The sequence below is a fragment of the Pleurodeles waltl genome, chromosome 5 (genome assembly GCF_031143425.1).
Source record: "Pleurodeles waltl isolate 20211129_DDA chromosome 5, aPleWal1.hap1.20221129, whole genome shotgun sequence".
Lineage (NCBI taxonomy): Eukaryota > Metazoa > Chordata > Amphibia > Caudata > Salamandridae > Pleurodeles > Pleurodeles waltl.
In genome coordinates this window covers 607,822,023-608,110,380 of record NC_090444.1, presented here as the reverse complement: position 1 = coordinate 608,110,380, position 288,358 = coordinate 607,822,023, and the positions used below count along the sequence as shown (strand labels likewise).

Here is a 288,358-nt window from a genome sequence, read left to right as displayed (position 1 = left end):
CCCTACTAAACCTCAACTGGAGTACACAAACTCCCTACTTTACCTCTCATACCTCACAATTCACCTGCGATTTGCATAAGCCTTTGCAAGCGCAATCCTACCACTTTTACACTATCACAAGTATGCCAAGAACATACCCATCTTTACTAACGGGATCCAGGATCTGGGAAAGTAATTTCTGGGGACATCATCTTTGCTACAGTTGCCATTTCAGAAAAACGAAATTCAAACCTCATAAAAATGAACAACTAACCCTAACTTAAACTACCACCATAACCATCAGTCACCACATAACTAGTTCTCCAAGGAAACTAACCATCAGGCTGCTACCAAAACGGAAAACGCGCCTGGTCCTTAATAAGTAAAATTACAAGGGGACGCGTATAGGCCGATGAACCTTTTGGATCGCATGGAGTATCCTAGTCATGTAACGATCAGTGACATCAGTAATCAACGTAATCAATCAATAATCACTAAGAAAATCATTAGTCAATAGACAATTATAACCAACATTTAATGAATAATCACAACTCAATAAAGCGTTTAACAAATTTTATTTCCCTATTAATTACAATTCTAATTGCATTTGATTTCAAACTTTTTTCAATCAGCTTAGAATTAGTTTATTAGCGACTACCAATAGCATAATCTATTCGTAACTTGAGAAAACATATCATCAAAAGCCTTAGCGTAAACCAACAAAGCTGAATATAACGACATTAATAGCAGAGTTCAGCAATCAATTTGTCAATCATTTGTCACTGTCCACGTCACCCAAGAAGAAAACTACCTAAACCAGATTAGCATCAGCATGTGGGATTTCATGCGAAAACAATTTAGAAAATATAAATTTGGAAAACATCTAGCTAAAAGGGAAAACTATAAAACAGCGCAGTTGGTACCTAGAAGAAAAGGCACAAAGTTAGTCAGTCACATTGTCATAGCTACCTATCCACACAATGGATCAGCAACAAAGTCAGTCTTCGTCTTCAGGTCATCAATAGATCAGCAATGTATCAGGCTCTCAAGAGTATGAGCCCAATGACAGAATCTCGAACTGCGTCTCCTGACGTCATCAGCATTCACCCCTCACATCTTCCTAAATTCGGAGGTTTTAGCCCCTTGTCATTACTACAGCTCCCAAAAGGATTAGCAAACATAGTAAACATAATGTGTAAACATAATGTGCTGTGTTATACAATTGGTTTTATCAATGCTTGTTTTACCAATGCTTGTTTTCTAATGTGAGCAGGTGTAGACATGTGCTTCTAATTGGGTGTGGTGACTCATCCACATGTGGAAACTCAACTGCTTTCCTGATTGGCTATAAATAGCAGAGTGAAGCATGCCTCCCTGCTTGGCTTTGTTTTGCTTCCTGATCTCAGCAGCCGATTTGGCAGTTCAACCCCTGCTGTCATCCTCGTATTCAGGACTTTTGAGGCAATTCTTTTCTTCGTTCCTGTACCAGCTGACAACAGGCATTCCTCCAGCACTCCGGAAAAGACTGCAGCTAAGTGACTAGTATTCTCCAGGGAGTTTGTTCTTTGAGCGCCGCGCTTTCCTAGAACAGCTGGTGTATTTCAGACCTCGTATTTTGGCAGAGTGCTTATCTTGAAGAGACAAATGCATTTCTGAACATTCTACATTATTATTGTAGTAACTTGCCTAAATGTGCTTCAGTAAATCTGCTTGAGCTCAAGTACTACAAAAAGTGACAGTGCAATTTTAAAAGAGCATTTACGTGACTTTTCTTTCTCTAATAGCATAACTCTTGGATTTAAATTGTGTCATTCATGCCTGTGTTTCAGGTTTGAGGAATTTGCTTATGAAGGGGTTTTCACACACACAGTGAAACCAAACCAAACTGTGCCACCCTAACCTTTTAAACCCAGAGTGGACATTTGTATTTCTTGGACTGTTTTTGTTCCTTTTAGTTTAACCCTATGCATGTAGGAAAGTTATATGTGATATAATGAATGCCCTTGTTTGTCTTTCTTGTGCATGATAAGTGCAACCACAGTTCTAACTGTAGTGTGCAACATTGAATCTCTGTGAAGGCAACCCTAGTGTCGCAGTACTTACTGTTATGGTACTCAGTTTGGGTTTTTGGTAATGCAGTTTTAGTAATTGTGCCAACAGTTATTATTATCCAAGAAAAGTGTTGGAGCATCCCGGTGTTCTTCTACCGCTCCCGTGCCCATATCAGAAAGAGACATTCAGTTTCAAGGAAGTTGAGTACACTTACTCTACTATCACTCTGTCAACAACGACCTGCCCCCCGAAGATACAGGGTGCCTGGCTGGACCGCAAGATGTGCCAGTGTTTTGTCTCTTTCTCTTCCACTCCCCCTTTCCTTTTGGGACACTTGCCGGGGTTTCTGTGTCCACCAGGAAGTGCAGAGAGGTGTTCCAGGAGGTCGGGGGCATACAATCGCCCCTGCAGATATCCTGCTTTTCAGGTGAGTGGCCCTGTCTCGACATCTCTATTCCAGCAGTCGAACAACTAATGGAGCATTTTGCCTTACACAGTAAGTCCCTCCCCAGTAGGGATACTGGACTTAAGTCACAGACTACAAACTTATGCAGTCCCTGGAAGTTGCCAATCTCAACCTGTACTGGATCTGTGATCGGATCTGTCAATTGTCTGTTTGCTACTCCCACAATCTGAACTGTTCTACCTGAAAGAGGTAAGTTCGGAACTTCTGCACTTGTCACTGTAGAGTTTGTAGCTCCTGTGTCCACTAAGAATGAGACTCTGTGCCCATCACCTTTCCCTTCAAAAAAGGTCCTCTCTGATCTACCTCTAAGGACGCTGCAAGCATACATGGCTCTTCATCCGAGCTAATACTCATCCATTCATCGTTTATTTCATTCTCACTATGTAATGGGAATTTGTGCACTGTGTCATTACTTCTGTCTTGTCTCTGACCTGCGACCTGCGGAGTAAGCATCATCTGTTGCTGTTCCATTGGGGCTTGAGTTGTCTGCATTTGCTGTCTAGGTACCATAGGAACCTGCTGCTGCATTGGTTGCAACTGTGTCGCTTGTGCATGCGGCACTTGCACCTGCTGCTTGGGTTGAAAATTCTGCACTTGATTCTGAACATTCGGATTAAGTCCTCTCATTCTAGGGACTTTCACAGTTTGAAATGTATTGACATCAGCACCTTGCTGAACAGCACCATCCTGCACCATCAATGGAAACTCCCGCTTCCAGTGGCCCACGTTTCCGCACAGACGACACAGTGACATCTTTTTCATCCCTTGCACATCATTTTGAACCACTACAGTATTCAAATCTGGACCACGATTCATGATGACTCCACGACGCCTACCTCTCATCTGAGGTTGGAACATGACAGTTCCCTGCTGCTGCGGCATTTGTTGCACTAGAACTCCTTGCACTCCTGTCTGAGCTGCCTTGATTTGCATCACCATCGCTTTCTCCTTCAACTTTTTCTGCTTCAACTCAATCATATCACTACAGTATTTCGCTACTGCAACACCTCATCAATCGGCTTTGCTTGCCAGCAAATCAAATGACTCTTAATCACCTGCCCTAATTCTGGTCTTAATCCTTCGACGAACCAGAACACAAAGTGCAACATGTCTTTCGGCTCCATTACTTCTTTACCAATGTACTCTTTGAACGCTTTCAACAATCTCTCATAATAGGTATGTATTGACTATTTCGCCTCCTGTACTGTCCTGTCAATCCTCTGCCAGTCAATATTTTTAGGCGAGATTCTCGTATTCAGGAACTTAATCACCTTATAGTAATGTTTCATCACTTCTGGTGATGGTGCACCTGTCACCTTATCCCTTTCCGGTTCACTTGTTGGCCAATCCACTGCTCTCTTACATTCAACTCATAAGTCAGCTGGAACCACTATTTCTAACAAAGTGTTCAAGCCTTCCCACAGACGTTTAGAAAGCTTCACAAATCTATCTGCCTGCTGGTACCACTCAACCAGTTTCTCTCTCAGCTTTGGATAATCATTTGTGAATGACAGTGTATCACTCCTATGCCATGGGACATGAACAAACTGCCCCACTGGAATTTACCTCATCAGTAAAATCATTACTGGATCCCTTTGTTTCTGAACACCTTCAGACCCTTCTTGTGAATCTCTTTTCCGTTTATTCTTCTTCTTTGCCCAGCTGCCTTCCCAACTCTCTAATGCTCCCAAAATCTGAGCACTCTGCAATAATTCTTTTAGATGTGCTTTCATCCCTGCTGACCTCATGTGCTCGAAACCCTTTGCCTCAAAATCTAACCTGTAACTCCTTTTCAAATGTTTGGTTCTCTCAATCTCTATGTCATGATTATCTGCCAGATCTGCCAATTTCTGATGTATCTTGATCACTTCTCTTGTAATCCTTGGACACAAGTACCTCAACTCTTTTTCTGTGTAGGATTCCTATCTGTTCACTCCCATTGTTCCCTCAACTAGCTCAGCTATTTCTGTAGCTAATCTTACACAATTTATCTGTTCTTCACCCTTGGATGTATTTCGAGGAGTATTTAAACTATCCAACCATTCACTCAATTGCTGTGATGTTAATCCCTGTAATGGGATGTTACTAGCATTCGGCATTGGCACCTGTTGTACCACTGCACTTGGCGTCTGCGGTGTCAAAAGCTTCAAGCTCTGACTTGCACTCGGTCCATTTACTGCATCTGGGAGTGCAACAAGTGGACTAAGATCCATTAAAGGTCTAGATCCATCAAAGGTCTGACCCATAGATGATACCACCTGCACATGATCACTCACTCCCCTCCTCGCGAGGCTCTGTGACATTTCACCCTGTTCTCCTGCATTTGATTTCTTTTGCAGAAACAATGGTATGGCTGGACCAACAGTAATCGGTAGCGATATTGAATCTGTTGCTGCTCTGATACTCGCATTTTGTGGAAGAGCTACTCCCATAGTCTGATTCATCACTGGACTCACATCTGACTGTGTCCCTGTCATTAGCGTGAACTTCGGCAAACCCTGTACCTGTGCCTGAGACAAAAACATTGGAGTCGACTCAGTCTGAACTAGCATTGGCCTCGGAATCACTTGCTCAGTCGGCATCACTAAGTTCGAATTTGTTTCAAGAACTGGTACATCTAGATAAATTATCTGTATCAATGGTGGGTGCATTTGCGCTTGGACCACCGAAGTAGTCACTGCATTTGGAGTACTCTGCACGACCCCTTGTATCTGCTCCTCATCTGTCTGCACTGGTCCCACTGTTCCTATCACTTTAGCTGGAGCAGTTGCAACAGAACTAGTACTTGGACCCCCATCATGCGCTGCATATGGCAGAGGTCGATCCCTCAATATCTGTGTGATAAGATCCTCACCATCTGAATCTTCTTCATCTACATAAGTCTTTTTCTTCTTCTTATCTCTTGAACCCTTTTCTCTCTTGTCATCATCCTCTTTTTTATCTGTCTCATCTTACTCTGCAATAGCAGGAAACAACCTAACACCCTGTAATTTTGTCATTCTCCACTTCTTCTATTCCCAGTCCCACCTTGCTTCTGCCAAGGACTTTTCTACTTTCCTTACTGTCCTCTGGAACTTCATCTCTTGCTGCTGTCTGGCTACGAGCTCCCAAACTGCGAAAGCCTCAAACTGTGCTGTCCTTGGAAGTGGCTTTGTCTCATATAATGTCATTCGCAACTGATCCAAAATTCTCAAATTAAACGTTCCATGCTCTGGAAACGCTAAAGCTCCCTGTTTCTCTGTCAATTTGCACTGCTGCTTTAACCAGAGGCATGGCGCGACACCTCGCTCCTCCATCACAATAAATGCTGGAGAATTTTCCGGTGCGGTAGGCTTCCCAACTGTCGCCTTAATGTAAGAATCACCCTTCATGGCACTTCTGAACGCTTTGAAAAACTTCATTTTGCTATCTTTTGTGCATTTGATTCAATAAGGAAATGACTTTTACTCCCAAGATTCCCTTCACCCACTTTCTCAACCAATTGCCTCCTATGGACGGCTGCCAATCCGCTCGTGACTCTTTTCACTAACCAACCTATCCCAGTCACACTCACACACTGCGGCTGACAAAGTCTTGCGGTTTGCCTTCCTAAACTTCGACTCACACGGAACTAAAGCAAAATATTGCGAGCACTAATCCAAAAAACAATAACCAAAACAAACCTGCTGGTTTACTACAGGAAAGGTACACAATCGTTTCAGAAACCTTACGGATTTTCATTAATGGTCACGTAGTTATTACTCTTTCTCAGTCTCCCACAGTCGCAAGTAAAATTCGACCCGTGAATTTCACTCTCAACTAATCAATGGGTCGGTCTGTCCTGGTGCACATAGGACTCGCCAAATCTAAGTTGAAAATTTCTCTTACTTACTTAACTCACACATAGACTTGTTGACCACGCCTGAACAACCTACTAAATCAGACAGATTACAACATGTAACCAAGTATCTCCTACACTTGTCAATATACTCCGGAGTCTTAGACCACGCAGAGTCCATACATCTCCAACAACCACGTGGACAATTTTTTAGCACAAAGCGCCACACACATATGAAGTTTGACGACTTCCCTACTCTCATACTGCGGAGTACATACACCCCTACTAAACCTCAACTGGAGTACACAAACTCCCTACTTTACCTCTCATACCTCACAATTCACCTGCGATTTGCATAAGCCTTTGCAAGCGCAATCCTACCACTTTTACACTATCACAAGTATGCCAAGAACATACCCATCTTTACTAACGGGATCCAGGATCTGGGAAAGTAATTTCTGGGGACATCATCTTTGCTACAGTTGCCATTTCAGAAAAACGAAATTCAAACCTCATAAAAATGAACAACTAACCCTAACTTAAACTACCACCATAACCATCAGTCACCACATAACTAGTTCTCCAAGGAAACTAACCATCAGGCTGCTACCAAAACGGAAAACGCGCCTGGTCCTTAATAAGTAAAATTACAAGGGGACGCGTATAGGCCGATGAACCTTTTGGATCGCATGGAGTATCCTAGTCATGTAACGATCAGTGACATCAGTAATCAACGTAATCAATCAATAATCACTAAGAAAATCATTAGTCAATAGACAATTATAACCAACATTTAATGAATAATCACAACTCAATAAAGCGTTTAACAAATTTTATTTCCCTATTAATTACAATTCTAATTGCATTTGATTTCAAACTTTTTTCAATCAGCTTAGAATTAGTTTATTAGCGACTACCAATAGCATAATCTATTCGTAACTTGAGAAAACATATCATCAAAAGCCTTAGCGTAAACCAACAAAGCTGAATATAACAACATTAATAGCAGAGTTCAGCAATCAATTCGTCAATCATTTGTCACTGTCCACGTCACCCAAGAAGAAAACTACCTAAACCAGATTAGCATCAGCATGTGGGATTTCATGCGAAAATAATTTAGAAAATATAAATTTGGAAAACATCTAGCTAAAAGGGAAAACTATAAAACAGCGCAGTTGGTACCTAGAAGAAAAGGCACAAAGTTAGTCAGTCACATTGTCATAGCTACCTATCCACACAATGGATCAGCAACAAAGTCAGTCTTCGTCTTCAGGTCATCAATAGATCAGCAATGTATCAGGCTCTCAAGAGTATGAGCCCAATGACAGAATCTCGAACTGCGTCTCCTGACGTCATCAGCATTCACCCCTCACATCTTCCTAAATTCGGAGGTTTTAGCCCCTTGTCATTACTACAGCTCCCAAAAGGATTAGCAAACATAGTAAACATAATGTGTAAACATAATGTGCTGTGTTATACAATTGGTTTTATCAATGCTTGTTTTACCAATGCTTGTTTTCTAATGTGAGCAGGTGTAGACATGTGCTTCTAATTGGGTGTGGTGACTCATCCACATGTGGAAACTCAACTGCTTTCCTGATTGGCTATAAATAGCAGAGTGAAGCATGCCTCCCTGCTTGGCTTTGTTTTGCTTCCTGATCTCAGCAGCCGATTTGGCAGTTCAACCCCTGCTGTCATCCTCGTATTCAGGACTTTTGAGGCAATTCTTTTCTTCGTTCCTGTACCAGCTGACAACAGGCATTCCTCCAGCACTCCGGAAAAGACTGCAGCTAAGTGACTAGTATTCTCCAGGGAGTTTGTTCTTTGAGCGCCGCGCTTTCCTAGAACAGCTGGTGTATTTCAGACCTCGTATTTTGGCAGAGTGCTTATCTTGAAGAGACAAATGCATTTCTGAACATTCTACATTATTATTGTAGTTACTTGCCTAAATGTGCTTCAGTAAATCTGCTTGAGCTCAAGTACTACAAAAAGTGACAGTGCAATTTTAAAAGAGCATTTACGTGACTTTTCTTTCTCTAATAGCATAACTCTTGGATTTAAATTGTGTCATTCATGCCTGTGTTTCAGGTTTGAGGAATTTGCTTATGAAGGGGTTTTCACACACACAGTGAAACCAAACCAAACTGTGCCACCCTAACCTTTTAAACCCAGAGTGGACATTTGTATTTCTTGGACTGTTTTTGTTCCTTTTAGTTTAACCCTATGCATGTAGGAAAGTTATATGTGATATAATGAATGCCCTTGTTTGTCTTTCTTGTGCATGATAAGTGCAACCACAGTTCTAACTGTAGTGTGCAACATTGAATCTCTGTGAAGGCAACCCTAGTGTCGCAGTACTTACTGTTATGGTACTCAGTTTGGGTTTTTGGTAATGCAGTTTTAGTAATTGTGCCAACAGTTATTATTATCCAAGAAAAGTGCTGGAGCATCCCGGTGTTCTTCTACCGCTCCCGTGCCCATATCAGAAAGAGACATTCAGTTTCAAGGAAGTTGAGTACACTTACTCTACTATCACTCTGTCAACAACGACCTGCCCCCCGAAGATACAGGGTGCCTGGCTGGACCGCAAGATGTGCCAGTGTTTTGTCTCTTTCTCTTCCACTCCCCCTTTCCTTTTGGGACACTTGCCGGGGTTTCTGTGTCCACCAGGAAGTGCCGAGAGGTGTTCCAGGAGGTCGGGGGCATACAATCGCCCCTGCAGATATCCTGCTTTTCAGGTGAGTGGCCCTGTCTCGACATCTCTATTCCAGCAGTCGAACAACTAATGGAGCATTTTGCCTTACACAGTAAGTCCCTCCCCAGTAGGGATACTGGACTTAAGTCACAGACTACAAACTTATGCAGTCCCTGGAAGTTGCCAATCTCAACCTGTACTGGATCTGTGATCGGATCTGTCAATTGTCTGTTTGCTACTCCCACAATCTGAACTGTTCTACCTGAAAGAGGTAAGTTCGGAACTTCTGCACTTGTCACTGTAGAGTTTGTAGCTCCTGTGTCCACTAAGAATGAGACTCTGTGCCCATCACCTTTCCCTTCAAAAAAGGTCCTCTCTGATCTACCTCTAAGGACGCTGCAAGCATACATGGCTCTTCATCCGAGCTAATACTCATCCATTCATCGTTTATTTCATTCTCACTATGTAATGGGAATTTGTGCACTGTGTCATTACTTCTGTCTTGTCTCTGACCTGCGACCTGCGGAGTAAGCATCATCTGTTGCTGTTCCATTGGGGCTTGAGTTGTCTGCATTTGCTGTCTAGGTACCATAGGAACCTGCTGCTGCATTGGTTGCAACTGTGTCGCTTGTGCATGCGGCACTTGCACCTGCTGCTTGGGTTGAAAATTCTGCACTTGATTCTGAACATTCGGATTAAGTCCTCTCATTCTAGGGACTTTCACAGTTTGAAATGTATTGACATCAGCACCTTGCTGAACAGCACCATCCTGCACCATCAATGGAAACTCCCGCTTCCAGTGGCCCACGTTTCCGCACAGACGACTCAGTGACATCTTTTTCATCCCTTGCACATCATTTTGAACCACTACAGTATTCAAATCTGGACCACGATTCATGATGACTCCACGACGCCTACCTCTCATCTGAGGTTGGAACATGACAGTTCCCTGCTGCTGCGGCATTTGTTGCACTAGAACTCCTTGCACTCCTGTCTGAGCTGCCTTGATTTGCATCACCATCGCTTTCTCCTTCAACTTTTTCTGCTTCAACTCAATCATATCACTACAGTATTTCGCTACTGCAACACCTCATCAATCGGCTTTGCTTGCCAGCAAATCAAATGACTCTTAATCACCTGCCCTAATTCTGGTCTTAATCCTTCGACGAACCAGAACACAAAGTGCAACATGTCTTTCGGCTCCATTACTTCTTTACCAATGTACTCTTTGAACGCTTTCAACAATCTCTCATAATAGGTATGTATTGACTATTTTGCCTCCTGTACTGTCCTGTCAATCCTCTGCCAGTCAATATTTTTAGGCGAGATTCTCGTCTTCAGGAACTTAATCACCTTATAGTAATGTTTCATCACTTCTGGTGATGGTGCACCTGTCACCTTATCCCTTTCCGGTTCACTTGTTGGCCAATCCACTGCTCTCTTACATTCAACTCATAAGTCAGCTGGAACCACTATTTCTAACAAAGTGTTCAAGCCTTCCCACAGACGTTTAGAAAGCTTCACAAATCTATCTGCCTGCTGGTACCACTCAACCAGTTTCTCTCTCAGCTTTGGATAATCATTTGTGAATGACAGTGTATCACTCCTATGCCATGGGACATGAACAAACTGCCCCACTGGAATTTACCTCATCAGTAAAATCATTACTGGATCCCTTTGTTTCTGAACACCTTCAGACCCTTCTTGTGAATCTCTTTTCCGTTTATTCTTCTTCTTTGCCCAGCTGCCTTCCCAATTCTCTAATGCTCCCAAAATCTGAGCACTCTGCAATAATTCTTTTAGATGTGCTTTCATCCCTGCTGACCTCATGTGCTCGAAACCCTTTGCCTCAAAATCTAACCTGTAACTCCTTTTCAAATGTTTGGTTCTCTCAATCTCTATGTCATGATTATCTGCCAGATCTGCCAATTTCTGATGTATCTTGATCACTTCTCTCGTAATCCTTGGACACAAGTACCTCAACTCTTTTTCTGTGTAGGATTCCTATCTGTTCACTCCCATTGTTCCCTCAACTAGCTCAGCTATTTCTGTAGCTAATCTTACACAATTTATCTGTTCTTCACCCTTGGATGTATTTCGAGGAGTATTTAAACTATCCAACCATTCACTCAATTGCTGTGATGTTAATCCCTGTAATGGGATGTTACTAGCATTCGGCATTGGCACCTGTTGTACCACTGCACTTGGCGTCTGCGGTGTCAAAAGCTTCAAGCTCTGACTTGCACTCGGTCCATTTACTGCATCTGGGAGTGCAACAAGTGGACTAAGATCCATTAAAGGTCTAGATCCATCAAAGGTCTGACCCATAGATGATACCACCTGCACATGATCACTCACTCCCCTCCTCGCGAGGCTCTGTGACATTTCACCCTGTTCTCCTGCATTTGATTTCTTTTGCAGAAACAATGGTATGGCTGGACCAACAGTAATCGGTAGCGATATTGAATCTGTTGCTGCTCTGATACTCGCATTTTGTGGAAGAGCTACTCCCATAGTCTGATTCATCACTGGACTCACATCTGACTGTGTCCCTGTCATTAGCGTGAACTTCGGCAAACCCTGTACCTGTGCCTGAGACAAAAACATTGGAGTCGACTCAGTCTGAACTAGCATTGGCCTCGGAATCACTTGCTCAGTCGGCATCACTAAGTTCGAATTTGTTTCAAGAACTGGTACATCTAGATAAATTATCTGTATCAATGGTGGGTGCATTTGCGCTTGGACCACCGAAGTAGTCACTGCATTTGGAGTACTCTGCACGACCCCTTGTATCTGCTCCTCATCTGTCTGCACTGGTCCCACTGTTCCTATCACTTTAGCTGGAGCAGTTGCAACAGAACTAGTACTTGGACCCCCATCATGCGCTGCATATGGCAGAGGTCGATCCCTCAATATCTGTGTGATAAGATCCTCACCATCTGAATCTTCTTCATCTACATAAGTCTTTTTCTTCTTCTTATCTCTTGAACCCTTTTCTCTCTTGTCATCATCCTCTTTTTTATCTGTCTCATCTTACTCTGCAATAGCAGGAAACAACCTAACACCCTGTAATTTTGTCATTCTCCACTTCTTCTATTCCCAGTCCCACCTTGCTTCTGCCAAGGACTTTTCTACTTTCCTTACTGTCCTCTGGAACTTCATCTCTTGCTGCTGTCTGGCTACGAGCTCCCAAACTGCGAAAGCCTCAAACTGTGCTGTCCTTGGAAGTGGCTTTGTCTCATATAATGTCATTCGCAACTGATCCAAAATTCTCAAATTAAACGTTCCATGCTCTGGAAACGCTAAAGCTCCCTGTTTCTCTGTCAATTTGCACTGCTGCTTTAACCAGAGGCATGGCGCGACACCTCGCTCCTCCATCACAATAAATGCTGGAGAATTTTCCGGTGCGGTAGGCTTCCCAACTGTCGCCTTAATGTAAGAATCACCCTTCATGGCACTTCTGAACGCTTTGAAAAACTTCATTTTGCTATCTTTTGTGCATTTGATTCAATAAGGAAATGACTTTTACTCCCAAGATTCCCTTCACCCACTTTCTCAACCAATTGCCTCCTATGGACGGCTGCCAATCCGCTCGTGACTCTTTTCACTAACCAACCTATCCCAGTCACACTCACACACTGCGGCTGACAAAGTCTTGCGGTTTGCCTTCCTAAACTTCGACTCACACGGAACTAAAGCAAAATATTGCGAGCACTAATCCAAAAAACAATAACCAAAACAAACCTGCTGGTTTACTACAGGAAAGGTACACAATCGTTTCAGAAACCTTACGGATTTTCATTAATGGTCACGTAGTTATTACTCTTTCTCAGTCTCCCACAGTCGCAAGTAAAATTCGACCCGTGAATTTCACTCTCAACTAATCAATGGGTCGGTCTGTCCTGGTGCACATAGGACTCGCCAAATCTAAGTTGAAAATTTCTCTTACTTACTTAACTCACACATAGACTTGTTGACCACGCCTGAACAACCTACTAAATCAGACAGATTACAACATGTAACCAAGTATCTCCTACACTTGTCAATATACTCCGGAGTCTTAGACCACGCAGAGTCCATACATCTCCAACAACCACGTGGACAATTTTTTAGCACAAAGCGCCACACACATATGAAGTTTGACGACTTCCCTACTCTCATACTGCGGAGTACATACACCCCTACTAAACCTCAACTGGAGTACACAAACTCCCTACTTTACCTCTCATACCTCACAATTCACCTGCGATTTGCATAAGCCTTTGCAAGCGCAATCCTACCACTTTTACACTATCACAAGTATGCCAAGAACATACCCATCTTTACTAACGGGATCCAGGATCTGGGAAAGTAATTTCTGGGGACATCATCTTTGCTACAGTTGCCATTTCAGAAAAACGAAATTCAAACCTCATAAAAATGAACAACTAACCCTAACTTAAACTACCACCATAACCATCAGTCACCACATAACTAGTTCTCCAAGGAAACTAACCATCAGGCTGCTACCAAAACGGAAAACGCGCCTGGTCCTTAATAAGTAAAATTACAAGGGGACGCGTATAGGCCGATGAACCTTTTGGATCGCATGGAGTATCCTAGTCATGTAACGATCAGTGACATCAGTAATCAACGTAATCAATCAATAATCACTAAGAAAATCATTAGTCAATAGACAATTATAACCAACATTTAATGAATAATCACAACTCAATAAAGCGTTTAACAAATTTTATTTCCCTATTAATTACAATTCTAATTGCATTTGATTTCAAACTTTTTTCAATCAGCTTAGAATTAGTTTATTAGCGACTACCAATAGCATAATCTATTCGTAACTTGAGAAAACATATCATCAAAAGCCTTAGCGTAAACCAACAAAGCTGAATATAACAACATTAATAGCAGAGTTCAGCAATCAATTCGTCAATCATTTGTCACTGTCCACGTCACCCAAGAAGAAAACTACCTAAACCAGATTAGCATCAGCATGTGGGATTTCATGCGAAAATAATTTAGAAAATATAAATTTGGAAAACATCTAGCTAAAAGGGAAAACTATAAAACAGCGCAGTTGGTACCTAGAAGAAAAGGCACAAAGTTAGTCAGTCACATTGTCATAGCTACCTATCCACACAATGGATCAGCAACAAAGTCAGTCTTCGTCTTCAGGTCATCAATAGATCAGCAATGTATCAGGCTCTCAAGAGTATGAGCCCAATGACAGAATCTCGAACTGCGTCTCCTGACGTCATCAGCATTCACCCCTCACATCTTCCTAAATTCGGAGGTTTTAGCCCCTTGTCATTACTACAGCTCCCAAAAGGATTAGCAAACATAGTAAACATAATGTGTAAACATAATGTGCTGTGTTATACAATTGGTTTTATCAATGCTTGTTTTACCAATGCTTGTTTTCTAATGTGAGCAGGTGTAGACATGTGCTTCTAATTGGGTGTGGTGACTCATCCACATGTGGAAACTCAACTGCTTTCCTGATTGGCTATAAATAGCAGAGTGAAGCATGCCTCCCTGCTTGGCTTTGTTTTGCTTCCTGATCTCAGCAGCCGATTTGGCAGTTCAACCCCTGCTGTCATCCTCGTATTCAGGACTTTTGAGGCAATTCTTTTCTTCGTTCCTGTACCAGCTGACAACAGGCATTCCTCCAGCACTCCGGAAAAGACTGCAGCTAAGTGACTAGTATTCTCCAGGGAGTTTGTTCTTTGAGCGCCGCGCTTTCCTAGAACAGCTGGTGTATTTCAGACCTCGTATTTTGGCAGAGTGCTTATCTTGAAGAGACAAATGCATTTCTGAACATTCTACATTATTATTGTAGTTACTTGCCTAAATGTGCTTCAGTAAATCTGCTTGAGCTCAAGTACTACAAAAAGTGACAGTGCAATTTTAAAAGAGCATTTACGTGACTTTTCTTTCTCTAATAGCATAACTCTTGGATTTAAATTGTGTCATTCATGCCTGTGTTTCAGGTTTGAGGAATTTGCTTATGAAGGGGTTTTCACACACACAGTGAAACCAAACCAAACTGTGCCACCCTAACCTTTTAAACCCAGAGTGGACATTTGTATTTCTTGGACTGTTTTTGTTCCTTTTAGTTTAACCCTATGCATGTAGGAAAGTTATATGTGGTATAATGAATGCCCTTGTTTGTCTTTCTTGTGCATGATAAGTGCAACCACAGTTCTAACTGTAGTGTGCAACATTGAATCTCTGTGAAGGCAACCCTAGTGTCGCAGTACTTACTGTTATGGTACTCAGTTTGGGTTTTTGGTAATGCAGTTTTAGTAATTGTGCCAACAGTTATTATTATCCAAGAAAAGTGCTGGAGCATCCCGGTGTTCTTCTACCGCTCCCGTGCCCATATCAGAAAGAGACATTCAGTTTCAAGGAAGTTGAGTACACTTACTCTACTATCACTCTGTCAACAACGACCTGCCCCCCGAAGATACAGGGTGCCTGGCTGGACCGCAAGATGTGCCAGTGTTTTGTCTCTTTCTCTTCCACTCCCCCTTTCCTTTTGGGACACTTGCCGGGGTTTCTGTGTCCACCAGGAAGTGCCGAGAGGTGTTCCAGGAGGTCGGGGGCATACAATCGCCCCTGCAGATATCCTGCTTTTCAGGTGAGTGGCCCTGTCTCGACATCTCTATTCCAGCAGTCGAACAACTAATGGAGCATTTTGCCTTACACAGTAAGTCCCTCCCCAGTAGGGATACTGGACTTAAGTCACAGACTACAAACTTATGCAGTCCCTGGAAGTTGCCAATCTCAACCTGTACTGGATCTGTGATCGGATCTGTCAATTGTCTGTTTGCTACTCCCACAATCTGAACTGTTCTACCTGAAAGAGGTAAGTTCGGAACTTCTGCACTTGTCACTGTAGAGTTTGTAGCTCCTGTGTCCACTAAGAATGAGACTCTGTGCCCATCACCTTTCCCTTCAAAAAAGGTCCTCTCTGATCTACCTCTAAGGACGCTGCAAGCATACATGGCTCTTCATCCGAGCTAATACTCATCCATTCATCGTTTATTTCATTCTCACTATGTAATGGGAATTTGTGCACTGTGTCATTACTTCTGTCTTGTCTCTGACCTGCGACCTGCGGAGTAAGCATCATCTGTTGCTGTTCCATTGGGGCTTGAGTTGTCTGCATTTGCTGTCTAGGTACCATAGGAACCTGCTGCTGCATTGGTTGCAACTGTGTCGCTTGTGCATGCGGCACTTGCACCTGCTGCTTGGGTTGAAAATTCTGCACTTGATTCTGAACATTCGGATTAAGTCCTCTCATTCTAGGGACTTTCACAGTTTGAAATGTATTGACATCAGCACCTTGCTGAACAGCACCATCCTGCACCATCAATGGAAACTCCCGCTTCCAGTGGCCCACGTTTCCGCACAGACGACACAGTGACATCTTTTTCATCCCTTGCACATCATTTTGAACCACTACAGTATTCAAATCTGGACCACGATTCATGATGACTCCACGACGCCTACCTCTCATCTGAGGTTGGAACATGACAGTTCCCTGCTGCTGCGGCATTTGTTGCACTAGAACTCCTTGCACTCCTGTCTGAGCTGCCTTGATTTGCATCACCATCGCTTTCTCCTTCAACTTTTTCTGCTTCAACTCAATCATATCACTACAGTATTTCGCTACTGCAACACCTCATCAATCGGCTTTGCTTGCCAGCAAATCAAATGACTCTTAATCACCTGCCCTAATTCTGGTCTTAATCCTTCGACGAACCAGAACACAAAGTGCAACATGTCTTTCGGCTCCATTACTTCTTTACCAATGTACTCTTTGAACGCTTTCAACAATCTCTCATAATAGGTATGTATTGACTATTTCGCCTCCTGTACTGTCTTGTCAATCCTCTGCCAGTCAATATTTTTAGGCGAGATTCTCGTCTTCAGGAACTTAATCACCTTATAGTAATGTTTCATCACTTCTGGTGATGGTGCACCTGTCACCTTATCCCTTTCCGGTTCACTTGTTGGCCAATCCACTGCTCTCTTACATTCAACTCATAAGTCAGCTGGAACCACTATTTCTAACAAAGTGTTCAAGCCTTCCCACAGACGTTTAGAAAGCTTCACAAATCTATCTGCCTGCTGGTACCACTCAACCAGTTTCTCTCTCAGCTTTGGATAATCATTTGTGAATGACAGTGTATCACTCCTATGCCATGGGACATGAACAAACTGCCCCACTGGAATTTACCTCATCAGTAAAATCATTACTGGATCCCTTTCTTTCTGAACACCTTCAGACCCTTCTTGTGAATCTCTTTTCCGTTTATTCTTCTTCTTTGCCCAGCTGCCTTCCCAATTCTCTAATGCTCCCAAAATCTGAGCACTCTGCAATAATTCTTTTAGATGTGCTTTCATCCCTGCTGACCTCATGTGCTCGAAACCCTTTGCCTCAAAATCTAACCTGTAACTCCTTTTCAAATGTTTGGTTCTCTCAATCTCTATGTCATGATTATATGCCAGATCTGCCAATTTCTGATGTATCTTGATCACTTCTCTTGTAATCCTTGGACACAAGTACCTCAACTCTTTTTCTGTGTAGGATTCCTATCTGTTCACTCCCATTGTTCCCTCAACTAGCTCAGCTATTTCTGTAGCTAATCTTACACAATTTATCTGTTCTTCACCCTTGGATGTATTTCGAGGAGTATTTAAACTATCCAACCATTCACTCAATTGCTGTGATGTTAATCCCTGTAATGGGATGTTACTAGCATTCGGCTTTGGCACCTGTTGTACCACTGCACTTGGCGTCTGCGGTGTCAAAAGCTTCAAGCTCTGACTTGCACTCGGTCCATTTACTGCATCTGGGAGTGCAACAAGTGGACTAAGATCCATTAAAGGTCTAGATCCATCAAAGGTCTGACCCATAGATGATACCACCTGCACATGATCACTCACTCCCCTCCTCGCGAGGCTCTGTGACATTTCACCCTGTTCTCCTGCATTTGATTTCTTTTGCAGAAACAATGGTATGGCTGGACCAACAGTAATCGGTAGCGATATTGAATCTGTTGCTGCTCTGATACTCGCATTTGTGGAAGAGCTACTCCCATAGTCTGATTCATCACTGGACTCACATCTGACTGTGTCCCTGTCATTAGCGTGAACTTCGGCAAACCCTGTACCTGTGCCTGAGACAAAAACATTGGAGTCGACTCAGTCTGAACTAGCATTGGCCTCGGAATCACTTGCTCAGTCGGCATCACTAAGTTCGAATTTGTTTCAAGAACTGGTACATCTAGATAAATTATCTGTATCAATGGTGGGTGCATTTGCGCTTGGACCACCGAAGTAGTCACTGCATTTGGAGTACTCTGCACGACCCCTTGTATCTGCTCCTCATCTGTCTGCACTGGTCCCACTGTTCCTATCACTTTAGCTGGAGCAGTTGCAACAGAACTAGTACTTGGACCCCCATCATGCGCTGCATATGGCAGAGGTCGATCCCTCAATATCTGTGTGATAAGATCCTCACCATCTGAATCTTCTTCATCTACATAAGTCTTTTTCTTCTTCTTATCTCTTGAACCCTTTTCTCTCTTGTCATCATCCTCTTTTTTATCTGTCTCATCTTACTCTGCAATAGCAGGAAACAACCTAACACCCTGTAATTTTGTCATTCTCCACTTCTTCTGTTCCCAGTCCCACCTTGCTTCTGCCAAGGACTTTTCTACTTTCCTTACTGTCCTCTGGAACTTCATCTCTTGCTGCTGTCTGGCTACGAGCTCCCAAACTGCGAAAGCCTCAAACTGTGCTGTCCTTGGAAGTGGCTTTGTCTCATATAATGTCATTCGCAACTGATCCAAAATTCTCAAATTAAACGTTCCATGCTCTGGAAACACTAAAGCTCCCTGTTTCTCTGTCAATTTGCACTGCTGCTTTAACCAGAGGCATGGCGCGACACCTCGCTCCTCCATCACAATAAATGCTGGAGAATTTTCCGGTGCGGTAGGCTTCCCAACTGTCGCCTTAATGTAAGAATCACCCTTCATGGCACTTCTGAACGCTTTGAAAAACTTCATTTTGCTATCTTTTGTGCATTTGATTCAATAAGGAAATGACTTTTACTCCCAAGATTCCCTTCACCCACTTTCTCAACCAATTGCCTCCTATGGACGGCTGCCAATCCGCTCGTGACTCTTTTCACTAACCAACCTATCCCAGTCACACTCACACACTGCGGCTGACAAAGTCTTGCGGTTTGCCTTCCTAAACTTCGACTCACACGGAACTAAAGCAAAATATTGCGAGCACTAATCCAAAAAACAATAACCAAAACAAACCTGCTGGTTTACTACAGGAAAGGTACACAATCGTTTCAGAAACCTTATGGATTTTCATTAATGGTCACGTAGTTATTACTCTTTCTCAGTCTCCCACAGTCGCAAGTAAAATTCGACCCGTGAATTTCACTCTCAACTAATCAATGGGTCGGTCTGTCCTGGTGCACATAGGACTCGCCAAATCTAAGTTGAAAATTTCTCTTACTTACTTAACTCACACATAGACTTGTTGACCACGCCTGAACAACCTACTAAATCAGACAGATTACAACATGTAACCAAGTATCTCCTACACTTGTCAATATACTCCGGAGTCTTAGACCACGCAGAGTCCATACATCTCCAACAACCACGTGGACAATTTTTTAGCACAAAGCGCCACACACATATGAAGTTTGACGACTTCCCTACTCTCATACTGCGGAGTACATACACCCCTACTAAACCTCAACTGGAGTACACAAACTCCCTACTTTACCTCTCATACCTCACAATTCACCTGCGATTTGCATAAGCCTTTGCAAGCGCAATCCTACCACTTTTACACTATCACAAGTATGCCAAGAACATACCCATCTTTACTAACGGGATCCAGGATCTGGGAAAGTAATTTCTGGGGACATCATCTTTGCTACAGTTGCCATTTCAGAAAAACGAAATTCAAACCTCATAAAAATGAACAACTAACCCTAACTTAAACTACCACCATAACCATCAGTCACCACATAACTAGTTCTCCAAGGAAACTAACCATCAGGCTGCTACCAAAACGGAAAACGCGCCTGGTCCTTAATAAGTAAAATTACAAGGGGACGCGTATAGGCCGATGAACCTTTTGGATCGCATGGAGTATCCTAGTCATGTAACGATCAGTGACATCAGTAATCAACGTAATCAATCAATAATCACTAAGAAAATCATTAGTCAATAGACAATTATAACCAACATTTAATGAATAATCACAACTCAATAAAGCGTTTAACAAATTTTATTTCCCTATTAATTACAATTCTAATTGCATTTGATTTCAAACTTTTTTCAATCAGCTTAGAATTAGTTTATTAGCGACTACCAATAGCATAATCTATTCGTAACTTGAGAAAACATATCATCAAAAGCCTTAGCGTAAACCAACAAAGCTGAATATAACGACATTAATAGCAGAGTTCAGCAATCAATTCGTCAATCATTTGTCACTGTCCACGTCACCCAAGAAGAAAACTACCTAAACCAGATTAGCATCAGCATGTGGGATTTCATGCGAAAACAATTTAGAAAATATAAATTTGGAAAACATCTAGCTAAAAGGGAAAACTATAAAACAGCGCAGTTGGTACCTAGAAGAAAAGGCACAAAGTTAGTCAGTCACATTGTCATAGCTACCTATCCACACAATGGATCAGCAACAAAGTCAGTCTTCGTCTTCAGGTCATCAATAGATCAGCAATGTATCAGGCTCTCAAGAGTATGAGCCCAATGACAGAATCTCGAACTGCGTCTCCTGACGTCATCAGCATTCACCCCTCACATCTTCCTAAATTCGGAGGTTTTAGCCCCTTGTCATTACTACAGCTCCCAAAAGGATTAGCAAACATAGTAAACATAATGTGTAAACATAATGTGCTGTGTTATACAATTGGTTTTATCAATGCTTGTTTTACCAATGCTTGTTTTCTAATGTGAGCAGGTGTAGACATGTGCTTCTAATTGGGTGTGGTGACTCATCCACATGTGGAAACTCAACTGCTTTCCTGATTGGCTATAAATAGCAGAGTGAAGCATGCCTCCCTGCTTGGCTTTGTTTTGCTTCCTGATCTCAGCAGCCGATTTGGCAGTTCAACCCCTGCTGTCATCCTCGTATTCAGGACTTTTGAGGCAATTCTTTTCTTCGCTCCTGTACCAGCTGACAACAGGCATTCCTCCAGCACTCCGGAAAAGACTGCAGCTAAGTGACTAGTATTCTCCAGGGAGTTTGTTCTTTGAGCGCCGCGCTTTCCTAGAACAGCTGGTGTATTTCAGACCTCGTATTTTGGCAGAGTGCTTATCTTGAAGAGACAAATGCATTTCTGAACATTCTACATTATTATTGTAGTTACTTGCCTAAATGTGCTTCAGTAAATCTGCTTGAGCTCAAGTACTACAAAAAGTGACAGTGCAATTTTAAAAGAGCATTTACGTGACTTTTCTTTCTCTAATAGCATAACTCTTGGATTTAAATTGTGTCATTCATGCCTGTGTTTCAGGTTTGAGGAATTTGCTTATGAAGGGGTTTTCACACACACAGTGAAACCAAACCAAACTGTGCCACCCTAACCTTTTAAACCCAGAGTGGACATTTGTATTTCTTGGACTGTTTTTGTTCCTTTTAGTTTAACCCTATGCATGTAGGAAAGTTATATGTGATATAATGAATGCCCTTGTTTGTCTTTCTTGTGCATGATAAGTGCAACCACAGTTCTAACTGTAGTGTGCAACATTGAATCTCTGTGAAGGCAACCCTAGTGTCGCAGTACTTACTGTTATGGTACTCAGTTTGGGTTTTTGGTAATGCAGTTTTAGTAATTGTGCCAACAGTTATTATTATCCAAGAAAAGTGCTGGAGCATCCCGGTGTTCTTCTACCGCTCCCGTGCCCATATCAGAAAGAGACATTCAGTTTCAAGGAAGTTGAGTACACTTACTCTACTATCACTCTGTCAACAACGACCTGCCCCCCGAAGATACAGGGTGCCTGGCTGGACCGCAAGATGTGCCAGTGTTTTGTCTCTTTCTCTTCCACTCCCCCTTTCCTTTTGGGACACTTGCCGGGGTTTCTGTGTCCACCAGGAAGTGCCGAGAGGTGTTCCAGGAGGTCGGGGGCATACAATCGCCCCTGCAGATATCCTGCTTTTCAGGTGAGTGGCCCTGTCTCGACATCTCTATTCCAGCAGTCGAACAACTAATGGAGCATTTTGCCTTACACAGTAAGTCCCTCCCCAGTAGGGATACTGGACTTAAGTCACAGACTACAAACTTATGCAGTCCCTGGAAGTTGCCAATCTCAACCTGTACTGGATCTGTGATCGGATCTGTCAATTGTCTGTTTGCTACTCCCACAATCTGAACTGTTCTATCTGAAAGAGGTAAGTTCGGAACTTCTGCACTTGTCACTGTAGAGTTTAGAGCTCCTGTGTCCACTAAGAATGAGACTCTGTGCCCATCACCTTTCCCTTCAAAAAAGGTCCTCTCTGATCTACCGCTAAGGACGCTGCAAGCATACATGGCTCTTCATCCGAGCTAATACTCATCCATTCATCGTTTATTTCATTCTCACTATGTAATGGGAATTTGTGCACTGTGTCATTACTTCTGTCTTGTCTCTGACCTGCGACCTGCGGAGTAAGCATCATCTGTTGCTGTTCCATTGGGGCTTGAGTTGTCTGCATTTGCTGTCTAGGTACCATAGGAACCTGCTGCTGCATTGGTTGCAACTGTGTCGCTTGTGCATGCGGCACTTGCACCTGCTGCTTGGGTTGAAAATTCTGCACTTGATTCTGAACATTCGGATTAAGTCCTCTCATTCTAGGGACTTTCACAGTTTGAAATGTATTGACATCAGCACCTTGCTGAACAGCACCATCCTGCACCATCAATGGAAACTCCCGCTTCCAGTGGCCCACGTTTCCGCACAGACGACACAGTGACATCTTTTTCATCCCTTGCACATCATTTTGAACCACTACAGTATTCAAATCTGGACCACGATTCATGATGACTCCACGACGCCTACCTCTCATCTGAGGTTGGAACATGACAGTTCCCTGCTGCTGCGGCATTTGTTGCACTAGAACTCCTTGCACTCCTGTCTGAGCTGCCTTGATTTGCATCACCATCGCTTTCTCCTTCAACTTTTTCTGCTTCAACTCAATCATATCACTACAGTATTTCGCTACTGCAACACCTCATCAATCGGCTTTGCTTGCCAGCAAATCAAATGACTCTTAATCACCTGCCCTAATTCTGGTCTTAATCCTTTGACGAACCAGAACACAAAGTGCAACATGTCTTTCGGCTCCATTACTTCTTTACCAATGTACTCTTTGAACGCTTTCAACAATCTCTCATAATAGGTATGTATTGACTATTTCGCCTCCTGTACTGTCCTGTCAATCCTCTGCCAGTCAATATTTTTAGGCGAGATTCTCGTCTTCAGGAACTTAATCACCTTATAGTAATGTTTCATCACTTCTGGTGATGGTGCACCTGTCACCTTATCCCTTTCCGGTTCACTTGTTGGCCAATCCACTGCTCTCTTACATTCAACTCATAAGTCAGCTGGAACCACTATTTCTAACAAAGTGTTCAAGCCTTCCCACAGACGTTTAGAAAGCTTCACAAATCTATCTGCCTGCTGGTACCACTCAACCAGTTTCTCTCTCAGCTTTGGATAATCATTTGTGAATGACAGTGTATCACTCCTATGCCATGGGACATGAACAAACTGCCCCACTGGAATTTACCTCATCAGTAAAATCATTACTGGATCCCTTTCTTTCTGAACACCTTCAGACCCTTCTTGTGAATCTCTTTTCCGTTTATTCTTCTTCTTTGCCCAGCTGCCTTCCCAATTCTCTAATGCTCCCAAAATCTGAGCACTCTGCAATAATTCTTTTAGATGTGCTTTCATCCCTGCTGACCTCATGTGCTCGAAACCCTTTGCCTCAAAATCTAACCTGTAACTCCTTTTCAAATGTTTGGTTCTCTCAATCTCTATGTCATGATTATCTGCCAGATCTGCCAATTTCTGATGTATCTTGATCACTTCTCTTGTAATCCTTGGACACAAGTACCTCAACTCTTTTTCTGTGTAGGATTCCTATCTGTTCACTCCCATTGTTCCCTCAACTAGCTCAGCTATTTCTGTAGCTAATCTTACACAATTTATCTGTTCTTCACCCTTGGATGTATTTCGAGGAGTATTTAAACTATCCAACCATTCACTCAATTGCTGTGATGTTAATCCCTGTAATGGGATGTTACTAGCATTCGGCATTGGCACCTGTTGTACCACTGCACTTGGCGTCTGCGGTGTCAAAAGCTTCAAGCTCTGACTTGCACTCGGTCCATTTACTGCATCTGGGAGTGCAACAAGTGGACTAAGATCCATTAAAGGTCTAGATCCATCAAAGGTCTGACCCATAGATGATACCACCTGCACATGATCACTCACTCCCCTCCTCGCGAGGCTCTGTGACATTTCACCCTGTTCTCCTGCATTTGATTTCTTTTGCAGAAACAATGGTATGGCTGGACCAACAGTAATCGGTAGCGATATTGAATCTGTTGCTGCTCTGATACTCGCATTTTGTGGAAGAGCTACTCCCATAGTCTGATTCATCACTGGACTCACATCTGACTGTGTCCCTGTCATTAGCGTGAACTTCGGCAAACCCTGTACCTGTGCCTGAGACAAAAACATTGGAGTCGACTCAGTCTGAACTAGCATTGGCCTCGGAATCACTTGCTCAGTCGGCATCACTAAGTTCGAATTTGTTTCAAGAACTGGTACATCTAGATAAATTATCTGTATCAATGGTGGGTGCATTTGCGCTTGGACCACCGAAGTAGTCACTGCATTTGGAGTACTCTGCACGACCCCTTGTATCTGCTCCTCATCTGTCTGCACTGGTCCCACTGTTCCTATCACTTTAGCTGGAGCCGTTGCAACAGAACTAGTACTTGGACCCCCATCATGCGCTGCATATGGCAGAGGTCGATCCCTCAATATCTGTGTGATAAGATCCTCACCATCTGAATCTTCTTCATCTACATAAGTCTTTTTCTTCTTCTTATCTCTTGAACCCTTTTCTCTCTTGTCATCATCCTCTTTTTTATCTGTCTCATCTTACTCTGCAATAGCAGGAAACAACCTAACACCCTGTAATTTTGTCATTCTCCACTTCTTCTATTCCCAGTCCCACCTTGCTTCTGCCAAGGACTTTTCTACTTTCCTTACTGTCCTCTGGAACTTCATCTCTTGCTGCTGTCTGGCTACGAGCTCCCAAACTGCGAAAGCCTCAAACTGTGCTGTCCTTGGAAGTGGCTTTGTCTCATATAATGTCATTCGCAACTGATCCAAAATTCTCAAATTAAACGTTCCATGCTCTGGAAACGCTAAAGCTCCCTGTTTCTCTGTCAATTTGCACTGCTGCTTTAACCAGAGGCATGGCGCGACACCTCGCTCCTCCATCACAATAAATGCTGGAGAATTTTCCGGTGCGGTAGGCTTCCCAACTGTCGCCTTAATGTAAGAATCACCCTTCATGGCACTTCTGAACGCTTTGAAAAACTTCATTTTGCTATCTTTTGTGCATTTGATTCAATAAGGAAATGACTTTTACTCCCAAGATTCCCTTCACCCACTTTCTCAACCAATTGCCTCCTATGGACGGCTGCCAATCCGCTCGTGACTCTTTTCACTAACCAACCTATCCCAGTCACACTCACACACTGCGGCTGACAAAGTCTTGCGGTTTGCCTTCCTAAACTTCGACTCACACGGAACTAAAGCAAAATATTGCGAGCACTAATCCAAAAAACAATAACCAAAACAAACCTGCTGGTTTACTACAGGAAAGGTACACAATCGTTTCAGAAACCTTACGGATTTTCATTAATGGTCACGTAGTTATTACTCTTTCTCAGTCTCCCACAGTCGCAAGTAAAATTCGACCCGTGAATTTCACTCTCAACTAATCAATGGGTCGGTCTGTCCTGGTGCACATAGGACTCGCCAAATCTAAGTTGAAAATTTCTCTTACTTACTTAACTCACACATAGACTTGTTGACCACGCCTGAACAACCTACTAAATCAGACAGATTACAACATGTAACCAAGTATCTCCTACACTTGTCAATATACTCTGGAGTCTTAGACCACGCAGAGTCCATACATCTCCAACAACCACGTGGACAATTTTTTAGCACAAAGCGCCACACACATATGAAGTTTGACGACTTCCCTACTCTCATACTGCGGAGTACATACACCCCTACTAAACCTCAACTGGAGTACACAAACTCCCTACTTTACCTCTCATACCTCACAATTCACCTGCGATTTGCATAAGCCTTTGCAAGCGCAATCCTACCACTTTTACACTATCACAAGTATGCCAAGAACATACCCATCTTTACTAACGGGATCCAGGATCTGGGAAAGTAATTTCTGGGGACATCATCTTTGCTACAGTTGCCATTTCAGAAAAACGAAATTCAAACCTCATAAAAATGAACAACTAACCCTAACTTAAACTACCACCATAACCATCAGTCACCACATAACTAGTTCTCCAAGGAAACTAACCATCAGGCTGCTACCAAAACGGAAAACGCGCCTGGTCCTTAATAAGTAAAATTACAAGGGGACGCGTATAGGCCGATGAACCTTTTGGATCGCATGGAGTATCCTAGTCATGTAACGATCAGTGACATCAGTAATCAACGTAATCAATCAATAATCACTAAGAAAATCATTAGTCAATAGACAATTATAACCAACATTTAATGAATAATCACAACTCAATAAAGCGTTTAACAAATTTTATTTCCCTATTAATTACAATTCTAATTGCATTTGATTTCAAACTTTTTTCAATCAGCTTAGAATTAGTTTATTAGCGACTACCAATAGCATAATCTATTCGTAACTTGAGAAAACATATCATCAAAAGCCTTAGCGTAAACCAACAAAGCTGAATATAACGACATTAATAGCAGAGTTCAGCAATCAATTCGTCAATCATTTGTCACTGTCCACGTCACCCAAGAAGAAAACTACCTAAACCAGATTAGCATCAGCATGTGGGATTTCATGCGAAAACAATTTAGAAAATATAAATTTGGAAAACATCTAGCTAAAAGGGAAAACTATAAAACAGCGCAGTTGGTACCTAGAAGAAAAGGCACAAAGTTAGTCAGTCACATTGTCATAGCTACCTATCCACACAATGGATCAGCAACAAAGTCAGTCTTCGTCTTCAGGTCATCAATAGATCAGCAATGTATCAGGCTCTCAAGAGTATGAGCCCAATGACAGAATCTCGAACTGCGTCTCCTGACGTCATCAGCATTCACCCCTCACATCTTCCTAAATTCGGAGGTTTTAGCCCCTTGTCATTACTACAGCTCCCAAAAGGATTAGCAAACATAGTAAACATAATGTGTAAACATAATGTGCTGTGTTATACAATTGGTTTTATCAATGCTTGTTTTACCAATGCTTGTTTTCTAATGTGAGCAGGTGTAGACATGTGCTTCTAATTGGGTGTGGTGACTCATCCACATGTGGAAACTCAACTGCTTTCCTGATTGGCTATAAATAGCAGAGTGAAGCATGCCTCCCTGCTTGGCTTTGTTTTGCTTCCTGATCTCAGCAGCCGATTTGGCAGTTCAACCCCTGCTGTCATCCTCGTATTCAGGACTTTTGAGGCAATTCTTTTCTTCGTTCCTGTACCAGCTGACAACAGGCATTCCTCCAGCACTCCGGAAAAGACTGCAGCTAAGTGACTAGTATTCTCCAGGGAGTTTGTTCTTTGAGCGCCGCGCTTTCCTAGAACAGCTGGTGTATTTCAGACCTCGTATTTTGGCAGAGTGCTTATCTTGAAGAGACAAATGCATTTCTGAACATTCTACATTATTATTGTAGTTACTTGCCTAAATGTGCTTCAGTAAATCTGCTTGAGCTCAAGTACTACAAAAAGTGACAGTGCAATTTTAAAAGAGCATTTACGTGACTTTTCTTTCTCTAATAGCATAACTCTTGGATTTAAATTGTGTCATTCATGCCTGTGTTTCAGGTTTGAGGAATTTGCTTATGAAGGGGTTTTCACACACACAGAGAAACCAAACCAAACTGTGCCACCCTAACCTTTTAAACCCAGAGTGGACATTTGTATTTCTTGGACTGTTTTTGTTCCTTTTAGTTTAACCCTATGCATGTAGGAAAGTTATATGTGATATAATGAATGCCCTTGTTTGTCTTTCTTGTGCATGATAAGTGCAACCACAGTTCTAACTGTAGTGTGCAACATTGAATCTCTGTGAAGGCAACCCTAGTGTCGCAGTACTTACTGTTATGGTACTCAGTTTGGGTTTTTGGTAATGCAGTTTTAGTAATTGTGCCAACAGTTATTATTATCCAAGAAAAGTGCTGGAGCATCCCGGTGTTCTTCTACCGCTCCCGTGCCCATATCAGAAAGAGACATTCAGTTTCAAGGAAGTTGAGTACACTTACTCTACTATCACTCTGTCAACAACGACCTGCCCCCCGAAGATACAGGGTGCCAGGCTGGACCGCAAGATGTGCCAGTGTTTTGTCTCTTTCTCTTCCACTCCCCCTTTCCTTTTGGGACACCTGCCGGGGTTTCTGTGTCCACCAGGAAGTGCCGAGAGGTGTTCCAGGAGGTCGGGGGCATACAATCGCCCCTGCAGATATCCTGCTTTTCAGGTGAGTGGCCCTGTCTCGACATCTCTATTCCAGCAGTCGAACAACTAATGGAGCATTTTGCCTTACACAGTAAGTCCCTCCCCAGTAGGGATACTGAACTTAAGTCACAGACTACAAACTTATGCAGTCCCTGGAAGTTGTCAATCTCAACCTGTACTGGATCTGTGATCGGATTTGTCAATTGTCTGTTTGCTACTCCCACAATTTGAACTGTTCTACCTGAAAGAGGTAAGTTCGGAACTTCTGCACTTGTCACTGTAGAGTTTGTAGCTCCTGTGTCCACTAAGAATGAGACTCTGTGCCCATCACCATTCCCTTCAAAAAAGGTCCTCTCTGATCTACCTCTAAGGACGCTGCAAGCATACATGGCTCTTCATCTGAGCTAATACTCATCCATTCATCGTTTATTTCATTCTCACTATGTAATGGGAATTTGTGCACTGTGTCATTACTTCTGTCTTGTCTCTGACCTGTAACCTGCGGAGTAAGCATCATCTGTTGCTGTTCCATTGGGGCTTGAGTTATCTGCATTTGCTGTCTAGGTACCATAGGAACCTGCTGCTGCATTGGTTGCAACTGTGTCGCTTGTGCATGCGGCACTTGCACCTGCTGCTTGGGTTGAAAATTCTGCACTTGATTCTGAACATTCGGATTAAGTCCTCTCATTCTAGGGACTTTCACAGTTTGAAATGTATTGACATCAGCACCTTGCTGAACAGCACCATCCTGCACCATCAACGGAAACTCCCGCTTCCAGTGGCCCACGTTTCCGCACAGACGACACAGTGACATCTTTTTCATCCCTTGCACATCATTTTGAACCACTACAGTATTCAAATCTGGACCACGATTCATGATGACTCCACGATGCCTACCTCTCATCTGAGGTTGGAACATGACAGTTCCCTGCTGCTGCGCCATTTGTTGCACTAGAACTCCTTGCACTCCTGTCTGAGCTGCCTTGATTTGCATCACCATCGCTTTCTCCTTCAACTTTTTCTGCTTCAACTCAATCTTATCACTACAGTATTTCGCTACTGCAACACCTCATCAATCGGCTTTGCTTGCCAGCAAATCAAATGACTCTTAATCATCTGCCCTATTTCTAGTCTTAATCCTTCGACGAAACTGAACACAAAGTGCAACATGTCTTTCGGCTCCATTACTTCTTTACCAATGTACTCTTTGAACGCTTTCAACCATCTCTCATAATAGGTATGTATTGACTATTTCGCCTCCTGTACTGTCCTGTCAATCCTCTGCCAGTCAATATTTTTAGGCGAGATTCTCGTCTTCAGGAACTTAATCACCTTATAGTGATGTTTCATCACTTCTGGTGATGGTGCACCTGTAACCTTATCCCTTTCCGGTTCACTTGTTGGCCAATCCACTGCTCTCTTACATTCAACTCATAAGTCAGCTGGAACCACTATTTCTAACAAAGTGTTCAAGCCTTCCCATAGACGTTTAGAAAGCTTCACAAATCTATCTGCCTGCTGGTACCACTCAACCAGTTTCTCTCTCAGCTTTGGATAATCATTTGTGAATGACAGTGTATCACTCCTATGCCATGGGACATGAACAAACTGCCCCACTGGAATTTACCTCATCAGTAAAATCATTACTGGATCCCTTTCTTTCTGAACACCTTCAGACCCTTCTTGTGAATCTCATTTCCATTTATTCTTCTTCTTTGCCCAGCTGCCTTCCCACTTCTCTAATGCTCCCAAAATCTGAGCACTCTGCAATAATTCTTTTAGATGTGCTTTCATCCCTGTTGACCTCATGTGCTCAAAACCGTTTGCCTCAAAATCTAACCTGTAACTCCTTTTCAAATGTTTGGTTCTCTCAATCTCTATGTCATGATTATCTGCCAGATCTGCCAATTTCTGATGTATCTTGATCACTTCTCTTGTAATCCTTGGACACAAGTACCTCAACTCTTTTTCTGTGTAGGATTCCTATCTGTTCACTCCCATTGTTCCCTCAACTAGCTCAGCTATTTCTGTAGCTAATCTTACACGATTTATCTGTTCTTCACCCTTGGATGTATTTCGAGGAGTATTTAAACTATCCAACCATTCACTCAATTGCTGTGATGTTAATCCCTGTAATGGGATGTTACTAGCATTCAGCATTGGCACCTGTTGTACCACTGCACTTGGCGTCTGCGGTGTCAAAAGCTTCAAGCTCTGACTTGCACTCGGTCCATTTACTGCATCTGGGAGTGCAACAAGTGGACTAAGATCCATTAAAGGTCTAGATCCATCAAAGGTCTGACCCATAGATGATACCACCTGCACATGATCACTCACTCCCCTCCTCGCGAGGCTCTGTGACATTTCACCCTGTTCTCCTGCATTTGATTTCTTTTGCAGAAACAATGGTATGGCTGGACCAACAGTAATCGGTAGCGATATTGAATCTATTGCTGCTCTGATACTCGCAATTTGTGGAAGAGCTACTCCCATAGTCTGATTCATCACTGGACTCACATCTGACTGTGTCCCTGTGTAGGAGGCTGGACTGGCTTGTAGTGAGTACCAAGGGGTACTTGCACCTTGCACCAGGCCCAGTTATCCCTTATTAGTGTATAGGGTGTCTAGCAGCTTAGGCTGATAGATAATGGTAGCTTAGCAGAGCAGCTTAGGCTGAACTAGGAGACGTGTGAAGCTACTACAGTACCACTTAGTGTCATATGCCCAATATCATAAGAAAACACAATACACAGTTATACTAAAAATAAAGGTACTTTATTTTTATGACAATATGCCAAAGTATCTTAGAGTGTACCCTCAGTGAGAGGATAGGAAATATACACAAGATATATATACACAATAGCAAAAATATGCAGTATAGTCTTAGAAAACAGTGCAAACAATGTATAGTTACAATAGGATGCAATGGGGAAACATAGGGATAGGGGCAACACAAACCATATACTCCAGAAGTGGAATGCGAACCACGAATGGACCCCAAACCTATGTGACCTTGTAGAGGGTCGCTGGGACTATTAGAAAATAGTGAGAGTTAGAAAAATAACCCTCCCCAAGACCCTGAAAAGTGAGTGCAAAGTGCACTAAAGTTCCCCTAAGGACCAAATAATCGTGTTAGAGGGAAAATGCAAGGAAAACACAAATCAGCAATGCAACAACGATGGATTCCTGACTGAGGGTACCTGTGGAACAAGGGGACCAAGTCCAAAAGTCACAAGCAGCTCGGAGATGGGCAGATGCCCAAGAAATGCCAGCGGTTGGTGCAAAGAAGCTCTTACTAGGCTGAAGAACTGTGAATACTGCAGGGACGACAAGGGCTAGAGACTTCCCCTTTGGAGGATGGATCCCCCACGCCTTGGAGAGTCGTGCAGAAGTGTTTTCCCGCCGGATGGACGCCAACAAGCCTTGCTACACGCAAATCGTGTGTTTGGTGTTTTTGGACGCTGCTGGGGCCCAGAACGGACCAGGAGGTCGCAAATTGGACCTGCAGAGAGAGGGGACGTCGAGCAAGACAAAGAGCCCTCACTGAAGCAGGTAGCACCCGGAGAAGTGCCAGAAACAGGCACTACGAGGATGCGTGAAACGGTGCTCGCCGAAGTTGCACAAAGGAGTCCCACGTCGCCGGAGACCAACTTAGAAAGTCGTGCAATGCAGGTTAGAGTGCCGTGGACCCAGGCTTGGCTGTGCACGAAGGATTTCCGCCGGAAGTGCACAGGGGCCGGAGTAGCTGCAAAGTCGCGGTTCCCAGCAATGCAGCCCAGCGAGGTGAGGCAAGGACTTACCTCCACCAAACTTGGGCTGAAGAGTCACTGGACTGTGGGGGTCACTTGGACGGTGTCGCTGGATTCGAGGGACCTCGCTCGTCGTGCTGAGAGGAGACCCAAGGGACCGGAAATGCAGCTTTTTGGTGCCTGCGGTTGCAGGGGGAAGATTCCGTCGACCCACGGGAGATTTCTTCGGAGCTTCTGGTGCAGAGAGGAGGCAGACTACCCCCACAGCATGCACAAGCAGGAAAACAGTCGAGAAGGCGGCAGGATCAGCGTTACAGAGTTGCAGTAGTCGTCTTTGCTACTATGTTGCAGGTTTGCAGGCTTCCAGCGCAGTCAGCGGTCGATTCCTTATCAGAGGGTGAAGAGGGAGATGCAGAGGAACTCGGCTGAGCTCATGCATTCGTTATCTAAAATTTCCCCAGAGACAGAGACCCTAAATAGCCAGAAAAGAGGGTTTGGCTACCTAGGAGAGAGGAAAGGCTACTAACACCTGAAGGAGCCTATCAGCATGAGTCTCTGACGTCACCTGGTGGCACTGGCCACTCAGAGCAGTCCAGTGTGCCAGCAGCACCTCTGTTTCCAAGATGGCAGAGGTCTGGAGCACACTGGAGGAGCTCTGGACATCTCCCAGGGGAGGTGCAGGTCAGGGGAGTGGTCACTCCCCTTTCCTTTGTCCAGTTTTGCGCCAGAGCAGGGGCTAAGGGGTCCCTGAACCGGTGTAGACTGGCTTATGCAGAATTGGGCACATCTGTGCCCAACAAAGCATTTCCAGAGGCTGGGGGAGGCTACTCCTCCCCTGCCTTCACACCATTTTCCAAAGGGAGAGGGTGTCACACCCTCTCTCAGAGGAAGTTCTTTGTTCTGCCATCCTGGGCCAGGCCTGGCTGGACCCCAGGAGGGCAGATGCCTGTCTGAGGGATTGGCAGCAGCAGCAGCTGCAGTGAAACCCCAGGAAGGGCAGTTTGGCAGTACCAGGGTCTGTGCTACAGACCACTGGGATCATGGGATTGTGCCAACTATGCCAGGATGGTATAGAGGGGGCAATTCCATGATCATAGACATGTTACATGGCCATATTCGGAGTTACCATGGTGAAGCTACATATAGGTAGTGACCTATATGTAGTGCACGCGTGTAATGGTGTCCCCGCACTCACAAAGTTCAGGGAATTGGCTCTGAACAATGTGGGGGCACCTTGGCTAGTGCCAGGGTGCCCTCACACTAAGTAACTTTGCACCTAACCTTTACCAGGTAAAGGTTAGACATATAGGTGACTTATAAGTTACTTAAGTGCAGTGTAAAATGGCTGTGAAATAACTTGGACGTTATTTCACTCAGGCTGCAGTGGCAGGCCTGTGTAAGAATTGTCAGAGCTCCCTATGGGTGGCAAAAGAAATGCTGCAGCCCATAGGGATCTCCTGGAACCCCAATACCCTGGGTACCTCAGTACCATATACTAGGGAATTATAAGGGTGTTCCAGTAAGCCAATGTAAATTGGTAAAAATGGTCACTAGCCTGTTAGTGACAATTTGAAAGTAATGAGAGAGCATAACCACTGAGGTTCTGGTTAGCAGAGCCTCAGTGAGACAGTTAGGCACCACACAGGGAACATATACATGCACACCTATGAGCACTGGGGCCCTGTGTGACAGGGTCCCAGTGACACATACATATAGGCCACAAACCTATGAGCACTGGGGTCCTGACCAGCAGGATCCCAGTGACACATAACAAACATACTGAAACCATAGTGTTTTCACTATGAGCACTGAGGCCTGGCTATCAGGATCCCAGTGAGACAGTGAAAACAGTGACAAAACACCCTGACATACACTCACAAACAGGCCAAAAGTGGGGGTAACAAGGCTAGAAAGAGGCTACCTTCTCACACCCTGTCATTAGCGTGAACTTCGGCAAACCCTGTACCTGTGCCTGAGACAAAAACATTGGAGTCGACTCAGTCTGAACTAGAATCGGCCTCGGAATCACTTGCTCAGTCGGCATCACTAAGTTCGAATTTGTTTCAAGAACTGGTACATCTAGATAAATTATCTGTATCAATGGTGGGTGCATTTGCGCTTGGACCACCGAAGTAGTCACTGCATTTGGAGTACTCTGCACGACCCCTTGTATCTGCTCCTCATCTGTCTACACTGGTCCCACTGTTCCTATCACTTGAGCTGGAGCAGTTGGAACAGAACTAGTACTTGGACCCCCATCATGCGCTGCATATGGCAGAGGTCGATCCCTCAATATCTGTGTGATAAGATCCTCACCATCTGAATCGTCTTCATCTACATAAGTCTTTTTCTTCTTCTTATCTCTTGAACCCTTTTCTCTCTTGTCATCATCCTCCTTTTTATCTGTCTCATCTTACTCTGCAATAGCAGGAAACAACCTAACACCCTGTAATGTTGTCATTCTCCACTTCTTCTGTTCCCAGTCCCACCTTGCTTCTGCCAAGGACTTTTCTACTTTCCTTTCTGTCCTATGGAACTTCATCTCTTGCTGCTGTCTGGCTACGAGCTCCCAAACTGCTAAAGCCTCAAACTGTGCTGTCCTTGGAAGTGGCTTTGTCTCATATAATGTCATTCGCAACTGATCCAAAATTCTCAAATTAAACGTTCCATGCTCTGGAAACGCTAAAGCTCCCTGTTTCTCTGTCAATTTGCACTGCTGCTTTAACCAGAGGCATGGCGCGACACCTCGCTCCTCCATCACAATAAATGCTGGAGAATTTTCCGGTGCGGTAGGCTCCCCAACTGTCGCCTTAATGTAAGAATCACCCTTCATGGCACTTCTGAACGCTTTGAAAAACTTCATTTTGCTATCTTTTGTGCATTTGATTCAATAAGGAAATGACTTTTACTCCCAAGATTCCCTTCACCCACTTGCTCAACCAATTGCCTCCTATGGACGGCTGCCAATCCGCTCGTGACTCTTTTCACTAACCAACCTATCCCAGTCACAGTCACACACTGCGGCTGACAAAGTCTTGCGGTTTGCCTTCCTAAACTTCGACTCACACGGAACTAAAGCAAAATATTGCGAGCACTAATCCAAAAAACAATAACCAAAACAAACCTGCTGGTTTACTACAGGAAAGGTACACAATCGTTTCAGAAACCTTACGGATTTTCATTAATGGTCACGTAGTTATTCCTCTTTCTCAGTCTCCCACAGTCGCAAGTAAAATTCGACCCGCAAATTTCACTCTCAACTAATCAATGGGTCGGTCTGTCCTGGTGCACATAGGACTCGCCAAATCTAAGTTGAAAATTTCTCTTACTTACTTAACTCACACATCGACTTGTTGACCATGCCTGAACAACCTACTAAACCAGACAGATTACAACATGTAACCAAGTATCTCCTACACTTGTCAATATACTCCGGAGTCTTAGACCACGCAGAGTCCATACATCTCCAACAACCACGTGGACAATTTATTAGCACAAAGCGCCACACACATATGAAGTTTGACGACTTCCCTACTCTCATACTGCGGAGTACGTACACCCCTAATAAACCTCAACTGGAGTACACAAACTCCCTACTTTACCTCTCATACCTCACAATTCACCTGCAATTTGCATAAGCCTTTGCAAGCGCAATCCTACCACTTTTACACTATCAGAAGTATGCCAAGAACATACCCATCTTTACTAACGGGATCCAGGATCTGGGAAAGTAATTTCTGGGGACATCATCTTTGCTACAGTTGCCATTTCAGAAAAACGAAATTCAAACCTCATAAAAATGAACAACTAACCCTAACTTAAACTACCACCATAACCATCAGTCACCACATAACTAGTTCTCCAAGGAAACTAACCATCAGGCTGCTACCAAAACGGCAAACGCGCCTGGTCCTTAATAAGTAAACTTACAAGGGGACGCGTATAGGCCGATGAACCTTTTGGATTGCATGGAGTATCCTAGTCATGTAACGATCAGTGACATCAGTAATCAATGTAATCAATCAATAATCACTAAGAAAATCATTAGTCAATAGACAATGATAACCAACATTTAATGAATAATCACAACTCAATAAAGCGTTTAACAAATTTTATTTCCCTATTAATTACAATTCTAATTGCATTTGATTTCAAACTTTTTTCAATCAGCTTAGAATTAGTTTATTAGCGACTACCAATAGCATAATCTATTCGTAACTTGAGAAAACATATCATCAAAAGCCTTAGCGTAAACCAACAAAGCTGAATATAACGACATTAATAGCAGAGTTCAGCAATCAATTCGTCAATCATTTGTCACTGTCCACGTCACCCAAGAAGAAAACTACCTAAACCAGATTAGCATCAGCATGTGGGATTTCATGCGAAAACAATTTAGAAAATATAAATTTGAAAAACATCTAGCTAAAAGGGAAAACTATAAAACAGCGTAGTTGGTACCTAGAAGAAAAGACACAAAGTTAGTCAGTCACATTGTCATAGCTACCTATCCACACAATGGATCAGCAACAAAGTCAGTCTTCGTCTTAAGGTCATCAATAGATCAGCAATGTATCAGGCTCTCAAGAGTATGAGCCCAATGACAGAATCTCGAACTGCGTCTCCTGACGTCATCAGCATTCACCCCTCACATCTCCCTAAATTCGGAGGTTTTAGCCCCTTGTCATTACTACAGCTCCCAAAAGGATTAGCAAACATAGTAAACATAATGTGTAAACATAATGTGCTGTGTTATACAATTGGTTTTATCAATGCTTGTTTTACCAATGCTTGTTTTCTAATGTGAGCAGGTGTAGACATGTGCTTCTAATTGGGTGTGGTGACTCATCCACATGTGGAAACTCAACTGCTTTCCTGATTGGCTATAAATAGCAGAGTGAAGCATGCCTCCCTGCTTGGCTTTGTTTTGCTTCCTGATCTCAGCAGCCGATTTGGCAGTTCAGCCCCTGCTGTCATCCTCGTATTCAGGACTTTTGAGGCAATTCTTTTCTTCGTTCCTGTACCAGCTGACAACAGGCATTCCTCCAGCACTCCGGAAAAGACTGCAGCTAAGTGACTAGTATTCTCCAGGGAGTTTGTTCTTTGAGCGCCGCGCTTTCCTAGAACAGCTGGTGTATTTCAGACCTCGTATTTTGGCAGAGTGCTTATCTTGAAGAGACAAATGCATTTCTGAACATTCTACATTATTATTGTAGTTACTTGCCTAAATGTGCTTCAGTAAATCTGCTTGAGCTCAAGTACTACAAAAAGTGACAGTGCAATTTTAAAAGAGCATTTACGTGACTTTTCTTTCTCTAATAGCATAACTCTTGGATTTAAATTGTGTCATTCATGCCTGTGTTTCAGGTTTGAGGAATTTGCTTATGAAGGGGTTTTCACACACACAGTGAAACCAAACCAAACTGTGCCACCCTAACCTTTTAAACCCAGAGTGGACATTTGTATTTCTTGGACTGTTTTTGTTCCTTTTAGTTTAACCCTATGTATGTAGGAAAGTTATATGTGATATAATGAATGCCCTTGTTTGTCTTTCTTGTGCATGATAAGTGCAACCACAGTTCTAACTGTAGTGTGCAACATTGAATCTCTGTGAAGGCAACCCTAGTGTCGCAGTACTTACTGTTATGGTACTCAGTTTGGCTTTTTGGTAATGCAGTTTTAGTAATTGTGCCAACAGTTATTATTATCCAAGAAAAGTGCTGGAGCATCCCGGTGTTGTTCTACCGCTCCCGTGCCCATATCAGAAAGAGACATTCATTTTCAAGGAAGTTGAGTACACTTACTCTACTATCACTCTGTCAACAACGACCTGCCCCCCGAAGATACAGGGTGCCAGGCTGGACCGCAAGATGTGCCAGTGTTTTGTCTCTTTCTCTTCCACTCCCCCTTTCCTTTTGGGACACCTGCCGGGGTTTCTGTGTCCACCAGGAAGTGCCGAGAGGTGTTCCAGGAGGTCGGGGCATACAATCGCCCCTGCAGATATCCTGCTTTTCAGGTGAGTGGCCCTGTCTCGACATCTCTATTCCAGCAGTCGAACAACTAATGGAGCATTTTGCCTTACACAGTAAGTCCCTCCCCAGTAGGGATACTGAACTTAAGTCACAGACTACAAACTTATGCAGTCCCTGGAAGTTGCCAATCTCAACCTGTACTGGATCTGTGATCGGATTTGTCAATTGTCTGTTTGCTACTCCCACAATCTGAACTGTTCTACCTGAAAGAGGTAAGTTCGGAACTTCTGCACTTGTCACTGTAGAGTTTGTAGCTCCTGTGTCCACTAAGAATGAGACTCTGTGCCCATCACCTTTCCCTTCAAAAAAGGTCCTCTCTGATCTACCTCTAAGGACGCTGCAAGCATACATGGCTCTTCATCCGGGCTAATACTCATCCATTCATCGTTTATTTCATTCTCACTATGTAATGGGAATTTGTGCACTGTGTCATTACTTCTGTCTTGTCTCTGACCTGTAACCTGCGGAGTAAGCATCATCTGTTGCTGTTCCATTGGGGCTTGAGTTATCTGCATTTGCTGTCTAGGTACCATAGGAACCTGCTGCTGCATTGGTTGCAACTGTGTCGCTTGTGCATGCGGCACTTGCACCTGCTGCTTGGGTTGAAAATTCTGCATTTGATTCTGAACATTCGGATTAAGTCCTCTCATTCTAGGGACTTTCACAGTTTGAAATGTATTGACATCAGCACCTTGCTGAACAGCACCATCCTGCACCATCAACGGAAACTCCCGCTTCCAGTGGCCCACGTTTCCGCACAGACGACACAGTGACATCTTTTTCATCCCTTGCACATCATTTTGAACCACTACAGTATTCAAATCTGGACCACGATTCATGATGACTCCACGACGCCTACCTCTCATCTGAGGTTGGAACATGACAGTTCCCTGCTGCTGCGGCATTTGTTGCACTAGAACTCCTTGCACTCCTGTCTGAGCTGCCTTGATTTGCATCACCATCGCTTTCTCCTTCAACTTTTTCTGCTTCAACTCAATCTTATCACTACAGTATTTCGCTACTGCAACACCTCATCAATCGGCTTTGCTTGCCAGCAAATCAAATGACTCTTAATCATCTGCCCTATTTCTGGTCTTAATCCTTCGACGAAACTGAACAGAAAGTGCAACATGTCTTTCGGCACCATTACTTCTTTACCAATGTACTCTTTGAACGCTTTCAACCATCTCTCATAATAGGTATGTATTGACTATTTCGCCTCCTGTACTGTCCTGTCAATCCTCTGCCAGTCAATATTTTTAGGCGAGATTCTCGTCTTCAGGAACTTAATCACCTTATAGTGATGTTTCATCACTTCTGGTGATGGTGCACCTGTAACCTTATCCCTTTCCGGTTCACTTGTTGGCCAATCCACTGCTCTCTTACATTCAACTCATAAGTCAGCTGGAACCACTATTTCTAACAAAGTGTTCAAGCCTTCCCACAGACGTTTAGAAAGCTTCACAAATCTATCTGCCTGCTGGTACCACTCAACCAGTTTCTCTCTCAGCTTTGGATAATCATTTGTGAATGACAGTGTTTCACTCCTATGCCATGGGACATGAACAAACTGCCCCACTGGAATTTACCTCATCAGTAAAATCATTACTGGATCCCTTTCTTTCTGAACACCTTCAGACCCTTCTTGTGAATCTCATTTCCGTTTATTCTTCTTCTTTGCCCAGCTGCCTTCCCACTTCTCTAATGCTCCCAAAATCTGAGCACTCTGCAATAATTCTTTTAGATGTGCTTTCATCCCTGTTGACCTCATGTGCTCGAAACCCTTTGCCTCAAAATCTAACCTGTAACTCCTTTTCAAATGTTTGGTTCCCTCAATCTCTATGTCATGATTATCTGCCAGATCTGCCAATTTCTGATGTATCTTGATCACTTCTCTTGTAATCCTTGGACACAAGTACCTCAACTCTTTTTCTGTGTAGGATTCCTATCTGTTCACTCCCATTGTTCCCTCAACTAGCTCAGCTATTTCTGTAGCTAATCTTACACGATTTATCTGTTCTTCACCCTTGGATGTATTTCGAGGAGTATTTAAACTATCCAACCATTCACTCAATTGCTGTGATGTTAATCCCTGTAATGGGATGTTACTAGCATTCGGCATTGGCACCTGTTGTACCACTGCACTTGGCGTCTGCGGTGTCAAAAGCTTCAAGCTCTGACTTGCACTCGGTCCATTTACTGCATCTGGGAGTGCAACAAGTGGACTAAGATCCATTAAAGGTCTAGATCCATCAAAGGTCTGACCCATAGATGATACCACCTGCACATGATCACTCACTCCCCTCCTCGCGAGGCTCTGTGACATTTCACCCTGTTCTCCTGCATTTGATTTCTTTTGCAGAAACAATGGTATGGCTGGACCAACAGTAATCGGTAGCGATATTGAATCTGTTGCTGCTCTGATACTCGCATTTTGTGGAAGAGCTACTCCCATAGTCTGATTCATCACTGGACTCACATCGGACTGTGTCCCTGTCATTAGCGTGAACTTCGGCAAACCCTGTACCTGTGTCTGAGACAAAAACATTGGAGTCGGCTCAGTCTGAACTAGAATCGGCCTCGGAATCACTTGCTCAGTCGGCATCACTAAGTTCGAATTTGTTTCAAGAACTGCTACATCTAGATAAATTATCTGTATCAATGGTGGGTGCATTTGTGCTTGGACCACCGAAGTAGTCACTGCATTTGGAGTACTCTGCACGACCCCTTGTATCTGCTCCTCATCTGTCTGCACTGGTCCCACTGTTCCTATCACTTGAGCTGGAGCAGTTGGAACAGAACTAGTACTTGGACCCCCATCATGCGCTGCATATGGCAGAGGTCGATCCCTCAATATCTGTGTGATAAGATCCTCACCATCTGAATCTTCTTCATCTACATAAGTCTTTTTCTTCTTCTTATCTCTTGAACCCTTTTCTCTCTTGTCATCATCCTCCTTTTTATCTGTCTCATCTTACTCTGCAATAGCAGGAAACAACCTAACACCCTGTAATGTTGTCATTCTCCACTTCTTCTGTTCCCAGTCCCACCTTGCTTCTGCCAAGGACTTTTCTACTTTCCTTTCTGTCCTCTGGAACTTCATCTCTTGCTGCTGTCTGGCTACGAGCTCCCAAACTGCTAAAGCCTCAAACTGTGCTGTCCTTGGAAGTGGCTTTGTCTCATATAATGTCATTTGCAACTGATCCAAAATTCTCAAATTAAACGTTCCATGCTCTGGAAACGCTAAAGCTCCCTGTTTCTCTGTCAATTTGCACTGCTGCTTTAACCAGAGGCATGGCGCGACACCTCGCTCCTCCATCACAATAATTGCTGGAGAATTTTCCGGTGCGGTAGGCTCCCCAACTGTCGCCTTAATGTAAGAATCACCCTTCATGGCACTTCTGAACGCTTTGAAAAACTTCATTTTGCTATCTTTTGTGCATTTGATTCAATAAGGAAATGACTTTTACTCCCAAGATTCCCTTCACCCACTTGCTCAACCAATTGCCTCCTATGGACGGCTGCCAATCCGCTCGTGACTCTTTTCACTAACCAACCTATCCCAGTCACACTCACACACTGCGGCTGACAAAGTCTTGCGGTTTGCCTTCCTAAACTTCGACTCACACGGAACTAAAGCAAAATATTGCGAGCACTAATCCAAAAACCAATAACCAAAACAAACCTGCTGGTTTACTACAGGAAAGGTACACAATCGTTTCAGAAACCTTACGGATTTTCATTAATGGCCACGTAGTTATTCCTCTTTCTCAGTCTCCCACAGTCGCAAGTAAAATTCGACCCGCGAATTTCACTCTCAACTAATCAATGGGTCGGTCTGTCCTGGTGCACATAGGACTCGCCAAATCTAAGTTGAAAATTTCTCTTACTTACTTAACTCACAAATCGACTTGTTGACCATGCCTGAACAACCTACTAAACCAGACAGATTACAACATGTAACCAACTATCTCCTACACTTGTCAATATACTCCGGAGTCTTAGACCACGCAGAGTCCATACATCTCCAACAACCACGTGGACAATTTATTAGCACAAAGCGCCACACACATATGAAGTTTGACGACTTCCCTACTCTCATACTGCGGAGTACGTACACCCCTACTAAACCTCAACTGGAGTACACAAACTCCCTACTTTACCTCTCATACCTCACAATTCACCTGCGATTTGCATAAGCCTTTGCAAGCGCAATCCTACCACTTTTACACTATCACAAGTATGCCAAAAACATACCCATCTTTACTAAGGGGATCCAGGATCTGGGAAAGTAATTTCTGGGGACATCATCTTTGCTACAGTTGCCATTTCAGAAAAACGAAATTCAAACCTCATAAAAATGAACAACTAACCCTAACTTAAACTACCACCATAACCATCAGTCACCACATAACTAGTTCTCCAAGGAAACTAACCATCAGGCTGCTACCAAAACGGCAAACGCGCCTGGTCCTTAATAAGTAAACTTACAAGGGGACGCGTATAGGCCGATGAACCTTTTGGATCGCATGGAGTATCCTAGTCATGTAACGATCAGTGACATCAGTAATCAATGTAATCAATCAATAATCACTAAGAAAATCATTAGTCAATAGACAATTATAACCAACATTTAATGAATAATCACAACTCAATAAAGCGTTTAACAAATTTTATTTCCCTATTAATTACAATTCTAATTGCATTTGATTTCAAACTTTTTTCAATCAGCTTAGAATTAGTTTATTAGCGACTACCAATAGCATAATCTATTTGTAACTTGAGAAAACATATCATCAAAAGCCTTAGCATAAACCAACAAAGCTGAATATAACGACATTAATAGCAGAGTTCAGCAATCAATTCGTCAATCATTTGTCACTGTCCACGTCACCCAAGAAGAAAACTACCTAAACCAGATTAGCATCAGCATGTGGGATTTCATGCGAAAACAATTTAGAAAATATAAATTTGATAAACATCTAGCTTAAAGGGAAAACTATAAAACAGCGCAGTTGGTAACTAGAAGAAAAGACACAAAGTTAGTCAGTCACATTGTCATAGCTACCTATCCACACAATGGATCAGCAACAAAGTCAGTCTTCGTCTTAAGGTCATCAATAGATCAGCAATGTATCAGGCTCTCAAGAGTATGAGCCCAATGACAGAATCTCGAACTGCGTCTCCTGACGTCATCAGCATTCACCCCTCACATCTCCCTAAATTCGGAGGTTTTAGCCCCTTGTCATTACTACAGCTCCCAAAAGGATTAGCAAACATAGTAAACATAATGTGTAAACATAATGTGCTGTGTTATACAATTGGTTTTATCAATGCTTGTTTTACCAATGCTTGTTTTCTAATGTGAGCAGGTGTAGACATGTGCTTCTAATTGGGTGTGGTGACTCATCCACATGTGGAAATTCAACTGCTTTCCTGATTGGCTATAAATAGCAGAGTGAAGCATGCCTCCCTGCTTGGCTTTGTTTTGCTTCCTGATCTCAGCAGCCGATTTGGCAGTTCAGCCCCTGCTGTCATCCTCGTATTCAGGACTTTTGAGGCAATTCTTTTCTTCGTTCCTGTACCAGCTGACAACAGGCATTCCTCCAGCACTCCGAAAAGACTGCAGCTAAGTGACTAGTAATCTCCAGGGAGTTTGTTCTTTGAGCGCCGCGCTTTCCTAGAACAGCTGGTGTATTTCAGACCTCGTATTTTGGCAGAGTGCTTATCTTGAAGAGACAAATGCATTTCTGAACATTCTACATTATTATTGTAGTTACTTGCCTAAATGTGCTTCAGTAAATCTGCTTGAGCTCAAGTACTACAAAAAGTGACAGTGCAATTTTAAAAGAGCATTTACGTGACTTTTCTTTCTCTAATAGCATAACTCTTGGATTTAAATTGTGTCATTCATGCCTGTGTTTCAGGTTTGAGGAATTTGCTTATGAAGGGGTTTTCACACACACAGTGAAACCAAACCAAACTGTGCCACCCTAACCTTTTAAACCCAGAGTGGACATTTGTATTTCTTGGACTGTTTTTGTTCCTTTTAGTTTAACCCTATGCATGTAGGAAAGTTATATGTGATATAATGAATGCCCTTGTTTGTCTTTCTTGTGCATGATAAGTGCAACCACAGTTCTAACTGTAGTGTGCAACATTGAATCTCTGTGAAGGCAACCCTAGTGTCGCAGTACTTACTGTTATGGTACTCAGTTTGGCTTTTTGGTAATGCAGTTTTAGTAATTGTGCCAACAGTTATTATTATCCAAGAAAAGTGCTGGAGCATCCCGGTGTTCTTCTACCGCTCCCGTGCCCATATCAGAAAGAGACATTCAGTTTCAAGGAAGTTGAGTACACTTACTCTACTATCACTCTGTCAACAACGACCTGCCCCCCGAAGATACAGGGTGCCTGGCTGGACCGCAAGATGTGCCAGTGTTTTGTCTCTTTCTCTTCCACTCCCCCTTTCCTTTTGGGACACTTGCCGGGGTTTCTGTGTCCACCAGGAAGTGCCGAGAGGTGTTCCAGGAGGTCGGGGCATACAATCGCCCCTGCAGATATCCTGCTTTTCAGGTGAGTGGTCCTGTCTCGACATCTCTATTCCAGCAGTCGAACAACTAATGGAGCATTTTGCCTTACACAGTAAGTCCGTCCCCAGTAGGGATACTGGACTTAAGTCACAGACTACAAACTTATGCAGTCCCTGGAAGTTGCCAATCTCAACCTGTACTGGATCTGTGATCGGATTTGTCAATTGTCTGTTTGCTACTCCCACAATCTGAACTGTTCTACCTGAAAGAGGTAAGTTCGGAACTTCTGCACTTGTCACTGTAGAGTTTGTAGCTCCTGTGTCCACTAAGAATGAGACTCTGTGCCCATCACCTTTCCCTTCAAAAAAGGTCCTCTCTGATCTACCTCTAAGGACGCTGCAAGCATACATGGCTCTTCATCCGAGCTAATACTCATCCATTCATCGTTTATTTCATTCTCACTATGTAATGGGAATTTGTGCACTGTGACATTACTTCTGTCTTGTCTCTGACCTGTAACCTGCGGAGTAAGCATCATCTGTTGCTGTTCCATTGGGGCTTGAGTTATCTGCATTTGCTGTCTAGGTACCATAGGAACCTGCTGCTGCATTGGTTGCAACTGTGTCGCTTGTGCATGCGGCACTTGCACCTGCTGCTTGGGTTGAAAATTCTGCACTTGATTCTGAACATTCGGATTAAGTCCTCTCATTCTAGGGACTTTCACAGTTTGAAATGTATTGACATCAGCACCTTGCTGAACAGCACCATCCTGCACCATCAACGGAAACTCCCGCTTCCAGTGGCCCACGTTTCCGCACAGACGACACAGTGACATCTTTTTCATCCCTTGCACATCATTTTGAACCACTACAGTATTCAAATCTGGACCACGATTCATGATGACTCCACGACGCCTACCTCTCATCTGAGGTTGGAACATGACAGTTCCCTGCTGCGGCATTTGTTGCACTAGAACTCCTTGCACTCCTGTCTGAGCTGCCTTGATTTGCATCACCATCGCTTTCTCCTTCAACTTTTTCTGCTTCAACTCAATCTTATCACTACAGTATTTCGCTACTGCAACACCTCATCAATCGGCTTTGCTTGCCAGCAAATCAAATGACTCTTAATCATCTGGCCTATTTCTGGTCTTAATCCTTCGACGAAACTGAACACAAAGTGCAACATGTCTTTCGGCACCATTACTTCTTTACCAATGTACTCTTTGAACGCTTTCAACCATCTCTCATAATAGGTATGTATTGACTATTTCGCCTCCTGTACTGTCCTGTCAATCCTCTGCCAGTCAATATTTTTAGGCGAGATTCTCGTCTTCAGGAACTTAATCACCTTATAGTGATGTTTCATCACTTCTGGTGATGGTGCACCTGTAACCTTATCCCTTTCCGGTTCACTTGTTGGCCAATCCACTGCTCTCTTACATTCAACTCATAAGTCAGCTGGAACCACTATTTCTAACAAAGTGTTCAAGCCTTCCCACAGACGTTTAGAAAGCTTCACAAATCTATCTGCCTGCTGGTACCACTCAACCAGTTTCTCTCTCAGCTTTGGATAATCATTTGTGAATGACAGTGTTTCACTCCTATGCCATGGGACATGAACAAACTGCCCCACTGGAATTTACCTCATCAGTAAAATCATTACTGGATCCCTTTCTTTCTGAACACCTTCAGACCCTTCTTGTGAATCTCATTTCCGTTTATTCTTCTTCTTTGCCCAGCTGCCTTCCCACTTCTCTAATGCTCCCAAAATCTGAGCACTCTGCAATAATTCTTTTAGATGTGCTTTCATCCCTGTTGACCTCATGTGCTCGAAACCCTTTGCCTCAAAATCTAACCTGTAACTCCTTTTCAAATGTTTGGTTCCCTCAATCTCTATGTCATGATTATCTGCCAGATCTGCCAATTTCTGATGTATCTTGATCACTTCTCTTGTAATCCTTGGACACAAGTACCTCAACTCTTTTTCTGTGTAGGATTCCTATCTGTTCACTCCCATTGTTCCCTCAACTAGCTCAGCTATTTCTGTAGCTAATCTTACACGATTTATCTGTTCTTCACCCTTGGATGTATTTCGAGGAGTATTTAAACTATCCAACCATTCACTCAATTGCTGTGATGTTAATCCCTGTAATGGGATGTTACTAGCATTCGGCATTGGCACCTGTTGTACCACTGCACTTGGCGTCTGCGGTGTCAAAAGCTTCAAGCTCTGACTTGCACTCGGTCCATTTACTGCATCTGGGAGTGCAACAAGTGGACTAAGATCCATTAAAGGTCTAGATCCATCAAAGGTCTGACCCATAGATGATACCACCTGCACATGATCACTCACTCCCCTCCTCGCGAGGCTCTGTGACATTTCACCCTGTTCTCCTGCATTTGATTTCTTTTGCAGAAACAATGGTATGGCTGGACCAACAGTAATCGGTAGCGATATTGAATCTGTTGCTGCTCTGATACTCGCATTTTGTGGAAGAGCTACTCCCATAGTCTGATTCATCACTGGACTCACATCTGACTGTGTCCCTGTCATTAGCGTGAACTTCGGCAAACCCTGTACCTGTGCCTGAGACAAAAACATTGGAGTCGGCTCAGTCTGAACTAGAATCGGCCTCGGAATCACTTGCTCAGTCGGCATCACTAAGTTCGAATTTGTTTCAAGAACTGCTACATCTAGATAAATTATCTGTATCAATGGTGGGTGCATTTGTGCTTGGACCACCGAAGTAGTCACTGCATTTGGAGTACTCTGCACGACCCCTTGTATCTGCTCCTCATCTGTCTGCACTGGTCCCACTGTTCCTATCACTTGAGCTGGAGCAGTTGGAACAGAACTAGTACTTGGACCCCCATCATGCGCTGCATATGGCAGAGGTCGATCCCTCAATATCTGTGTGATAAGATCCTCACCATCTGAATCTTCTTCATCTACATAAGTCTTTTTCTTCTTCTTATCTCTTGAACCCTTTTCTCTCTTGTCATCATCCTCCTTTTTATCTGTCTCATCTTACTCTGCAATAGCAGGAAACAACCTAACACCCTGTAATGTTGTCATTCTCCACTTCTTCTGTTCCCAGTCCCACCTTGCTTCTGCCAAGGACTTTTCTACTTTCCTTTCTGTCCTCTGGAACTTCATCTCTTGCTGCTGTCTGGCTACGAGCTCCCAAACTGCTAAAGCCTCAAACTGTGCTGTCCTTGGAAGTGGCTTTGTCTCATATAATGTCATTTGCAACTGATCCAAAATTCTCAAATTAAACGTTCCATGCTCTGGAAACGCTAAAGCTCCCTGTTTCTCTGTCAATTTGCACTGCTGCTTTAACCAGAGGCATGGCGCGACACCTCGCTCCTCCATCACAATAATTGCTGGAGAATTTTCCGGTGCGGTAGGCTCCCCAACTGTCGCCTTAATGTAAGAATCACCCTTCATGGCACTTCTGAACGCTTTGAAAAACTTCATTTTGCTATCTTTTGTGCATTTGATTCAATAAGGAAATGACTTTTACTCCCAAGATTCCCTTCACCCACTTGCTCAACCAATTGCCTCCTATGGACGGCTGCCAATCCGCTCGTGACTCTTTTCACTAACCAACCTATCCCAGTCACACTCACACACTGCGGCTGACAAAGTCTTGCGGTTTGCCTTCCTAAACTTCGACTCACACGGAACTAAAGCAAAATATTGCGAGCACTAATCCAAAAACCAATAACCAAAACAAACCTGCTGGTTTACTACAGGAAAGGTACACAATCGTTTCAGAAACCTTACGGATTTTCATTAATGGCCACGTAGTTATTCCTCTTTCTCAGTCTCCCACAGTCGCAAGTAAAATTCGACCCGCGAATTTCACTCTCAACTAATCAATGGGTCGGTCTGTCCTGGTGCACATAGGACTCGCCAAATCTAAGTTGAAAATTTCTCTTACTTACTTAACTCACAAATCGACTTGTTGACCATGCCTGAACAACCTACTAAACCAGACAGATTACAACATGTAACCAACTATCTCCTACACTTGTCAATATACTCCGGAGTCTTAGACCACGCAGAGTCCATACATCTCCAACAACCACGTGGACAATTTATTAGCACAAAGCGCCACACACATATGAAGTTTGACGACTTCCCTACTCTCATACTGCGGAGTACGTACACCCCTACTAAACCTCAACTGGAGTACACAAACTCCCTACTTTACCTCTCATACCTCACAATTCACCTGCGATTTGCATAAGCCTTTGCAAGCGCAATCCTACCACTTTTACACTATCACAAGTATGCCAAAAACATACCCATCTTTACTAAGGGGATCCAGGATCTGGGAAAGTAATTTCTGGGGACATCATCTTTGCTACAGTTGCCATTTCAGAAAAACGAAATTCAAACCTCATAAAAATGAACAACTAACCCTAACTTAAACTACCACCATAACCATCAGTCACCACATAACTAGTTCTCCAAGGAAACTAACCATCAGGCTGCTACCAAAACGGCAAACGCGCCTGGTCCTTAATAAGTAAACTTACAAGGGGACGCGTATAGGCCGATGAACCTTTTGGATCGCATGGAGTATCCTAGTCATGTAACGATCAGTGACATCAGTAATCAATGTAATCAATCAATAATCACTAAGAAAATCATTAGTCAATAGACAATTATAACCAACATTTAATGAATAATCACAACTCAATAAAGCGTTTAACAAATTTTATTTCCCTATTAATTACAATTCTAATTGCATTTGATTTCAAACTTTTTTCAATCAGCTTAGAATTAGTTTATTAGCGACTACCAATAGCATAATCTATTTGTAACTTGAGAAAACATATCATCAAAAGCCTTAGCATAAACCAACAAAGCTGAATATAACGACATTAATAGCAGAGTTCAGCAATCAATTCGTCAATCATTTGTCACTGTCCACGTCACCCAAGAAGAAAACTACCTAAACCAGATTAGCATCAGCATGTGGGATTTCATGCGAAAACAATTTAGAAAATATAAATTTGATAAACATCTAGCTTAAAGGGAAAACTATAAAACAGCGCAGTTGGTAACTAGAAGAAAAGACACAAAGTTAGTCAGTCACATTGTCATAGCTACCTATCCACACAATGGATCAGCAACAAAGTCAGTCTTCGTCTTAAGGTCATCAATAGATCAGCAATGTATCAGGCTCTCAAGAGTATGAGCCCAATGACAGAATCTCGAACTGCGTCTCCTGACGTCATCAGCATTCACCCCTCACATCTCCCTAAATTCGGAGGTTTTAGCCCCTTGTCATTACTACAGCTCCCAAAAGGATTAGCAAACATAGTAAACATAATGTGTAAACATAATGTGCTGTGTTATACAATTGGTTTTATCAATGCTTGTTTTACCAATGCTTGTTTTCTAATGTGAGCAGGTGTAGACATGTGCTTCTAATTGGGTGTGGTGACTCATCCACATGTGGAAATTCAACTGCTTTCCTGATTGGCTATAAATAGCAGAGTGAAGCATGCCTCCCTGCTTGGCTTTGTTTTGCTTCCTGATCTCAGCAGCCGATTTGGCAGTTCAGCCCCTGCTGTCATCCTCGTATTCAGGACTTTTGAGGCAATTCTTTTCTTCGTTCCTGTACCAGCTGACAACAGGCATTCCTCCAGCACTCCGAAAAGACTGCAGCTAAGTGACTAGTAATCTCCAGGGAGTTTGTTCTTTGAGCGCCGCGCTTTCCTAGAACAGCTGGTGTATTTCAGACCTCGTATTTTGGCAGAGTGCTTATCTTGAAGAGACAAATGCATTTCTGAACATTCTACATTATTATTGTAGTTACTTGCCTAAATGTGCTTCAGTAAATCTGCTTGAGCTCAAGTACTACAAAAAGTGACAGTGCAATTTTAAAAGAGCATTTACGTGACTTTTCTTTCTCTAATAGCATAACTCTTGGATTTAAATTGTGTCATTCATGCCTGTGTTTCAGGTTTGAGGAATTTGCTTATGAAGGGGTTTTCACACACACAGTGAAACCAAACCAAACTGTGCCACCCTAACCTTTTAAACCCAGAGTGGACATTTGTATTTCTTGGACTGTTTTTGTTCCTTTTAGTTTAACCCTATGCATGTAGGAAAGTTATATGTGATATAATGAATGCCCTTGTTTGTCTTTCTTGTGCATGATAAGTGCAACCACAGTTCTAACTGTAGTGTGCAACATTGAATCTCTGTGAAGGCAACCCTAGTGTCGCAGTACTTACTGTTATGGTACTCAGTTTGGCTTTTTGGTAATGCAGTTTTAGTAATTGTGCCAACAGTTATTATTATCCAAGAAAAGTGCTGGAGCATCCCGGTGTTCTTCTACCGCTCCCGTGCCCATATCAGAAAGAGACATTCAGTTTCAAGGAAGTTGAGTACACTTACTCTACTATCACTCTGTCAACAACGACCTGCCCCCCGAAGATACAGGGTGCCTGGCTGGACCGCAAGATGTGCCAGTGTTTTGTCTCTTTCTCTTCCACTCCCCCTTTCCTTTTGGGACACTTGCCGGGGTTTCTGTGTCCACCAGGAAGTGCCGAGAGGTGTTCCAGGAGGTCGGGGCATACAATCGCCCCTGCAGATATCCTGCTTTTCAGGTGAGTGGTCCTGTCTCGACATCTCTATTCCAGCAGTCGAACAACTAATGGAGCATTTTGCCTTACACAGTAAGTCCGTCCCCAGTAGGGATACTGGACTTAAGTCACAGACTACAAACTTATGCAGTCCCTGGAAGTTGCCAATCTCAACCTGTACTGGATCTGTGATCGGATTTGTCAATTGTCTGTTTGCTACTCCCACAATCTGAACTGTTCTACCTGAAAGAGGTAAGTTCGGAACTTCTGCACTTGTCACTGTAGAGTTTGTAGCTCCTGTGTCCACTAAGAATGAGACTCTGTGCCCATCACCTTTCCCTTCAAAAAAGGTCCTCTCTGATCTACCTCTAAGGACGCTGCAAGCATACATGGCTCTTCATCCGAGCTAATACTCATCCATTCATCGTTTATTTCATTCTCACTATGTAATGGGAATTTGTGCACTGTGACATTACTTCTGTCTTGTCTCTGACCTGTAACCTGCGGAGTAAGCATCATCTGTTGCTGTTCCATTGGGGCTTGAGTTATCTGCATTTGCTGTCTAGGTACCATAGGAACCTGCTGCTGCATTGGTTGCAACTGTGTCGCTTGTGCATGCGGCACTTGCACCTGCTGCTTGGGTTGAAAATTCTGCACTTGATTCTGAACATTCGGATTAAGTCCTCTCATTCTAGGGACTTTCACAGTTTGAAATGTATTGACATCAGCACCTTGCTGAACAGCACCATCCTGCACCATCAACGGAAACTCCCGCTTCCAGTGGCCCACGTTTCCGCACAGACGACACAGTGACATCTTTTTCATCCCTTGCACATCATTTTGAACCACTACAGTATTCAAATCTGGACCACGATTCATGATGACTCCACGACGCCTACCTCTCATCTGAGGTTGGAACATGACAGTTCCCTGCTGCGGCATTTGTTGCACTAGAACTCCTTGCACTCCTGTCTGAGCTGCCTTGATTTGCATCACCATCGCTTTCTCCTTCAACTTTTTCTGCTTCAACTCAATCTTATCACTACAGTATTTCGCTACTGCAACACCTCATCAATCGGCTTTGCTTGCCAGCAAATCAAATGACTCTTAATCATCTGGCCTATTTCTGGTCTTAATCCTTCGACGAAACTGAACACAAAGTGCAACATGTCTTTCGGCACCATTACTTCTTTACCAATGTACTCTTTGAACGCTTTCAACCATCTCTCATAATAGGTATGTATTGACTATTTCGCCTCCTGTACTGTCCTGTCAATCCTCTGCCAGTCAATATTTTTAGGCGAGATTCTCGTCTTCAGGAACTTAATCACCTTATAGTGATGTTTCATCACTTCTGGTGATGGTGCACCTGTAACCTTATCCCTTTCCGGTTCACTTGTTGGCCAATCCACTGCTCTCTTACATTCAACTCATAAGTCAGCTGGAACCACTATTTCTAACAAAGTGTTCAAGCCTTCCCACAGACATTTAGAAAGCTTCACAAATCTATCTGCCTGCTGGTACCACTCAACCAGTTTCTCTCTCAGCTTTGGATAATCATTTGTGAATGACAGTGTTTCACTCCTATGCCATGGGACATGAACAAACTGCCCCACTGGAATTTACCTCATCAGTAAAATCATTACTGGATCCCTTTCTTTCTGAACACCTTCAGACCCTTCTTGTGAATCTCATTTCCGTTTATTCTTCTTCTTTGCCCAGCTGCCTTCCCACTTCTCTAATGCTCCCAAAATCTGAGCACTCTGCAATAATTCTTTTAGATGTGCTTTCATCCCTGTTGACCTCATGTGCTCGAAACCCTTTGCCTCAAAATCTAACCTGTAACTCCTTTTCAAATGTTTGGTTCTCTCAATCTCTATGTCATGATTATCTGCCAGATCTGCCAATTTCTGATGTATCTTGATCACTTCTCTTGTAATCCTTGGACACAAGTACCTCAACTCTTTTTCTGTGTAGGATTCCTATCTGTTCACTCCCATTGTTCCCTCAACTAGCTCAGCTATTTCTGTAGCTAATCTTACACGATTTATCTGTTCTTCACCCTTGGATGTATTTCGAGGAGTATTTAAACTATCCAACCATTCACTCAATTGCTGTGATGTTAATCCCTGTAATGGGATGTTACTAGCATTCGGCATTGGCACCTGTTGTACCACTGCACTTGGCGTCTGCGGTGTCAAAAGCTTCAAGCTCTGACTTGCACTCGGTCCATTTACTGCATCTGGGAGTGCAACAAGTGGACTAAGATCCATTAAAGGTCTAGATCCATCAAAGGTCTGACCCATAGATGATACCACCTGCACATGATCACTCACTCCCCTCCTCGCGAGGCTCTGTGACATTTCACCCTGTTCTCCTGCATTTGATTTCTTTTGCAGAAACAATGGTATGGCTGGACCAACAGTAATCGGTAGCGATATTGAATCTGTTGCTGCTCTGATACTCGCATTTTGTGGAAGAGCTACTCCCATAGTCTGATTCATCACTGGACTCACATCTGACTGTGTCCCTGTCATTAGCGTGAACTTCGGCAAACCCTGTACCTGTGCCTGAGACAAAAACATTGGAGTCGGCTCAGTCTGAACTAGAATCGGCCTCGGAATCACTTGCTCAGTCGGCATCACTAAGTTCGAATTTGTTTCAAGAACTGCTACATCTAGATAAATTATCTGTATCAATGGTGGGTGCATTTGTGCTTGGACCACCGAAGTAGTCACTGCATTTGGAGTACTCTGCACGACCCCTTGTATCTGCTCCTCATCTGTCTGCACTGGTCCCACTGTTCCTATCACTTGAGCTGGAGCAGTTGGAACAGAACTAGTACTTGGACCCCCATCATGCGCTGCATATGGCAGAGGTCGATCCCTCAATATCTGTGTGATAAGATCCTCACCATCTGAATCTTCTTCATCTACATAAGTCTTTTTCTTCTTCTTATCTCTTGAACCCTTTTCTCTCTTGTCATCATCCTCCTTTTTATCTGTCTCATCTTACTCTGCAATAGCAGGAAACAACCTAACACCCTGTAATGTTGTCATTCTCCACTTCTTCTGTTCCCAGTCCCACCTTGCTTCTGCCAAGGACTTTTCTACTTTCCTTTCTGTCCTCTGGAACTTCATCTCTTGCTGCTGTCTGGCTACGAGCTCCCAAACTGCTAAAGCCTCAAACTGTGCTGTCCTTGGAAGTGGCTTTGTCTCATATAATGTCATTTGCAACTGATCCAAAATTCTCAAATTAAACGTTCCATGCTCTGGAAACGCTAAAGCTCCCTGTTTCTCTGTCAATTTGCACTGCTGCTTTAACCAGAGGCATGGCGCGACACCTCGCTCCTCCATCACAATAATTGCTGGAGAATTTTCCGGTGCGGTAGGCTCCCCAACTGTCGCCTTAATGTAAGAATCACCCTTCATGGCACTTCTGAACGCTTTGAAAAACTTCATTTTGCTATCTTTTGTGCATTTGATTCAATAAGGAAATGACTTTTACTCCCAAGATTCCCTTCACCCACTTGCTCAACCAATTGCCTCCTATGGACGGCTGCCAATCCGCTCGTGACTCTTTTCACTAACCAACCTATCCCAGTCACACTCACACACTGCGGCTGACAAAGTCTTGCGGTTTGCCTTCCTAAACTTCGACTCACACGGAACTAAAGCAAAATATTGCGAGCACTAATCCAAAAACCAATAACCAAAACAAACCTGCTGGTTTACTACAGGAAAGGTACACAATCGTTTCAGAAACCTTACGGATTTTCATTAATGGCCACGTAGTTATTCCTCTTTCTCAGTCTCCCACAGTCGCAAGTAAAATTCGACCCGCGAATTTCACTCTCAACTAATCAATGGGTCGGTCTGTCCTGGTGCACATAGGACTCGCCAAATCTAAGTTGAAAATTTCTCTTACTTACTTAACTCACAAATCGACTTGTTGACCATGCCTGAACAACCTACTAAACCAGACAGATTACAACATGTAACCAACTATCTCCTACACTTGTCAATATACTCCGGAGTCTTAGACCACGCAGAGTCCATACATCTCCAACAACCACGTGGACAATTTATTAGCACAAAGCGCCACACACATATGAAGTTTGACGACTTCCCTACTCTCATACTGCGGAGTACGTACACCCCTACTAAACCTCAACTGGAGTACACAAACTCCCTACTTTACCTCTCATACCTCACAATTCACCTGCGATTTGCATAAGCCTTTGCAAGCGCAATCCTACCACTTTTACACTATCACAAGTATGCCAAAAACATACCCATCTTTACTAAGGGGATCCAGGATCTGGGAAAGTAATTTCTGGGGACATCATCTTTGCTACAGTTGCCATTTCAGAAAAACGAAATTCAAACCTCATAAAAATGAACAACTAACCCTAACTTAAACTACCACCATAACCATCAGTCACCACATAACTAGTTCTCCAAGGAAACTAACCATCAGGCTGCTACCAAAACGGCAAACGCGCCTGGTCCTTAATAAGTAAACTTACAAGGGGACGCGTATAGGCCGATGAACCTTTTGGATCGCATGGAGTATCCTAGTCATGTAACGATCAGTGACATCAGTAATCAATGTAATCAATCAATAATCACTAAGAAAATCATTAGTCAATAGACAATTATAACCAACATTTAATGAATAATCACAACTCAATAAAGCGTTTAACAAATTTTATTTCCCTATTAATTACAATTCTAATTGCATTTGATTTCAAACTTTTTTCAATCAGCTTAGAATTAGTTTATTAGCGACTACCAATAGCATAATCTATTTGTAACTTGAGAAAACATATCATCAAAAGCCTTAGCATAAACCAACAAAGCTGAATATAACGACATTAATAGCAGAGTTCAGCAATCAATTCGTCAATCATTTGTCACTGTCCACGTCACCCAAGAAGAAAACTACCTAAACCAGATTAGCATCAGCATGTGGGATTTCATGCGAAAACAATTTAGAAAATATAAATTTGATAAACATCTAGCTTAAAGGGAAAACTATAAAACAGCGCAGTTGGTAACTAGAAGAAAAGACACAAAGTTAGTCAGTCACATTGTCATAGCTACCTATCCACACAATGGATCAGCAACAAAGTCAGTCTTCGTCTTAAGGTCATCAATAGATCAGCAATGTATCAGGCTCTCAAGAGTATGAGCCCAATGACAGAATCTCGAACTGCGTCTCCTGACGTCATCAGCATTCACCCCTCACATCTCCCTAAATTCGGAGGTTTTAGCCCCTTGTCATTACTACAGCTCCCAAAAGGATTAGCAAACATAGTAAACATAATGTGTAAACATAATGTGCTGTGTTATACAATTGGTTTTATCAATGCTTGTTTTACCAATGCTTGTTTTCTAATGTGAGCAGGTGTAGACATGTGCTTCTAATTGGGTGTGGTGACTCATCCACATGTGGAAATTCAACTGCTTTCCTGATTGGCTATAAATAGCAGAGTGAAGCATGCCTCCCTGCTTGGCTTTGTTTTGCTTCCTGATCTCAGCAGCCGATTTGGCAGTTCAGCCCCTGCTGTCATCCTCGTATTCAGGACTTTTGAGGCAATTCTTTTCTTCGTTCCTGTACCAGCTGACAACAGGCATTCCTCCAGCACTCCGAAAAGACTGCAGCTAAGTGACTAGTAATCTCCAGGGAGTTTGTTCTTTGAGCGCCGCGCTTTCCTTGCACAGCTGGTGTATTTCAGACCTCGTATTTTGGCAGAGTGCTTATCTTGAAGAGACAAATGCATTTCTGAACATTCTACATTATTATTGTAGTTACTTGCCTAAATGTGCTTCAGTAAATCTGCTTGAGCTCAAGTACTACAAAAAGTGACAGTGCAATTTTAAAAGAGCATTTACGTGACTTTTCTTTCTCTAATAGCATAACTCTTGGATTTAAATTGTGTCATTCATGCCTGTGTTTCAGGTTTGAGGAATTTGCTTATGAAGGGGTTTTCACACACACAGTGAAACCAAACCAAACTGTGCCACCCTAACCTTTTAAACCCAGAGTGGACATTTGTATTTCTTGGACTGTTTTTGTTCCTTTTAGTTTAACCCTATGCATGTAGGAAAGTTATATGTGATATAATGAATGCCCTTGTTTGTCTTTCTTGTGCATGATAAGTGCAACCACAGTTCTAACTGTAGTGTGCAACATTGAATCTCTGTGAAGGCAACCCTAGTGTCGCAGTACTTACTGTTATGGTACTCAGTTTGGCTTTTTGGTAATGCAGTTTTAGTAATTGTGCCAACAGTTATTATTATCCAAGAAAAGTGCTGGAGCATCCCGGTGTTCTTCTACCGCTCCCGTGCCCATATCAGAAAGAGACATTCAGTTTCAAGGAAGTTGAGTACACTTACTCTACTATCACTCTGTCAACAACGACCTGCCCCCCGAAGATACAGGGTGCCTGGCTGGACCGCAAGATGTGCCAGTGTTTTGTCTCTTTCTCTTCCACTCCCCCTTTCCTTTTGGGACACTTGCCGGGGTTTCTGTGTCCACCAGGAAGTGCCGAGAGGTGTTCCAGGAGGTCGGGGCATACAATCGCCCCTGCAGATATCCTGCTTTTCAGGTGAGTGGTCCTGTCTCGACATCTCTATTCCAGCAGTCGAACAACTAATGGAGCATTTTGCCTTACACAGTAAGTCCGTCCCCAGTAGGGATACTGGACTTAAGTCACAGACTACAAACTTATGCAGTCCCTGGAAGTTGCCAATCTCAACCTGTACTGGATCTGTGATCGGATTTGTCAATTGTCTGTTTGCTACTCCCACAATCTGAACTGTTCTACCTGAAAGAGGTAAGTTCGGAACTTCTGCACTTGTCACTGTAGAGTTTGTAGCTCCTGTGTCCACTAAGAATGAGACTCTGTGCCCATCACCTTTCCCTTCAAAAAAGGTCCTCTCTGATCTACCTCTAAGGACGCTGCAAGCATACATGGCTCTTCATCCGAGCTAATACTCATCCATTCATCGTTTATTTCATTCTCACTATGTAATGGGAATTTGTGCACTGTGACATTACTTCTGTCTTGTCTCTGACCTGTAACCTGCGGAGTAAGCATCATCTGTTGCTGTTCCATTGGGGCTTGAGTTATCTGCATTTGCTGTCTAGGTACCATAGGAACCTGCTGCTGCATTGGTTGCAACTGTGTCGCTTGTGCATGCGGCACTTGCACCTGCTGCTTGGGTTGAAAATTCTGCACTTGATTCTGAACATTCGGATTAAGTCCTCTCATTCTAGGGACTTTCACAGTTTGAAATGTATTGACATCAGCACCTTGCTGAACAGCACCATCCTGCACCATCAACGGAAACTCCCGCTTCCAGTGGCCCACGTTTCCGCACAGACGACACAGTGACATCTTTTTCATCCCTTGCACATCATTTTGAACCACTACAGTATTCAAATCTGGACCACGATTCATGATGACTCCACGACGCCTACCTCTCATCTGAGGTTGGAACATGACAGTTCCCTGCTGCGGCATTTGTTGCACTAGAACTCCTTGCACTCCTGTCTGAGCTGCCTTGATTTGCATCACCATCGCTTTCTCCTTCAACTTTTTCTGCTTCAACTCAATCTTATCACTACAGTATTTCGCTACTGCAACACCTCATCAATCGGCTTTGCTTGCCAGCAAATCAAATGACTCTTAATCATCTGGCCTATTTCTGGTCTTAATCCTTCGACGAAACTGAACACAAAGTGCAACATGTCTTTCGGCACCATTACTTCTTTACCAATGTACTCTTTGAACGCTTTCAACCATCTCTCATAATAGGTATGTATTGACTATTTCGCCTCCTGTACTGTCCTGTCAATCCTCTGCCAGTCAATATTTTTAGGCGAGATTCTCGTCTTCAGGAACTTAATCACCTTATAGTGATGTTTCATCACTTCTGGTGATGGTGCACCTGTAACCTTATCCCTTTCCGGTTCACTTGTTGGCCAATCCACTGCTCTCTTACATTCAACTCATAAGTCAGCTGGAACCACTATTTCTAACAAAGTGTTCAAGCCTTCCCACAGACATTTAGAAAGCTTCACAAATCTATCTGCCTGCTGGTACCACTCAACCAGTTTCTCTCTCAGCTTTGGATAATCATTTGTGAATGACAGTGTTTCACTCCTATGCCATGGGACATGAACAAACTGCCCCACTGGAATTTACCTCATCAGTAAAATCATTACTGGATCCCTTTCTTTCTGAACACCTTCAGACCCTTCTTGTGAATCTCATTTCCGTTTATTCTTCTTCTTTGCCCAGCTGCCTTCCCACTTCTCTAATGCTCCCAAAATCTGAGCACTCTGCAATAATTCTTTTAGATGTGCTTTCATCCCTGTTGACCTCATGTGCTCGAAACCCTTTGCCTCAAAATCTAACCTGTAACTCCTTTTCAAATGTTTGGTTCTCTCAATCTCTATGTCATGATTATCTGCCAGATCTGCCAATTTCTGATGTATCTTGATCACTTCTCTTGTAATCCTTGGACACAAGTACCTCAACTCTTTTTCTGTGTAGGATTCCTATCTGTTCACTCCCATTGTTCCCTCAACTAGCTCAGCTATTTCTGTAGCTAATCTTACACGATTTATCTGTTCTTCACCCTTGGATGTATTTCGAGGAGTATTTAAACTATCCAACCATTCACTCAATTGCTGTGATGTTAATCCCTGTAATGGGATGTTACTAGCATTCGGCATTGGCACCTGTTGTACCACTGCACTTGGCGTCTGCGGTGTCAAAAGCTTCAAGCTCTGACTTGCACTCGGTCCATTTACTGCATCTGGGAGTGCAACAAGTGGACTAAGATCCATTAAAGGTCTAGATCCATCAAAGGTCTGACCCATAGATGATACCACCTGCACATGATCACTCACTCCCCTCCTCGCGAGGCTCTGTGACATTTCACCCTGTTCTCCTGCATTTGATTTCTTTTGCAGAAACAATGGTATGGCTGGACCAACAGTAATCGGTAGCGATATTGAATCTGTTGCTGCTCTGATACTCGCATTTTGTGGAAGAGCTACTCCCATAGTCTGATTCATCACTGGACTCACATCTGACTGTGTCCCTGTCATTAGCGTGAACTTCGGCAAACCCTGTACCTGTGCCTGAGACAAAAACATTGGAGTCGGCTCAGTCTGAACTAGAATCGGCCTCGGAATCACTTGCTCAGTCGGCATCACTAAGTTCGAATTTGTTTCAAGAACTGCTACATCTAGATAAATTATCTGTATCAATGGTGGGTGCATTTGTGCTTGGACCACCGAAGTAGTCACTGCATTTGGAGTACTCTGCACGACCCCTTGTATCTGCTCCTCATCTGTCTGCACTGGTCCCACTGTTCCTATCACTTCAGCTGGAGCAGTTGGAACAGAACTAGTACTTGGACCCCCATCATGCGCTGCATATGGCAGAGGTTGATCCCTCAATATCTGTGTGATAAGATCCTCACCATCTGAATCTTCTTCATCTACATAAGTCTTTTTCTTCTTCTTATCTCTTGAACCCTTTTCTCTCTTGTCATCATCCTCCTTTTTATCTGTCTCATCTTACTCTGCAATAGCAGGAAACAACCTAACACCCTGTAATGTTGTCATTCTCCACTTCTTCTGTTCCCAGTCCCACCTTGCTTCTGCCAAGGACTTTTCTACTTTCTTTTCTGTCCTCTGGAACTTCATCTCTTGCTGCTGTCTGGCTACGAGCTCCCAAACTGCTAAAGCCTCAAACTGTGCTGTCCTTGGAAGTGGCTTTGTCTCATATAATGTCATTTGCAACTGATCCAAAATTCTCAAATTAAACGTTCCATGCTCTGGAAACGCTAAAGCTCCCTGTTTCTCTGTCAATTTGCACTGCTGCTTTAACCAGAGGCATGGCGCGACACCTCGCTCCTCCATCACAATAATTGCTGGAGAATGTTCCGGTGCGGTAGGCTCCCCAACTGTCGCCTTAATGTAAGAATCCCCCTTCATGGCACTTCTGAACGCTTTGAAAAACTTCATTTTGCTATCTTTTGTGCATTTGATTCAATAAGGAAATGACTTTTATTCCCAAGATTCCCTTCACCCACTTGCTCAACCAATTGCCTCCTATGGACGGCTGCCAATCCGCTCGTGACTCTTTTCACTAACCAACCTATCCCAGTCACACTCACACACTGCGGCTGACAAAGTCTTTCGGTTTGCCTTCCTAAACTTCGACTCACACGGAACTAAAGCAAAATATTGCGAGCACTAATCCAAAAACCAATAACCAAAACAAACCTGCTGGTTTACTACAGGAAAGGTACACAATCGTTTCAGAAACCTTACGGATTTTCATTAATGGCCACGTAGTTATTCCTCTTTCTCAGTCTCCCACAGTCGCAAGTAAAATTCGACCCGCGAATTTCACTCTCAACTAATCAATGGGTCGGCCTGTCCTGGTGCACATAGGACTCGCCAAATCTAAGTTGAAAATTTCTCTTACTTACTTAACTCACAAATCGACTTGTTGACCATGCCTGAACAACCTACTAAACCAGACAGATTACAACATGTAACCAACTATCTCCTACACTTGTCAATATACTCCGGAGTCTTAGACCACGCAGAGTCCATACATCTCCAACAACCACGTGGACAATTTATTAGCACAAAGCGCCACACACATATGAAGTTTGACGACTTCCCTACTCTCATACTGCGGAGTACGTACACCCCTACTAAACCTCAACTGGAGTACACAAACTCCCTACTTTACCTCTCATACCTCACAATTCACCTGCGATTTGCATAAGCCTTTGCAAGCGCAATCCTACCACTTTTACACTATCACAAGTATGCCAAGAACATACCCATCTTTACTAAGGGGATCCAGGATCTGGGAAAGTAATTTCTGGGGACATCATCTTTGCTACAGTTGCCATTTCAGAAAAACGAAATTCAAACCTCATAAAAATGAACAACTAACCCTAACTTAAACTACCACCATAACCATCAGTCACCACATAACTAGTTCTCCAAGGAAACTAACCATCAGGCTGCTACCAAAACGGCAAACGCGCCTGGTCCTTAATAAGTAAACTTACAAGGGGACGCGTATAGGCCGATGAACCTTTTGGATCGCATGGAGTATCCTAGTCATGTAACGATCAGTGACATCAGTAATCAATGTAATCAATCAATAATCACTAAGGAAATCATTAGTCAATAGACAATTATAACCAACATTTAATGAATAATCACAACTCAATAAAGCGTTTAACAAATTTTATTTCCCTATTAATTACAATTCTAATTGCATTTGATTTCAAACTTTTTTCAATCAGCTTAGAATTAGTTTATTAGCGACTACCAATAGCATAATCTATTTGTAACTTGAGAAAACATATCATCAAAAGCCTTAGCATAAACCAACAAAGCTGAATATAACGACATTAATAGCAGAGTTCAGCAATCAATTCGTCAATCATTTGTCACTGTCCACGTCACCCAAGAAGAAAACTACCTAAACCAGATTAGCATCAGCATGTGGGATTTCATGCGAAAACAATTTAGAAAATATAAATTTGAAAAACATCTAGCTTAAAGGGAAAACTATAAAACAGCGCAGTTGGTAACTAGAAGAAAAGACACAAAGTTAGTCAGTCACATTGTCATAGCTACCTATCCACACAATGGATCAGCAACAAAGTCAGTCTTCGTCTTAAGGTCATCAATAGATCAGCAATGTATCAGGCTCTCAAGAGTATGAGCCCAATGACAGAATCTCGAACTGCGTCTCCTGACGTCATCAGCATTCACCCCTCACATCTCCCTAAATTCAGAGGTTTTAGCCCCTTGTCATTACTACAGCTCCCAAAAGGATTAGCAAACATAGTAAACATAATGTGTAAACATAATGTGCTGTGTTATACAATTGGTTTTATCAATGCTTGTTTTACCAATGCTTGTTTTCTAATGTGAGCAGGTGTAGACATGTGCTTCTAATTGGGTGTGGTGACTCATCCACATGTGGAAACTCAACTGCTTTCCTGATTGGCTATAAATAGCAGAGTGAAGCATGCCTCCCTGCTTGGCTTTGTTTTGCTTCCTGATCTCAGCAGCCGATTTGGCAGTTCAGCCCCTGCTGTCATCCTCGTATTCAGGACTTTTGAGGCAATTCTTTTCTTCGTTCCTGTACCAGCTGACAACAGGCATTCCTCCAGCACTCCGAAAAGACTGCAGCTAAGTGACTAGTAATCTCCAGGGAGTTTGTTCTTTGAGCGCCGCGCTTTCCTTGCACAGCTGGTGTATTTCAGACCTCGTATTTTGGCAGAGTGCTTATCTTGAAGAGACAAATGCATTTCTGAACATTCTACATTATTATTGTAGTTACTTGCCTAAATGTGCTTCAGTAAATCTGCTTGAGCTCAAGTACTACAAAAAGTGACAGTGCAATTTTAAAAGAGCATTTACGTGACTTTTCTTTCTCTAATAGCATAACTCTTGGATTTAAATTGTGTCATTCATGCCTGTGTTTCAGGTTTGAGGAATTTGCTTATGAAGGGGTTTTCACACACACAGTGAAACCAAACCAAACTGTGCCACCCTAACCTTTTAAACCCAGAGTGGACATTTGTATTTCTTGGACTGTTTTTGTTCCTTTTAGTTTAACCCTATGCATGTAGGAAAGTTATATGTGATATAATGAATGCCCTTGTTTGTCTTTCTTGTGCATGATAAGTGCAACCACAGTTCTAACTGTAGTGTGCAACATTGAATCTCTGTGAAGGCAACCCTAGTGTCGCAGTACTTACTGTTATGGTACTCAGTTTGGCTTTTTGGTAATGCAGTTTTAGTAATTGTGCCAACAGTTATTATTATCCAAGAAAAGTGCTGGAGCATCCCGGTGTTCTTCTACCGCTCCCGTGCCCATATCAGAAAGAGACATTCAGTTTCAAGGAAGTTGAGTACACTTACTCTACTATCACTCTGTCAACAACGACCTGCCCCCCGAAGATACAGGGTGCCTGGCTGGACCGCAAGATGTGCCAGTGTTTTGTCTCTTTCTCTTCCACTCCCCCTTTCCTTTTGGGACACTTGCCGGGGTTTCTGTGTCCACCAGGAAGTGCCGAGAGGTGTTCCAGGAGGTCGGGGGCATACAATCGCCCCTGCAGATATCCTGCTTTTCAGGTGAGTGGCCCTGTCTCGACATCTCTATTCCAGCAGTCGAACAACTAATGGAGCATTTTGCCTTACACAGTAAGTCCCTCCCCAGTAGGGATACTGGACTTAAGTCACAGACTACAAACTTATGCAGTCCCTGGAAGTTGCCAATCTCAACCTGTACTGGATCTGTGATCAGATTTGTCAATTGTCTGTTTGCTACTCCCACAATCTGAACTGTTCTACCTGAAAAAGGTAAGTTCAGAACTTCTGCACTTGTCACTGTAGAGTTTGTAGCTCCTGTGTCCACTAAGAATGAGACTCTGTGCCCATCACCTTTCCCTTCAAAAAAGGTCCTCTCTGATCTACCTCTAAGGACGCTGCAAGCATACATGGCTCTTCATCCGAGCTAATACTCATCCATTCATCGTTTATTTCATTCTCACTATGTAATGGGAATTTGTGCACTGTGTCATTACTTCTGTCTTGTCTCTGACCTGCGACCTGCGGAGTAAGCATCATCTGTTGCTGTTCCATTGGGGCTTGAGTTATCTGCATTTGCTGTCTAGGTACCATAGGAACCTGCTGCTGCATTGGTTGCAACTGTGTCGCTTGTGCATGCGGCACTTGCACCTGCTGCTTGGGTTGACAATTCTGCACTTGATTCTGAACATTCGGATTAAGTCCTCTCATTCTAGGGACTTTCACAGTTTGAAATGTATTGACATCAGCACCTTGCTGAACAGCACCATCCTGCACCATCAATGGAAACTCCAGCTTCCAGTGGCCCACGTTTCCGCACAGACGACACAGTGACATCTTTTTCATCCATTGCACATCATTTTGAACCACTACAGTATTCAAATCTGGACCACGATTCATGATGACTCCACGACGCCTATCTCTCATCTGAGGTTGGAACATGACAGTTCCCTGCTGCTGCGGCATTTGTTGCACTAGAACTCCTTGCACTCCTGTCTGAGCTGCCTTGATTTGCATCACCATCGCTTTCTCCTTCAACTTTTTCTGCTTCAACTCAATCTTATCACTACAGTATTTCGCTACTACAACGCCTCATCAATCGGCTTTGCTTGCCAGCAAATCAAATGACTCTTAATCACCTGCCCTAATTCTGGTCTTAATCCTTCGACGAACCAGAACACAAAGTGCAACATGTCTTTCGGCTCCATTACTTCTTTACCAATGTACTCTTTGAACGCTTTCAACAATCTCTCATAACAGGTATGTATTGACTATTTCGCCTCCTGTACTGTCCTGTCAATCCTCTGCCAGTCAATATTTTTAGGCGAGATTCTCGTCTTCAGGAACTTAATCACCTTATAGTAATGTTTCATCACTTCTGGTGATGGTGCACCTGTCACCTTATCCCTTTCCGGTTCACTTGTTGGCCAATCCACTGCTCTCTTACATTCAACTCATAAGTCAGCTGGAACCACTATTTCTAACAAAGTGTTCAAGCCTTCCCACAGACGTTTAGAAAGCTTCACAAATCTATCTGCCTGCTGGTACCACTCAACCAGTTTCTCTCTCAGCTTTGGATAATCATTTGTGAATGACAGTGTATCACTCCTATGCCATGGGACATGAACAAACTGCCCCACTGGAATTTACCTCATCAGTAAAATCATTACTGGATCCCTTTCTTTCTGAACACCTTCAGACCCTTCTTGTGAATCTCTTTTCCGTTTATTCTTCTTCTTTGCCCAGCTGCCTTCCCAATTCTCTAATGCTCCCAAAATCTGAGCACTCTGCAATAATTCTTTTAGATGTGCTTTCATCCCTGTTGACCTCATGTGCTCGAAACCCTTTGCCTCAAAATCTAACCTGTAACTCCTTTTCAAATGTTTGGTTCTCTCAATCTCTATGTCATGATTATCTGCCAGATCTGCCAATTTCTGATGTATCTTGATCACTTCTCTTGTAATCCTTGGACACAAGTACCTCAACTCTTTTTCTGTGTAGGATTCCTATCTGTTCACTCCCATTGTTCCCTCAACTAGCTCAGCTATTTCTGTAGCTAATCTTACACAATTTATCTGTTCTTCACCCTTGGATGTATTTCGAGGAGTATTTAAACTATCCAACCATTCACTCAATTGCTGTGATGTTAATCCCTGTAATGGGATGTTACTAGCATTCGGCATTGGCACCTGTTGTACCACTGCACTTGGCGTCTGCGGTGTCAAAAGCTTCAAGCTCTGACTTGCACTCGGTCCATTTACTGCATCTGGGAGTGCAACAAGTGGACTAAGATCCATTAAAGGTCTAGATCCATCAAAGGTCTGACCCATAGATGATACCACCTGCACATGATCACTCACTCCCCTCCTCGCGAGGCTCTGTGACATTTCACCCTGTTCTCCTGCATTTGATTTCTTTTGCAGAAACAATGGTATGGCTGGACCAACAGTAATCGGTAGCGATATTGAATCTCTTGCTGCTCTGATACTCGCATTTTGTGGAAGAGCTACTCCCATAGTCTGATTCATCACTGGACTCACATCTGACTGTGTCCCTGTCATTAGCGTGAACTTCGGCAAACCCTGTACCTGTGCCTGACACAAAAACATTGGAGTCGACTCAGTCTGAACTAGCATTGGCCTCGGAATCACTTGCTCAGTCGGCATCACTAAGTTCGAATTTGTTTCAAGAACTGGTACATCTAGATAAATTATCTGTATCAATGGTGGGTGCATTTGCGCTTGGACCACCGAAGTAGTCACTGCATTTGGAGTACTCTGCACGACCCCTTGTATCTGCTCCTCATCTGTCTGCACTGGTCCCACTGTTCCTATCACTTGAGCTGGAGCAGTTGCAACAGAACTAGTACTTGGACCCCCATCATGCGCTGCATATGGCAGAGGTCGATCCCTCAATATCTGTGTGATAAGATCCTCACCATCTGAATCTTCTTCATCTACATAAGTCTTTTTCTTCTTCTTATCTCTTGAACCCTTTTCTCTCTTGTCATCATCCTCTTTTTTATCTGTCTCATCTTACTCTGCAATAGCAGGAAACAACCTAACACCCTGTAATGTTGTCATTCTCCACTTCTTCTGTTCCCAGTCCCACCTTGCTTCTGCCAAGGACTTTTCTACTTTCCTTACTGTCCTCTGGAACTTCATCTCTTGCTGCTGTCTGGCTACGAGCTCCCAAACTGCGAAAGCCTCAAACTGTGCTGTCCTTGGAAGTGGCTTTGTCTCATATAATGTCATTCGCAACTGATCCAAAATTCTCAAATTAAACGTTCCATGCTCTGGAAACGCTAAAGCTCCCTGTTTCTCTGTCAATTTGCACTGCTGCTTTAACCAGAGGCATGGCGCGACACCTCGCTCCTCCATCACAATAAATGCTGGAGAATTTTCCGGTGCGGTAGGCTTCCCAACTGTCGCCTTAATGTAAGAATCACCCTTCATGGCACGTCTGAACGCTTTGAAAAACTTCATTTTGCTATCTTTTGTGCATTTGATTCAATAAGGAAATGACTTTTACTCCCAAGATTCCCTTCACCCACTTTCTCAACCAATTGCCTCCTATGGACGGCTGCCAATCCGCTCGTGACTCTTTTCACTAACCAACCTATCCCAGTCACACTCACACACTGCGGCTGACAAAGTCTTGCGGTTTGCCTTCCTAAACTTCGACTCACACGGAACTAAAGCAAAATATTGCGAGCACTAATCCAAAAAACTATAACCAAAACAAACCTGCTGGTTTACTACAGGAAAGGTACACAATCGTTTCAGAAACCTTACGGATTTTCATTAATGGTCACGTAGTTATTACTCTTTCTCAGTCTCCCACAGTCGCAAGTAAAATTCGACCCGTGAATTTCACTCTCAACTAATCAATGGGTCGGTCTGTCCTGGTGCACATAGGACTCGCCAAATCTAAGTTGAAAATTTCTCTTACTTACTTAACTCACACATAGACTTGTTGACCACGCCTGAACAACCTACTAAATCAGACAGATTACAACATGTAACCAAGTATCTCCTACACTTGTCAATATACTCCGGAGTCTTAGACCACGCAGAGTCCATACATCTCCAACAACCACGTGGACAATTTATTAGCACAAAGCGCCACACACATATGAAGTTTCACGACTTCCCTACTCTCATACTGCGGAGTACATACACCCCTACTAAACCTCAACTGGAGTACACAAACTCCCTACTTTACCTCTCATACCTCACAATTCACCTGCGATTTGCATAAGCCTTTGCAAGCGCAATCCTACCACTTTTACACTATCACAAGTATGCCAAGAACATACCCATCTTTACTAACGGGATCCAGGATCTGGGAAAGTAATTTCTGGGGACATCATCTTTGCTACAGTTGCCATTTCAGAAAAACGAAATTCAAACCTCATAAAAATGAACAACTAACCCTAACTTAAACTACCACCATAACCATCAGTCACCACATAACTAGTTCTCCAAGGAAACTAACCATCAGGCTGCTACCAAAACGGCAAACGCGCCTGGTCCTTAATAAGTAAACTTACAAGGGGACGCGTATAGGCCGATGAACCTTTTGGATCGCATGGAGTATCCTAGTCATGTAACGATCAGTGACATCAGTAATCAATGTAATCAATCAATAATCACTAAGAAAATCATTAGTCAATAGACAATTATAACCAACATTTAATGAATAATCACAACTCAATAAAGCGTTTAACAAATTTTATTTCCCTATTAATTACAATTCTAATTGCATTTGATTTCAAACTTTTTTCAATCAGCTTAGAATTAGTTTATTAGCGACTACCAATAGCATAATCTATTCGTAACTTGAGAAAACATATCATCAAAAGCCTTAGCGTAAACCAACAAAGCTGAATATAACGACATTAATAGCAGAGTTCAGCAATCAATTTGTCAATCATTTGTCACTGTCCACGTCACCCAAGAAGAAAACTACCTAAACCAGATTAGCATCAGCATGTGGGATTTCATGCGAAAACAATTTAGAAAATATAAATTTGGAAAACATCTAGCTAAAAGGGAAAACTATAAAACAGCGCAGTTGGTACCTAGAAGAAAAGGCACAAAGTTAGTCAGTCACATTGTCATAGCTACCTATCCACACAATGGATCAGCAACAAAGTCAGTCTTCGTCTTCAGGTCATCAATAGATCAGCAATGTATCAGGCTCTCAAGAGTATGAGCCCAATGACAGAATCTCGAACTGCGTCTCCTGACGTCATCAGCATTCACCCCTCACATCTCCCTAAATTCGGAGGTTTTAGCCCCTTGTCATTACTACAGCTCCCAAAAGGATTAGCAAACATAGTAAACATAATGTGTAAACATAATGTGCTGTGTTATACAATTGGTTTTATCAATGCTTGTTTTACCAATGCTTGTTTTCTAATGTGAGCAGGTGTAGACATGTGCTTCTAATTGGGTGTGGTGACTCATCCACATGTGGAAACTCAACTGCTTTCCTGATTGGCTATAAATAGCAGAGTGAAGCATGCCTCCCTACTTGGCTTTGTTTTGCTTCCTGATCTCAGCAGCCGATTTGGCAGTTCAGCCCCTGCTGTCATCCTCGTATTCAGGACTTTTGAGGCAATTCTTTTCTTCGTTCCTGTACCAGCTGACAACAGGCATTCCTCCAGCACTCCGGAAAAGACTGCAGCTAAGTGACTAGTATTCTCCAGGGAGTTTGTTCTTTGAGCGCCGCGCTTTCCTAGAACAGCTGGTGTATTTCAGACCTCATATTTTGGCAGAGTGCTTATCTTGAAGAGACAAATGCATTTCTGAACATTCTACATTATTATTGTAGTTACTTGCCTAAATGTGCTTCAGTAAATCTGCTTGAGCTCAAGTACTACAAAAAGTGACAGTGCAATTTTAAAAGAGCATTTACGTGACTTTTCTTTCTCTAATAGCATAACTCTTGGATTTAAATTGTGTCATTCATGCCTGTGTTTCAGGTTTGAGGAATTTGCTTATGAAGGGGTTTTCACACACACAGTGAAACCAAACCAAACTGTGCCACCCTAACCTTTTAAACCCAGAGTGGACATTTGTATTTCTTGGACTGTTTTTGTTCCTTTTAGTTTAACCCTATGCATGTAGGAAAGTTATATGTGATATAATGAATGCCCTTGTTTGTCTTTCTTGTGCATGATAAGTGCAACCACAGTTCTAACTGTAGTGTGCAACATTGAATCTCTGTGAAGGCAACCCTAGTGTCGCAGTACTTACTGTTATGGTACTCAGTTTGGGTTTTTGGTAATGCAGTTTTAGTAATTGTGCCAACAGTTATTATTATCCAAGAAAAGTGCTGGAGCATCCCGGTGTTCTTCTACCGCTCCCGTGCCCATATCAGAAAGAGACATTCATTTTCAAGGAAGTTGAGTACACTTACTCTACTATCACTCTGTCAACAACGACCTGCCCCCCGAAGATACAGGGTGCCAGGCTGGACCGCAAGATGTGCCAGTGTTTTGTCTCTTTCTCTTCCACTCCCCCTTTCCTTTTGGGACACCTGCCGGGGTTTCTGTGTCCACCAGGAAGTGCCGAGAGGTGTTCCAGGAGGTCGGGGGCATACAATCGCCCCTGCAGATATCCTGCTTTTCAGGTGAGTGGCCCTGTCTCGACATCTCTATTCCAGCAGTCGAACAACTAATGGAGCATTTTGCCTTACACAGTAAGTCCCTCCCCAGTAGGGATACTGAACTTAAGTCACAGACTACAAACTTATGCAGTCCCTGGAAGTTGCCAATCTCAACCTGTACTGGATCTGTGATCGGATTTGTCAATTGTCTGTTTGCTACTCCCACAATCTGAACTGTTCTACCTGAAAGAGGTAAGTTCGGAACTTCTGCACTTGTCACTGTAGAGTTTGTAGCTCCTGTGTCCACTAAGAATGAGACTCTGTGCCCATCACCTTTCCCTTCAAAAAAGGTCCTCTCTGATCTACCTCTAAGGACGCTGCAAGCATACATGGCTCTTCATCTGAGCTAATACTCATCCATTCATCGTTTATTTCATTCTCACTATGTAATGGGAATTTGTGCACTGTGTCATTACTTCTGTCTTGTCTCTGACCTGTAACCTGCGGAGTAAGCATCATCTGTTGCTGTTCCATTGGGGCTTGAGTTATCTGCATTTGCTGTCTAGGTACCATAGGAACCTGCTGCTGCATTGGTTGCAACTGTGTCGCTTGTGCATGCGGCACTTGCACCTGCTGCTTGGGTTGAAAATTCTGCACTTGATTCTGAACATTCGGATTAAGTCCTCTCATTCTAGGGACTTTCACAGTTTGAAATGTATTGACATCTGCACCTTGCTGAACAGCACCATCCTGCACCATCAACGGAAACTCCCGCTTCCAGTGGCCCACGTTTCCGCAGACGACACAGTGACATCTTTTTCATCCCTTGCACATCATTTTGAACCACTACAGTATTCAAATCTGGACCACGATTCATGATGACTCCACGATGCCTACCTCTCATCTGAGGTTGGAACATGACAGTTCCCTGCTGCTGCGCCATTTGTTGCACTAGAACTCCTTGCACTCCTGTCTGAGCTGCCTTGATTTGCATCACCATCGCTTTCTCCTTCAACTTTTTCTGCTTCAACTCAATCTTATCACTACAGTATTTCGCTACTGCAACACCTCATCAATCGGCTTTGCTTGCCAGCAAATCAAATGACTCTTAATCATCTGCCCTATTTCTGGTCTTAATCCTTCGACGAAACTGAACACAAAGTGCAACATGTCTTTCCGCTCCATTACTTCTTTACCAATGTACTCTTTGAACGCTTTCAACCATCTCTCATAATAGGTATGTATTGACTATTTCGCCTCCTGTACTGTTCTGTCAATCCTCTGCCAGTCAATATTTTTAGGCGAGATTCTCGTCTTCAGGAACTTAATCACCTTATAGTGATGTTTCATCACTTCTGGTGATGGTGCACCTGTAACCTTATCCCTTTCCGGTTCACTTGTTGGCCAATCCACTGCTCTCTTACATTCAACTCATAAGTCAGCTGGAACCACTATTTCTAACAAAGTGTTCAAGCCTTCCCACAGACGTTTAGAAAGCTTCACAAATCTATCTGCCTGCTGGTACCACTCAACCAGTTTCTCTCTCAGCTTTGGATAATCATTTGTGAATGACAGTGTATCACTCCTATGCCATGGGACATGAACAAACTGCCCCACTGGAATTTACCTCATCAGTAAAATCATTACTGGATCCCTTTCTTTCTGAACACCTTCAGACCCTTCTTGTGAATCTCATTTCCGTTTATTCTTCTTCTTTGCCCAGCTGCCTTCCCACTTCTCTAATGCTCCCAAAATCTGAGCACTCTGCAATAATTCTTTTAGATGTGCTTTCATCCCTGTTGACCTCATGTGCTCAAAACCGTTTGCCTCAAAATCTAACCTGTAACTCCTTTTCAAATGTTTGGTTCTCTCAATCTCTATGTCATGATTATCTGCCAGATCTGCCAATTTCTGATGTATCTTGATCACTTCTCTTGTAATCCTTGGACACAAGTACCTCAACTCTTTTTCTGTGTAGGATTCCTATCTGTTCACTCCCATTGTTCCCTCAACTAGCTCAGCTATTTCTGTAGCTAATCTTACACGATTTATCTGTTCTTCACCCTTGGATGTATTTCGAGGAGTATTTAAACTATCCAACCATTCACTTAATTGCTGTGATGTTAATCCCTGTAATGGGATGTTACTAGCATTCAGCATTGGCACCTGTTGTACCACTGCACTTGGCGTCTGCGGTGTCAAAAGCTTCAAGCTCTGACTTGCACTCGGTCCATTTACTGCATCTGGGAGTGCAACAAGTGGACTAAGATCCATCAAAGGTCTAGATCCATCAAAGGTCTGACCCATAGATGATACCACCTGCACATGATCACTCACTCCCCTCCTCGCGAGGCTCTGTGACATTTCACCCTGTTCTCCTGCATTTGATTTCTTTTGCAGAAACAATGGTATGGCTGGACCAACAGTAATCGGTAGCGATATTGAATCTGTTGCTGCTCTGATACTCGCAATTTGTGGAAGAGCTACTCCCATAGTCTGATTCATCACTGGACTCACATCTGACTGTGTCCCTGTCATTAGCGTGAACTTCGGCAAACCCTGTACCTGTGCCTGAGACAAAAACATTGGAGTCGGCTCAGTCTGAACTAGAATCGGCCTCGGAATCACCTGCTCAGTCGGCATCACTAAGTTCGAATTTGTTTCAAGAACTGGTACATCTAGATAAATTATCTGTATCAATGGTGGGTGCATTTGCGCTTGGACCACCGAAGTAGTCACTGCATTTGGAGTACTCTGCACGACCCCTTGTATCTGCTCCTCATCTGTCTACACTGGTCCCACTGTTCCTATCACTTGAGCTGGAGCAGTTGGAACAGAACTAGTACTTGGACCCCCATCATGCGCTGCATATGGCAGAGGTCGATCCCTCAATATCTGTGTGATAAGATCCTCACCATCTGAATCGTCTTCATCTACATAAGTCTTTTTCTTCTTCTTATCTCTTGAACCCTTTTCTCTCTTGTCATCATCCTCCTTTTTATCTGTCTCATCTTACTCTGCAATAGCAGGAAACAACCTAACACCCTGTAATGTTGTCATTCTCCACTTCTTCTGTTCCCAGTCCCACCTTGCTTCTGCCAAGGACTTTTCTACTTTCCTTTCTGTCCTCTGGAACTTCATCTCTTGCTGCTGTCTGGCTACGAGCTCCCAAACTGCTAAAGCCTCAAACTGTGCTGTCCGTGGAAGTGGCTTTGTCTCATATAATGTCATTCGCAACTGATCCAAAATTCTCAAATTAAACGTTCCATGCTCTGGAAACGCTAAAGCTCCCTGTTTCTCTGTCAATTTGCACTGCTGCTTTAACCAGAGGCATGGCGCGACACCTCGCTCCTCCATCACAATAAATGCTGGAGAATTTTCCGGTGCGGTAGGCTCCCCAACTGTCGCCTTAATGTAAGAATCACCCTTCATGGCACTTCTGAACGCTTTGAAAAACTTCAGTTTGCTATCTTTTGTGCATTTGATTCAATAAGGAAATGACTTTTACTCCCAAGATTCCCTTCACCCACTTGCTCAACCAATTGCCTCCTATGGACGGCTGCCAATCCGCTCGTGACTCTTTTCACTAACCAACCTATCCCAGTCACAGTCACACACTGCGGCTGACAAAGTCTTGCGGTTTGCCTTCCTAAACTTCGACTCACACGGAACTAAAGCAAAATATTGCGAGCACTAATCCAAAAAACAATAATCAAAACAAACCTGCTGGTTTACTACAGGAAAGGTACACAATCGTTTCAGAAACCTTACGGATTTTCATTAATGGTCACGTAGTTATTCCTCTTTCTCAGTCTCCCACAGTCGCAAGTAAAATTCGACCCGCAAATTTCACTCTCAACTAATCAATGGGTCGGTCTGTCCTGGTGCACATAGGACTCGCCAAATCTAAGTTGAAAATTTCTCTTACTTACTTAACTCACACATCGACTTGTTGACCATGCCTGAACAACCTACTAAACCAGACAGATTACAACATGTAACCAAGTATCTCCTACACTTGTCAATATACTCCGGAGTCTTAGACCACGCAGAGTCCATACATCTCCAACAACCACGTGGACAATTTATTAGCACAAAGCGCCACACACATATGAAGTTTGACGACTTCCCTACTCTCATACTGCGGAGTACGTACACCCCTACTAAACCTCAACTGGAGTACACAAACTCCCTACTTTACCTCTCATACCTCACAATTCACCTGCAATTTGCATAAGCCTTTGCAAGCGCAATCCTACCACTTTTACACTATCAGAAGTATGCCAAGAACATACCCATCTTTACTAACGGGATCCAGGATCTGGGAAAGTAATTTCTGGGGACATCATCTTTGCTACAGTTGCCATTTCAGAAAAACGAAATTCAAACCTCATAAAAATGAACAACTAACCCTAACTTAAACTACCACCATAACCATCAGTCACCACATAACTAGTTCTCCAAGGAAACTAACCATCAGGCTGCTACCAAAACGGCAAACGCGCCTGGTCCTTAATAAGTAAACTTACAAGGGGACGCGTATAGGCCGATGAACCTTTTGGATTGCATGGAGTATCCTAGTCATGTAACGATCAGTGACATCAGTAATCAATGTAATCAATCAATAATCACTAAGAAAATCATTAGTCAATAGACAATTATAACCAACATTTAATGAATAATCACAACTCAATAAAGCGTTTAACAAATTTTATTTCCCTATTAATTACAATTCTAATTCCATTTGATTTCAAACTTTTTTCAATCAGCTTAGAATTAGTTTATTAGCGACTACCAATAGCATAATCTATTCGTAACTTGAGAAAACATATCATCAAAAGCCTTAGCGTAAACCAACAAAGCTGAATATAACGACATTAATAGCAGAGTTCAGCAATCAATTCGTCAATCATTTGTCACTGTCCACGTCACCCAAGAAGAAAACTACCTAAACCAGATTAGCATCAGCATGTGGGATTTCATGCGAAAACAATTTAGAAAATATAAATTTGAAAAACATCTAGCTAAAAGGGAAAACTATAAAACAGCGCAGTTGGTACCTAGAAGAAAAGACACAAAGTTAGTCAGTCACATTGTCATAGCTACCTATCCACACAATGGATCAGCAACAAAGTCAGTCTTCGTCTTAAGGTCATCAATAGATCAGCAATGTATCAGGCTCTCAAGAGTATGAGCCCAATGACAGAATCTCGAACTGCGTCTCCTGAGGTCATCAGCATTCACCCCTCACATCTCCCTAAATTCGGAGGTTTTAGCCCCTTGTCATTACTACAGCTCCCAAAAGGATTAGCAAACATAGTAAACATAATGTGTAAACATAATGTGCTGTGTTATACAATTGGTTTTATCAATGCTTGTTTTACCAATGCTTGTTTTCTAATGTGAGCAGGTGTAGACATGTGCTTCTAATTGGGTGTGGTGACTCATCCACATGTGGAAACTCAACTGCTTTCCTGATTGGCTATAAATAGCAGAGTGAAGCATGCCTCCCTGCTTGGCTTTGTTTTGCTTCCTGATCTCAGCAGCCGATTTGGCAGTTCAGCCCCTGCTGTCATCCTCGTATTCAGGACTTTTGAGGCAATTCTTTTCTTCGTTCCTGTACCAGCTGACAACAGGCATTCCTCCAGCACTCCGGAAAAGACTGCAGCTAAGTGACTAGTATTCTCCAGGGAGTTTGTTCTTTGAGCGCTGCGCTTTCCTAGAACAGCTGGTGTATTTCAGACCTCGTATTTTGGCAGAGTGCTTATCTTGAAGAGACAAATGCATTTCTGAACATTCTACATTATTATTGTAGTTACTTGCCTAAATGTGCTTCAGTAAATCTGCTTAAGCTCAAGTACTACAAAAAGTGACAGTGCAATTTTAAAAGAGCATTTACGTGACTTTTCTTTCTCTAATAGCATAACTCTTGGATTTAAATTGTGTCATTCATGCCTGTGTTTCAGGTTTGAGGAATTTGCTTATGAAGGGGTTTTCACACACACAGTGAAACCAAACCAAACTGTGCCACCCTAACCTTTTAAACCCAGAGTGGACATTTGTATTTCTTGGACTGTTTTTGTTCCTTTTAGTTTAACCCTATGCATGTAGGAAAGTTATATGTGATATAATGAATGCCCTTGTTTGTCTTTCTTGTGCATGATAAGTGCAACCACAGTTCTAACTGTAGTGTGCAACATTGAATCTCTGTGAAGGCAACCCTAGTGTCGCAGTACTTACTGTTATGGTACTCAGTTTGGGTTTTTGGTAATGCAGTTTTAGTAATTGTGCCAACAGTTATTATTATCCAAGAAAAGTGCTGGAGCATCCCGGTGTTCTTCTACCGCTCCCGTGTCCATATCAGAAAGAGACATTCATTTTCAAGGAAGTTGAGTACACTTACTCTACTATCACTCTGTCAACAACGACCTGCCCCCCGAAGATACAGGGTGCCTGGCTGGACCGCAAGATGTGCCAATGTTTTGTCTCTTTCTCTTCCACTCCCCCATTCCTTTTGGGACACTTGCCGGGGTTTCTGTGTCCACCAGGAAGTGCCGAGAGGTGTTCCAGGAGGTCGGGGCATACAATCGCCCCTGCAGATATCCTGCTTTTCAGGTGAGTGGCCCTGTCTCGACATCTCTATTCCAGCAGTCGAACAACTAATGGAGCATTTTGCCTTACACAGTAAGTCCCTCCCCAGTAGGGATACTGGACTTAAGTCACAGACTACAAACTTATGCAGTCCCTGGAAGTTGCCAATCTCAACCTGTACTGGATCTGTGATCGGATTTGTCAATTGTCTGTTTGCTACTCCCACAATCTGAACTGTTCTACCTGAAAAAGGTAAGTTCGGAACTTCTGCACTTGTCACTGTAGAGTTTGTAGCTCCTGTGTCCACTAAGAATGAGACTCTGTGCCCATCACCTTTCCCTTCAAAAAAGGTCCTCTCTGATCTACCTCTAAGGACGCTGCAAGCATACATAGCTCTTCATCCGAGCTAATACTCATCCATTCATCGTTTATTTCATTCTCACTATGTAATGGGAATTTGTGCACTGTGTCATTACTTCTGTCTTGTCTCTGACCTGTAACCTGCGGAGTAAGCATCATCTGTTGCTGTTCCATTGGGGCTTGAGTTATCTGCATTTGCTGTCTAGGTACCATAGGAACCTGCTGCTGCATTGGTTGCAACTGTGTCGCTTGTGCATGCGGCACTTGCACCTGCTGCTTGGGTTGACAATTCTGCACTTGATTCTGAACATTCGGATTAAGTCCTCTCATTCTAGGGACTTTCACAGTTTGAAATGTATTGACATCAGCACCTTGCTGAACAGCACCATCCTGCACCATCAATGGAAACTCCCGCTTCCAGTGGCCCACGTTTCCGCACAGACGACACAGTGACATCTTTTTCATCCATTGCACATCATTTTGAACCACTACAGTATTCAAATCTGGACCACGATTCATGATGACTCCACAACGCCTACCTCTCATCTGAGGTTGGAACATGACAGTTCCCTGCTGCTGCGGCATTTGTTGCACTAGAACTCCTTGCACTCCTGTCTGAGCTGCCTTGATTTGCATCACCATCGCTTTCTCCTTCAACTTTTTCTGCTTCAACTCAATCATATCACTACAGTATTTCGCTACTGCAACACCTCATCAATCGGCTTTGCTTGCCAGCAAATCAAATGACTCTTAATCACCTGCCCTAATTCTGGTCTTAATCCTTCGACGAACCAGAACACAAAGTGCAACATGTCTTTCGGCTCCATTACTTCTTTACCAATGTACTCTTTGAACGCTTTCAACAATCTCTCATAATAGGTATGTATTGACTATTTCGCCTCCTGTACTGTCCTGTCAATCCTCTGCCAGTCAATATTTTTAGGCGAGATTCTCGTCTTCAGGAACTTAATCACCTTATAGTAATGTTTCATCACTTCTGGTGATGGTGCACCTGTCACCTTATCCCTTTCCGGTTCACTTGTTGGCCAATCCACTGCTCTCTTACATTCAACTCATAAGTCAGCTGGAACCACTATTTCTAACAAAGTGTTCAAGCCTTCCCACAGACGTTTAGAAAGCTTCACAAATCTATCTGCCTGCTGGTACCACTCAACCAGTTTCTCTCTCAGCTTTGGATAATCATTTGTGAATGACAGTGTATCACTCCTATGCCATGGGACATGAACAAACTGCCCCACTGGAATTTACCTCATCAGTAAAATCATTACTGGATCCCTTTCTTTCTGAACACCTTCAGACCCTTCTTGTGAATCTCTTTTCCGTTTATTCTTCTTCTTTGCCCAGCTGCCTTCCCAATTCTCTAATGCTCCCAAAATCTGAGCACTCTGCAATAATTCTTTTAGATGTGCTTTCATCCCTGCTGACCTCATGTGCTCGAAACCCTTTGCCTCAAAATCTAACCTGTAACTCCTTTTCAAATGTTTGGTTCTCTCAATCTCTATGTCATGATTATCTGCCAGATCTGCCAATTTCTGATGTATCTTGATCACTTCTCTTGTAATCCTTGGACACAAGTACCTCAACTCTTTTTCTGTGTAGGATTCCTATCTGTTCACTCCCATTGTTCCCTCAACTAGCTCAGCTATTTCTGTAGCTAATCTTACACAATTTATCTGTTCTTCACCCTTGGATGTATTTCGAGGAGTATTTAAACTATCCAACCATTCACTCAATTGCTGTGATGTTAATCCCTGTAATGGGATGTTACTAGCATTCGGCATTGGCACCTGTTGTACCACTGCACTTGGCGTCTGCGGTGTCAAAAGCTTCAAGCTCTGACTTGCACTCGGTCCATTTACTGCATCTGGGAGTGCAACAAGTGGACTAAGATCCATTAAAGGTCTAGATCCATCAAAGGTCTGACCCATAGATGATAAGACCTGCACATGATCACTCACTCCCCTCCTCGCGAGGCTCTGTGACATTTCACCCTGTTCTCCTGCATTTGATTTCTTTTGCAGAAACAATGGTATGGCTGGACCAACAGTAATCGGTAGCGATATTGAATCTGTTGCTGCTCTGATACTCGCATTTTGTGGAAGAGCTACTCCCATAGTCTGATTCATCACTGGACTCACATCTGACTGTGTCCCTGTCATTAGCGTGAACTTCAGCAAACCCTGTACCTGTGCCTGAGACAAAAACATTGGAGTCGACTCAGTCTGAACTAGCATTGGCCTCGGAATCACTTGCTCAGTCGGCATCACTAAGTTCGAATTTGTTTCAAGAACTGGTACATCTAGATAAATTATCTGTATCAATGGTGGGTGCATTTGCGCTTGGACCACCGAAGTAGTCACTGCATTTGGAGTACTCTGCACGACCCCTTGTATCTGCTCCTCATCTGTCTGCACTGGTCCCACTGTTCCTATCACTTGAGCTGGAGCAGTTGCAACAGAACTAGTACTTGGACCCCCATCATGCGCTGCATATGGCAGAGGTCGATCCCTCAATATCTGTGTGATAAGATCCTCACCATCTGAATCTTCTTCATCTACATAAGTCTTTTTCTTCTTCTTATCTCTTGAACCCTTTTCTCTCTTGTCATCATCCTCTTTTTTATCTGTCTCATCTTACTCTGCAACAGCAGGAAACAACCTAACACCCTGTAATGTTGTCATTCTCCACTTCTTCTGTTCCCAGTCCCACCTTGCTTCTGCCAAGGACTTTTCTACTTTCCTTACTGTCCTCTGGAACTTCATCTCTTGCTGCTGTCTGGCTACGAGCTCCCAAACTGCGAAAGCCTCAAACTGTGCTGTCCTTGGAAGTGGCTTTGTCTCATATAATGTCATTCGCAACTGATCCAAAATTCTCAAATTAAACGTTCCATGCTCTGGAAACGCTAAAGCTCCCTGTTTCTCTGTCAATTTGCACTGCTGCTTTAACCAGAGGCATGGCGCGACACCTCGCTCCTCCATCACAATAAATGCTGGAGAATTTTCCGGTGCGGTAGGCTTCCCAACTGTCGCCTTAATGTAAGAATCACCCTTCATGGCACGTCTGAACGCTTTGAAAAACTTCATTTTGCTATCTTTTGTGCATTTGATTCAATAAGGAAATGACTTTTACTCCCAAGATTCCCTTCACCCACTTTCTCAACCAATTGCCTCCTATGGACGGCTGCCAATCCGCTCGTGACTCTTTTCACTAACCAACCTATCCCAGTCACACTCACACACTGCGGCTGACAAAGTCTTGCGGTTTGCCTTCCTAAACTTCGACTCACACGGAACTAAAGCAAAATATTGCGAGCACTAATCCAAAAAACTATAACCAAAACAAACCTGCTGGTTTACTACAGGAAAGGTACACAATCGTTTCAGAAACCTTACGGATTTTCATTAATGGTCACGTAGTTATTACTCTTTCTCAGTCTCCCACAGTCGCAAGTAAAATTCGACCCGTGAATTTCACTCTCAACTAATCAATGGGTCGGTCTGTCCTGGTGCACATAGGACTCGCCAAATCTAAGTTGAAAATTTCTCTTACTTACTTAACTCACACATAGACTTGTTGACCACGCCTGAACAACCTACTAAATCAGACAGATTACAACATGTAACCAAGTATCTCCTACACTTGTCAATATACTCCGGAGTCTTAGACCACGCAGAGTCCATACATCTCCAACAACCACGTGGACAATTTATTAGCACAAAGCGCCACACACATATGAAGTTTGACGACTTCCCTACTCTCATACTGCGGAGTACATACACCCCTACTAAACCTCAACTGGAGTACACAAACTCCCTACTTTACCTCTCATACCTCACAATTCACCTGCGATTTGCATAAGCCTTTGCAAGCACAATCCTACCACTTTTACACTATCACAAGTATGCCAAGAACATACCCATCTTTACTAACGGGATCCAGGATCTGGGAAAGTAATTTCTGGGGACATCATCTTTGCTACAGTTGCCATTTCAGAAAAACGAAATTCAAACCTCATAAAAATGAACAACTAACCCTAACTTAAACTACCACCATAACCATCAGTCACCACATAACTAGTTCTCCAAGGAAACTAACCATCAGGCTGCTACCAAAACGGCAAACGCGCCTGGTCCTTAATAAGTAAACTTACAAGGGGACGCGTATAGGCCGATGAACCTTTTGGATCGCATGGAGTATCCTAGTCATGTAACGATCAGTGACATCAGTAATCAATGTAATCAATCAATAATCACTAAGAAAATCATTAGTCAATAGACAATTATAACCAACATTTAATGAATAATCACAACTCAATAAAGCGTTTAACAAATTTTATTTCCCTATTAATTACAATTCTAATTGCATTTGATTTCAAACTTTTTTCAATCAGCTTAGAATTAGTTTATTAGCGACTACCAATAGCATAATCTATTCGTAACTTGAGAAAACATATCATCAAAAGCCTTAGCGTAAACCAACAAAGCTGAATATAACGACATTAATAGCAGAGTTCAGCAATCAATTTGTCAATCATTTGTCACTGTCCACGTCACCCAAGAAGAAAACTACCTAAACCAGATTAGCATCAGCATGTGGGATTTCATGCGAAAACAATTTAGAAAATATAAATTTGGAAAACATCTAGCTAAAAGGGAAAACTATAAAACAGCGCAGTTGGTACCTAGAAGAAAAGGCACAAAGTTAGTCAGTCACATTGTCATAGCTACCTATCCACACAATGGATCAGCAACAAAGTCAGTCTTCGTCTTCAGGTCATCAATAGATCAGCAATGTATCAGGCTCTCAAGAGTATGAGCCCAATGACAGAATCTCGAACTGCGTCTCCTGACGTCATCAGCATTCACCCCTCACATCTTCCTAAATTCGGAGGTTTTAGCCCCTTGTCATTACTACAGCTCCCAAAAGGATTAGCAAACATAGTAAACATAATGTGTAAACATAATGTGCTGTGTTATACAATTGGTTTTATCAATGCTTGTTTTACCAATGCTTGTTTTCTAATGTGAGCAGGTGTAGACATGTGCTTCTAATTGGGTGTGGTGACTCATCCACATGTGGAAACTCAACTGCTTTCCTGATTGGCTATAAATAGCAGAGTGAAGCATGCCTCCCTGCTTGGCTTTGTTTTGCTTCCTGATCTCAGCAGCCGATTTGGCAGTTCAGCCCCTGCTGTCATCCTCGTATTCAGGACTTTTGAGGCAATTCTTTTCTTCGTTCCTGTACCAGCTGACAACAGGCATTCCTCCAGCACTCCGGAAAAGACTGCAGCTAAGTGACTAGTATTCTCCAGGGAGTTTGTTCTTTGAGCGCCGCGCTTTCCTAGAACAGCTGGTGTATTTCAGACCTCGTATTTTGGCAGAGTGCTTATCTTGAAGAGACAAATGCATTTCTGAACATTCTACATTATTATTGTAGTTACTTGCCTAAATGTGCTTCAGTAAATCTGCTTGAGCTCAAGTACTACAAAAAGTGACAGTGCAATTTTAAAAGAGCATTTACGTGACTTTTCTTTCTCTAATAGTATAACTCTTGGATTTAAATTGTGTCATTCATGCCTGTGTTTCAGGTTTGAGGAATTTGCTTATGAAGGGGTTTTCACACACACAGTGAAACCAAACCAAACTGTGCCACCCTAACCTTTTAAACCCAGAGTGGACATTTGTATTTCTTGGACTGTTTTTGTTCCTTTTAGTTTAACCCTATGCATGTAGGAAAGTTATATGTGATATAATGAATGCCCTTGTTTGTCTTTCTTGTGCATGATAAGTGCAACCACAGTTCTAACTGTAGTGTGCAACATTGAATCTCTGTGAAGGCAACCCTAGTGTCGCAGTACTTACTGTTATGGTACTCAGTTTGGGTTTTTGGTAATGCAGTTTTAGTAATTGTGCCAACAGTTATTATTATCCAAGAAAAGTGCTGGAGCATCCCGGTGTTCTTCTACCGCTCCCGTGCCCATATCAGAAAGAGACATTCATTTTCAAGGAAGTTGAGTACACTTACTCTACTATCACTCTGTCAACAACGACCTGCCCCCCGAAGATACAGGGTGCCAGGCTGGACCGCAAGATGTGCCAGTGTTTTGTCTCTTTCTCTTCCACTCCCCCTTTCCTTTTGGGACACCTGCCGGGGTTTCTGTGTCCACCAGGAAGTGCCGAGAGGTGTTCCAGGAGGTCGGGGGCATACAATCGCCCCTGCAGATATCCTGCTTTTCAGGTGAGTGGCCCTGTCTCGACATCTCTATTCCAGCAGTCGAACAACTAATGGAGCATTTTGCCTTACACAGTAAGTCCCTCCCCAGTAGGGATACTGAACTTAAGTCACAGACTACAAACTTATGCAGTCCCTGGAAGTTGCCAATCTCAACCTGTACAGGATCTGTGATCGGATTTGTCAATTGTCTGTTTGCTACTCCCACAATCTGAACTGTTCTACCTGAAAGAGGTAAGTTCGGAACTTCTGCACTTGTCACTGTAGAGTTTGTAGCTCCTGTGTCCACTAAGAATGAGACTCTGTGCCCATCACCTTTCCCTTCAAAAAAGGTCCTCTCTGATCTACCTCTAAGGACGCTGCAAGCATACATGGCTCTTCATCTGAGCTAATACTCATCCATTCATCGTTTATTTCATTCTCACTATGTAATGGGAATTTGTGCACTGTGTCATTACTTCTGTCTTGTCTCTGACCTGTAACCTGCGGAGTAAGCATCATCTGTTGCTGTTCCATTGGGGCTTGAGTTATCTGCATTTGCTGTCTAGGTACCATAGGAACCTGCTGCTGCATTGGTTGCAACTGTGTCGCTTGTGCATGCGGCACTTGCACCTGCTGCTTGGGTTGAAAATTCTGCACTTGATTCTGAACATTCGGATTAAGTCCTCTCATTCTAGGGACTTTCACAGTTTGAAATGCATTGACATCTGCACCTTGCTGAACAGCACCATCCTGCACCATCAACGGAAACTCCCGCTTCCAGTGGCCCACGTTTCCGCAGACGACACAGTGACATCTTTTTCATCCCTTGCACATCATTTTGAACCACTACAGTATTCAAATCTGGACCACGATTCATGATGACTCCACGATGCCTACCTCTCATCTGAGGTTGGAACATGACAGTTCCCTGCTGCTGCGCCATTTGTTGCACTAGAACTCCTTGCACTCCTGTCTGAGCTGCCTTGATTTGCATCACCATCGCTTTCTCCTTCAACTTTTTCTGCTTCAACTCAATCTTATCACTACAGTATTTCGCTACTGCAACACCTCATCAATCGGCTTTGCTTGCCAGCAAATCAAATGACTCTTAATCATCTGCCCTATTTCTGGTCTTAATCCTTCGACGAAACTGAACACAAAGTGCAACATGTCTTTCCGCTCCATTACTTCTTTACCAATGTACTCTTTGAACGCTTTCAACCATCTCTCATAATAGGTATGTATTGACTATTTCGCCTCCTGTACTGTTCTGTCAATCCTCTGCCAGTCAATATTTTTAGGCGAGATTCTCGTCTTCAGGAACTTAATCACCTTATAGTGATGTTTCATCACTTCTGGTGATGGTGCACCTGTAACCTTATCCCTTTCCGGTTCACTTGTTGGCCAATCCACTGCTCTCTTACATTCAACTCATAAGTCAGCTGGAACCACTATTTCTAACAAAGTGTTCAAGCCTTCCCACAGACGTTTAGAAAGCTTCACAAATCTATCTGCCTGCTGGTACCACTCAACCAGTTTCTCTCTCAGCTTTGGATAATCATTTGTGAATGACAGTGTATCACTCCTATGCCATGGGACATGAACAAACTGCCCCACTGGAATTTACCTCATCAGTAAAATCATTACTGGATCCCTTTCTTTCTGAACACCTTCAGACCCTTCTTGTGAATCTCATTTCCGTTTATTCTTCTTCTTTGCCCAGCTGCCTTCCCACTTCTCTAATGCTCCCAAAATCTGAGCACTCTGCAATAATTCTTTTAGATGTGCTTTCATCCCTGTTGACCTCATGTGCTCAAAACCGTTTGCCTCAAAATCTAACCTGTAACTCCTTTTCAAATGTTTGGTTCTCTCAATCTCTATGTCATGATTATCTGCCAGATCTGCCAATTTCTGATGTATCTTGATCACTTCTCTTGTAATCCTTGGACACAAGTACCTCAACTCTTTTTCTGTGTAGGATTCCTATCTGTTCACTCCCATTGTTCCCTCAACTAGCTCAGCTATTTCTGTAGCTAATCTTACACGATTTATCTGTTCTTCACCCTTGGATGTATTTCGAGGAGTATTTAAACTATCCAACCATTCACTTAATTGCTGTGATGTTAATCCCTGTAATGGGATGTTACTAGCATTCAGCATTGGCACCTGTTGTACCACTGCACTTGGCGTCTGCGGTGTCAAAAGCTTCAAGCTCTGACTTGCACTCGGTCCATTTACTGCATCTGGGAGTGCAACAAGTGGACTAAGATCCATTAAAGGTCTAGATCCATCAAAGGTCTGACCCATAGATGATACCACCTGCACATGATCACTCACTCCCCTCCTCGCGAGGCTCTGTGACATTTCACCCTGTTCTCCTGCATTTGATTTCTTTTGCAGAAACAATGGTATGGCTGGACCAACAGTAATCGGTAGCGATATTGAATCTGTTGCTGCTCTGATACTCGCAATTTGTGGAAGAGCTACTCCCATAGTCTGATTCATCACTGGACTCACATCTGACTGTGTCCCTGTCATTAGCGTGAACTTCGGCAAACCCTGTACCTGTGCCTGAGACAAAAACATTGGAGTCGGCTCAGTCTGAACTAGAATCGGCCTCGGAATCACCTGCTCAGTCGGCATCACTAAGTTCGAATTTGTTTCAAGAACTGGTACATCTAGATAAATTATCTGTATCAATGGTGGGTGCATTTGCGCTTGGACCACCGAAGTAGTCACTGCATTTGGAGTACTCTGCACGACCCCTTGTATCTGCTCCTCATCTGTCTACACTGGTCCCACTGTTCCTATCACTTGAGCTGGAGCAGTTGGAACAGAACTAGTACTTGGACCCCCATCATGCGCTGCATATGGCAGAGGTCGATCCCTCAATATCTGTGTGATAAGATCCTCACCATCTGAATCGTCTTCATCTACATAAGTCTTTTTCTTCTTCTTATCTCTTGAACCCTTTTCTCTCTTGTCATCATCCTCCTTTTTATCTGTCTCATCTTACTCTGCAATAGCAGGAAACAACCTAACACCCTGTAATGTTGTCATTCTCCACTTCTTCTGTTCCCAGTCCCACCTTGCTTCTGCCAAGGACTTTTCTACTTTCCTTTCTGTCCTCTGGAACTTCATCTCTTGCTGCTGTCTGGCTACGAGCTCCCAAACTGCTAAAGCCTCAAACTGTGCTGTCCTTGGAAGTGCTTTGTCTCATATAATGTCATTCGCAACTGATCCAAAATTCTCAAATTAAACGTTCCATGCTCTGGAAACGCTAAAGCTCCCTGTTTCTCTGTCAATTTGCACTGCTGCTTTAACCAGAGGCATGGCGCGACACCTCGCTCCTCCATCACAATAAATGCTGGAGAATTTTCTGGTGCGGTAGGCTCCCCAACTGTCGCCTTAATGTAAGAATCACCCTTCATGGCACTTCTGTACGCTTTGAAAAACTTCAGTTTGCTATCTTTTGTGCATTTGATTCAATAAGGAAATGACTTTTACTCCCAAGATTCCCTTCACCCACTTGCTCAACCAATTGCCTCCTATGGACGGCTACCAATCCGCTCGTGACTCTTTTCACTAACCAACCTATCCCAGTCACAGTCACACACTGCGGCTGACAAAGTCTTGCGGTTTGCCTTCCTAAACTTCGACTCACACGGAACTAAAGCAAAATATTGCGAGCACTAATCCAAAAAACAATAACCAAAACAAACCTGCTGGTTTACTACAGGAAAGGTACACAATCGTTTCAGAAACCTTACGGATTTTCATTAATGGTCACGTAGTTATTCCTCTTTCTCAGTCTCCCACAGTCGCAAGTAAAATTCGACCCGCAAATTTCACTCTCAACTAATCAATGGGTCGGTCTGTCCTGGTGCACATAGGACTCGCCAAATCTAAGTTGAAAATTTCTCTTACTTACTTAACTCACACATCGACTTGTTGACCATGCCTGAACAACCTACTAAACCAGACAGATTACAACATGTAACCAAGTATCTCCTACACTTGTCAATATACTCCGGAGTCTTAGACCACGCAGAGTCCATACATCTCCAACAACCACGTGGACAATTTATTAGCACAAAGCGCCACACACATATGAAGTTTGACGACTTCCCTACTCTCATACTGCGGAGTACGTACACCCCTACTAAACCTCAACTGGAGTACACAAACTCCCTACTTTACCTCTCATACCTCACAATTCACCTGCAATTTGCATAAGCCTTTGCAAGCGCAATCCTACCACTTTTACACTATCAGAAGTATGCCAAGAACATACCCATCTTTACTAACGGGATCCAGGATCTGGGAAAGTAATTTCTGGGGACATCATCTTTGCTACAGTTGCCATTTCAGAAAAACGAAATTCAAACCTCATAAAAATGAACAACTAACCCTAACTTAAACTACCACCATAACCATCAGTCACCACATAACTAGTTCTCCAAGGAAACTAACCATCAGGCTGCTACCAAAACGGCAAACGCGCCTGGTCCTTAATAAGTAAACTTACAAGGGGACGCGTATAGGCCGATGAACCTTTTGGATTGCATGGAGTATCCTAGTCATGTAACGATCAGTGACATCAGTAATCAATGTAATCAATCAATAATCACTAAGAAAATCATTAGTCAATAGACAATTATAACCAACATTTAATGAATAATCACAACTCAATAAAGCGTTTAACAAATTTTATTTCCCTATTAATTACAATTCTAATTGCATTTGATTTCAAACTTTTTTCAATCAGCTTAGAATTAGTTTATTAGCGACTACCAATAGCATAATCTATTCGTAACTTGAGAAAACATATCATCAAAAGCCTTAGCGTAAACCAACAAAGCTGAATATAACGACATTAATAGCAGAGTTCAGCAATCAATTCGTCAATCATTTGTCACTGTCCACGTCACCCAAGAAGAAAACTACCTAAACCAGATTAGCATCAGCATGTGGGATTTCATGCGAAAACAATTTAGAAAATATAAATTTGAAAAACATCTAGCTAAAAGGGAAAACTATAAAACAGCGCAGTTGGTACCTAGAAGAAAAGACACAAAGTTAGTAAGTCACATTGTCATAGCTACCTATCCACACAATGGATCAGCAACAAAGTCAGTCTTCGTCTTAAGGTCATCAATAGATCAGCAATGTATCAGGCTCTCAAGAGTATGAGCCCAATGACAGAATCTCGAACTGCGTCTCCTGACGTCATCAGCATTCACCCCTCACATCTCCCTAAATTCGGAGGTTTTAGCCCCTTGTCATTACTACAGCTCCCAAAAGGATTAGCAAACATAGTAAACATAATGTGTAAACATAATGTGCTGTGTTATACAATTGGTTTTATCAATGCTTGTTTTACCAATGCTTGTTTTCTAATGTGAGCAGGTGTAGACATGTGCTTCTAATTGGGTGTGGTGACTCATCCACATGTGGAAACTCAACTGCTTTCCTGATTGGCTATAAATAGCAGAGTGAAGCATGCCTCCCTGCTTGGCTTTGTTTTGCTTCCTGATCTCAGCAGCCGATTTGGCAGTTCAGCCCCTGCTGTCATCCTCGTATTCAGGACTTTTGAGGCAATTCTTTTCTTCGTTCCTGTACCAGCTGACAACAGGCATTCCTCCAGCACTCCGGAAAAGACTGCAGCTAAGTGACTAGTATTCTCCAGGGAGTTTGTTCTTTGAGCGCCGCGCTTTCCTAGAACAGCTGGTGTATTTCAGACCTCGTATTTTGGCAGAGTGCTTATCTTGAAGAGACAAATGCATTTCTGAACATTCTACATTATTATTGTAGTTACTTGCCTAAATGTGCTTCAGTAAATCTGCTTGAGCTCAAGTACTACAAAAAGTGACAGTGCAATTTTAAAAGAGCATTTACGTGACTTTTCTTTCTCTAATAGCATAACTCTTGGATTTAAATTGTGTCATTCATGCCTGTGTTTCAGGTTTGAGGAATTTGCTTATGAAGGGGTTTTCACACACACAGTGAAACCAAACCAAACTGTGCCACCCTAACCTTTTAAACCCAGAGTGGACATTTGTATTTCTTGGACTGTTTTTGTTCCTTTTAGTTTAACCCTATGCATGTAGGAAAGTTATATGTGATATAATGAATGCCCTTGTTTGTCTTTCTTGTGCATGATAAGTGCAACCACAGTTCTAACTGTAGTGTGCAACATTGAATCTCAGTGAAGGCAACCCTAGTGTCGCAGTACTTACTGTTATGGTACTCAGTTTGGGTTTTTGGTAATGCAGTTTTAGTAATTGTGCCAACAGTTATTATTATCCAAGAAAAGTGCTGGAGCATCCCGGTGTTCTTCTACCGCTCCCGTGTCCATATCAGAAAGAGACATTCATTTTCAAGGAAGTTGAGTACACTTACTCTACTATCACTCTGTCAACAACGACCTGCCCCCCGAAGATACAGGGTGTGAAGAACCAGAACCTTATGGGCCTGGCGGCGCAGGGTACGCCTGAAATCTCCTTGGATTCACCTGCCTCAACTAACAGAGACACGGGACACTCTGTCAGGCGTAAAAGATCAGATTTTATTAGCTGCAGCTAGTACAGTTGTCCAAGAAGTACACAAGGTATGTTCTCAGGAGACTGCCACTTTACTTTGTGGCGCACAATCTTATATACCGTATAAAAACATTTATTAACTACATACACTCCCAGAACACATAGAAGGGAGCCAGTAAGAATAGAACAGAGTCAATAGAAATGTCGGAAAACAAGACAGAACAAAGTATCAAGTGACTTAAGGTTGCCTCCCCTCCAGCTGTGTTTGTCACCCCTCCCTTGAACTAATTCATTAACTGATCCACAACGAAGTTGCATGTGGTGCGATAAGTTTGTGTGCGTTTGGAGGACAGTTGTGAAATGAGAGAATACTAGCAAAGGACAGCGAAGGCCAGACGATAAGATAAGATCGGCGGAGAATAGTGTGAGCCTACAGATAGTTGAAACAAGGATTAGAAAACCAGACAGGGATTAGTGTACTCGGTCAGACCTTAATACCAGTCTTGTAAAGATAGAGGCAGAAGACTGTTTTGAACACCATGTTGCAGAATAAGCAGAAAAGGCAGAATGGACTTCGTTCGCTGTGCTGCCTGAGTGAAGGCAACATAAAATGGCGGCGGGCCACAAAATGGCGGGTCGATACGATCGTATTAAAAATCGAATTTCCTCAGACCCTCCTTTTGCCAGAACTCAGGCAAGATACACAAACTCATGTTAATCTGAGTCGATGTCTATGGCCATGAGGTCATCAAGCTGTTGCTGTACCATCATTTTGATATTCTCTGCTCTTTGTGACTTGGGTTTGGGAATACATGCAGTAGCACATAGGTTGCAGACGGCAGGACCGCAGTGCATACAAAGACAACAAGAGAATATAAAAGCTAAAATTACTCCAAAGAATGTCAATACCTTCCAACCCCATTTGGACAGTAATCCCCAAAACCACTCTGAAAAGGACCAATCTCCTTCGTCCTGATGAATCGACTCGGAGATTATGTGTAACTTAGAGATAGCTTGGTATACTGTCGGAGCGTCATTAGGTATGAAAATACAGCAACTTGATCCGATCAATTTGCATACTCCACCACGGTCCGCAAGAACAAAGTCTAAGGCAACACGGTTCTGCAAGGTCATAAGACGATCAGCCTGTAGTTCAGCTGTAATGTTACTTAAAGCTCCTACAGTGATGTCTATGGTGGTTTCTACGACACGAACCAATTGCCTTATATTTCTGCTGTTGGCCATTGGACCCCAGAAGGGAAGAAATCCTTTGAGGAAATCTCCTCCCTCTTGTCCTGCTGTGTCTTTCGAATCCACAATCCCTCTGCCATATCTATTTTTATGATGGTTCGCAGGAGCGGTGTATGTAGGGGGAAGAAGAAAGGCTATATAACAAGTACCAGAAAAATCAGCTGGCAACCATGTATAAGCCCTATCGTGGCAAACGAAGTATGTACCTTGAGATGGTACTAACGGCGGTGAATTCAGGGCTGAATAAACATATGTATGGGAACATAAACTTTCTCTTTGTCCGGTGTTTGGAGTTCTACCATTTATTTGCAGACAGAAATTTCCTTGTTGGGGTATGACCCGTATCGGAGGAGATTTTCCTTGCTTAACCTTATCATTTAGTTATGTTCCAATTGGTATATGCTTTTCTTTCATCTATGGAAGCTTCACTTTTTTCCATGATTTTAGCCATAGCTACCATTCCCTTTATCAATAAACTATGACTGAAATCTGAACCAACACTATGTGAACTGACAGGTTGTTTAATTTTACTTTGATATGCATTATTGAAAATGACAAAATAAGCCCAAGCGGAACCTTCATAGGAGAATGGAAGAACTAAATATGGCATTCCTTTTTCTACCGTATGTGGTATGAGTCCACACACCCAACAGTCAGTTGTATTGATCACTAACTGATGTTGATGTAACAACTGGACGAAGGAATTGTTAAAGTATTCAGTTCTTCTGATGAGTTCATGCTGGGGAAGAGTGTGGAATAGGTGCGGAGAGATAGTAGAAGAGGATGTAGAGGTAGGAGAAGAGACAACTTTTTGCTGCAGAGTAATAATGATCCAGTTTACAGATGCCAAAAGAATACACGACAATATAATGATGCATAGAGCAATACTACAACGACTATATATTTCTTTACAATTATTCTTTACATTTTTACTTTCTCTTTTATCTAATGTAGCCTCCATCTTTCTAAGTGGATGCTCACGGCAATCTTCCTCAATCACTGTAGTCACGATTATCTACCGTCCTATGACACTGTGAGGTCCTGCAGGCCTATTGCCACTTACTCAGGTCGTAACTAAGACTCCTACCGTGACCCTGCAACCGGGATAGAGTACTACATAGGAGAGAAAGTTACAAGTTCTTTGGTCTTGGTCTCAAATTATAGCGTTCTTGTCCAGAGGCAGTCTGGTTTTGAAACAATGTTCCTGGATTTGTCGTGTTCAAGCGACGATGCGATGGTATTGCTTCTTGAAGGATGTCGTCGTCCTCTTTCTCAGAAAGTGTTCCAATTAGACGCGCATCACTGAATGGTACAAATTGCGGAACTTTCTCACTTTCAGAGTCACTGATGCCTCTACGGACCCACTGATCGAAAGGCAAGGGCAAAGGCACTTTCTTGCAGTGCAAGGCATGCACCCAGTTTTTCTTTCCTTCGACTTTAACTGCTGTTCTTGTGGTCAAAAGAACCAGGCGTGGCTCTCTCCATCTGGGCTCCAAATTTCTCTGTCGCTGGAAATTTTTCGTGCAGACCCAGTCACCTGGTCGGATGGAATGACCTGGGTCTGTGGAAGCCTCTGGTAGAGCACTCTGAACCTGTTGATGAAGAACACGCAATTTAGTTGTAAGGTCATGCAAGTAGTCAATCAACATCGGGTATGGCAAGTCTGAGTATTTCTTAGGGCGAGGAATTCCCCATACATTAGCTGGGCGACCAAATATCACTTCGTAAGGGCTAAGCCCCAAACGAGAGTGTACTGCTGTTCTGGTGGACAGAAGAGCCAATGGTAAAGCATCAGGCCAATTAATTCCTGTGCTAGCTTGCACCTTAGCAATTTTAAGCTTCAAGGTTCCATTGTAGCATTCTACTAAACCAGCCGACTGTGGGTGATTCGCCGCGTGGAACTTCTGTTTTATGCCAAGACCTGCACAAACTTTTTGCATGACTTGACCCACAAATTCGCTCCCATTGTCACTCCAGACAATGCGCGGCAAACCAAACCTAGGGAAGAATTCTTTCAAAAGTATTTTGGCAGTTGATAAAGCAGTATTGTCCTTCAGAGGGTAGGCTTCTACCCATCTAGAAAAAGCACATACTACCACCAGAACATATTTGAGGTTGTTGCATCGTTCCATGTGAATATAATCGATCTGCAACACCTCAAATGGATATGTTGGAGGAGCAAAATGACCTGCTGGAGTTGGGGTTCCCTTTCCCGGATTGTACATCAAGCAAACAATACAATGTTTTACTACATTATTTGCACACTTTGGGATCCCCTCATTTTGCCACACTGGAGCCAGAAGTTTACATATTCCTTTTGCACTTAGGTGAGCTGGACCATGTGCCATAGTAACTACAGGTAGTACATAAGCATCTGGTAACAGCCAACGTTGATGTTCTGATAATTCAACCCAACATCCCATCTCATCTAACATTCCTGTACTTTCCTTCCACTTTTTCAACTCATTCTCCGTAGCCTCTCCTTGAATTGATTTCACACTCTCTACTGTATCTTCACACATTCCCTTTTCTCTTACGCAGTTTGCGGGACCTGCAACATACATTCGACTTGTGTTGTCTCTGGCTGTCTTTTTCGCTACCTCATCTGCAAATGCATTTCCTCGACCAACATCGTCCACAATCTTTTTGTGTGCACTACACTTCACGATCGCTATCTGAGTAGGCATTGTAAGTGACTCAAGAAGTTCAGTCACTAATTGACCATGTTGTATCTTAGTACCATGGGAAGTAAAGAATCCTCTTTCCTTCCATAAACGCCCAAAGTTAAACGCTACACCAAAAGCGTATTGGCTATCAGTGTACACGTTTACTCTTTTTCCTTTGGATAACACACACGCTCTAGTTAAGGCTATCAATTCAGCTGCCTGAGCTGAATTATGTCTAATGCGTGCTGTCTCCACAATCGTATGCAAAGTAGTAATAGCGTAGGCTGAAACTGTATCTCCATTCGGGAGCTTGAAACAAGAACCATCTACCCATAGTGTTCCATCTGGATTCACCAATGGCGTGTCTTTTAGGTCAATTCTACCCTTAGTCTCTTCTTCAGTACGGAGAAAACAATCATGCTGTTCAGAGACATCTCTCTCTTCTGGAAGAGGCAACAAAGTAGCTGGATTCAGGGTATTACATCGTTTGATGTGTATGTGACTAGCCAAAAGCGTCAGCTCATATCCGGACAACCGAGCACTCGTAAGATGCTGCGTTTTTGTCCTATTTAGTAAAATATCCACTGCATGTGGTACCATAACAATGAGAGTATTATCTAGCACTACTCCAGCAGACTGTCGAATAGAAATTGCTGCTGCCGCTGTCGCCTTAAGACAACTAGGCAATGCTTTAGCTACTGGATCTAACGTAGCTGAGAAATATGCGCATGGTCGCTGTTGATCTCCAAAACGCTGCGTTAAGACTGACAATGCACAACCCTCTCTTTCGTGGACATAGAGCGTAAAGGGCTTACTGTAATCAGGAGTACCCAATACAGGAGCAGAACACAAAGCAATACGCAAATCAGTAAAACTCTTCTGACACTCGTCAGTCCACGGAAGAGGCTGAGGCGTATCTTTTAAAGTTAGCGCCAACAGCGGTTTAGCCAATAAAGAGAAACTCGGAATCCACTGTCTACAATAAGAAGTAATGCCCAAAAAGGCACGTACCTCTCTTTGTGTGGATGGCACTGACATTTGTGCAATTGCCTGAATTCGTTCGGGGGTCAATCGTCGTCCCTCCTTTGACAAGAGATGACCCAAATAAGTCACCTCGCGACAGACATATTGTAATTTAGAAGGGGAAACCTTGTGATTCAGATCAAACAAATGACGCAACAGTGCAACGGTCACGTTTTTGCAAATCTCCTCTGAATCAGCGGCAACTAATAAGTCATCCATGTACTGAATGAGAGCGGCACCGGACGTTAAGGAAAAAGCATCAAGATGACATTTTAGAGCTTGACTGTAAACAGAGGGACTTTCACAATAACCTTGAGGTGCGCGTTTAAACCGGAAGCTTCGGCCTCCGAGGGAAAAACCAAAAATATCTCTACTCTCTTCGGCGATGGGAATACTAAAGAAAGCATTCTTTAAATCGATAACTGAAAACCAAGTCGCTGTAGAAGGTATCATCGTCAACAGAGCAGTGATATCTGGGACTACAGGAAACTGCGGTACGACAATCTTGTTTACCTCCCGAAGATCAATTACAAAACGATAAACAGGAGGCTGAGAAGGATCAGTGCGTTTAAGAACCGGAAGAACAGGACTGTTACATATATTTCCTCTCGTTTCCTCAACCACACCCTTCTGAATCAAATCATGGACAATTTCCAGAAGTGCTTTCTCACCCTCAGTAGAGATTCTGTATTGCGGAATACGTGGCATTTCAGCATTGGGCTTAAGAGTAACAACATAAGGTGGGATCTCAAGACAACCAACGTCATTCGGACCCGTAGCCCAAAGCGTTTCGGGAAGAGAAAGCAATTCAGGTGGGAATTGATCTTTTGATAAGTACATTGGACTAGTCATTTTCTGTCCTAGAGTGAGGTATACACAAGAAGGTGAACAATATATCGTAGCATGCATTCTTTTTAATAGATCTAAACCCAACAGATTTTCACCACAACCATTCGTCAGAAGAAGCGGAGCTTCTAAATCATAAGGGCCTATTGAAACAGGCAAAGGGCAAGAAACTGGATTGCGAACAGGGGCGCCAGAAAATCCTACAGATACATTCGTTAAGCCAGACAAAGGTGCGCCAGGGAGTTTAGAATGAATGATAGAGCTTCTCATGGCACCAGTATCTAAAAGAAATGGCTCTGAAACACCCATTGTAGTGACATTAACATAAGGTCCATTCTGATCCACTGGAATTGACGTAACCCCCTTACTTTGTCCATGGCTGTCCTATTCAAAATGAAGACTTTCATTCCCTCCTTCAATATACTGATCCTCACTGTAATACTGTGTAGACCTAACATTTTGCTGGTCAAAGTAATTTCCGGAATTTGGAGGAACAAAAGAACGCTGCCCTTGGGTTAACACACCTCGACCTCTACCTCTATTTGCTGACTGAAGACCACCACGACCTCGTGAAGCAGATGTTGCTCCATTACGCTGCAACAATGCCGGACAACTGTTCTTAAAATGACCTTCCTCCCTACAATAAGCACATTGATTGGGACCTAGCAAAGGTCTTGGAATGAATGGTTCAGGCTTTTGATACAACCTCTGAAACTGCGGAGGCTGTTGAAACTGAGGCTGAACATAACGAGGAGGATAAGCCTGTTGCAAGAGAACTTTAGTTTTTAATTCTTTCGTCTTTTTCTCTTGTTTTTCCCTCTCTTCTTTGTCTCTATTTTCATAATATTGTGCAGTAGCCAATATCTGGGCGGAAGAAGAAACTGCCCATGAACTCTCGGAGTCTTTTAGCTTGTGTGATAGTTCAGGAAGCAAGTTATATACGAACTTATCCACAAATAATCGCTGTCCCCCTTCTGTAGCCATATCTTGACCACTGTGATCAATGAATGTCTCCTCGAATCGAGTAAAGAAATCGGAAACACTTTCATCTTTCTTTTGTTTACATGCTGCTAGCTTATCCCAATTAACTCTCAAAGCAGGCATCATTGTTTTCATTAATGTAATAATCCTACCAGGGAGTTCTGAGATCAAAGCGTCGGGCTTTGCACCACCTACTTGACCTCTATCTGCGGCAATAATAGCGTTCCAATCGCCGCCTAATTCTTGAGCGTGATCCTCTCTACGAATTTTAGCCCATATTGTCTGTGGAACTACATTTCCCATCAACATGTCAATATCTGCTAGATTCATAGTACATGCATCAACTGTTTGCGACAACTCTTTATAGTAACCAGCAGGATTTTTGCGTGAATCTGGTAGTGACTGTTTAAGTGCTAAAACTTCAGACCTTTTCCAGGGGACATGTATCCATATGCGCTGAAAATGCGCAGGAATAGCTGGATTAGCACCTGCTGCTGCAACTTCTTCCTTCCATATTGGAGAAACCTCTCTCATGGGATAGTTTTTCAGTGCTGTCCTAACTGAAGGATCAGAATCAGGAAAAGTCTGTGAGAACAATAGGGATCTGAAAGAAATAAGTGTTCTGACAGCGTTTTCAACCTTAGGACCCACAATAAGTCCTTTGTCAAAGTCATCCTGAACATCTAACAGATCCTGTGGGACCGAACCCAAATTCATATCCTCCCATTCTTTAGCGAGAGTATCGCACATAACTTTAAAAACATATCTCTGCGTAGGTGCATTCCATTGCAGAAAGGTGGACATAATATCAGACGTACTATATTGGGGACCCTTCTTGATCCATCTACAAGCAAGTGAGTCCAATTTTTCTCGCTCTTCGGAGTCTGGGAATTGACTACGAGACTGTCTTCGAGAAAAAGCTGGAGACACATTTAAAGCTTCAAAGAAAGGTGATAAGAGACCAGAGACAGTATCTGTAAATCGCTTACGCGTAGATGGAGAATTTGACATAAGGATAGGGGACAAGGTATTAGGTGAATTAACTAAAGGAGCATTTGGAATTGCCAAAGGAGCAGAAGGCAAAGGAGTTAAAGGCAAAGCTGGCATAGGCAATACTTGAGGAGGCAAATGTGGAAAAGCTGGAGCAGGCGGAAGCACAACTGGCGGCTGAACAGGCTGTAACATCGGGGGTGCATTAGCACCTTGTACATAGGGCGGAGGCAATTTCAATAAGTGGGACATTAAGGAATCTTCCTCAAAATCTTTTCTTTTATCAAGGGAAGAGATAGGCAACGTCGGATAGCATTTATCTATTGCCATTCGATGCTGTCTGTCTGAAATTTCCATTGCATTATCTATTTCATCATCTTTGAATTGCTGAGCAGCCTGTATAATCGTCATTCCCTGTGTTTTCCTATCTCGTTTCGCTTGTTTAATTTCTCTCTGTTTGGCTTCCTTACGCCAAAGGCGAAAAGAGTCAAACATTGCCGGCCGGGCTTTTCTTTTAAATAACGTTGCTTCTAAATTATCTAGCACATCAGTTTCGAAACTACCATTTTTTGGCCATTTTAAAACACCATCTTTCTGTGTATATCGGGTCCATGTCTTATTAAAGGCAATAGGACCAACACCATGTTTAGAATAGAGCTCATATGTGGGAGTTCCAACCGAAGGAATCGGACAGGAGTCCTCAAGCTGGGAGTCCCTATTACAACCAAAGCAACAAAGTTTTCCAAACTTAGTCAGACCAGACATCTCACGATTTTTACTGGCTGTTCACAAACATCAAGGGGGTAAAACTTTCAGTTTACACAGCACAAATGCACTTACCCCACGGCTTTGGCCACTGCAATGGCCAAATCTAAGAACCGAAGGACAAAACAAAGACCAAAATTTGTGGGCGCGACCCACCAAATACTTAACTAAGGATGTCTTCTTACACCAACAGAGGCCCGTCTATCGTCTCGCTTTACCATACATCATCAAAGAAAGGGCCAAGGCAGGGCGGCAGTCAGGGCAGCAGTCGTCAGTAGCCGTCAGGAAGGAGTAACCGCGCTGAAAAAGACCTTCGGACCACTTCGACATACAGGGGTCGCTTGACGTGGCTCGCGATTCCTCCAGAATTTTCCCGCGGGGTCCCTCACGACCTTCAGGCAGAACCGGTACCGCTGAAGCCGCCCCACGTTGGGCGCCAGTTGAAGAACCAGAACCTTATGGGCCTGGCGGCGCAGGGTACGCCTGAAATCTCCTTGGATTCACCTGCCTCAACTAACAGAGACACGGGACACTCTGTCAGGCGTAAAAGATCAGATTTTATTAGCTGCAGCTAGTACAGTTGTCCAAGAAGTACACAAGGTATGTTCTCAGGAGACTGCCACTTTACTTTGTGGCGCACAATCTTATATACCGTATAAAAACATTTATTAACTACATACACTCCCAGAACACATAGAAAGGAGCCAGTAAGAATAGAACAGAGTCAATAGAAATGTCGGAAAACAAGACAGAACAAAGTATCAAGTGACTTAAGGTTGCCTCCCCTCCAGCTGTGTTTGTCACCCCTCCCTTGAACTAATTCATTAACTGATCCACAACGAAGTTGCATGTGGTGCGATAAGTTTGTGTGCGTTTGGAGGACAGTTGTGAAATGAGAGAATACTAGCAAAGGACAGCGAAGGCCAGACGATAAGATAAGATCGGCGGAGAATAGTGTGAGCCTACAGATAGTTGAAACAAGGATTAGAAAACCAGACAGGGATTAGTGTACTCGGTCAGACCTTAATACCAGTCTTGTAAAGATAGAGGCAGAAGACTGTTTTGAACACCATGTTGCAGAATAAGCAGAAAAGGCAGAATGGACTTCGTTCGCTGTGCTGCCTGAGTGAAGGCAACATAAAATGGCGGCGGGCCACAAAATGGCGGGTCGATACGATCGTATTAAAAATCGAATTTCCTCAGGTGCCTGGCTGGACCGCAAGATGTGCCAATGTTTTGTCTCTTTCTCTTCCACTCCCCCATTCCTTTTGGGACACTTGCCGGGGTTTCTGTGTCCACCAGGAAGTGCCGAGAGGTGTTCCAGGAGGTCGGGGCATACAATCGCCCCTGCAGATATCCTGCTTTTCAGGTGAGTGGCCCTGTCTCGACATCTCTATTCCAGCAGTCGAACAACTAATGGAGCATTTTGCCTTACACAGTAAGTCCCTCCCCAGTAGGGATACTGGACTTAAGTCACAGACTACAAACTTATGCAGTCCCTGGAAGTTGCCAATCTCAACCTGTACTGGATCTGTGATCGGATTTGTCAATTGTCTGTTTGCTACTCCCACAATCTGAACTGTTCTACCTGAAAAAGGTAAGTTCGGAACTTCTGCACTTGTCACTGTAGAGTTTGTAGCTCCTGTGTCCACTAAGAATGAGACTCTGTGCCCATCACCTTTCCCTTCAAAAAAGGTCCTCTCTGATCTACCTCTAAGGACGCTGCAAGCATACATGGCTCTTCATCCGAGCTAATACTCATCCATTCATCGTTTATTTCATTCTCACTATGTAATGGGAATTTGTGCACTGTGTCATTACTTCTGTCTTGTCTCTGACCTGTAACCTGCGGAGTAAGCATCATCTGTTGCTGTTCCATTGGGGCTTGAGTTATCTGCATTTGCTGTCTAGGTACCATAGGAACCTGCTGCTGCATTGGTTGCAACTGTGTCGCTTGTGCATGCGGCACTTGCACCTGCTGCTTGGGTTGACAATTCTGCACTTGATTCTGAACATTCGGATTAAGTCCTCTCATTCTAGGGACTTTCACAGTTTGAAATGTATTGACATCAGCACCTTGCTGAACAGCACCATCCTGCACCATCAATGGAAACTCCCGCTTCCAGTGGCCCACGTTTCCGCACAGACGACACAGTGACATCTTTTTCATCCATTGCACATCATTTTGAACCACTACAGTATTCAAATCTGGACCACGATTCATGATGACTCCACAACGCCTACCTCTCATCTGAGGTTGGAACATGACAGTTCCCTGCTGCTGCGGCATTTGTTGCACTAGAACTCCTTGCACTCCTGTCTGAGCTGCCTTGATTTGCATCACCATCGCTTTCTCCTTCAACTTTTTCTGCTTCAACTCAATCATATCACTACAGTATTTCGCTACTGCAACACCTCATCAATCGGCTTTGCTTGCCAGCAAATCAAATGACTCTTAATCACCTGCCCTAATTCTGGTCTTAATCCTTCGACGAACCAGAACACAAAGTGCAACATGTCTTTCGGCTCCATTACTTCTTTACCAATGTACTCTTTGAACGCTTTCAACAATCTCTCATAATAGGTATGTATTGACTATTTCGCCTCCTGTACTGTCCTGTCAATCCTCTGCCAGTCAATATTTTTAGGCGAGATTCTCGTCTTCAGGAACTTAATCACCTTATAGTAATGTTTCATCACTTCTGGTGATGGTGCACCTGTCACCTTATCCCTTTCCGGTTCACTTGTTGGCCAATCCACTGCTCTCTTACATTCAACTCATAAGTCAGCTGGAACCACTATTTCTAACAAAGTGTTCAAGCCTTCCCACAGACGTTTAGAAAGCTTCACAAATCTATCTGCCTGCTGGTACCACTCAACCAGTTTCTCTCTCAGCTTTGGATAATCATTTGTGAATGACAGTGTATCACTCCTATGCCATGGGACATGAACAAACTGCCCCACTGGAATTTACCTCATCAGTAAAATCATTACTGGATCCCTTTCTTTCTGAACACCTTCAGACCCTTCTTGTGAATCTCTTTTCCGTTTATTCTTCTTCTTTGCCCAGCTGCCTTCCCAATTCTCTAATGCTCCCAAAATCTGAGCACTCTGCAATAATTCTTTTAGATGTGCTTTCATCCCTGCTGACCTCATGTGCTCGAAACCCTTTGCCTCAAAATCTAACCTGTAACTCCTTTTCAAATGTTTGGTTCTCTCAATCTCTATGTCATGATTATCTGCCAGATCTGCCAATTTCTGATGTATCTTGATCACTTCTCTTGTAATCCTTGGACACAAGTACCTCAACTCTTTTTCTGTGTAGGATTCCTATCTGTTCACTCCCATTGTTCCCTCAACTAGCTCAGCTATTTCTGTAGCTAATCTTACACAATTTATCTGTTCTTCACCCTTGGATGTATTTCGAGGAGTATTTAAACTATCCAACCATTCACTCAATTGCTGTGATGTTAATCCCTGTAATGGGATGTTACTAGCATTCGGCATTGGCACCTGTTGTACCACTGCACTTGGCGTCTGCGGTGTCAAAAGCTTCAAGCTCTGACTTGCACTCGGTCCATTTACTGCATCTGGGAGTGCAACAAGTGGACTAAGATCCATTAAAGGTCTAGATCCATCAAAGGTCTGACCCATAGATGATAGCACCTGCACATGATCACTCACTCCCCTCCTCGCGAGGCTCTGTGACATTTCACCCTGTTCTCCTGCATTTGATTTCTTTTGCAGAAACAATGGTATGGCTGGACCAACAGTAATCGGTAGCGATATTGAATCTGTTGCTGCTCTGATACTCGCATTTTGTGGAAGAGCTACTCCCATAGTCTGATTCATCACTGGACTCACATCTGACTGTGTCCCTGTCATTAGCGTGAACTTCGGCAAACCCTGTACCTGTGCCTGAGACAAAAACATTGGAGTCGACTCAGTCTGAACTAGCATTGGCCTCGGAATCACTTGCTCAGTCGGCATCACTAAGTTCGAATTTGTTTCAAGAACTGGTACATCTAGATAAATTATCTGTATCAATGGTGGGTGCATTTGCGCTTGGACCACCGAAGTAGTCACTGCATTTGGAGTACTCTGCACGACCCCTTGTATCTGCTCCTCATCTGTCTGCACTGGTCCCACTGTTCCTATCACTTGAGCTGGAGCAGTTGCAACAGAACTAGTACTTGGACCCCCATCATGCGCTGCATATGGCAGAGGTCGATCCCTCAATATCTGTGTGATAAGATCCTCACCATCTGAATCTTCTTCATCTACATAAGTCTTTTTCTTCTTCTTATCTCTTGAACCCTTTTCTCTCTTGTCATCATCCTCTTTTTTATCTGTCTCATCTTACTCTGCAATAGCAGGAAACAACCTAACACCCTGTAATGTTGTCATTCTCCACTTCTTCTGTTCCCAGTCCCACCTTGCTTCTGCCAAGGACTTTTCTACTTTCCTTACTGTCCTCTGGAACTTCATCTCTTGCTGCTGTCTGGCTACGAGCTCCCAAACTGCGAAAGCCTCAAACTGTGCTGTCCTTGGAAGTGGCTTTGTCTCATATAATGTCATTCGCAACTGATCCAAAATTCTCAAATTAAACGTTCCATGCTCTGGAAACGCTAAAGCTCCCTGTTTCTCTGTCAATTTGCACTGCTGCTTTAACCAGAGGCATGGCGCGACACCTCGCTCCTCCATCACAATAAATGCTGGAGAATTTTCCGGTGCGGAAGGCTTCCCAACTGTCGCCTTAATGTAAGAATCACCCTTCATGGCACGTCTGAACGCTTTGAAAAACTTCATTTTGCTATCTTTTGTGCATTTGATTCAATAAGGAAATGACTTTTACTCCCAAGATTCCCTTCACCCACTTTCACAACCAATTGCCTCCTATGGACGGCTGCCAATCCGCTCGTGACTCTTTTCACTAACCAACCTATCCCAGTCACACTCACACACTGCGGCTGACAAAGTCTTGCGGTTTGCCTTCCTAAACTTCGACTCACACGGAACTAAAGCAAAATATTGCGAGCACTAATCCAAAAAACTATAACCAAAACAAACCTGCTGGTTTACTACAGGAAAGGTACACAATCGTTTCAGAAACCTTACGGATTTTCATTAATGGTCACGTAGTTATTACTCTTTCTCAGTCTCCCACAGTCGCAAGTAAAATTCGACCCATGAATTTCACTCTCAACTAATCAATGGGTCGGTCTGTCCTGGTGCACATAGGACTCGCCAAATCTAAGTTGAAAATTTCTCTTACTTACTTAACTCACACATAGACTTGTTGACCACGCCTGAACAACCTACTAAATCAGACAGATTACAACATGTAACCAAGTATCTCCTACACTTGTCAATATACTCCGGAGTCTTAGACCACGCAGAGTCCATACATCTCCAACAACCACGTGGACAATTTATTAGCACAAAGCGCCACACACATATGAAGTTTGACGACTTCCCTACTCTCATACTGCGGAGTACATACACCCCTACTAAACCTCAACTGGAGTACACAAACTCCCTACTTTACCTCTCATACCTCACAATTCACCTGCGATTTGCATAAGCCTTTGCAAGCGCAATCCTACCACTTTTACACTATCACAAGTATGCCAAGAACATACCCATCTTTACTAACGGGATCCAGGATCTGGGAAAGTAATTTCTGGGGACATCATCTTTGCTACAGTTGCCATTTCAGAAAAACGAAATTCAAACCTCATAAAAATGAACAACTAACCCTAACTTAAACTACCACCATAACCATCAGTCACCACATAACTAGTTCTTCAAGGAAACTAACCATCAGGCTGCTACCAAAACGGCAAACGCGCCTGGTCCTTAATAAGTAAACTTACAAGGGGACGCGTATAGGCCGATGAACCTTTTGGATCGCATGGAGTATCCTAGTCATGTAACGATCAGTGACATCAGTAATCAATGTAATCAATCAATAATCACTAAGAAAATCATTAGTCAATAGACAATTATAACCAACATTTAATGAATAATCACAACTCAATAAAGCGTTTAACAAATTTTATTTCCCTATTAATTGCAATTCTAATTGCATTTGATTTCAAACTTTTTTCAATCAGCTTAGAATTAGTTTATTAGCGACTACCAATAGCATAATCTATTCGTAACTTGAGAAAACATATCATCAAAAGCCTTAGCGTAAACCAACAAAGCTGAATATAACGACATTAATAGCAGAGTTCAGCAATCAATTTGTCAATCATTTGTCACTGTCCACGTCACCCAAGAAGAAAACTACCTAAACCAGATTAGCATCAGCATGTGGGATTTCATGCGAAAACAATTTAGAAAATATAAATTTGGAAAACATCTAGCTAAAAGGGAAAACTATAAAACAGCGCAGTTGGTACCTAGAAGAAAAGGCACAAAGTTAGTCAGTCACATTGTCATAGCTACCTATCCACACAATGGATCAGCAACAAAGTCAGTCTTCGTCTTCAGGTCATCAATAGATCAGCAATGTATCAGGCTCTCAAGAGTATGAGCCCAATGACAGAATCTCGAACTGCGTCTCCTGACGTCATCAGCATTCACCCCTCACATCTTCCTAAATTCGGAGGTTTTAGCCCCTTGTCATTACTACAGCTCCCAAAAGGATTAGCAAACATAGTAAACATAATGTGTAAACATAATGTGCTGTGTTATACAATTGGTTTTATCAATGCTTGTTTTACCAATGCTTGTTTTCTAATGTGAGCAGGTGTAGACATGTGCTTCTAATTGGGTGTGGTGACTCATCCACATGTGGAAACTCAACTGCTTTCCTGATTGGCTATAAATAGCAGAGTGAAGCATGCCTCCCTGCTTGGCTTTGTTTTCCTTCCTGATCTCAGCAGCCGATTTGGCAGTTCAGCCCCTGCTGTCATCCTCGTATTCAGGACTTTTGAGGCAATTCTTTTCTTCGTTCCTGTACCAGCTGACAACAGGCATTCCTCCAGCACTCCGGAAAAGACTGCAGCTAAGTGACTAGTATTCTCCAGGGAGTTTGTTCTTTGAGCGCTGCGCTTTCCTAGAACAGCTGGTGTATTTCAGACCTCGTATTTTGGCAGAGTGCTTATCTTGAAGAGACAAATGCATTTCTGAACATTCTACATTATTATTGTAGTTACTTGCCTAAATGTGCTTCAGTAAATCTGCTTGAGCTCAAGTACTACAAAAAGTGACAGTGCAATTTTAAAAGAGCATTTACGAGACTTTTCTTTCTCTAATAGCATAACTCTTGGATTTAAATTGTGTCATTCATGCCTGTGTTTCAGGTTTGAGGAATTTGCTTATGAAGGGGTTTTCACACACACAGTGAAACCAAACCAAACTGTGCCACCCTAACCTTTTAAACCCAGAGTGGACATTTGTATTTCTTGGACTGTTTTTGTTCCTTTTAGTTTAACCCTATGCATGTAGGAAAGTTATATGTGATATAATGAATGCCCTTGTTTGTCTTTCTTGTGCATGATAAGTGCAACCACAGTTCTAACTGTAGTGTGCAACATTGAATCTCTGTGAAGGCAACCCTAGTGTCGCAGTACTTACTGTTATGGTACTCAGTTTGGGTTTTTGGTAATGCAGTTTTACTAATTGTGCCAACAGTTATTATTATCCAAGAAAAGTGCTGGAGCATCCCGGTGTTCTTCTACCGCTCCCGTGCCCATATCAGAAAGAGACATTCATTTTCAAGGAAGTTGAGTACACTTACTCTACTATCACTCTGTCAACAACGACCTGCCCCCCGAAGATACAGGGTGCCAGGCTGGACCGCAAGATGTGCCAGTGTTTTGTCTCTTTCTCTTCCACTCCCTCTTTCCTTTTGGGACACCTGCCGGGGTTTCTGTGTCCACCAGGAAGTGCCGAGAGGTGTTCCAGGAGGTCGGGGGCATACAATCGCCCCTGCAGATATCCTGCTTTTCAGGTGAGTGGCCCTGTCTCGACATCTCTATTCCAGCAGTCGAACAACTAATGGAGCATTTTGCCTTACACAGTAAGTCCCTCCCCAGTAGGGATACTGAACTTAAGTCACAGACTACAAACTTATGCAGTCCCTGGAAGTTGCCAATCTCAACCTGTACTGGATCTGTGATCGGATTTGTCAATTGTCTGTTTGCTACTCCCACAATCTGAACTGTTCTACCTGAAAGAGGTAAGTTCGGAACTTCTGCACTTGTCACTGTAGAGTTTGTAGCTCCTGTGTCCACTAAGAATGAGACTCTGTGCCCATCACCTTTCCCTTCAAAAAAGGTCCTCTCTGATCTACCTCTAAGGACGCTGCAAGCATACATGGCTCTTCATCTGAGCTAATACTCATCCATTCATCGTTTATTTCATTCTCACTATGTAATGGGAATTTGTGCACTGTGTCATTACTTCTGTCTTGTCTCTGACCTGTAACCTGCGGAGTAAGCATCATCTGTTGCTGTTCCATTGGGGCTTGAGTTATCTGCATTTGCTGTCTAGGTACCATAGGAACCTGCTGCTGCATTGGTTGCAACTGTGTCGCTTGTGCATGCGGCACTTGCACCTGCTGCTTGGGTTGAAAATTCTGCACTTGATTCTGAACATTCGGATTAAGTCCTCTCATTCTAGGGACTTTCACAGTTTGAAATGTATTGACATCAGCACCTTGCTGAACAGCACCATCCTGCACCATCAACGGAAACTCCCGCTTCCAGTGGCCTACGTTTCCGCACAGATGACACAGTGACATCTTTTTCATCCCTTGCACATCATTTTGAACCACTACAGTATTCAAATCTGGACCACGATTCATGATGACTCCACGATGCCTACCTCTCATCTGAGGTTGGAACATGACAGTTCCCTGCTGCTGTGCCATTTGTTGCACTAGAACTCCTTGCACTCCTGTCTGAGCTGCCTTGATTTGCATCACCATCGCTTTCTCCTTCAACTTTTTCTGCTTCAACTCAATCTTATCACTACAGTATTTCGCTACTGCAACACCTCATCAATCGGCTTTGCTTGCCAGCAAATCAAATGACTCTTAATCATCTGCCCTATTTCTGGTCTTAATCCTTCGACGAAACTGAACACAAAGTGCAACATGTCTTTCGGCTCCATTACTTCTTTACCAATGTACTCTTTGAACGCTTTCAACCATCTCTCATAATAGGTATGTATTGACTATTTCGCCTCCTGTACTGTCCTGTCAATCCTCTGCCAGTCAATATTTTTAGGCGAGATTCTCGTCTTCAGGAACTTAATCACCTTATAGTGATGTTTCATCACTTCTGGTGATGGTGCACCTGTAACCTTATCCCTTTCCGGTTCACTTGTTGGCCAATCCACTGCTCTCTTACATTCAACTCATAAGTCAGCTGGAACCACTATTTCTAACAAAGTGTTCAAGCCTTCCCACAGACGTTTAGAAAGCTTCACAAATCTATCTGCCTGCTGGTACCACTCAACCAGTTTCTCTCTCAGCTTTGGATAATCATTTCTGAATGACAGTGTATCACTCCTATGCCATGGGACATGAACAAACTGCCCCACTGTAATTTACCTCATCAGTAAAATCATTACTGGATCCCTTTCTTTCTGAACACCTTCAGACCCTTCTTGTGAATCTCATTTCCGTTTATTTTTCTTCTTTGCCCAGCTGCCTTCCCACTTCTCTAATGCTCCCAAAATCTGAGCACTCTGCAATAATTCTTTTAGATGTGCTTTCATCCCTGTTGACCTCATGTGCTCGAAACCGTTTGCCTCAAAATCTAACCTGTAACTCCTTTTCAAATGTTTGGTTCTCTCAATCTCTATGTCATGATTATCTGCCAGATCTGCCAATTTCTGATGTATCTTGATCACTTCTCTTGTAATCCTTGGACACAAGTACCTCAACTCTTTTTCTGTGTAGGATTCCTATCTGTTCACTCCCATTGTTCCCTCAACTAGCTCAGCTATTTCTGTAGCTAATCTTACACGATTTATCTGTTCTTCACCCTTGGATGTATTTCGAGGAGTATTTAAACTATCCAACCATTCACTCAATTGCTGTGATGTTAATCCCTGTAATGGGATGTTACTAGCATTCAGCATTGGCACCTGTTGTACCACTGCACTTGGCGTCTGCGGTGTCAAAAGCTTCAAGCTCTGACTTGCACTCGGTCCATTTACTGCATCTGGGAGTGCAACAAGTGGACTAAGATCCATTAAAGGTCTAGATCCATCAAAGGTCTGACCCATAGATGATACCACCTGCACATGATCACTCACTCCCCTCCTCGCGAGGCTCTGTGACATTTCACCCTGTTCTCCTGCATTTGATTTCTTTTGCAGAAACAATGGTATGGCTGGACCAACAGTAATCGGCAGCGATATTGAATCTGTTGCTGCTCTGATACTCGCAATTTGTGGAAGAGCTACTCCCATAGTCTGATTCATCACTGGACTCACATCTGACTGTGTCCCTGTCATTAGCGTGAACTTCGGCAAACCCTGTACCTGTGCCTGAGACAAAAACATTGGAGTCGGCTCAGTCTGAACTAGAATCGGCCTCGGAATCACTTGCTCAGTCGGCATCACTAAGTTCGAATTTGTTTCAAGAACTGTTACATCTAGATAAATTATCTGTATCAATGGTGGGTGCATTTGCGCTTGGACCACCGAAGTAGTCACTGCATTTGGAGTACTCTGCACGACCCCTTGTATCTGCTCCTCATCTCTCTGCACTGGTCCCACTGTTCCTATCACTTGAGCTGGAGCAGTTGGAACAGAACTAGTACTTGGACCCCCATCATGCGCTGCATATGGCAGAGGTCGATCCCTCAATATCTGTGTGATAAGATCCTCACCATCTGAATCTTCTTCATCTACATAAGTCTTTTTCTTCTTCTTATCTCTTGAACCCTTTTCTCTCTTGTCATCATCCTCCTTTTTATCTGTCTCATCTTACTCTGCAATAGCAGGAAACAACCTAACACCCTGTAATGTTGTCATTCTCCACTTCTTCTGTTCCCAGTCCCACCTTGCTTCTGCCAAGGACTTTTCTACTTTCCTTTCTGTCCTCTGGAACTTCATCTCTTGCTGCTGTCTGGCTACGAGCTCCCAAACTGCTAAAGCCTCAAACTGTGCTGTCCTTGGAAGTGGCTTTGTCTCATATAATGTCATTCGCAACTGATCCAAAATTCTCAAATTAAACGTTCCATGCTCTGGAAACGCTAAAGCTCCCTGTTTCTCTGTCAATTTGCACTGCTGCTTTAACCAGAGGCATGGCGCGACACCTCGCTCCTCCATCACAATAAATGCTGGAGAATTTTCCGGTGCGGTAGGCTCCCCAACTGTCGCCTTAATGTAAGAATCACCCTTCATGGCACTTCTGAACGCTTTGAAAAACTTCATTTTGCTATCTTTTGTGCATTTGATTCAATAAGGAAATGACTTTTACTCCCAAGATTCCCTTCACCCACTTGCTCAACCAATTGCCTCCTATGGACGGCTGCCAATCCGCTCGTGACTCTTTTTACTAACCAACCTATCCCAGTCACAGTCACACACTGCGGCTGACAAAGTCTTGCGGTTTGCCTTCCTAAACTTCGACTCACACGGAACTAAAGCAAAATATTGCGAGCACTAATCCAAAAACCAATAACCAAAACAAACCTGCTGGTTTACTACAGGAAAGGTACACAATCGTTTCAGAAACCTTACGGATTTTCATTAATGGTCACGTAGTTATTCCTCTTTCTCAGTCTCCCACAGTCGCAAGTAAAATTCGACCCGCGAATTTCACTCTCAACTAATCAATGGGTCGGTCTGTCCTGGTGCACATAGGACTCGCCAAATCTAAGTTGAAAATTTCTCTTACTTACTTAACTCACACATCGACTTGTTGACCATGCCTGAACAACCTACTAAACCAGACAGATTACAACATGTAACCAAGTATCTCCTACACTTGTCAATATACTCCGGAGTCTTAGACCACGCAGAGTCCATACATCTCCAACAACCACGTGGACAATTTATTAGCACAAAGCGCCACACACATATGAAGTTTGATGACTTCCCTACTCTCATACTGCGGAGTACGTACACCCCTACTAAACCTCAACTGGAGTACACAAACTCCCTACTTTACCTCTCATACCTCACAATTCACCTGCAATTTGCATAAGCCTTTGCAAGCGCAATCCTACCATTTTTACACTATCACAAGTATGCCAAGAACATACCCATCTTTACTAAGGGGATCCAGGATCTGGGAAAGTAATTTCTGGGGACATCATCTTTGCTACAGTTGCCATTTCAGAAAAACGAAATTCAAACCTCATAAAAATGAACAACTAACCCTAACTTAAACTACCACCATAACCATCAGTCACCACATAACTAGTTCTCCAAGGAAACTAACCATCAGGCTGCTACCAAAACGGCAAACGCGCCTGGTCCTTAATAAGTAAACTTACAAGGGGACGCGTATAGGCCGATGAACCTTTTGGATCGCATGGAGTATCCTAGTCATGTAACGATCAGTGACATCAGTAATCAATGTAATCAATCAATAATCACTAAGAAAATCATTAGTCAATAGACAATTATAACCAACATTTAATGAATAATCACAACTCAATAAAGCGTTTAACAAATTTTATTTCCCTATTAATTACAATTCTAATTGCATTTGATTTCAAACTTTTTTCAATCAGCTTAGAATTAGTTTATTAGCGACTACCAATAGCATAATCTATTCGTAACTTGAGAAAACATATCATCAAAAGCCTTAGCGTAAACCAACAAAGCTGAATATAACGACATTAATAGCAGAGTTCAGCAATCAATTCGTCAATCATTTGTCACTGTCCACGTCACCCAAGAAGAAAACTACCTAAACCAGATTAGCATCAGCATGTGGGATTTCATGCGAAAACAATTTAGAAAATATAAATTTGAAAAACATCTAGCTAAAAGGGAAAACTATAAAACAGCGCAGTTGGTACCTAGAAGAAAAGAAACAAAGTTAGTCAGTCACATTGTCATAGCTACCTATCCACACAATGGATCAGCAACAAAGTCAGTCTTCGTCTTAAGGTCATCAATAGATCAGCAATGTATCAGGCTCTCAAGAGTATGAGCACAATGACAGAATCTCGAACTGCGTCTCCTGACGTCATCAGCATTCACCCCTCACATCTTCCTAAATTCGGAGGTTTTAGCCCCTTGTCATTACTACAGCTCCCAAAAGGATTAGCAAACATAGTAAACATAATGTGTAAACATAATGTGCTGTGTTATACAATTGGTTTTATCAATGCTTGTTTTACCAATGCTTGTTTTCTAATGTGAGCAGGTGTAGACATGTGCTTCTAATTGGGTGTGGTGACTCATCCACATGTGGAAACTCAACTGCTTTCCTGATTGGCTATAAATAGCAGAGTGAAGCATGCCTCCCTGCTTGGCTTTGTTTTGCTTCCTGATCTCAGCAGCCGATTTGGCAGTTCAGCCCCTGCTGTCATCCTCGTATTCAGGACTTTTGAGGCAATTCTTTTCTTCGTTCCTGTACCAGCTGACAACAGGCATTTCTCCAGCACTCCGGAAAAGACTGCAGCTAAGTGACTAGTATTCTCCAGGGAGTTTGTTCTTTGAGCGCCGCGCTTTCCTAGAACAGCTGGTGTATTTCAGACCTCGTATTTTGGCAGAGTGCTTATCTTGAAGAGACAAATGCATTTCTGAACATTCTACATTATTATTGTAGTTACTTGCCTAAATGTGCTTCAGTAAATCTGCTTGAGCTCAAGTACTACAAAAAGTGACAGTGCAATTTTAAAAGAGCATTTACGTGACTTTTCTTTCTCTAATAGCATAACTCTTGGATTTAAATTGTGTCATTCATGCCTGTGTTTCAGGTTTGAGGAATTTGCTTATGAAGGGGTTTTCACACACACAGTGAAACCAAACCAAACTGTGCCACCCTAACCTTTTAAACCCAGAGTGGACATTTGTATTTCTTGGACTGTTTTTGTTCCTTTTAGTTTAACCCTATGCATGTGGGAAAGTTATATGTGATATAATGAATGCCCTTGTTTGTATTTCTTGTGCATGATAAGTGCAACCACAGTTCTAACTGTAGTGTGCAACATTGAATCTCTGTGAAGGCAACCCTAGTGTTGCAGTACTTACTGTTATGGTACTCAGTTTGGGTTTTTGGTAATGCAGTTTTAGTAATTGTGCCAACAGTTATTATTATCCAAGAAAAGTGCTGGAGCATCCCGGTGTTCTTCTACCGCTCCCGTGCCCATATCAGAAAGAGACATTCATTTTCAAGGAAGTTGAGTACACTTACTCTACTATCACTCTGTCAACAACGACCTGCCCCCCGAAGATACAGGGTGCGAGGCTGGACCGCAAGATGTGCCAGTGTTTTGTCTCTTTCTCTTCCACTCCCCCTTTCCTTTTGGGACACCTGCCGGGGTTTCTGTGTCCACCAGGAAGTGCCGAGAGGTGTTCCAGGAGGTCGGGGGCATACAATCGCCCCTGCAGATATCCTGCTTTTCAGGTGAGTGGCCCTGTCTCAACATCTCTATTCCAGCAGTCGAACAACTAATGGAGCATTTTGCCTTACACAGTAAGTCCCTCCCCAGTAGGGATACTGAACTTAAGTCACAGACTACAAACTTATGCAGTCCCTGGAAGTTGCCAATCTCAACCTGTACTGGATCTGTGATCGGATTTGTCAATTGTCTGTTTGCTACTCCCACAATCTGAACTGTTCTACCTGAAAGAGGTAAGTTCGGAACTTCTGCACTTGTCACTGTAGAGTTTGTAGCTCCTGTGTCCACTAAGAATGAGACTCTGTGCCCATCACCTTTCCCTTCAAAAAAGGTCCTCTCTGATCTACCTCTAAGGACGCTGCAAGCATACATGGCTCTTGATCCGAGCTAATACTCATCCATTCATCGTTTATTTCATTCTCACTATGTAATGGGAATTTGTGCACTGTGTCATTACATCTGTCTTGTCTCTGACCTGTAACCTGCGGAGTAAGCATCATCTGTTGCTGTTCCATTGGGGCTTGAGTTATCTGCATTTGCTGTCTAGTTACCATAGGAACCTGCTGCTGCATTGGTTGCAACTGTGTCGCTTGTGCATGCAGCACTTGCACCTGCTGCTTGGGTTGAAAATTCTGCACTTGATTCTGAACATTCGGATTAAGTCCTCTCATTCTAGGGACTTTCACAGTTTGAAATGTATTGACATCAGCACCTTGCTGAACAGCACCATCCTGCACCATCAACGGAAACTCCCGCTTCCAGTGGCCCACGTTTCCGCACAGACGACACAGTGACATCTTTTTCATCCCTTGCACATCATTTTGAACCACTACAGTATTCAAATCTGGACCACGATTCATGATGACTCCACGACGCCTACCTCTCATCTGAGGTTGGAACATGACAGTTCCCTGCTGCTGCGGCATTTGTTGCACTAGAACTCCTTGCACTCCTGTCTGAGCTGCCTTGATTTGCATCACCATCGCTTTCTCCTTCAACTTTTTCTGCTTCAACTCAATCTTATCACTACAGTATTTCGCTACTGCAACACCTCATCAATCGGCTTTGCTTGCCAGCAAATCAAATGACTCTTAATCATCTGCCCTATTTCTGGTCTTAATCCTTCGACGAAACTGAACACAAAGTGCAACATGTCTTTCGGCACCATTACTTCTTTACCAATGTACTCTTTGAACGCTTTCAACCATCTCTCATAATAGGTATGTATTGACTATTTCGCCTCCTGTACTGTCCTGTCAATCCTCTGCCAGTCAATATTTTTAGGCGAAATTCTCGTCTTCAGGAACTTAATCACCTGATAGTGATGTTTCATCACTTCTGGTGATGGTGCACCTGTAACCTTATCCCTTTCCGGTTCACTTGTTGGCCAATCCACTGCTCTCTTACATTCAACTCATAAGTCAGCTGGAACCACTATTTCTAACAAAGTGTTCAAGCCTTCCCACAGACGTTTAGAAAGCTTCACAAATCTATCTGCCTGCTGGTACCACTCAACCAGTTTCTCTCTCAGCTTTGGATAATCATTTGTGAATGACAGTGTTTCACTCCTATGCCATGGGACATGAACAAACTGCCCCACTGGAATTTACCTCATCAGTAAAATCATTACTGGATCCCTTTCTTTCTGAACACCTTCAGACCCTTCTTGTGAATCTCATTTCCGTTTATTCTTCTTCTTTGCCCAGCTGCCTTCCCACTTCTCTAATGCTCCCAAAATCTGAGCACTCTGCAATAATTCTTTTAGATGTGCTTTCATCCCTGTTGACCTCATGTGCTCGAAACCCTTTGCCTCAAAATCTAACCTGTAACTCCTTTTCAAATGTTTGGTTCTCTCAATCTCTATGTCATGATTATCTGCCAGATCTGCCAATTTCTGATGTATCTTGATCACTTCTCTTGTAATCCTTGGACACAAGTACCTCAACTCTTTTTCTGTGTAGGATTCCTATCTGTTCACTCCCATTGTTCCCTCAACTAGCTCAGCTATTTCTGTAGCTAATCTTACACGATTTATCTGTTCTTCACCCTTGGATGTATTTCGAGGAGTATTTAAACTATCCAACCATTCACTCAATTGCTGTGATGTTAATCCCTGTAATGGGATGTTACTAGCATTCGGCATTGGCACCTGTTGTACCACTGCACTTGGCGTCTGCGGTGTCAAAAGCTTCAAGCTCTGACTTGCACTCGGTCCATTTACTGCATCTGGGAGTGCAACAAGTGGACTAAGATCCATTAAAGGTCTAGATCCATCAAAGGTCTGACCCATAGATGATAGCACCTGCACATGATCACTCACTCCCCTCCTCGCGAGGCTCTGTGACATTTCACCCTGTTCTCCTGCATTTGATTTCTTTTGCAGAAACAATGGTATGGCTGGACCAACAGTAATCGGTAGCGATATTGAATCTGTTGCTGCTCTGATACTCGCATTTTGTGGAAGAGCTACTCCCATAGTCTGATTCATCACTGGACTCACATCTGACTGTGTCCCTGTCATTAGCGTGAACTTCGGCAAACCCTGTACCTGTGCCTGAGACAAAAATATTGGAGTCGGCTCAGTCTGAACTAGAATCGGCCTCGGAATCACTTGCTCAGTCGGCATCACTAAGTTCAAATTTGTTTCAAGAACTGGTACATCTAGATAAATTATCTGTATCAATGGTGGGTGCATTTGCGCTTGGACCACCGAAGTAGTCACTGCATTTGGAGTACTCTGCACGACCCCTTGTATCTGCTCCTCATCTGTCTGCACTGGTCCCACTGTTCCTATCACTTGAGCTGGAGCAGTTGCAACAGAACTAGTACTTGGACCCCCATCATGCGCTGCATATGGCAGAGGTCGATCCCTCAATATCTGTGTGATAAGATCCTCACCATCTGAATCTTCTTCATCTACATAAGTCTTTTTCTTCTTCTTATCTCTTGAACCCTTTTCTCTCTTGTCATCATCCTCTTTTTTATCTGTCTCATCTTACTCTGCAATAGCAGGAAACAACCTAACACCCTGTAATGTTGTCATTCTCCACTTCTTCTGTTCCCAGTCCCACCTTGCTTCTGCCAAGGACTTTTCTACTTTCCTTACTGTCCTCTGGAACTTCATCTCTTGCTGCTGTCTGGCTATGAGCTCCCAAACTGCGAAAGCCTCAAACTGTGCTGTCCTTGGAAGTGGCTTTGTCTCATATAATGTCATTCGCAACTGATCCAAAATTCTCAAATTAAACGTTCCCTGCTCTGGAAACGCTAAAGCTCCCTGTTTCTCTGTCAATTTGCACTGCTGCTTTAACCAGAGGCATGGCGCGACACCTCGCTCCTCCATCACAATAAATGCTGGAGAATTTTCCGGTGCGGTAGGCTTCCCAACTGTCGCCTTAATGTAAGAATCACCCTTCATGGCACTTCTGAACGCTTTGAAAAACTTCATTTTGCTATCTTTTGTGCATTTGATTCAATAAGGAAATGACTTTTACACCCAAGATTCCCTTCACCCACTTTCTCAACCAATTGCCTCCTATGGACGGCTGCCAATCCGCTTGTGACTCTTTTCACTAACCAACCTATCCCAGTCACACTCACACACTGCGGCTGACAAAGTCTTGCGGTTTGCCTTCCTAAACTTCGACTCACACGGAACTAAAGCAAAATATTGCGAGCACTAATCCAAAAAACAATAACCAAAACAAACCTGCTGGTTTACTACAGGAAAGGTACACAATCGTTTCAGAAACCTTACGGATTTTCATTAATGGTCACGTAGTTATTACTCTTTCTCAGTCTCCCACAGTCGCAAGTAAAATTCGACCCGTGAATTTCACTCTCAACTAATCAATGGGTCGGTCTGTCCTGGTGCACATAGGACTCGCCAAATCTAAGTTGAAAATTTCTCTTACTTACTTAACTCACACATAGACTTGTTGACCACGCCTGAACAACCTACTAAATCAGACAGATTACAACATGTAACCAAGTATCTCCTACACTTGTCAATATACTCCGGAGTCTTAGACCACGCAGAGTCCATACATCTCCAACAACCACGTGGACAATTTATTAGCACAAAGCGCCACACACATATGAAGTTTGACGACTTCTCTACTCTGATACTGCGGAGTACATACACCCCTACTAAACCTCAACTGGAGTACACAAACTCCCTACTTTACCTCTCATACCTCACAATTCACCTGCGATTTGCATAAGCCTTTGCAAGCGCAATCCTACCACTTTTACACTATCACAAGTATGCCAAGAACATACCCATCTTTACTAACGGGATCCAGGATCTGGGAAAGTAATTTCTGGGGACATCATCTTTGCTACAGTTGCCATTTCAGAAAAACGAAATTCAAACCTCATAAAAATGAACAACTAACCCTAACTTAAACTACCACCATAACCATCAGTCACCACATAACTAGTTCTCCAAGGAAACTAACCATCAGGCTGCTACCAAAACGGCAAACGCGCCTGGTCCTTAATAAGTAAACTTACAAGGGGACGCGTATAGGCCGATGAACCTTTTGGATCGCATGGAGTATCCTAGTCATGTAACGATCAGTGACATCAGTAATCAATGTAATCAATCAATAATCACTAAGAAAATCATTAGTCAATAGACAATTATAACCAACATTTAATGAATAATCACAACTCAATAAAGCGTTTAACAAATTTTATTTCCCTATTAATTACAATTCTAATTGCATTTGATTTCAAACTTTTTTCAATCAGCTTAGAATTAGTTTATTAGCGACTACCAATAGCATAATCTATTCGTAACTTGAGAAAACATATCATCAAAAGCCTTAGCGTAAACCAACAAAGCTGAATATAACGACATTAATAGCAGAGTTCAGCAATCAATTTGTCAATCATTTGTCACTGTCCACGTCACCCAAGAAGAAAACTACCTAAACCAGATTAGCATCAGCATGTGGGATTTCATGCGAAAACAATTTAGAAAATATAAATTTGGAAAACATCTAGCTAAAAGGGAAAACTATAAAACAGCGCAGTTGGTACCTAGAAGAAAAGGCACAAAGTTAGTCAGTCACATTGTCATAGCTACCTATCCACACAATGGATCAGCAACAAAGTCAGTCTTCGTCTTCAGGTCATCAATAGATCAGCAATGTATCAGGCTCTCAAGAGTATGAGCCCAATGACAGAATCTCGAACTGCGTCTCCTGACGTCATCAGCATTCACCCCTCACATCTTCCTAAATTCGGAGGTTTTAGCCCCTTGTCATTACTACAGCTCCCAAAAGGATTAGCAAACATAGTAAACATAATGTGTAAACATAATGTGCTGTGTTATACAATTGGTTTTATCAATGCTTGTTTTACCAATGCTTGTTTTCTAATGTGAGCAGGTGTAGACATGTGCTTCTAATTGGGTGTGGTGACTCATCCACATGTGGAAACTCAACTGCTTTCCTGATTGGCTATAAATAGCAGAGTGAAGCATGCCTCCCTGCTTGGCTTTGTTTTGCTTCCTGATCTCAGCAGCCGATTTGGCAGTTCAGCCCCTGCTGTCATCCTCGTATTCAGGACTTTTGAGGCAATTCTTTTCTTCGTTCCTGTACCAGCTGACAACAGGCATTCCTCCAGCACTCCGGAAAAGACTGCAGCTAAGTGACTAGTATTCTCCAGGGAGTTTGTTCTTTGAGCGCCGCGCTTTCCTAGAACAGCTGGTGTATTTCAGACCTCGTATTTTGGCAGAGTGCTTATCTTGAAGAGACAAATGCATTTCTGAACATTCTACATTATTATTGTAGTTACTTGCCTAAATGTGCTTCAGTAAATCTGCTTGAGCTCAAGTACTACAAAAAGTGACAGTGCAATTTTGAAAGAGCATTTACGTGACTTTTCTTTCTCTAATAGCATAACTCTTGGATTTAAATTGTGTCATTCATGTCTGTGTTTCAGGTTTGAGGAATTTGCTTATGAAGGGGTTTTCACACACACGGTGAAACCAAACCAAACTGTGCCACCCTAACCTTTTAAACCCAGAGTGGACATTTGTATTTCTTGGACTGTTTTTGTTCCTTTTAGTTTAACCCTATGTATGTAGGAAAGTTATATGTGATATAATGAATGCCCTTGTTTGTCTTTCTTGTGCATGATAAGTGCAACCACAGTTCTAACTGTAGTGTGCAACATTGAATCTCTGTGAAGGCAACCCTAGTGTCGCAGTATTAACTGTTATGGTACTCAGTTTGGGTTTTTGGTAATGCAGTTTTAGTAATTGTGCCAACAGTTATTATTATCCAAGAAAAGTGCTGGAGCATCCCGGTGTTCTTCTACCGCTCCCGTGCCCATATCAGAAAGAGACATTCAGTTTCAAGGAAGTTGAGTACACTTACTCTACTATCACTCTGTCAACAACGACCTGCCCCCGGAAGATACAGGGTGCCTGGCTGGACCACAAGATGTGCCAGTGTTTTGTCTCTTTCTCTTCCACTCCCTCTTTCCTTTTGGGACACCTGCTGGGGTTTCTGTGTCCACCAGGAAGTGCCGAGAGGTGTTCCAGGAGGTCGGGGGCATACAATCGCCCCTGCAGATATCCTGCTTTTCAGGTGAGTGGCCCTGTCTCGACATCTCTATTCCAGCAGTCGAACAACTAATGGAGCATTTTGCCTTACACAGTAAGTCCCTCCCCAGTAGGGATACTGGACTTAAGTCACAGACTACAAACTTATGCAGTCCCTGGAAGTTGCCAATCTCAAACTGTACTAGATCTGTGATCAGATTTGTCAATTGTCTGTTTGCTACTCCCACAATCTGAACTGTTCTACCTGAAAGAGGTAAGTTCGGAACTTCTGCACTTGTCACTGTAGAGTTTGTAGCTCCTGTGTCCACTAAGAATGAGACTCTGTGCCCATCACTTTTCCCTTCACAAAAGGTCCTCTCTGATCTACCTCTAAGGAGGTTGCAAGCATACATGGCTCTTCATCCGAGCTAATACTCATCCATTCATCGTTTATTTCATTCTCACTATGTAATGGGAATTTGTGCACTGTGTCATTACTTCTGTCTTGTCTCTGACCTGTAACCTGCGGAGTAAGCATCATCTGTTGCTGTTCCATTGGGGCTTGAGTTATCTGCATTTGCTGTCTAGGTACCATAGGAACCTGCTGCTGCATTGGTTGCAACTGTGTCGCTTGTGCATGCGGCACTTGCACCTGCTGCTTGGGTTGAAAATTCTGCACTTGATTCTGAACATTCGGATTAAGTCCTCTCATTCTAGGGACTTTCACAGTTTGAAATGTATTGACATCAGCACCTTGCTGAACAGCACCATCCTGCACCATCAACGGAAACTCCCGCTTCCAGTGGCCCACGTTTCCGCACAGACGACACAGTGACATCTTTTTCATCCCTTGCACATCATTTTGAACCACTACAGTATTCAAATCTGGACCACGATTCATGATGACTCCACGACGCCTACCTCTCATCTGAGGTTGGAACATGACAGTTCCCTGCTGCTGCGGCATTTGTTGCACTAGAACTCCTTGCACTCCTGTCTGAGCTGCCTTGATTTGCATCACCATCGCTTTCTCCTTCAACTTTTTCTGCTTCAACTCAATCTTATCACTACAGTATTTCGCTACTGCAACACCTCATCAATCGGCTTTGCTTGCCAGCAAATCAAATGACTCTTAACCATCTGCCCTATTTCTGGTCTTAATCCTTCGACGAAACTGAACACAAAGTGCAACATGTCTTTCGGCTCCATTACTTCTTTACCAATGTACTCTTTGAACGCTTTCAACCATCTCTCATAATAGGTATGTATTGACTATTTCGCCTCCTGTACTGTCCTGTCAATCCTCTGCCAGTCAATATTTTTAGGCGAGATTCTCGTCTTCAGGAACTTAATCACCTTATAGTGATGTTTCATCACTTCTGGTGATGGTGCACCTGTAACCTTATCCCTTTCCGGTTCACTTGTTGGCCAATCCACTGCTCTCTTACATTCAACTCATAAGTCAGCTGGAACCACTATTTCTAACAAAGTGTTCAAGCCTTCCCACAGACGTTTAGAAAGCTTCACAAATCTATCTGCCTGCTGGTACCACTCAACCAGTTTCTCTCTCAGCTTTGGATAATCATTTGTGAATGACAGTGTATCACTCCTATGCCATGGGACATGAACAAACTGCCCCACTGGAATTTACCTCATCAGTAAAATCATTACTGGATCCCTTTCTTTCTGAACACCTTCAGACCCTTCTTGTGAATCTCATTTCCGTTTATTCTTCTTCTTTGCCCAGCTGCCTTCCCACTTCTCTAATGCTCCCAAAATCTGAGCACTCTGAAATAATTCTTTTAGATGTGCTTTCATCCCTGTTGACCTCATGTGCTCGAAACCCTTTGCCTCAAAATCTAACCTGTAACTCCTTTTCAAATGTTTGGTTCTCTCAATCTCTATGTCATGTTTATCTGCCAGATCTGCCAATTTCTGATGTATCTTGATCACTTCTCTTGTAATCCTTGGACACAAGTACCTCAACTCTTTTTCTGTGTAGGATTCCTATCTGTTCACTCCCATTGTTCCCTCAACTAGCTCAGCTATTTCTGTAGCTAATCTTACACGATGTATCTGTTCTTCACCCTTGGATGTATTTCGAGGAGTATTTAAACTATCCAACCATTCACTCAATTGTTGTGATGTTAATCCCTGTAATGGGATGTTACTAGCATTCGGCATTGGCAGCTGTTGTACCACTGCACTTGGCGTCTGCGGTGTCAAAAGCTTCAAGCTCTGACTTGCACTCGGTCCATTTACTGCATCTGGGAGTGCAACAAGTGGACTAAGATCCATTAAAGGTCTAGATCCATCAAAGGTCTGACCCATAGATGATAGCACCTGCACATGATCACTCACTCCCCTCCTCGCGAGGCTCTGTGACATTTCACCCTGTTCTCCTGCATTTGATTTCTTTTGCAGAAACAATGGTATGGCTGGACCAACAGTAATCGGTAGCGATATTGAATCTGTTGCTGCTCTGATACTCGCATTTTGTGGAAGAGCTACTCCCATAGTCTGATTCATCACTGGACTCACATCTGACTGTGTCCCTGTCATTAGCGTGAACTTCGGCAAACCCTGTACCTGTGCCTGACACAAAAACATTGGAGTCGACTCAGTCTGAACTAGCATTGGCCTCGGAATCACTTGCTCAGTCGGCATCACTAAGTTCGAATTTGTTTCAAGAACTGGTACATCTAGATAAATTATCTGTATCAATGGTGGGTGCATTTGCGCTTGGACCACCGAAGTAGTCACTGCATTTGGAGTACTCTGCACGACCCCTTGTATCTGCTCCTCATCTGTCTGCACTGGTCCCACTGTTCCTATCACTTGAGCTGGAGTAGTTGCAACAGAACTAGTACTTGGACCCCCATCATGCGCTGCATATGGCAGAGGTCGATCCCTCAATATCTGTGTGATAAGATCCTCACCATCTGAATCTTCTTCATCTACATAAGTCTTTTTCTTCTTCTTATCTCTTGAACCCTTTTCTCTCTTGTCATCATCCTCTTTTTTATCTGTCTCATCTTACTCTGCAATAGCATGAAACAACCTAACACCCTGTAATGTTGTCATTCTCCACTTCTTCTGTTCCCAGTCCCACCTTGCTTCTGCCAAGGACTTTTCTACTTTCCTTACTGTCCTCTGGAACGTCATCTCTTGCTGCTGTCTGGCTACGAGCTCCCAAACTGCTAAAGCCTCAAACTGTGCTGTCCTTGGAAGTGGCTTCGTCTCATATAATGTCATTCGCAACTGATCCAAAATTCTCAAATTAAACGTTCCATGCTCTGGAAACGCTAAAGCTCCCTGTTTCTCTGTCAATTTGCACTGCTGCTTTCACCAGAGGCATGGCGCGACACCTCGCTCCTCCATCACAATAAATGCTGGAGAATTTTCCAGTGCGGTAGGCTCCCCAACTGTCGCCTTAATGTAAGAATCACCCTTCATGGCACTTCTGAACGCTTTGAAAAACTTCATTTTGCTATCTTTTGTGCATTTGATTCAATAAGGAAATGACTTATACTCCCAAGATTCCCTTCACCCACTTGCTCAACCAATTGCCTCCTATGGACTGCTGCCAATCCGCTCGTGACTCTTTTCACTAACCAACCTATCCCAGTCACACTCACACACTGCGGCTGACAAAGTCTTGCGGTTTGCCTTCCTAAACTTCGACTCACACGGAACTAAAGCAAAATATTGCGAGCACTAATCCAAAAACCAATAACCAAAACAAACCTGCTGGTTTACTACAGGAAAGGTACACAATCGTTTCAGAAACCTTACGGATTTTCATTAATGATCATGTAGTTATTCCTCTTTCTCAGTCTCCCACAGTCGCAAGTAAAATTCGACCCGCGAATTTCACTCTCAACTAATCAATGGGTCAGTCTGTCCTGGTGCACATAGGACTCGCCAAATCTAAGTTGAAAATTTCTCTTACTTACTTAACTCACACATCGACTTGTTGACCACGCCTGAACAACCTACTAAACCAGACAGATTACAACATGTAACCAAGTATCTCCTACACTTGTCAATATACTCCGGAGTCTTAGACCACGCAGAGTCCATACATCTCCAACAACCACGTGGACAATTTATTAGCACAAAGCGCCACACACATATGAAGTTTGACGACTTCCCTACTCTCATACTGCGGAGTACGTACACCCCTACTAAACCTCAACTGGAATACACAAACTCCCTACTGTACCTCTCATACCTCACAATTCACCTGCGATTTGCATAAGCCTTTGCAAGCGCAATCCTACCACTTTTACACTATCACAAGTATGCCAAGAACATACCCATCTTTACTAACGGGATCCAGGATCTGGCAAAGTAATTTCTGGGGACATCATCTTTGCTACAGTTGCCATTTCAGAAAAACGAAATTCAAACCTCATAAAAATGAACAACTAACCCTAACTTAAACTACCACCATAACCATCAGTCACCACATAACTAGTTCTCCAAGGAAACTAACCATCAGGCTGCTACCAAAACGGCAAACGCGCCTGGTCCTTAATAAGTAAACTTACAAGGGGACGCGTATAGGCCGATGAACCTTTTGGATCGCATGGAGTATCCTAGTCATGTAACGATCAGTGACATCAGTAATCAATGTAATCAATCAATAATCACTAAGAAAATCATTAGTCAATAGACAATTATAACCAACATTTAATGAATAATCACAACTCAATAAAGCGTTTAACAAATTTTATTTCCCTATTAATTACAATTCTAATTGCATTTGATTTCAAACTTTTTTCAATCAGCTTAGAATTAGTTTATTAGCGACTACCAATATCATAATCTATTCGTAACTTGAGAAAACATATCATCAAAAGCCTTAGCGTAAACCAACAAAGCTGAATATAACAACATTAATAGCAGAGTTCAGCAATCAATTCGTCAATCATTTGTCACTGTCCACGTCACCCAAGAAGAAAACTACCTAAACCAGATTAGCATCAGCATGTGGGATTTCATGCGAAAACAATTTAGAAAATATAAATTTGGAAAACATCTAGCTAAAAGGGAAAACTATAAAACAGCGCAGTTGGTACCTAGAAGAAAAGGCACAAAGTTAGTCAGTCACATTGTCATAGCTACCTATCCACACAATGTATCAGCAACAAAGTCAGTCTTCGTCTTCAGGTCATCAATAGATCAGCAATGTATCAGGCTCTCAAGAGTATGAGCCCAATGACAGAATCTCGAACTGCGTCTCCTGACGTCATCAGCATTCACCCCTCACATCTCCCTAAATTCTGAGGTTTTAGCCCCTTGTCATGACTTTTTATTAAGATTTTTTCAGTCCATCCCCTTAATTTCTAATTGGTCAGTCAATCGGCAGATATGACTCTAACCTATAATATTAATGTTACAAATCTATCAGTTCTAATGTTTCGCCATCCCCAATTAGTTGATTGGTCCGCTATGTGATGCCCTCATCATCCGGCTCATGAGGTATCGAAAATGTTGCATGTTCCTCTTCAGTCAGTGCTCTCATTGTTCAAGTCCTGGGAAAGTACATTTAGCCTACTCTACACATAATTGTATCAATTTGACTTGATCATCTCTTGTCCGTCAGTACACTGCAGAAAATTCTAGCTAAGCAACTATAACATTGGGTGGTTCAGGGTCAGATTAATGCATCAGCTTCTCTGCAGTGGGCTAGAAATTCAGCTTCTTGTGTGAGACCTGGAAAAGACTAGGCCACAACTTCAGCTTAAGTTAATTCTACAAATTAATGCAAACACAGGTTACATGTCTCATTATGACACATTACTACATTATTCTTACACATTATCAGTATCTCACACATTTTTAGTTCTTTTAGTACAAGTTCAAATAAGTGGCTGACATACTCCGTGGGCACATTTTCAAAACATGCACATTAGTTTTCCTTACGATTAATTTCTCTATGAACTCTTATAAATCATAACATATATGCATTTTTAATAATTTCTAATGTAGATTTTCCTAGTAATTTATGACGGAAAGTCTTAATTTTATGAAAGACACGGTGGCGAATATTATGCGTTCTTTTCTTACTTTATTTTAAATAGCAGCAGTCAAGAAACTACAGCTCCCAAAAGGATTAGCAACAGGCTAACCAATGGGAGTAAAACAGGAACTAAAACTGACCCAATCAGCAGAAGCCATAAACCATAGAGAGTACCCTTGACTGCAAGCAGCCCTCTTTTCTTGAACGAGCAAGTCAGATAGAGTCATAAAACAATGGGTAAATAAGTCTGACAATTGCCAAAGCCAAGGAAACGGAACAGAACTCTTGAACCACAGCGATGAACTGAGAGGACGATGAAGGAGGACGATGATCCTGAGTAGGTTGCGATGACACCTCCAGAGGTTTCTTCTTGAAGAAGGAGAGGATGGAGCCAGCGGCGTTATCCGGAAGCTGGAGGCAATGCTGGAGTCACTGGGAGGGAGAAAGAAAGTACATAATAATAGAAGTACTGTGGTGGGATAATATTTGCCTCCGTGTCTTTAATAAAATTAAGACTTTCCGTCATAAATTACTAGGAAAATCTACATTTTATGACAAGACCGGAGGCTCTATTATGCGAGTTTAAAGCTTGTCAATAACTAATGAAGAAGCAGTTCTAACAGGTTTACAATAGAAGGTTTTAAAAACATTGTCATTGGACCAATCTGCTGACCTGAGAATGTCCTCTAAACTGGACCCTAGGGCAAAAGCCTTGGAGGCCATGGCCCCCCTGGAAGAATGTGCTCCAAAAACTGAGATGTCAATCCCCGCTAGGGACATAATCCATTTAATCCAACGGGCCAGAGTTGTCGAAGTCACCGGATTGTGGGGTTTGCGAAAGGAGATCAACAATTGATTGGAAGAGGACGTTCTCAGGTTACCAGTTCTTTTTTCATATTCTTTTAAACAAAGACCCACACATTTGAGTGGACGAAAGACCAAAAGAGAGTACTTATCTTGACTGCGAGCAGCCAGAAAAGAGGGGTGCTTGCAGTCAAGGGTACTCTCTATGGTTTATGGCTTCTGCTGATTGGTTCAGTTTTAGTTCCTGTTTTACTCCCATTGGTTAGCCTGTTGCTAATCCTTTTGGGAGCTGTAGTTTCTTGACTGCTGCTATTTAAAATAAAGTAAGAAAAGAACGCATAATAGAGCCTCCGGTCTTGTCATAAAATTAGCATATCTGTGTCAACATCAGAAAGGGTAATAAGGCTCTGGAACTCATCTCACCTTTCCCTTTCTCCTCATCACTAAAACTTCACGTGTCTGCTCACCTTTAAAAGGGAACTCAAAGTTTACAGGCACAGTGGTTACACTGAGGAGCGTCATTTTGTATTCCCTCTTTACACTTGAACTGCACATCCTGACAGTTTCCTCATTCTGTTTTCTTGGTGTTTTATTCAGTGCTTTAAATGGGCCGGTACTGTCTGGTACTGAGTCCCGGCACACTTTTATTTTGAGAGGGAGAGTACCGGCACATCTTAAGAAAAACGCAATACTTTTAATTGGAGAGAACCGGCACTTCTCAGAAACCTGCACTTTAATTTTTCCATTTCAAGCACTGTTTTTTTATATTTGGTATCAAAGTGCTTCTTATCCTGTTCAGTCTACGATGAATCGAACTGTTTGCTCCTTTCCTTTTCTTGGTGCTAATGGGTTGTTTTACGGTGCTTGTTATTACCCGAAGGACCTACTTTATGCTCTCTTACGGAGCGCTCTAATGCATCTGAGCCAAGTTCGCGTTATAAAAATTGCAAAAATAAGTAAATCAAAGAAGGTTCCTGCTGGAGGATTCGCTCCGGTTTTTTGACACGACTATACGCTGAGTGCGTAGCTGTAGGACGTTTACATCCGCGCAGCTCTGCGCAGCACATCACGTGGTATTGAGTCGGTTCTAATGGTCATTCCTCTAACAGGAAGCAGTCTAGCAAGGCCAATAGTATACCATGCTTGCTGCAATGCTTTTCCTCAATGGCAACTAGCCGCTCTCAGCCAGTGCCCTTGGGCTCTGAGAGCCACCCGGGGTCGCCAGTCTCCGCTGCTAGCGAAGGGTCCCTTCCGCAGAACCCACAATCAGCGGAGAATAAGGTAGGAAGCGGCTTGTCCCTCCGTTCTCGGTTCTCCACAGTGGCTTCACTGGGCTTTCCATCAGTGTTATAGCGATACCATGGGGTAAATACAATGACAATTACTAGGTGTCAGAGACAGTGGGAGGTGGCTTTTGTGGGAGGATCCGGGGTAGTGAGCCCACCAAATGCGTAATCGCCCAAGCAGTGCCTGTCACTATTCTTTACATAGTGACCTCCAAATTGATTATCTCTGATTTCCAGCATCCCTGCGACAAAACGTATCATCCTTGAGGTTGTTTTTCTCTTTTTACGTTGCACCCAGGGCTTGCGTCTAAATAACTGCTCGGGTATTTTTATTACCCTCTCTTTTTCATAGTTAAGATCCCTTACGACTGTTTTTAAAGAGACGTACGTGTTTCCGAAAGTAAAGGTAGCCAGTATTGAAATAAAGTGTGGTCTACACGCATGCAGTAAGAAAGGACCGGAATCGTGCAGCTCCGGAATTGCTGTTCCCAATTTAAATGTTTTTCCATTTGAACCTGAAAGACCATAACTTGGCTGTGCCACTGTGCTTTCAAGAAAGGAAAAATAGTTATGCAATCAACTATCTATATAACCAGTGTAAACTGCTTTCATGCAAACATGGTGTACTGCAAAGCCACATGTTACTGAAGTTCATGCAGAAGCATGCGAATATCTTATGTAAACCACATTTAAGCAAATATTATTCAAATGTATTAATGTTATAGTGTTTTAAAAACAATATATTCCTAAAACTATTTTCTCCTTATGTTGTGTTAATGGTAATTGCACGTATAACTTCATAATCAAGTGCGTGTTAAACGTATGTATTAAACAGGCTGGAGATAAGGCCTGAGTTTTACTTTGCATTTTAACTTTCAATGTGAGGTCTGTCTTTGTTGTTTAATCCTTTGATTTCTAGGTGTTCCTGTACCAGCCTTCTGTTAATGAGAAGAACATTGTTGGGTATCGATAAGGTGGCGTGAAAGTGGGTTGCCAAGGGCGTGAAGCAGTAACTAGGAGCCGTAAGAACAAACTTCCCTTTTGGATTCCTGAGCATGAGAGTAATCCAAGGTTGTGCAGATATACTCCGAAGAGGTTTAAGACTAGTTGGATATAATTCACAATGATTTCCTGTCAATGGAAATTTTCTTGGCTGTGCTGTCAGCTACTGAAAGGTTCTGAGGTCGATTAAAGTGTTGTCTAGTTAGTCTATGATTCAGATTCCCTTTGCCCCTTGACTACAGTGGACCCTCAGAAGAGGTGCAGACCTCTTTCCTTTTGCTAGATTAAGTGGATTTATGCTATACGTATCTTTCTTAGCAGAACTTCCTCTGAGGTTTCTTTAATGCTGATACTTTCTGTAATGGTGATACTTTCCTCTAAATTAATCCTTAGTTTATGATAATAGTTAGGAACATGTATCCAGTGATTAGGCAGGAGGATCTGAGCCTGAATTCAAAGCATCATATGCTTTTCCTTGTTTTCTGTATTGTTATCATTGAGATATTGGTCTTTTATATGTTGGTAAACTGTAACATTGTCCAACACTTTAATTCTCCTTTGGTGATTCCTTACATAAATAGTATGTGTTTGAGACTCATTTATGTAAGTCTGACTCTGAATCTATCATAAATCCCTTTCTAAACTTCAGGTCTGTCTCTGAGACTTAATGTGTGACCAAAAGGTTACACTGTTGTTTTATGTCGAGAGTGGATGTGTTTCTCCTTATCCCTCGGGACTCCTAAAAAGATTTGTGGAACTTTGAAGAAAAGAAAAGGCGCAGCTGGAACAGCCCTTAAAACAGGACCATGAAACAGTACAGCAACTGGGATTAAAATACCCTTTGAATGTTTAAAAAAAAAAAACAGCATGCTGCCCTTTGTGTACAAGATTAACGGACATTATAGTTGGGAAATATTTTCTAATAATGCAAAGCTAGGACTCTATATACATTTGATTCAAGTGTCATCTCCCACCTTGACAATACCTCATAAATGTGTTTTTTGTGCAGTGCTTTCTCTACGGTACTACTTGTTTGTTGAAGAGGGGATCAGTACATTTCTGAATATGTTATTTGATGGGAGTAATTTAGCCTGCATTTTTGGTGTGTGATATTTAGTCAAGTAGTCTTTTAGGGACCAATTCACCATGCACTTTTCATATCTAAGTTTAGTTTACACTTGCAAATGACTCACTGTATCAGTTCAAGGAGTTCACAGAAGGTACATTTTCACTAGTGACTCGACTTACATATTTGTTGATAGGGGTGAAAGCCCTGCTTAAATAATAAACCCAATCCTTGTCAGAATGAACCACATAAGTCACTAAAATAACCTGTGCTTAACCCTTGAGTAGCTTGGCACAAAACCAATCATGCTTGGAGGCAATGTGTAAAGTAATAACGTAAAGACAAAACACAAGAACAATCCAAAACCAAATTAGAAAAATAGAGTAACATTTTAAAAAATGACAGCACAACAAACAAAATCTTTGAGATGCTCTGCATTGCTTTTCATCCAGATTTGGTGACCCACCAGCTAGGCAGGGAGGAGTGCTTACTAAGGCCAGCAAAGGGTCCTGGGGGGGACCTCTTAGGGATCAGGACTCATTCCAGCAGAGGCCAACAGCAATGCTCAGGCAAGTCCAGTTGGTGCTGCACAGTTGCAGAATAGCCACGTGGAAGCTTTTTGTTTCCATGTAGCTCAAACAGGAGGCCAGTGAACTGACCCTTGGAGTCGCTTTAGGTAGCATGAGATCAAAGCAGGAAGAGGCAGTCCTTCAAGCAGTAGGACAGTCCGTCTCTTCTGAATCTTCCACTGGTCCAGGAGTGTTCTGATGAGTGGTTCTGAAGGTCCTCTATTTATACCCAGTGCGTGCCTTTGTATATGCATTACATGACCTACCCCTAAACTGTTTCTGGTCAGTTCTATCCCTGGTCCTGGTTCTTAGCTGTCTAGGTGACAAAAGACAGGACGGGCCAGGTATCAGACTCCTTTGTGTGTGCTGTAGGCAAAGCCCTTTGAGGTTTAAGTGAGCCCACGTACAGCCCCTCCTCAGCCATCCTGTCAGAATGGCCCATCCTGTTCACACCTAATCCCCATTTTTCTCACTGTCTGGAAGCAATACTCAAATCCCAAAGCCATTCACAGTCATGTGACCAAGGACACTGACAGAAAGGCACAATTGGTTGGGACAAAAAATTGCCAACTTTCTTAAAGTGCCATTTTCAGAATTGTAACTTAAAATCCAACTTCACCATTGAAGAGATTTCTGAATTACAATTCAGTTAAGTGTAGAGAGTCTGTCTCTGTCTGCTCCCTACCTGAAATTAGCACTTATTTAATGTAATAAGGTAATCTAGTATTAGTCATTGGGAGAGATAAGCTTTACAACAGTGAAAAACGACTTTAGGAGTATTTCACTACCAGGACTAGTCAAACTTAAATGCACATGTCCTACTTTTTAAATACAATGTTCCCTTCTCTATGAACCTTTAGAGCCTACCTTCGGGGTTAGCTATAGGCCTTAAAAAGGAATGTTTGTGCTTGGCATTTTTTTTTCTTCTGCTAGGTAGAAATAGCAGTTTTAAATTGCACACACAGGCTGCAGTGGCAGACCTGAGTCATGTTTTACAGTGCTATTTTAGTGTGTAGTATAATGAGTGCTGCTGCCTACTAGTAGTATTTCTTTTAAAGACCCTATGTACAGGTAGTACCCAGGTTTTTAACGTAAATTAAATGTGCCAATTAGGCATAGTCCTATTTTACAATTTTTGAAGGAAAGAGCACAATCACTTTGTGCCCTTTACACTTGCTAACCAGTGCTAGGATCCCAATGGCAACAACAAGTTAGGCAAAAATCAGGGAGTGAAGGTAGATGATGGAATAACACACCAAGAATGTGAGGTCTTACACCCTATTGTTAGGTTGCAGGGGTATGCCTCAATGAAAGAGAGGTTGTGGTATTTCATGAGTTGTGGGCAGTTTTCAGCAATACAATAAAAGAGATGAAGGCAAGCATGCATGTTACTTTGAGAAAGTTGTGCTCCGAGAGAGGAGGCATGCAGATGAATATAAAGAAGGGGAAGTCCTTGAGAAAGAGAAAAGAAGAAGCATCAATCACAAGTTTTAAGTAAAGATCAGTTTTCATGTCAGATTTAGAAATATTTAGGTTAATTTTGAGACAGCATGCAATTTGAGAAAACAAGACTTGAGGAAGTATCATCATAATTTGTATGCAAAGATAGTGGTATATTATGTACTTCTAATAGGTTCTAGAATGAGGGGAACAGTCTTTGTACTGCTTAGTTCCCGCTAAACCACCACTCCAGCAAAGGCAGCTGATCAGCACAAGGGTTGCTAAGCATAAAGTAAAAGTTGTATGCACATACTAGGAAATATCAGAAGCTTTAGGATGTGCTTCTAGGAAACAGTAACCTTATGATTATAGCAATGTGAGAAATTATATGGGTAAATAGTGCTAATATTGTAAAGGAGATTCTGCAAATGGTGAGTGGCTGTCTGGGGATATTTATCCTAAAGTGTGGCTCATAGTATTAGTTATAAGAAGCAAAGCAGGATCCTTTTTTTTATGCACCCTAGTTGTAGCATGGATAACTTCCCCAGACAGAAGAAGTGAATTGCCTTCATTACTGACACTGAAGGGTGGAGATCTTAACATGTAGGTGAGGTCATGGTGACTAGGTTCCCTTTAGAAATTAAAAGTATTCTTTGTTAGCAAGCGATTATTGATTAACCTTCCTGAAGCACTGCTCTTTAGTGAATGGTAGGAAGTGGGATGGAGTGCAAACTCTGTTGTACATGGTGAAAGGCGTCCTTTTAGAGGAGGCCTAGTTGTCTTTCTTGATCACAGTCAAATGAAGGGACCTCTTTGTGCATGATCAGGCTGGGGACTAGCTCAGCATTGCCCAGTCTCCATAAATGCTATTTTATGTTGGTCTGGGTTTACAAAACAGTTTTGTTCATCTGCTTTAAAAAGGGATTGAGTTTGGACATTATGAAGCAATGAGTTGCTTGGGAGGTAGAGCAGGCAGAACATGTAAGAAACTGCACCCAACATTTGTAAGGCACACATTTACCCTTTGGGACATCTTGGTGTTGAATAACAGGTGCTTGTTGCTACCCAAAACGATGGTTCTCATTTTATCTACCTCTGAAGGATGAAAGGTTGAGTAGGCCTGTTCAGATTTTAACCGGTGGCCATGCCACAAGGTCAGACACTAGTTTCCGGCATTGATGTGTCAGTCCACTGAGCAACTGGCCCCAACTTAATTAATTAAAGCATTTAAAAAAAGTAATATTGTAAGAAAATGGTTTACAAGCTGGGGAAAACATATGTTCTACCCAAATAAAACTCAGAATCAATAATTTTTTCATAGGTCCAACCCAAGGTAGCTAGGGAACAGAGTACATAGACTTATCTTATGAAAATAGATCAAGTATTTAACAGCACTAAAACAGTCAAATATTCAAAACACCACACAATCCCCCAATCAAAATAACTAAATCCAATAAGGGGGAAGGTAGATTTGAATTTTTAAAAGTTTAAGGCAAAAAAAGAAGAAGTCCAAAGTAAATCTGCAACCAAAAATCAGTGTTTGTGGTTGCTAGGGACCTAGGCTTAAAGTCAGGCCATTCGAGATGGATCCCAAGTCGGATACACCAAGCAGGTCATTCCCGGTGAAAGTTTTTACCTCCAGTCTTATTCTTTTTATGGAAGTTAAATCACAATACCTGCTGGACAAGGTCCAAGTGAAGCCATGAGTTTTGGCGGGTAAAGTTCAGAGTCGAAAAATTCAACTTTCACGGCCACCAGTTTCCTCTCAAAGCCTGGATATTTTTCATGCCTTTACTAGTCCTTATTTCTTCCTTTACACTTTTCTTTGTTTGAGCTCAGTCTCATAGATTCTGGCTTGCCCCACAGGATATCTGTGAAATCCTTCCAAAACCAGACACCTTTGCTGCAGGTCCTGCTAAAGGTCTTGACGTCTTGGAAGCCCAACATTTTTCTAGGCCCAAACTTTTCAAACTTTCTGGGACAGTTCCTCTTACCCACTTCTAATGCTCCAAAGAACTTGGGGACTGCACTTACGGTCCAGAACACAGCAGAGGACCCCAGCAAGGTCCAGCCTAGATCCATTTGGAACTGGTCCACTGTCAAAAGGCCTCTTTCAACTTATGTCCTTGTAATTACGCAGAGGTCAGCCAGCTGACCCTTGGAGTCCACTTTATAGTCATGGGTACAAGTGGGAACCTTTCAGGTCTCCTGAAAGGTTACAGACTGTGTTCTGCCACAGATCCAGAAAGTGTTCTGAGGAGCTGGGACTGAGGTGGTGCTTTTGTTCAGTTCACTAACCACTGGTGTAGGAATGACTCCTGGACACTCCCTGACCAATAGGCAAAATAATCCCAAGGACAAACCTTCCCATATTTGCGGTACATCCTGATTAAGTCACTGCAAACTATTCCACGGTGCACCAAAGCCAACATGGCAAATGTTTTTGACCTGGAGAGAGCTTGTGGCACACCTAGAGGTGCATTTAATGTCATGAGCAGCCCCTTCCCACTCTATTTTTAAAACTAAAATATGTTTTAGTAGCCAAGCATATTGCTTATCATTACATTTCACATAATACATGCTCATCAGATTGCCAATATGTAGTACATAGTAAGTATTACTGCCTGTTGAATAGAGGACATTTATGAGAAAGCCATCTTTCATTTTCTGAATGTCAATTTACTAAACTTAATAATGAAAATGTAAAGAAATTTAGACACCCAAGCCTACTTGGTGGATATATATTTTTACATGCCTGTATCACATGCTTGCCAGCCAATCTATTCTTAGTATATTGTTATTGCTTTCTTTAGTTAAGCAGTTCCCTCCCACTCAACCCATTTAAATCGTTCTGGGGCCGACTCCCTCCTCAACTAAAACCAGGAGTCTAAAGTGTGTTTTGTGGCAAATGACCCTTATCTTCTGTGTTTCATTTTACTGAACTATAAAACTGCAGTTGGCTCCTGGTCTCTTTTAAGTTTGTTAAATTCCTGCACACTCCTAAACTGCCCGGCCTGGTGAAGATGGGTCATATTCCTCCCCTGACCTATCCCGTTTGGCCCAATCCATGGTCTCTCCTTTGAGAACAGTATTTCACACCTCATGAAAGGAATACCGACAGGCCTGCTGCAGGGAGCCAGTGCTAATCAACCTGCAGGGCTTTCAACCATGGAACATATAGCTTTTTAAAAGTTACTTCTCCTGAATATTTATCAAAATCCAACTTAACAATTGAATTCAATTTCTAATAAATACTGAAAACAGTGGTTAAACAGTCTCTGTAGCTGGTTCTATACCAGGTAGACAGAAATACCATATTAACAGTACTTTCTGTTTTTTCTTTGTAGAGCCAGCTACAGTTCTTACAGTGAAAAAAGCTTTTGGAGGTTGGTCACTGAGGGAGCATGCAAACATTAAATTTGTACCTGTTCCACCTTTAAATGCCAGGCCAGCTACCTTGAGGTCTACAAGGCCTTTGTAGATGTGACTTAGCTAATATTTAAAAGTAGGGTTTTCCTCCTGTCAAAAAAAATCACTTTGACAGGTCTGTATGTAGGATTAAAAGCTGCAGGAGTCAGGCTAAACATGAAGGTTTGAAGCCATATTTTCTTTGTCAGCCTAGTGTACGGCAGAAAAAGTGTTGCAGTCCACAGATGGCAGTTAACATTCTGTGCCTTTTTTTCATTTTCTTGAACAATATACTATTCCGTTGCTTTTCTGAAACATTATATATGCCACTTAGGAATTAGCCTATTTTCCCATATTTTAGGGGACATAGCGCAAGCACTGGAGACCAGACATCAAGTACCCCAGTGCGCAGAATTCAAAACCCAACAGTATCAGTTCACAAAAAACAGGATGAACATGCAAAAAGAGACACTTTCTATTAGACCAGGCATCCTTGGCATGGTTTCCTCTGACTTTTTGCCTTCTGACCTCCTGTTTTTCGGACTTCATTTTTGCTGGTGTTAGGATTCTTTGAACTTTACCACTGCTGACCAGTGCTAAAGTGCAGGTGCTCTTGTTAGAAATGGGGTCTCTAGTTGGCAGAGGTATACACCCTAGTCCAAGTAGGGACCACAATCCTAGTCAGGGTAAATCACACAAAATCCAAATTATCCTGTGCCCACCCTCTGGTAGCTTGGCTCTGAGCAGTCAGGCTTAACCTAGTAAAGTATTTGTGCAATAAATCATGCAATAACACAGCGAAAACACCACAAAAATTCACCACACAGGTTTAGAAAAATATAAGGTATTTATCTGACTAAATTATGGTCAAAGCGATCAAGATTTGATAAGCACAAGTTGAAATATCACTTTTGCAATGATAAGAAGAGTCTTAAGTCTTTAGAAATCAACAAATATCTCTTGTGTGCACAAAGTACATGGTATGCGTCAAGATTATATGCATGAAGACCACAGATGAGGAGATGCGTGGAAAAAGGAAGGTCAGATTTCTGGACATGCACAGACGATGCGTCGATTCTGCCCACGCTTCAAGGGCTTTGCGCTGATTTCTGGCGAGCAGTCTTGGATCTTCACTGCCATGCGGGGTCTTTTGATGCCCAGGGATGATGCATTGAAATCCTGGGCGTGCAGGACGAAGTCACAGGTGCTGCATCAATCTGGTGTGGTGATGTGTTGGAGTTTCTGTCACACGGCAGGTGCTGCGTCAATTAATCCTCACGCAGGAAGTCAGGCTGTGTCGTTCTGGCTCGGCGATGCAGTGATCTGGTGGGGCTCTGCGTCGAAGTTTCGGTGGCAGCGCAGATGCTGCGTCTGTCTCGACTATGGGAGCCGGGTGTCGTCGTTCCAGTTCGGCGATGTGGTTATTCTTTCATCGCTGGGCAGGCGGTGGATTGATTTTCACCGCACAAGGAGTTTCCTTGAAGAGTAGAAGTCTTTTTAGCGCTGAGACTTCATGAACAGGAGGCAAGCTCAATCCAAGCCCTTGGAGAGCACTTCTCAGGAGAACCAGAGGCCAGCAAAGCAGCAGGGCAACAGCAAGGCAGCAGTCCTTCACAACAAAGCAGTCCAGGTGACTCCTTTGGGCAGCCAGGCAGCTCCTCTTGGCTGGTTGCAGGATCTTTTTCAGAGTGTCTGTCCCAGGAAGTGTCTGCGTTGGTGGGGTTAGGGATCCAGGTTATATACCCAAAAGTGCTTTTGAAGTGGGGGAGACTTCAAAGAGTGGTTTTGAAGTGCACAAGGTCCCCTTTCAGTACAGGACAGGCCTGTCTGCCAGGGTCCCAGTAGGGGGTTTGACAGCCCATTGTGTGAGGGCAGGCCACTAGCCTTTGAAATGTAAGTGTCAGGCTCCTCCACCCTTCTAGCACAGGAAGACCCATTCAGTATGCAGATGAGTGCAGGTGTGACTGAGTATCCTGTGTTTGTCTGGGTGAAGTGCACAAGGGAGCTGTCAACCAGCCCAGCCTAGACGTAGATTGGAGACAGGCTGTGAGGCACAAATGGGCTTTAAGTGCAGAGAAATGCTCACTTTCTAAAAGTGGCATTTCTAAAATAGTAAAATAAAAACCAATTTCAACAATAAACAGGATTTTCTATTACCATTCTGGCCATACTAAATATGACCTGGCTACCCCTTTTTGATCAGAATCTACCACTCAAACATTATATGGCTACTGCTATCCTATGAAAGGAGCAGGCCTCACAGTAATGGAAAACTAATTTAGGAGTTATCCACTACCAGGACATAAAAACACACAGGTATATGTCCTGCCTTTTACCTACACCGCACCCTGCCCTATGGGTTACCTAGGGCATACCTTAGGGATGACTTCTATGTAGAACAAGGGGAGTTTAAGGCTTGACAAGTACTTTAAAATTCCAAGTCAAAGTGGCAGTGAAAGTGCACACACAGGCCTTGCAGTGGCAGGCCTGAGACATGGTTAAGGGGCTACTTATGTGGGTGGCACAACCAGTGCTGCAGGTCCACTAGTAGCATTTAATCTGTAGGCCTTGGGCACATGTAGTGCACTTTACTAGGGACTTACAAGTAGATCAGATATGCCAATTGGAGATGAACCAGTGTTACCACGTTTAAAGGAGAGAGCATATACACTTTAGCGCTGGTTAACAGTGGTAAAGTGCGCAGAGTCCTAAAACCAACAGTGTCAGAAAAGTGGAGGGAGGCAGACAAAAGGTTGGGGGATGACCATCCTAAGGCTGTTACGTCTAACAATTAGGTCTTACAAAGAAAGCACTTACAACTGTAGCACGCAACATAGTTACTGTTTCTATTAAGAATCAAGCCCCTGATGGTTCATGTCTGACATGACTATAACCTAAAAGAAATAACACCTGTACTGAAAGGGGAACATGTGCACTTAAAAATCATTCTTTGAAATCTCCGCCACTTCAAAGGCTTATTTGGGTAGATAAACTGGGATTCTGACACCACCAACTCGGACACTTCTGGACCTGCACCTGCAACCTGTCAAGAGGAGCTGCCTGGCTGCCCAAAGGACTAATCTGGAGTGCTCTGCTGTGAAGGACTGCTGCCCTGCTGTCCTGCTGCCCTCTGACTTTGCTGAGAAGTGCCCTCCACAAGGGCTTGGATTGAGCTTGCCTCCTGTTTTCTGAAGTCTCAGGGCCAAAAAGACTTCATCTCTTCAGGAAACTGCTTGTGCGCCGAAAATCGATGCCACTTCGGGAAATCCAACGCACACTATATTTTTCTACGCATCTTCTCCTCCCGTTTAGTGAAGAAACAACTGTTGATTTCTAAGATTTAAGACTCTTTTTAAACTTGCAAAAGTGATATTTCAACTTGTGCTTATTGAATCTTTATCGGTTTGACCTTATTTTATTCAGATAAATATTATCTATTTTACTAAACCTGTGTGGTGTATTTATGTGGTGTTTTCACTGTGTTACTACTGTATGACTTATTACACAAATACTATACACATTTCCTTCTAAGTTAAGCTTGACTGCTCAGTGCCAAGCTACCAGAGTGTGGGCACAGGATAATTTGGATTGTGTGTGACATACTCTGACTAGAATTGTGGTCCCTACTTAGGACAAGGGTGTGTACCTCTGCCAGATAGAGACCCCATTTCTAACACTAATCCTTATATAAAATGTGTTGGGCTGCAGAAGTAGAGTGAAAAGCTTGAGTACCGTTCTGATCAAGATGTGTGTGTCAAAGTTGCAGATGTGGCGATCTCTGCCCAACCCTGCTGACCTGTTTGGGTCACCATTCTCTTATGAAATATCTAAATATCCCTACACGCCAGTTTGGCTGTGTGAGGCCTTTCTTAGTGTACCTTGGCATTCAAAGAATACTGAAAATAATTAAGCACTAGTGTCCTGAGCGCACCATGCTGTTTCTCTACAAGTTGACTAGTCAGTAGACTCCCTTTAAGTGCATGAGCCTCTTACTTATAGACTGCCAGTAGTCCAGGTTTACTCCAGGCGAGAGAGGGACTTAATTCAGAATATACTATACCTCAGCTGTATCACTTTAAAATGTAAATGTCCAGTTAGAACTTTACTTTATTAAACTGAGGGACTGTATTAAAACGTAAGTCAGGGATGCAGAATTATATACAGTATCTGTGTTCAAGTGAGAAGATGGTTCAGAAATCTAATTGTTTTGGTAAAAGAAATTCACCTGTCCCATTTATTGCCATTGAGTGAGGTGACAAATTATGGCTGCACTCTCATTAAGTCAGAAGTGTGATGGTAGCTTCTCCCATTTTGCCCGGTCAGGTTTTGGAGTCTATCATGGCTCTGAGTATTCCACCTTTCTGATTATACGGGCTAGGAACACACCAGCACTCTATTTGTGTCAGTTCTTTAAGTAGTCCTATGCTCTGCATAAGAAAAAGCTCTATTTATGAATGCAACCTTTTTTAACTTTTTGATCACGGTAGGGCTCTAAATTTGTCTGTACTTTGATTCTGACAGAATTACAATTGTGGCAGAGTAGAGGATATTTAATTTTTTCGCTATACCATTGCTCTCTTTCCTACTTTAGTTTTGGAAAAAGCATCCTGTGAATTGTTCTGGCATGCTGCCCTTTAAACATTCATTTGATGTAAATGATTTCACAAAATGTTTCTGGAAATAAACCCACACTATACTGATCAACTGAGGATCAACAAGACCGCTCCCAGTTTGACCTCCACTTGACTTGAAACATCACACATTGAATTATTTCTCATATGTGCAATATATACAGAAAGCAGTTCTTTTTGTTTATTCACCTAGTAGGTTTTTCATATTTTAGTCGGCACTCATGTGCAAGACTGAGATAGAGGTGACTACCTTGTCATGTTGCTCCTCTCCAGATAGGGACAACCGGACACCAAGGCAACTGCCCTCAAAGTCTTGTGAGATCAGTAACAAAGCTATAATCTCGCAAGAATTTGGGGTGGCCTCTATGTTGGGGTCATTCAACCATTGTCTAGCCACAGCTCTTCACTGCTACGATAGTGCCAATTGCGGCTCCCCGCCACTGCCGCTGAGACCCTGCTTACACACTGACTGAGCCTCCCCTTCCACAGCTTTTCCATTCCACTGGGGTGCTGATCACTCAATGACTGTGCCCAGTGGCTCTTTTCTCTTGCCACCGAGGAGCTGCTCACACAATGAGCATTCCTGACAGCTCCACTCTCCTGCTGGAGGAACACTGCTCACAAATCTTGTCTCCCTGTTTCTCTCCCCTACTTGCTTTTCCCTACCTGTTGTTAATGTGTGAATAGGTTTCAATGCCCTGAACGTCCTCCTCAAATTTTTGTCTTATTGTCATAGCGTTTAGTATTGATACAAATATCACTCCTCATCTTATATCATTCACCATACTCATCTATAATTGTTAGCACTCCGCTCCTGACTGTCCTCTGAAATTATCATGCATACCAGTGTAATTATCCATTAACTCAATGCTGCTACTGTAGAATCCTGGCAGTTCACCTAGGCACTAATCGACCCCAGGGTTCATCACTCACCCAGCACTGGTACTCATGAGGCAAGGTTAGTTTATCCAGAGACGTGCGATTTCAGCAACCTGTGACATTTCTCAGCATAAGCCAGAGAGGGGTCCTGGGTAATTCATAAAATATGACTCTGGGTGCTCCGTGTGCAAAGGCTTCTGTCTGAGTTACCTGATTCAAGTTATGGTGCATGCCTTTCATCCCTTCCCAGTACTATTGACTCCGTGTCCTTCTCCCCACAGTTCTTAATCTTCTGACAATCTGCTTCATATCAGCACCAGCTCCAGTGTTCCATCGATGATAAGAGTGGGGCTTTAACTGTGGCTGGCACATTCTGCACAGCTTTGCACCCAAACTCTTGCCATACAGATTAATAAACGGTGACAACCTGTGGGAAATCCCTCTGTCAGAATGCTGCTGTCAGTATTGTCTAGACCAGTGGTTCTCAACCTTTTGACTTCTGTGGATCCCCACTTTATCATTACTGGAGCCCGGGAACCCCCCACAGAGCCATTACTGGAGCCGGTGACCCCCGACTTAAACATTGATGCTATGAAAAGTATAATAATATACAAAAACAAGCATTCATTATACACATACACAAATAATAACATATTTTATTTAATTTACAAACAAATATAAATAAAAAAAATAAAAAATAATTTAAATAGGAAGGTTGGGGTTTTATAAATTCAATTGAAGGCACACATCGTCCATACAGTATTCTGTTTGATGCACCTGCATTGCTCCCACAAATCAATCTGCGGATGCTAATTAAATTTTTAGCCTCTAATTTCAAATAACTTGACATTTACAGTAATTTGTAAAATGTTCAATCACACATTTAGCCACTTTATTTATATAAATTTAATAATTAATCTGTTATTATTTATGACAGGCTCCCCAGGTGTCCCCAGACCACAGGTTGGGAAACACTTGTCTAGACTAAATAACATGGCATGCCTCCTGCTGAAACAGTCACTCCTTTACTGTTACTGGATTCATCATCCTTTTAGGTAGCTACATAATCATCATATTTTTGTTTAAGTTACAGAAAATGGCAATTTGTCATTTTTAAAATTTTACCAATACAGTGAGTGTAGATGGGAGAGTGGTGAAGGCGAGTGACTACAAGTAGCTGCAAGGGTGAATGAGTTGATGGGAGGGGTTGGGCATGGATGAGACCGCAGTTTTGGATCGGGGTTCATAGTGGATAGGGCGAGAGAGGATAAAAGGATGAGCATTTATTGCTGCTAATTAATTCAGCAAATGTGAGTTTCTATTTTGTTATATATAACATAGTTTCCTTCTATTCGTTATTTTCTCATTTGAATACTCTGTAATTAATTATCCCTAAAAGGCTTGTCAATTCTGTTAGTTTAATGAGGCCATTGATGCTGATGACTGCAGTACCCTCGGAGAGGGCAAGAAGAAGCCAGTTGTTATTTCTTTTACTTTCCCCTCCCTTCCACCTCCCGAATAATGATCACTACATGACTTTGTATATACTTATTTGTTGGCACTTTCCTTTTTTGGGTTTGTCATGAGAGTCAGTAATAGGACTATAAGAACGTGCTGTCATATATGCAGACTTTAAACCATTACTGGCACATTATAAAAATAAAATAAAAAAAAAAGTCTATTCAAGGTAATTTTCAGCCTTAGATTTTTGTTTCTGTAACATGTTGGAAAAAGTTAGCTCTACGCTTGTCATTTCTGTCTGTACTAAATGTGTTTTGAATGTCAATTCTTTTGTTTTACAGTCTTTTAAGTTGCTTGGATTCCTAGATGTCCAGAACACTCCTTGTGCACGGGAATCCATCCTTTATGGATCATTGGGATCACTGGTTGCTGGCCTTGGACATTTTTTGGCAACAAGTGAGTTAAATTTACAGCCATTTTAATTTTATCATCTTTTACTGTGTCAACTTATTAAATTGTTTTTCTGCTAGCTGCTATTGCAGTATGTTGGTTGCTAGTTTGAGGCTGTTAATATGCTGATGGAGCATCCACCTATTCAGTATCATTATCTATGTGTACTAACATCACAACTTGCTGCTCTGCTGACTTGCTTGCTCGTCAAAGTCTCCAGCTCAGAAGATGACTTATGCCATTTAAAAACATGTATTGACAAAGCTATCAGGTCTGGCATTGACCACCAACATTTTAGCTTTGTAAATGCTTGTTTTGTTTTGTCATTGTTTTTGCAAAAGTATATTGTTGTGTAAGCTGCTCAGCCCTCGCCAGTCTAAAAAGAGTATTGTCTAAAAGCAAAAACATTCTTTGGTCTAAAAAAGCACACATTACCATAGAAGTCCCTGGCTCTTAAGAGAGCTATTTTGTGTGTGCATGTGCTCCTTGTGATAGGGAAGAATGCCCTCAATCACAGTGCAGTTACCCTGTGGCTGAAGCAGGTTAACCTATTGCCTCATGATGAATACTGTAGTGGGTGGAAGTAAAATGTGAATGGCGAAATAAGAGCCTGATGGATGAAGAGGGCTAGCTGAAAACCTGTATAAGTAAGTATATTATAAATATAATTTCAGTAAAGTCGAAAGAATCTGGCTAACATCAACTTAAAAATGATACAGTATCCAACTCTTACTCGAATCAAACATTCCAGTGGGATTATCAGTTTTGGTTTGCATACATTCTTAACAAGATACAGTTTGATTTGTTGGATAACATTTGGAGTATAACTATTTAAAAATAATATTGGAACGTTCTATATAGTTGTATGCTTTTTAAATTGTCATTCAGTGACTATAGAGGCCATTAGGGACTAAGGGCCTCATTTTGAGTTTGGCAGATAGTAAAGCCCGTCTGCCAAACTCTCAACAGGGAGGCTGCTGGTTTTGTGGAGACCTCCCCGCTGGTGTAATTACAAGTTTCCCGCTAGGTCTGCAGGCAGAAACTGTGATTTCCGCCCGCAGGCCTAGCAGGAATCAGGCTACAGCATTGTCTTCGGCTCATAATCAAGCCAGCGGCAATGCTGTAACCAGCAGAGTGAAACAGCACCCTTGCAATGTTCACTGTCTGCAGGGGGGGGGCTGCACTGCTCATGTCAAGTGCATGAGCAATGCAGTGGCCCACCTGTGGCCCCTGCACCTGTTCTCTGCCAGCCTTTTTAGGCTGGCAGAGAACAAGGTCTTAATCTGCAGTGCTGCATGCAGCACTGCACCGGCGAATTACAATCATCGCCGCTGCCAGGATCAAGGATCCAGGGTTTTGATGTGGTGGGCCTGACCACCACCGGGAGTGTGGCAGTCTGAAGACCGCCACACTCATAATGAGGCCCTAATTTGGGTAATAAAGCTCCCCCAAGGCAGTGGGAGGCTAGGAAAGCAAGAGAGGACAGGAACCTAAAGTTAGCGGCCCTTAGACCCATCATTCTGGCAGGTTCAAATTCAAGTTCTAAATCTTTATTTGGCCACTCTATATGAACATTAATGCACAAGATAAAAATCCAAATATATTATACAATTCAGAGAATAAAAACACAGTTAAAAATAGATAATGTTAAAAAGCAACAATTATAAAACAAAGGAGCAGCAATGGAGAATGCAGTAAAAAGTCACCCAATAACCAAAAAAAGTACATACGTTCTTCTTAATGCAATAGCAGCAATAATGTAGCTAATGAAGGCAGTGCAAATTTCAACAGAAGATAAACCTTGCAGATAGATCAGCCCCTCTTTGTAAGATGTCAAATTCTTTTTTAGGAGGATTGGATAAAAAGTAGACAGTTTAAGAAACCATAAAGTGTGCAGAAACTGGCTACCATTCTGGTAGGTATAAGTTGTCACATTCCTTTTAATTTGTTTTCTCAGCCAGTTTTAACCCCTTCGCTGTCAGGCCTTTTCACCCTCAGGTGCCAGGGCTTTTTTTTTTGGCTATTTGGGGCAGTTCGCGCTTAGCCCCTCATAATGTTTTGTCCACATAAGCTATCCATTTGTGTCCTTTTTTCCAACATCCTAGGGATTCTAGAGGTACCCAGAGTTTGTGGGTTCCCTAGCCAAAATACAGCCAAAAATTAGTTTTTTTTTCAAAACACAGGACAAAAGTGCTGCAGAAGAAAGCATATGGTATTTTCCCTGAAAATGGCATCAACAAAGGGTTTGCTGTGCTACAATCGCCATCTACCCAGCTTTCAGGAACAGGCAGACTTGAATCAGAAAACCACATTTTTCAACTCAATTTTGGCATTTTACTGGGACATACCCCATTTTTTGTGCTTTTAGTCTCCTTCCAGTTAGTGACAGAAATGGGTGTGAAACCAGTGCTGGGTCCTGAACAGCTAAACATTTCTGAAAAGTAGACAAAGTTCTGAATTCAGCGAGAGGTCATTTGTGTAGATTCTACAAGATTTTCTTACAGAAAATAACAGCTGAAATAAAAAAATATTGAAAGTGAGGTGAAAAAACAGCCATTTGTCTCCACATTTTACTCTGTAACTTTTTCCTGCGACGTCAGATTTTCAAAGCAATATACCGTTATGTCTGCTGGACTGTTCTGGTTGTGGTGATATATAGGGCTTGTAGGATCATCAGGAACCCTAGGTACCCAGAGCCAATAAATGAGCTGCACCTTGCAATGGGTTTTCATTGTATACTGGGTATACAGCAATTTATTTGGTAAACTATAAAGAGTCAAAAATAGGTATCAAGGAAACCTTTGTATTTCCAAATTGGGCACAAGATAAGGTGTTGAGAAGCAGTGGTTATTTGCACATCTCTGAATTCCAGGGTCCCCATACTAGCACAGCATTTCTCAAACAGACGTCTTTTTAACACACTGTCTTACATTTGGAAGGAAAAAATGTAGAGAAAGACAAGGGACAATAACACTTCTTCTTCTGTTGTGTTCCCTCAAGTCTCCCGATAAAAACGGTACCTCACTTGTGTTGATAGGCCTAATCCCCGCAACAGGAAAGGCAACATGGACACATCCCATTTTTACATTGAAATATGACGTGTTTTTTGGAAAGTGCCTAGCTGTGGATTTTGGCCTGTGGCTCAGCTGGCACCTAGGGAAACCTACCAAACCTGTGCATTTTTTAAATCTAGACACCTAGGGAAATCCAAGATGGGTGACTTGTGGGCCTCTCACCAGGTTCTATTACCGAGAGTCCTTTGCAAACATCAAAATGTGGCAAAAAACCCACTTTTTCCTCACATTTCGGTGATGGAAAGTTCTGGAATCTAAGGGGAGCCACAAACTTCCTTCTACCCAGCGTTCCCCCAAGTCTCCTGAAACAAGCGATACCTCACTTGTGTGGGTAGTCCTAGTGCCTGCGACAGGAAATGCCCCAAAACACAACGTGGACACATCACATTATCCCAAAGAAAACTGACCTGTTTTTTGCAAAGTGCCTAGCTGTGGATTTTGGCCTCTTGTTCACCTGGCACCTAGGGAAATCTAGCAAACTTGTATATTTATGGAAACTAGACACCTACGGGAATCCAGGATGGAGTGACTTGTTGGGCTCTCACCAGGTTCTATTACCTAGAATCCTTTGCAAACCTCAAAATTTGTAAAGAAAACAAAAAAAAAAACACTTTTTCATCATATTTTTGTGATGGAAAGTTCTGGAATCTGAAGAGAGACACAAACTTCCTTCTACCCAGTGTTCCCACCAGGTCTCCCGATGCAAATGGTACCTCACTTGTGTGGGTAGGCTTAGTTTCCTCGAAAGGAAATGCCCCAAAACACAACATGGACACATCAAAAGGATCTATACAAAACTACCTGAGACGTTTTTGAAAACTAGACACCCTGAGGAGTCCAGGGAGGTGCGGCTTGCGTGGATCCCCCAACATTTCCTTACATAGATTTCTCTGCAAACCTTAGATATAGCTTTAAAAAAAAAAATCACATTTTCCACATTTTTCTTTTTAAGATCACTGTGCTGGTACAAATTAAAAAGACCCCTCATCCATAAACCAAGTTGGTGGCATGCTTCATCATTGGTGTACAACCTGAGACGCCTAGCATGTCACAGGTGTGATTCGATGCCTGATTACAGCAGAGCAGATTTGTTCATTTTTACCACACATACTGGTTGGATTTGGCACGTGGGCGAGTGATGGTTCAGTAGATCAAATTTTATGAACAAGATAGTTCACAAAAATTAAATGCACTGTTAATAACTGAAAGGCCAAAAAACTGAACCAATGACTCCCAGATTGTGAGCTGTAAAGCCGCGACCAGGCACCAACCGCTTTACTGTCCATTCACACACCTTTCATACATGACACGCACAAGACCATTCATGCCACCAGCCGTGGGCCTAGCACATCACAACACTCACATCAACAGACAGCTCCATTCAATGGCCCATCACTTTTATACGCCCATATGCCTGACACAGCAATCACACCAGCTGATGGGAGTCTGTGGACTGACGTTTGCTGGCAGTGTGTTGTAGTGGCCAACAACAAGTCACTATTTACACTGCCAGCCATGCGCCACTCCTCGCACACCGCCAGCCAAGCACCACTCCACGCACACCACCAGCCAAGCGCCACTCCATGCACACCGCCAGTTAAGCGCCACTTCATGCACATTGCCATCACTTTTTTTTTAAACAACAAAGAAATCACTAACTAATTCTAAATAGGTACACAACTACAAACACATAAGCTCTAACTAAATACATGCAACTAATGCCCACCCTGAAACTGAACATATGAAAATATAAAACAGGCAGTTTACGCTCACTGTAGTTCCCAAAAATTATTTTGGGTGTGGAAACTCCTAAAACAGCCAGAAACACACAGCTCAGGCTTTGAGGGACAATCAGGGTAGTACATACGAGTTCCCCCTCCGGATACATCTTCGGAAACAGACTCTACATTTCTTAGCGGGAAAGTCTTTTTTGTGAGTGGGAGGAATATGATCAGGAAAGTGGAGATCTTTCAATCTATCACATCCTCCTCCATTGCTACTGTATGTTCCACCACAACAAGGCTCTCTATCACTGACTCCTGAAATTTAAAAAATGTAATCCTTGACTCAGGAGAACAATCCATCACACAATAAAAGCATTAAAAGTTGCTAAATTAAACAAATGTATGGGCAATTTTTTATACAAAACGTAAGACTTAAGAACAGCGGTGTAAGGTTCCAACCTCTGATCTACTTTATCAACAATACCCATGTGCTTATTGTAGTCTAAAATGTTTGCACACTTCAGCAACCTGACCCCAAACGTCCACCTGTGAAGTACTCTCATCATGGATGGTAGTTAGCATGTAGACATCCCTGCACTGTCCCCCCTCAAGTTTTTTACAGACAAGCTAACTTGGATAGCCTTTCCTGTTAGAGTGGAGTGTTCCACAAGCAACAGTTATCTTCATACAAATGGTGAGCATTGTTAAACAGTCGTCTACCAAGTTCCCACACAATTTTCTCACTAACTCCAGAAGTGGGTGGACAACTGGGGGTGGAGGAGTGATGTGGGGGGGGGGTTAATACTGGAATTCCTACCAGTGTAGACCCAGAAATTATAAACCTATCCTGTACTACTTTTAGAGAGCATATACATTTTAATTCCATACCGTCCCCTCTTGCTAGGAATGTACTGCCTAAAAACCAAAAGACCCTTGAACAGGACTTTCCCTGGAACATTGACCTCAGAAATCCCATCTACAAAGTGATCAAGGATAGGCCAAATCTTAAAAAGACAGTCATAGTCAGGGTGATCTTGTGGCAAGGCTAAAGCATTGTTAACAAAATGCAGCATCTGAAGAAGCAAATAGCGATTACAATTCATTATTGCAGGAAATATAGCTGTTGCCACAGGGGTGTGGAATTTATTAAAATATCTACTTGTCCAGGGGACAGGTTGCTTCTCAAATCTACTTGTCCTGTAAAAGATCTACTTGTCCCTTTGGTGCCATGTAGTGTGGCGACAAATTATGGCAGCAATCTCATTATGTAAGAGCTCTGATAATAGCCTCTCTGATTATGCCAGGGCTACTACCATAGTAGGGCTTGAATACTTGCAGTTTCAATCCCTACTGTAGCACTTTCCTTATTTTGCCACCTTTCTGCAGATCTGCATACTGGGGCTGGAGGAAGCAGTAAGCAATAGTTCCAGGGCTGGAATGCCTTTGAGTCTGCAAACCTACTAACCTGCATGTTTTAAAGATTTTCACCAGCTTCTCTCTAATATTTTCCCATAATAAGAAAGGTTGGACATTTACTCCTGACAATGGCAGAATTAGAACTTCTTCCAGGGTTGGGAAGAAAGTGGCCGGAGGGAAAATGAACTTGCAAATTCTCAATAGATTTTCACATGAGCAAATCTACACATGCGTATTTACCCATGCTAAAATACAGTTCACAAATATTTATTAGGGGTACGACATATACCTTGCGTGCACTTTTGTGACTTTCTTTAAGAATTTGGGGCCACATGTGGGTAGGTTCAGATTTGCGACCCGCAAATTGCGAGTCAGAGCGACTCGCAATTTGCGAGTCGCAAATCCGAATGTAGGATGGTGTCCCTGACACCATTTGTGATTCGCAAGGGCTTCGCAAATGCCCACCTAGTGAATAATCATGAGGTGGGTCGCAATTTGCGACCCCCTTGCGAATAGCGGCCCTCACAGGGATGGTGGCCTGCTGGAGACAGCAGACCACCATGTCTGTGACTGCTTCCTTAAAGGAAAACGAGATGCATTACAAAAACGAAAAATGAAACGTTTTCGTTTCATTTTTTCAGAGCAGGCAGTGGTCCGCAGGACCACTGCCTGCTCTGAAAAAATGTTTACAGTGACATTCACAAGCGGGAAGGGGTCCCATGGGGACCCCTTCCCTTTTGCGAAAGTGTTAGCACCCATTTGAAATGGGTGCAAACTGCGATTGGTTTGCGCCCGCGGTCACAAAACAATCCTACATTGCACTGCGAGTCGCAATTAGGAAGGGAACACCCCTTCCTAATTGCGAGTTGCAAACCCGTTTTGCGATTCGGTAACCAAGTTACTGAATCGCAAAACTGGGTTTGTGCATCGCAATGTGCTTTTTGCACGTCGCAAACAGCGAAAGTCGCTGTTTGTGACATGCAAAAAGCTACCTACATGTGGGTCTTGGTCCCTAATTAGGTCTGGTGTTAACAAAGACATTTTGTTTTTACTAAACTTCTATTTCTCTCTCTTTCGGCTGGCTTTACTGTGAGTGATCGCATTCTGCTCTTCCACAAGGAGCATATTGGCACACAAAGTAGTTTTGTTCAGTGTCAGGAACTACAGTGGCAATCAGTGACGTAATGAAACTGGAGGGTGCCCCTTTGCAAAGAACATGGAGGAGCCCCCTCTCCAGACTCACTCAGGGCAGGTGCTGTGCTGAAGGGGCCCCCTGGAGGGCGGCAGCGGGGCCTTTGGTATGCCACTGGTGGCAACGTGTGCTTTTAGAGTTCAAAAACTTTTTGGGGGTTTTTTGCCAGTGTTTGTTACAATGTTGAGGGCCTGGTAGCTCCCACAACAATAAAGTGTTACAAAAGCCATGTCAAAACAAGACACGCATTGATGAAACTAAAAGACTTATAAAAAATATGTCGGACCAGTTGGCTTTGTCAGTGTTTGTTTATTTTCATGCTTCCCATATTCGTTTTTAAAATGGTTACACTGATTTTCCATTAGAAATATTTTTGGGAAATACTAGCATGCAGCAACACATTTTACTAAATGACACTTCATTTGCATCTAATCAGAGAGCATTCTGGGAGCCTTATACTTAGCCTCACAGCCTAAACATTTCAAACGTGTATACACGTTTTTTTGTTTGCACTGGAACCAACGTCAGTAGTGAAGTGTGACCTTAAAACATTTATTTACAGCACTCACCCTAATAATGAAGGCTTTCAAATAATGAACCATAAATACAAGTTCGAACAGCATTATTTTTTGGAAACACATTACCTCAACTGCAAAGAGTTCCACTCTCTGTAAACAGGCAGCCAAAGGGTTTGTGCTGCAGAGGGTTGGGCCTACTTGTCCCAAGGACAAAGTAAACATAAAAACTTGTTGCCCTTGACCCCAAACAAGATGTCCCGGGCGTCGGGCGATAGGAATTCCACATCCCTGTGCCATCAAGTGACTAGTAGACCAATAAGAAGCCAGTGACTGCTTCCTTATCAACCCCATCAAAAAAGTCAAACCTAAGATTATTATTTTTTTTTTTTGTTTTTTTTAACTCTTCCAGATTTGTGGGAAACCACTGGATAGCTTCAGACTGTGGCCTAAGTCTGGCAGCATTGTCCCTCAAATACTGCTCCACATACAAATTAGTCTGCTCAACAATCTCTTACAAAAATACATCGTCCATAAACAACTGAAAGAAATTAACAGGCAAAACGTTTTCTGTATTCACTCTACACCCTGGGAGACCAGTAAAGGCAGGCAACTCTGGCTGCTCCATGTTTGGGGCAACCCAGAGTTCAGGTTTTCCAATGGAAAACCTTTCAGCTCCAGGCTGCTGCACTATTGGCACATCAGTGTCCTCCTCTAAAACAGGCACTGCACTGAGAGTGGCTTCCTCATCAGAAGATTCCTCTTGGACAGAAAATTCACTGCCCTAATCTCTCTCTTCCTCCTCTGCCTCAGATGCAGCGTCAGTCTCATAATCATGATCAGAAGACACCTCAAAAAGCATACCAACAACCTGCTAAGCGGTCACCCTGCGGCTAGCCATGATTATTTCTAAGGAAAGTAACTTGACAAATGCACCAGGAACAACCAGTACTGTCTAAAATAAGTAATAAGAAAAGTGTGGCTTTATCACAAAGAGTTATGTACTCAAAAACTATACCACTCACTTACCTGAAAAAGCTAGACTCACCAGCAACACCTCTGCACAGACACAGCAATCACCAATGATATCCCACTAAAAAGAAAAGAATATTAGACATAACACAACACAAATATCATTGTGCACAAATCTAAGGACAATTTCAGACACAATCCTGCATTTAGTACACCACTTCTAAAAAAGTCATCCATGCATGGCAACAACACACCTTTGAGGTTAATTGTTTTTTTCTTACCTAAAACATGCAACTACGCAAACTGCAGGTCAACCACTGCCAAAACTGCAAGGAGTCGCAGCAAAGGAAGCAAAAGCTTTGAACTACAAAAAAAGGAGAAATAAACTGTTAAAATCACAAATGCAAGTACTTTGCCACTTGACAAACACCCCACCACCAAACATTCAGAAATGTTCCCAGGTGACTAGTGGGGGCAGAAATGGCAATCAGTACTGTGCCCCATTTGAGGGTCACCCTTGCCCAAGGGGCCAACCCCCACGTAAAACACACACACACAAGATCCCTGGCGCTAAGTAGTTTCTGCCCCCCTTGGAGTCAGATGGGCTTAAACAAAATAGGCTGATCTGCCTCCAAGGGAGGCAGAACTGCCCAACAGTGCTGTGCCCCCTTTGGGGGGAGGGATGGCCTTTGTCCAAGGGGCCGCCCGCCCCCAACAAAAAAACCCATAAACAATCCCTGGTGTTCCTGTGGCTTCTGTCCCCTTCAGGGCAGATCGGCCTAAAGAAAATAGGCCGAACTGCCCCCAACGGGGCAGAAATGGCATAAAATATATTACCCCCTTTGGGGTGCGACCCTTGCCCAAGAGGCCGCCCCCTCAACACAAAACACACACACACAAGATCCCTGGCGTGAAGTGGTTTCTGCCCCCTTTGGGGTCAGATGGGCCTAAAAAAAAAGGCGATTCCCCTTCCATCCCTGCCCAGGGGAGGAGGGGGTTGGAGGCCCTCTGAGGGAGCGGTAGCGCTTCCCCAAGGGCTGGGTGCCAGGACATAACAGTTACGTTCTCGGCACCCGAACAATGCTGCCGAGGACGTAACCATTACGTCCAAGACACCCAGGGGGTTAAACATCTCATCCTATGGTATAGGATTCTGGCTGTATGCTTCAGCCACCCCGTTGAGTACTTTGGCTACTTGATTCAGCTTAATAACTCATTATTTGTACAAGTCATAATCATAAAATCCTTATTCGGGTGACTCCAACAACCATAAAATAATACCCTAAATATAATGTAAAAACGTCCCTAAACAACATGTTGCGATAAATTAAACAAAACACTGTTTAAAATCCACGTTCATAATAAAAAGCAGTAAAAACTGTCCATTCACTACAGTTCTAAAGTTAATCGGGTCTAGACTGCCTTTAAAGATGGCAAACCCCAATTTGGGAAACGTTTCTGTTTTTCCTTACTTAGGGGTTTTGTTTGATGTGAAAAACAATTCGAACTAACTAATTTAGGGTAGGAAATCAGAACTTATCAAAGCCATTGGGGCAGTAATCAGCTTTACACATAAATTAGTCTCCGGGTCTCCGCAAGTGATAGTCAAGGTACAGCAGGGCGAATTGTGTGTGTCTTTGATTCACTATGGAAGCTAGGTCCGCAAATATCGAGACTCTGTACAAGTCAAATCAAGAAACTTTATTGCTGAACTGTGTATTAGATTATTTGAAATTTGCAACGTCTCTGTCCTCACTAAGCACTCAACCACAAAGTCAACTCATATCTACAACCATGGTGAGCTTCCCCTATAACTCCATGAACCAAATAGATATCTCACAAGCTCCGGCACTGGCATCAAATCCGGGGCCTTCTTGAAATCTCCACTTAACCCATCATCGGGGTGCGGAATTTAATAAAATATCTACTTGTCCATGGGACAGGTTGCTTCTTAAATCTGCTTGTCCTGTATACAAATCTACTTGTCCCTTTGGTGCCATGTAGTGTGGTGACAAATTATGGCAGCAATCTCATCATGTAAGAGCTCTCATAATAGCCTCTCTGATCTCTGGGCTAATACTTTAGTAGGGTTTGAATAATAGCAATTTCAAGCCCTGCGTTAGCAGTGTCCTCATTTTACCACTATCCAGCAGATCTAAATCCTGGGGCTGGAGGAAACAGTAAGTAATAGTTCCAGGGCTGGAATGCATTTGAGTCCGTGCAAACCTACTAACTTGCATATTTTAAGTATTTTCACCACCTCTTATCTAATCTTTTCCCATACTGAGAAAGGTTGGAAATTTACTTCTGACCAGGGCAGAAGTAGAAGTTCTTTCAGGGTTGGAAAAGAAGTTGTTGGAGGATCTGGTGCAAGTTTTCGGCTGCCCCGCCGTCATATAGGGAGTTAAATGGGCTGCTAAATTGGGGGGATGGAGACACTTAATCACCCTATGTTATAGAGCCCCTTCGGGTGATACGACGAGTGCAATTTATGTGGCACGTAACATCTGATAACAGGAGTTGGGGGAACCAGGGGAGGAACCTGATTGGGCCAAGGACCTGCCGTTGGTACGCACGGTCTCCTGCAATAAAGATTTAAGCTCCTGCATTTCAATTTTGTGCACCATAATTATGTTACACCCTTCCATCTCAATAAGAGGAAATATGAGGAAGGTGGCCAACATGGCGGCTAGAGCGGTCGCATAAAACACAGCTCCGCTCTCGGCCCGAATAAAAATCCTTTAAAAGACGCCTGCGGTGCTTAAACACGGTAGGCGCCGAACGGGCTGCCACCAGTACCTTCCGGCGGCCCTGAAACACACCTTGGATGCCACCGAGAAGCGGTATCGTGACTGCGGAGACAGGCGCGATGGCCAATTGTTAAGACGGGCAGCGTGGCCACGCCAGGACCCAGACTACGTGGCCCCTGCGCCCCGGACAGAGGTGGAGCTGAAACAAGGACAGAACCCGCGTGCGGGCTAAAGGAGCTAGCGAGGAGGCAGAAGCAGCAGCACGAGATCCGAGAGACAGGTGAGAGCTCCCGAGTTGGCAAGGAGGGACCTCGGAGGCCTCCCGGACAGGCCATGGCGGCCTAAGATGGCGGACCTGTCCCCGACAAGCCAATACACAAGGGGCCTGGCCTAGTGAGAGGCGCATCCAGCCCACGGTTAGCAGCAGCGGCGTAGTGCGAACATAGAGGCAGGCAAGAGAAGCCCGAGCTACGCATCAAATATTTAACGCTTGTAAAAATTGTTCACTCTGAGTACCATAACTGTGTGCCCTATCGGGGCCACTGACCGGGCCGCAGGGCTCCCCAAGGCGCATCAGACACCACACAGGTGACTAGAAGACGCAACAATTATCCCGCAACAGCACGGTGTCTGTAAAGACACCACATAATGCACCGTGGTTGTTCACATTAAGCTTCGCACCAATATTCAATGCTTGTAAATAACCTACACCTCGAGGAGCACAACGGCGAGCCCCTCCAGCGGCACTGAACGGACCCCAGGGCCCCACAACGTATATCAGACACCAAACAAGTGCTTAGAAGACGCACTATTGATCGCACAGCAACGAGCTGTCCGTTAAGGTACCATACAGTGTAGTCCAACAACAACTGCCTGCTACAAAATAAAAAGTACACTGTGTGCGCAACATACAAAAGCATCAAAAATTCTACGTAGGGTAGGCTCTGAAACGCACCCTGGATGCCCCTGAGAAGCGGTGTCATGATTGCGGAGACAGGCGCGATGGCCAATCGCTAAGACGGACAGCGTGACCACACGAGTAGCCGGACTCCGTGGCCCCAGCGCCCCGGACGGAGGTGGAGCTGAAACGAGGACAGAACCCGAGTGTGGGCTAAGGGATCTGACGGGGAGGCAGAGGCGATAGGTGAGAGAACCCGGCGAGGAGAGACGTCAGAGGCCTCTCGGACAGGCCATGGCGACCTGAGACGGTAGAACTGTCCCCAACCACCCAATACATGGTACCAGCGACGTAGAGTAGACATAGAGGCGGGCCACAGAGGCCTGAGCTACTCATCAAACAGTAAACGCTTGCAAAAGTTCATCACTCTGCGTACCATAACAGCGTGCCCCATTGGCGGCATTGACCGGGCCGCAAGGTCCCCCAAGGAGCATCAGACACCACACAGCTGACTAGAATAACTATTCCGCAACAGCGCGGTGCCTGTAAGGACACTGCATAACGCACCGCGGCTGCCCACAGTAAGCTACGCACCAAATATTCAACGCCTGTAAATAAATTACACCTAGTAGAATACAACTGCAAGCCCTTTCAGCGGCACTGATTGGACCTCAGGGCCACATAACGCATACCAGACATTACACAAATGCCTAGACGCACCAACTGTCCCACAGCAACGGGCTCTCCACTAGGGCACCGTACAGCGTACTGCGGCTGCCCACATAAGGCAGCTTCCAACAACTACTGCTCGCTACAGAATAAAAGTACACCGTGTGTGCAACATTCAACAGTACCAAAAACTCTACGAGGGACAGGCCAGATCATCATTACTGAAGTAAAAACCTGAACATAACGGAACCAGAAAAACATTGACGAATTTGATCAATACTGCTCTCGGACCGACCTATAAGTACCGCGCCAATTCACTAGCAACGAATCAAACTAGACTCGCTCCCTTAATGGGCAAACCAAAGACCCCGCGAGCGCCACCAAACAACATGGAATCAAACAAGCTTAATCCACCGCCGGAGTCCTCGGTCACACATCAAGCACTTCAGAAGCTTGAGACAACCCTACAGTCGCACACTACGCAATTCGAGAAAATATTACAAGCCATCCTAGATACCAAATCTACATTGGAGGCAAAAATTGGAGCGATCACGGAAGATATTAACCTTCTACGCACGGACCAAAAAGCACTGGCGGAAAGAGTAACAACGATCGAAAAAGAAACAACACGGTTAACGCCAATGATAAATGACCTTCGGCAACAACTAATGACAGTAACAACGGAAGTTGAAGTCCTTAAGCGCAGAGCCGAGGACGATGAAGGCAGATCACGCCGGAACAATGTCCGATTCGTTGGATTTCCAGAACGGGCAGAAGAACCCAGCGCAGAACTATTTATTGAACAATGGCTAACGAACACAATATTACAAAATAATATTCCAAATTTTTTTTCAGTGGAAAGAGCACATAGAGTGCCTGGAAGAACACCCCCTCCAGGGGCCCAGCCCCGTCCGCTTATTGCAAGACTCCTTAACTTCCGTGATAGAGACCTTATCCTGCAACTGTTTCGTAAATCAGGCCCTGTAAGCTTCGAAAATGCAGAGATCACGGCCTACCCAGATTTCACTGCGGAAGTGCAGAAGACACGCAACTCCTTTTTTAAGGTCAAGGAAAGACTGCGTGAACATAACATAAAATGTGCCCTTCTGTTTCCTGCAAAATTATGTATCCAAAGTGACAATCGCACTCTCTTTTTCAATACTCCTGAGGATGCCTGGACTTGGTTACACGCTAAAGGCCTGGCCGATCAAACGAATTTGGAAAATACAGCGGAAAAATGGTCATCACCTAAGTCTAGGCGCAAGCCACGAAAGAAACAGGATGTTAAACCTTCACCTGAACAATCCCAAGCAGAACGCTCTTCATTATTACAGGCCACAACACGCTTCATCAACACATCCCCGACATCCCAGTTCATCCAAAACTAAGGCAAGACAGACCTCGAAAAACAATATGATTCCACAGACTCCAACCGCGGCCCTAGCCTGACTCCGCGCACTGCAGATGATATTTGCTAAACAGGAAAGTCCAAAATAACTTTACAGTCAGGAACAGTTCTCCTCACAGTGTAAAAAACCCACCTAGCCCGATGACTAGCAAGGAAGCGGAGAATTGCCAGGCCTGGACCTGCAGCCGCCAGAGGTGCCCGAAGGAACGCACCAGTACAGAGAGCAGAACGGGCCGAGAAGCTCGACAACTCGGATACATTTGTCCACAGCGCCCCCCACTCCATATGGACAGATTCTTTAAGAAGGCAGACACAGGCTTTATTACAGCCGTGTTGTATGCACAGTTACAGTTATATATAGTTGTTGTTTCAAACATTATTAGATGTGATTCACTCAAGGCACATGTCGTAACCCATGATTGTAGCAATAGGCGTGGTAAACAATCATACAACACAAATATTGTCCTCGTTGCTAAAGTCGGTAATATCCTAAGTATAAAGCACAGTCGGAAATGCTGGGTAGAGCGCAACGCACAGACAATACATCCCCCTAACTTAGCAAAACAACACACATAACATGGCACACCAACACAACTTAAACACTCCACAATATAAAATAATCACATGGAACATCAGGGGCATGGCAGCTATACGTAAACGGCAACAAATTTATGCGTACCTTAAGCGACATCGGATACACATAGCCTTGTTGCAAGAGACTCGCCTCAACCGGGCCTTACTAGAAAACATGCGCGCAAAATGGCGGGGCCAAATATATGGCACCATTTTTTCATCCTACGCCCGAGGGGTGGCGATATGGATAGCACCAGGGGTCCCGTTTGTAATATCCTGCACGCAGATTGATCCAAACGGAAGGTATCTGATATTGGAGGGGGAACTAGATGGTCAACCATTAGCAATAGTTGCTCTATACACCCCGAACACAGGCCAACGCGAATTTTTATGGACACTCAACAACAGCAAACTCGGAGACCCATTTGAGCCTAGTATATGGGGTAGGGATTTTAACTCGGTGTTAGACATACACATGGATCGATCAATTCCCCCACTGATCACTGCACCAGCCAGGCGCACAACTGCCGACCTAGTAGAATGGGCTGCAAATAATGGCTTGAAGGAAACATGGAGAGCGGGACATCCCACGCATCGCGAATACTCTTATTACTCATCAGTACATAAAATACACACAAGAATAAACATGCTATTCGCAACACCTGCCATAATTAATAAAATAAATAAATCAGAATACCTAGCTCGCACTATCTCGGACCACAATCCACTGCATTTCACAATAACATGGGGACGCACACATACCCGTATTCCAACTTGGCGCATACAATCAGAAGCCCTCACAGACCCCCCCTTCAAAGCAGAGTTATCCAAATGCTTATCAAATTATTTTACGGTAAACAAAGACACCGCCTCAACACACGCTACTGAATGGGATGCCCATAAAGCTGTGACCCGTGGCCACTGTTTAGCGGCCACAGTAGGAGTCAGAAAAGTGCTTACTAAAGAACTACAGGAATTAGAAATTAAAATGCGCAAGGCGGAGATTGAGCTCTCAATAAATCCATCCACACTGCAAACACTGAGTGATCTCAGAGAAAACTATGAAGAAACAGACACCAGACTATGCAAACACGATTACAGACACCTACAGGCGAGACAACACGCAGAGGGCGACAGATCAGGAAAATTATTAGCTTGGTTGGTCCATCAATCAATACAGACAGCACCCATAGGAGCGATTTAAACTTTATACAGGCCGTGTCGTCAACACCCAAGTCGAAATTAACACAGCCTTCCATACGTACTACTGCACTCTTTATCAAACCTCAAATCCCCCTCCTAAACAACAGCTTGCTACACTATTAACATTGATTCCCCAAAACCCACACATAATAAGCAACTCAGAAATGCTAGACGGCCCCATCACAATAGAAGAGCTACAAACTGCTCTTTCGCAAATGGCAAGCAACAAAGCCCTAGGCCCTGACGGATTGCCAGTAGAATACTATAAATCATACCCTAACCATTTATTACAACCCCTTCTTTAGGTGTTTAATGAAGCACACAACAGAAAGCAACTTCCAGATTCCATGCGAGAAGCATTAATAGCCGTGCTCCCAAAACCAGGCCGTGATCCCTTAGACGTCAGGTCATACAGACCCCTATCGCTTATTAACTCTGATTGTAAACTCCTAGGAACAATCCTGGCAAATAGACTTCTCCCTTACCTGTCGGAGCTAATACACTCAGATCAATCAGGGTTCATACCAGGTAGAAGCACCTTCTTAAATATTAGAAGACTGATTCGCTTAATGCATGGCACTAACGGGACGGAAGCAGTAGCTATGTCCCTAGACATAGAAAAAGCTTTTGACACACTCAGCTGGGAGTATCTCTACAGTACATTAGAAGCATTCGGATTCCAGCGAGGCTTCATAAACTGGATTAGGACGTTATACCACAAGCCCACAGCAAGAGTCAAAACAGGTCAAATTATATCCAAAGAAATCCCAATAGGCAGAGGCACCCGGCAAGGCTGCCCACTGTCCCCCCTATTATTTGCTATTGCAATGGAACCACTGGCAATCAGACTTCGTAAAGACGCTCACAAATGGGGCATACTAGAGGTGGACCAACATCATATTGTGTCACTATACGCCGATGATGCCCTAATCTACCTACGCCAACACACAACATCTATCACAGAAATAATGCTAATACTAGATAGCTTTGCACAGGTTTCGGGACTACATATAAATTGGTCCAAATCATGTATCTTTCCCCTAACACTCATACCAAATGAACAGCACAGCAGTTTACCCCAATGTCAACTACCCTGGGCAGCCTCCACCTTTTAAGTATTTAGGCATACAGATCTATCACTCTATGAAAGACCTAAAGGAGGGTAATCTAGACCGTCTACTTAGATCCACCCGGAGCTCCCTGACATTCTTGATATCGCTCCCACTATCCCCCATGGGCCGTACCGCAATAGCTAAAATGCTAATCCTACCTCGTTTCCTGTACTATTTCACAGCCCTCCCGCTGACATTACCACGTACATTCTTCCATAAACTGCATTCCCTGCTAACTGAATTGCTATGGGGCAGAGATAGACGAAGGGTATCACTGGCTATTGCACAACACTCACAAGCGGAAGGTGGTTTGGGTATGCCAAACCTGGAACTGTATTATGCAGCGGCCCAACTACAGTGGATGGCTTCATGGTTTAACAACCCAATGTCCCCAGAAAGCGTAGCAATGATGGGATACACAACATCGCAAATGATATTAACAACATTGTTAGCGGGCGCTCCCTCTCCACCCAATAGATCCCCAATATTGGAAGCTGCTAAATTTTGCTGGAAAAGATATGTTCAGGCCAAGTCCAACCTTCCCCCATATTCACCTACAATACCCCTATCACATATCCCGAAAATACAGAATTTGGCAATATATCATGATATACGGGAAACGGCAACCCTAAATGTGGGCGACCTATACTCTGACTCCCACATGAAAACTTTTATGGAACAGGTGGAGTTGGGAGTAATGCACACCAGAGCTTTTTTTAGTGTATGGGGCCATCACCAAACTGATATGTGACCTATGGGGCAATAGTAATAATGAACCTGATGAATCCGGGTTGCTCACAACGCTCCTGACAATAGGCAACACTAAGGGTACTATTTCAAGGATATACAAAGACCTAACAGCAAATGCCCGTGTAGACCTAACACCAGCTAAATCTCGATGGGACACCGCACTAGCTGATCCAATCTCCCAAAAAACATGGGAAATCATTCTAGCCACGGTCAAAACGGTATCACAAAACACCAGACTGAGATGCACTCAATTTATATATTCATCAGACGTATTTATCCCCAGCACGCATCAACAGAATTTTCCCCAATGCCAAATCGGAATGTCCTAGATGTGCAGCATCCACTGCCAATTTCTACCACATGGTCTGGGAATGCTCCTCAATGATTGCAAGATGGCAGAAAATCACAGAAACTACCTCAGAAATTGCTGATCATGTACTCACCCCCTCCCCAGAATCATGTCTCCTAGGAATCCGCCACCGCACCAAAGGTGATAAACACCAACACAAATTCCTAGATCTGGCGTTTGTAGCGTACAAACGCCTGATCGCTATACATTGGAAGGCGCCCCAAACTCCTCCTTACATAACCTGGCTGCGCGACCTATATAACCGTACACAAGCAGAAGCCCATACACTGAAACAAGCACAACAGACGGGCCAGCCACAGAAAGGAACCGAAATATGGGACAGCTTTGTGGTTAAAATAGAAACTAGAGACGACTTGTTCCCTACATTTTCTTCACTAATAAGCACCCACAATAGAACATTCAATGGTCACATAACCTAAAGAACTAGCTAGATTCATCAAGACAACATGGCCATAAACTCCCCCAAACGAATATGCCCATGCCATGCCCACGCAAGAACATGCACCTTTATTTAAAACCTGTACCCACATCAACTGTGCACCTTCACCCCCCCAGGCAACCCAACGACAATCCTAATGTTCAAACGCCATTATGCACACATGTAAAAAGATATAACCAGAGTGAACACAGTTATATAATGTATAGTTCCTTTTTTCTATTTTTTTTCTCTTCTTGTCTCTTCTTGGTTACTTTTTTGCTCTCTTTTTTTTTTTACTTGATGCACATTATTAAAAGCTTCTTATTGTATGAGCTAAGAAGCTGCATACTCCTTTGAAACAGCTGTATTGCATTGACAGTTTCTATATCTTGCATAATAAACAGATAAAAAAAAAAAAAGAGGAAATATGAGGAAAGCCACAATAGTATGCTACTGCTAAAACAGAATCCAAAAACAAGATAATAGGTGCAGACAAGGAGGTCAAGGATCCGTATAGGGAGAAAATGGGAAAAAAAAATGAGTGTCAGGATCGTAGACGAACTATACCACGTCCAGGGTAGGTGATCCTAATGTTTTTTTTCTCTAATTAGATGGACATTTTTCCATCACTACATTAGTAGTCTGTAGATTAATCCTAGGCTGTGGTGCTCTTTGTGAAACATGCTTGTTTGTATCCCTACCCAAAGTGTTCAGTATGTCCTGCCTAAGCTACCTGTAAAATAAAGTTGCCATCATTTTAATCTGTGCTTCAATCAAATTTTTAAAATGTGGATGAAGTGTGTATCCCAGTAACAATAGCCACGTCATCCCTGGTAAAATTCACCTCCCTTGCATATGGAAAGTTTCCATTAAACCATTGATTATGTCCTTGAAAATTATTGTATTTTTTATCTGTTATTTGGAGTGTCTCACACTGTGCTGTATGGGCTTGACTTCAGAAAGTATCCAGTGAACGTTTGACCTGCTTCAAAATCTACCAATGAGAAAAAAAATTCTATTGTGTATAGAGGGCTATCAAACACCGTAAGTATTACCTCCCCTCCTGTTATGGGAAACCTTTGTGTTATTAAGTGGTCGATTAACTTACCTCGTACATTGGTCTTGTTCATTAAATTGATATTTTACAGTGGATTCAGATTTGATCAGTTCGACACTTCCCTTAGCAAATCCCTTGGCAGTGTAGGGTATGTTCTCTCCGAGGGAGGAAGTTTTTCTGATATCTGTCAGATGTCTCTTTCTTGGCCTTGAGTATGACTGTTATGGGGTTGCTGTCAAAAGTTGACTTTCGTGTCCTTTGTTAAGCACCACTGATGTTTACCAATGGATGTGATACCACCCAGTAGACTTCTATTAGCTCCCAGGCTAGAAATGTATAGGTACTAGCTGTATGGATCGGTGAACACAGACAGGTACCCATGACACCCTCCCTCAAAGCATGGCAAAAGGAAGGCCCATATTGGGACATACACTTGGTACTGCCTAAGTCTCATCAGGTTAGTGGTATGTTTCCTTCCACCTTCACCTTAAGATAGCATGCACTCAAGATATCTGGACTAGCCTATTACTAGTTTCGCGTTATGCTGCATTGTACAACAGAGGATATATAGCAGAATGTTAGCAAGAATTGTAATAATATTAGCAAACATATACAGAATGAAACAACTGAAGAATGTAATGGCTTGTATATATTACGTCAGTCTTGTTTCTTTTGTTCATTTATGCCACTTGACCTTGTAAATCAAAATGCAAAATTGTATTAAATAGAATGCATTGACCTAGAGCAGGACTGAATGAGCTACGTACACAGGATTAGGAAAAAATGGGCATCTGTGTGTAACTGAGGAAGAACTCGCAATAAGCTAGCATAAAACAAATAAAACATTTTTAATCAGAATTAGAATAGGGTATCTGGCCAGAGATAGAAGTATATCCTTTGTACTGTAAAAGCAACAGGTTTTGAAGTAATATGGTGGCCATGACTGGTGATGTTGGACTTGACAGTCAGCAACCCTGGTTCTCTTGGGTCTCTCTACAGCCTTTGACATGGTCTGTCATGACACTCTACTGGTGAGAATGTCAGCAATTGACTTTTGTAGTGAGACCATCTATTGATTAGCCTGTTTTCTTACAGAGGAGACTAAGACTTTGGATCTCCTGCTGTTGCACTATTTTCCCTTGATCCGCGAGATTCCACAAGTGTCAGCGCTTTGTCCTAACCTTGTTAATATCTATCTACATGTCCCATTTAGCAGTAAATGTAAGATATTTTATATTTTAAATCCTACCCTATGCAGAGGATACAAACAGTGATAACAATAACCACCAGTCCAGATACTACAAGGACATACTTTCTGGATTATATGTTTCAAGTTGGTCTCTGTATGGAACAAAACAGTTTGAAACTGAATGGAGAGAAGAACGCGATCCTCCTTTTTGGTGATAAAAGGTGCCCGTATGGTCTCAGGTTAGGTGGCCCATTGACCTAGTTTAAGCTCCTTAGCCTGCTTCAGTTGCTAAGAACTTGGGAGTAATGTACAATACACAGCTCTGCTTTGTGAAGCAGATCAGCAGTTTGTCGGTTGTATGTTTTGCCATTTTGAGGGCCTAGTGAAAGATCTTCCTGTTATTGCCACAATCTTCTCGAAAGACAGTAATTTAGGCACTTGACTCCTATTTGAACTAAGCCTGTAACCTACACCTTGGCTTGCTTCAAATCTCATTAAGAGATTAAAAGTAGTACATAATACAGTAGCTCATTTACTACTTAACCTCCTCAAAATGTCTTCTATGAGTAGTCATTTGGAACAGCTACCTTGGCTTCCATTTACATCAGGATTCTCTTTAAAGCCGTCTATCTCACTCATAAGAGCTCGAACAAATGGGAGTCTAGGTTATATTAGGAAAAAACTAAAGTGGCACCACTCCAGTTGTGTGTATTGACCAGCCTACCAGCTTCTTCTCACGCTCGCTAGAATCTGCCTTTTGACACAAGGTGGTAGATTATTGAGAATCTGGTGTCTAAATTATGGTACTCCCATTCCTTTCAATTGAGTGATTCTCTTATTCACACTCTTGTAGGAGAAAAAACTGGGAACATGACTTTTCATTCCTTTAGGAAGCCTGTCCAGAAGGGCGCGCTGTTCCCTGTGCTCCCTTCTGGTCAGCATCTGTTCTCTCCTTGCTGCCCAGCTCCACCTGCTGCTGCCTCTATATCTGATTTCAAGAGCCTGAGGGCTCTGAGAACAAGGCCTGCCTCCACCCACAGACACCCGCCTGCGCCTCATCCCTGGTGGCCTAGTGGCCATCTGCTTCTGTCTGACTTTGTCTTTTCTGCTTTTTTCCTCTTTTTTTTCACTCTTTTTGTCTGCTTGTCTGTTTTTTCTCCTCTCTTTTTGCACTCTTGTGCTGCGCTGCTCCTACCCTGCTGCTGCCCCTGCGCCCCCCTCCCCGCGAAGCACTTTCCCGGCCTCCCACCTGATCAGCCCCTCACTCCTCCCTCCCCTTCTTAATGGTGCTCGCTGCACAGTGAAGGGCAGTCTCACTGACCTTCTGGTCAGCGTCGATTCGCTCCTTCCTGCCCAGCTCCACCTACTGCTGCTCCTGCGTCCGATCTCCTCAAGAGCCTGCTGGCTCTGAGATTGAGGCCCACCTCCACCCGCAGGCCATCTGTTTGTGTGCGTCTGTGTCTTTTCTGCTTTTTCCTCTTTTTTTCACTTTTTTTGTCTGCTTGTCTTTTTTTTTCTCTTCTCTCTTTATGCACTCTAGTGCTGCGCCATTCCCCACGCTCCCTCCCTGCCGCTGCCTCCTTCCCTGCGAAACGCTTTCCTGCCCTCCCGCCTCCTAGCTGACCAGCCTCTCCCTCCCCTTCTTAATAGTGGCCGCTGTGCGGCCACGCCAAAGGCAAACCCATCTGTTCCCTTCCGCGCTTGGACCACGCCCAACTCCATGGACCCTGGTTCCTGCGCCACCGGTTGGTACAACACGAAGTTCTGCACACCCTCAACCCCAGAAGATCCTCAGTGTGTCACATAGCTGACCCGAAGAACACTCATGGACCATTCTCCTGCCACTTCTGCTCTGGCACCTGCATCCACTCTCCAATCGACCCCGCACCAAGCCCAGACGGACACCTCAGGTGCATACTCCTCTACACCCTCTCACTCATCAAACACGCACCCTTTGCTGACTACATCCTACTTGGTGACCTCAACTTCCACCTCGACAACCACGATGACACAAACACCTCAATCCTCTTAGGCAACCTCGCAAGTCTTGGTCTCAAGCAACTCAGCCTCCTCGCTCATACATCAGGTCAAACCCTTGAGCCCATTTTCTCAGCAGTGAACAACATTTCTCACATCTCCGAACCCCAGTGAACCGACCACCTATGCGTCCATTTCGCCTTCACGAAGACCACTCCACACCACCACGTCCCATCTCCCCAGCAGAAGCTGCGTCAAAGGCACCAAAGCGCAGCTCACTGATGCACTTAGCCACCCTCTCCTCCCCTCCACTGGATACTGCAAACCTGAACAACTCAGCATGCAACCTGCATTGCTCGATCACAGGATGCGCTAACAGTATAGCCCCCCCTCAGAGATGCGCTAACAGCATAGCCCCCCCCTCAGAAAACAACCAGAAACCAAGCTGGTTCACAACGGAACTCCAAGAGTCTAAACGAATGTGCAGAAGACTGGAACAAAAGTTGAGAAACAGAAAAGCAACTGAAGACCACACAGCCTGCAAAACCGCAGTCACCATGCACCACCAGCTCACCAGAATCTCCAAGAAGGCTCCCATTCAATAACGCATCAGCACCAACGTGTACAACAGCAAGGAACTCTTCACCATAGTGAAGGAATTCACGAACCACAGAACTGACACCTCAGACATCCCCCCCCCTCAAGACCTCTGCTGCGACCTTGCCACCTTTTTTCACTGTAAAATCCTGAACATATACGAAGGATTGAAGAACCAAAGCCCGCCCCCACTGCCCACCAGTACCACCACGGATCCCAAGCCGCACCAGACCCTGAACCATTGGGCCATTATCTCCACAGAAGACACCCGGAAACTCATGAAGTCCATCCACTCAGGGGCACCCTCAGACGCATTCCCACATTACATTTCCAACCTGGCCAGCGCCATCATTTTCCCAGAGCTCTGCCGGACTATCAACCGTTCCATCAAAACAGCCATCTTCCCATCAATTGGATGCACACAGAGATCAATCCACTCCTAAAGAAGCCCTCTGCTGACCCAAAGGATTTGAAGAATTACAGACCCATCCCTCTCCTCTCCTTCCCGGCCAGGGTAACTGAAAAGGCCATCAAAATGCAACTCATTGAGTTCCTAGAAGCAAACCAGGTCCTAGATCCCTCCCAGTCTGGATTCAGGAGCAACCATAGCACCGAAACAGCCCTCCTCGCAGTCACCGTCGACATCCGCGTCATACTGGACCACGGAGGCACGGCCACCCTCATCTTCCTTGACCTCTCTGCTGTGTTCAACACCGTCTCCCATGCCACCCCTGCACCAGACTCCACGGTGCTGGTATCTGGGGTAAAGCACTGGAATGGATCCGATCCTTTCTCACCTGAAGAGCCCAGAGTGTCAGACTCCTGCCGTTCATCTGGGCACCCAAAGAAACATGCTGCGGAGAACCCCAGGGGTCCTCACTTAGCCCGGCCCTCTTCAATATATACATGGCCCGCTTGCTAAAATCGTCAGACAGCACAACCTAAACATTGTATCTTGCGCAGTCGATACCCAACTGATCCTCTCCTTGACCCATGACCCATCAACAGCCAAGAGAAATTTCCACGATGGAATGAGAGCAGTCACGGCCTGGATGGAAACCAGTTGCCACAAACTCAACTCGGACAAGACAGAGATCCTTATAATCGGCTCCGCCCCCTTTGTCTAGGACAACGCCTGGTGGCCAACTGCCCTAGGAAACGCCCCCCGACCACGCACGCAACCTGGGCATCATCCTGGACTCCACGCTCTCCATGACTCGCCAAGTCAAAGCCGTCTCATGGTCTTGCTTCCACAAACCTGCGTCTAATTCGGAAGATTTTCAAGTGGATCCCCACCGATGCAAGAAGGACGGTCACCCATGCACTTTTCAGCAGCACTCTATGCCTGCGGCCCGGTCCTGCGGCCAGACCCCGATAAGCACCCAACTGTTCACGTGCACTGCCTTCTCCCGTGCGCAGTAGGGGTTGTCTGCAAGGGCTGACCTGCAGCCAGTCCATGTGGCCAACCCACCTAACTACCCAACCCGATGTTGTGTATGGCTCTTTGAACATGCATGGTGGAAGTTAGCCTCTGTGGGTGTGAAAATAGGTGTGAGAGGCTGTATCTGGTGGTAAGAGTGTCTGTCTGGATGCGAGGGTGCGTACATCAGTGTTTTAGTGGGTGCATCAGTATGTCTGTGAGTGGGTGCACGACAGCAGCTCTGTGCTTGTTGAAGCATTTCATCACTGTCCCCTGCACAGATGCAGGGGACAGAGATGAAACTTCGAGGGAGCCCTTTTTTAACTACAAAGTCCTTACTGGCTACCTGGCACTGCGCTGGAAGCCTTAAGCCCTTAAGTCCCAAGATGGCTGCCAACACTTCCTGGTTTGAAGTGTTGGCAGCCAATAAGAGCTGTCCATTTAACTGCACAGGCTCGTCTTTATTTGCGACAGCTAGCTTTCTACCAAATTTGGTGTAATTCCGTCCAGTGTCTCGGCCTGTATTCGTCTCTAAAAATCCTATGGAAATTTACCTGGAAAAGGCAATGTTTTTTTAGCCCCCTTTTTCTCAGCTCCCACTTGATGGATCACCCCGAAACTTTCCATGCGCAACAAGATTCAAGTTTCGTGAAGATTCGTCAAACAGTGCCAAAGATACAGCCAAATCAAAAAACTCTTTTATTATGGAAACATGGTCCTAACTATAACTAGGTTATACTATAGATATATATATATATACTGTGCAACCTTAAAGAAGCCAGAAGCAAAACCAACTGTTCAGATCTGGTTAACCAAACACACATAAATACACTTTGCAATTACAAATCAATGCTATAAACCATCAGCAACTTTCACAATTGCAAAAGTACCAAAGCCATGAAGAGTAAAGTACAATTGAATCTTCTAAAAGACATTAACTCAACTACATCTCCTAACCGCAAAACTCTAGATTGCTTGGGAAACTATATGCTTTAGTGGTATTGCATATTTCAGAACTAGTTCAGCAGTCCTCGGTTATTCAATCTCATTTTCTCCAATGTTTTCGATGTTGTGATCCTAGGCAAAAAAATATTTTATGTCACTGTTTTTCACTTTCCTCAACCCCCGTCTTGTTGTTTAGGGAAATGGTATATTTTTAGGGAGGGTGTGGTGTGTCTCACTCCCTGATAAGATTCTAAATTTGATTTTGAAGGGTTGAGGGCTCTTAGTTCCGTGTGGCAGCTTCATGTAATGTTGGAGGTGGAATAAATTGGCAAGTCATAAGTTCACACTTCTAACTGCCCTTCATTCTCATTACATTGCCTTTGTGTAAAAAAAGCCTACATACTCTTGAGCTAATAAGTAATTTGAATTAAGTTATGTCCTATGTCCACTTATTTATACAGAGCCTCACTTCTGCATTTAGTCAGTTTGAACAACTTCCAATTTTGACAGAAAGAGAACTGAAGCAAAGAGGAAATAAATCATTTTCAGGACAACACACAGTGCAGTCAAGTAGGGAAACCAGGAACATAACCCAGCATTCCTTAATCCATGTCACCTTAAGCACTAGACTATGCCACCTTGCTAAATAAATAAACTGTATTGACAATGCACCTGTCTGAACTTTCATGAGGCAAAATTACACACATTTTGTTGTACTTTACCTGGGCTTTTCCTACATCACGTCCACTGAGGTAGTTCTTGACAGATCCTTCTCGTCTACTCTGAGTATCAGAGGCTGAGTGAGGCCAATATTCATTTCACATTTAGTATTTGGAAAAATTATCTTTAAGTACCCCCATCATTCTCTCTTTTGGAGTGTATGTGCCGCAGATACAGATCCTGTAGATAATTTGGTGTCTGAGGTGATTTCAAGTCATTAGAGCCCAGAGGCATTGTGAAGATGATTGGCATACCCATTCATGGAACTTGTATAAATATAAACAGGTACAGTTGTGTAGTATTCTTAGTAGATTCGAGGTAGTGTATTTTTCTATGATTTTAATGAAGGGTAATAAAAATAAGTAGTTCCTGTGTTATCATAGAATTTTAAAATAAATGTGCCATCTATAAAGAAGAGAGTCCTGGAAGCAGTTGAGACCGCTCGGGATAATAATATTAAAGTTAGTCATTACATTCAAATGATGACATACGGTAACTTGAAAAAAGAGTATGTCTCCCAGAAGCCACTAATAACTTGACTACAAATAATGTATTCATATACACGTTATAACTGTAGTTGACATACAAAAAATAAATCCACACAATAATATTAAAATGGTAACCTAGTTGCCGATTAACGAGTAACTCTGATAAAGTTATGATTTGCTTGAGAATCTCAATATGTTTATTGTTCACACAAAAATCAGCAACAGTGCATACTTATTACAATAATGAAATATGTACCTGCAACACACGTGGATATTCACTGGTTGAATTATTTACTTGTAATGTTACCAACTTTAAGAGGTTTCCCATTTTCTTTGGAGGAGCTTCCACTCATGTCAGCCAAGTGTCCTCGTCATTTGGGGCACCTCCTGGGAATCAGGACTCACTCCAGCAGAGGCCAGCAGAATGGCTCAGGCAGGTCCAGTTGTAGCTGGCCAGTAAGGCATTTCCAAGACAGAGTCTGAAGCTTGTTGTGCTCCTGTAGCTCACACAGGAGGTCAGCCAGCTGACCCTTGAAATCGCTTTAGGCTGCCTGGGATCAAGGCAAGCAGGTCCATTCTTCTTCTTCAGACAGCAAAGCAGTCCTTCAAGTACCAGGATCCTCCTGAATCTTCCACAGGCCCAGAGGTGTTCTGATAAGTAACTCTGGCAGTACAATATTTATAACAGGTGCCAGCCATTGTGTGGGGGAACTTCCTGTACTACCACCAAAACAGGTTCTGGAAAGTTCCTCTTCTTCCCCTGGTCAAGACTGTAAACTATCTGGGGTGACAAAACGCAGGGCAGGCCTGTGCCATATTTCTTTGTGAGTGCTGTAGGGAGGCGCGAAACAACGGAGCTGAGGAGGAGTGGCTGCCCTGAGAGCCTGGGAGCCCTTTAAATTCATCTGTCGCGCTCCCGCTCCACGGGAGGCTTGAAACAACGGAGCTGAGGAGGAGGGGCTGCCCTGAGAGCCCGCTGAGCCCTTTAGGAGTTGAGGAGGAGGGGCTGCCCTGAGAGCCTGTGAGCCCTTTAAATTTATCTGTGGCGCTCCCGCTTGTGGGACGCGCCCGGGCCAAGGGCAGGCACGTCCTTGCCCGTCATTGCCAGGAAGAGGCAGGGCAGGCCCCCCCTGACATCTTTCCAAAGGCTTCTGGATTTGGTGGCACACAGGCACGTGGCTGCCAGGAGGTACTCTCCTCTCTTGGTGTTTTCCTTTTATTATTTTGTTGCCCCATGACTGAGCCTAACTCCTAGCCTATGCAAAGTAAATTAAAATAGCAGCATTTAGTTATTGTTATTGGGCAGGTCTAAATCTTCACATATTTGCAGCTGCGCTCACACTACCAATTTTTTTATTTTCTCTTCTCTTCACGCTATCCAACCCGAGGAACTTCAACAACTCATTGGGATGGGGAAAAGGAAAGCCAGTGGTAACCCCACTGGGCTGGGAAGGGCAAAGAAAGTACCTCGACATGCCGCTGAAAATTGCACATTGACTCAAATTGATGATTTAATAGAGGAAGTAGAAAGTTTGTTAGCTACTAAGCCCTCTAAGCCCCTTAAGAAAGGGATTACTGCCGCCACTAATGACATAAAATCCTTTTTCACCCCAGTGAACAGAGAACTGCCTTTACCCACATCACAAGGATCTAATTTAGAACTTATAACGCCAGAAGCTTCAACCAATTTAACAGAGAGCCCCAAACTGACCCTGCCTAGTCAGCAGGGTAGTGTGTTCCCCCTTATAAATTGTGATAATCGTTTTTTACCTCTTGCCTCCCTGGCGCCCTCTGACCCAGAGAGGAGTGTGCCAAGGGAGACAGAGGAGCCACTAATACTCTCAGCTATTCAGAGGGAACACCCTGTTGAGACACAGCTTCGACAAATAAGGGCTGAAATTCTGAGCCTCAGAGAGTACATTACATCTTTTAGCCATATGATTAACGAGAAGCTGGACGGCATATCTGCCGTAATCGGGGGCATAAGGATATCTTCACTTAAACTTGAGTCTAACTTTTTATCTAGGCAAACCCAACAAGTCGAAACATTTACGACAGGAATACACAGGGGAAAGAGGGCTGAAGTGGCAACACAGAACTTCCATGGGGAAGAAAGTGTACTTCCCGTTGTGGTCGGTTTAAACAAATGCGACATAAACCGGCATAAAGGGGCTAATCGTGAGGTGCATAGAAATGAATCTTTATATAAAAGTTTTATAGGCCCTCCGCGAAGTGCTCCACTAAGTCAGACTAAGCACAGTCATTATGACATATATATGACAAACTTCGCTAAGCTATGGCGTAAAAGAGCAAGGGGATTCCCTTAAGAACAAAGTAATCCATTGGATAAGGGGGGTAAAGAAGTGTAGGTCTATTATAAGGGATGACATAGTCACTGTCCAGAGACATTCAAGAGAATGCTCAGCAACAGACCTTATAGGCCTGAAACGGAGCAGCCAGAGCCTAGTAAAGGGCCTTTTGGCACTCGACCAAAGATTGAGACCCGGTACTTCATCCCAAGTGTCACTTGCCCAAAAAATCTCTCAATCATTGGCTAATCTGTTTTTTAAAGAGCAATATAACATTCCAAAGCCCCCGAGCACACGTACTCCAAGAAGGGATTATAGGAGCAGCCCAACTTCAACCATAGATTGACGTGAAGCCCCCATAGTGAAGGTTGGGAGAGACGGCATACCCAGTAAAATGGCTTTGGACCCCTCTATACCAAGCAACCAGATATTGTGTATCCTGGGGGTAGAGCCAAGAGTACATCGCAGTGACCAAGCAGAGGAGATGGACTTTGGAGTAACGCCTCACTTAAGTGAGAACAGAGAGAAGTTGTAAGATATGGGGGATGGATCTGACTCACTGATTAAGCTTCTATCTTGGAATGTGGCAGGTCTGCTTCAGAAAATGGCTAACCCTGATTGGTGCTGCTTTATAGACCAACACCATATTATCCTGTTGCAGGAGACATGGGCCTCTTCTGCGATTAATAGAGTAGGTTATTGGACCTTCCAGAAGATCACGCTTCCATCACCATCTGGCAGGGCATCGGGGGTTTGATAATCTGGCTAAAACATGATTTGTTCCCAAAGGTGAAGGAGTTAATGATCCCCACAAGAGATATACTAGCTGTCGAGATCCAACTTAGCAGCCTAAGGGGGCCCGTTCGTATAGTATTCGCAAACATATATGCTAGACCTGGCACCCAAAGGTCCCAGACTGCTTTGATAAATATGCTAACAGACCTCTAGAACTGTTTACCGGGGGGGACAGGGTTCAGGAGATTTTAATATGCAACTGAATTGTAGAGACGATAATCAGCAAAAAGGAACCCAGTTTGCAGATCCATGGGACAGATCTGGCCCGGTCCGGGTCACAACTAAGAAAGCAGGGGGAGCACTAGACCTATTAGAAGATCTAATAAAAGCAAAGGGGTTAAGAATAGTAAATGGGAACATGAAGTCAGACACGCCGGCGTTGCCTACATATAGGAGAGGTCCATATTCAAGTCGTTTAGATTATGTCTTAGTAGACGACGTCCTCTGGAAATCTCTTATCGATATGGTTGTTCTTCCTCGTAATGATAGTGACCACCAAGCTCGGAGTACCTCCTTTTCTACTACTCTATTTAGTTGTAAAACACTGACAAAGTGGGTCAAAGGCAATGTCCTATCTATGACGAATGATTAAAAAACGTGAAATAGGATCTGGTGGAAGATGATGCAGATTTCCAGTTATTAATTTATAAAATAGTTACATCAACGCTTTTACCCTTGAAACAAACTGATTTTGCATCAGTGGATCTGATCAATCTGCATAGTATTTTGACCAATCGGTTAAAACCACACTTCCAGGTAGTAAGGAGGTGGGCAGAGATTGGGGCTAAAACATCGAGGTGGTTTTCTAACTCCTGCCGTCAGGCCAAAACACAGCTATTGGGAGCACTGAAGGCAGGGAATTGTCGAGAGATTAGAGTATCCAGGGCCGGGTACAAAGCAGTACTAAAAAATGCTAAAAAAGAGTGGGAAACCAAATATTGGAATGGGCTGGTAGATGCACTCCACGAGAAGGATCTTAAACTGTTCTGGAAACTAGTGTCAGGTAAAGGCAGCTCCCAAACTGTGGAGAACTATCCCGTAATCCATCCAGAAACTTGGGTGTCACATTTTAAAAATGTATACAGAGAGCCCCAAATTAGTAGCATTACTGCCCCTTTATTAAAACCTAATGGGCCTTTTATTGCCAATATATCAACTGTTGGGACAGTTACACTACCTAAATTTGGCCTGGATCTATTTTCTCTAAAAGAAACAACCTTGGCTCTCCAATCAGTACGTAAAGGGAGGGCCCCTGGGTTAGATGGTATCCCAGGTGACTTATATCTGTCCCGACCGACAACTTGATCCCTATATTTAAATGCGCTCAGCAATGAGATACTGAGGGGTGGAGGACTTACCCCCATGTGGCAAGAAGCCATCATAGTCCCTATCTTCAAGAAAGGGCCCAGGGAAGAACCTACTAATTATAGGCCAATAAGCCTAATTGATGTCAGTCAAAACATATTCTGCAAGCAGTTACTGAATAGATTACAGGCATGGATAGAGGATTCTCATATCCTTTCCGACTTTCAGGCAGGATTTAGGAAAGGAATGAGCACAATAGATCAGGCGTTCAGGTTCAATCTTCTTTGCTGGAAATACCTGTCACTTAACAAGAGCCACTTGTACGTGGCTTTTATTGATCTAAAAGCTGCCTTTGACATGGTACCACGGGACTTATTGTGGAATGTTCTGGAGAGCTACCAACTTGACGGAGAATTATTAAGACTGATTAGACACTTACATGAGGGGACTTACGCTCAAGTATGTTAGTCTCAAAGTGGTGATCTAACAGAAGCTATACCTGTCGATAGGGGGGTCAGACAGGGGTGTGTTCGGGCCCCAACATTGTTTAATCTCTTCATCAATGGTGCGGCGGACCAGCTGTTACACTGTAACCATGATGCTCCAAAGTCAGCTGGAGCCTCTGTCCCCATTTTAATGTTCGCTGATGATACTTTATTAATTTCAGAACGCCAATGGGCCTACAAAATGAACTGGATGCTTTTTACAACTTTTGCTCCAGCAAAGGACTTGAAATAAATCCAACCAAATCAAAGTTCTTGGCTTTTAATCCGCATAAATCATTCAGGGGGACAATGACTATAGCAGGCCATCCGGTAGAGAGAGTTAGTCAATTCTATTATCTGGGGCTTAGGCTAAGAGATGATCAACAGTGGTCGGCGCAGATTGGGAAGAGTTTGTCAGTTCTTAGACAGAGGTCAACAGCGATAGGGAGAGAAATTGCTAATTTTTCAGAAGGGGAGATCTCACCCGCCATTACTGTCTATAAAGCAGCGGCAGTGGCAGCTTCAACTTATGGTGCTGAGGTTTGGGGGCACACTAATTCAAGGTGTTTGACGACGGTAGAAAACCGCTTTTTACGTAATTTTTTGCGGCTGCCGATGAGTACCCCCCCTCACACCTCTTAGATTTGATCTAGCCTTAAATGAGATTCATAATGAAATTGCCCTAAGACCACTCATGTATTGGGTCCGCCTCTGGACTTCTGAGTATTTGTCCACCTACCAAATAGCAATAGATGAGTTCCTTGTGGGTGACTGTGCATTAAAAATCCCCGGGTTTAGACACATTAGAGACATGTGTAAACTCCTTAAAATGGAGGAGGTGTGGAGAGACCCTCATAACTTGACTAAGGAAGTAAAAGAGCGCATAAACCGGTGCTGTTGGGAGAATATGCTGGTGCCAATTTGGTCTAAAAATCAAGGCAGTCGGACCCTACAGTTTCTAGACCACAAATGTAGCCCTAAATTCAAGGCCTATATGGACAATGTATATCCTCCTTACACCAAAACACTCTTTATTACGTTCAGATTAGGGATCCTTCCGCTCAAGACATTTACCGCAAGCTGGAGAGTAGAGGATTGCAATCTGACTTCCTGTCATCATTGTCAAGAGATACCAGAGTCACTCGCACACTTTGTTTTTTTGTCCTAGATATCGGGTCCCTAGGAAGAAGTGGATTGTCCCGTTATGTAGGTCAATGGGAGTAAGGAAATGTCTCCTTGGCATGGTTGCCCCCTGACTTTTTGCCTTTGCTGATGCTATGTTTTGAATTGAAAGTGTGCTGAGGCCTGCTAACCAGGCCCCAGCACCAGTGTTCTTTCCCTAACCTGTACTTTTGTATCCACAATTGGCACACCCTGGCATCCAGGTAAGTCCCTTGTAACTGGTACCCCTGGTACCAAGGGCCCTGATGCCAGGGAAGGTCTCTAAGGGCTGCAGCATAGCTTATGCCACCCTGGGGACCCCTCACTCAGCACAGACACACTGCTTGCCAGCTTGTGTGTGCTGGTGGGAACAAAACGAGTAAGTCGACATGGCACTCCCCTCAGGGTGCCATGCCAACCTCACACTGCCTATGCAGTATAGATAAGTCACCCCTCTAGCAGGCCTTACAGACCTAAGGCAGGGTGCACTATACCATAGGTGAGGGCACCAGTACATGAGCACTGTGCCCCTACAGTGTCTAAGCAAAACCTTAGACATTGTAAGTGCAGGGTAGCCATAAGAGTATATGGTCTGGGAGTCTGTCAAACACGAACTCCACAGCACCATAATGGCTGCACTGAAAACTGGGAAGTTTGGTATCAAACTTCTCAGCACAATAAATGCACACTGATGCCAGTGTACATTTTATTGTAAAATACACCCCAGAGGGCACCTTAGAGGTGCCCCCTGAAACTTTAACCAACTACCTGTGTAGGCTGACTGGTTCTAGCAGCCTGCCACACTCAAGACATGTTGCTGGCCCCATGGGGAGAGTGCCTTTGTCACTCTGAGGCCAGTAACAAAGCCTGCACTGGGTGGAGATGCTAACACCTCCCCCAGGCAGGAGCTGTAACACCTGGCGGTGAGCCTCAAAGGCTCACCCCCTTTGTTCCAGCACCGCAGGGCACTCCAGCTAGTGGAGTTGCCCGCCCCCTCCGGCCACAGCCCCACTTTTGGCGGCAAGGCCAGAGGAAATAATGAGAATAACCAGGAGGAGTCACTGGCCAGTCAGGAGAGCCCCTAAGGTGTCCTGAGCTGAGGTGACTCTAACTTTTAGAAATCCTCCATCTTGCAGATGGAGGATTCCCCCAATAGGGATAGGATTGTGACCCCCTCCCCTTGGGAGGAGGCACAAAGAGGGTGTACCCACCCTCAGGGCTAGTAGCCATTGGCTACTAACCCCCCCAGACCTAAACACGCCCTTAAATTTAGTATTTAAGGGCTTCCCTGAACCTAAGAATTTCGATTCCTGCAACTTACAAGAAGAAGAGGACTGCTGAGCTGAAAACCCCTGCAGAAGAAGAAAGAAGACACCAACTGCTTTGGCCCCAGTCCTACCGGCCTGTCTCCTGCCTTCTAAAGAAACCTGCTCCAGCGACGCTTTCCCCAGGACCAGCGACCTCTGAATCCTCAGAGGACTGCCCTGCTTCAAGAAAGACTAGAAACTCCCGAGGACAGCGGCCCTGTTCCACAAAGACTGCAACTTTGTTTCAGAGGAGCAGATTTAAAGACCCCTGCAATCCCCGCAAGAAGCGTGAGACTTGCAACACTGCACCCGGCGACCCCGACTCGACTGGTGGAGAACCAACACCTCAGGGAGGACCCTCCGGTGACTCCGAGACTGTGAGTAACCAAAGTTGTCCCTCCTGAGCCCCCACAGCGACGCCTGCAGAGGGAATCCCGAGGCTCCCCCTGACCGCGACTGCCTGACTCTAAAATCCCGACGGCTGGAAAAGACCCTGCACCCGCAGCCCCCAGCACCTGAAGGATCGGAACTCCAGCGCAGGAGTGACCCCCAGGAGGCCCTCTCCCTTGCCCAGGTGGTGGCTACCCCGAGGAGCCCCCCCCCTTGCCTGCCTGCACCGCTGAAGAGACCCCTTGGTCTCCCATTGACTCCCATTGGAAACCCAACGCTAGTTTGCACACTGCACCCAGCCGCCCCCGCGCTGCTGAGGGTGTACTTTTTGTGTGGACTTGTGTCCCCCCCGGTGCCCTACAAAACCCCCCTGGTCTGCCCTCCGAGGACGCGGGTACTTACCTGCTGGCAGACTGGAACCGGGGCACCCCCTTCTCTCCATTGAAGCCTACGTGTTTTGGGCACCACTTTGAACTCTGCACCTGACTGGCCCTGAGCTGCTGGTGTGGTGACTTTGGGGTTGCTCTGAACCCCCAACGGTGGGCTACTTTGGACCCCAAACTGAACCCCGTAGGTGGTTTACTTACCTGCAAAAACTAACATTACTTTACCTCCCCCAGGAACTGTGAAAATTGCACTGTGTCCACTTTTAAAACAGCTAAATGTGTTTTATGTGAAAAGTATATATGCTATTGTGATTATTCAAAGTTCCTAAAGTACTTACCTGCAATACCTTTCAAATGAGATATTACATGTAGAATTTGAACCTGTGGTTCTTAAAATAAACTAAGAAAATATATTTTTCTATAACAAAAACCTATTGGCCTGGAATAGTTTTTTATTGCCTGTGTGTATGTACAACAAATGCTTAACACTACTCCTTTGATAAGCCTACTGCTCGACCACACTACCACAAAATAGAGCATTAGTATTATCTCTTTTTGCCACTATCTTACCTCTAAGGGGAACCCTTGGACTCTGTGCATACTATTCCTTACTTTGAAATAGTGCATACAGAGCCAACTTCCTACAATGGGGATAAGGGAATTTAATACATCATTACGCCTTTTGACTACTGATACAACTGACAAGATAGTTTTTTCAGTTGTGAGATATCTGCAAAGTGCATGGGCTATAAGAACCAGAGAATTGTTATAATTGTATATTTTAATAAATCGCTTTTAGATTTGAACTATTTAATGCAGCAGCTGATAATTGATTGGAGTTAAGACATAATGGCCCATTATATTTTTATATCCTAATATTTAATATTCTAGGATTTTAAGATCAATGTCTGTTCTGTGCTGTTTTTACAACTACGTGATTTTATAACTTATTTAGGGCTTCTTAATGCATAATGTGGCACTTCTCGTTTATCTCCTTTTTATAATTGATTTACTGTATAACTATGATATGGTGTTTTATTGCATACTTTTATGGCTTCCAGCTGAAATAAAGTTATTATTGATTGGTTGAGTGCTGTAGGTAAAGCCATTTGAAGTGTAGGTGTTGCTGGGAACACCTTCTACCTTGCCATCCTGTCAAGATGGCCAGTCCTGTCCACACCTAAGCTCCCTTTGTCTCATAGTTTGGAAGTAATACACATACCGCAATGGCAGAGCCATTCACAGTCATGTCACCTAGGATACTGGCAGAAAGGCACAGCTGGTTGGACAAAAAAATTCCATCTTTCTGAAAGTGACATTTTCAGAATTGTAACTTAAAATTGACTGCATCATTAAAGAGGATTTTAAAATAGAAATTAATTTGAGTTAAAACAGCATAGCTCTATCTGCTCCTAATCTTGAGTTAGCATTTAGTTAAATGTAATATGGTAAACCAGTGTTGGTCAGTGGTAGAGATGGACCTTTCAATTGGTAAAAAAACAACTTTAGGAGATTTTCAATGTCAGGACATGTAAAACTTGAGTACATATGTCATTCTTTTTAAATACAATGCACAGTACAGTTTACGTCGCTCTATGAACCTTTAGGGCCTACCTTGGAGGTGCATATAACTATTAAGAAGGAACGTTTAGGCTTGGCAAAAGGTTTATTTTTGCTAGGTCGAAATGGCAGTTTTAAACTGCACAGACAGGCAGCAGTGGCAGACCAGAGACATGTTTTACAGTGCTTCTTTAGTAGGTGGCACTATGATTGCTACTGCCTATCAGTAGCCTTAAATTTACTTGCCTTGGGTACTGGTGGCACCATTTATAAGGGACTTAACAGTAAATTAAATGTGTCAAATAGGTGTAGTCTAATTTTACAATGTTTGGAGGTGAGAGCACAAGTAAATTAGCGCTGGTTAGCAGTGGTGATTTGCACAGAATCTGAAGTCAACAAAAACAAGTTCATCAAACATGAGGGGTGAAGGGAAAATGTTACTGGTACTACCACACCAAAGATGTTGGTCTTTCTGCTATTCCTCAATCCACAAAGGGGGTGAACTGGTCCTGGTCACGAGGTCGACGTCCTTCGAAGTTCTCTCAGTGCTGGTACAAGTATATCACCACTGGAATACCAGTCACCTGGTATTGCTGTTACAGCAAACTCCTTCCTTGGAGATAACTTTTCTTCTGGGTGACCAAGCTGCACTCCAACAACTTTCCTGGGATGAGTGAACCCGGGTCCTGTTTGCTAGCACTGTATGGTGGATGTTGGCGGCTACTTGAAGATCGTGGGCTACCAACTTATCCCAGCAGGCTTCTCAGCTGTTGTGGCCCTATGCCTTGAACAGGAAGTCAGCAAATTGACCCTTGGAGTCTCTTTGCTTTAGCTGGGCTCTGGAGACGACATCCCCACAAGCAGGACACAGCAGGCACAATCCCTCTTCTTTGCTTGCCACCAGGCTCTGCAGGTGCATTCCACCCTAGTGCAGCCTCTCTGCGCCATTTCCACAGTATAGTAGGGCAGTCCTTTTTCTTCTATTTCACTTGAGATCTGCCAGCGGGCTCCAAGGTCCCCTCCAACCTGATAACCACTTATGGGAAGTGTTTGCATCTGTGCATCCCAAGATGCACCATTCTGCCCACATCTTATTTGTCTAACAACTGGTTTCTCCTCGCTGTCCCAAGGACCAGCCTAACCAATGGGTTAACCCCTCTCTAAAGTGTTACCTATTTGCCCTTCAAAGGCAGTTTCTCCTTTGAAGCTCGCGTTCTGGGCCACCCCCCCATGTGGCTTCCTGCATAAGAGAGGTAATATCTCCTTCCAGAGCAGGCCCCTATTGTATCCTTTCCTGAGAGTAATTAGCACTTCTTCCCAGGAGGGCAGAAAGCTGTCACTGCGAAAGGACCTCATGTGCAACTGGTAAGGGCATAGGGGACTAAAGGCAAGAAAGTGGCAACTTTGTTAAAGTTGTAGACTGTGACTTTTTACATTATTTTCAACATGACAATCAATTTGGGTTTAATGTAACAAGTTGTTTGCTACTTTGGAGACCCACTTTGGTTTTACCATTCCAGAGTTAGCACAGCTGAGGGGTTAGCATGTAACTATGTACTCACCAATCGGGCGACCAGGCCTTTTCACAATAAAGACAACAGTTGCACATTTTTACTGTTAGAACATGTGAAATATTTTTTTTTACCCTTGGGTTTCGCACCCTGCCTTAGGACTCGATTAGGCCTGCCATAGGGGTGACTTACAAATATGAATATGCTAGGGCGAAGTCTGGCTTTGCCATTACTTTGAAAGGCAAAGTCAGGCTAACAGTATAAATTGCTCTTCCAGTCTGCAAGAGGCGGATTAGGAGTCTTGTTTTACTAGTAGGCCTCGAAAAATAATAAAAATGTGACTAGACCTGGATCTACTCAGCCTAACTGCAATGTAATGCACTTGACCCATAAACGGGTCTCAAATTGTGTGATCCTAGGCAAACATTGTATTTCACAGAGTCAAATTTAATCATTCTCACATGAGTGCACCTTCAAATATGTGAATTCAGCATTTCTGCTGTACAAAAAAAAAAATCTATTTTTTCTGATTAAATAGACTAAACGTTTGCTCCATGTATATATTATAAGTATCTAGCCGACATAACCCGTGCACATGATCCATGACTAGTTTATTAATAACATCGCCATCAGGGCAGGAGTGTTTCTCAGTTTGTTTAAACACTCACTTTTAATAAATATTTTACTAAAGCATGATGTGGTAGCGCACTGTCATTAGCAGACAGTAAGTTTCCAAGAAATGTCCAGAATTTGTTTTCACCCTATTAAAATATTTTTTGCATCACACAGAAGTACAAAAATGGGCTTTCACAAGTACCGAAATATCTTTTGAAATGTTTGTGCAGTTGACTTAGTTATTTAAATGTTTTGTGTTAGGAAAAACCTGACCCTCTACTACGTTTCATTTTACACTCTATACAGCAAGTCAGACAGTTCACCTTACGAAATCCTGGAACTGTGCAGTCAGTCAAAATGCACGGTAATTGCAGGAGGACAAACTGACTTCTGACCTCTGTCTCTGAACACAAAGCAAATGTGACAAGATAACAAATTTGAAGGTGTCTTTTTGCGCTTCTTTCCTTTCTGACTGTGAACAGAACACCTGTTCTTTGTCAACTCACATGAAGGGGCGGGTAGGTCTTAAAAATAGCTCGACCTGATCAAATGTGACTCGGATACCCAGGGTGTGAGTAGATTTTTCGAGGACTGACTCGTGTCATTCCAGAGTGGCACAACCAGTGCTCCAGTCCTCAGGGTAACCCTCTAACATACATGTTCTAAGTACCATGAGTACTATTTACTAGGGAAGTTAGATTAGTCAATTGAGTATGAGTCAATTCGACGTACATGTGTAAGGGTAAGGGTAAGGGCACTGGCACTGAGGTCTGGTTAGCAGGCCTCAGTGGACTCTTGGAGTGGAAGAAGCAGCGGAATACATCTAAAAACGTGGGGGTGACCATACAGAAATAGGCATTTCCAGACATGCCTCTTAATATCACACATGATGTTTGATGCTCTTACGTGGCTGGAAGTGGAATCTGAGAGACCATGGTCGAAGAATATACCTAGTTGGAATGTCTGGTTTGGACTTATCTTGTTCTTATCTTCAGTCTCCTCTCACACTTCATCCCAGACCTTTTGACCCCCTCCCTCCTTTTTCTTGTCCTTCAAGTTTTGTTTTGATGGGAAACATTAAACATTTTTGCATAAAAATCTGAGTTGTTTATTAGGTGTTTTAATGAGATTCTGAAGAACAATAAGTATGTATTAAAGTTTAAGTGGGATAGATATGGTCACCTCTAGAATGATTTTAGACCTAATTAAGTTTTTTCAGTGAAAATATATCATGGCTATCGTTATGTTGACCTACTTTCTTTGCAGAATGGAGTTGCCATTTCATACATTAGGAAGGGACTAGACTGCCAACCCATCAATTAAATGTTCTCTTAGTCCTCTTTGCTACGATGAGACTTCTAGTCAAAATCTCTGTCTGTTATAAACTTGGATAACAATGTTACTTGTTACTTTTCCTAATGGGCATGTTAATCCTTTCATTTTATGGGAACATATTGTAGTTTATGTGAAATTACTATGTATTCATCTTATGTGAGTTCATAATTCCTGAATTACAGAAAGGAAACATAAAATCTATGGCCAACGTAATAAGCAAGAACTGGAGGCAGCAACAAGTCAGCCTCAAACCTCACTAATCCCATGTAGAAAATGGCCTTTCTTTGCATAATGAGCCACCCCCCCCCTCCCAAGATATTTGCTTTAACTGTTTTTGCTGTCCCTAGTACTCTGTGCACTTTACCTTTGTGAACCAAAAATTTAGCTGTGCTGCCCCTTTAAATGTGATAAGATTAACATTCCCCTAATTGGCTATTTAACTTATCTATAAGGTCCTAGTATATAGGGCAAAGTGTATCCTGGGCCTGTAAGTTCAATATTACCAATAGGCTGCAGCACCCATTTTGCTACCCACAGCAGTTGATGGATGGATATCTATGACAAGAGAATGCCTGGGATTTGGTTGAGAGGCCAGAAGACTTAAATAGGAAGCAGGCACAGGTGCTAAATAATTAAGTAATATTGGTGAAATCTGCAGTTCAACTGGCATTTCAGATAAAGAAGGTGCTAGAGTATATGGCCCCTGTTCTTCACTGAACTTTGAGATGTTAGTTTTCTCAGCTCCTTCCATGCTGAACATAAAGATTCCCCCCACCCCCCAGTTTACACCTCTAAATGGCCAGTGTTAATTAACAAATGGGCGTGGTCACACATGACTTAGAAAATTTACATCCCATGTACCATGAGAAATTATAGGGGAGTAAAAAGATACAGAAAAGGTGATTTAAGGAAAGGCAAGTTAAAATACCCTAAAAGTGAAGAGCAACAGGAAAAGTCAAATTTGATGTAAATGCCAAAAAACATCTGCAGTTATATGAATGCTGCAAGAACAAAGGTAAATTCTTTGATGTACAATAAAATCAGGTATGGAGAAGCGACAGTCATTAAATTAATGGCCAAGTGCATTGAAAACTGATATTTAAAAACTCCTCAGATTTAAAAAATATAGATAGAAGAGATAGGCTACATGGCTCTAAAGTTAAAAACATCGATTTTAAGGAGCATGGGACGAACAGAAGAAAGGCTGGAGGAAAGTATGAAATAATTAATTAGGGTACCAGGCTGAAAAGAACATATGGGCCTTTATGGAGAGCCCTTTAAAAGGCAAAAAATTGTAAAATAATTAGAAAATTAAATCTGTTAAACAGACCACAATTCTTCTGTGCCTTTTCTAAATGCCCAAGTCAGAAACACCCTCTTCACATGATGTAAAACAGGTGGGAGAAGAACAGGAAATGAGGACACCAAAATGTTATTGTTCTTAGAATTAGTAAAAGAAGCTCTGCGAAAGCCAGGGTGAGATGTATTAAATGAAGGTGTCAAATTCATTTTGGAGAAGGAAATCGAAAACCCACTAGTAGGATATTTCTTAAATACTATGCAGGATAGGGGAAAATATCAAGCAAGCCTATCTTATCAGGAAAACTTAAAAAAGCAGACTGTAAGACTGGCTAGATCATGGAAACAAAGGATCTGTGAAAGTCAAAATTCCCTGAGAATGTTATGCATGCTTGATGCATGCTTGACCTCCATTGATAAAATAGAAGAGGAGTTTGATAACTTCAGTGATAAAGATTAGACTTTTGCCACTTATTTCAGAATTCCAATACTTTCCTTGAATATATATGTCCTAAGCAAAATGTTGAATTTAAGAATTTTTAACTTCATTACTCCTTCATATGGGATCCTAGCTGTTGGATGTGCAAGATGTCCCCTCTATTTTTGGATTTCTACTAATTAATATGTGCTACGAAAAGCAACTCAGGTTGACCCTCTGGGGGAGTGTTGATTTTGATATCTACTAAGGTTGCTTGTAGTGAGTCTGCGATAAAAGCTAAGAGTAAATTGATTTTAGCTTGCCAAGGTCAACTATATAACACTGATTCTAACCCTGAATCCATAATTGTTATGAATGTTTTATATATTTATGTTCGATGGCATGTGTAGCTGCAGATACACATGCTTTGCACATCCCGCCATCTAGTGTTGGGCTCGGAGTGTTACAAGTTGTTTTTCTTCGAAGAAGTCTTTTCGAGTCGCAAGATCGAGGGACTCCTCCCCTTTCGGCTCCATTGCGCATGGGTGTCGACTCCATCTTAGATTGTTTTCTTTCCGCCATCGGGTTCGGACGTGTTCCTTTTCGCTCCGCGTTCCGGTTCGGAATGTTAGTGAAAAACTCTGAAAATTCGACAGTATTGTTTGCGTTCGGTATCGGGTTAGTTACAACAGATCGACACCGAATTTTGAAGAGCTCCGGCGGCCCTTCGGAGTTTTCGATTCCTCGGCGGGGCCTGGTTGGCCCGACCGCGTGCATCTTCAAGGCTAATGGAACGGACCCCATTCCGCTTCTGCCCTGAATGTCACAACAAGTATCCTTATACAGATCAACATTTGGTCTGTAATTTGTGTTTGTCGCCAGAACACAAAGAGGATACCTGTGAGGCCTGTGGAGCATTTCGGTCCAGAAAGACCTTAAGGGCCCGAAGAGCAAGAAGACTACAGATGGCGTCGTTGCCGACAGGACAAAAACACATGGAGGAAGAAGAGGAAGCCTTCTCCATCGAGGATTCGGACTCGGAAGAGGTCGATCCTGAACAGACGCCGAAAACCGTGAGTAAGATGTCGATACACAAGACTCACATAAAGACCAGTAAAGCCCAGGGGATCACCGCCAACAGGCCATGGCTTAACCCGAAAAATAGGTGACCGGGCATCGGCACCGAAAAAGGGCATGCATGTGTCGAAGTCATCCGACTCCGGTCGAGATACCGGCACAGAGCACACTCGACCCCGAGACACCGGGTCAGAGCAATCTCGGCACCGAGAGAGCGGCACCGAACCAAGTCGCATCCGAGAGATCAGTACGCCGAAGAGCAAAAAAGTGTTGTCGGAACTGAAAAAGGCAGCCGAAAAGGTTTCGATACCGAAACATCCGGCCTCGGAACCGAAATCAAGTTCCTACAGAGGAACAAGGACTGTCCTCACAAATGCAAACACATAGATTTGGACAGGAACTTGAGGCAATGGAGCCAGACTACACCCAAAGAAGGCTCTGCATCCAAAAAGAAACTGGGAAGATCAGTACTCTCCCTCCGATTCGAATGAAACGAAAACTTGCCTTCCAAGAGAAAGACAAGCAGCCACAGGCGAAGGTGGCTAAACAAGTAACCCCGCCACCATCTCTACAACGCTCTCCACAACCATCACCGGTAGCCACTCCACCAATGATGCAATCCCCAACTCATACAGGGATGAGTCAGGATGATCCAGACGCGTGGGATCTTTATGATGCGCCAGTGTCAGATAACAGTCCTGACTGTTATCCAGCTAGACCGTCACCACCAGAGGATAGTACAGCCTACGCACAGGTGGTATCAAGGGCAGCGGCGTTTCATAATGTCAGCCTGCATGCTGAGCCAATTGAAGACAACATTTTATTTAATACACTGTCGTCCACACACAGCCAGTACCAGAGCCTCCCCATGCTACCTGGAATGCTAAAACACTCCAAACAAGTGTTTGAGGAGCCTGTGAAAGGAAGGGCCATTACTCCAAGGGTGGAGAAAAAATATAAACCGCCACCAACAGACCCCGTGTACATCACACAACAGTTAACACCAGACTCAGTGGTAGTAGGGGCAGCTCGCAAGAGGGCAAACTCGCACACTTCAGGAGATGCACCACCTCCAGACAAAGAAAGCCGTAAGTTCGACGCGGCAGGGAAAAGAGTGGCGGCACAAGCAGCAAACCAGTGGCGTATTGCCAACTCACAGGCTTTGTTGGCCAGATATGATAGGGCTCATTGGGACGAAATGCAACACTTTATAGAACATTTGCCCAAGGAGTTCCAAAAGAGAGCACAGCAAGTGGTGGAAGAAGGACAGAGTATCTCGAACAATCAGATACGATCAGCAATGGATGCGGCAGACACAGCTGCTAGGACTGTAAACACAACAGTGACAATACAGAGACATGCATGGCTGCGTACATCAGGATTCAAGCCGGAAATACAACAAGCCGTGCTGAATATGCCATTTAACGGACAACAGTTGTTTGGGCCGGAGGTGGACACTGCTATTGAAAAACTTAAAAAGGACACTGATACGGCCAAAGCCATGGGCGCACTCTACTCCCCACAGAGCAGAGGCACATTTCGTAAAACACAGTTTCGAGGACAAAGCACAGAACCCACAACCTCACAAACAAGGCCCACTTATCAGAGCCGATATCAGCGGGGAAGTTTTCGGGGACAATATAGAGGGGGACAATTCCCAAAAAGTAGAGGGAAGTTCCAAAGTCCCAAAACTCCACAAAACAAGCAGTTACTTCGACGTCACAAATCCCCAACACATAACACCTGTGGGGGGGAGACTAGCCAAGTTCTACAAACAATGGGAGGAAATAACAACAGACACTTGGGTCCTAACAATTATCCAGCATGGTTATTGCATAGAATTTCTCAAATTCCCTCCAAATGTCCCACCGAAAACACACAATATATCAAAACAACACATGGATCTTCTACAGCTGGAGGTCCAAGCGTTGTTACAAAAAGATGCAATAGAACTGGTACCAATTCATCAGAGAGGAACAGGAGTTTATTCGCTGTACTTTCTCATACCCAAAAAGGACAAAACTCTAAGACCTATATTAGATCTCAGAACATTAAATCTCTACATCAAATCAGATCACTTTCACATGGTGACATTACAGGACGTAATCCCATTGCTCAAACAACAAGACTACATGACAACACTAGACCTAAAGGATGCATACTTCCATATACCAATACATCCTTCACACAGAAAGTACTTAAGGTTTGTATTCCAAGGGGTACATTACCAATTCAAAGTGTTGCCATTCGGGATAACAACTGCGCCAAGAGTTTTTACAAAATGCCTGGCAGTAGTAGCTGCTCATATCAGAAGGCAGCAAATACACGTGTTCCCGTACCTAGACGATTGGTTAATCAAAACCAACACGCAAAAACGGTGTTCACAACACACAAAGTATGTCATAGAAACCCTCCACAAACTAGGTTTCTCACTCAACTACACAGTCACACCTTCATCCGTGTCAAACACAGCAATACTTAGGGGCTACAATTAACACAACAAAAGGTATTGCCACTCCAAGTCCACAAAGGGTACAGGCATTTCACAATGTAATACAGGCCATCTATCCAAAACAAAAGATACAAGTCAAGATGGTGATGAAACTACTAGGCATGATGTCCTCATGCATAGCCATTGTCCCAAACGCAAGATTGCACATGCGGCCCTTACAACAGTGCCTAGCATCACAATGGTCACAGGCACAGGGTCAACTTCTAGATCTAGTGTTGATAGACCGCCAAACATACACCTCGCTTCAATGGTGTAACAATATAAATTTAAACCAAGGGCGGCCTTTCCAAGACCCAGTGCCTCAATACGTAATAACGACAGATGCCTCCATGATAGGGTGGGGAGCACACCTCAACCAACACAGCATCCAAGGACAATGGGACACTCAGCAGAGACAGTTTCACATAAATCACTTAGAACTACTGGCAGTATTTCTAGCGGTAAAAGCATTTCAATCCATAATAAGCCACAAACCCATTCTTGTCAAAAGAGACAACATGACAACGATGTATTATCTGAACAAACAGGGAGGAACACACTCAACACAGTTGTGTCTCCTGGCACAGAGAATATGGCATTGGGCGATTCACAACCACATTCGCCTAATAGCACAGTTTATTCCAGGGATTCAGAATCAGTTGGCAGACAATCTCTCTCGGGATCACCAACAGATCCACAAATGGGAGATTCACCCCCAAATACTAAACACTTACTTCCAAAGATGGGGAACACCACAAATAGACCTATTTGCAACAAAAGAAAACGCAAAATGCCAAAACTTCGCATCCAGGTACCCACAAGATCAGTCTCAGGGCAATGCGTTATGGATGAGTTGGTCAGGGATATTTGCATACGCTTTTCCCCCTCTCCCACTCCTTCCGTATCTAGTAAACAAATTGAGTCAAAACAAACTCAAACTCATACTAATAGCACCAACCTGGGCAAGACAACCTTGGTTCACAACACTACTAGATCTTTCAGTAGTGCCTCATGTCAAGCTTCCAAACAGACCAGATCTGTTAACTCAACACAAACAACAGATCAGACATCCAAATCCAGCATTACTGAATCTAGCAATTTGGCTCCTGAAGTCTTAGAATTCGGACCTCTAGACCTTACACAGGAATGTATGGAGGTCATAAAACAGGCAAGGAAACCAACCACAAGACATTGCTATGCAAATAAGTGGAAAAGATTTGTTTATTATTGCCATAATAATCAAATTCAGCCATTACACGCATCTGCTAAAGACATCATAAGCTACTTACTACATTTGCAAAAGTCAAAGCTAGCTTTTTCATCCATTAAAATACATCTCACCGCAATTTCAGCTTATCTGCAAATTACTCACTCAACATCACTTTTTAGGATCCCAGTCATAAAGGCTTTTATGGAGGGTCTTAAAAGAATTATCCCACCAAGGACGCCACCAGTTCCTTCGTGAAACCTTAACATTGTCTTAACACGGCTCATAGGTCCACCGTTTGAACCCATGCACTCATGTGAGATACAATACTTAACATGGAAAGTAGCATTTCTAATTGCCATCACATCTCTAAGAAGAGTAAGTGAGATACAAGCATTTACCATACAAGAACCCTTTATTCAGATACACAAGCATAAAGTAGTTTTACGAACAAATCCCAAGTTCTTACCAAAAGTCATATCACCATTCCACTTGAATCAAACAGTAGAACTACCAGTGTTCTTTCCAGAACCAGATTCTGTAGCTGAAAGAGCACTACATACATTAGACATCAAAAGAGCGTTAATGTACTACATTGACCGAACAAAACAATTGTTCGTTGCTTTCCAAAAACCTCATACAGGAAATCCAATATCCAAACAAGGCATTGCCAGATGGATAGTTAAATGCGTTCAAACCTGTTATCTCAAAGCAAAAAGAGAACTGCCTATAACACCAAGGGCACACTCAACTAGAAAGAAGGGTGCTACCATGGCCTTTCTTGGAAACATTCCAATGACTGAAATATGTAAGGCAGCCACATGGTCTACGCCTCATACATTTACCAAGCACTACTGCGTGGATGTGTTAACAGCACAACAAGCCACAGTAGGACAAGCAGTACTACGAACTTTGTTTCAAACAACTTCAACTCCTACAGGCTGAACCACCGCTTTTGGGGAGATAACTGCTTACTAGTCCATGCAAAGCATGTGTATCTGCAGCTACACATGCCATCAAACGGAAAATGTCCCCGGGAGCCTGTAGCAGTTTGAAGTTGATCTTGAACATTTGTAAATTTGTAAATATATCGCTTTAAAACACATTATGTACATACATATTTACTCTATTGCATGGGAACTATTACTATAATACACAACTCCTACCTCACCCTCTGCGGGGAAAACAATCTAAGATGGAGTCGACGCCCATGCGCAATGGAGCGGAAAGGGGAGGAGTCCCCCGATCTCGTGACTCGAAAAGACTTCTTCGAGGAAAAACAACTTGTAACACTCCGAGCCCAACACTAGATGGCGGGATGTGCAAAGCATGTGAATCTGCAGCGTCTCATGCCACGAACAGATGTACACTGGGTAAGTGACATTTTCCATATATATATATTCTCTCTCTCTCTCTCTCTCTCTCTCTCTCTCTCTCTCTCTCTCTCTCTCTCTCTCTCTCTCTCTCCCCCTCTCTCTCTCTCCCTCTCTCTCTCTCCCTCTCCCTCTCTCTCTCTCCCTCTCCCTCTCCCTCTCTCCCTCCCTCCCCCCCCCCCCCCCCACTGGCCTCGTGCAGATCCCATTTAACTAATTTCAATCTAAATCCTTCATCATTATACTTCAAAAGGAAAAAATGGCATATAATGTGTCAGCGTCTTGGAATAATTTATTCCGCTAATAGTTTTAACGTGATGAAGACCCCTGGTGGGTTGAAACGCGTAGCCAGATACATTATTGCAAGATGCTGACACGTGTGAATTCTTTTCCTTTTAGAGTATAATGCTTAAGGATTTTGATTGCATAAAAAAATATATATACATACTATATATATGTAAAAAAATGTGTGAGTAAGAAGCTCAATTGGTATTTTTTAGGGAAGCTCTTATTAGATTTTTTCACATATCCATTGTATTTGGGCTTATTGTTGATTGATTATAATTATTTAGTTATAGGATAGATCTGCATTAAAGCGATCCATTGTTCAGGGAAATAATATACGCATAAAAGACACAAACGTCCTTTAGGGATCATCAAGGGCCGCAGCTGCGACTCCCAGCTTGCTCCTTGTAACTCCTGGCACTGCCTTTACGGCGCTTGGTTTCAGAGGTAGCAAAATCAGTGCCAGGAACAAAGAAGTAGCTCGTCCTTATGGACGTTGCTTGGGTCTCCACTTTCTTGTTATCAGTCATTTTTTTTTATTACAGTAATAGTGAATAATGATATATTATTCACAATTAGTGTATTAAAACGTGAAGTACAGTTAGCTGGAAAATGACCCTTTTGGTAGCCGAGGTAAGTAAAAAACACATTTAAATGTATGTTGTGTGCATGCTTGTCGGTTAGAGTTTGTTAATGTAAAAGTGTGTGTGTGTGTGTGTGTATGAGTGAATGTGTATGTGTAAGCATGCAGGTGTGATTGAAAGTAAAGATGAAATGGCATTGGATGTCAGTTCCGCTACCCCTGGCATTTTGGTGAATTGATGACCATAATATAAGATTAGTCCTGCATATTTTTTAGTTAATCCACTGGCGACTTGTGACACCACATTATTAAACGTTCTATCCTCAAATGGCTTAGTTAGCAGAAATGATTGTCAATATCACAAAATAAAATGATGGACGGAGTGTTGAAACTTTTCAAACACTCACCCCAGTCACAGATCTGGGTTTAATCCATTGTTATTTTCCTTGCCACGTCACCCCAGTTCAGACCCAGCTATAAGCAAATCAGTCTTGACCCTGCTCCCAGTGCCAAGCCAGGTCCTCCCTGGACAGGATCCTGGACAGGATTCAAGCATCCTGGGACCGGTTTCAGGGTATCACCCTTCATCAGCCAGGCTAGCTAGAATCCAGTGTTGCAACAAGCAAGAGACCCACGTCTGGGGATACCCTAGCCACTTAGGGCTCACAAGGCAGTATCACAAAATAAAATGATGGATGAAGTGTTGAAACTTTTCAAACACTCATCCCCAGTCACAGAAGGTAGGTACTGGGCACTAGTAAAAACGAGTTTCCCAGCTACATAATGGCTTCACTCAACCTCTGGTGTTTGGTGTCAAACACCTCGTTTTAAGTCAATTGTAATGCTAAAGTTCTATATAAAGTGCCTTAATACCTGTACAGTGACAAGGCGCTATGAAAAACATAAAAGAAATGAAAAAATAAAGTGCTACTTAGACCCTCTTGTCCATCAGCCCCTAACTTTTTACTGTCTTCAGTGCACACCTGATTTGGACATACCCACACCCTCACTGAAGACCCGGAGACGGCCAAGAGGAATTTCCAGGTGGGAATGGAAGCCGTTGCCACCTGGATGAGAGAAAGCTGCCTCAAGCTCAACTCTGACAAGACAGAGCTCATCATCTTCAAAAATGCCACCTCAGCATGGGACAACTCCCAGTGGGCCACATCTCTCAGCACCCCACCCTCACCAACTGACCACGCCCCCAACCTATGCATCATCGTCAACTCCTCCCTATCTATGACCTGCCATGTAAACTCCGTCACCTCCTCTTGCTGGCACACCCTCTGCAATCTCTGGAACATTTTCAAATGGATCCCAGCAGACTGCCAAAGGACAGTCACCCACGTCTTAGTCACAAGCAAGCTTGACTGTGGCACCTGAGAGCCCTCCAGTAGCTCCCGATAGAAAAACGAATCACCTTCAAGCTACTCACCCACATGTACAAAGCCATACACAACGTTGGACCGGCCTACCTGAACCACCGTGCCTCCTTCCACACCCCGCCAGATCCCTCCTCTCCGCCCAGCAAGCATTGGCCACCATGCCATGCATACGGAAAACTACTGCTGGAGGAAGGTCCTTCACCTACCTCACGGCAAAGAGCTGTAACAACCTACCCCTGCACCTCAGCCAAAGCCCATTGCTTATCTCTAGGAAGAACTTCCAAACGTGGCACTTCGAATGAGGCTCTGTTTGCTCCACCCCCTCCCCACACCTTGTGACCCACATGGGTGAGTAATTGTGCCATACAAAAACTGATTGATCTATTGATGGATTGATTGACTGGAAAAATAAGGTGCAGTAAATACTGAATTTCAGCCTTTTTTGAGCAGGCATGGCATAATTGTGTGAGTATATGTGTGTTGGCGAAGGGGAAAGGGGTTTAAGTCTACCAGCATACTCACAAGTATACAATGAAACCTGCAAACACTCAGCATGTTTTTGCAGTGGTGATGAGAGACAATCTGGGTGTAAGAGATGTAAATGTTGCATTGTGTGATGAGCACTATCACACCCAACATTGTAACACCCGGTGCTCCCTCACTATGAGTGCTCTTACAGCAAAAGCATTTTCGGACATCCAGCACTTTCACAAATAAGAGGGCTCTGGCACCCAACACTTTCGCAAAACCATTGCTCAATAATATCTACACTTGCTCGGATTCCACATGCTCAGACCAACAACTACACTATCTGCCAGCAAACACTTTCATAATGCCATTGCGCTCCCACATCGAGCACGTCACAACACCTGAAATCTCCGGCACTCAAATTCTATTGGGAGCAAATATCTTGGTAATTCTACTAATTATGATAGCAAGTACACCTTCATAAAGAATAATTAAAGCTAGTAATGCTACTGTAAATGAACACTAATGCAAATTCAGCAACATACTGTTGCTTCTTGCACAGTCATTCATGGTGCAGAGTTAGAATTGTGACAACTGTCCGTGGCGTCAACTCCCAAATTCTGCCTGGAGTGTATATGTTTGTAATTTTTTTCATGTTTAAATAGGACCATCTGTGTGGAAATGTCTGCTCAATACTCCTATGTATTTCACAAACTGAAGTAAATAAATCTATTTTGTTTTGCATCTCCATCGACCATCAAATTTAAATTTACGCAACCTTCTCAGATGTGTCCATAAAATTAATCTTTTGTCCTGACATTTTGTCCTGAATTTTGACCCTATTTCCTGAATTTTGACAGTCACTGTCCTCAATTTGCCTTCTTGCCCAGTGGTCACCCTATACAGGATGCCTTCCATTGCTCTGAGGCTCATTTGGCACCCGGACTGGCAGGAAATTAGTTATGCAAGGAGGCATGGAAGTACTCCCAGGTCAGACACACTCCTAAGGTGAGCTGCCTGATGTGCCTGACTCTAGGAAATGTCTGTGTCATCTTGGTGATGGCAGAATCAGGAACTCTGGGACTGGGTTATACCCACTCCCCACAGGAAGTGGTCATATAGGGGTGTAGTAAACCCACTGGTCAGTAGCCCATTGGCTACACCCTTCCCTCCCTGTAATGCCTCAAAGTAATATTTAGGGGAGCTCCTGGCACCAGGAAAACAGATTCTACTGACCTAAGAAGAGGAAGGAAACCACAGAGCGGTGAAAAGCAAGAACTGAGGAGCAGCAACTGACTTGACCTCAACCCTGCCGCCTGCCTGCTTCCCTGACAATTGCGTCAAAGCTGACTCATCCTGCAGCTGCTCTGCCTCCATAAGTCTGGGAGGTCTGCCAGCACTTTAAGGAACAACCAGCATCTCTCATGGACAAGCGGAGCTACTCCCCTGCACCTGCAGGCACCCAAGAAGAACTGTGAGAGACCTGGACCATGGAAAACCCGATACCAAAAGCACCACTGCACCCTGACGGTGGCCCTGTGTGCCCAAGGCCCTTGAGACCTGAGCCCCCTTTGGGTTTAGCCATAATTACCCCCAAGTCCATATCTGCAGACTCTTTTTTCCGGGACTGCTACCTATTGAAATCAAAACACACCCGGATGTCCTAGAACTGACCGAGGTGGGCTGTTGGTGCTGCCCTGGACTTTGCCCCATACTTGCCTTAACTCCAGAAGATTAATCCTGTAAGTCGCTGCTAAGTACCTGTATGCAGTATATACGTAATTTCCCATAGAATAATATTACTGCTTTGAAGCTAATGCAAGTGTATTTTCTGTATTCTCCAAAACTGCTAACTTAAAAAATACTCACCCAATAATAAGTTATTTTTCTAAATTGGTGTTGAATTGTTGCAAAAAGCGTCATATACCAATGTGCATTTTACATTCCACCTCTCTTACCTCTGATGTTATGACCGGTTTATCCCAGATGCCATCTTGAATATGCAATGGTGCAAATACCACTTTTCAGTTTCCTTTTTGAGTTTGGGAGCTATATGATTCTTCAGGCCCTTGCCCTTTTTATACCTTATATATTTGCATGCTGACAGATGAGCATGTGCCTGTAGTCTCGGTCACTATCAGATTGGGGAATACTATGCTCGATCAGTGACCTATTATGAATTGCTGATGTGGATCAGTCCCATCGCAAGGCCATGTAAAACTTTGTTTATTGCCATTCAAGATGATTGACTGGTGGTCATGTAGCTGGGTCCATAATACACTTGCTCTTGATAGATCAGCTTCGATTAGCATACATTTTTAACAAAGTAGATGGTCCCATGGCTGTGCTCTGAATTAATAGTGGACTGGCCGCGATATTTAATTATGGTTAAGCCTATTAACTTTTATTCACTCATTGCAGGGTATGCTATCAATTGCATGATTTATCGTGTTGGAGAATACGATGTTGTTTAATATGATAATTAGTATGTTGTACAACAGAGGGCTCTCCCGCCACACAACATGCACGCTACATACAGCCTGAGGCTATTTAATAAGATCCAAAATGGCACGCAATTGTCTATCTCGCGTTTCTGCCTTTAAGAAGAGCCAGCGCCGCTGGAGTTCAGTATTGCTTTAGTAAGCTGTGGCGTACACCCAAGTTTGTATGGGAGCGTTATGTGAAAAACTGACTAAGCATTAAACAGTATTGCCTGAGTAAGTTGTGGCTTGTATCTGAGTTTGCATGGTAGCGTTATATTAAAAAACGGATGGATATTAAACACTTACCTGTTTTGTCACCATTGTTATTTAACAAAAAAAATGAGAGACATACTATCAATAGAAAGATTGTATTTATGTGAAGGAACGCCTAATGATCTAATTGCTTCTAATCTAATAAGGTTGTCTACATAATTGAATAGGGTGGCCTACTGTTTGAAGAGATATATACAGGGAGTGCAGAATTATTAGGCAAGTTGTATTTTTGAGGATTAATTTTATTATTGAACAACAACCATGTTCTCAATGAACCCAAAAAACTCATTAATATCAAAGCTGAATATTTTTGGAAGTAGTTTTTAGTTTGTTTTTAGTTTTAGCTATGTTAGGGGGATATCTGTGTGTGCAGGTGACTATTACTGTGCATAATTATTAGGCAACTTAACAAAAAAAAATATATACCCATTTCAATTATTTATTATTACCAGTGAAACCAATATAACATCTCAACATTCACAAATATACATTTCTGACATTCAAAAACAAAACAAAAACAAATCAGTGACCAATATAGCCACCTTTCTTTGCAAGGACACTCAAAAGCCTGCCATCCATGGATTCTGTCAGTGTTTTGATCTGTTCACCATCAACATTGCGTGCAGCAGCAACCACAGCCTCCCAGACACTGTTCAGAGAGGTGTACTGTTTTCCCTCCTTGTAAATCTCACATTTGATGATGGACCACAGGTTCTCAATGGGGTTCAGATCAGGTGAACAAGGAGGCCATGTCATTAGATTTCCTTCTTTTATACCCTTTCTTGCCAGCCACGCTGTGGAGTACTTGGACGCGTGTGATGGAGCATTGTCCTGCATGAAAATCATGTTTTTCTTGAAGGATGCAGACTTCTTCCTGTACCACTGCTTGAAGAAGGTGTCTTCCAGGAACTGGCAGTAGGACTGGGAGTTGAGCTTGACTCCATCCTCAACCTGAAAAGGCCCCACAAGCTCATCTTTGATGATACCAGCCCAAACCAGTACTCCACCTCCACCTTGCTGGCGTCTGAGTCGGACTGGAGCTCTCTGCCCTTTGCCAATCCAGCCACGGGCCCATCCATCTGGCCCATCAAGACTCACTCTCATTTCATCAGTCCATAAAACCTTAGAAAAATCAGTCTTGAGATATTTCTTGGCCCAGTCTTGACGTTTCAGCTTGTGTGTCTTGTTCAGTGGTGGTCGTCTTTTAGCCTTTCTTACCTTGGCCATGTCTCTGAGTATTGCACACCTTGTGCTTTTGGGCACTCCAGTGATGTTGCAGCTCTGAAATATGGCCAAACTGGTGGCAAGTGGCATCGTGGCAGCTGCACGCTTGACTTTTCTCAGTTCATGGGCAGTTATTTTGCACCTTGGTTTTTCCACACGCTTCTTGCGACCCTGTTGACTATTTTGAATGATACGCTTGATTGTTCGATGATCACGCTTCAGAAGCTTTGCAATTTTAAGAGTGCTGCATCCCTCTGCAAGATATCTCACTATTTTTGACTTTTCTGAGCCTGTCAAGTCCTTCTTTTGAGCCATTTTGCCAAAGGAAAGGAAGTTGCCTAATAATTATGCACACCTGATATAGGGTGTTGATGTCATTAGACCACACCCCTTCTCATTACAGAGATGCACATCACCTAATATGCTTAATTGGTAGTAGGCTTTCGAGCCTATACAGCTTGGTGTAAGACAACATGCATAAAGAGGATGATGTGGTCAAAATACTCATTTGCCTAATAATTCTGCACTCCCTGTACATCTGGCAAGGTTTTTGCTTCTGGTTGTTGGATTGCATGGGAGATGTTTGTTAGGTACTATTGAAACATCTACCTGGTATATTTATTCTGGCCTCCATTAATGCATGTTATTAATATGTTGCTACTTAAGTTTCAATAAATCACCCAAGTAATGCGGACAACTATTGTGACACATAGAAGGATTTTAACTTGCAGACTGCATTTCATGAGGCCCTGCATTTATTTTCACCTTTGAAGTCTGATTGCCTTATTAGGTGTGCCATCACTTATTATTAGGTAAGCAGTACTAATTCTTTGCAACATTGCATAATTTATTTTGGTACATCCTGGTTCCGTTCCATATTATGTTTTTAAATAGGTATATTTGGTTTGTGTTTTCATTTTTAGGTGTCTCCTAATTATAATTCTTGGTCCTGATGATGACCTGTCGGTAAAGGTGTTACCTCAGCGGTCGAAAGTTCGACATTAGCAAATGTGGATTGTGTATGATTCTTCCTTGGTTTATGTATACCGCGCATCGTTTATACCTTCACAGCCAAAAATTTGTATATAGTTGTAAATATCACTAGTGCACAATAAATTTACTCTTTCACTTTTCAATGCACCGTTTTTCACTTCAGGAGTATATATATATCCTAAAATATCCTCTAAGGATAAACCAACCCAACCTCTACAGTCCTTCAAACAAATATCCCAGGGTGAATTTATGGATTTGGTCAAAGCAAGCAGACCTTCCGGTTGCCCTTCTGACCCTTGCCCACCACAAATCTTCAAGAACATTCTTCTATCTACTTCTGCTGCTACACCTGTAAGAAGAATCATCAACAACTCTTTAACTTCAGGAACTTTTCCTGTAGACCTGAAAAAAGCATACATACGACCATTATTAAAGAAAACAAACCTAGACCCGCTAGACCCCAACAACTACAGACCAATCACAAATGGACCTTTCCCGGGCAAATTGATAGAAAGAGCAGCATTCGCCCAGATGTCACAATTCATTGAAGACAATTCTATACTTTCAGACTTCCAAACTAGATTCCGCCCAGGAAGAAGCACTGAATCAGCACTCGTAGCAATCTAGGATGATCTTAAAAACACAGTTGACCGAAATGGAGTTGCTGCACTACTTCTCCTGGACCTCTCAGCTGCTTGATACGGTTGACCATGACACCCTAATTCAAAGACTCCACGAAGCCGGCATACAAGGGATTGCTCTCGACTGGATTACTTCCTATCTCCAAAAAAGATCTAATATCATCCACTCGCCCCCCTTCTTGTCCGAACCCTACCTCACAAAAGCACCTTTGCTTTTCAACATCTACATAATCTTTACCAGAACTGATCAATGATTTCCATCTCACATGCTACAACTATGCAGATGACACACAAATACTACTTAAATTAGAATGCCCCAAAAACATTGAAAACTCAGAAATCTTCAGTTGCCTCAGAGCCGTTGATCAGTGGATGACCTGGAGCCATCTCAAACTAAATACCTCTAAAACAGAAATACTAATATGTGGTGACTGGAAAAATTATGACCCTCTGTGCATCTGGCCTGACGATCTCGGACCATCTCCTCAATTATCCAAGGAAGTTAAAAACCTAGGAATCACCATGGATTCCAAGTTAACTATGAATGCCCAAGTGGACAAATTAGCACGAACAAGCTTCATCACCTTGAAGACTTTACAACGCATCTTCCCCCACCTCGGATTTCCACACAAGATGCAAGCTACTATCTCGCTTGTACTATCCAAACTGGATTATGCCAATGGCCTCTACCATGGATCATCTCTATCTATTATGAAAAAACTACAACGTATCCAGAATTCCGCAGCCAGGCTACTATTACATGTAAAGCCGCAAGTCCATATCTCCCCTGCCTTGAGAGCACTACACTGGTTACCCGTTGCCAGAAGATGCACTTTCAAACTGCTTTGTATCACCCACAAAGCTATACATGGAACAGGACCGCTTTTTATCAGAAACAAAATAACCAAATACATCCAACAAAGAAAACTCCGCTCAAGATTGGCACCCCGCCTTAGAACACCACCATACAAGAAAAAGACTATAGGTGGTACATCCTTCACCGTTCAAGCAGCCAAACTATGGAATTCATTACCCTCAACTATAAGAGCCACAGATAACTTTCTTGTCTTAGAAAACTACTCAAGAGTTGGCTCTTTCCTTCATAACCACCATATTCAAACAACTATGGACTGCATATGCCTATGTTGATAAATATTTTTTTCAGATTATGTGTATATTTCTAGTTATGTATAGTTCTTTAGAAAATATGGATTGCTACTATGTCATAACAATAAAATACACACACACTCTTTAAACCTGTTTGACTAAGTATATTTTACCCATAGTTCTAATTATGTATTGTATGTGCATATGTGTGTGTATTCATGTGTGTTTGTATGTGTGTGTATATATATATATGTATGTATGTGTGTGTATATGTTGTTTCTGTGCTTGGAATGTTTGTAGGTCATTGCATGGCTCCTGGGTGGGTTGTTATACCAGATATCTATGAATTCCTGCTCTCATCTTATCACACTTATCTACCCATCATCATATGTCATGTCTCTATCAAACTATCCTCCATTCTCACTCTGACTCATCCCAAATCATTTCTACTACTTTCATCTCCTAAATAACTTTGCCTAAGCTCTTCCCTCCGCTTCCACATCTAACTCACCAAACCTCACTCTACTACCGTGACCTCCCACACAACCCTACTAAATTCTCCCACATGTATCTCACCCTGCTACTATGCTCTCCCTAACCCTTCCACATACTCTTCCCTCCTCATCCCAAGCCTTTGGTTTGAGTAAATTAAGGAGATACTCGCAATTAACACTTCTGGATTTCTTTCCTCCTCCACCCCTCCATTACTCCAGTTAATCTAACTAACAAACTCTCATATCCGCCGCTCAAATTAACTCATAATAATACTAAAACTGTACTCATTATTTCCTGATACTAATCCATCACTAATTCTTGTTGGGTTCCAGAGTAGTGTGCTACTCACCGAAAAGTATGATTAAAATACTATATATATATATATATATATATATATATATATATATATATATATATATATATATATATTCCAACGATAATTGCCTTCACTCCAGCCTCTTATTACGGTGAGTCACAGGCGGGGCGGCGACCCCTCATAAATCAATCCAGCGTTAGCAGATCATCACACGATAAATACCCGGCAATGAGAGGCAACAAGCTAGGACTCAGTTCTCTTTTCTTTTGTTTAAGTAAAGCACGTCTTTTTGCACTGAGTCCTGGCTTGTTGCCTTTCATTGTGAGGTATTTATCTTGTGATGATCTGCTAATGCTGGATTGAAAATAAATTGAGAGATTTTGATGCAGTGAATTTTCTAATAGCCTCCTCTAGATGGGTTTTTAATTCGTAAACTGCCATTGGAGTTGAGGTTTACACTTCCCCCGCAGGGACAATTTTTTTTTTGGTGTAATTTTGGACTCTCTGCACAGCATACTTCTTTTTAGTACATTATATAAAAACTAGCTTCCCCATTATGCATATGAGGAAAATTGTTCTTGGAAATTAGAGGTGTGTTTCGAATATTGCATCAAGAGAAAACTGACAAACATTTACAAAAACAACCTATTGCTCTTTGTAAAAGGAAATGGTACTTGGGTAATACAGAATTAGAGGTAGTTAATGGGTATAAATATTTAGGCATGTGATTTGGAAAGAAGTTGCAGTGGATAGAGCATATGGAATTCCTACAAGCAAGACCACCTTCCTCTGTTTGTGGGCTCAAAGAATGTAATAAAGAATATGGTGGGCTATCTTCAAGACTGGTGGCATCATCCTGCTTTCCTATAATTTTCCCTCAGTTTAAAAATTTGATTGGGTTTTTAAAAAGGGCAGATGTTTAAAAAAGCTTCTGCCTCTGTTGCCCTCTGCAGTGATTTAAGCCATTAGAACGGAAACTGACCTAACTGTCTGGAGCTACTTAGCCTGTGCCGATGTGAATAGATTTAGAAGTTGTATCAGAAATGGTGCTACCCAAACAATTGCCACAATGAGTCAAAATGAGAAAATGCATAGTGAATTAGGATGGGCACAAAATATCAGAAAGACTTCCAGTGAGATAGGTAATTGGATATCGTAATAGAAAATATTAATTTACAAGTAAGGCTACCCAAAGTCAAGCTGCGAATATAAACTGAAATTTATGCCAGAAAACTCATCTGTGGTATCTGAACGATAATGTATCTACTCCGTTGTTGACACACTCCTGACAAAATAGTGAGAAGTTCCCATATATTGATGCCCTACCAAATTCTGCCATAAGATTTGTTGGGGTGAATCCAGTCCTTTCATGTCCTTCTGCAAAGATGGTACTTTTAGATAACAATAGAAATTGCACATGTGGTTTGGATGTAAGTTGTAATGCTTTACATATTTTATTAGTTTGTGGTTAAAATCAGCACAAAAAACACCTTTAAGGCTGCAATATACGGAATGTGGATTACTAGATTGAAGGCAAGCTGCAGAATTTTTATTGGATCTGAGATATCTAGGTGTGACCTGTGCACTAGGGAGATATTTATTAGCTGTGAAGGATTTTGTAAAGAGGTTTAACTGATTGGATTTTAACTGTTATGTACTCATAGGTTTGTGCAATGACATTCATTATCTAGGAAATCTTTTAGTGGTTGTTTCATATATTGATTTTGTGCATGTATACTGGGATTGTTTGAAGACTACAGTATCAACAAACAAGTTTTTTGACTAACTGACCAGAGCAGTGACAGTGCAAACAGACTGCAAGCTCAGTCTGTCAGAGTCACCCCTTTGGCAGGTCAGAGCCTTCCTTCTAAATATTAATAAGTCATCCCTAAGCAGGCCATAAGGCAGTGTTCATAGTATTCTAAAGTAGGACATGTAACTGTTTAATGCTACCCACGTCCTTACAATGAAAAAGCCCCCAAAGCTATTTTAACTGTAGCAAGGCAGGCTGTTCCATAGGGAAACACTGGGTTACACTGTTAGATTTTCTAATGCTATCTTCGACTAGGAAAGAGCTAGAAATATCATTGTGGACTCTTTGTGATATTTATTAAAAGCCCAATTCATTGGTGAAGTTAGAGTTTTAATAAATATTAAGGAAAATTTACTCTTAGAAAGTTGACCTATCCGTGCCTAAAGCCTCAAAAGGGGGGTGTACATTTAAATTAGCCTCCACCTGCAGCCCTCTGAGTGCTTAACCTTGGAGTAGGTGTGAAAAGAGCAGGAGAGAAAGCTTTGGTTGTAGCAGATGTTTCTGTTCCTCTGGCAGGATGGCCATGTTGTCATTGCCAAGGAACTTATTTTACTTCGACAGGCCTCTCTTGTCACAGGCAGATGTCATATGACACTTGCATAGACCCCTTCTTTCTCTCCCCTGTCACTCACGCTTGAATCGCAATGGGAAGGGAGCATCCCCTAGAAATTGTTTGAAATTATAACAAATGAAGCGTTGCTCATTTCTGTGGTCACACCTCTGGGGTCGGCACACAGGATCTGAAAAGGACGGGAAGGATTTCACCATCTTGGATTTAGGCAGGAAAGAGGCACTGTATGGTTGTTTGCAGTAGGGTACACAGGAAATGCTGCAAAAATGTGTGGGATAACCCCTAGGAACTTTTAACCTATTACTTAAGAAAGAGACAAGAGTCATCCCCACCCACATGCTGGTGTCAGGCATCAACATGGCACCTTCATTGCCCTCCTCAGTACACTACTGGACCTGTGAGAGATTAGAAGAGGGCTTACCTGCTGTCTGAGAAGAGCCGTGCAGTGCTGGACCCTCTCTCCCTCTTGTACCCAGGATAAAGAAGTGGGCTCCAAGGGTCATAAGGCTGACCTCCATTATGTGATTAAATATGGTTGCGAGTTTCATAACCTTTCACCCTAATTTTCATATCATCTAACGAGTAGTTTATAATAATTGTGATAGTTCTGATACACTTGTAGACCTGAATTACTTAACAAATAACTATATAAGTGGGAAATACCATCCAGTGTTTGCACATATTAATTTGGGCTATAGGGCCAGAGCTCTGCTTTATCAACTCCGGTACATAAGAAATTATCTGACAGGATTGTCTGGAGCTAAACACTCTTGTCAAACAGAGCATAACTCATTAGAGAAGGAGTAGAGAGACACCGGTCAGTTTTCCTGTCCTCAAAAGAGGATTTTTTTATTTTTGGGGATAAGGATATCTACTGGTTGTGAACCAAGTAATATTGGGGTAAATACAACATACAGGCACAGTTTTTAGATTCTGACAAATAAAAACCTCTGATTAAGCCTCTTTGGGCAACATTATTATATTAAGCAGAGCACCATATTTCTTTTCAGTTATTCCCATCAAGAAGAGACATCTGGTTATCTGGAATTATAAAAACTTTGCATAATGATTTTTTCAAATAATTGTTTAAAAGGGTAAAATAATTTATGTTTTGGATGTGGTCTAATTATATTGAATAGTCTTTAAGGCTTACCATCTCTTTGACCAACTCCTAAAGTATGAAAATATTATCCCATACAATCAAGGAAGTCAGTTCCTGATGAGCTTTTATTATGAGTATTGAAAAATTGTGCCTGGAATTTTAAAGAGTTTTAGTTTGATGCTATTCTATGAGCTGTAGCTAATTTATTTAGTCAGTAGCAATTCTGAGTATATTTGCAATGGGGTGTTCAATAAAACCCTTACAGTCATTTCATTCAAATTCTTCAGGTAAATTAACCCTGTAAGTGCAGGCGTTGGCCAACGGCTGCAGCACCTTCACAGTGCATCTGGCAACCTTTGGCCGATACTGGAGAGGTACTAAAATGCCCCTCTAGTGCTATAAACCTTTAATTTTTTTTTTTTTTTTACAGCAGGCTGCTCGGGAACAGCTTCCCTAGCAGTCTGGTTGTTTTTGTTTTCCTGTACTGCTGATCAGCATGCAGGGCTCATTTACATTGTTACAGAAAAGTGAAAGTAAACAAGCTGATGCCATGCCCGGGGGTATATATCAGCCCCCCAAAGCACCGATTCTCATGGGAGAGGTGTCGTTAGAAAGGGTTAAATCTCCCCTTTCCAATGCTACCTCTGCCCAGTGGATCCCTGCTTGGGGATCACCACAGGAGAGTGATCCCCAAGCGAAGACTGACCCACTGGCCACCAGGGATAGGGGAGTGCCCCCTCAAGCAAGGGTGTGTGTCCTCTCAGCACATTTAATTGCCACCCAATGAGCCCTCCCAATCTTTACACTAGACACCAGGATAAAATGTTTTTACTTAAATAGAGGGGTGAGGGCTGCCCAGTATGATAGCCATGTTAACATGATCCAAAAATAAGACCATCAGTCTTGGGGGAAATTACCCCCTCTGTCCCATTTGTGGGGGGTAGAAAGCCCACTAGATGCATATAGGGGTAGGGGCTGCCCAGCATGGGCATGGCCATGCCACAACCCCAATTAAATGGGGCATCAGTCATTCCAACCCCCAGTGCAGATGAGGTAATTACACCTGAAAACCTAAATATGGGGGTGTGGGCTGCTCACCATGGCCATACTCCCACCCCAGCTAAGTGGGGCATCAATCTTTCTGCTGGTGTTATCACCAAACTGTCCCAGGAGGGACCGGGGGCACGGGGCAGAAAGCCCACTAGACACCAGGGAAAGTGTTTTTTAGGTGGGGGCTGCCCACCTTGGGCATGTCCCCATTCCAATCAAATGAGGTATCAGCCTTTCTGCCCCCCTCCCTCGGGGTGACAGACAGAGATAGTTACCCCTAATCTGCCCCCCTAGGGGTCAGAAAGCACATAAGACACCAGGGATTTTTTTTAAAAAGGAAGAAATGTGGGGGCTGCCCACTATGGGCATGGCTATGCCCCCACACCTGAGCTAACAGTCTTTCTAGCACCCCCAGGGGGTGGATGGGGGTTGGATGGAGTATTCTGTTTTTTGTGCTTTTTGTTCCTTCCATTTATAACATTGCTGTGTCTCTCAGTTAAGCTGATATCAGAAAAATATAGGCATGGCATGGCTATGCCCCCACACCTGAGCTAACAGTCTTTCTAGCACCCCCAGGGGGTGGATGGGGGTTGGATGGAGTATTCTGTTTTTTGTGCTTTTTGTTCCTTCCATTTATAACATTGCTGTGTCTCTCAGTTAAGCTGATATCAGAAAAATATTTTGCTACGATGTTTGAGATTGTGAGGACACTACTCAATACTAAGAGCTTATGTGTGGTCTCTCACATAAAGAAAAGTTGTTCTGAGTAAAAATACTTTTTGCTAAATTTTATTTTGATCAGAATGCCTAAACTTTGATATGCTCTTATATATTGCATTGAAGGTGTAATAGAGTGTGATGTTTGGAATTTGTATACGATGGCCACATTTTAGAAGTATATATATATATAAATTCCTAGCTTGATCATGGAAAAGTGACGAATATGATTTACTAAACCAAGCCATGCTTTCTTTTTCCCATGCTTCGTGTGCTGTAAATATTATGTTCATCTACCATAAAATCAATAAATAAGATGTCAGTTAAAGAGAAACATGGAAACACTTTATGAATTTTGTACATGTGATAAAAGTGAGTTTTCAGGACAAAGGCAGTCATTTTTTGACAGTATATCTCTGTAGCTTGGCAATTTGGGACAATGACATGTAATTCCAATTGCTTTGAATTCTGTTTTCCAGGCCGAGTCAGACGATCCTGTGATTTTGGCGTCGGAGGCTTTATTTTCACAACTTTAGCATGTTGGTAAGGAATGGTTTTGTTTTCTACTATGTTTTTATTCAACAAAGTATGACCTCTTTGTAAAGGACTGTGGACATGTTTGAAAAACAGCCATTTTCGTGAATCAAAAGTTTTTGACAAATAACATTCAATAGTGTGCTTTAACAAAATTTCTTCAAAGAACGCAATGATATTTTACTACTGTACTGTGCTTACCTTTCAGTGTAAGGTCGCATGCTGTGTAAAGCTGGTGGCACTGAGCAGATTGCGAGCAACAGGATTTTTATTCATATGCTCATGAGTGGGGCTGCTTGTCTAACTCAGCCAGGTATCTGCACACCAGTAGTACTGTCCCTAATAGAATACAGATTAAATTACCCTACTAAGGCTTATAATTCAGTCAGCGATCCAAGACGAAATATCCTCTTTCTCATACTCCAAATGTCCTGTACTAAAGGGAAGTAGACACTGGTGAGCATCACAGTGCTGATCTTCCCAGACTACACTGCTCAGGTACAGCAACATCACTCTTCTTTTCTATTCTGTTATGAGGATTTGCACAGTGTGCTTTCAACTGAAAGTGTATCCTGATGTATCCTTGTGCTGAGCAGGTGTGATAACTAGGCCTGGGGGGACAGAGAGCTGTTTGAAGAGCTAGGTCTTCAGCATCTTGCGAAACTCAAGAATCAAGAAGGCTCTGATGTATAGTGGCAGGTCGTTCAATGCTTTAGGAGTGATGTATGAAAATGCCTGCCCACCAAATTTGGTGTTGGGAATTTGTGGGATGTGTGCAAGTAGGAGTCTGGCCAAGTGGAGCTGTCTGGATAGTGTGTGAAAGTAAAGGCAGCCAGGATAAAAGTGATGACAGATGGGAAGAAGACTTCACTGACCTCTAATGAGAATGGGATTGGTTGGACTTCTTCCTGGGGAGAAAGGATGAGACTCCACTGGGTAGGACATTCAGCTACTGAAACAAAGTAAAAAGGAGGCAATCTACACTACGCAGCACTAAATAACCTTCACACAACCAGATGAGCGGAGACGGGTGCTGCAGTAGTGGCAGAGTTTGCACACTGGTCAAACCAATCCCCCAGCAATAGAAAACAATCTCAAAGGACCTTTCTATCTCATATTCAGACACTGAGAAGTGTATACAAGAGAGGCCTGACTTACCAGCATTGACTCCAGAAATAGCAGACTTATGGGGCACTGTCCTAACTACTTCCCTGTACTGCAGAGGATGACCCCTGACAAAGGGAAGTCTAATGATGTCCTTATGTTTGCATGGAAAGAGAGCAGCTGACCTGTCTTGGGATCAGGAGTTGGTTATAGAGATTTGAAAGTCTTTTATCAGTGATGTGCCTGTGGGAATGACTCAGTGCATGACTAGGATAAGGACCTTGTACACTTTAGGGCTGCAACAAGTGGGAAGCGTTTGGGACAGCACAAACAGGCTGGTAGATGACCATAGCTTACATCTTCCCAATGAAGAAACAATGCAGTTATATGTTCCTTGACTAGAATGTTAGGGGTATTGGCATGTTTCAAAATACATTCCTACTCATATACCGTTAATACAAGAAACACATCTCTAGCCTCAAAATGATTAAACTGCAGGGGAGGTGGCAGGGGTATTACTAAGCTACTAAATACTCATCATACACCCAAGGTGCATTAATATGGGTGCATCAGAGGGTCACGTTTATTGCATTTGATATCAGAATTGAGAAAGAAGATTGATTTGTACTAACCAAATCCATGGGTCAGAAGTGGTCCTGGGTCGTGTATATACTCCAGACACAGACCAATTGGCCTCTTCATATGTACCACTAACCGAATGGCCCACTGAGTCTGGTGATTCTAGTTCCGTTTTAGATACACCCTTGACCACTCCCAACCACCTTTGACCTGTACTTTGAGGACAGGACAGCCCGATGTGTTGAACACCTGGATGACAAGCTGATGACCAGTGGAAGGTTGACGGCATCTTCATACTGGCAGGAGATGCTTGACACATTCAGCCGGCAGTATCCATTTGCAGTCCAAGACGCATTAGGTTTTTTGAGATAAGCTTCAGTAGATCTCCTACTTTAAAACAAATCCAAGGCCAAAGTCAAGGCGGATTATATAATCTTCTCTACCTATACAGTAGGCAGAGGTATGCGCAAAGGCTGCTCTCTGCCCTTTATGCTGTAATCTCTTGCTAGTATCATGAAAGTTGAGGGCAGGAGCAGAGGTATACACCTGCATACATACTGTTGTTATTCACAGATTAGCTACTGCTTGTCCTAGGTGAAAGCAACACAAAACTGGTGGAAATTATCTTTGTCCTAGAGGAATTTGAACAGATGTCCAGGCTACTGAGTGGATTGGACCAGCGCATTCCCAACATGAAATGGATTGACAAATGTGTCTACAAAACAGAGGTATTAGATTGGAAGCACACTCATTCAGATACCGAGGTATACAAATAAAGTATTTGAGAAATTTCTTAATGACTGGAAGTTTAGGGACAATTCTTTTGGCTCGGAGAAGTGTGGACTTTTTGAAGATGCGACCTGTGTCAGTCTTGGGACACGTGGCACTTCCCAAAATGGTAATGCTGCTGTGCCTGCTCCACCATGTAGTTAATCTGCCTCTACACATTTCCAGTACGGTCTGCTAAGGACTGCACTCATTACTGGTAAAATTAATTGGGGGCAGTAAAAGACAGAGTCTCCTTGAACAAAATTAGATACTTGGTGGCTGAGAGTGGCCTGAATGCATGAGACTAAACTCTGTTATTTAGCCACCCACATCCAATGAAAGGCCCAGTTGCTGAATGTGACCCATTTGAGTGACTCCGGAATTGCCAGTAATAAAGCCCAACGCAATGCAAAACACTCATGTCTGCTGCAGACAGCCTTTATGTCCTGAAGGAGGAGCCAATGAAGTACCTGGCAGTCTGTGCAATATGGCCTGTCCTTGGCACTGATACTTCACTAATAATCAAAATAGTTTCGAAATCAGAAAGTAATTGAATGCGCTGAAGGAAGAATTTTGATAGTCACACATAAGATGACCTGATACCCTTGCCAGAACTCAAAAAATAATGGTCTTCTGCCAGGACACCTTCTCTGGGGTTAGGTATTGGTAAAGACTTTTCAGAAAGAATGGGAGCATAGGGGCGTGGAACCAAAAACAAAAGGTAGTGCACAAGCTGTTTACAATTGTTATGGGTAGTAAATGGGTATCCGGGTTCAATTAAGCCCTTCTAAATAACACTAAGGTAAACATAGAGCATCTGAGAGCCAAACAAATCTCTGATTTAGTTGATAATGACTAGAAGAGGACTGTTGGCTACGCCGCAAAGGTATCTAGTGTTGCATAGGCTCTCATTATTCTAATGAGACTACTGGATTTGGGTGGCAGAATCACTTGCACTGTGGGGGACTGAGTATGAACCCACTACAGGTGACGCCTGTTGGCCTAATCCGGGTTTTGCTCCGGCTAACTAGCAGTGCCTCATCTCTACCCAAGAGTAGGGATGATTGGGCAGCCAAGTGCATGTCACAGTTGACTCCTCAGGGAAATCGTGGTCACTCAGATCGCATCCGTTTCTCTCAGTTACATTAGTCTCACATATACAAGGACAATCAGGGGTAGTATTTGTTTCAATAAGGTTTTAATGAAGCAACTGCATCTTAGATAATAAAGCATGTACCGCAATAACTAGGGTGATGAAGCATGGCAGGATTAAAATTGTGACAAGGAGAGTAAAGCATAAAAATAACGATACCAGATTGTCACCAAAATCATTAAAATAGTTCCTACCTAAGCTACGTTAGAGCACAGCCTACCTGAGCAAGAGACCTATAGTCTACATAAGCAGCTGTAGCAAAGCATTCAGCAATCAGCATACAGTCGTGGTCATCTGGCTGGAATCTCCCTCTAACGTGTATGGAACAGTTTTTATAATAAAACAGCTGATGTTCCAAGAAAGGATCCTTACGTAACAGTGTGTATGTTTCTGTGAACACTAGAGACAAAGCGTCACCACGTTTGCCGGCAACCTATGTTACTGCAGCCTTGAGAAAAACACAGAGTGAAAGAAATGTCTTGTTTAAGAATGCAGTGCTGTCCTAGGCAAAGTACAACTAGATAGAGAAAATAAAACAAGACCGCAAATGAGGCTATTGTTAAAATAATAAAACAAGGCTGAATAAAATATGTCTAGGTTAAAGTGCATAGCGGCAGGCCTAGTTTGCTAAAATAACGTGTATGAAGCTATAACTAAAATGGCTACACAACACTAGAAACTCTTAATTTTAATGCACTCTGTTCATCTACCTACACATAACATATTGACTCCTGGCACAATTAGGAAATTGCATGAATCGGCTATATCTAACTGCTCGAGGTGCACAAACAAATGCTGGCGCCTTTACTATGGCCTGGGAATACTCAAGTGTCAGGGTTCTGGGAAGGCATTTCATGCTACCTCATGAAGACCAAAGCAAGCGATGCTCAAATGACCTGAGAAGTTGCTTGTCAGGCTTGCTTCCATGTCCAAAGAGAAAGGAAGTCTGCACCAGGTTTGTGAATTTAGAACCGTTGATGGCGCAAAGGGTGATGTCATGAAAAAGGCCTTATGACTACACTTATGCCAGTGCAATAGACTGCGATCAAATTGGCCAGTTACATGCGCATGGTGCCCCATCGGGGATAAAAGAGGGGTTGGTTGTAGGAGACCTGTTGCCTATGGGATGAGATGCTACTTATATTTGTAGCAACGAAAGGAAATGATGACAAACCGCTCTAAATGTATACTGCTACCTAACAATACTCTGAGTATTGACGTTTGTTAATTTGTTACTGTAATAGTGTGAAGAGACAGTTGGGGTCTAATAGAGTGATTCTGCATATGGTTTAGATCTGCACACTAGCAAACCCTGTAAGGAGGCTTTCTTCCTAGTGCCGACCTCCAGGACCGGTGTTCAGAAATACACTGCAGAATTTTCCCCATAGGATAGAAACACTACCTCTGATGCCAGAGGAAAATATAAGGAACCCTCTCAGTTAAACTGAAATTCAAGCTTTATATGTTTTTGTTTTTTATGGAAAACTAAACACAGGAAATATACTAGACCTTTAAAGAAAGCATAAACTGGGAAGCTAGTAATTACTAATTTACCTTCTGCTGGTAAAGTACTGTGTATAGTTATGTCACATAATAAAATTAATAAAATGGTTCAAAAAAGGTGTGTAAAGGGGTACTTGGTTTCCAGTTTAAGGGACTGAAGTTGAGGATCCTCAACACACCAGAAGCAAAGGACCCATTTGTGATCATTGGGACCAAGTAACTTTTGCTGGTCCTGGGACGCTCCTGTCCTGATTTCTCACATCATCAAAGACTGGATTCTGCTTCTGAAGCTGTGTTACTTGTATTGTGTTCTGGCCCTTTTCTCTCTTAGTTGTCATTCTATTATTCTGAGGTTAAAGGGTTAATTTGTATGGCTTCACCAATTTCTACAGCACCTCGTAGTTCGGTAGGCTAGCCTATTGCCTGACAGATGGAGTGTATTATGCATGTGTGTGCCCTGAACGCCAATATTTACCTTGGCAGCTTGGTGCCTTCTTTGCAGTTGATCTACCAGCTAGAGGTACCGCCTTCCTTCATTGTACCCATTAATTTACTATAATAATAAATATGATCAAATAGTGACTGGGGCCACTCAATAAGTGAGTTCTAGATAAGAATTATTTTTTAAAGACTAATTACAGGAAATCTTATGATAGATTACAGGAAAATATGGTAAGAAATGTCATACAGTCACTGTTACAGAAATAGAAAATTAGTATCGGGGACATTAATTATAGAAAGTAGCTATTCCCTAGGTTTCAGCGTCATACTCCTAAAGAGTTGAGACAGCCTTCTGTGTAAGGAAAAGCTCAACAAAATCAAATAGCTTCAGGAGAAAAAATGAGACGTCATCCCTGAGCTATGAAACCAGAGGTTGTTATATACATTGTATACATAAAAAAATTAGTACAACTGCAAATTCAGATGGCATGCTCATGGTTAGCTCACTTCAGACTACACAGCATCACAAAATATTATTTTAACACTAACCCATTTTTTAAGGTAAGGTAAATCTTCCCCTCACTCCCTCAGCTTCGGTAGTCCAGAGATGCAGTAATACAATGCAAAATATTTCTAGACAAATGCCCATTCAAAGTAATCTCTTCAGCAGGCCTAAATCAGAACTTCCAGTGGAAGTCCTTCAAAGGGGGATGACAAAGTAATGGTGGCTCGTCCTTGAGGCTCTGTGGATGGGAACAAGGCCATAGTCAATATCCATCCATAAAACCACACCTGGCCGCTTTAAAATGTGAAATATACCCATTGGAGTAAAACCGGCATGTATGAATCACTTTATTTTCTCTCAGCACGCATTATTTCACCTGGAATTCTGACCGTACTAACTAACAACCCCGCTCCCAGGCAGAACAAAAAGCACGCCCCCAAGAAGGCCGATTTCGCCATGCTTGTCGAAGAAAGTCATCGGAGATTTTCAACTCTACTCAACATTTGCTCCTCCAGGTACGGCGTCCAGCCGCTTCAGTGCGTATTCGCTACCATTTAAACGGCTCATCAGAGCTCTGCTTCATTGACTCTATTTAACTGAAACTGAATCTTTAAACATGTGACTCATGCGCGAGGAATCATATCTCTTTTATCGGCCTTACTTCATGCTAAACGGACACCATGGGGAAGTCTCTCTGCAAATTTTTCATTTTTCAAGAAATAAAAACATCGATTTCACTTAACGGAAAGCTTGTCAGAAAAAACTTTTTCAATAATGGCCCTTATGATTTATAAACATACATGAACCTCGCTGATACTTGATATATCATATACTGCACACTCGAAGGAATGGTGTGTAATGTTTTGAGGGGAAAAAAAGCATCAGAAAGTTATCTTACTCAGTCTTGTAAACTGGTGAAATTATTAACTGCATCACTGGGAGTTTTCGTCTTTTTTGACTAACAACAAATGTTTTCCACCTCTGCTTGACTGGCTGCTACTTGATATATTTTCATTGTTCACAATCACCTGCTGTTATAAAACTGTGGATTAATGGAATGGTGATTTGTAGGTCAAGAAGTATTATTCTGATTTGTACTCAATATAAGTGAGACACACCTGAGTTTTACATGAAACCAGCCACATATCTACGTCAAAACTTAAGCACATCAGGGACCTGTCACATAGTGAAGCTTTGACATCAGCCCCATCTAATACAGCCCGACCTCTCAATATGGCAACCCCACAAGATATCTGTGCAACAGCAACGGATACTATTCTTAAAGAACTTATAGACATAAAAAAATTCAATATCTTTGGTTAACAATGCAGTATCAGCAGACACTCAGGAAGTACAACCTCTTAGAGGTGAAGTCGCTAAGTTTCACTCAAGTATGCAAGTATTAGAGGGCCATTTGTCTGATGTTGAATCTCAACTTGAAATTTACCCGAACACTGTCATGGCATATGGTATCGCCAGCAAAAGACAATTGAGTTGGAAGATCTTAGTAGAAGGGATAATATCTAAATTATTGGTCTTCCGGAACTGCTGGAAAAAGATGATATGATACACTAATTTGATTCCTAACTTGAAAAAGCTCTCCTCCTCCCCACAACTTGAATTTCAGTGTGAGCACTATGTACGATCAAAAAACTCTGCTTGCACTTCTCAACCTTGTTACATCCTGGCCTGTTGTCTTCATCATCAGCAGGCTCTTGAAATCATAATGGCATCAAGGAAACATTGTCCATACAATCATGATGGAGCACAGGAAATCATTGTTGCTGACTTTTCTGCTCCTACCAACCTTAAGAGAAAACTGTTTTTGGCTTTACGTCCCAGGTTAAAGAAAGGAGACACTAGTATGGTCTTTTGGAACTTGTGACTATGATCATAACATATCAAGGTCAAACTAAGGAATACTTTGATCCTCATGACTTGGAATCTTTTTTGAATGATCTAGTAGAAGACGACTCAGGAAGGGAGTACAGTAACTCAAAACTCGATAAATGCTCCTTAGACAGACTTACAAGATTTTGGTGATTTGGAAACTGTATCTCGCACATGGTCATATGGCAGTAAATTTAAAACTTGGAAGGGTTCTTAAGAAAGAGATAAGTTGAGATCACCATTAAAGACCTGATTGTTTCATTGTGATATCCTTTTTTTTCTCTATTTTATGTTATTAATTTATTTAATTAGATCAAAATGTTCTTTTCATTTTCTTCTGTAATCTTCCTTTCTTCTTTCTTGATATATTTTTTTTATTTTTCTTCTAGCTTCCTATTTCTTACTTCTATTTTCTGACATATATCGTTTATCATATTTTGTGCCTTTTACATTTGACAAATTTATCAACCTTATTCCACTAAAAGTTTTTTTAAAGAATAAGACTTGAATATAAATAATTTGCCCTGTACCCCTTAATGTTATATAAGTTTTTTGTACTAATTTACATGCTGAACTTTGGTATTGTTTGTACCCCTCCCTCTCACGCCTCACTATACGCTCTACCCCAATTTCAACTCATGAAAGTTTACTAAGTTTGAAGCCTATACTAATTAGTCTGAACAATTATTGTTGGACTTTTTTACCACTAGTTTAATATTTCCTTTCAAATATAGTTTAAGCATTGCACCAAATTCATTTTTTTATTCACTTCGAATTGCTCCAAAATTATTTCAAACCCACTTTATCATATATCAAGATACATACATTTAAACCTTTTCACTATCAATCATTTGTACTTCATTAATCTCTCCCATACATCCTATTACATCAAAACCTTTGGAAATTGTTTCCCTAAATGTGCATGGATTGACACACTTCATTAAACGAAAGAAGATATTGACATATATTGGTCACAACAAACCTGATATAGCCTTATTGCAAGAGGCACATCTCACATCATTAGAAATCGAAAACTTAAAACAGGATTTAGTAGGTCTTGTAATTCATGCAAGTATTACCTTCACAAACTCTGATAATACACACACACTGTCTACGAAATGTGGAGTTGCTATTCTTTTTAATAACCATCTACCTCATAAAATATGACAAACATGGGAAGACAGTGAGGGCCGTAAATGTTTTGTCAAACTTCAAATTCGTAACACTTTTCCAATAGTGGGGTCAATATATACCCCCATAAATTCTACATTTTCCTTCATATCTCAATTTAGTAGATTATTAACAGTTTTTGAGAATACACTAGTGTTGATTGGAGGAGACTGGATTATCACTTTTGACCCACCTGTTGATAGATTGGGTAAACCAGATGCACAATATAGTAAAGATAGGTGAATGTTAAAAGATTTTATTAGTGATTACTCCTTAAAAGAACTATGGAGATTATTGCATCCAACTGAAAGAGAGAGTATTTTCACTTCATGTCCTCTCTCCATACACTCTAGAATTGATTATTTATAGACTTCCTCTTCTGTTTTACAATTAATAACTGATGCACAAGTTTTTCTTTGTAGTATTTCAGAGCACGATCGTATTGATATAAGTATTGACTTATGACTTTCAAAATCTCCATGGAGACTCATTCTTTCTTCATTTAAAACTTGCAGGAGAAACAATTATTATGTTCTGATATAGAACAGTTTTTGAAGGAGAGTGAACACTTGGGGCCTCATTATGAGTATGGCGATGGCAGTAATGACCATCGCCGGTTTGGCGGTCTGGTTGCCAAATTAAGAGTTTGATGGTCAGACCGCCAAATGACCACTGTCTCCACCCTGAACAAAGTTCCTGATGGGCTGATGGCGGTGCAGGTTGGAATCAGGCAGGGCGGCGCTGAACTCAGCGCCTTCTTGCTGTTTACAAGCTGGTTTTCTGCCAGCCTTTTCATGGCAGTTTCACCACCATGAAAAGGCTGGCGGAGATCAGGTACAGGGGGCTACAGGGGGTATGGGCAGTGCAGTGTAGGGATCCTCCTGCCCAGCACCCTCGTAAGGCACATTGTCTGCTGTGCCTTACGAGGGTGCTGGTGCCCCCTGCGGGTGGCAGCATTACCGTCGGCTCTATTACGAGCTGGCAACAATGCTGCTGCCACATTCCTGCTGGGCTGACAGGCAGAAACCTTTGTTTCAGCCCAGAGGGAAGTCGGAATGGGGCCGACGGTGAGGTTGCCAATAAGGCAGCAACCTTCCCATCGTAAGTTCGGTGGACTGGTCTTCCCATCTGCTGAACGCTTAATTGGCCCCTTGGTCTCTTCTGCTCATGTCTTCTGGGGGGCTGGGAAGGCAATATTGGAAGAGATGATAATAAGGGACACTGCTTTTGCCAAAAACGTACAAATGCTACCAGAATTACACTGTAAAAATAAAATCTCACGTCTTACCTCTATTTGCTCCCAAACTCATTGTTCAATACTTTTACAAAAATTACTCTCAGCAAAACTCGACCTTAACCCTCTTTATTCTTCTTATGCAGAATTTTTTTTATTTTGCATTCAACAACGTCACTACAAACATGGGAGAAAAGCTGGTAGATTATTATCTTACCAATTACAACAACAAGAAAGTTCTAGGACAGTCCCCACTATTAGAAATTCTGATGGTACTCTACTTACACTCCCTTTTGAGATTCTTACTAGATTTCAATTGTTTTACCAAACTTTATACACTTCCATTAACTGTTCAGATAATAATGAAGAACATGCCTTCTTCTCTAAACTTAATCTGCTGAACCTGCCCTTAGAACAGAAATAAAAATTGGAAGGAAAAGTTACTACTGAAGCGGTATTAAGGGCGATTGACTCATTAGTGACTGGTAAACCAGCAGGGGAAGATGGACCTCAGTTTGAATTTTATAAAATCACTAAAACACACATTGTTCCGCTAGTGGTACCTGTATTTAATGAAGCTTTGCATCTAGGACATCTAACGTCTGATTTGAATGTTCTGGTTATAGATTCTAGCTAAAATATTGGCGCATTGTCTTGGTTCAGTAATTACCTCCTTAATATATCCCTCTCAAATTGGATTTGTCAAAGATCAATCCTCAACAAACTTTCTTCGTGCTATTTCACATTTACTATGGCAGTTATGGAACGGCAAAGAGAACAATGTCTTTCTTTCTTTAGAAGCTGAACAAGCATTTGACATAGCAGAATGGGGATATTTTTTTCGTACAATGAAAAGGATGGATTTTGGTAAAAACTTTCTCACATTAACAAAGTGGTATGTATTACCCGCCTCATCCGTGTCTTGTGGTGGAGATACAGCATCATACTTTAACATTCATCGTGGCACTAGACAAGGTTGTTCCCTTTCTCCATTGTTTTTTTTATAGCTTTGGAAACTTTAGCTGTTGCCATAAGAGCTAATGCTAACATAAAGTGAATCAACACTACCGCTGGAGAAGTCAAGGCTTTTTATTACGCAGATTATATACTTTTGACCCTTTCTCACCCTAAATCTTCTGCAAAAGCTTTAATTACTCAATTAAATACTTTTATAAAATGTTCTGGTTATAAAATAATTGGACTGCGTGTGAAGCCTACAGCTAGCACCCTCTATAGCCAGTATTGATGTTTTCCTTTTTAAATGATTACATTAAAAATGTAAATATCTGGGGATGTTCCTCAACACTGGTCTTACGGATATGATTGCGGATAATTGAAATCCTATAATTGACCAAACTAATAGAGATTTTCAGCGATGGAGACATCTGAACTTAATATGGGGTAGGATACAGATTATAAAAATGAACACAACTCCCAAATGTAGCTATGTTTTTGGTATGATTCCACTTTCCATTCCAAGAACTACTTTTAAATCACTGTCATCCATGATTTTGCGTTTTGTATGGGGCAATGACAGACCTCGAATAAGCAGTTCCAAATTACATTCCACATGAGAGAAAGGAGGCCTAGAGCTTCCTAATTTAGAAGTTACTGGATTGCACAGCGACAGGCTCATTCTATAAACACGTTACCCTCTGACAGGAATACACCATTATGGGTTCCAGTGGAACGATCATCCTTTGATCTGATTTGAAGTTGGCGATTTATTACATCAAAAGAGTGCTATTTACGAACTCCACTAATCCTATTATTTATTCATCACAATTAGCATGGCAAAAAGCACTTAAGATCATGAACGCTCATTCTCGTCTCTATTATAAAGCTCCGTTATGGGATAATGCTGACATCCTTTATACGGGATCTGAACTTAACTGGCCTTTATGAATTAAACATAAAATACATAATATATCAGATATATTTACATCTACTGTTTCTGTCAGATCATTCTCTAGCTTACAACAGGAATTTGATTTACTTTCAGCACTTCATAATAATTATATCCAACTTAAATCAGCATGTACTCATAGCAAGGAATAAAATACTGAAAAAATATCTTGCTCTCCAATTGCACATTATATGCATTCATGGAAGTATTTCATGGGCATAATTTCTGGTCTCTATGCCTTTCTTATTAATTCTTCATTTTCCATTGAAACTTTACAAAATTTAAAATCATGGTGGCCCACACGTTTGAATATAGATTTTGAAGATGAAGAATGGGTTACTATCCTTGACAGTTATAACAAAGGAATAAAGGACACTGGCCTTAAATTCAAGTATTTTAAAATACTACATCTTTGGCATTGGTCCCCGTCGAAGTTACATTCCACTACACTAAGTCCTGACTCTCTTTGCTGGTGGTGTAGTACTTCAGATTGTAATATTGTTTATATGTTATGGAAATGTCCTAACATTTGAACATTCTGGCTTCAGATTGAAAATTATAGGAATACACATTCCTTTATTAATATTTAATTATTAAACCATATGTCACTTTTACATGCTATTTCAGAATTACCACCTATGTCCTCTTAAACATTTCAATAGCTTTCTATCTCTTTTAGTTTGGCTAAATGTAATATTCTACTTTTTGGACGGCCAATGTTATTCTTGGATTGAATATATGTAAATTTATGAATATATTTCTCTTAATTTTATTACATTATGTATTTTGCAATGTTTGAAATGTTGATTATGGAACTAAGTCTTGCTTTTTACTTTATGGTGCCTTATTCACACTCTTTATTTTTATTACATATTTTGTTTACTAACATATTATTTCTCTAATATTGGACTGATTTGTGCCAGTTTTCCATTGTTTATATATTTTAGAAAATTTGAATAAAGAAATGTGATAAAAAAGGAAGTTCCTCAAAATGAAACATTGGTAACACTAAGAAAGTTTCATTTACAATACACGCTTTCTTGCCAGTGGTCTAACTGATGTCCCACTCACAACTGCTGTGTCCACAAAAAAACTGTGAGGAGAGAAATTTGCAGCGGGTCTGTGATTGGGAGGGGAATGAGCCGGAGCAGAGTGAACAAGAAAACAAAATCCATTTTTAGTAAAATGGGGTCTCACTCTAAATTATGTTTTAAAGACAACTCTTACCTACCTTCGCTTGTCGCTCAATGCACAATATTGCCATTTCATAAAATACGGCAATAAACAACCTAAAAATTAAAGATTCGCACAAATAATTTGTCACAAGGATTTTCCACATGTAAAAAAAACTTCAACACATCTATGTGTGTGTCTGGTATTACTTTTTGGGGAGTGCTATTGGGCCCTTTCGTAGCTGACTACATGGCATATCTGGGACATACTAGATGTATGAAAGGAATTGTGGCCAATGAGTATTGTCGGATGTTAGAACGTAGGGTGTTGTGGAGGAAAGTACTATTGTAAGAGCAATGATGGGTGACTATGTTTGTGTACCTGTGCTGTGTTCTTTTGGAAGTTTTGTCTGTTTGTTGCCATCTGTATTGTAGCATTCATTACTGTGCAGTAGCATTCATTACTGGTGGTATGGATTTGTGTTCCTTGTGTGCTTATATTGCCCAAATGACAGTAGTGAGCTTTTGGTGCTTACTACCTACAGCACCCATCACTTATCCTGAAGAGGTGTGTCAGATCCAGTGCTAGAGGGTGGACCAGGTGGCCTGTGGCCGACCAATGCCGATTTACAATTTGAAACCCATCTTTTGTTTTTTTTTCTTAATGGTTTATTAATGGTACATATGTGCCTGTAGCCTCCTTTTCTCAGCCTAATTGTTTAACCTTTATGAAGAACACTAATGTTTTGGCCTACTTCAAGTACCTGGGGCAGGTGTGAAGTCAGTGGGGTTGTTGCTTGTTATCATGCTCATTTTAACAGCAGGGGGCGACAAAAGTGATGGCAAGCCCCCATCACATAGTACGTACGAGACGCCTTATGGTATAAACAATCTGATAGGATCTTGCCATCCCAAGTGACAATATGCGTACAGTCAGTACATGCTGTCACTCTCCCACCGACTCTCAATCTACTGAGGTGCTCGCAACTGGCTTACCTCCTATTAAATTAACTAGGTTCAAGTACAACACTTTGGGATGCCAGTGTATGTACATTTAATTTCATCCAATGATAAACACCTTCTCGTTCAAGCGATTGAGGAAATAGAGATGTGTACTCTGGATTTCTTCCGACCTCCCCTACCTGAAGGTGAGGTTACTCTCTATAAATATAACAGTGAACTGGTTGGTCCCTGGTATTAGCTACATGAGTTCACCTGCTGTTTTTCAATCTCAACCCAGAAGAAGAGGATCGCACCTCAAAACACATCTTGGCTGTCTAGGCTGATGATTCTAATAAAGAATTATTTTATTGAAGAATTAAACTTTGGATTGTATTGGATTTTATTTCATTATGCAATAATGTCATACCAAGCACTATTGATGAAGAATATCAAGATAAAAACTTACCTCCACATAGGGCAACAAAAAATTATCTGCAGCTGTAACCCCTCAACTCCTAAATTGATGGTAATGTCGTGGGTTAGTACCATTGCTGCTGAGATGGTACGACAGTCTGGGGCTTCACAAGTTCAAAACCTGCTACTCAGTATTTCATTTCCGGCACAAGAGTGGGATAGCAAGCTGTGTAATGAAACATTTATGTGCTGCCATCAATATAACCATTCTGAGCTGCTAGATGTTCCTGGTGTGGATAAACAACACACCTTGTTGAGCTTGAAATAAATGTGATATTTTGGAGCATTTTGAAACGCAGAGTGTATAATTCACCTAGGCCACTAAATGTTATTAGCCGTTGATTAACTTGCAGATGTGGGTCTGTTGGAGTCCTTTCATCAGACGTCTTAAAAACCCAAGTGTCACAGAGGGTAAGATAAGGATGTACCAGAAGAATGTTTATGGTACGGTAGGGAACAGCTCTATCTTGGGAACGCACCTAGGGATGTGGCCAAATCTCTAACGTGCTCTTTCAACACGGACTGGTTCAACCAGCGTTTAAACAACAACTCACAATGTGGAAGGGGGGGAGTTTCTAGAATTCTCCTCTCTAACTTGGTGTTAAGGTATTTATTAGGGAAATCTGACGACGGGGGTTAGAGACAGAACTCATTCCAAGGGAGAGATGCTTTAGCAGGTGCCCATTGCGGGTCATATTTCTCTCTTTCTGCAGTCATCTGGGCTCTCGGCTTGAAGTTGCCAAAGAGATTCTGTCCCTACCTCGCCCCATGATGATGCATTTTTAATTTATAGTTTTACCTTTGCGTTGTGAATGAATATATAATCACTGTATATGAAGATATATAATCCTTGATTAAAGTGGTGTATTTTCATTGTTTTTTTCTATGATCATTATTATTCTACTGCTATGATTATTTTTTTAAGTGTATTCATGTTGCTGCTTTTGACCTGAATGTTTCCTCTATTCGAACCTTAAAAAGTGCTTTAATAAATTTATTACTTAGACTAATAGCTCTGCGTTGTTGGAATTCCTTTTATTCGTGTTTCCTTTCAGTCTGAAATAGAAGCAAAACACATGCATAATCAGAAATTCTAGGATCTTGGCCTAAGTAATTGGTGATGGGGTACAGAGGTGAGAAATGGAAAGTGATTGGAAGGGGAAGGGAACATGAGGATAGGAACGGAAGGATAAGGCAGAAGAATGGTATGGGAAGAGCTGGGTGAAATATAATTAAAGGAGTAAGTAGAAAGGAAGAGTGTTAATTAGAGAAAAGGAGGATTACAAGTAAGATAAATAGAGAAAGTGGTTAAGGTGGAGTGAGAGGTGGATGAAACAGGAGTCTGAGTAAGAAAGATGATGGAGCAGGAGAACATTTTACTCAAGCAATTGACAACCAAATGTTGATTGAGAAACTAGCCAGCAAATGAGAAGTCTGGGCTTCAATATCAGAAGATATACACTTGACACATTGGGCATCTATGAGTAAAAACTGTCCACATTTTATGTTTAGTTGGTTCTGCTTAGGTTAGCAACTTTGTTTGCTCTTGCAACTTTTATCACTCTCCTACTTGGAGTAAATGTATAGCAGGAGGCGCTATCTGCAACTTAAAAAAGTTACACAGCTCCTTACTATTTTTTAAAAATACACATGGTCCATAGGTCTTTGTATCTCGTGTGTGTGCTCATGAGCAAGCTCTTTTTAATCAAGACCTTGGTGCAGCCATTGTTCAAACCTTTGAGAGCTGCCAGTGAAGAGCACGCATAGACCAACAGGAGTGCAAGTTCCGTTAAACACACATGCACCCACACAAGTACAGTGACACTTGCTTAAACAGTAGCAATTTAAGCTTCCTTTACATTTACAAAATCTTTGCTGTATATGTAGCAGCAGGAACATGAGGCTGATTGGGGGCGGGGGCGGGGAGGTTTGAAGAAATTCCACTATAAGATGGCAACAGAGGAGGGTCAAATGAAAGAGGAGAAGGTGAAATAGAGAAAGGGGGAGGGTGATGGGTGTGAAAGACAGGAGAAGGTTAGGCAGAGACGGAGAGAAAAGATAGTGAGGAAGCGAAAGGGAGGATGGTATGATGGAGAGAATAAGGGTGAGTCAGAAAGGCAGGAGGGGGAGGCAGAGAGAAGAGTAAGCAGGAAAGAGAAAGGTGAGGGTGGAGAGAGTAGGTTGACACAGTGATAAGATAGCAAGGTGAAGAAAAAGAGGAAGGTGAGGAAGAAAGAGAGGAGAGTAAGGGGAGAGAAATATGAAGGTGAGGCGGAAAGAGAGAGCAAGAGAAAGAGAAAGAAAAGTCCACAGCAGGGAGAAGGTTGACCAGGTGAGTGAGGTAGAGAGAGACAAAGGTGGGATGAGGTTAGAAGAGAGTGAGGCTGGAGAAAGCAGACGGTGAGTTGGGTAGAAAAGCACCGTGAAGTAGAAGGTACATTTGAGAGAAAGGAGGGTGAGGCAGAGAGAGCAGAAAAGATAAGCACATACGTATAAACTCCAGAAATACAGAATAAAAGTAATAGGCACAACCCCGGACATAGGGAGATTATGCAGCTCATTCAGCCACAAGACCATTGAGCATTCTCAGAGCCATCTCTCAGACATTCAGCAACCCCATTCATTTTCATGACCCATGCAAGCTTTTTCATGCCAATCCGGATCCCACATTCTGAAGCCAGAAATGAGGTGGGTGCTGATCTGGCACAAGTTCACCAGAATTTGCATAATGTGCTACACAGGATTACTGGGACCAAAGGCCATGTGCAAGTGCCTAAAGACACATTAGAATAGTCTGCAGGCCTCTTTGTGTCTCCAAGGTTCTGACTGATGTAGTGAAAGATACATGGGGCAGGTCCAGGTCAACAACCTCAGGACTGGTTGGGGTCCTGAAAGGGAGTGCAGGACATGCAGCCAGAACATTTCTTTGAAAGGTGGTTTTAGCTTGCATTAATTGTTTTTGCTAGGACACGGGCGGCGTGGATTTGGACAGAGTTTTTTAATACTAGTTGTCTGAAAGATTTAAACTGTGAGCCTCGCAAGAAATACCTTTTAGATTTCAAAGAGATGGCAGTCCTGGCAGCTACATCTGCTTTAGAAACTAAATATTAACTTTAATTTCACTCACTTACTCACTCCTCAGGTATTCATCAGCTCAAATTGCTTTGACTGAGAAAATAGCAGTCAAATATTATTTCTAAAGAGGCCATTTCCTATCCAACACAACTCCTAGCAGAGTTGGTTGATTGAGACTAGTGGCTACTGTAGCCTACCACTTATGTCCTTCGTTATTAATTTATTTGTTTGTTTTACAATCTAGTGCTTCCATGTTAGCTTCCAGCTGCTTTAATGTACATCAAAGCACTAAACTCTCGTTAAATGCATACATTTGTAGCAAGAACCGTGTACAAGTGTAGCATTTGTGAAAATGTAACATTCTAAGCATTTTTACAGTGCATTCTGCCACAAAATGCTTCCCGCAGTCCTACCGCTTTTCATATGACCCCACCAAGTGTAAACTCAAGCAGGTTACTTGTGACCATGCTTTTTATTGCGCTGCTGTATCCTGTTTTATCTTCTGCTCCATAGACTCTTCAACGCCTGGTTATGAATGACCTAGACAAAGTAAAATATTCCATTTTGTGAATGCTGCAGACTGCTATACTTCTACCAAGCAATGATGACCATTTGTCATGATGATTTACAAGACCACTTCTTGAAGATGATCTCTTTCACATCACATGGTACACCCTACATGTATGTTTTTCTGTTACAATGTACATAAGATGTATGCTTGTTTGCTATCTAGTACATCTATTTTTCTCAAGTTGTGGTTTCTAAATTTGTGGGAGAACAGTCCGGATTTATTTCTGTGACCCCAGATGGCAGTTATTTCTATTTCTGAAACATGTACTTAAGAGCTGATATCCAAGTGTTACTAGAACCATGCAACAGCTACACTTAAACATTATATACTCATTTGATTACTCAGTACATTGATATACCTAATTGTGTATGAACTAGATTACATACTTCTCAGTGATGTGTGGCTCAGACATGAAAAGGAGAAAAATAATAATTTCTCAGAGAATTATAGTGGCATTATCCTATTAAAATATGTGTTCATCGTACATGTATTGATTCATATTATTATTATTTGTCTATAGCTACCCCTCTCCAGCATAATAGGAGATCAGTCCTGGTATGAGAGCAGATCAAAAGGCCTGGCCACCCCCAGCCTCTTTTTCTTTAGAATTATAACCATGAATGCGTATGCAACCCATTGCCATGAGCAAAACCAGCGTGGATGGACTTAGCAACTCCCAGTTGTTTTCTTGGTACAGACCTATTTTTATTGGGGGACCAGGTTGTTGATTCTTCCGCTGACATCCTTCTTGCTCCAGATAATGTGCAGTAAAAAATAGAAATATGGCCCCTCTTTTACATTTCTCCAGATTCTCTGCTTTGTGTTGGACTATGCCTATGGTGTATAATCTTGTCAGGACCTAACTAGTGTCCATACTACCTGTACTGTACTCAAACACCATAACTACCAAGTCCACATGTGAGACAAATCAAGAATGAATGGCAGTAACATAAATAAATACCATCTGACAACGTGCAGGGACTCAACTATGACTGGAAAAACGTTATTGTTGTTCCTAATTGTAATTGTCTAATAGTTGTTGTAACAAACAATTGAAAATTCTATTTCATGAAATTCTACCTCACTTTTAGTTTGAGTGTGTGACATGTATAGTGCCGAAAATAATAGTCTATGAGTAACACACAATATCATCAAGGGAATACGCCACATTGACTATTGAGATAAGCTCCCCAAGAGAAGACGAACACCCAAATATATAGTCTATTGTACACTGTCTCTAATATAAATCAAATTACAAAAATACTTGCCAAGAATATAAGCAGGTGCCTTCAGATTTAGTTCCAGTTTTGGCTGAGCAAGTGTTGCAAATGTCAGGTTTCGGTGGGCAAGACGCAGTGTGGCTTGCCTAGGAGACAGGTCATGCGTTTTCTGGATTTCGCTCCAAAAAACATTCTGATAATGGGGTTTCTAGTCCCTCTGGCACAAGGACATTGTCAATATGCCAACCCAAGATAGTAAACCCAATGGACTGCAACCACCCCACAACCCACTGAGAATTACTTTAATAGAATGCGTTCTAAGTAACATCAAATCCTGTGAGATATCACAATAATAGTGGAACAACCCATTCCCACAGGGCATGGTTCGTTGTAATTAAAAAGTTGGACATATACTTTTACTTGCCCTGGTATTTAAAAACTCACACATTTGTATCTCACTAATGCAAGGCCTACCTCTGCCTAGGATAACATTGGGTTACTTTATTACATTCAATAAGTGATAACTTTTTATTGAGAGCAGTTAGGGAAGTCATGTTTGATACCTCTTTTAGAAAGTTGGCATTTCTCTGTATGTATTTTTTGCTGTCTGCAGCCTGTTCCTAGAACACACAACTGGGTCTAGTTGGTAGTTGGCTTCTGTATATTCCTCCCAGACAGCCACACAGTAGAGGGATTAATTGTGCATGCATGGGCCATCTCAGGCAGGATGGGGGCGGATGGAGCTGGGCACAGTCCCACTTGCAAGTCAGTAGGCTGTGCCCTGCCTTCAAGGAAATAACTTCATGCTAGCCTATTGTGCCTGCAGACAGGCTGGAACAAGGGAGGCAGGGAATTTCAAACGGTAACGAAAGAGGAACCTCTAGAAACGTTTACTCATTGAAAGGAGGCACCAGGTATAAAAATATGACCCTTGGACCCACTCTTCTGGTCGCTTCTGGACCTGTGGAATTCTGAGAAGGAGGACCGCTCTGCTACAAGAAGGACTGCCCTGCTCCTTTATTGCTCTGCCTTTAAGAAGGACGGCTCTGCTGCCCTACTACCTTGGGAAGAAGGAATAGACATGCACTTTGACACCAGAACCACCAGAGTGGCTCCAAGTATTAGTTGTCTGACCTCCTGTTCTGAGCTGCAGGGCTGCAACCAGCTCCAACACCCTTGACCCCTACACCTGGTGTCTTCTTGCTGTGAGTCTGCACCACCCAAGTGGTACCGCCCCAGTCCTAGCACCTTGGAGGTGGGGATAAAGGAGATCTGCCAACCCAGCTGTGGTCCCAGCAGAACTGCCAAAGCTCAGTGCAACCAAATGCAGCCCTCAAACCTCCTCCTCTGAAGTGACACAATGCGACACAACCCAATGCAGTCCTTACAGTTCCTCGTCAGATCCGACACAGCAGAACACAACTAGACACAGACTTTGCCTCGCAGCTCCTCATTGGAACTAATGCAGCGCAACACAACTTAATGCCTCTTGCTACTCAGAACCACTGCTGTGCAGCTACTCCCCCACATCAAGTACATAAGGTGCAATTCTCAGTGGGGCTAATATGATCCTAAATCAAGCCTGCCCTCCATCATAATCGGCTTGAACTTGTGACTTTGTCCCTGTCTAGCATCACCAGATCACCACAGTTGGCGTTTTTTGCTTTTTAGAACTATTTATAGTTAACTCTTTAAAGTTGTATGTCTTGGGTTCTACTGATTGGATTTTTGTTGTTTTGGTGTCAAATAATTTATTAAAATGTACATAATTTGTCTTAATTGGCATTCAGTTTTTTTGTGTTGTTTTTTTCACTTTATTGCTGTTTGTATGCTGCATCATAAATAGTTTACACATTGCCTCAAAGTTAGCCTGACTGCGTTTGTGAAAAAAGTGGCACTCCCTGTACTCAGGGCCTGTAAATTAAATGCTACTAGTGGGCGTGCAACACTCCGTAACTTTTAAAAACATGTTTCAGTCCAGCAGCTGCAGCCTGTCCTTAACACCTGGCAAAATAAACCTTTTCTTAGGCCTAAACTTTCCTTTTTAATACTAATAGTGTTGCATAGCCATTTTGGTTATAACTTCATACACTTTATTTTAGCAAACTAGGCCTGCCGCTATGCACTTTAACCTAGACATATTTTATTCAGCTTTGTTTTATTATTTTAACAATAGCCACATTTGCGGTCTTGTTTTATTTTCTCTATCTAGCTGTTCTTTGCCTAGGCCAGCACTGCGTTCTTAAACAAGACATTTCTTTCACTCTGTGCTTTTCTCAAGGCTGCAGTAAGATAGGTTGCCGGCAAAAGTGGTACTCTTACGTGGGGATCCTTTCTTAGAACATCAGCTGTTTTATTATAAAAACACTACTTTGACCCATGTCCATTAGAGGGAGATTCCAGCCAGATGACTACGACTGTATGCTGATTGCTTAGTGCTTCGCTTCAGCTGCTTATGTAGACTACAGGTCTCTTGCTCAGGTATAAGGGATGATGTCTTCCCATAGGAACCTGCGGGGCAGAATCAGAGCTTAATATGCTGTGCTCTAACATAGCCTGGGTACAAGCCATTTTTAATGATCCTAGTGACTGTCTTCAGATGAAGTGTCAACTGTATCTAGGGATTCCCACTCATCCACTACTTCGGAACATATTTTGGCTATGAGGCAGCGTCTAAGTCCCCTGGACTCATCCCGCAGTAGCGCCTGTCCTTCAGCTCGAGCCCAACAAGTAACATCACATATTCATGTGGGCAGTCAGGGGCCCTTGGGGGCCTTCCAGGTCAGCACCACCCTTGGCTGTACCAGGGCCAGGTCCACAAATCTGTTCCCCACTTTTTGGTGGCTGGTCTGTCCGATAGGCACAGTAGGCAGATCTCCATGGTAACCGGCAGCGTCCAATGTAATGTCCTGTTGAGTCGTGTGATGACCGCGTCCCAGTAGGACATAAAAGTTTGGCATCCCCAAATCATGTGGTAAAAATCAGCATCTAGGGTCGAACAGCTAGGGCAACCCCGGGGTTCACATCCATATATAGCTTGAATACTGTGGGGGGTGAGGTACGTACTATGTGTGAAATTAAATTGGATAAACTTAAGGCTTGCGTTCCTTGACACCCCGGATGCATTTGCAAGTATTCAACCCCGTTCAGCAATCAACAGTTCCCTGCCCAGGTCAACATCCCAGTGGGCTCTAAGGGAGTCCAACGGCCCACCCGCAATACCATTCAGAACCCTTTACAGCCATGTCACCAATTGGGAACCCCCCCACCCATTGTAAACATGGCTCCATCACACCCTTCCCCCCACAGATCCCTCAGGGATTCAACTAAAGCCTGCGAGTATTGCAGAAATTGCCCCCCGGGAGACCCACTCGCTCTGCAAAGTTGTCAAATGATTCCAGCCGGCCCTGTGTGTAACAGTCATCCACTGTCTGCAAGCCTGCACTAGTCCAGTGCTCCATGTGTCACTGCGTAAAACAGTGAGGAGGATCTCCGTGTGGAAGTCCCACCAACGGGATCACCTGTGCGATTGGGGACAGGGTACCTGTTCGCCTAAGCGCCCTGTGCCAGGTCACTAGGTCCGTAGTCAGGAGAGCCCCCAACCAGGGGGCTTTGAGTTTTGACCTAAGCACTCTTGTCATCAACATTTCTCTGCCCGTCCGCTGCGGTCCCACTCCATCATTAAGCCAGCGTGCCAGCCATTGGAGCTTCGCTGCTACGTAATAAAGTTCAAATTCTGAGACCCCCAGTCCACCCGCTTCTTGGGGGAGGCGAAGAGTAGTTAGAGCGACTCTTTGACACCCACCATCCCTTATCAGTTCCTAGGATCGTCACCGGCAGGTTGACAAAAAAGTACATAAGCCTCTGGAGATGCCTGCCATAAGGGGCAACTTAATGGTGTGCCAAAAGTTAACACAGGCTAGACCGTGCGACCACCGGGAATACACACGTCTTTCTTCTGTTAAGGCGTAGTCTTGAACAGCGGCCAAACTCCTCCAGCGTACGTAGAGCCCAAGGAAGAGTCAGCTCCCCATCCCGCAGGTAAATTAGCAGATCACTTGCGTACAGCGATATAATATAAGTTGCGCCTCCTTTACTTATCCCCTTGTCGTGCCCCTCCCTCTGGAACCACTCTGCCAAAGGCTCCATTGCCACGGCAAACAGCAAGGGGGAAAGTGGGCATCCCTGTCTGGTACCACGGTGGATGCCATACCTGTCAGAGATCTGACGCCCTGTTTTAACTCTCACCATTGGGGAGGCATAAAGCAAGCCAACCCATTTGTTCTAGGCCTCGCCCAGCCCCTTGTGCCGCATAGTAGCCTCTAAATCAATGGTTTCCAATCTTCTGAATTCTGCGGACCCCCACTTTATCATTACTGCAACCTAGGGACCCCTGCTGAATCATTATTGGAATCTGGAGACCCCCCACTGCGTCATTGCTGAAAGCTGGGGACCTAATCTGTTAATATTATTTAATTTTCTGAGCAGCCGCGGACCCCATGCGGAGGCTTTGTGGAAACCCAGGGGTCCCTGGACCACAGGTTGGGAACCACTGCTCAAATTTGAATCACATTCATTTTAGACTGTTGGCGTTTGATGCTGTATCACTGTGGGACTTAATTAATTTGTGTGCTTCTGTACCAATATTTGTGTAACCTGAGTGACTCTATGGGTCAGTTGGTTGACCTCATGTTCTGAGCTACGGGGAAAGAATACGCCCCAGGGGCCTCCTCGCAATTCCTCAACTGATGTGCTGCAACTGGGCCTTCTTGGACCTGCAGCTGGACCAGCCTGAGCCTTGCTGGCCTCAGCTGGAGTGAGTCCCCGATCGCCCAGGTCCTGGACTCTTGGCTGTTATCAGAGTTTACTTCTGGTTGTCTAACTGAAGGCTCCATTAAATACGACAAGAAGAGATGCAGAGGTACAAAGCCTCGCCGCACAGCTACAAGCATATTTGGATCGTCGTGAAGTGACACAAAGCCTCACTGCACAACTGAAAGCTTCATCAGAACCAACGGCAAGGAATGCAACCTATGCAGAGTGACGCAAAGTCTTGCTGTATTAGCTACCATTTTCTTTGAAATCAATGCCTAGTGTTACAAAGCCTCCCTGCACAGCTGAAAGCTTCATCACCACTGACACAGAGCGATAAATCCATGCGATACAGCTGAAAGCCTCATCAAACCGTTGCAAAGCCTAGCAAACCAACACCACGCAGATCTTGCAACTAGGATATAAGGTACAACTCTGAGGGCCAAACTTGGTCCTTTGCCCGGCCTGCACTCCATCGTGGTCAGCCTGAACTTGTGACTTTTTCCGGTTCAGCGCAATCAGGTACCCAGAATTGGCACTTTGTGCTTTTATGTGCTATTTTTACTTAAACATTTAAAATTCAAAATTTATAAATTGATACTAAAACAACAAAAGTCCACTCAGTAGACTTTTGATGTTCTAGTATCATTTGATTTATTAACTTTTGCTCTGTTTTTCTAAACAGGTTACTTTAGTGACTTTGGTGGTTCATACTTACAAGGATTGTGGTTGTTGCTTAAGTGGGGCTTCCACCACCCTCAACCAGTACCCACATTTCTTACAGGGTCCCGGTCCCCTCTCCTGAAAATGTTAAGGCATGTAGGGAACAGCATAAAGGAAAGCCGAATGGAGCCACATTCACTGTATAAACACAATACTTCCACTCCTGGGCCAGTAAATCCTACAGTCCAGGCCATGACCACAACATGGGCATGAGTCCACAGGCTCCTGTTAATCTCCACAGTAACGTGCCGACATGGTGCAACACCAGCATCTAAATTGTAGGGAAAATGCTCTGGCATGAGGCAGGGATCCTCTCCCTGAATCACATAATAGCTTTGGTGTACTCAAGCCATTTCAGACACTCAGAGAGGAATTCAGTCTACCCCTACCAGCAGTGGAAATATACACAACTACTCCACTGTCTCACACGTAAACTAGGCACCCAACCTTTGGTCATTCCATCCTCCCTGGTGCTCCCATATCTCAAGACCTGCAGATGATTCAAGGGAGTGACGTTGGGCTACCATAATCTCCTGGTCTAGCACCTGTTCTCCCAATCACAGGTAGTGCAGTTGCAAGCCAGTGGCAGTACCACCTCAGTTGGAATATTATGCGGAGAACTGGGATGAGATGCTGAACAATCTGAAACGAGGAGCAAAGAGGAGATAGAATGAAATTGTGCCTCTTTAAAATGCTACCTGAAAACCACTGGATGCAGACGAAACTGAAAACTGCAGGGTTACTACATCACGGTCATTGCTGGTGCTGTGGACTTACAAACTGCAACACAGTGCATATACTTCATGACTGCCCTGATGTCTGCACCTTCTGGGAGAGGGTAAGATCCCCACTGAGTGGGACAATAGCAATCCCCAGCCTGATGCCACACCCCTGGATCATGTGCCACAATACGCCAGGCTCCCCCTCTCTGTCCCATTATGAACACAGATTTCTCAACACAGCACTGACGGTGGCAAAGCTATGTATCACACCTCTATCTCTTACGCTCCACACCCCGACCCAGTAGGAATGATTCGTAGAAATGTATAAAACAGCCTCCAATGAGAAACTTATCTATAATTTGCAAGGTGAGACTGAAACATTTCTTCTCATATGGTCATAATTTCTGCAGGGCGATCCCTGATCTTTGATTGGCACAGCGACCATTGCCTCAGCTGCAAAAAACCTCACTCTCATCCTCAATAGTGCCATAAATGTCCACGCCGCAGCCTCAGCTGATGATTGGAAGACTTCCCTTAGGTCTTCCCTCTCTGGTACCCATCCCATGAACTTGCCCCTTTCCCCCCTGTGTTCCTTTCTTCCTCTTCTCTTAACTCTTCCCTTCATCTCTTTCTCCTCTCCTTGGAAGCGCGCCTCCTCATTGCCTCCTACTGTTACTCATCTCTCGTCACCTGGCAACCAGGTCAAGCAAACGTGTGCTGTAATGTGTGTATTATTTGTAAACATTTGTGAATTCATGATGACATTGTACAGTGACAATTGTACTTCTGTGATGAAAATAACCGAAGAGAACCGTATACCCAGCTGAGACCTGTGTGATATATGGTATCAAACAACATCTCACAGGGTAACAGTAAAATAATTGCACTTCTGTATCACACTTCTAAATGAGTATATATATATAGGTAAAAAAAAGAACATTGGGGGCAGGGTAGGAATATCCTGCCCCAAGAGCAATGGTGGCTGAAAAGATATATATTTTTTCCTTTTTAGAATCTTTAACAGCAGATTCACTGAAGACTTGTGGAACCTATGTAAAATTGAAAAAAGTGTGCTTCTGCCCTTTAAAAAAGAAAAAAACTGGAGGGCAGAAATATATTCTTTTGCAGAGAGGTGTATGCAGTCTCCCTCCCCGGGCCATCATTTCAATTGACTTGGCTTCAATTGGCAGTTCAAAATAAACCAGAGTTCCAAAGGGTATAATGGTCGATATTACAACATCAGGTTTGCTCGTTAAAACCTGCACTTGGTGTAAAGCTGCAGACATGGCAGCCTCATTGATCACAGGGATGAAGATTTCAGCGTGGCGGGGCTCTTCTTTGGGTAGCTGTTCTAGAATTTAAAGATCATGTATTGATCAACTCCAGAGGCATCTTGGTGTTGATGGTGGTTTGCTGAACAGAATCTGCTGCATAGTGCCTTTCAATGTGATCGATTAAAACCTTTGTGTCCTTATTTTCACCAAGATGTGGTGGTACTGTTGGTTGTCTTCTACTGCAAGAACTGGAACAGGTGGTTTTTACAGTGGCCTAAGGAGTTGCTTGTCAGAGATCTTCTCTTAAAATAGCTCTCCTTGGGGAGCCACCCTTCAGGAGCTTTAGTAACTTTGTATTAATTGATGGCAGAGTCAGAATTATTCATGCTGGAGAATTTAATTCTAGTTTCTCGAACAGTTTGCAACAGATTTAAACTTGAGGCAGGATCAGGTGTTTTCAGCTCTACCACCTTTTCGGGGCTATCAAGATCAGGCACATACTTTGGTTCGCCGAAGAGTAATTCATATGGGGTATGACCACCTAGTACTTCCCTAGGCAGATTATTTAGTTCTCTCGGAACAGGTTAAAGGCAGGCAGCCGGGTCAGTCGTGTAACAAATACTCTGGCTGTCAAGGCATGGTTAAGCATTTAAGTATACTATTAGCTCATCCTACTACTCTGTTTACTTCTGGGTGGAACTGATGCAAATATAGCAGTGGTGCCCCCAGAGCAGACAGCCTACTTTGCAGCGAATGCAGTACAATTGTCTAAATTAAAGGTATGACCTGCTCCCATTTCCACTAGGCACTGCTAGTTTTTTATGACCGCTCAAGCATTTGTGGCCAAACCCAAAGAATCTAGAGCGTAAATCAACAACAGTCCATATGTAAATATATACTCTAGGTTGGCCTCATATGGTTGAGGTAAATTAGCCCAAAAAGTTAATGAAAAATAGTAAGGAGGAGCCTGTGCTTGTCCTACAACAGTCATATGTTATTTGTTGACCAATTTTGCATTGCTGCACATACTTTTGTGTAAGTGTTGGTGAATGTGGCCACCAGTATCATTTCTGTATCATTGATACATTAACACGAATGCCAGTATGAGCTGACTATGTCCCTTTATGAGCTGCCCTAATTAGATTGTATCTAGCTTGTTCATTAGGAATGTGCCTTTGCCCTATTCTTGGTATAAAAACTGTATGAAAACTATTGTTATTGAAATGAGTATTTGGAGGGAAAACAGGAGGTTTTTCTCCTTTCTACATTGCTAATATTGCCACCAAAATGCCTGCACCAATCGTAGTTTGAATTACACCAACTGCCTCACAAGTTTGCACTGCTGTCTTTGCAGCCAGATCTGCTGTACAGTTCCCTGTAGCATGAATTCCTTCACTCATATTGGCCATGTTGTGCTTACAATGACCAAAGGAAGCTTGTCCTCTAGAACAGCTGCTTTTGTTTACTTTTAATGATTTTCCCTTTGAATCTCTGAAACCACTTGTACCACAGTGCAATAAATCCATATTAGAGCTTTACACGCAGAATGCAGAATCTGACACAATAAATGTGAGAACTGGTGGATCAGTCTTTTGAAGGACGATTTGTAGGGTCTCGATATCTGCTAGCTGTACAGTGAAGTTGCCAAGAACTTTACTGTATGCATAGCATCTTCAAGTCGCCGTCATCAAATGTCCCTGTGCTGTGGCACGAGCCATGGAGTACTTTTCCAATCACAGGTTGTGCAGAGCCATACTCATGTATGGGTAAAATATTGGCAGCTTGTGGATATTTTGTTAAATAGCCAAAATTATTGAGAGCAAAATGCAGAGTCATTTTCAGACTTTGTCAGTGGCAGTTAAGGAAGCAGCACACTGCCCCCCACGAAGGAGTAGTGAGTGCACTTTAGAAATGCTGACATTTGTTGCTGCTTTCATTGTTGGTATTGGAGAAACTATAAAGATCTGTTTTCTCTATGCAGGGGAACACTTCTGCAGTATGACTGTCGGTACTGCAGTGAGAAATTTCTCAATAAGAGTAAAACACTCCTCAGCAGAGGAATACAGATGAGATCAGTATGCAATGGACCTTGTCTGTCCCTCATTGTAAGCTACATATCTGTAGCCTCAGGGATTGGAAATAACCCCAATTACTGGATATTTAGTCTCTAACATGCCTGCTACAGTCATTGTAAGATAGTTGTATGTGTTTTCATCCAATTCTGTTCAGAATTCTGTTCAGAAAATGTTGGAGTGTTTGATTCATACAAGGGCTTAACCCACTCAGGATAATGATGTAAGGAAGCTCTTCCAAATTTGAGAAACCCCACCAGGCCTTGTAACTTCCTCAACGGATTTGGAGATTGTAAAAGCAGATATCTGCAAGAAGTCAAGTGCCAATCCTTTACCCTCACTGTGTTATTCATATGCAAGGAAACTTACATTAAGATATGCAATTATTTTTGATGTAATCAAGTATTTTTATACCCATTTCAAGCTAAAAGTGTCACTATACTTTCCGCTCCAACTAATCAATCAAGTCATTGTCTGTAATATCAATGTCCTCAATCCATGGGATTGCCTTGGGAACTTCTTGTGGGATCTTCATAATCCTTGCTACAAAGAGGGCAAGGACTGTTCTTTTAGCCCAGAGGCTATCTTGTATAAGCATGTTGAAGACAGTTGACTGACAGCGTGGTTAGGTACTGGGATTCAAGTGCTATGGTTTGATTAAATAATCCATTAGATGTCGTGAACGTTTTTTAAACTTTTTCTTAACTAGATTGATAATGAATCCAGTGCTGCGACCGTTTTTACAGCTTGTGTATGTATATTTATATTTATATATCTATCTAAAGCTGTTCTACATGAATTAGCAGGTTTAAACACCTGAAAAAGAGAAGTGTTCATGGTGGAATGACACACACTACTATGCCTTTATTTAGTAGTTGATATAAAATAGCCTGATATACCACTTATCTCCCGACTTTAGAGAATATAGAGCCTGGACTTGGGACTCACTCCCTAGAGGAATCACATGTGGAACAGATACCCTATTCCACCTTGCTTGGTTTCTGACTAATATAGAAGTCTGCTTTGAGGCCTATGCACCTGCATATTTTTACCTGAATTCTTTGGATACCAAGGAGAAAACACTTGCATTATTACCTCCTTATCTCAAGGTTCATCCCTTATGAAAGGCTATTCATCCTCTGCGAGGATGATGTCAAAAGCAGCTAGCAAATGAGACCAGACTATAGCTTTGATGTTGAGCAATATATCACCCTCAATTTGTATTTCTCCATCATAAACAGTTTGGAGGGCTTACATGTCCATATGTTGTCTCAACCTGTATGTATTTCTTAGTTGTAGTTACCAATAGATGTTTCTTGAGAACTGTTGTCAATTTTGGTGCACTCTCCAGAAGCGCTACTGCCCAAGTCCTGTTCTATAGCGGAGTCTGTTGTTTATAAGGCATGCATTTTCGCTACACTGGCTACTTTTTTTTTTTTTCTTCTTAAAATGAGTCTTTGAGTCCGAACCTTTCTCTTCCCTTTTTATACTAATTTAAAGTCCACATGTCTGATCATTTTTCTGTTTGCCGTACTTGTCCTTTCTGCGATAGTCCATCCACATGTTTTTTTTCCTTTTAATGTTCCCACAACCCTCTAAAGAACAGGAAGAACAGCTTTCTGATTTTATCACAGTCCCTCAAATTATATATACAACCGCACTGGACTCCTGCAGTATAGGGAATCCAATTCTAGGGGTATTTTTTGTTGTTTTTTGCTTTTTCTTACCTACTGGTACTGCTTTCTCTTTACCGGAGCCCTAATTAGTTGCAGTCTTGTGGCTCTGGAACCTACACAGAGGTGTAAACTTCTGAAATAATCTTAAGAAGTTCCTGTTTGTGATCTTGGAACGGGAACCGTTGCCAACCGTTGGCGCACTGCCAGAACTGAGGCTTCTCCTCGAATATTACTTAACTATTGATGAAACTGTCTCAAAATCAGATATTAGCTTAACTCCTAAATCAGGAGCAGACGCAGCTTCGACCTTGTTTCGGATTTGTTTTAACAACTCTGGTTATATCGCTAGTGAGGGTGTACCACGCTTAGTAGTATTAATACTCGCAAAGATTGTACCCCAAGTAGTACAGTTTTGTATCGGTGGTAACATGGCAAATGGAACACCACTTAGTTAACAGTCTGTCTATCCTGGGGTTTTGTGTGAGGATAAATCTCTTCTACCTGATTAGTATAACAAGTGAATCAAAACAGAATCACAACTTGTTTTGTGAATGGCTTGCCCATAGTTACATTAATACTCTGTGGACTAATTGCCTGCACCACAAGAAGCTCTTGTTGTGCAGAGCCGGAAACAAAGGCTTCCACAGCAGTCAATTGTAGGACACATTATCAAGGTCACCTATGCATATCAACTATACGGTTTAGTAACTATCTTACTTCTGCAGCTGTTACATTTACTATGCGAGCATATGTGTACACCCAGGCAGTACAGACAAGTTAGTCCCTTCATTGACCTGGTCAAACATTCTTAACTACATGGTGTAATTGAGCACTAAACTATTTTTGATGATCTTGTTATCACAAAAGGACTTCTATGTCACAATAAAGTTCATAATTATCCAGAATTGCAGCAGATACATATATATGTTCGATGGCATGTGTAGCTGTAGATAAACATGCTGTGCATAAGTCCGCTAACTAGTGTTGGGCTCAGACTGTTACAAGTTGTTTTTCTTCGAAGAAGCTTTTCAAGTCACGAGGCCGAGTGACTCCTCCTCTCGGTGATAGTGTACCTGGGCATCGAGTCCTTTTTTAGATTGTTTTCTTTCCGGCGTCTGGTTACGACGTGCTTCCTCTCGATCCGGTGAATCGCGGTTTGGTAATTCAGAACTTATTCTACCTTTTCTATAATAACATCGGAATTGTTTTCTATCGTGTTTCGATCTGTACTCGATCCGATTTAACCGTCGGGGTCGAATTTCTCACCCTTACAAGGGCAATGTCCTTTTAGGACCTACTTCAGTGTAAGTCTAATGGAACAAACTCTTTTCTGATTCTGCCCTCAGTGTCATGCTAAATTTCTGTACACCGATCAACATTCTGTGTGTCATCTCTGTCTAGCTCCAGACCATCAAGAAGAGAACTGTGATGCCTGTAGATCTTTTCAATCTAAAAAGACTCTTCAGGACCGTTGAGCTTGTCGTCTCGAAATGGAGTCGAAATCCACAGAAAACACACCAGATATCTTCGGTGAAGAACATGCTCAAGAAGAAGTTCGACAAGAGGCAGTCTTTTCCTTCCAAGACTTAGACTCCGATGAACACTCCAATGACGACAGCCACTACGTGCCTCCGGCACAGTATGTGAGTACAACTGCCCCATCGCACCACACAAAAATGTCTAAAAAGACTTCAGCCGTAGTCGTCGATCCTTCACTGCCTGGTCGAATTCGAAAAGAATGTTCAGATGACCAACCTTAGGGTTCAGCACCGAGATTCAAGACTAAAGTGCATTTGGCATCGACCAAACAGACTTCTACACCAGTCTCGGAATCAAGCCGAAAATCTTCTGAGCAGATGCTTTCAGTTCGTTTAAAACACAAGCTTTTGGAGTCGAAAGACATCTGTAGTAGACAAACTACTTCTAAACAGGAATCCTTGGACATACAACCTATTTTAGAGGTGATGGATGCTAAAAAGCGAAAGATACACGTTTTAAAAGGACACATGAAGAATAATTGCCTCCCCTCCAATGTCCTTTAGGAGGAAATGTACTTTTAAAGACACTTCAAAAGGTGTACCTCCATCAAAGAAGGTCTTGAAAGACAAATAACAGGAAGTGGCTATAAAGCATAAACAGCCTTCACCACTACATTTTCCTGTTATTCCTTCCACACCACCACCATCACCCACATATCAAGCACAATTATCACCACATACATCCTCATTTTCACCACATAGGGATGATCTTAGTGATGACCAGCAGGATACAGATCCATGGGATACATATGACTCTGATCTCATTCTACCAAATGATCCACATCTATATCCTGCCGGACCCTCACCACCAGAAGACACTACTGCATACAATCAAGTAATGGCTGGAGTTGCAGCCTATCATAATGTACAAATGCATACAGATCAGATAGAGCAAGATTTCCTTTTTGACACACTATTGTCAACACATAAATAACATGAATGTCTTCCCATGCTTCCAGGAATGTTCAGACATGCTTCTGATATCTTTCAAGAGCCTGTTAAAGCTAGGATTATCACTCCTAGAATGGAGGAAAAATATAAACCAGCACCCTCAGACCCTGTGTTTATAAGAACCCAATTACCTCCAGATTCAATTGCAGTTGGTGCAGCAAGGAAAAGGGCTAACAGTCAGTCCACAGTAGATACCCCTCCTCCGGATAAAGAAAGCAGGAAAATATATGCAGCTGGGAAAACAGTAGCTTCACAAGCTGCAAATCATTGGAGGATAGCCAATTGACAAGCTCTTTTGGCTAGATATGATAGAGCACACTGGGATGAAATGTAAGAGCTATTACACTACCTCCCTCCGGAACATCAAAAAAGAGGACAGCAGATAGTAAATGAAGGGCAAGCAATATCTAATAACGCTATTAGATCTGCTATGGATGCAGCAGACACAGCAGCTATATCAATTAACACCAGCATGCTTACTAGGGAACATGCCTGGCTAAGATGTTCAGGTTTCAAACCTGAAATACAACAGGCAGTACTAAACATGCCTTTTAATAAGCAACACTTATTTGGCCCTGACGTGGACACAACTATAAATAAACTTAAAAAAGCTTCAGAAACACCTAAAGCCATGGGGGCATTATATACAACACCCACCCGAGGTACTTTTCGTTGACCACAATTTAGAGGGGGTTTCAAACTATCTGCTATAGAGACAGCAAACTCCCAACAAAAACAATCCTCACATTTTTATACTAGAGGATCCTATAGTGGATCCAACAATAGAGGAAGAGGTAAACCCTCCACTTGCAGAGGCCCTTCACAATCAAATTAACAGTGACTTTATCAACATGCCCATAGAGCACACATCTCCTGTGGGAGGAAGACTGCCACATTTCTATCCACAATGGCACAACATCACTGCAGATCATTGGGTTCTATCAATTATCCAACATGGTTATTGTCTAGAACTCATTTGAACTCCACCAAACATTCCACCTCATTCACACAAACTAACTCAGGAGCATCTCATTTTATTGAAACAAGAAGTGCAATCACTACTGCTCAAAGGAGCCATAGATATAGTACCTATATCCCAACAGGATTTAGGAGTATACTCACTATACTTCCTCATTCCAAAACAGGATGGTAATCTCAGACCAATCCTGGATCTCAGACCCCTCAATCTATACATACTTTCAGAACACTTCAACATGGTCACTCTATAAGATGTAATTCCCATATTTAAAAAACAAGATTATATGACAGCATTAGATCTCAAAGATGCTTATTTTCACATTCCAATACATCCAGCGCATTGAAAATATCTAAGATTTGTAATAGCAGGAAAGCATTACAAATTCAAAGTATTACCCTTCGGAATAACAACAGCATCAAGGGTATTCACCAAGTGTCTAGCAGTGGTTGCAGCATTCTTCAGAAGACAACACATACATGTCTTACCTTACCTGGACGACTGGCTCATAAAAGCCAGTACAATTCAAACCTGTCAACAACACACACAGTATACAGTGGACACTCTACACAACCTAGGGTTTACAATCAACTATCAAAATATCAACCGCAACCAGCACAAACACAACAGTATCTAGGAGCAGTTCTCAACACTCAGTCAACATTAGCATACCCAAACCCAGTGAGAATTCAAAATTTTCACAATCTCATATCTCAACTGCTATTCAACCGCACTTACAAAGTAAAGTTAAACAATAGTTTTGGGTATGATGGCATCATGCATAGCAATAGTACCCATTGCATGCCTGAACATGAGACCACTACAGCAGTGTCTGGTCTCAGGCGCAGGGTCATATTCAGGATCTAGTGTAGCTGGACCGCCAAACTTACCACTCTCTGGAATGGTGGTATCACACCAACCTATCAAAAGGGCAGCCCTTTCAAGACCCTATGCCTCAGACCATAATCGCAACAGATGCCTCAATGATGGGTTGGGGAACTCATCTCAACAACCTCACTATACAGGGACAATGGGACCCGATCCAACAGACTTATCACATAAATCACTTGGAACTACTAGCAGTGTTCCTCGCACTTAAAGCCTTTCAAACACAAATCACACACAAGATAGTGTTAATAAGATTAGACAATATGACAACAATGTATTATCTGCAAAAACAGGGGGGGAGACACATTCATCTCAATTGTCCCTTCTAGCACAGACAATTTGGAAATGGGTAAGTCACATTCAAGTTTAATTAGTGGCAGAGTATATCCCAGGGATACACAATCAATTTGTGGACCTCTTAAGCAGGATGCAGCAACAAATACACGAATGGTAAATTCACCCACAGGTGATTCAAAAATAACTCAAAATGTGGGGAACCCCAGAAATAGATATTTTTGCCACCAACGAAAACGCAAAATGCCAGAACTTTGCATCCAGGTGCTCACACCCTCAATCCAAGGGCAATGCTCTGTGAATCAACTGGTCAGGGATATTTGCTTATGCTTTTCCACCTCTCCCACTAATTCCATTTCTGGTCAAAAAGATGAAACAAACCTCGCTCAGCATGATACTTATGTGGGCACGTCAACATTGGAGCGCAACACTGTTGGATCTGTCTGTAGTACCACATCAAAAGCTACCAAACAGACCAGATCTGTTGACTCAAAGGAGATGTCAAATCAGACATCCAAATCCCAGCATACTCAATCTGGCAATTTGGCTCCTTAAGTCATAGAATTTGGCTACTTACAACTTCCATCTGAGTGTATGGATATTCTAAAAGAAGCACGGAAACACACAACTAGACGGTGTTAAGCATCTAATTGGAAGCATTTTGTCTACTATTGTCAACCTAAAGACATTGACCGACTTAAAGCTTCAGTTGAGGATATTTTTTGCTATTTGCCACGTTTACAAAAAGCAAATTTTGCATACTCCTCAATTAGGATGCATCTAACAGCAATAGCTGCTTACACCCAAAACAGACAACATACTTCCCTATTTAGGATTCCTGTTTTAAATGTCGTTATGGAAGGTCTCAAAAGAGTTATTGCACCTAGAGCACCACCAGCTCCTGTATGGAATCTTAACATTGTACTCACAAGACTTATGGGACCACTATTTGAACCCATGCATTTTTGTCCTCTTCAGTTTTTATCATGGAAGGTTGCCTTTTTATTAGCAATTACTTCTATAAGAAGAGTTAGTGAAATCCAAGCATTCACTTTATAAGAACCTTTCTTTCAAATTCACAAAAACAAGAGGTCTTAGGACTTATCCACAATTCCTACCAAAAGTGGTTTCACATTTTCATATCAGTCAGTCAGTGGAATTGCTACTCTTCTTTCCACAGCCATTCAGTTGCTGAAAGAGCTCTTCACACCCTTGAGGTTAAAAGAGCTCTCATGTATTATATAGACAGAACAAAAGATTTTAGAAATCCAAACAACTCTTTGTGGCTTTTCAACATCCTTTTTAAGGTAATCCTATTTCAAAAACTGAAATAGCATGATGGATAGTCAAATGTGTACAGACTTGTAATCTTAAAGCCAAAAGACAGTTACCAGTAACTCCAAAAGTGCATTCCTTTAGGAAAAAACAGGTTTCAATGGCATTCTTAGGCAATATACCAATGGCACACATATGTAAAGCAGCCACATGGTCTACACCACACACATTTACCAAACACTACTGTGTGGATGTATTATCTCGCCAACAAGCAAATATTGGACAAGCAGTGCTTAAAACACTGTTTCAAACTACTACAACTCCTACAGGCTAGCCACTGCTTATTTCTTAGGAGGGACTGCTTTTCAATCTATGCACAGCATGTGAATCTACAGCTACACATGCCATTGACTGGAAAATGTTACTTACCCAGTAGACATCTGTTTGTGGCGTGTAGTGCTGTAGATTCACATGCGCCGTCCCTCCTCCCTGGAAGCCTGTGGCCGTATAGTTTTATATTGTAAATATGCATATACATTCCATGGATATCTCATTTCTTCACTATATATGTACATATACACTTATACACTCTTTACTTAACCCTCCTGCGGGAAAACGATCTAACACAGGACTCGATGCCCATGTGCACTATCACTGAGAGAAGGAGTCACTCGACCTCGTGGCTCGAAAAGCTTCTTCGAAGAAAAACAACTTGTAGCACTCCGAGCCCAATACTAGATGGCTGTCTTATGCACAGCATGCAAATCTACAGCACTACATGCCACAAACAGATGTCTACTGGGTAAGTAACATTTTCCATATGGATCTGCAGCCTAAAACTCCATCCATAGATAGACTATTTTGTTAGTATGTGCAGCATGTGCATTTAGTATGAAACATATTTCAGCCCCCTTGTTTGAAAAACCCTTAATGTTGTGTCACTGGTGCCGTAACGTGTACCCCATTGGAATTGGTGATTGCTCTGTTAGAAATGAGATTCAAAACATGAGACTCAAAATTGAAATCAAAACAGGAAAAAAACTTTTATAAATCAGGTACCTAGAGGCAGAAAGAAAACATCTATATGAATTAAAGGAGGTAACCAATGTTACAAGGAAGATCTCCAAAAGTAATAGCTGTTATCTTGAGTGTTCATCCAAAATTGCTCAAAGAAATAGACGATTATGCCCTGCTCAGGGCGCTATTGGTGTGTTTTGTGGATTTTGTTAGAAATTGGGTTTTTGGTTGGCAGTCAGGTTACCCCCTGTCCAAGCAAAAGCCCTCACTCTAGTCAGGGTAAGTCACACACAATCCAAGATTATCCTGTGCCCACCCTCTGGTAGCTTGGCACGAGCAGTCAGGCTTAACTTAGAAGGCAATGTGTAAAGTATTTGTGCAATAAATCATACAATACCACCATATAGCACCACAAAAATACACCACACAGTGTTTAGAAAAATATATAATATTTATCAGGATAATTGTAGGTCAAAAAGAATAAAGTTGCAATGGAAAATTGTAGAGATATCACTGAAAAGTGATATAAAGTGTCTTAAGTCTTTAGAATATAAACAAAGTCTCTTTCAAGCACAAGTACCTGGTTTAGCGTGGAAAAATCTCCTTAGAGGGCCACAAAAGAAGAGGTGCGTGGAAAAAGGGTGGGTGCGTCGATTTCTCCTCAGCACACACGGACTTGTGTTGTTATTTTTCACGCGGGGAAGTCGTGCGTCATTTTCCGGCGTGCGGACAGTCTCTTTCTGTGGATCGCGGGGATTACCAGATGTCCCGGGTCTGTGCGTGGATTTTCCTGCTTGTTTTCCGGCTGCGCGTCGTTCTGTGGGGCTGCGCGTTGAAATTACGATCTCACGGCAGGCGTCGCGTCGATTTCTCCTCTAGAGGTCGGGCGGCGTTGTCCTTGCGAAGCCGTGCGTCAGATTTCCGGTCGTCCCCAGAGCGTCGCGTTGATCAGCGTCGGTGTGCGGTGTTTTTCTCGCCGCGGCACAAGCTGTGCGTCGAAATTTTCGACGCACGGAGCGTCCAAGTGAAAAAGGGAAGTCTTTTTGGTCCTGAGACTTCAGGGAACAGGAGACAAGCTCTATCCAAGCCCTTGGAGAGCACTTTCACAGCCAGACAAGAGTTCAGCAAGGCAGCAGGCCAACAGCAAGGCAGCAGTCCTTTGTAGAAAGCAGACAGGTGAGTCCTTTGAGCAGCCAGGCAGTTCTTCTTGGCAGGATGTAGTTTCTGGTTCAGGTTTCTTCTCCAGCAAGTGTCTGATGAGGAGACTTCAAAGAGTGGCTAAGAAGTGCACCAGGTCCCCTTTCAGTTCAATCCTGTCTGCCAGGGTCCCAGTAGGGGGTGTGGCAGTCCTTTGTGTGAGAGCAGGCCCTCTACCCTCCCAGCCCAGGAAGACACATTCAAAATGCAGATGTATGCAAGTGAGGCTGAGTACCCTGTGTTTGGGGTGTGTCTGAGTGAATGCACAAGGAGCTGTCAACCAAGCCCAGCCAGACGTGGATTGTAAGGCACAGAAGGATTTAAGTGCAAAGAAATGCTCACTTTCTAAAAGTGGCATTTCTAGAATAGTAATATTAAATCCGACTTCACCAGTCAGCAGGATTTTGTATTACCATTCTGGCCATACTAAATATGACCTTCCTGCTCCTTTCAGATCAGCAGCTGCCACTTCAACAGTGTATGAGGACAGCCCCAATGTTAGCCTATGAAGGGAGCAGGCCTCACAGTAGTGTAACAACGAATTTAGGAGTTTTACACTACCAGGACATATAACTACACAGGTACATGTCCTGCCTTTTACCCACACAGCACCCTGCTCTAGGGGTTACCTAGGGCACACATTAAGGGTGACTTATATGTAGAAAAAGGGGAGTTCTAGGCTTGGCAAGTACTTTTAAATGCAAAGTCGAGGTGGCAGTGAAACTGCACCCACAGGCCTTGCAATGGCAGGCCTGAGACAAGGAAAAGGGGCTACTTAAGTGGGTGGCACAACCAGTGCTGCTGGCCCACTAGTAGTATTTAATTTACCAGCCCTATGCACATAAAGTGCACCTTACTAGGGAATTATAAGTAAATTAATAGTCCAATCAGGTATGATTCAAGGTTACCATGTTTTAAGGGAGAGAGCATGTGCACTTTAGCACTGGTTAGCAGTGGTAAAGTGCGCAGAGTCTAAAAACCAGCAAAAACAGTGTCCACAAAGTGGAGGGAGGCAGGCAAAAAGTTAGGGGTGACTACCCTAAGGCTGTCAGGTCTAACATGTGTCCCCACCAGCTGAAAGTGGGGAGAGCTACCCGACCTCCTGGGAGCTCTCATCGCTAAGGCGGAAGTACCTGGAGAGACCATCAGCATTGGCGTGGTCAACCCCTGGGCGATGTTCCACCGTAAAGTCCATCCCCTGCAGGGAAATGGACCACCTCAAGAGTTTTGGATTCTCACCCCTCATCTGCATGAGCCATCTGAGGGGCCTGTGGTCTGTCTGGACCCGGAAGTGAGTCCCAAACAGGTAGGGTCTTAGCTTCTTTAGTGCCCAGACCACAGCAAAAGCTTCTCTCTCAATAGCACTCCACCTCTGTTCCCGTGGTAATAGCCTTCTGCTAATAAAGACTACCGGTTGATCTCGGCCCTCCTCATTTAGCTGTGCTAGGACTGCCCCTATGCCATGCTCTGAAGCGTCTGTCTGCACGATAAATTCCTGGGAGTAGTCAGGGGCCTTGAGCACAGGGGCCGTGCACATGGCTTCCTTCAGGACGTCAAAGGCTTTCTGACAAGCCTCTGTCCAATTCACCAACCTAGGTTGTTTCTTGGAAGTGAGCTCTGTCAAGGGTGATACAATGGTACCATAGCCCTTGACAAATCTGCGGTAGTATCCTGTGAGGCCTAAAAAGGCTCTCACCTCAGTCTGCGTTCGCGGTGGTTGCCAGGCCTTGATAGTTTAAATCTTGGCCTGGAGTGGCTGCACCTTGCCACCACCCACTAGGTGTCCCAAGTACACCACGGAACCCTGCCCAATCTGGCACTTACTAGCCTTGATGGTCAGGCCTGCCTGTTGCAGGGCCTGAGGCACCTCCTTGAGGTGAAGCAGGTGTTCCTCCCAGCTGGAACTGTAGACAGCTATGTCATCCAGGTAGGCTGCACAGAAGGCATCCTTGCCAGCTAGGACCCCGTTAACCAACCGTTGTAAGGTAGCGGGGCATTTTTCAATCCAAACGGCATCACCCGGAACTGGTAATGGCCATCAGGGGTTGAAAATGCGGATCTTTCCTTAGCCCCCTCAGTCAGGGCGATCTGCCAATACCCCGAAGTAAGATCAAACGTACTCAGGAACTTGGCAGCGCCCAGACTGTCAACGAGCTCATCAGCTCGGGGGATGGGGTGAGCATCAGTCCGTGTGACTGAGTTGAGACCCCGGTAGTCCACACAGAACCGGAGTTCTGGCTTCGCACCTGGGGCAGTAGCCTTAGGGACCAACACCACTGGGCTGGCCCAGGGACTACTGGATTTCTCGATAACCCCTAGAGTCAACATCTTGGAGACCTCCTCCTTGATGCTGGGATTCACCTTATCCGACAACCTGTAAATTTTGTTCTTCACAGGGAGACTGTCACCGGTGTCAATATCATGAACACAGAGGTGGGTCAGTCCAGGAGTAAGGGAGAACAGGGGGGAGAACTGCTCCAACAGCTCATAGCAGTCTCCTCTCTGGTTTAGAGTCAGGGAGTCAGAAAGAATGACCCCGCTTACTGACCCATCACCTTCTTGGGCAGAGAGGAGGTCGGGGAGAGGTTCACTCTCCTCTTCCATTCCTTCATCTGTGACCAGAAGCATGGTGATCTCCGACCTCTCACAGTGAGCCTTTAGTCGGTTCAAATGGAGCACCCTTAGGGGATTCCTAGGGGTTTGGAGGTCCACTAGGTAAGTGGCCTCCCCTTTCCGCTCCTTGATTTCAAATGGGCCAGACCAGCGGTCCTGGAGAGCTCTAGGCTCTACTGGCTCCATTACCCACACTTTGTCTCCAGGTTGAAACTCTACCAGGGTGGCCTTCTGGTCATACCAGTGTTTCATTACCTCTTGACTGGCCTCAAGGTTACTTTGGGCCTCTTTCCAGAAGCGGGTCATCTGGTTGCGGAGGGCCAACATGTAGCTGACCACGTCCTGAGGGGGTGCCTTTGCAGCTTTCTCCAATCCCTCCTTGACAATGCTTAAGGGTCCCCTGACAGGGTACCCATAGAGAAGCTCAAAGGGACTGAACCCTACCCCCCTCTGGGGGACCTCTCTGTAAGCAAAGAGAAGGCATGGTAAGAGGACGTCCCACTTACGCCTCATGGCCTCAGGGAGGCCATCAATCATGCCTTTCAGGGTCTTGTTGAATCTCTCCACAAGACCATTAGACTGGGGGTGATAGGGTGTGGTGAACTTGTAGGTTACACCACACGCATCCCACAGAGACTTCATGTATGCAGACATGAAGTTAGTGCCTCTGTCAGACACTATCTCCTTGGGGAATCCCACACGGGTAAATATCCCCATCAGAGTCCTGGTCACCACCGGTGCAGTTACGGTCCTCAGAGGGATTGCCTCTGGGTAACAGGTGGCATGGTCCACCAAAACCAGGATGAACCTGTTGCCTAAGGCAGTTTTGGGGTCCAAGGGACCAACAATGTCGATGCCCACCCTTTCAAAGGGGGTGCCAATGACAGGAAGTGGAATCAGGGGGCTTTTACCCCTTTTTCCTGCTTTACCACTGGCCTGGCAGGTAGGACAGGATCTGCAGAATTTATCTGAGTGTGTCCTCATTTTGGGCCAATAAAAGTGGGTGACAAGCCTGTTAAAGGTCTTGCCTTGCCCCAAATGTCCTGCCAGGGGAATGTCGTGAGCCAGACCCAGTAGGAAGGTTCGGTAACATTGGGGGACCACCAGCGTACGTGCTGCCCCAAAGGCCGGAACCTTACGCTCACTGTAGAGGAGATAATTCTCCCAATATAGGTGGTGATCGCCAGAGGTGTCACCTGCCGCCTGGTTTGAGGCTTGTTTCCTCAGACCTTCTAGAGTGGGACATTCTTTCTGCGCCTTGCAGAATTCCTCCCTGGTGGGTTCACCCTCAACTTGCCAGCCAGCAAGCTCAGGTAAGTCACCTAGGGTGGCAATGTCTTCCCCAGTTGGCTCAGGAGCCTCCTCCTCAGGAGCCCCGTCAGCCACTGCGGGAACTTCCGGGGCCGGTTTCCCGTGCCCCTGGTCCCTCCTCTTGGCAGCTCTCTGGGCCATCGTTCCAGGCTCCAGACGCCCTTGACTTCCCTCTCGGTCAGCCATGGACCGTGTGGTCATGCAGACCCACTCAGGTAACCCTAACATCTCCAGGTGAGACTTGAGCTCCACTTCTTTCCAAGCAGTATGCTCAAGATCATTGCCTAACAGACAATCTACAGGCATGGCAGGACTCACAGCTACTTTCAGAGTACCAGAGACCCCCCCCCACTCAAAGGGAACCAGAGCCACCGGTAGGTGACTCTCGCGATTGTCAGCGACTATGACCTGGTGGAATGTATTAGGTACTATCTGCTCTGTTGACACCAGCTGACTCTTGATAGTAGTCATACTGGCTCCTGTGTCACACAGAGCCTCCACCTTCTGCCCATCAATGGTGACCCACTGCCGGTACTTGGAAGTATTTTTGGGCATGTGGACCTTGGGCATCATTTCTCCTTCTCCCAGGGACACTAGGGAAATCTCTACCTGTTCCTCAAAGCTATCTGGGTCCATCTCCCCCCCGAGCGCTACACTAGTCAACCCAGGTGCCTGTCCGGTAGTGGACGGTGCCCTCTTGGGGCACTGGGGATCGCCTTTATAGTGACCATACTGGTAACACTCCATGCATTTGGGGTTAGGTTTCCCTGACCTGTCATATGTCCCTGGCTTTTTCCCAAATTTGGAAAAGGAAGGGTTGCCACCCCCTCCCTGGGGATTCTTTTGGGGGCCTTTGGAGAGTTCCTTATCTGCAAGTTTATCTCCCCCCTCTTTCTTCTGTTGGGAACCCTGACCACCTTTGTGGGAGTCCCCCCCAGGTACCTTCTTGGACACTCTGGTGCTAACCCAGAGGTTCGCCTCCTCAGCAAACTTCCTGGGATCAGTCAGCTTGCTATCCACTAAGTGCTGGCGCAACTCTCTATAAGTAGTATTAAGCATATGCTCTCTGAGAATCAAGTCATATAAACCTTTATAATCAGCTACTTTGTTGCCCCGCACCCATCCATTCAGTGCCTTACTGGAGAAGTCAAAGAAATCTACCCATGTTTGTGTGGTTTGTTTGGTGCTGTCCCTGAACCTCTGACGGTATCCCTCAGGGGTCAGCCCAAACTTGGCAAGTAAAATGGCTTTCTGAAGTGGGTATGTGTTTTGATCAGGTTGATCCAATGTGAGGAGTGTATCCCTCCCCAATGGCGGTACATAACCCCACATAGCTACCCCCCATTGCCCTTCAGGAACCTCATGAGCCCTTAGTGCAACTTCATAAGCAGCTAACCATTTATCTATGTCATCTCCCACCACAAAACTGGGCACCACATTTTTGAGTATACAAACCTTCTTTTCTCCAGCTGGTCCTGTCAGTATGCTGCCACCATTATTGCTGGATTCAGACTGTCTTGCCTTGATCTCCAGCTCCTTGAGACTCAGTTCATGAGCCAACAATAGTTTCTTTTCAGCCAAAGCTCTTTCAGCTTCCACCTGTTTGGCTGCTCTTTCAGCTTCCGCTTGTTTGGCTGCTCTTTCAGCTTCTGCTTGACTCTGTTTGGCTGTTCTTTCAGCCTCAGCTTGTTTGGCTTCTCTTTCTGCCCTTCTCTCCTCCTGTTGAGCCTCAATTTTCAGTTTTGCCTTTTGCAATTGGAACTCCCTTTCTTCTCTCCTTTCCTCTGCAGTCAGGCTTTGCACAGAGACACTGCTCCCTGGTCTGGAAGGGTGCACAATTGCAGTGGTAACACCATCCACAGATAGTGAAAATTCCTCTGAGGGGCCATTTTCTGGCTCCTCTTCCTCATCATCCTCTAAATGGGCTTCTGCCCAGGCCCTCAGCGCCACTTGAAAGTCCTCCTTTCTGGAGGCCCCTTGGGTGGGTACCCTCAATGCCCTGCAGAATCCCCTTAGTTGTTTGACCGTATATGTATCCAACTGGAGTAGGTCAAACTCCCCTGTCTGAGACCCAGTCAGAGACATGTTGAGTGAGGATTTAGTTTTTGAAAATTGTCAGGAAAAAAAAACGGATTTGCAAAAAGAGATAAAAACCAAGTTGACCTTCAACTGTGGGTAGGTAGTGAAATACTTAGCTACTGTATGTCACTGCACAAATACAAGTCCTATCCTCACCGCTGATCACCAATGTTAGAAATGGGGTTTTTGGTTGGCAGTCAGGTTACCCCCTGTCCAAGCAAAAGCCCTCACTCTAGTCAGGGTAAGTCACACACAATCCAAGATTATCCTGTGCCCACCCTCTGGTAGCTTGGCACGAGCAGTCAGGCTTAACTTAGAAGGCAATGTGTAAAGTATTTGTGCAATAAATCATACAATACCACCATATAGCACCACAAAAATACACCACACAGTGTTTAGAAAAATATATAATATTTATCAGGATAATTGTAGGTCAAAAAGAATAAAGTTGCAATGGAAAATTGTAGAGATATCACTGAAAAGTGATATAAAGTGTCTTAAGTCTTTAGAATATAAACAAAGTCTCTTTCAAGCACAAGTACCTGGTTTAGCGTGGAAAAATCTCCTTAAAGGGCCACAAAAGAAGAGGTGCGTCGATTTCTCCTCAGCACACACGGACTTGCGTTGTTATTTTCCACGCGGGGAAGTCGTGCGTCGTTTTCCGGCGCGCGGACAGTCTCTTTCTGTGGATCACGGGGATTACCAGATGTCCCGGGTCTGTGCGTGGATTTTCCTGCTTGTTTTCCGGCTGCGCGTCGTTCTGCGGGGCTGCGCGTTGAAATTACGATCTCACGGCAGGCGTCGCGTCGATTTCTCCTCTAGAGGTCGGGCGGCGTTGTCCTTGCGAAGCCGTGCGTCGGATTTCCGGTCGTCCCCAGAGCGTCGCGTTGATCAGCGTCGGTGTGCGGTGTTTTTCTCGCCGCGGCACAAGCTGTGCGTCGAAATTTTCGGCGCACGGAGCGTCCAAGTGAAAAAGGGAAGTCTTTTTGGTCCTGAGACTTCAGGGAACAGGAGGCAAGCTCTATCCAAGCCCTTGGAGAGCACTTTCACAGCCAGACAAGAGTTCAGCAAGGCAGCAGGCCAACAGCAAGGCAGCAGTCCTTTGTAGAAAGCAGACAGGTGAGTCCTTTGAGCAGCCAGGCAGTTCTTCTTGGCAGGATGTAGTTTCTGGTTCAGGTTTCTTCTCCAGCAAGTGTCTGATGAGGTAGGGCAGAGGCCCTGTTTTATACCCAAATGTGCCTTTGAAGTGGGGGAGACTTCAAAGAGTGGCTAAGAAGTGCACCAGGTCCTCTTTCAGTTCAATCCTGTCTGCCAGGGTCCCAGTAGGGGGTGTGCCAGTCCTTTGTGTGAGAGCAGGCCCTCCACCCTCCCAGCCCAGGAAGACCCATTCAAAATGCAGATGTATGCAAGTGAGGCTGAGTACCCTGTGTTTGGGGTGTGTCTGAGTGAATGCACAAGGAGCTGTCAACCAAGCCCAGCCAGACGTGGATTGTAAGGCACAGAAAAATTTAAGTGCAAAGAAATGCTCACTTTCTAAAAGTGGCATTTCTAGAATAGTAATATTAAATCCGACTTCACCAGTCAGCAGGATTCTGTATTACCATTCTGGCCATACTAAATATGACCTTCCTGCTCCTTTCAGATCAGCAGCTGCCACTTCAACAGTGTATGAGGACAGCCCCAATGTTAGCCTATGAAGGGAGCAGGCCTCACAGTAGTGTAACAACGAATTTAGGAGTTTTACACTACCAGGACATATAACTACACAGGTACATGTCCTGCCTTTTACCCACATAGCACCCTGCTCTAGGGGTTACCTAGGGCACACATTAAGGGTGACTTATATGTAGAAAAAGGGGAGTTCTAGGCTTGGCAAGTACTTTTAAATGCCAAGTCGAGGTGGCAGTAAAACTGCACCCACAGGCCTTGCAATGGCAGGCCTGAGACAAGGAAAAGGGGCTACTTAAGTGGGTGGCACAACCAGTGCTGCTGGCCCACTAGTAGTATTTAATTTACCAGCCCTATGCACATAAAGTGCATCTTACTAGGGACTTATAAGTAAATTAATAGTACAATCCGGTATGATTCAAGGTTACCATGTTTTAAGGGAGAGAGCATATGCACTTTAGCACTGGTTAGCAGTGGTAAAGTGCGCAGAGTCTGAAAACCAGCAAAAACAGTGTCCACAAAGTGGAGGGAGGCAGGCAAAAGGTTAGGGGTGACTACCATAAGGCTGGCAGGTCTAACAGATTTCATTCCAGAACATGGCCCAGTGATGGATTTTCTAGATCCTCTGTCATTAAGGCCTTCCTCAGTATTGCAATCCAAAACAGAAAAGCAGATGGACTGCAACCACCCCGCAAGCCACTGAGCATTACTTGAGTGAGATGCGTTCTAGGTAATGATCAATCCTGTGAGATGTTAAGGATAGTTAGGGGAACCCAAGTCCTCTTTCATCACGGAAAGGCGTACTCAACAACACAAGGAAACTAGGACGGAATTTCCAGTATTTACTTAAAATCAAAATCTTATCTTAGTGGATACAGTGTGGATAGTAACTCTTATAAAAACAAGTAAAAAGGTAGGAATGATACTTATCAGAAAGGTGAACAATAAAGAATATTGTAACATTGTGAATATATCATAAAGTTTATTTATATTGATATTTCCCACTCTATCTTGTTTTCAGCTAACAAAGTTAAACTTAGCACGAAAAGCTGCATACTTCAAGTTTCAGAGAAGGTTCACATCTGCATAGCGATTCTGTACAATAGGACCAACAGCAGTGTCTGCTACTCTTGTCTGTGTCAGCAGGCAGATAAGCCTGGTGAGTGAAGGCTTGGTGCACTTCCCTATAGCCTTCAGAGAAGGAAGTAGTGACATTTCTGTGTGGCACTTCTTTCTCAAGTGTCTGGTACAACGTTCCTTTCTATCTCATTACACTTGTAGTTTATATATTGTATCTGAACATTGTTGAACATTTTTTAAATAAACAATTAACAGTGAGGCCCTGGCAGCCTTTAACTTACTTACATTGCGTGAAACCTTGCCTAGTGTTTAGAACCTATAAGCAAGAAGTGAAGTTTTCAGCTTTTATGAAACCTTGTTCATTATTTGAAACACAACACTGGAAAAGAAAATTCAATCCATCCTGAAAAATAGGAATATATTCAAGCAGACTTAATTGTCACACTCCTAAATATCATGTCTGAGTCCAATATACCGATATTCATGTTGGCTCCAGGGTAGGTTTCTGGGCTACTCAATTGGGTCACTATCCTTCTCGATCTGTAAGACAACAGAAATGTATTTAGGATTCAGATTGGTGCCTCCTGCTGGCTCATGTCTGGGGCAATTGGGAAACGTCTGATTCAGGAAGCTAAATCCTGTATACCAAAACAAAAACATTCAGGTGAGGCTACTTTGAGTGTTGATCTCTTATAAGTGAGACAGAGCAGATTAGCTATTGGTCCACATTTTGCCTTTCCAATAACAGCTGTGTCATGATTTACTCCCAGACTGACTGGGTAGCCTTCTACATCTTTTTTGCTTCTTGTTTAAGTGACACCAGCCTTTTCCACATCATATCTGAATAATTCAAAGAGTTGCATGGTTGTCATAGGAGGATGTCCAAGACTGCCTGGTGTGTCCTTTCTCATTTGTTGCCTTAGTTACGCATTGAGTCTCACATGTTGTGCACATCTCTCCTACAGCTCTTCAGCTGTCCCACATTATGACATGGTCACCTGTTGTGGTAGACAACATGACTCATATTGATGTTGCTAAGATATGGGTTTGTGGTATTGAAGTAAGCCATTGCAGTGAGGCTGCTTGCTGGTGTTTGAATGATAATTTGCAGTGCTAGGCAGTAATCTGTAGTTCAGATAGTTTATTTAACCAGTTCTCAAAGGTCTTAGGTTTCACAGCCTGTCTTGCTTCTGTTGGCAGAAGCAATCTCTCAATTTGGCTTCCTGCACCTTTTGACTGCACTAATTCCAGTACAGTCCTCCATAGCTCATATTCAGAATGCCCATTATTTATGAAGTGGACGACTAATGGAGATGTTAGATCCTTGTATTTTAAGGACACATTTTGGCGTTGCAATTAATAAACTTCTTGTGAAGTAAGGTAATCCCTTGGTACGAGACTATGGGGGTCATTATGACCCTGGCGGTGAGTGGTAATGTGGCAATAGCACCACCAACATTATGAGAATGGTGGGTTGGCTGCAGCCAACCCGCCACTTCTCCACTCAGACCACCCTAGCTGTAGCAGCTGCCGGGCCGGAGATGTAAATTTCCAGCCTGGCGGCCGCTATAGTACCTCCGGCAGCACATTGAGCCAGCCTGCCACCATGGTTTTCATGGCATTAGCAATGCCACGAAAACCATGGCGGTAGGCCCTACCAGTGACAGGGAATTCCTTCCCTGTCACTGGTGGGCGGCTCACCATCCCCCCCCCCGAACACTCCCCGGACACCCCCCACTCTCCCTGCATCCACACTCCCCCCTTCCAATCATCGCACCCACCTGCAGACAGGCACCAGGCATACACCCACTCACACTGGCATACAGGCATTCGTACACGCATACATCCAGTCATGCTCGCACACATTCGTACACACATTCACACTGACATGCAGACACACACTCACATTACTATTCTTACACGCATTCACACACATGCATACACCTACGCAAACAACACTACACACACAGACGCATTCATGCACACACTCACACATTTATGCACTCAACCCCACCCACACAACACCTCCCCCACCCCCCTCCCCTGTCGGAAGCACAACCTGCCTTCTTCCAGGTGGTCTTCCGGCAGGGAACGGGAAGGGGCACTGCTACCGCCAGCAACGCCCACCAGCAGAACACCACCAGGCCGTATCACAGGTCATGATACGACTGGTGGCAGTCTACTGGCGTGGCCGTGCTGGTGGTAGCCACTATGATCACTGCTGGATTTCCGCCCTTCTTGTGGCAGAAGTCCGGCAGTGCTCATAATATGGAGGACGGATGGTAGCCACGGTTGACAGTAGGCGATTTTTACCACCAAGCACATAATTAGGGCCTATATCTTCTGTCACGACTTGTGGGCAGTCGCTACAGTTGCCACACTTTTGGTATCCTCTTGTAGCATGTAAGCAAAACATAGGCCCTCATTACGACCTTGGCGGGCGGCTTAAGGCGCCTGCCAAGATCGGACTGCCGGGCGGCCGCCAGGGTTGTAATGACCCCCGTAGTGTTAATCAGTTATTCTTCCAATTTGGACTAGACTAAATCATATGTTTCTGTCTTAGTAGTCAAGGTCTACAAGATGTGCCAGTTTTACTTTACTGTTTTTTTACCAATCCGTTAATGTCTTGATCGAAGGTGGTGATGATACGAGTGAGGAGTGCTTTTTGCTTTCATTTTCTTCTTAATTAGTCTTTCACGCTTCATCTCCCAGGTTTTTTTAATTTAATGTTTTTTCGGATATCCTCTTGCCATTCATTTCATCATCAGGTCCTCAACCTTGTGAAAATAATCTTTTTTATTGCAGCTGTGGTGTAATGTTAGGAATTGGCTGGAGGGTAATTTGTCGTTCAGGTTTTGTGAATAGAAACTAGTAGAGGTCTGCATCTTTTTTGTAAAACAATGTGTATATCATTCCATCTTCTTGTTTTATTATAAGATCCAGGAAGCTTATGCATATTTTTGAAAGCGGAAAAGCAATTGAATGTATCTTCTTGTGTATAGTCAGTCATTGGCTGAACACAAGTAAACCCTGATTTCTACCCTGCCACCTAACGGCTTTGAATACTTTTATATGAGAATGTTAAGCTGCAATTTCAGCCCGCTTTGAAGACGTTACAGTTGGGTCGTTTTGTCAGGTAACTGCATGTGCCTATTATTCTTCACCAAGAATATTATCACCAAAGGTTGGACATGGTCCCCACTCACAAAAGTAGATAGTAAATTCGAGGCAATTGGCTTGAAAGATTTTCTACTGGGGTTACTGGGAAATAAATCTGCCTCCTTGTTGATTAATCTAACTCATTCAGTGTATAATGTGTATTAAAAGCAAACGTGAGACTAAATAAGTGCTATGCATACTTGAAAGACAGTGTATGCTACCAAAATAAAATGTGCAATTCTTTGTTTCTTTATTTTAGGATGTATTGCAGAGTTAATAATGCCAAACTGAGGATGCAGCAAAAAATGATTCAGGAAGGATTGAAAAACAGAGTCTTATACGAAGGCAGCAGTCTAGATCCTACCAGAAAAGACACCAACACTAATCAAGGAAGCAGGGATTAGCATTGACATTTTAGTGTGGCAGAGGTTATCCGAAAGTGTCAAAGTATAGTGTCTAATAAAAGTAATTCGATGATGGTCGTTCATTATTTCTTTATTACCTGCTGCATATGTTCATTTGCAAATGTTTCTCATTTCGATGTGTTTACTTACACGTTTTAACTGAGATTGCTTAATTTGATCTCTTTCATGAAATGCAAGGCCTGATTTTTGCAACGGAGTGACGATTGCACTTACATTAATAAATGGGTTTATTTTGTCATCCTGGATTTTTAATCAGTTAGTTTGCCCTCTTAGTATGAATTACGTTTTGAATAAGATCTACTCATGCACACTGTCTTTGGAAATAATTTCTAACCTCTCAAAGAACACCTTCCACACTAGCATGCTAAATGGAGAGACTGTGCATGGATTACTTACACACACTTCAAGGGTGCCAGAGATATCGTGATTTTCACTTACACAAAATTATAAATCGTTTTAACTTCGTGGCATGACATTTTCTGATGGAATCCTTACCTTTCTATTTTTAGGCATTTAGTATCTAGATTTCAGAGGCTGATTTTTTGTCTTCAGGAATCACCCTGCTTGACTTAATATGTTTGATTAAGATGTTGGATGCAGCTCATCTCTGCTTATTCACCTGTACAATTTGGTACGGATGATCCTGTACTTCAATGGTTTTAATGGTCCGTTGCTTCATTACCTAGGTTGGCATGACAATGATCATCCTATTTGAGACTGAGGTCATTTACCTTTTTACTGCTTTTATGACTCCAGATTTTCATCTCACGTAGGGGTTGGCTTTGAAAAACGGCTGCCATAGTCCGGTTTTCTCTGTCATTGTCAGCTTCTGTCGTTTATTGACTCCACGACAAATTAGAGATAAAATGTTGTGCACGAAAGCTTGCACTCTATGACTTACATTGTTTGAACCACTTCACATTGCCTTTGAATGAAGAACAGTAGTAAACATAACTTTTTACAAACCTGTTTGTGATGCACTTTTTATTCCATGTACTTTTCATAAAATGGACAAGAAACCAAAGTTTGAAAAACATGCCTTTGCATCTTGGCCATGATTTATTATGTGTTTTCCTATGACTGTCAAATTCAAAGTGGACCAAAAGTACTGTGCTCTGCAGAACTGGAAGAGCAATGCCTTTTGTCTGGCTGGAAAAGGCAACATTCTCACAGGGGATTGTGAAATAATTACATTTAAAAAAATCGCTAGCAACCTCTATACAATTTTATCCAGGTGCCCCCTTTTATTTTTGAAAACTATTTTGACAAGCTCCATTGGAATATGCATGAAATGGGAGAGCACAAAGGAATAATTAAAGATGTAATTTAAAGTACATGGGTCCCTAACTGATGTCGGATGAAGTATTTGTAAAAAGGTTTGCTGCATAGTGAAAATCTGGTGCAAGGAAATATTCTGTGTCGGAAACAAGTCGGAAGTAATTGGAATGGAGCAGATAGAAATGATCACTGAGGTGATAAAAGTTCCTGCTAGATGGTGAGCAAATTATATGTATTAAGATGCTGAGCTACACGGATTGACAGAGCTAAGGACCCTGTTCACAAAGGTACATCTCCATGCTGAGATGTCTACACACGTAGATTTCTGTCTATATATAGCCAGAAATCTCTGACCAGTGCTGTTCACCAAATAAAAATAATCTCTGCTTAGTAGTAGGATTTATGACTGACCACCTGTTTACACTTCTGAGTGGAGACTCTTTTGACTGAAATTACAACCATAAATTTAGTACTAGCAACTTTACAGCGATATTTCAGATTTGTGCCTATAGATGGAGAGCTCCACCTCTCCTTTAGAAAACCCAACATGGAAAAGTGTGGAGAAGAATGTAGATTTTCCTAGTTTTAATGACGGAAAGTCTTAATTTTATTAAAGACACGGAGGCGAGTATTATGCATTCTTTTCTTGCTTTAATAAAACAGCAGCAAGTGAAGAAAACTACAATTCCCATGAGCGCAGAGAAACCAGCCAATGGGAAACAAAATGTAGTCCAATAACATTAGCCAATGAGTAACTATATGTGCCATTATGACGTAACTGGACTGATAACAGCCCTCTTTTCTTGCGCTTAAAGTTCAGCTGGCACAAAATAAAGGGAAAATAGAAGCCAAAATTAGGAGAGCCATAATGAAAGATAACAACTCAGAGCAGAAGTTCATAAGTCCAGGGAACTGCCGGTGACGGGAGGCACACTGGTGATCCGCCAAACAAAGAAGTGGATATGGAGACAGCGTTGACGTTGATGGGCCATCCACACCATGAAGTGATGACTTGGGTAGCAGGTTGAACAGACGATGACACTAGAGGGGAGGGAGAAATATAAACAAACACTAGTTACCAAGAAAACAACGGGTGGGATAATACTCGCCTCCGTGTCTTTAATAAAATTAAGACTTTCCGTCATTAAAACTAGGAAAATCTACATTTTATGACAAGACCAGAGGCTCCTATTCTGCATGTTCAAAGCAAATTAATGACATTCGTAAACGCATTATCAACAGGCTTACAGTAAAAGACTCTAAATACATTGTCATTAGACCAATCTGCAGATCTAAGAATGTCCTCAAGACGTGAACCCACCCAAAATGCTTTGGATGCCATAGCGCCTCTAGAAGAATGGGCTCCAAATTTGGAAGTGTCAATCCCAGCCAAAGACATAATCCACTTGACCCAATGAGCCAAAGTAGCGGAAGGCCCAGGCTTGTAAGGTTTCCTGAAGGAAATAAGAAGTTGACTAGTTGAGGACGTTCTTAGATGAGCAGTCATATGCTCGTATACTTTTAAACATTGTGCTACACATAATTTGGGATGATCCGGAAAATATGGATAGAAAACAGAATGTAAATTTGTTTTTGTTCTTCGAGATACAGTAAACAATACCCCCGAAGGAGTAAAGTGTCGAGAGGAAATATCTAAAGCTTTGACGTCAGAAATCCGTTTAAGAGAAATAAGACACAACAACATAGTGAGTTTAGCCGACAACATCTCCAGAGTGAGAGAAGAATTGTCGGGCCATGAAAGAAAGAAATTCAGCACGATATTAACATCCCACAAAATTCTGTATTTAGGAAGTGGTGGATTAGAAAATTTTACTCCCTTTAAAAGCCGGCAAATAAACGGGAGTTCACCGACTGGCTTTCCATTGACGACCTGATGATTCGAGGAGATGGCTGACCTATACAGATTAATAGTACGAAAAGCTTTACCCTTGCTGACCTCCGCAGCGAGGAAATTCACTATAAAAGTCACATCTGCTGAAAGGGGATTAATGTGTTTTCCCAAACACCAGCTTTGCCATAAAGCCCAAGCTGACTTATAGGCATTCCTTGTTCCAGGGGCCCAAGATTGTCTGATATATCCTGAAGCTTGTGACGAAATGAAATTTTCCAAGCTGAAAGGGAAAGAAGATTGTTCAAAATGAGGTTGTGAGGTCGCTGGAGAGGGTCCAAAAAAAGGTCTGGGAACGAAGGGATGAGAAAAGGAAAATCTATGGCTAGTTCCAGAAGAGTTGGAAACCAAATCTGGGCCTGCAAATAAGGAGCGATAAGAATTAAGGTGGCTTGCTGACGACGGACCTTAGCAAGAACCCTGCTGATCATAACAAAGGGTGGAAAAGCGTAAGAAAGGTACTTGGACCAGTCCTGGAGAAATGCATCGTAGGCCAGGGCCGAAGGATCCGGTCGCCAACTGTAAAATTGGGGAAGTTGCGTGTTGAGGCGAGACGCGAACAAGTCGATCGTCATGGGCCCCCATTTGTCTTGTAGGAAATGAAAGATCGCGGGATGGAGCTTCCAGTCGCTTGAATCATGTAGATGACGAGAGTGCCAATCGGCAATGGAGTTGAGAGTTCCCGGGAGATACTCTGCGTGAACCAAAATCTGGTTTGTAAGGCAGAATTCCCAGAAACTCTTTGCCAATTCCACTAGGGGTTTGGATTTTGTACCCCCGAGATGGTTGATGTATCGGACCGCTGAAATATTGCCCATCCTTAGAAGGATAGCACAGCATACTCTGTTCTTTGCGAGGCTCCTGATTGCAAAGGAGCCTGCAAGCATCTCTAAAAAAATTGATATGCAATTTGGACTCCTCTAATGACCATAAACCTCCAGTCGAGATTGGCCCACAACAAGCCCCCCAACCGGTTAGGCTTGCATCTGACTCTAATACAAGATCTGGGGCTGATGGAAAGATAGTCCTCCCGTTCCAGGCGTCTAAATGGTCTATCCACCATTGCAGTTCTGTTCGAGAATCGTGATCTAGGGGAATAATATCTGCGTAAGAAAGACCTTTGCGTAAATGTTGAATCCTTAACCGCTGGAGAGCCTGGTAATGCAAGGGGCCTGGGAATAGAGCCTGTATGGAAGAGGAAAGAAGACCGACGACTTGGGCAAGGGTCCTCAGAGAAATGGACGAATGACGTAGAACTTGAAGAATCTCTGACTTTATAGATTTGATTTTTGCAGAAGGAAGAAACAGAGTGACCGAAACAGAATTTATTAGAAAACCTAAGAATTCTATGCTTTGGGTAGGGAGAAGAATAGACTTTTCTTTGTTGATGATAAAGCCGAGTTCCGATAAAATAGAACAGGTTAGGCTGAGGTGGGTTGTGAGTAATTGAGGTGATTGACTCATGAGGAGCATATCATCCAGGTAAATGAGAACTCTCACTCCCTGAGCCCTGAGATGTGCCACCACTGGCTTCATGAGTTTGGTGAAACACCATAGAGCTGAAGAGAGACCGAAAGGTAGAGATGTAAAATGAAAGAATTGGTCGAGCCATTGAAATTGAAGAAACTTCCTGTGGTCTGGGTGGATCGGAATGACCAGGTAAGCATCCTGTAAATCTAAACGGACCATCCAATCGTTCTGAAGCAGAGAGTCTCTGAGATGGAGAATGGTTTCCATCTTGAAGTGGCGGTAAACCACGAATTGTTTGAAGAACTTGAGATTGATTACGGGTCTCATTTTCTTGTTCTTCTTTTGAACCAAGAAAATGGAGCTGGTGAAGCCTGACGGGTGAGGTTGAGTAAGAGCAATGGCTCGTTTTTGAAGAAGGGATTGGACTTCCGAGGAAATAAGAGCGGACATATCTGTAGAAAAAGGGGAAGAGGAGGAGCAACGGATTGTATTGGAGTTGAGTAAAATTCTATCATGTAACCTCGAATGGTATTTAGAATCCAAGGATCTGAGGTCATTAATAGCCAATTTGGGAAAAAATGACAAAGGTGACCGCCCACGGAAACAAGAGAAGGAAATGGAATTACCTGTTTGGTTGGCATTTCTGGTATTCCTGAAGCCTCTGGTGCGAAAACCTCTGGCCCTTTGCGGGTAAAACTGTGGCCTGAAATCTTGGTATGAAGAGTTGTAGTTGCCACGGGAGCCTTGGTTGTAATACGAGCGGCCGGCAAAGCGGCTCCTGCCTCTGCCGGCCCTGGTGAAAACCCGCTGGTTGAACATTTTCTTTAGAGACTGTTGGACCTTATCCAGCGAGGTAAAAGTAGCAACGTACTTGCCCAGTTCTTTAATGAAGTTATCTCCAAATAGAAAACCCTCCGTTTTGGTCTGTGCTTGAATTGTGGCTAGGTGAACAAGTTTAGGGTCCAATTTAAGCAGAATACCTTTGCGTCTTTCTTGGGAAATAGCAGCGTTAGTGTTGCCTAGAAGGCAAACAGACCTTTGATCCCATAAGGAGAGTTCCTCTGGGTCAATAGCGGAGCCATCGATTCTGGCGGCCTCAGCCATGTCAAAGATACAGGTGAGAGGGCCAATGACATCTAATAATTTGTCCTGACAAGAGGACCAGGCTTTACCACCCTTTTCCTGGGATCCTTGCCAAACTTGGTGAAGAAAGTGAGGATGGGTTGGTCAATTGTAGGTGTAATGGATGACTTATGCGCTAAAGAGGGACGAGGACACTCTGATTTGAGTTTGGATCGAGTTTGCTTATCCAGTGGACAAAATAATTTGACCAAAACTTAATCCCCACATGAGTGGCCGGGAACCATTCAGTTGAATTGGGGTGTAATATAAAAGAAGTGTCAAACATAGGCAAGCCTTCACAATCTAGAAGCGGAGTGGTATTAGAGGCCTCAGAGGAAGAAAAATTTGTTTTTTTGGGAACAGGCGCGGAGTCACAATCATCTTGGTCAGATGGATCAGCATCTGAATCCGCATCGGGTACCTCATCATCAGTGTCCGGAATGGAGGTAATAATTAAAGGGGATATAATATTTTTTGTTTTTGCTTTGCGTTTCTGAGATGTACCCTCAGTGACTCTAATCTCCTTAGATGGAGCCTTTTGAGAAGCCGCGTCCTCTGCCATGGGTGAGGAAACCTCACAAACTTTTAGCGCCAATTTTTGTGAACTTTTTTAAATGAGTGAAGGGCGCTGTCTGCACTCCCCTGCAGACTGGGCTGATAATGACTTATTAAACATTTTTAAAACTGAGGATTCCAATTTCTTAGACAAATTATAGAATTATTAACAGCTTGCTGTACAGAATTTTGGATAAATTCATTTATATCTTGTTTATTGGCAGAAAGCTCCTCAGAGTCCACCTGAATCGAAGTTGAACTGCCAGAATCCATGTTAAAAGCAAAACCAGGCGTTTAAGGGTTAATAGTTAAGGGAAGGGAAGAACAACGAACAGCTCCGCCCCAGGGCGTGCCTAAACACTGCCTACTGTTGAGTCACTCAGAAGAAGACGCGCGTCGGAAGAGAAAGGACTAGCCATAGATTTTCCTTTTCTCATCCCTTCGTTCTCAGACCTTCTTTTGGACCCTCTCCAGCGACCTCACAACCTCATTTTGAACAATCTTCTTTCCCTTTCAGCTTGGAAAATTTCGGTAATTCACAATTTTTCCCTTGCATTTCGTCACAAGCTTCGGAATATATCAGACAATCTTGGGCCCCTGGAACAAGGAATGCCTCTAAGTCAGCTTGGGCTTTATGGCAAAGCTGGTGTTTGGGAAAACACATTGATCCCCTTTCAGCAGATGTCCCTTTTATAGTGAATTTCCTCGCTGCGGAGGTTAGCAAGGGTAAAGCTTTTCGTACTATTAATCTGTATAGGTCAGCCATCTCCTCGAATCATCAGTTCGTCAATGGAAAGCCAGTGGGTGAACTCCCGTTTATTTGCCGGCTTTTAAAGGGAGTAAAATTTTCTAATCCACCACTTCCTAAATACAGAATTTTGTGGGATGTTAATATCATGCTGAATTTCTTTCTTTCATGGCCCGACAATTCTTCTCTTACTCTGGAGATGTTGTCGGCTAAACTCACTATGTTGTTGTGTCTTATTTCTCTTAAACGGATTTGTGACGTCAAAGCTTTAGACATTTCCTCTCAACAGTTTACTCCTTCGGGGGTATTGTTTACTGTATCTCGAAGAACAAAAACAAATTTACATTCTGTTTTCTATCCATATTTTCCGGATCATCCCAAATTATGTGTAGCACAATGTTTAAAAGTATACGAGCATATGACTGCTCATCTAAGAACGTCCTCAACTAGTCAACTTCTTATTTCCTTCAGGAAACCTCACAAGCCTGTGTCTTCTGCTACTTTGGCTCGTTGGGTCAAGTGGATTATGTCTTTGGCTGGGATTGACACTTCCAAATTTGGAGCCCATTCTTCTAGAGGCGCTATGGCATCCAAAGCATTTTGGGTGGGTTCACGTCTTGAGGACATTCTTAGATCTGCAGATTGGTCTAATGACAATGTATTTAGAGTCTTTTATTGTAAGTCTGTTGATAATGTGTTTACGAATGTCATTAATTTTCTTTGAACATGCATAATAGGAGCCTCTTGTCTTGTCATAAAATGTAGATTTTCCTAGTTTTAATGACGGAAAGTCTTAATTTTATTAAAGACACGGAGGCGAGTATTATTCCATCCGTTGTTTTCTTGGTAACTAGTGTTAGTTTATATTTCTCCCTCCCCTCTAGTGTCATCGTCTATTCAACCTGCTACCTAAGTCATCACTTCATGGTGTGGATGGCCCATCAACGTCAACGCTGTCTCCATATCCACTTCTTTGTTTGATGGATCACCAGTGTGCCTCCCTTCACCGGCAGTTCCCTAGACGTATGAACTTCTGCTCCGAGTTGTTATCTTTCATTATGGCTCTCCTAATTTTGGCTTCTATTTTCCCTTTATTTCGTGCCAGCTGAACTTTAAGCTCAAGGAAAGAGGGCTGTTCGCAGTCCAGTTACGTCATAATGGCACATATAGTTACTCATTGGCTAATGTTATTGGACTACATTTTGTTTCCCATTGGCTGGTTTCTCTGCGCTCATGGGAATTGTAGTTTTTCTTCACTTGCTGCTGTTTTATTAAAGCAAGAAAAGAATGCATAATAGAAGCCTCCAGTCTTGTCATAAAATTCTCCTGACCTCATTCACACACATGATTTCATCCATCCACCAAACACCTAAATGCAATGTACAAACTAGCCTCTCCCTAGTTCCTCTTAGACTGTAATTTTGCTCACTACCAGGGACCACTCAAGAGGAAGAGAAACGTCAGTGAGGAAGCACCAGATCTTGTACGTTTCTTTGTTGTAGATCTTTATTGGGAACTACATGGTCAGCCTTCATACACCTTCAGTGGAACAGCAAAGCAGTTATGTGGTAGGAGTTAGTAGACTCTTAATGCATTAGTGAAAGGTACGCACTCTAGGGACCTTAAACAAATGGCAAGATGAGAGATGGCAGAAAAGGGGGTTCTCCAGTATACAGGTGGCAAAGGCTTTCCCTGGCAGCAGACCAGACTCACGTCTTTCTCATCCACCTTGATAAACATATTCTCTCCACAGTGCACTGTGAACCACTATTTAGTTACCTTTTCAGGGAAATCCCACCTAAGGCCTGGTAAGAAACAGTACCCCTCTACTATATTTTGGAATTTGTAATTCACACTTTACCACCACTGCTCCCCTCACAGCTAGGCACGCATCTCTCTTACAAACATCTTGTTTCCACCACATTATTAGTTCTCGGCTAAACAGCGCAGGCTGTGTCTCTTCAAGATATTTGTTTACAGTTAGTGGGCTTACCACTGGTTAACTTCAGAATCATTCTCTTTTGGTTTGTTCCGGTTGTCTCAGCATGCCTGCATCATATCCGTTGTCTCTCCCCTGGAGCGTGGGCCAAGTACTTGTCTTTCCACTGCTCCTGTTTTTGGACCTTCTTTTTTTTTTTTTAGTGTCTACACTGTGGTCATGCTTTTTTAGGTAGCAGCCTTCCAGACAGAACAACTGTCTGATTTTCTAAATACATATTTGGGACTTTCAATAAGTTAACCTAGGAATGCTTTCTGCTCTTTGATTACCATTGGCTTTGTAACTCACACTTTTTGACTTCCATTTGCTGGCTTTATTTGCTTTAGGCTCTCCAGGTATATTTTGTCCCTTCCTTTTCCTAAATCATGTTTTCTGTATTCCTCCACAAACTCACTTTCTGTTATCAGGCCTTTAAATCGTGTTCGATTCTCGTTACATATGCTGTGCATTCAAAGACTGAGGTCAAATGTCAGATGCTGTTTTCCGAGGGCGCTTGCTTACTTTTCTTTCTCTGTCTTCAAAGTGAAAGAATTTATGTGACAATCTTGCTGGGGAAGAGGGTGAGTAGGATAAGAGTTTTTTCTAGCACACAACATTCAAATGAACTCTATAGATATTTCAGAAAATATCAGAATTATATATCAGGATTATGAACGCACAAATGAAGCACATGTTTTGGTATTTCTGAAGTGTGTTGGAAACCTACATTAATATGATCAAAACAAATAATTTAACCAGGTGATGCCATTTCCACACATTTTTGTCAGTGCACTGTATCGTTTTTTAGTAAAGTTGTATGTCTATGTAAATGTAATGGTCATTTTAGTTGTAAATGTGTTGTCTATAATGGCAGTGTGCTACCACACCATGAATACTCCACTCTACACCACTCCTCTCTGCACCACTCCACACCGCTCCACCCAACTTCACTGCACTCCATGCCACTTCACGCTACACCTCTCTACTCTACCCTGTACCCTTCTACGCCAATGCATTCTTTGTCACTCTATTCTATACCACTACACTCTTTGCCACTGCACTTTACACCACTCCAGTCTAGGCCACACCAATCTACTCTGCACAACTCCATTCTACACCATTGTACTTTACATCACTCTGCGACACTGCACTCTACGCCACTGCACTTTATGCCAATGGACTTCACTCTTTAACACTCAACTCGATGCCCCTGCACTCTACGCCAGCCCAGTGTGCGCCACTCTAATCTATTCTGCACCACTGCACTCTATGCCACTTTACGCCATTACTTTCTATGCAAATCTAAGCAACTGTGCTGTACCCTGCACCCTGCACCACTCCATGCCACTTAACTCTGCTCTGAAACAATCTACTCAACACCACTGCACTCTACACCACTCTACTCTTAATCACTGCACTGTACGCCAACGCACTGTATACATTCTGCACTCACCGCCACTGCACTCTCTGCATCAATGTACTCTACGCCACTCTATACCACTGCACTGACTCTCTACCCTGCAACACTGCACTCTCCACAGCTGCACTCTCCGACGCTGAACTGTCTGCTGCTGAACCCTCTACCACTATACACCACTCTATGCTGCTCTGCACTCTACGCCACTGCGCTCTGTGCCACTCAACTCTGCACTCTATGCCACTGCATTCTGCCACTCGACTCTACTCTGCACCACTGCCCTCTGCATCACTCAACTCTATACCACTGTGCTCTGCTTCCCTGTACTCTTTGCCACTCCACTCTGTGCCACTCAACTCCACTCTGCTCTGCACCACTGCACTTCACTATACACCACTGTAATCTATGCCTCTGCATTCTACAACACTGCATTGTACACCACTGAATTCCATGCCTCTACATTCTACACCACTGTACTCTTCAACACTCTACGCTATTGCACTCTATACCACCCCACTCTAATCTATGCTACTCTGCATGATTCCACACTATGCCACTCCAATACACAGCACTCTGCCAACAATAATGCATTCCACTCTACAACACTTCACACCACTCTCCTATATGCCATTAACTTTTAGCCATGCTGAACAGCAGCCACACTAATGAACAACATAGCTAGAACACTTTGGCAAAGCCAATAGCTCTTGCCTAGGCAAGACCTCTTGGCTTTGCCAGGGCTTGTTTTACTTTAAATACCATTCATGAGTGCACCAACAACTAGGAACGGGAGCGATGTAGTCCCAGTGCCGGCTTTAGTGCTCCCCGGCTGGAGCTGTCACTCCACTTGATTCCATAGCAAGTGCTAAACATTCTAGTAAGAATGAAAGACAGGAATTGTAGGTTCAAAGCTTTATGTAAAGAATTATAGGCAGGTTACAAAATATATGCCATAAGGTAGTTTAGCAGCAAAGCATGTAAGTCATAAGTTCAAATAACTTATTTCAGTTCTAGGTGAAATCCACCCTAGATTCGCCTTCTAAGAGTGGGGAAAGGGAAGATGTAGTCCCATAGAAATCTACATCCCTTTAAAGGACTTTAGACAAAGACAGTCATACATACTACATGGGAACATGTTTCCCAAGATATGCACCAATAGCGAACAAGAACACGTTTACTACAAAATACACTTTTGGATTCTCTCATGATAGCAAATGTTGCTACTTCTCCCTCCAACCCCATGTCCATGTCTGTTACTTCTATCCCAAATCCATCCATCCATGTTTCATTTATCTCCCCCACTCGCCCATTTCATCTCCTTCCACCACCATCGTGCCTGTTTCTTCTACCCATCCATCCCGCACCAAAAGATATCGGATGTCACTCCCTTCTGAACATGTTATAAAACGTATGCATTTCTGCTCTACTTTTGAGTGAAATACGATCCGTGTGCAAGCACTTTAAAGATATAATCAATAAGCGAGCACCGAATACCAGGCATGGAATTAAATATATTTCTTTGTAGCGAAGAGTTCATTGCACTGTTTTAAAACGAATACAATATTTTCAAATCTGATCGTGAGTCACAAGTTGCCAATTGTATAATTCTTCATTAACGAACATGTTACATAAGTCTTCCTGTAGCCTAGCCTGTGGTCACATGTCAGGTCACAGCATCAGCAATAGGACTATGTCACGAATGTGTATAAGCGTGATGCCCATCTTGAAATCCAACATTTTCTTTATAGAGCACGAACTGGACCATAAGGTCCCTAGCACTTTACATGAGCACCAGTTACATTGCACACTTTAATTTTTTTTGTAGGCACAGCGAGATAGTGATTTGGTCGGAATCAGAGGATGTTTAGCCAACACCAGGACTTTAACCTGGTTCCCCAACTCCAAAGTTGACAACTCTGGCTGTTACGCCACAATCTGCCCTTCCTGTCAGAATGACAAATTGTCTTCTGGTTTCAATGTATTTGCATGGTAAATATAGAAGCTTTCACATTTATCTAGTTATTCTAGTTATTGTTTGTACTGTAAACAATAAGATCACTTCTAGGTGTTGTGTGGCTTTAGTTCACTCATACTTAAAAATGTACCTTGTGTTGTGTGGTTTTACTTTAAAACTACTTCATCAAAATGCAGCACTGCAGAAAAATTATTTGCAACTGCTATGTTTTCTCGTAAACGTGTTAACAAGTTGTGTAAAGTTCTTTATACACAAAATGGGGGTCAAGGCGAGCACTCTTATGTTGATTGTATATATAAATACAAATGTACTCGGTGCTCGGGTCTGAAGGACCAACCCCCCTAGGCCTCAAAAAAGACCAGAAAACTGATTTGAAAATTTAAATAGGGGACTCAGCACTCAATTATATTTGGAAAATAAGTAAAGACTTTATCTTCCCATACTCATAATGTAAATCATAGATCATATAATTCCATAGTCAGATCTTGTTAAAATGATCGTGTTTTATTTATTCATATCAGAAGTCGAACATTCATAGCTTTATGTGGAAATTTGAACATTCATAGCCAATGCGTTTCATCCAAACGGACTTCTTCAGGGTTCGCTGGTAACAGAGACAGGAGCCCGAGGATCGGAGCTACGGTAGCCAAGACCGTACGGGCCAAAAGCAACACACAATTGGACACTCTGGTACGACCGCATAGGAGGCAGGGGCTGAACCCCAGCTGGGCGCCGCAGCGCTCTCTAACAGTTGGTAGAAGGGAAGGCCATACGGCCTTGGCTACCGCAGCTTTGATCCTCGAGTTACCACTTTGGTCCTACCTTCGACATGGCTCTGGCACGGCACACATGGTTCCCTGATGGAACAGACTCCATTCCAGTTCTGTTCCTAATGTCACGCCAAGTTCCTGCACACTGACCAATATATGGTGTGCAGCCTCTTCCTCTCTCTGGACCATTGTGAAGCCAGCAGCGACGCCTGCAAGTCTTTTTGCTCCAAAAAGACCCTTTGGTACCAAAGCACTCGTCATCTGGAAATGGCCCAGAAGACACTGGACGACACCCTGGACATTTTTGGAGAGAAGCGTGCTCAGGAGGAGAAAGCCCTTTCCATACAGGACAACTCTGAGTTTGATGTTGAATTCGACATTGAAAGCCAGATGGTAACCTCTGCCCAGTGCATGAGTACTGTGTCCCGTGCTGTCCTACATAAATCCTCCAAAAAGGCTTTTCAACCCATCCTAGAGGTCACTGGTCTGCTGCTGCCATCTGGCCATGGCCAGCACCGTAAATCAGTTTCGGCCAACCGCTTTCCAGCTTGGTGACCCTTGGGATGCATATGACCCTGACCCAATTCTTTTCCAATGAGCCTGACATCTACCCCATATACCTCTCACGGCCAGAGGACACTACCTCTTACCAACAGGTAGTCACCAGAGCAGCAGTGTTTCACAAGGTGGAACTGCACAGAGATACTATTGAGCAGGATTTCCTGTTTGACACTCTTGTCACCACTCACAAAGAGACACAATACCTCCCCAGGCTCCCTGGCATGCTGCAGCATGCAGAAGACATCTTTAAGGAGCCTGTCCACTCCCACATTATCCCGCCAAGAGTGGACAAAAAGTACAAGGCAGCCCCCTCTGACCGGCTTTACATTAGGGCTCGGGTACCACTCAGTTCCATTGTGGCAACGACATCCCATAAACGAGCTAATAGTCGGGCCACTGGGGACTCTCCTCCTCCAGGGGAGGAGAATAAAAGAATTGACGCAGCTGGGAAGAGGGTAGCTGCACAGGCTGCAAACCAGTGATGCATAGCCAACTCTCAAGCCTTTTTGGAGCTGTATGACCAGGCCCATCGAGAGGAGATGGAGGAGCTTCTTCAGTTCCTTCCTGAGGAGCATTGTAAAAGGGACCAACAGATCGTTTTGGAGGGTCAGACTATCTTCAACAGTTCCATCAGGTGCGCTCTTGGTGCTGCAGATACAGTGGCTCATGTCATCAACACCAGTGTCATTTTAAGAAGGCATGCTTGGCTGTGTTACCTCAGTCTTTAAACCTGAGGTCCGCAGCCAGTCCTCAACATACCCTTTGACAAAGAATACCACCTGTTTGGGCCACTAGTAACCACCACGTTAAAAAAGCTCAAAAAGGACACAGACACTGCCAAGGCCGTGGTGCCCTTCGAACCACTAAACAAAGGGGTTCCTTTCACACCCTGGGTTCAGGGGATCATATAAGTCATCCAAGTCCCTATAAGGCATCTACCTCAGACAGCCTCAGTCCATGTAAACCAGAGGTTTTAACAGAGGATATAGCAGGGGGTCTACCATCAAAGGAAGGGGAAAAAGCACCACCTCATGCTGTCACTTCCTCCACCTTCCCCCCCAATCATCCAACACCTGTCAGGAGAAGACTCCAACAGTTGTACTCCACCTGTGACAACATCATCACGGACCATTGGGTCCTTGCCATTATCCAACATGGTTATTCTCTGGAGCTCATCACCACTCCTACCAATACTCCCACTCACACGCACAGGCTATCTCAGGTACACTTAACCCTTCTCAAACAAGAGGTCCAGGCCCTTCTTCTCAAAGGGGCTATAGAGCCTGTTCCACTACAACATCAATGTTCAAGGGTATACTCCCTATACTTCCGGATCCCCCAAAAAGACGGCTATCTGAAACCCATACTGGACCTCAGACCTCTAAACAAATACGTCCTTTCACAACACTCCCAAATGTCCAGTCATTACAGATGTCATCCTGCTTCTACAGCAAGGCAACTTTATAACAGCTCTAGACCTAAAGATGCCTATTTTCACATCCCAATTCACCCTGCACATCGAAAACATTTATGATTCGTGATTGCAGGCAAACTTTACCAGTTCAAGGCAGTCTTCGCAGCACATCCTGGAAGGCAAAATGTAAATGTCTTTCCCTACCTTGATGGCGTGCTTTTCAAAGCCAGCTCATTAGGCCATGGCCAAGACCACACTCAGTTGACAGTGGACCTTCTTCATAATTTGGTCTTCACTCTCAACATTCTCAAATATTACCTTCAGCCCCTGCAGATTCCACCTTGCATAGGAGTCATTCTGAATGCAGAGATAGGGTTGACGTATCCCAACCCAGCTCTTGTACAAAATTTCCAGACCTTTCTCCCTCAGTTTCAAGAGAACCATTCCTACACAGTCAGGAACGTTATGGCCCTCCTTAGGACCCTGGCGGGCGGCAGTATTTTGGAGAAAAGTAGTGCCAACAGGCTGGTGGCACCTTTCCCCAAAATATGATATTGGCGGTTTGGCACAAGCCAAACCGCCAATGTACCACTCCGTCAGCAAGGGTGGTAACAGCCGCCGGGCTGGAGACTCCAGTCTCCAGCCAGGCAGCCGTCACTTTTCCACCCTTATCGCCACGAAAACCATGTCGGTAGGCACTATCAATGACAGGGAATCCTTTCCCTGTCACTGATAGGGGTCTTCCCTACCCCCACCCCCTCCGCTGGTTTCCCCCCAACATCCCTCATACTCCAGACCCCACCACGACATACACGCACATGCACGCACCATCGTACATATGCATTCACACACACCCACATTCACCCATGCAGGCATACAGCCATTCACACACACTGACATACATACAGGCACACATACATTCACAGTACACAACACAACACAACACAACACAACATACACGCACTCCACCTGCCACATACCCACATACACCAATACACACACACACACACAACACACCCTTCACCCCCCTCCCCTGTCCGAGCACCAGACCTACCTGATTTCAGGGGGTCCTCTGCCAGGAGATGGGACAGGGCACTGCTGCCAGCAGCAGCATCCGCCAACAGAACGCCAGGCTGTATCATGATACGGTCTGTAGAGGTCTACTGGCGTGGAGCTGCTGCTGGCAGCAGCGCCACCTTACCGCCATCCGCTGCCATGGCCGCGGCTGTAGGCGCTCTATACCGCCATTGTTATAATGAGGGCCTATGTGTGTATTGGGCTTGATGGCTTCTTGCATTGCCATAATTTCCCATGCCAAATTTCACATGCGCCCCCCTGCAGCAATGTCTGTATAGTCAATGGTCTCAGTCACAAGCTCACCTGGAAGATTTATTGTTCTCTACAATGGTGGAACTCCACCACCTTCTAAAAGGGAGTTTTTTTCTAGACCCTGTGCCTCAAGTCACATTGACCACAGATGCATCATGGACAGGTTGGGTTTTGACAGTGCAGGGCCTCTGGGATGCCAAACACCAGTCCCTACACATCAACAACCTGGTGCTTCAGGCAGTATTCCTACCACTGAAAGCATTCCTTCCTCACCTGCCTCACATGGTTGTCACACGGCCAAAATAACAGCCATGTATTATTTACAGAAAGGGGGGCAGAGAGTGTTGGTGGGGGCGGTCTTTTCGCCTGTCATTACTCTCTCAGACCATTTAGAAGTGGCACTTCACCACCATGTTGCCCCGAGCGGACAATTACTTTGCAGACCTGCTCAGCAGGATGCAGCCACAGGTCCTTCACTCATACTTCAAAAGATGGGGGACTCCCCAAATAGACCTTTTCACGACAGCACAAAATGCAAAATTCCCAAATGTTGCCTCCGGGTAACCACACCTTCTATCCAAGAGCAAGGCTGTATGGATGAGCTGGTCAGAGATATTTGCTAACATTTTTCCACCTCCCTCTCTCTCCCTTTCTGGTTCGGAGGATCAGGCAAGCATCTCTCATCGCAATCCTTGTGGCTCCCACTTGGCATGGCAGCCTTTGTTCACCACACTTCTGGATCTCTCAGTAGTCCCCACACAATAAGCTCCCCAACAGGCTGGACCATCTTACTCAAAACCAAGGGCAAATCAGACATCCAAACCCCAATTTACTCAACCTTGTGATATGGCCCCTGAGGTCATAGAGTTTGGATATCTGGGCTTACCTGCAGAGTGCATGGACATTCTCAAGGAAACCCCTAGACCTACTACTAGAGCCTGCTATGCTGCAAAATGGATCCGCTTTAGTTGCTGCTTCCAACCCAAAGGCATTGACCCCATAAAAAACAATGTAACCAGAAATTATTTGCTCCACTTGCAGAAAGCAAATCTAGCCTACTCTTTCATTAGATTACATCTTGCAGCTATAGCCTCATATCTACCGAACAGGCAATGTGTTTCCTTGTTCAGGGTCCCAGTCATTAAAGCTTTCACCGAAGGCCTTTAATATGTCATTCCACCTAGGGTACCCCCTGCATCATCGTGGAACCTTAACATTGTGATCACCAGACTCATGGGTCCCCCATTTGAACCACTCCACTCATGCCCACGTCCATTCCTCTCCTGGAAAGTGACTTTCTTCATTGCAGTCACTTCACTTAGGCGTGTTAGTGAGCTCCAGGCACTAACCTTGGAAGAGCCTTTCTTCCAAATTCTTAGGGATAAAGTAATTATTTGCATTAATCCCAAATTTCTTTCTAAATTAATCTCTCAGTTTCACCTTAACCAGTCCATTGAACTAGCGGTCTTCTTCCCGCAGCCAGACTGTTGCGGAAAGAGCCTTTCACATGCTAGATGTTAAGAGAGCACTCATGTTCTATTTTGACAGAACTAAGGACTTTTGGAAAACGAAACAACTTTTTGTAGCTTTTTCTCCACCCCACAAAGGCAACCCAATATCCAAATCGGGCATAGCCAAATGGATAGTAAGTTGTATACAGACATATTATGCTAAGGCTAAGAGACGTTTACCAGTTCCTCCTTGATCTCATTCTGCAAGAAAGAAGTGTGCTACTATGGCTTCCCTTGGTAACATTCACATAGCTAACCTTTGTAAAGTAGCTACTTGGTCTGCACCACACACACTCCTGAAACACTACTGTGTGGATGTTCTAGCACATCAACAAGCTAATGTAGGTCAGGCAGTGCTAAGTACACTTGTCCAATCAACTGTAACTCCTACAGGTTAGCCACTGCTTTATTGAGGAACTGCTTTACAGTCTCTGCAGAGCATGTGTATCTACAGCCACACGTCATTCAACGGATTATGTTACTTACCCTGTAAACATGTTTGTGGCATGGAGTGCTGTAGATTCACATGCTTCCTCCCTTCCTCTTCCCCGGCAGCCTGTAGCCATTGCAGTTACCTCATCTTTGTATATAGTTGAACAAATGCATTTACAAATTGCATGGACATCTTTTTTCTCCCTACACTTTCTTTCCTTTCCACTCCTTTCTCACCCGTCTGTGGGAAAACAATCTAAAGAAGGAGTTGATGCTCATGCACAGTATCACCGAGAGGAGAGGTCACTCGATCTCATAACTCAAAACACTTCTTTGAAGAAAAACAGCTTGCACCACTCCAGACCCAACACTAGATGGCAGGAGTATGCAGAGCATGTGAATCTGCAGCACTACATGCCACAAACAGTATCTTAAAGGGAAAGTAACATAATCCTTCTCAATCCATAAGTGTCTGGATTTGTATATAATTTTTGTAAAAACTGTCTTAGATCCATTCAGCTGCAGGTATTAAATATGAAATTACAAGTGGAAGATTATGGTCCTTTTTCACTTCTTTTGGAATGTGCATATACATTTGCTTTATCACTCTTTTACATGTCCACATGTCTTACATTTGATCTTTTTTATTTCATTGTGGCTTGTTAGTTTATGTCCACTAATAACTTCATCTCGCTAACTTTGATCTAACAGATTTTTACAGACTTCTTTATGCCATATGGGTGACACAATTTTTAATATAACTATTTATGTATACTAATATTATAGTTTATCTAATTTTATTCACACAGCTTCATTGATTCCATGACTCCTGGTGTCAATTTAACATACCCCCCATCGAACATCAGAAGATATTCTGGAAGCAGAACCCGGGCTCTCTGACATCCATCTATCAATTAGGACACATAATTATCAGTACATGTACGATAATCTAAAATCATTTCTATCTTATTTTTTGCCTATAGACATTTATACCAAATATCTGTACACTGAGCAGTCATTTTAATAAGAAATTTTATATGTACAAATGTTTACTGATTTTTAGAACAGTATAAAATTCAAATATTAGTCTTGGTAGCACTACTTTAAAATATATATTTAATTAGATTTTTGATAAATGCTTGCGCTAGGGACACATATCTACTATTGACTTTCAGGACTCAGGTTCAGAAGCAGCTAAGGGTCTGTACACAAAGGGATCCTCAATGAAAAGAGTAGGTAATTTTATTCTGATACAGACTTCTAACAGCAGATCCCTTACCTTGTGAATTTCCCTTCAGATGGTAAACTGGATCTGGAAACTTTTGCAACAATTCTCTCAACTTGTTGGTAGGAGGCAATGTGCAGCTTATCGCCAGGTCCATACTGTCCCGTATGTGAAATCGGGGTCACTAAGTCCGTGCATTGATGACAGCTCCTTTCTTTCAGCACCTGCTGATGTGAAGCTTCTCGAATCATGTCATTTCTGATAAAAATGTTCACCAAATTTACTCCAGTGTGCAGATAATTTCACCTCCTAAAACTACATGATTTCAACTGTGCTGTGACTGAAACCAACAAATATCGGTGACATACACCCACAACATCTGTCTGTAGTGCCTTGCGCTTGGATGGGTGCAGTCCCATGCTTGGATTTATGCAGTGTCATTCTTGAAAGGATGCAGCCTTAAGCTTAGATGGATGCATTCTCCTGCATTAAGTGATGCAGTTTCATGTCTGAAGATATGCAGTCTAATGCTTGAAGACATACTGTCGTGCTTGGAGTGGTGCACACTCGTGGTTGAATGGATACAGTCTCATGCTTGGATTTATACAGTCTCATGCTTGGATGGATGCAGCCTCGTGCTTGAAGTTATGCAGTTTCATGCTTGAATGGATGCAGTCTCATGCTTGGATTTATACAGTCTCATGCTTGGATGGATGCAGTCTCGTGCTTTAATTTATGCAGTCTCGTGCTTTAATTTATGCAGTCTCGTGCTTGGATTTATGCAGTCTCGTGCTTGGATTTATACAGTCTCAAGCTTGAAGGGATGCAATCTTTAGCCTGGGAGGGTACAGTGTTGTAGTTGAATAACTGTATTCTCATGTTGGGAGGGATACAGTCTTATGCTTGGACGGGTGTACTCTCTTGCTTTGGGGGCAGTCTCATGCTCGAAAGGGGTGCAGTATTGTGCTTGGAGGGATACAGTCTCATGACTCAGGCACTACTGAGCGTTGTGTCCATGCTGCATCAAAATGAACAAAAAGGGAATCCACAATTGGAAAGCAAAACTTCCCAATGCCGAACTCCGTAAGCTGAAGAATCACTCAAGTTTGAGGTTCCATGAGCGGGCCTGCTCTCGGTCATCGTTGAGAAGTCCCAATAGTCGAAACAAGAGTCTGTCTCATCAGTAACCCCACATCTTCAGCAGTTAAAGGTAGCCATTGACCAAATCTTTGTTGCCTCACCAGCTCCCTCTGGAGCACTTTCGGGGCCCCATGGATCCAAGGGGGAAATCCAGTTGTTTTGTTGTTGGTGGATCCTTTATTGATGCCAACTACCACTCTTGTACAGAAGCTGAACCCTTTCCCAGCTTTGACACCTCTGGCTCCAGCCCTAGCGCCACACGCAATCTCTCCCCCGGCGCCACGCTTGAAACCAGCTCTAACATAGATACCTGTGCCACCGGTGCTGGAAGCAGATATGAAAGTTTTGTCAGACTCCGAGACCCACGCACCTCCATCCAGAACTCATCACTATGCCCAGTCAGAACCAGACACCTACGCCGGCCCACAATATGATGTTGTGGATGCTGACGGGGACAATGACAATGACGATGATCAATATGACCATAGCAATCTCTTTGATGACTTCCAGGAGACCAGTGATCCAGACACTTCCCCAGACATTGGCCTTTCATCACCAATTCAAACTATGGGCCCTGAGGAGTCTGCCTCCTTTCCTACAGTCATGTGGAGAGCGGCAGAAATTATTGACCTCACCGTACCCATCCAAGAAGTCAGGACTCTTGTTTATGCAGAGACCCTCAACTCCGCACAATCCAGCCGGAAATCTCTTCTTCTGTTTAAAGAGGCCTTGACAGATATTCTGGCGGGCACCTGAGCAAAGCCAGGGTCTTGCCTTCCAGTTAAGAGGCAGGTGTCAAGACGGTACAGGCTTGCTCCCAGAGACCTAGCTAAAACACCCCACTCTGGAAAGTTTTGTCGTGCAAGCATCAACTGGTTTCTTAACCCCTAGAGCATTCCCTGCCACTCCCTTTGCAAGGGAATCCAAGAGGATGGAGACATTCACTAAACAAATGTTCTCCCTGGCCAGGCTTGACCTTAGACCTGTGAGTACTACAGGCATCCTGTACAGATATTTGTATGCAGTCTGGTACAAAGTGGCAGACATCTTGCCAGCTGTCGCCTTACAGTGGATGATCTTAGATGATCATGGGATGCAGCAAAATATTCAATAAAGTCCTGACATCCATTTCTGGACACTACTGTCTGAGAGTGGGGGCAGTTGGTATTGTGTAGTGCTTAGGTGCCATGCCTGTATCTGTTCAATGGGATTCTTGTCAGATGTTCAGCAGTCCCTGATGGCCATACCTTTTGACGGCTCCAAGCTGTTCGGAGCAAAGGTGTACTCGACCTTTGAATAATTTAAAGAGAGTAAAGCAACTGTATGCACTTGAGGTTTAAGTCCACCGGTTCAGCAATTCCTCCAAATTCAACACCCATTGGAGTTTCAGAAAGTTGTACAAACAGAGGCAAAGATAATACATGCCTCAATGACAACAGGCCTCCAGCACCTTTCAGTGTAGTGGCCGCGGGGGAGTACACCAGCAGCAGCTAGGCCTCTTGGGAAACAAACTACCCAAACCCCATCCTCCACTTACCACAAAGCCTCTTTAAATCACTCTGCGGATCTTGATCGCCTGGTAGGAAGTGGCATCACTTTTCACCTCCCTGGTTAAAGGAGTATCCTGTCCGATCAACAGATGCTCCAGATCATTCTACACAATTACTCTTTACCTTGCCTTGCTTAACCCCGGACATGTCACCCACACCACACCAATTCCCAGGGGACCACCTCTCCATACTCTGTGGAGATGTTTAGGCTCTCTTGGAGCAATCGAGAGAATGGCAGCTTCACATATCGGGGCTGGTTGTTACCTTCGCTAATTCCTTTTGCTGAAAAAAACAGAGGCTTTTGCCCCATCCTTGATCTGCACCCTCTAAACTTCTTTCTCTGAAGTTCAAGATGCTTGGCATAGCCCAAGTTCTAATCACCTTTGTTCCTGGAGACTGGATGGTAGTGTTGAACTTGCAGGACACATATTTTCACATTCCTATCCACAGTCCCATAGATGTTATCTGCAGTTTCAGACAGGCCAAGGGAACTTTCAGATCTTCCTGCTTCCCTTCGGCCTTACCAGTACAGCTTGGGTATTCACAAAGGTATTGTTGGTGATCGCAGCCCACTGACGGGGGTTGGGATACCAGTCTTCCTATACCTTGAAGACTGGCTACTAAAGTTGAGCTCACCTCAGACAACAGACCTGTTGACATCACACATGTTTTTTCAGCAATGATTTGAAGCCACACTTGACTACTTCAAATGGTACCCCTTCTTTGGGACTTTCCTTGACACAGTGCTCTTCCATGCTCTCCCTCTGTCTCATCAAGTTCAGGACATTAGTGTTAAGATCCCAATGTTTCAACCCTTAACCTGGATCTCATGAAGGGCATCTCTGAGGCTTCCTGTTCTCTTGACGTACTGCATTCTTATTGTGGGCAGTTTCAGGTAACACATGTGGGCTTTGCAGTGGGATCTGAAGTTTCAGTGGACGTAGCTCCAAGGCAACCTATCAGATTTCTTCTAGGTTTCAAATAAGACTGGAAGAGATCTGCAGAGGTGGCTGCTTGACCACAATTTGACCGGCAACAGACCACAACCAGCGCTGACTATTATAACAGATGAATTGTTGCTGGATTGGGTAAGTCATCTAGGAAAGGAGGAGATCAAGGACTCCACATCAGAGTTACAAGAGATCCACTTGGCACTGAAGGCAGTCCTCAAAACCAACAAGGGGAAATGGGTATAGGTTCTCTCAGACAGCATGACTGCCTTGTGGTACTGCAACAGACAGGATAGTGTGTGGTAATGGGTCCTGTACCAGACGGCTCTAGATCTCTGGAAGTGGCTAAACATTCAGGGCACCTTCCTGATCACCTAACACCTGTCAGGATTTTTAAATACTAGGGTGGATTACCTCAGCCAATGTTGACCTAGTGGATCACGAATGGGGATTGGACTCCGAGGTGACAGAGGGTATCTCCCAACAATGGAGAGAACCATGACTCAATCTGTTTGCCCCCTTAGAAGACTTGCATTGTCACAGTCTTTTCACATTGAAGTTCCCAAGGCAGTTTTCCCTTGCAGATGCCTTCCACCAGCATTTGAGGGTCAAGACTCCTGTTTGTCTTTCTGCCCTCCCTCTCCATCCCAGTCAAAAGTGAACATGCCCAATACATGATAGTGGCTCTAGACTGGGCAAGAAGAATGTAGAACCCAGAACTTCTGCCCATGAGAAAATGTCCTCCAATATGGCTGCCCCTTTGGGAGGAACTGCTGTTGCTACAGCAGGGCAGAGCAGGGCAGAGTCTTACACCTGAGCCTACATCTCCAAGTGTGGAGATTGAACAGAGACAATTGATAGCTGTTGATCTTCCCCCTGAAGTGATCACTATCATCCTAGGAGCCAGGTGTCAGTCTACTAAATCTATTTACACAAGACACCGGGAGAAGTCTGTTGTCTAGTGTTCCTTCCCATACATCAAATCCCCAAAAACATTTATCAGATGTTCTTCTGTTTTCTTTGCCCTTAGCCCAGCAAGGCCTTAAATATTTCTTAGGCTTATCTGATCAGCAATCCTTCTTCAAGTCACCCGTTGTGATGTATTTGTTGAAGGGGCTGATCCATATGCAGGCAAACATGTTTCAGAGCCGCATTATGCCACTTAATGAGGTGCAAAGGAATTGCTATGAACGTTTCCAGATCCAGTGTAATGCATGGGGGGAATTTACAAGATGAGGAATCTGCAGTAAAATGGTTTCTACCAGAAAAGGTGTTACTGAAGTTGTTTGTTCATTTCTACTTTAACTTTGTGGACTACATATAAATCAACATCTTACAACATCTAAGTTTGAAATGTATTATTTATATACAAGTGTCACTTATTGATCACATATAAGACATAATATGTGACTTATTAATATACACAATTACTGATGTGTCAGTTAATGTTTAAAATTCACTTCTACGCTGAGCTCCTGGGAACATGAGCCTGACAGAGATGCTTAACCATCCACAAGTGCAATACCAGGAAAAAACACTATTCTCTACCAAGCTGCCATATCTGCCCTTCACAGATCAATAGGACAAGATTGTTGGTCGAATATAGAACAACTTTTCAAATAGGAGATCAAGACCAGCCAGCAGCTTCTCTCCTAGACAATTACTATTGATTGCAAATCTTCAGGCAACAGTTAATAACGTGTGGGTGCTTGTTCCTGATACAGATACTCTCCAACCCACGTATCAGCCTACAGGTACCCCAGTTGAATCCCTTTACCTCCTTCCAATCCATCTGCAACCATGGTCTTTATGAGAGAAGATACCATTGGTGGGTAGGACCTCTTCCCTCCATTCAACAGCGTATTTTACCCTCCCATATGTCAATCCTCTGCATAATGGTCAGATTGCTGCAGTTTTGTGAGGTGCCATTCATTTGGGATGTGAGGAGTTGGGCATGCGAAGATTCAGTTCTCTGGGAAGATCAGTATTTTTTTAACAGTCCTCTGTGAGGGGGTGTTGGTAATGACCATCTTTAGCATTGTGTATCCACAGAGTTTTGACTTGACTATTGTTACTGGCTGTTGTTTGTACATTTCACTCCTGCTAACCAGTGATAAAGTGCCTGCCCTCCCTCTTTCAACATGATGAAATTGCTACACCCCCGACTGGCATATTTAACATAGTTAGAAGTCCCCAGTATATAATACAAAAGTGTAACAAGGGCCTGTAAATTAAATCTCACAAGTGGACTGCAGCATCCATTGTGCCATCCGCTACAGTGAAAGTCTCGACATGACTGCAGGTCTACAATTTTCCATCTGGATGTGCAGTTTTAAAACTGCAAATTCAACCTGTCAAAATAAGCTCTTTTGACAGGCCTAAAACATCCTTTTAAATATTAATACCCCACACCTAAGTAGGCCTTATCTCCCATAAAACAGGGTACACAGTATTTAAAAGTATGACATGTAAAAGATTAATTTAATTGTAAACATCTACTCACAGTGAAACATCTGCAAAAGGTTTTGTTTTTTTACTGTATCAGGTTTGGCTGTTCCATAGGAAAGCATTGGATACAATATTACATTTTTTAATGGTAGGAAACTGCTACAAATCTTTACCCACCCCAGTCCCTGACTCTCATGGGCTGAGTAACTATGCACAAAGTGGGCCATCGTGGGTGCCGTGCCATACTTTGGGAGAGGGCCGTGGGGTGGCAGTGCTCATGCTGCCACCTTCTGACGCCTTCCTGGGGAGAGACTTGACCGAATGGATACTCCCAGACTGAGTTCTTTTTTTACCTCCATTCCCTTTCTCTCTCTCACCCCACCTTAGTAGGAAAGTAGAGTTAAGAGTGCTGATTCGGGATAGACAATCAGCAGTGCCCAAACTGAAGAGAACGACCGGTGCTGTATCTGAGCAGTGGCAGTCTCTACCCCTCAACCCCGAATACAGGGCACTGGATCTGGCTCGGAGCCTCGGCCCCTGTGGGTGTGTTTACTCTGACTTTACCATTTGCTGTGGCGATCTCTCTTAGACAGCTGTTGAGCATGCTTCAGGGGGCAGTGAGGGAGAGAGGGAGTGGAGACTGGTAAAGCCTCCCCTATATTCATGGGACACATAGACTAGAATAGCTGAAGGGATCTTCTATTGTAGGGGAACTGGGAGTCACCATATCTTCCTTCTTTTGACGGTCTCCCTGATGGACCCTCTGGATCCACCCAAGATGCTTAAGGACAAGGCCACTCACCATTTACAGGCGACAATGGACAGATATGCTAAGGCCTCAAATGATGCAGTGGCAGCTGTAGCACCCCAGATTAAGAACTTACCTGACAGTACCGGGAGAAATGATACCACAGACAATATAGGACTCCAAAACATAGCTGGAGCTCAAAATGGATAAAATCAAGGTTGATGACTCACTCCTGAGGCAGGACCTAAAGAAAGCAGTAGATCATGTAACTGAGGTAGAGAAATGGCTGGGCACAGACCATCTGCACCATCCTGGTGCACCCGAAGGAAACTCCAAAATTCACCAAGGAGAGTGCTGGAGATGCATGGGTCGTGGGTATTTCAGAGACTGGACTGATGCGGAGGACTTGGCATTTCCTGGCTGTTAAAAACTTGGAGCCTTACAGCAGAGCTGTACGCTGATGTTCTCTGCTAAGTTGCCTACTTTGAATCTGTCAACCTGGAACTGGGTGGAGGATAGGAAGGCCCACAGTCTGTTCGAAGGGAGCCTGGTAGACAAGCTCCTTACAGCCCCCGCCCTAGGTAAAACAGGACAATATCATGGTGGGCTGGGGGTAGGAGAATTCCAATGAGTGGGGTGACCCTGCTCCCCCACCTCCTGGGGGCCCCTGGCTCAGGGTACTAACAGTGCCCTGGGCATAAATTATGTCCCACACGCCCCAAACTTTGCCTAACTAGAGACACTTGAACACTTAGTATCAAATCATACAACTTTTGGGGGCCTCTGGCAACTGCAGTCCACACTCCATGGCTTTGATACACTCTTGTGTTGGCTCACCATGATCCAGTTCACAGGAAAGATAATTGGTGGACTGCATTGTCCATAGATTGAGATGGGCAAATTGAGCCTGGCTAGGGACATCTCCATGTCCTCTTTTGTTTTGGATATTCTCTTTCTTGTTGGCTTTTCTTGTTGCTTAAAGGGAGACAGATGCTTTGAGGATGGAAGCATGGGGAGGGGGACATTGGGTGCCACAGGCCGGCTCTGGAGGACTCATTTTACCTCATGCAGCAAGCAACTCCAGGTATTCTTGTCATGTAAGCCTCAACTAGCAAGGTGAACGCTGATACTTTCCATTCTGCTCCTCCAAGTATGAAGTTCAAAATCATTGATGCCTTGGGAAAAATAGTTTTTTCTGTCCTTGAGGTCTAGCTGTACAGTCAAACGCTGTGTGCCTCTTGGACTGCTACATTCATTGCTATCTGGAAGATGGCAAGCAAGATCTTGCCTGTATTCCCTGAGGATTTTACAACTTTTCTGCCTAGACTGTACGTAGCATTCAGGACATAGCTAAATATCTCCTGAGGGCTAGTCTGAAAACGAAAGATTTTGTCACATGGGCATCAGTGTTATTTGACACTGTGCTTGGATGCATGCAATGTTTTTCTGGGGACGTGCAGGCTTTCCTGATGAAAAAGCCTTTTGGATGGAGCCAGCCTCTTACGTGAGAAAGTGGATTCTCCCCTGGAGCAGCGTAAGTACAGTATAGCTTTGGGCCTTCTTTCTCCCACTTTCTCGCAGTTTCGCCAACAAAATATACAATATCAGATGTTCCGAGGTTACTCAAAGGGCATTGCCTGTCATTAGAGACTGTCCTTGCAACCTGTTCAATCACCAGTCCAGCCAGTTTGTGGATCCAAGGAAAGCAGCCACCAGCACATGCAGCATTCCTCCTCTTAAGCCTTGTCTTCTACAGCTACTGACAAGCTGCATACATTTCCCTCCAAAGGTCTTTCAGGCCTGGTAGGAAACAGAATTATTTTATGCCTTCCCTCCTGGTGAGTAGTTACTTTGGGCTAACAGCTTCTTCAGCTTGTCCAGTTTGGTTTATACCCTCGCTTTTATTGTCTACCCCTCCCCACAATCTTCCTGTTCTTGTCAGACATTGCAGGCTTTACCAATATCTGCGCCAGAAAAGATCAGATG

At 43.2% G+C, this 288,358-nt stretch overlaps 1 protein-coding gene across 1 annotated transcript; it reads left to right on the top strand.

Annotated features, from left to right (window-relative positions):
• Positions 1-128,785: 128,785 nt before the first annotated feature.
• COX20 (cytochrome c oxidase assembly factor COX20) lies at positions 128,786-260,080 on the top strand. Its single transcript, XM_069234452.1, has 4 exons — positions 128,786-128,973; positions 143,776-143,890; positions 208,331-208,394; positions 259,677-260,080. The coding sequence occupies exons 1-4, from the start codon at positions 128,857-128,859 to the stop codon at positions 259,819-259,821; spliced, it is 441 nt and encodes a 146-aa protein (XP_069090553.1). The 5' UTR covers positions 128,786-128,856; the 3' UTR covers positions 259,822-260,080.
• Positions 260,081-288,358: the final 28,278 nt, after the last annotated feature.

Coding starts and splice junctions, on each gene's coding strand:
- COX20 (XM_069234452.1), top strand. CDS start 128,857: ATGGCAACTAGCCGCTCTCAGCCAGTGCCCTTGGGCTCTGAGAGCCAC. Junction 128,974..143,775: donor CACAATCAGCGGAGAATAAG/GTAGGAAGCGGC, acceptor TTTGTTTTACAG/TCTTTTAAGTTGCTTGGATT. Junction 208,395..259,676: donor TTCACAACTTTAGCATGTTG/GTAAGGAATGGT, acceptor TCTTTATTTTAG/GATGTATTGCAGAGTTAATA.